General features: G+C 38.8%; 4 protein-coding genes across 13 annotated transcripts; 3 read left to right on the forward strand and 1 right to left on the reverse strand.

The window, feature by feature from the left end:
- Nucleotides 1-12,261: 12,261 nt before the first annotated feature.
- stox2a (storkhead box 2a) lies at nucleotides 12,262-146,615 on the forward strand. Of its 4 annotated transcripts, none has more exons than XM_036574864.1 (4): nucleotides 12,262-13,989; nucleotides 119,514-119,666; nucleotides 134,148-136,662; nucleotides 145,722-146,615. In XM_036574864.1, the coding sequence occupies exons 1-4, from the start codon at nucleotides 13,668-13,670 to the stop codon at nucleotides 145,921-145,923; spliced, it is 3,192 nt and encodes a 1,063-aa protein (XP_036430757.1). In that variant the 5' UTR covers nucleotides 12,262-13,667; the 3' UTR covers nucleotides 145,924-146,615. The 4 variants fall into 4 exon arrangements, with proteins under 4 accessions (XP_036430757.1, XP_036430758.1, XP_036430759.1 ...); XM_036574865.1 differs by lacking the exon at nucleotides 12,262-13,989 and adding an exon at nucleotides 71,802-71,993; XM_036574866.1 differs by lacking the exon at nucleotides 12,262-13,989 and adding an exon at nucleotides 118,777-119,122.
- A 16,414-nt stretch (nucleotides 146,616-163,029) lies between these two features.
- tmem134 (transmembrane protein 134) lies at nucleotides 163,030-194,961 on the forward strand. Its single transcript, XM_036574868.1, has 8 exons — nucleotides 163,030-163,176; nucleotides 177,347-177,601; nucleotides 178,313-178,380; nucleotides 178,525-178,611; nucleotides 180,467-180,543; nucleotides 192,767-192,811; nucleotides 193,592-193,645; nucleotides 194,046-194,961. Exons 2-8 carry the CDS (start codon nucleotides 177,395-177,397, stop codon nucleotides 194,126-194,128), a joined length of 621 nt encoding a protein of 206 aa, XP_036430761.1. The 5' UTR covers nucleotides 163,030-163,176; nucleotides 177,347-177,394; the 3' UTR covers nucleotides 194,129-194,961.
- A 5,668-nt stretch (nucleotides 194,962-200,629) lies between these two features.
- On the reverse strand, nucleotides 200,630-217,368 carry irf2a (interferon regulatory factor 2a). Of its 7 annotated transcripts, none has more exons than XM_036574872.1 (9): nucleotides 217,129-217,368; nucleotides 216,221-216,314; nucleotides 215,624-215,723; nucleotides 211,823-211,999; nucleotides 206,141-206,175; nucleotides 205,953-206,040; nucleotides 204,171-204,335; nucleotides 203,716-203,762; nucleotides 200,630-201,185 (listed from the first exon to the last, which is right to left on the reverse strand). In XM_036574872.1, the coding sequence occupies exons 2-9, from the start codon at nucleotides 216,305-216,307 to the stop codon at nucleotides 200,871-200,873; spliced, it is 1,014 nt and encodes a 337-aa protein (XP_036430765.1). In that variant the 5' UTR covers nucleotides 216,308-216,314; nucleotides 217,129-217,368; the 3' UTR covers nucleotides 200,630-200,870. The 7 variants fall into 7 exon arrangements, with proteins under 7 accessions (XP_036430765.1, XP_036430764.1, XP_036430762.1 ...); XM_036574871.1 differs by having other exon boundaries at nucleotides 203,716-203,759; nucleotides 204,171-204,338; XM_036574869.1 differs by having other exon boundaries at nucleotides 204,171-204,338.
- Nucleotides 217,369-227,681: 10,313 nt separating this feature from the next.
- On the forward strand, nucleotides 227,682-265,960 carry dctd (dCMP deaminase). Its single transcript, XM_036574877.1, has 6 exons — nucleotides 227,682-227,788; nucleotides 229,279-229,390; nucleotides 230,441-230,576; nucleotides 244,076-244,192; nucleotides 256,914-257,010; nucleotides 265,530-265,960. Exons 1-6 carry the CDS (start codon nucleotides 227,748-227,750, stop codon nucleotides 265,612-265,614), a joined length of 588 nt encoding a protein of 195 aa, XP_036430770.1. The 5' UTR covers nucleotides 227,682-227,747; the 3' UTR covers nucleotides 265,615-265,960.
- The last annotated feature ends 22,398 nt before the right edge of the window (nucleotides 265,961-288,358 follow it).

The raw sequence follows: 288,358 nt of genomic DNA on the forward strand, positions 1-288,358 counted from the left end.
GCAATAGTTTCAAGAAGGTGGTGCTGTACAAACTTTAGAACTGACAAAATAATGTTATGATTCCAATCTAATGGTTTAGCTCTTATTCACAGATGTAATTGCCATGATTTGATATAACCAAGATAAGTCTTTGGTTTATTGATTTGGTTAGACTCTGGTCACTGCAGGTAGAATACATAGTGCTGATGCTGAAATAGCATCTCAGAGTTCATCCTTGAAAGAAAACTGATGTCTAGAGCCATAAATGTGAGGCTTAATGAAGCTCTGTGGGTTTTCAGAGGGACTCAGACAAAGTTAACATGCCAGGACTTGATGAAAGTGTGCTTTACAAATGATTGAAGAAATGGCTGCATGTTCACTTTATCTAAGTCCCATTGGAATTTGAGATGATACTTTAACATCAGCAGTATGCATTCTACCTGTAGTTGATTCAGAACTTAAATCTAAAGATGGATCACTTCAGGATCATTTTTGGCAATTACATCAGTGAATTAGCACTTTAATATTCCTAATATTATTGGTACAAAATTAACAGCAGCTAACATTTGATTTTGATTGAATTTGGGCTGATAATGGTGAATAGCTAAGCTACAGTTATGTTGTTCACAAGCCTTGAAAATGCAGACTTCTGCTTGTCCACTTCTCTGACCTGTCAGTCTGTCGTTGGTGATGCGGAGAAGGATATGTGAGTGAACAATGGGGATTTACACAATTTGAAGAGATGGTAATGAGTATGATGCTGAGCTATGGGACAGTGCCATTGTGATAAGAGGTCAACAATCTTGGAAATGCATTCATCATGGTATTTGGGCTCATTATGCCCTTGTTTTCAGCTTTCTGACAACTTAAAATACACAGTTTAAGTTTGTCCAGAAAATCTTGATGAATTTGGATGGACACAAGCTAAACAGAAATATTCAAGATTAAGATGTTCTTATGTGGTGAAAATTAAGTTTCTTTAGATGGTCCGGCGTTACAGCTCAGGTTAAATGTTTACCAAATAAACTGCATCGAGTCTTTATGCTCATTTTGGTTTTTGAAATTGTAGTCTTCATGCTGATATTTGGAATGGCATTTTAAAGGAGTTGGTTTTGCAAATTCTTGACTACACTTAGGGTGGGATGTTAGTGTTAAGATATTAAACCCCTCACCATGATTGAGGTAGGACAGCACCCACCATATTTATATTGCCTAATTTTCCTGTGTCATGTAGGGCTGAGAGCACTTTGTTTTGGATTTGAGCTAATGGTGTAGCTAAGCTACAGTTGTGTTTTTCAATAAAGCCCAAACTTTTCTTGAGACTTTTTAATATAAACAGAATGTTGACCATCAACTAATAACATTAGTTGATAGTTGGTAAAATTTGCATTCCTTGTCTTACATCATTAGAATGACAATTTAATATTTTGTCTGCTTATTTTGAATAATTGACAGGTTGTTCAAGTTGTGACTTCTGATCCATTATGTCTGATCTACTTCTAAAGTGCTTTATTTGGTAGGGGCACAAATTTGGCCCATTTTTTTTTTATTGAATGTTGCTTGAATGTTATTGTTGATGTCAATAAATGTACCTGAAGCAGATTTTCTCACTTGTATCTATAAATAAGTAGAATGAAGGAATTTTGTAAACATGATATATTCTGTCTCTATCCAGTCTTTGCAAAATGGCAAACGTGGCCAAAAAACTGTAAAATTAGTGTTTCTCTGAGAACTTTTAGTACAATTATTTTTTAAAGGTGTTTGTAATAATTCAGAAAAAGTCTGTAAAATGACAGTGTCTGCAGAACTTTAAGTGACCTTTATTGAAGGTGTTTGATTGCAGTAATTTAAAAAACATCTGTAATCATTTTTATCTGCAGAACTATTTGTGCTATCACTTTATTAAGGGTTTTGATCACAATAATTTAAGAAAAATCTGTAAAGTAACAGGTTAATCTGCATTAATTTTTTCAACTATCACTTTAATGAAGGTGTTTGGTAGGAAAAATCTGTAAAATAACAGTTTTTATCTGCAAAACTTTTTTGCTATCTTTTTATTGAAGGTTTTTCATCATAATAATTTAGAAAAAATTGTAAAATAATGTTTTTTGTCTGCAGAATGTTTTGTGCTATCTTTTTATTGAAGGATTTTGATCATAATAATTTAGGAAAAATCTGTAAAATAACAGTTTTTTTCTGCAAAATCTTTATTGAAAATGTCCGTAAAATTATTGTTTTTGTACTTTTTTTGAATTAGGATATTTTACTTTTATTCCACGGTTTTTGTGTGGCAGCCGCTGCTGCCAGTCATTTGACCGTTTTTTTTTTTTTAACGATATTTTTTTTTTTACAGTGTACCATTTAATATGAAACAGAAAATTAAAATTAGAACCTTGCGAATAGCGAGCCAACTTCAGCCTTGTTTACTCAAAGCATGTCGTCTTGATATTAGTATCAAATTACATTGTTTCTATAAAGTGGACATATTGTTACGACATATGTATTGCCAAATACAGTGACGTAATAGTTCCCAGAATTCAGAAGGTTTCATCTGGGGGAAGAGCCTTTTCTTATAAAGCTCCCAAACTCTGGAATGATCTTCCAGAAAATGTTCGGGACTCAGACTCAGTCGCAATCTTCAAATCTAGGCTGAAAACTCACTTGTTTAGTTCAGCTTTTGGTAGTTAATGTTTCCCCTTAGATAAAGGCAGCAGATCCAGGGGTCCATGGACGCAGGGAATTATAGTGAACTGAGATGCTGGTGCTGTCGTCCCGCCGCTCACACGCGATCACTTAGGTTTGTGGACGGTGGAGCGGAGGGATGCCAAATTGTTTCAGGGTGCTGCTGTATCTGTGTGTCCTTTTGGTTCTCTCCTTTTAGTTAAGCTGTTATAGTCAGATCTGCCGGAGTCATTAGCCACACTCTGGAAATGTTTTACATATTATTATACATACATCCATACAGAACAAAACTAACTCCATCTCCCTACCTTTTTCCAAGTAAACGACTGCCCACCTGTCCGGCTGGACACTGATGGATGATTGTCTGTCGAGCTCTCCTGCTACCCGCTTCAGACCAGCTGCCCACGCCCCAGTCACCGCCACTTGCCCAGCTACCGCCACCTGCCTTGGACTAGCTGCCCACCCTACACTGAAGTTTTCATGGACTCCTAACTATTACTACTACTACTACTATTAATATTAGTAGTCTAATAATTTTGTAGGTAGTTTGACCAGAGGAGGATGGGTCCCCCCTTCTGAGCCTTGGTTCCTCCCAAGGTTTCTTCCCCAGCTCTGAGGGAGTTTTCCTTGCCACTGTCGCCACTGGCTTGCTCACCTGGAGGATTTACATTTCATGTTAAAACTTTGTCCTTAATGGATTTCTGTGAAGCTGCTTTGTGAAAACATCAGTTGTAAAAAGCGCTATGCAAATAAATTTTGACTTGACTTAAATTTTTTGACGTACCTTATAGTATTGCACTCTTTGAAATTTGAGCTAAAATGAATGAGGCTGCGTCCCGAACCACGCACTTCTATACTTTACATACTACACTATTGAATGGTTTTGTGAATGAACAACGATAGTTTGTCCTATGCTATGCATGTAGTGAATGATTCAGCTAATCCGAGATCAGTGAAAGCCAACGTAGTAAGAACTCTCATTCTTTATTCGTAAAACCAGGGGTGTAGGACAACCCATTAATTTTGCCTAATTTTGAACAAGAGTTCTTGCTATGCTAAACTGTATACTACCAGCCCCACTGATCACAAAGACAAGACTGATGCACAGCCTTTCTGATCAAAAAGGCAACAAAAAAGTTTCTGTAGTTTATATTTCACGCTCACTGATTAAAGTTATAAATTCACAAGAACTCCTGACTGCTCTTAATTTTTACTAGTGACTGAATGGCTACTGTGAGCACAGTGTGCGAAAAAGACAAGGAGATCATGTTTAAAGAATAATATCGCACAAAGGTATTAGGTGAAGCCCAAAATTCTGTCTCACCGATCTCCTGTGGGAAGACCATGATGTTGAGACACTTCTAGTAGAGTGAGCTTTTAGACCCTCTGAAGGAACCTTCACTGCAGAGGCTAACAAACTAGACTTGGCTATCCAGCAAGATAGCCCATCTCGGGGAAACCGCTTTCCCCGTATCTTCTTGCCAAAGTACACGAACAGTTGGTCACAACTCACGTTTCACCAGGCGCGGGTCCTTTCTACATAAGTACGGAGCATCTGGACCAGGCATAGTTTGTTCAAGCGCTCCTCCTCCCCTGAACGACAAGGGGGAAGGAAAAGGCAGTCAAATCAATCACTTAAAATTTAAAGTTCAATGTAATAATCTTGGGGAGATAAAGTGGATTGGGACATACTATGACACATCTCATGTCAGCAGAAATTCTAGGCATGATTCATGTGCAGACAAAGCACTCAAATTGCAAACTCTTTTTGTGGAAAGGAGAGCCAATAGCAAAGCAGGCTTAAGTAAAAATTGCTTTGTGTCAATCGTATCTATAGGCTTGAAGGCCAGACAGATAGAGTGTCCAAAAGTAAACCTAGATCCCATCTAGGGATAAAACACTGGTTTGGAGAACGTAAACAGCAGGCATACTTCAAGAACCGAACAGCCAAGGGGTGACTTCCTGCACATTAGCCCCCAATATTGAAATGGCATGCATAGATCTAAGCCAAGTATACTTTTAAAGTGGACAATGATAGCCCTTTGTCAAAAAGGCTCGGCAAAAAGCACAAAATAACTCCTATGCCAGACTCCGCTGGATCCTCATTTGACTCCTTGCGCCAGTGCTCAAGGGCTTTTCATCTGTATGCGTGAAGTGCTCTCAATGTAGGAGCTCTGGCACTCTGCATAGTCTCTATCAATAATGAAGGAAGCCCGTCTTTTAGACAACAATGCCGTTCAGGTACTAAGCTACCAGCTCCAATCTCTGTTTGTATCTCTCAAGCATAATAAGCCCAGAGGCATTACCGTTGATGTTACTGCCATCAGACTAAGAAATACCATTACTGTGCAGGCAACTTATCAGGTGGGCTGCTTCCGTAACGCATTTCTGCCTGGCAGCGGAAAGGCGCACACACAAAAAAGTAAATTCAGATCGAGACCCAAGAAATTAATTGTTTGACAAGGAACGAGGCAACTCCTTTCCCAATTTATTAGAAACCCCAATGAGCGTAGATGCTTGATTACTGTTTGTGTATGCACTCTAGCCTATTGCTGCGACTATGCTAATATAAGACCTTCGTTAAGGTAGCATAGTATACGAATTCCCCTCTCTCAAAGGGGTGCTAGAGCTGCATTCAAACACTGTAAAAGTGCGAAGGCTTAATTCAAGGCTAAATGGAAAAACAAAATTCATAAGCTTTTCCCTGAACAGCAAACTTGAGATACTTCCTGTGCCGCTTTACTATGGTTATGTGACAAAATGCATCCTTCAGGTCTATAATGACAAAATAATCTGCTTGTTTGATTGATCTAATGAGGCAACAGTGTGTAAGCATTAGAAAGTATCTCTGGTAAAACGTTGTCAGGCTTGCTCCCTTTTCTACCAGGCGAATTACGTTTTTTTTCTACAAAGGCTTTAGAGAAGGCTGCATTAGAAAGAGTTGATACATCTGTTTGTGTGACACCACTGAACCCTGGAGGGGCACTGGTTAACTGCAGGGCACAGCCTGCTCAAATAGTATTTAGAATCCATGGGAAGGGAGCACATAAGCGTCTCCACATGCATGCTCTCACTTCTGAGGTGGGGAGGACTATATCCAAATTTGGGTCTAATTGTTGATGCTACTTAATGATTTGATGCCCTTACAGTTATCAGCCTGGATGGGCTGCATGTTGGTGTGCAACAGGGGAAGATTCCTGAAGACCTTGGCACTGTCCGGGCCTAAAATTGGCATCGGGCTCATATGCTCTAAACTTTCTGTACTGCTAATGGAGCTGAGGGGGCAAAGGATTTGTGGTGCACTGTGACATGTTGAAAAATCTGGTTTTGCTCACAGTACGGAAGTGTTAAGTTGCATGATTGGTGGGTACATGAGCTTTGCAGCTTTCACTGGCAAGGGGCCCTGTAACGCTGATACGCTGGGTGTGTGCATAAGCTTTGCAGCTGTCGCTGGCAAAGTATTCAGAAACACGGCTTTCAGAAACACCGCTTTTCAAAAGACTCTGCATGACATGTACACATGTGCTCCCTCCTGACAGTGATGGGTTCACTGAGGGGAAGGTTCTTCTCCCTCTCATTCATTTGCACTAGCGTGAGCCAAAAGTGTCACTGCATGACGACAAAACCCCATAATCCTGCCTGCGTCCTGTCACCAGGTGTCTGAGCATGTGCAGGGAAAAATCAAAGCCATAGCTCTGTATATTTCTCTGGGTTTGCTTGACCTTTTAGGTCCCCAAGCAGGTGAGCCTGATATGCCTGGGGGATACCTGTGTTGTTCAATACGGCTGATGTCTGCCCAGCTGCTTTTCAGCTAATGGGGCAGTAAGCATGCATGCCATGGATGTAAGCTAAGGCTTCTGTGAGGTGGACAGGTGCCAAGCTATAGACACTTTCAAGGGTGGCATAGCCAGGTAACTAAGATCGGGCTCTGTGCCAATGGTAGACCCTGACTGAAAGGCTTGGAATGGAGAATGTGTCTGTAGGGGGTTCTCCCATGATCGTCTCACCTTTGTGATGTCCAGACAGTAAGGGAGACGTCTAGGAGGTCCCTGGAAATAGGCTCCCACTAACATGGATGTGGAAGGAGGTGGGGGATCTGGCCATGTCACGCCCAGCTTTTTCACCTCCCTAGTCAAAACTTCCATAATTTCTTTATTGAATGAGTCTTTATGACTATTCTGCGTGCCTACTTTAGCATCCTCCATTTCTTTGTTCTCCTCCCCACTCCCACTGACGAGAATGAAACTGAACCAACGCAGCATGCCGCAGGGCATACTCCAGGCTGGAGAGTATGCATGTGCCCGAAGGCTGTAAGTGAGGAAATCACACGAAACAGCATGCTCAGGTGGAGCTGGAACAGTGCATGCAGTAAAATGGGTCAACTAATGTGATATCAGCGTGTTCCAAATCCAAACACTCCATGCATTCCTTGTGCTGATCCACTTTTGGCAAGTGCTTACTGCAAGTGGTGCAAGTCTTCATTAATTTCTCCATGGCTGATGAAGAGACGTTAGCTAGCGTGTGTGGTGAATGGCATAGCTCACCCAGTCCACTCGAGAGACGAAAATAAGTAAAAATGACTAAAATTTAGTAAAATAGCGTGAATAGTACTCTGTGCTACTGGGGAGGCACTGAGAAGAAAACCTAAAAAGAAATGAAGAATTACAGTAACAGGTGGAGAATAAGGCTGTGTAGTGGCATGGCTGAATAAGCAAGAATGATGATGTTAGACAATACAGGGATTATTATAGACTTCAAAGGGGTGAAGCCTGTGCCACTACCAAACTTTAGGCTCTTTTTTGTTAGTAAATCCTCTGTCCACCTTAGCAGATTGGTTGTTAAGGTAAAATGCATTTACTTGGCTTTTGACAATAAAGGAGAACAGGATTGGCAGAGTTGGTTGGTTAGCAAAATGTTAACTTCCAAATCAGCAGGGGAAACTCTCACACAAATGTAACATACAAAGACTGCCCTCTTGACCAACATTCATTTATTTTGTCTAGAGCTCTGAATGTTACAATCTTTTAAAGAGGAATTCCATTGATTTTTCAAACTTTCAGCACAATTCAGTGATTGGGATGTAAACCATGTCATTCAGAGAAGTTTGATCTGAATGGTTAATTTTGGAGCAACTTAGACTCAGATTTCTTTACAGAGGAGGTGATAGGAACTAGGGGTCGCAATGTCTACAACACACACATTTTATTTACAAGCCTGTTTTCAAAAGAGTTGGAACACTATGCAAAATGTAAATAAAAACAGAATACAATAATGTGCAAATGATTTGAACCCTGTGTTTTATAACTAAAATATTACAAAGACAAAATACCGAATGTTGAAACTAAGAAATTTAAACTAATTAATTTTCTTTTTTTGTAAAATTACTGAAAATAGTATGTCCATTTTGAATTTGATGCCAGCAACACATTTCACAAAAGTTGGGACTTGGCAAAAATAAAGTCATGTAACACCAAAAAAAACACCTAGTGGAACATCTCAGAACTAATTAGGTTAATTGGCAACAGGTCAGTAACATGACTGGGTATAAAAAGAGCATCCCAGAGAAGTCTTTCAGAGGTAAATATGTGTGTTCAAGTGTTCAATATTCTGTGAAAGACTGCATGGGCAAATATTCAAGAATAACATCTCGCAACGTACAATAGCACTAGAACTTGGGGACTTCATCATCCAAAGTAAATAATACTAAGAAACGACTCAGAGAATCTGGAAAAATCTCTGTATCCACAAATGCATATTAAAACTTTACAATGCAAAGAAGAAGCCATAAATAAAACAGATCCAGAAATGCCACCACCTTCTCTGAGCCCAAGCTCGTTTAAGATGGTTAAAGGCTAAATGGAAAAGTGTCCTGTGGCCAGATGAATCAAAATTCAAAATTCTTTTTGGAAATCATTAATGTCATGTCCTCCGGGTTGAACAGGAGAGGGAGTATCCAGCTTGTTATCAGCGTACAGTTCAAAAGCCAGCATCCATGATGGTATGGGGGTGTATTAGTGCACACGGTATTTTGTGACTTGCACATCTGTGAAGGCTATGATATATACAGGTTTGGAGCAACACATGTTGCCATCCACACAACCTCTTTATCAGGGAAGGCCTTGCTCGTTTCAGCAAGACAATGCCAAACCGTAATTACAATATCAAACCAATAATAGGGTTTAAATTTGAATTATAGAGTTTAATTGCATTTAGGGTTTAAATGCATTCTGTTTTTATTCACATTTCCCATATATTTCCTTACCAAGACCAGCATATGCCTGTCCACCATAAATGGATTTTAAAAATACATTTTAGGCCAAAACCTTCTCTCAACACTATGGTAAAATAATGTCTGGGGCATCAGGAAGAGTGTTCATAACTATTTAATGTAGTAACATTCTGTGTGGGAGCTTTTAGGGGTATTAAACACTTCGGACATCTGAATGCTATCACCACCACTGTAAACAATTCTGACTCCCTAAGTTTATTTAAAATGGAGCGTTTCACATCCAACCACTCAGAATGAATTTGTTTACATCCTAATGATTTAATTATTTAGACATTTTTAAAAACTGATAGAATTGCCCTTTGAATTTCCCTTGGAAAAACTCAAAATTACTTTTATGTTAAAATAAAAAAATTCTCTCTGAATCAGCCTAAATATATTATAGAAATGTTTTAAAGAGTATTTTTAAGAATGTTTATTTTAGTTAGTAGAATTGGCAATCCACTACAACATCTGACATATGATTTGGAAGCCAAAATAAGTAATCACATACTAACTAACACAACTAAAACACAGTGTTTCTATTAAAAGTACAATTACAACAAGTTGTTCTTACCTTCCCTGTGACCCAGAAGGATAAACAGCTTAGAAAATCTGTGTGTGTGTGTGTGTGTGTGTGTTCTTATCTTTATTCTATAGGCCATTTGATTATACTTACTAAAGATGAAAATAACATCATTGTGAACCCAAACTATACATGTATTTTAGGAAGTTTATCTCTACTTTCTCTCAAGTACAGAAGTTTGGTACTTTTTTCTGTCCCCTGTTCAATACAAGCCAGTGTTAAAACAAATGAAACATTCTTAATATTTAGTTCTTTAAAAACATTATTTAGGTGCCATTTAATGTTCATATTTGTGGTTTGGTTTAAATTTAAAGCTCTGATTATTTATATTTGTTGCTTCATTCTTTGTAATTAGCATTCTAATACTGTACCAACCAGCCCTATAAATCATGAATGCACTAATTCTAAGTTTTTAGGTAAGATATTGGGTGTTTATTTGCTGCTCTTCGGTTCATATTTGCCTGGAAAATATGACAGAGTGAAAACTGTGCCAACCAACCATGCTCTCCCCTTCTCTAGCTGTTTTTGGTAAGTAGTGATGCACATTACTGTTTGTTGTTGGAGGGGATTGAAATTATGCACAATCACTGTCTACTGAATTATAACCCCCACCTTGTATTTCCCCCCACTTTATAAAGTCCACCCACCTTATACAACCCCATTTCCAGAAAACTTGGGACGCTGTGAAAAATGTAAATGAAAACAAAATGCAATGCCGTGCAAATCATTTAAACCCTATATTTATTTGAGCATAGTACAAAGACAACATATCAAATGTTGAAACTGAGAAATTTTATTGTTTTTTAAAAAATATATGCCCATTTTTAAATTGATGGTTGTGTAATGCTAAAAATAACACCTGAAGGTTAATTGGCAATAGGTCAGTAACATCACTAGGTGGAAAAAAAGCATCCCAGAGAAGTTGAGTCTTTCAGAAGTAAGGAGGGAGTCACCACTCTGTGAAAGACTGTGTGGGCAACTAGTGCAACAATTCAAGATTAATGTTTCTCAATGTAAAATAGCAAAGAACTTGGGGATTTCATCTTCTACAGTACATTATATCATTAAAAGATACAGAGAATGTGGAGAAATCTCTGTATGCAAGGGACAAGGCTAAAAGCTTATATTGGCTAGCCAAGATCTATGGGCCCTCAGGCGGCACTGCTTTAAAAACAAACATGGTTCTGTAGTGGAAGTCACTGCATGGGCTCAGGAACACCACTGAAAACCACTGTCTGTAAAAACAGTTCATCACTGCATCCACAAGTGCAAGTTAAAACTCTACTATGCAAAGAAGAAATCATATATAAAGTGGACCCAGAAATGCCGCCACCTTCTCTGGGCCCAAGCTCATTTAAAATGGACTGAGGACACTGCATCCTCCAGGCTAAAGACCATCAGGCTTGTTATCTGTGCACAGTACAAAAGCCTGTCTTCATGATGGTATGAGGGGGCATCAGTGCACATGGCAGGGGTGACTGGCACATCTGTGAAGGCACCGTTAATGGTGAATGATATATACATGTTTTGGCAACATATGTTGCCATTCAGACGACATCTTTTTCAGGAAAGGCTCTGCTTATTTCAACAATGTAAAACCACACTCTGCACATATTACAACAGTATGGCCCTATAGTAAAAATAGTTAGGGTGCTAAACTGACCTGCCTGCTTTCCAGACCTGCCACCCACTGAAAACATATGGCACTTTATGAAATGAGAAATATGGCAAAAGAGACCCCGAAATGTTGAGCAGCTGAAATATCAAACAAGAACAGGAAAACATTTCACTTTCAAAACTACAGCAGTCGGTCTCCTTAGTTCCTGAATGTTTACAGAGTGTTGTTAAAAGAAGAGGTGATGCAGCACGGTGGTAAACATGCCCCCATCCCAGATTTTTTGGAAGGTGTTGCTGGGATCAAATTCAAAATGGTCATATATTTCTCAAAAAACAAAAAAACTTCTCAGTTTTAGCATTTGTTATGTTGTCTTTGTACTATTTTAAATGAATATAGGGTTTGCACATCATTTCATTTTGTTTTCATTTACATTTTGCACAGCATCCCGACTTTTTTGGAAATGGGGTTGTAGGTCCACAACAAACTGTAGCAATTGTCAGCCCCCCAGCCTCCCATTCATCAGTTTTTGACCACAGGGCCGCTGCTCTGTTGACCAGATATTATCTGGGTGGTGGTTCATTCTCAGTACAGCAGTGACACTGATATGGTAGTGTCTACGGCATTGGCACTAGTGAACTGCTAGAGTTTTTGCACTCTTCAATGTCACTGCTGGGCTGTGAGCAGACCAAGAGCAGCTCTGTGGTCAGAAACTGACCACTGATGAAGAGCTAGAAGACAGAAGACAAAAATGGATTAACAGATGAGCTGCAGTCTCTACTGTACACCAGCAAGGTGGGGCAAGAAGGTGGGGATTTCTAATGAAGTGGCCGTGATATTACAGTCCAATGACATTTCCATGGCAACTCATATGTCAGACAGACCAATAAGGTAATAGGGAGGAATACTGGGAGAGGAGTCAACCGGGCTTAGGGCGGGAAAAGAACTGTGACAACAGGATGACGTAGCTGAGGGATCTGTGGTACAGCAGCAACAATCAGATTTAGATACTTTTTGTTCAAATTTACTCATAATTGCAAATAATTGAAAAGAAAATAAATTTTATTAAGACGAACAGAACGTGACTGAGCAGGTTTGAGGCTTGAGCACAGGAATCTTTCTCACTTACACACTCTCACACCCTCTACAACACTGATTCAAGCTCCACTGGTATTTGGTTTTCTCACCCAGCCAATCCCGGTGCAGTGGGCGGGGCTCGTCGGAAAACGGGTGGGTAAAACCCTTCCTCTCCTCAAACCTACTGGATTGAGGTGTACCGTGACCGGACGCTGAACAGTCTTCTGCTCGCGTTAAAAACACCGTTTGATTTCCATTTGTTCCTTTTTGCACGAGTGTCATCGCCACCGTTTGTCACACGGATCCCGTGTAGGGAGAATGGCAGGGAGTGGCACGGAGAAAAAGGACAGGCGCGTGAGGATTCACTGCTGAGCTGAGCTGAGACGCGGCCGATCCGCGCGGAGACCGATAACTGCAGCCGGAGTGACCGGGAACGGCGCGGTGGCTGCTGCTCTTTACCGCCATGGGTCGAGCGCCAGTAAGCTCGCTTGCATTTTGAAACGATAGTCTTTTGTGTCCCTGCGTCCTAGAACAATGAATTAAAATGCTTGGTTTCGTTTTAGAACGCTTCGCTAGTGCGTTCTTGCGCTCTAGAACGCCTGGCTGGTGGGTGCTGCTTGGTGTATGTGTACTTGCGTTCCAGAATGCTTAGCTGTTGTTACGTTGTAGAACGGTTAGCTGGTGCATACCTGTACTCTAGAATGTAGGACTAATCCATACCTGTGCTCTAGAAAGCCTGGCTCGTGCATAATTCAGAATGCTTAGCTAGTACTTCCGATAGAACACAGCTGGTGTGTAGTTATGTTCATACTTGTGTACTGAAACACTTGATAATGGGTATTTGCATTCTAGAATGCTAATCTAATTCATAGAAGTTTGTGCATAAAGTGCGCTAGCAACAATTAGTGTATACTTGGAAGACATCAACATTTTAAGGTGCAACAGATTTTTCTGTTTACTGAATTCAGAAGTACATTTGTATAGAAGTGTAAAGTTCTTTGAGCTTTCAAAACGTTGAATAATACTGTGGTGCTGTATGAAAAAATGTACAAACCTGTTTGTTTATGTTAGCTAGAAGTGAACCAGTGAACCAAATTCTTCCAGAAGTGAACGAATTTGCGAGCCACGTGGAGCTACGTGAGAGAAAACCCGTGATGTTGAAGTGTGCTATGATTGCAGCGGTTTGGACTGGTAGGTTTACATTAGCCAATGTTCTTGCTTGGCTGTACTAGCAAGCTTGCCAGTATACGGGGGATTTTAATCGTACTAGCCAGTGTTCTTAATAGTGCACTAGCATCTAGAACGTAAGTGTGCCAGCTGAATCACAGCCATGCGGTGGAAGAGGAGTGTGAGGAGGTGAAGGTGGACTAGAGCCGGAGAAGAGGCTGGGGGTGGTGTGATGGAGTGGTGGTAAAGATTCCCACGTGTGTGTACGTATGTGTGCACCTTTGTGAGTATACACAATGGAGCGGTTCCTGCAAATCGCGCCGCACTCGCTGGCCATTGTGCTGCGGCGTGTAGGGACGGAGCAAGCAGCCACTGTGACCGACGAGATCCAACACCGGCACACGGGCTACGAGATCTTCGCTGACTTCAAGGCAGAGAACATGCAGCACTTCTGGAACAAGAAAGTGACAGAAGCCGTGGAGGAGACATTCTTCCTTGGCTGGATCGATGAGCATGTGCTGCTCATCCAGGGCAAGGAGGAGCACCTGGAGGTGCTGAGGGAGGGCTGGACACGTCGGTCACTCAAAGCACCCCGTGGCTTCGAGATCCAGTGCATAGGTGAGTGTGGCAAAACGGCAACATCTCCCATTCACCACTAGGGGCGCTGTAAGGGATTGAAATCCTTGAGTGCTTGAAATATATTGTCAACAAGGTTGTCTTTCTTAGGCAATAACAGTATTGATGTAATATATTTTATTCATGTGGCAATGTACACGTTTGAATCAAGTAAAGCCAGTGCATTAGTCCACATAGACAGGGGTCCTGGAACATTCCAGTGATCATAGAGGCCATCCATTTTTAACTAATTATTTGATTTGCAAGCTTTTCTTAGGGTTCCTTGCACTTGTCTACCACTACTGCAGTCTCGACACAGTGGGAAATCAAAAGGCTTTCTGTTTTTGGCTGCTTTAGAATGACACTTGGTAATGAGACGTTCAGCCAGATGACTGATGAACTGTGTGTGCATGCTTTGAATGTGTCTTTTCTCATGATATGGCTTGAAGCGTGTATTATGTTACAGGTTTTTGTATGTTGTCCTCATTGTTGGGTGATTGAGCGGCTGAATTTTAATGTTGATGGTCACAGCTCTCTTAATGGGAGGCTTAAGTATAAAGGTTCTTAAATATAAGAACCTTTATACTTACGCTTTTAGGGAAATCTTAATTGGTATAGAACTTACTTAGATTCTTAAAACTCACACATCTTATTGACATCTTTTGGAGGGTTCTTTAGGAAACAATAACAGCTGTTCTCCTATGGCATTGCTTCAAACAATCCTTTAATTTTGTGCACCTGAGTTCTTGGTGGATCCTAACTCATTGAGGAATAGGCTAAAATGGATGCATGGGTAGTATACAGCAAGCCCGAGTGCTGAATTAACACCTGCAGTGATTTTTATACTTTTTATGCATTCCCTGTACATTTTATAAGAATACCTTGTATCTTCTACTCACTGGCCACTGTATGTGCTACACCCTATGGTGTACAATTAGCGGACATGTTGCTTCACACTTTCACCATTCACCGCTGGTCAGTTTCTGACCACAGGAACGCTGTTGAACAGATACAGTTTGGATAGTAGACCATTCTTAGCACAGCAGTGGGACAGGGTAGTGACTCTGCTAGGTTGAAGGTGGTCCACCACCCAAAAATACCCAGCCAAGAGTACCTCTGTGGTTAGAAACTGACCACTAATGAGGAGCTAGAGAATGGCTGACTTAAACTGTGCATCAACAGATGGGCTACAGTCTCTAATTGTACACCAGCTAGGTTAAGCTAGAAGAGATGAGTTTCTAATTAGGTGGTCTATGACTGCAAATAAGTGTTTTAATGCTATAGATGTTATTTGAACACTGGGGATTTGGGAATACCACTGGCACCAGTAATTTGACTGCAATTTATATTGTGATTATTTTCCATAAATTGGTCTAGGCCAAGAAGACCAGCACATCCACCTTTTTTTGGTTTGAGGTTTGAAAACTGCACTAACTGATCCAGACTGCCAGTGAGTCGTGGTTGTCATGTACACAGCACAAGGGTGTTTAGTTGTTTCTGAGTGATGTAATTCATCTACTGGCTGTTCACAAGCTCTGTGTTATTAAGTTTCCGTTCCTTTTTCCATTTAAAACTTGTTAAGGCAATGTTGTTGATAATGCAGGATATAAGTTAAACTGCATCAACATGTTCAGATCTGTCTTTTAAACATTAGCATCCTCAAAGGTGATTCTGATTCCCAGCAAATGTGTCAGCTGGACATGCACAGTCGTCTTCTTATTGGAGCAAGTTTGTAGAACTCTAGATGGCTGACATTAAGACCAAAGATAAAGGCTCGCTAAATGATAAATCCACACAGAGAGATGGATAGTGTTCTTGCTGTGTTAAGGTTGCATAGATGGATCTGAGAAGACAGAGAAGATTATTACTATTCTGTTCCTGAAGCCAAAGATAGTTTTAGTGACTGAGGTCATTTCGGTGTTAAATCTGCAGCAGCCACTTGGCAATATGATAAAAAATCTCAATACTTGATATTTACATGTTTCATTTTCAAATACCTCAACACTTTAAAAATACTCTTAAAAACTATGTGTAGAGGGCTTTTTCTTCCCATGCATAATTCAGTGTTTCATGTACCACCGATCATCCAGTTAAGCAGGGCCAGTCATGATCTCTTGGTGAGTAAATATGTGAATGAGTACTTCAGATCTCAGTCAACCTTTCCAATTGCCGGTATTCAAATACTGAAATGACTAACAAAATTGCCTTGACATGAAAGCATTTCCAGGGATGTGTCATTACAGATGTGAATGAGGAGTCACTGGTTGTGTGGCTGTATCACTATTCGTGATAACATAAACCAAAACCAAAAACAGTGAAAAGATATTTCGCTGCTGTAAGTGTTACCTCAACAAACTAACATGTTGACATTCATTAAGGAGAAAAACCCATGGACATCACTGTCCATCATTGCTATTAGTTCTAGTGTTAGCTTTCATTACTAAAGTCTTATACCACTCAAAAATCTACCAGCTTAACCCACGATGACAAAACATTTTCCTCTTGGCTATTTTTGAATAAAAAAGACATTTTTTACAAATGAACTTGTGTCTTTACTGCATAATTTTGTGCTACTTATTGTTATTAGCTTGCTGGCACTTGTGCCCTGGTTTACCCTTTTTGTGTATTACGAGTAAAAACTATGATTCAAATCAGAAGAAGTGCCTTTATTTCTTCCTTGTAGTTGACTGAATAGCTGTTCAGTATTTCTTATGGGTACTCAAATATCAAAATTAGTTGGGATGCATATCCCTACTTGAGAGCCTCTTCTAAATCTTTTTGTAATAGAAATTGGTTAGTGTTCTGGAAATACTGAGGATATGCTCAGAAATGCTTACCATGTTGTAATTTATCACGATAACAATATGACATCATTTTATCACTCAAACCTACCTTCCACTCTCTCAGACATGCAGATGTAAATCCTGGTTTCCTTTTCCAAAGAGGAAACAGGCTCTCTAGAACATTCTGCTAGATCTTCTGTCTTTTGCATAAAGAAGAAGAGTGATAAGTGCAGTTCTGAATTTTCCAAATCACACAGGAATGCTTAAAATGTAACAGGTAATATCCTATTTCAATAAGAGGATTTATAAGAATCACATGCATATTTAGAGGAATCGCACAAAACCTAATGTATATCAGGATAATGAAAAAGAAAAAGGGCACTAAGGAATACAAAGTATGAATGTTTTTTTGTATTCTTTAAGAGGCCAAAATAAAATCTAGTCTCCAAGTGTTGCCTGAAGTTAGAGGGCCTGTTCTTTATTAATTTTGTTGAGTGAAGCATTCCTGACTTGTTCAAAGTTAAGACCCAATGCCATTCTTACAATGTGGAAAGTACAATGTATTCATTAATTGGCATTAGGTTTTTAGATGAGCTTTTTGATGCTTTTCACAAAGGGAGAGTTGTAGGGGAGGCAGGTTGGTAATAAGCAGTGATATTCAGGTGTGTACACATGCATGAATAGGAGAATAAAACTGATAATAAAAACGGTAAAGATGGAGATTATATAAACAGACAAAACTACTCTAAATCACAGTTGAAAAATCTTTACTCTTTGAAGGTCTTTAATGGAATCGTGTAAGTTCTTCCATTTGCAAAATGTGACTAGTTTGTATTATTAAGCCTAGCTCTGAACTGTTATTTACAAATTTTATTTGTAAGCTAGATAAAAAGAACCTTTTAAGTGAAAATTTTCAGGTGATCCAAAGTAGAGGCTGGCAATATGACGGTATTTGTTAGTATCATCATGAATTTCATCACATTACAATGTGGTTTTCTGCAGATATTGTGAGTACACTGAATGCATGTTTTATTACAAAGAGTGTATAATTAGTCCTGTTTAATTTTATCTTGTTTAGTGCAGGATGTGAAACATTGAATAAAAATCACTGTGTAGTGAACTGACCATAAATACACACACATTCTCTAAGCCACTTATCCTTGTGGGGGTTGCTGGAACCTACCCCAGTTTTCGTTGGGTGGAAACCATCAATACAGTTTAGATAAAAAACTTAATGTTCCGCGAAATCCAGGTTTCCAACAACAAAGAATGGCTGGTCACCCAAAGCAATGAATTCATTATTTTTTAGTGTTACTTTACACTTTGGCTCTGTGGTTTGTGAATTTTTCCCATCACTTCATAAACAGACCGCATCATTGTACTAGCAGGGACTTTCCTTCCTGCTTCTGATGTTGTGCTGTATTTTTGCGTATTGAATGAGATGATGTCATGTTTTCAAGTGGTGGAGAAGTATAGTGGAGAAGTGCTTGAGTGTTGTACTCTCTCATGGTACTCGGCATGTACAACGATTATTAATCACTTGTATAATGTCCTTTATAGAAAATGTAAAACAGTTCCATGCGGCCAACTTTTTCCTCTGTTTATCTCCTGCTGCTTAGACTGTTTGAACGCCTCTGTGCTGAGCGGTGCAAGACAGCAAAGAGAACAGACGCTGTCTCTTGTTTTCATAATCTTTCAAATAATTTTCATTTAAGAAAAGTGTTAGACTTTGACATTTCATTGTAGTTCTGTTTAGTCTTTTGTTATTTCTTTTGTATAATCTTTTTTGTCTTCTGACTGAAAACCAGTAAATTTTTTTTACAATTTTTTAACAAAATTTTTCAGTGGCTAAAATTTTAGTGCATTTCTAATTATTGTGATTTTACATTTTTACCATATTACCTACACCTATTCGAAAGTTGGCAAAGTTGGCTGTAAAACCTGCCAAAAGCATCTTTTGCCAAGATTAGCTTGCTGGAATGTTTTTGGGTAGGGGAGGAATCGACAGACAATTTTGTGTTTACATGTATGCATTGTACTATAAATTTCTGTATTATATTTTTCATGGGTTTACATAATTTCTTTGCAGAATGTTCTGCTGCAAACATGCATTTCGCAAAATTTTCGCTTTGCAAAAATTCATTTTCTGTGTAGTGGTGCACAGCGCCATTAATACTAAATGGAATGCACAGTGTAATAATTGGAGTTTTTGGGGGGGGGGATTTAATGGACTTATTATTTTGCATAGCTACTATTTGAAACAATCATGTCAACAAAATGAGATGCGGTATCCTACCAGTCTCTCATGCAGTGTGCTGTCTAGGGTGCCAAAAGTGGAGCCGTGGCAACAGTCTAGGGGTGCTGCCAAACACTTTGATAAGATTTTGAATCTGCCACTCAAACCCTGCTTACCTTCAAAACACATTGTATGGCTGCCGTAAACTTTTTTCCTGTGTTTTTGCAAGGGGCTAATACGTTAATAGCATACGGCTAATATGTAGACAGCATAGCTAGAAGGTCCCATCTTCTTTTTTTTGTGGTTAGGGCAAACGACTGCACTTATACACACACACACACACACACACATATATACACACCGCGTTCCAAATTATTATGCAAATGTTATTTTTCTCTGATGTTCCTAAATGGTCGATGCAAAAGACAGTCAGTATAATTTTAAAGTCATCACCCTTTAGAGTATAAATGGAATTTTATTGAACAAACCTTCCAATGATAACAGTATTTTTCCAGAATAAAAATACTCAAAATGCACTGTTCCAAATTAGTATGCACAACAGTTTCAAAACATTTTATAGGTTGTGAGGAACTGAAAATGGTAATTTGTTGAATTTGCAGCATTAAGAGGTTACATTTACTGAAATCCAAAGCTATTTCAATCAAAAACATCTCAACAGGCCAAGTTACATGTTAACATAGGACCCCTTCTTTGATATCACCTTCTCAAATCCTGCATCCATTAAACTTGTGAGTTTTTTGGAGAGTTTCTGCTTGAATTTCTTTGCAGGATGTCAGAATAGCCTCCCAGAGCTGCTCTTTTTTCTTACATATTTTTTGGATTTTTACCCAATTTTTCTCTCCAAATTTAGTTGTTTCCAATTCCACCCGCTAGTTAGGACTCCCCCAATCACATGATACCATCAATGGCAGGAGGGTGAAGGCTATTACAGGCTTCCTCCGAGACCTGTGAAGCCAGCCACCGCTTCTTTTCGAACTGCTGCTGACGCAACGTCATTGGACAGCTGAACGCACTCGGAGGAAAGCGCCAACTGCCAGATCTGTTATGTCAGCTAACAGACGCCTGCGCTGACTAGCATCGCGTTAAGTGATGGGGGGAGAAGGAGGGGCCATCCTACCCACCCAGAGAGAGCGAGGCCAATTGTGCTCTCTTGGACTCCCGGCTACGGATGGCTGTAGCATCACCAGGGATCGAACTCGCGATCTCCTGATGATAGGGCCGATGCTTAGACGGTTGCGCCACTCGGGAGCCTGCTGTTTTAATGTGAACTGCCTCCCACCCTCATAGATCTCTTACTCCAAAGGTTCTTAATAGGGTTGAGGTCAGGGGAGGGTGGTGGCCACACCATGAGTTTCTCTACTTTTATGCCCATAGCAGCCAATGACACAGAGGTATTCTTTGCAGCATGAGATGTTGCATTTTCATGCATGAAGATGATTTTGCTACGGAATGCACGGTTTATGCACAACTGCAAGCCTCTGGAGGATCCTACACCTTGAGGTTCGCGGGACTCCAGAGGCATGAGCAACTTCAAATACCTGTTTGCTGCTTTGTAATGGCATTTTAGCAGCTGCTCTCTTAATCTCTTGTCTGGCAGAAACCTTCCTCATTATGCCTTTATCTGCACAAACCCGTCTGTGCTCTGAATCAGCCACAAATCTCTTCACAGTACAATGATCATGCTTAGGTTTTCGTGAAATATCTAATGTTTTCATGCCTTGTCCAAGGCATTGCACTATTTGAAGCTTTTCAGCAGCAGAGAGATCCTTTTTCTTTCCCATATTGCTTGAAACCTGTGGCCTGCTTAATACTATGGAATGTCCTTCTTAAGTAGTTTTCCTTTAATTGGGCTCACCTGGCAAACTAATTATTACAGGTGTCTGAGATTGATTTCAGTGATCCAAAGAGCCCTGAGACACAATACCATCCATGAGTTTAATTGAAAAACAAAAAATTAAATCTTTATGACACTTAAATCCAATTTGCATAATAATTTGGAACACGGTGTACATTGTGCTTCTCATCCAGCAACCTGCAGGGACTCGCGTATGGGAACCTGGCCATTCTCCTCTCCTCTGGAATGTGGTGAGTGCCAGTCAGTTGAGGCTGTCTGCATTCAATAGGCCAGGAATTTCAAAAGAAGCACTGATTTGCTGTTCAGTGCTTAATAGGAAAAGCTTCATGCCATGTTTTAGACACTTCTCTTCCGCATTAGTGAAAATGGTCAGGAGCATAGCACAGAGCCATTAATGGCTCTGTTTAAAGAAATCATTAATTATCATTGCTATTATAATACACTGAAATACTGATGGTTACAAACAGCTGTTTAGTCCCACGCACAGTATAATTACACCAAGAGTGTTTATAGCACTGTGCTAACCTTAACAGCATTTGACAAAGCCACTGTAAAGTTTTTTTTTTTGGTTACTACCTCTGCTATTGTCTGTTACAAGCTGTTGTACGAAAAAGTAACAGTTAGTAACTCATTAGTAACAGCACACCGTCACTTAAAATGTGCAGCACAGGAAATAAGACAAAGACACCATGGCAGTGATTACTGTGCTGGTGTCTTTTTAAGGCTGCTGTATTTTCACCGGTGTCCTAGGCAAGAGCCAAACAAAATTCACATGAGCTCAGACATTTTAAAGACCGCTATTAAGTGAAGCTCTGGTTTCCTGCCAAAAGAAATGAAAACAAAGAAGTACTTTTTTCCGTAAAACTCTCAGAAATAAAGCTACGAAAGTGATGAAAAATAATATGTATAAAAATCTAATTATAACATTTTAAAAGTCAACTCTTATTTGTAGGCAATATATTTAGCATGGAAGATTTAATTGTTTTACATACAGTGACAGTTAAATCTTCCGAAAAATGTTCCTAGTGTCCCCCATGTCATGGCATGCAAGTCTTTTTTTTTCCTCTGTAATCCTACATACAGCAGTAAGAAGGTTTGCCATGCTGCTCCGTCCAAACAGATTAAAACGTGTCTTTTAAATATGTTAGGTAATCAGGTGTTTGTGTATGTGTGATTTGTCGCATGAGGGACAAAAAACAATTTAAAGAATCCTGTTTAATCTACATGAGTTCGTACTGGGGTAATCTACTGTCAGAGTGCTTCAGGCGTTATTTTTTGTGGGACTGTGTTGGGGAGCTCAGTTCAGAAGCGATTGACGGCACGGATGATATGAAGGGGAAATGAGTTAATCTTTAGCCTTCCAACCAAGCTCCGAAGTGCTTGCAACTCAAAACATTTATGAGTCCTGTGTGATGTGGTCAGCAGTGTAATTGAACTAGTAATTCAGGCATCAGCAAATGGGAGAGCTAGGAGAGAGGAAAAACAGTGAAGAGAGAGGTGCGTGCACTCTGCTGCTTGAGGAGTGGAACACAGAGATAGAGGAGTTAATATAAATATATAAAAATAACAACAGACTGGATGTCAGGTTGGTATGAGCTGCCAGTTTGTGAATGTTTCGATGTTTCTAGAACGTTTTTTCTCATTGAGGCTGGTTCATTAGGCCTGCAATGTCTTTTTCTAGATATTCTACAGCCAATTCTTATTTGCCGTATGGCCGAACATGTCTATAATGAGTGAATTAAGCTACTTTAAGGACCCATTGGTGACATAGATGTTAAATTGCACACACACAGCTTCTATAAACTCCATACATGAGCACTGTCAATAGAATGGAACAACTAGAGGGGTATAAAGCCCCCCAGCATAGATGTGTAGCAATGGAACAGTGTTTTTTGGAGTTTGGAGCTGAAGTGGAGTTCAGAACTAATCATTCAACTTAAGTACTTTACCTCAATAATGCTCTTGTGGCTGAATGCGGTCAAATCCTCATAGCAATGTTCCAACATCTTATGTAAAACCTTCCCAGAAGAGTAGAGGCTGTCACTGCAGCCAAGGCGGCACAAACTCCCTATCAGTACCCAATCAATTTTAGAAGAAACCCAGGATCAGCAGGTGTCTACAAACATTTCAACTTATAATGTATTTGTTGGAGTTTACTTGACTAGAAGTAAAGAATCTTAAAAATTTTGATAACTCTGACTCTACATAGTAACTTTTGGTTTTTTTATTGTAACTATTTTTTGTGACAGTCCTTGGAAGTTACAGTTTCAGATCTTGTTGACTGTCTAAGACAAGTGTGAGGCTCCATCAAAATGCAGTGAGGTTTCCTGCTTGATTTTTGATTGTCACCATGCACTTGCTCACAGGGAAAAATCATATTCACAAATAATATTATATTTCACCTCCCACTTTGACCTCCCCCCACCTGTCATGGAGGAAAACGCACGGCTAGCTCAGAGATCCTCCCTTATGTCGGAAATACATCACAGTAATGCATACACAACAACACTTGTTCTTGTAATTGTTCTGAAGAGAAAAAAAAATAAGAAATAGGAAACTTTTTTAAGAATAACAATTTATCGTAAAACTGTACTCTGGGATTTGGAGACCTGTCTAGTTGAAATGTTATTTAACGCAAAGTGAGGAACATTTTATAATGTTGTTTGTGCTTTAGACCCCTTCCCTAATGAATCTGGATAAATCTAAACGTGAGTCTTGCAAGGATGTAAGTGAATTATCTGCTTTTGTCGTCATGTCTTAATAATGTTGGTTTTGCATTTGACTGAACAATAAGCCAGACCTTCTTTTTGACCCTGTGCGTGTGATATAATATGTAAGGGCATATGCTGCAACAATAGGGCTGCAACAAACGACTAATTTGATGGCCAAATAATCTATCGATTATTGAAACGAATAATCAATTATTCGGATTATGAATCACTAAATTACCAAATAACTCTTATGTAGCTATGTGCTTTGAAATTTAGCTTGAGGTTTTTAATGAACTGTTTTAATGAACTGTTTTAATGAACTGTTTTAATGAACTTTCCTACAAACAGATACAAAAAATAAATAAAACTCCTATCTTTTTCTGTCAAAATTTAAAACCAAATATGTGCAAAGTAGCAGCAATAAAATACAACAAAACGAAATCAGTTTTCCCTTAAATGAAGTAAATAAAAAAAATCAACCTACATTTACATTTTAAATGTAAATAATGTATTCTGCTCTCTGTCTACACTCTGTTGCAATTAAATTCTACAGTCACAGGTCTTTATTGAAACAGAGGAAAGTAAGCATCTCTGCATGCTCTTGTGAGAGGCTCGCTCTCTTCTGAGAGCAGATATCCCCCACTGCAGAAAAGATGCGCTCTGATGGAGCAGAAGGGAAAGTGGCAAATGTTTGTGGCAAACGTGTTCTCTAAACATTTAAATTTGAACGATTTTCTGTAAACATTTCAACAGTAACCCTTCGTCCAGCTGCCCTGTATGTTCGTGGGGAACTACCTCCTGAAACTGTTTGTGAGTGATGGTGAACATTCACAGGAAACAGAAAACTGTTTGCGAACGTTCTCCTATGTATGCCGAATTAAAACGTACCGGTGGCCTTGACGTTAAGGCACCGATGCAATATTTATAACTGTAAACGTTATTTGTGAAGTGAACAGGGTCGCTGTGAATAATAGTTACTTGCTTCTTTGTTCCAACTCCATTAGCAATTCCAGAGAACCTGCATTTAAAAATATAAAATGTTACAGCTCATAACATAAAGTAGGACGGCTTTTAACATTAGCATTAGCTAACTAACTAGCACAGCTATCTTACCGAGATGAATCTTCTTCATCCAGTGAGCCGACGTGTTTCTCTTCAGATGCTCCAACATGGAGCATGTGCTCCCATGCTAGCAAGGCCAGCTTTACAAGTAGCATAACTGACAACCATTTTTTTTAATTTAGTGTGAAATGCTCCACACCTTTGAGGATTTTGTTTTTGAGGCTGCCATCTCGCTTTTGTAGACTCTCCATTAAGCAGCAATGTGAAAACATTCCTAGTTAGCGCGAGAAGCACGTGTGATGACGCCACCAACTAATCGACTATTAAATTAGTCGTCAACTAATTCGGTTGTCAATTTTAGTCGACTAAGTCAAAAAATCGTTGCACCCCTAGTCCAAAAAAAACCTGATTTTTAAGTAATTATTTTAGGTTTTGCATGGTGACTTGCAGCAGCGCATGCAAACCATTTTTAGCATGACTCAGTAATACTTCTTCTTTCAATTTTAACAAAAAATCTTACATATTACAGTATTACATATTACAAAGTTTTTCTTTAAGTCTGAAGTCAAGAAGAAAAGAACATTAAGGATAGTATTATAAAGATTGCATTGTTAAGACACTTTCCTGCCCCAGTTCTCTTTATTTAGGGATGCAGCTCATATGCTGGACTCCTAACTCTTTAACCTTTTAATCTCTGCTTGATTTACAGTTCTGAGTCATTTAGATATGTGAGTTACTAACCTTCCCCAAATCTCAGTCTACTTTGTGAGCATGCAGGCACTGTGAAAATTCCTGTAATATTGAGGTTAGAGAATTTATGGGATTAAAACCAGAGATCTTGCTACCTCTGGGTACTAATCTCAGTTTTAAAATGCTGTACCATGTAGAGTCGGTGTGTGTGTGTGTGTGTGTGTGTGTGTTTGTGTTTGTGTAGGGACATGGGAAGACACTCCTCTGTCTCTGCCCTCCAATGGGTGCCTAGCTCTGTTTCCTGGCTAAGCAATGGTCAGAGGTTATCCCAAAGTAAGGGTGAGTGTGGTGGTTGGTCTGAAGGAGAGCAGGCTTGGTTAATAAGTACTCACACTAACACAGCCAGGCACACATAGTGAATACTTTATATTGTGTTTATATTTTTGAATATTTTGACAACATAACGGTGCAAAACTCAGAGACTCTTTATTTTTTTTGTGTGTGTGTGTGTGTGTGTATTAAACTGAAACGCTGAAGTTACTGCTAAAGCCAGAGTGGACTGATAAATCATTTAATTAGTATCTGTGTTGTACTGGGCTCAGGGCATTTGTGAGAGAAGCAGTGAGAGACCAAAAAAAAGCTGAGCAGTTTCCGAACTTCACTAAAATAATAAGCAATATTTTCATGACAGGTACAGAATAATTACATAAAGTCTAGATTTGGTGCCTGCCAGGAGAATGCTTCCTGCCAGAATGCATAGTGCCAGTAGTAAAGTTTGGTGAAGGAGGGATAATGTTCTGGGGTTATATGCTTACAACTTAGTAGCTACAGTTTTGGAAAGCCCTTTCAGTTTCCAGCATAACTGTTTCGTAAAGACAGGGTTTGATGAGTTTGGTGTGGAGGAACTCCAGTGGCCTGACCTCAATCCCTCTGAATAACTTTGGGATGATTTGGGTCATTGATTGCGAGCCAGGCCTTCTCCTCTACCATTAGTTCCTGACCTCAACAGTGCTCTTTTGACGGAATGGGCACAATTTCCCATAGATGCACTCCAAAACCTTGTGGAAAGCTTTCCCAGAAGAGTGAAAACTGTTATCCCTGAAAAAACAGGGATAAAACAGGGGGCAATTCATATTAATGCCCATGGTTTTGATCATAATACGTACACATAATCTTTTCTGTTCCTATTTTGAATTCTGTCAGTTCTACTCAACATTGTGGTGTTTTGAAGGCTGTGTAGTGGGGCCTCGACTGTTCATGTTTGTTCAACAGACTGCTGATGTTAATAGCATGTGTATCAGCCAGTCAGCAGTCTACAGCGTGGTTATTGGCTAGTGGAATCACTGCTTAGTAAAATTAGCTTTTGAACAACATCAGTACCATAAAAATATTAAATATCGATACCCAGCCATGCTCAGTAGTGGATGTGCTTTTTCTCAGAACCCTTTAGCAATGGAGGTATACATTTGCTGTGTGTAGCTACTAGAAGTGGGAATCTCTAGGCACCTCACGATTTGATTCAATTATGATTCCAATGGCTGCGATGCGATTCTAAAACGATTATCGATGCATCTTGATGCATCTTTTTTTTCTATACAGGACTCGTTTTAGAGAGCGGGGGGGGGTCACTGTGTCAGTAAAATATCTTCGAGACGGGACGCTGTATCTCGGCTCCAAAGTGTGCAACATAGTGCGAAAGCCCTGGTTCTCAACAACGGGTGCGGGGGCAAATCATTGGCAATAAAAGTTGCGATAGAGTTTGTAATTCGCTTCCGAGTTGGGTGGAAGCTTTGACCTCGCTTGCTCAATGGCCCTCTGGTTGGCAGCAAGTACAACCAGATGGAAAAAGGGAGGAAACGTATAATATGGTTTCTCATGTTTGTCGTCTCCAAAATATTTTAGTTTAGTGTGACACAACTTGCATATAGTGTGGCTCTTGTCCAGGTCCTTTTTCCCTTCCATACGCTGGCTCAGGGGTCGGCAACATACAGCTTTTTTACTGTCCTGATAAAAATAAAATAATCCTCATTTGCAACAAAATAAAGCTCTGCTGATCATTCTAACACTGTTTTAACAATAAATGGTCTTAAACGCTGCTAATTCACCACCCTATAACCCTGAAGGCTGGCATGCAGACTGCAGGTCACATAGCAACACACAGTCTCGCCTAGCTAGTAGCTAACGAAAAGGCAAAGAGAGACATTTAAGACGAACATTTGGAGACAAATGGACTTGTTCGCATTTATAAGCACCACAGTTGGTTTCCTGGTACGTTAAATCTGCAACGAGAGGCTGTCAAATGCTAAAAAGTTGCGAAGCTGAAGTCAGCTTCTTGTTCGAATTGTCCCATTCCACCTTAAATGGTGCAGCATTTACATTCTGGGGCCTGAGGCAGAATTTAAAGTGGAACGGGAAAATTCGAACAAGAAGCTGGCGAATGAGAAGCTGGCTTCAGCCTCGTAAAACAGTCGAATGTTGAGAGACGTTTCTAAACTCTTCTACTTTTGAAGAAAAGTTTCCTGGCGGAGATGGGAGGAAAGTGGCTATAGCTAAAGCTTAAAGCAGAGCAAAGTAAGTCTGCGTTTTTGTTTATATTTTTAGCATGTACTAGGACATTATCACATATTGAGACATATTGGACATTAAATGTTGTTGTGGTTTGATTTCTTAACATTTGGGTTGTCGACTTGTGACCTAACCTAGGAGGGTGCAGAGGGTGCCGGTCGGATTTCTCGCTCATCCAGTTGTGTTCTTGTTATGTGCACATCATAGAGTTTTCTGGGCACTGCACTTCTGCACTTCCAAGTTCTGCCTTTTGCGTTCTGTCAACATTACGTTATAAATTAAATATTTAGAGAATTGATTTTTGACATTTGTGAATCGATTTAGAATCATCCATGTCCACATCGCCATGCATCTAAGAATCAATTTTTTTCCCCCACCCCTAGTAGCTATAGTTGAATTTTTATGTTATAAGTAGGTACATTGGTGGTATTCTAAATCTTACATGGTCTTTCAGGTTGAGAGTATTTCACTGTTTGTCCATACTCACTTTTTCATCACAATACCTGTCAGATGTGAGAATCTTCAGCTGTGATTATCTCCTTAAGAGTGTGAAATAGGAGAAGTAGTAGTCCAAGATGGATGGTTTTCTGTGGATATGCAGGGGATATGCTTCTGCTAGCCCTTTGTAGTCTTTGTGCAGTTGGGACAATATTCAAACACTGGGAGGTTTGAGGTTTCAGGAAGGTTTATAAACCAGGTATTTAGGGGCTTGTAAAACAGTCACCACACACTAGTATATGCAGAACGATGCTGGTGTGTAGAAGACTGTATCTGCCTTGATATACATCTTAGCATTCATAATGAAACACTGAAAAGTCTAATGTTGTACTTGCCTGTATTTTGTCATGCAGAGTTTACAAAGCATTGTCCTATTGATTACGACTTTAAAAAAGAGCCCACATGCACAGTTAAAGTGAAGTAACATTTTTTTTTGTATTAAATTTAAACCCTGTGAGCTCGTTATATATTATTATATATAAATGAAATGGTAATGGATACTCTGCCTGATGTGTGAGACATTGTGAGATTGTGAGACATTCACCTCAGTCCATTTTAAATGAGCTCAGGCCCAGAGAAGGTGGCAGCATTTCTGGATCCTGTTTATATATGGTTTCTTCTTTGTGTTTTAGAGTTTTAACTTGCACTTGTGAATGCAGCAACAAACTGTTTTCACAGACAGTGGTTTTCAGAAGTGTTCCTGAGCCCATGCAGTGATTTCCACTACAGAATCATGTCTGTTTTTAATGCAGTGCCACCTGAAGGCCCAAAGATCATGGCCAACAAATACTGTTTTTGGGCCTTGTCCTTTACATACAGAGATTTCTCCAGATTCTCTGAATTATTTGTGATATTATGTACCATAGATGATGAAAAGCAAAAGTTCTTTGCTATTTTACGTTGAGAAACGTTATTCTTGCCCGTGCATTCTTTCACAGAGTGGTGAACCCTCCCCATCTTAACTTCTGAAAGACTCAGCCTCTCTGGGATGCTTTTTTTTTTTTATACCCAATCATGTTACTGACCTGTTGCCAATTAACCACCAGGTGTTTTTCTTAGCATTACACAACCATATCATCCTTTTGTTTCCCCTGTCCCAACTTTTTTGGAACGTGTTGTTGGCATCAAATTCAAAATAGCCATATATTTTTCACAAAACAATAAAATTCCTCAGTTTCAACATTTGATATGTTGTCTTTGTACTATTGTCAATGAATTATAGGATTTAAATGATTTGCACATCATTGCATTTTGTTTGTATTTAGATTTTGACACGTGTGCCAACTTTTTTGGAAATGGGGTTGTAATACATGGAAGGCATTGTAAGGAAAGAACACTATTTTATCATTATCAACATTACAGGTAAAACTCAGAAGCCGGGTTGGGGACAGACGTTGGGGAGTAGGAAGGAAGGCAGTGGGGTGGGCAGGAAAAGGAACTGGACTGACCCAAATGGAGCAATGGAGCTTCAGCGTCAATAGCAGGAAAGGGAGGAGAACTCAGAGAAGAGAATAGAAGGAAACAAATTGAGGAACAGCAAATCAGCACCACAGAGCAGTGCTGGGTGATCTACATATCACGTTTGGTGTCAAACAACAATATTAGGTTTCAGTTTTGATAGATAACAGGAACGTCATTAACTGTAATGTATGTAATTGGTGGAGGCTTCAGATTGTTTAAAAAAAAACAAACAGTTCAAAATGCATGTAAAACTAAGTAAATAGTAAGTTTCTATCTGTTTACCATCTAGTTCATTTTCAGGTTTTTTAAACATGCTTTTAACAAAAGTAGCAACTCTCAGAAATGATGGGCTCATTAACTTTAACCCTTTAAGGGGTGCAAAAATGTGGCTATATTTACCAATTAATCTATTCTGCTCCTTTAATAACTTGGTTCCTCAGTGCTTTAGTTGTATTTATTCGATATGTACAGAATATATAAGAAAAAATAAAATAAATTTTGTGCCATAACTTTTGCACAGGCAACATTTTATGTCTTGTTTTTCCACCCAATATGTTAAATTCAGCAAATGAACAGTAATTGTGCATTAAAATGCAAGGTTACTAGTAGAATTGTTTAACATCCATGTTATGCGCCTTAATAGCCACAGTCTTGTTGTGCTGTTGTGTCTCTTTGTTGTCATATTGCATTGCTCAACATATCAATATAACTATTTTCTTATATGGATCATTCTACTGAATTATTTCTAAGTCAGAGTTGGAAATACATTTTGGACTTTTAACTGACTTGGATTTTAGGCTAAAATAATTTAGCTTTGAGTGACCCTATACCTTAATGATGTTTATTTTATTAAAATGAATAAACATTTCATTCACTACCAGAACAATCATAACAATACCAAAACTTTACCAAATATTTTGGTAGTGACTGTTTCAGTAGTGACAATTTTAACTCATTTTGAATATAGCTCAAAAATGATAGCCAGTACATGGCAAACACAACTTGGAACAGTTGTACACACATAAAGTCATCAATTGCAGAAATTGTGTTTTAGTGGTAACAGTTCTTAAGGTTACACACTGATTTTCAGACTTGAAAACAGTGGGATCTAATTGCTCACCATGTGGAAATATTTCAAATATTTCAAAAGTGTTTATACTGTAAAGTTGTGAGTTATTATTCTGTAGGCGATCTGGTAGCATGTTAAATCACACGTGCGTAAAACATAGATAAATCGCTAAATCAGACTGAAACACAAAGATAAATTATTAATCAGAATCACAATCAGAAGGATGGGTTGCCGTTTAAACTCTTGTGTTCCTCTCAAGGTTTCTTCCTCTTGCTCTTCGGGAGTTTTTCTTGCCACTGTAGCCATTGGCTTGCTTATGGAGGCTTGGACCTGGATTTTTCTGTGAAGCTGCTTTGTGACAACGCACTATAATTGCACTATATTGTAAAAAGCGAAAGTGTTTGTGGGCGAACTTTAAGTTGGCTTGAAAAACCCAGCCAATTATACTAAAATGTTAAAATGGTGGAAGACTGCTGATGGGTGCTAAAGTGTTGCTTAGATGTTGCTATGTGGTTGCTATGGTATCCAAGGTGGTTGGTATGGTGTTGCTAGGTGCTTTCTATGATGCCCCAGGTTGTTGCTAAGGTGTTGCTAGGTGGTTCTACCTTCAAATTACTGATACCTTAAATTCGTTGCCACCTTAAATTTATTGATACCTTGAATTCACTGTCTCCTTAAATTCAGTGCTACCTTAAATTTAGTGCCAACTTAAATACACTGCCTCCTTAAATTCAGTGCTACCTTAAATGCAGTGCCAACTTAAATTTACTGATACCTTAAATTCACTGCCACCTTAAATCTTCTGCTACCTTAAATATGTTGCTACTTTAATTACACTGCTGCCTTAATACCAATGCTCCTTCAATGCAACTGACACCTTAAATCCAATGTCTCCTTACATTTGTGGCACCTTAAATTTAATGGCACCTTAAATTTCCTACCAACTTAAATTTATTGAAACCTTAAATACACTGCTACTGTAAATGCAGTGCTACCATAAATCTGCTGCCACCTTAAATTTGTTGCCATGTTAAATACACTGCTACCTTAAAACCACTACTCCCTTAATGCCATTGATACCTTAAATCCAATGCCTCCTTAAATTCATTGCTACCTTAAAGGCACTGCCACCTTAAATTCAGTGCCACCTTGAATGCAGTGCCACCTTAAATACATTTTTTTGTTGTTATTGCTGTGTATTGTGACATCAATTGTGGCAGTTAGACTTGAATGTGCCGAACATTCCGCCATTCTTTTCCTATGGGAAAAAAAATATTGTTTTTTAACGATCATTTTATGAAAACTATATGTTGGATCACTTAAAAAAAGCACAAGCAACCTAATTGGGTATAGGTCCTATGATCCTGCAAAGTTTTGTGGTTTTACCTCAAACTACGGGACAATAAACATTTTATTTTTTGAGCGTAGAATAGTTATAAGAAGAAGATTACGAAGAACAGTAACTTGGCTTGAAAATGGAAAATAAACTTGACTTGACTGGAAGGTTCTTCAAGAGCTTGGCGGTTTTATATGAAAAGGCCCCTGATGTAACTTTATTAATTTTAGGTACTATTTGTGAGCCAGCACCTTATGATCTAAATAGGTTCATTATAAGAGATCAGTTCACTCTGAGGGGCAAGGACATTTAGAGCTTTTTATAGTAGTAGAACAATTTTGTACTCAATGTGGAACTGGCAACCAGTGTAGGGTTGATAAAACTGGGGAGATATGGTCAATTCCTAATTCTTGTAAGGATTCCAGCTGCAGCATTCTGGACTAAGTGAAGCTTGTTAAGGCATTTATTGGAACATACAGAAAATGGGGCAACCTTGAGGTAGTGAACTAGCCTTTCCATGTCTTGTAGAGACAATGCATTTCTTAATTAGGCAATAATGCGAAGATGAAAGAAAGCTATTCTAATGATATTAGTTTGTATATGCATCGAAGAACAGATCAGGGTTGATCGTGACACCAAGGTTTTGTTCAGATGTACCTGATGCAAATGAGTTATAAAGTTATAAAGATTAACTTCATTTAGATAGTTTGTTTCTTGCAGCTTTTGGACCAAGAAGAAGAACCTCTGTTTTGTCAGAGTTGAGTAGGAAAAATGACTTGACATCCAGTCTTTTACGTCTTTTACACAGTCCTCAATCTTATTAATTGGAATTTATCATTTGGTTAGGCCGATATATATACAATTGCGTGTCATAAACCTAGCAGTGCAAATTTATAAAAAATTTATTTAGTACAAATTTATTTCTTCAAGAATTGCATGAAGAAAACTGCTAACTAGTAACATTGAGGAGCAATGTGCATTAAGTAAAAACTAGCAGGCAGAATTTTCAGCAGAATATGTGTCTTATCAAATGTATTCTAAATGTATTCTGAATATATTACGTTTTCATTTTATTTATTTATTTATTTACATCATTAGAAAAGTAGGTAAATTGACCAATTATTTTGCATGTTTGGAGCAAAAATTTGTTGATCTTGGCTGATTACAATCATGCATCCGTAGTATGAAGATCTGCTTTTTATCAGGTGTATCATGTGTGTATTGCAACTCTTGCAGTGAGTGAGTAATGTTCATTAAATGTCTGCGGGTGACTCCTCCTACTCTTGGACCCTCAGCCTGAGGTGGTAAAGTTTATGAGGTGTGTCATGAAGGTGAGGCAACTTACCTGCCAGCACCAGCCAGATGTGTGGGTGTGCTAAATAGAGGTCAGTTATAAATCGTATTTGTGTTATGAGAAAAGAGAAAGAAGTATTCCTCATCCTTCCCACCATCTTGGAATGTATGATGCATATTTGGCTCATGATGTGGCTCAAAGAATAGGAGGCTCTCTGTGACCAGGCCATAAATCTACAGCTTGCACACACACAAAGGCACCCACCTCTTCTCACACATGCACACATAGTAAACACATTTACTAGTATAGTTACAGATGCCGCAGCAGGTTGGGCTACAGAGGGTCCATTGTTCTGAGCTTTTGCGTGAGTTTCAAGTACAAACTGGACGCATTCTGCCACATGTGCTGTATAGAGAGGGAGCAGATGAGACTACCATTTGCTGGCTACAGTTTCATAGCTAAAGTAGCGCAGCCAGCACCATAAGTCACAAGCAAACTAAATGCTCCCATACAAGACTCCTCTCAGGTGAGTCCTTTTATCTGCCAAGACCTGCCTGTCAGCAGACAGCAGCGATTCTGATTGGTGGAGAGAAGAGCGCAGCCAAACATCAGCAGTGTGCTCATTGGTCCATTGCACACCTGTACAGTGGTCTAGTTGGGTGAAAGGGGAGAGAGAGACAAAGAGACAGAAAAAGAACAAGAAAAAGAAAAACAAAACATACGTGCATCGCAGGCACATTACAGTGATGTTTTAAATATATATGTGCTAAATATATTTAACTGTCATTAAATGCCAGTATACACTGATCAGGCATAACATTATGACCACCTCCTTGTTTCATTGCTCGTTGTCCATTTTATCAGCTCCACTTACTATATAGGTACACTTTGTAAGTTTTACAATTACACACTGTAGTCCATCTGTTTCTCTGCATACTTTGTTAGCCCCCTTTTACATCAGTGTTACTGCAGTGCTGAGAATGATCCACCACCCAAATAGTACCTGCTCTGTGAGGGTCTATGGGGGTCCTGACCACTGAACAACAGGGTAAAAGGGGGCTAACAAAGTATGCAGAGAAACAGATGGAGTACAGTCTGTAATTGTAGAACTACAAAGTGCACCTATATAGTAAGTGGAGCTGATAAAATAGACAATGAGCGTAGAAACAAGGAGGAGGTCATAATGTTATGCCTGATTGGTGTATGTCAATATATTTAAGTATATGCACAGACTAAATATATGAAATAGTGTATGTAGTGTCAAATGTGTGGAAATATGTTACAAACTTGATGCATATTTTGAAAAATCTATGAAAATGTATTTCTTCTACTTATGGGTCAGTGGATGGGTAGCTGTGCTCATGATACAGACTAAGGTTAAAAGATTTAGTTTAACCTAATCATCTCATTTATTGCATAGCAGTGCTGCTAGTGCCTAAACATGTCACCAATAATGCACCTTTCCCAAACAATTTGAAAAAACTTAGAAAGCTTTTTAAAAATCGTTTAACTTTTTTTTTTGTATGTTTATAATATTATAGCCCTAAAGAATGTTTAGGTGAATTTATTTATTTATTTATTTACTTATTTATTTATTTATTGACAATATCTGCATCTCTTAATCTTTACTTTTTCTTTTTTCTCAAGCTTGTATCACTGCATATTTTAAACCCTGTGCCTCAGGACCAACTAGTTAGTAGGCAGGGCTGTCTGTGGTTTGTGTGATTAGCCACAAGCTTAGTAAGTCGATCACTAATTAATAGATACGCTGTGCACTCATATTGCAGTCGCGTTTAGATGCATTTTGCAATGTACTCTACAAAGGTTAGAGACCACCGTTTCATTTGTTTAATTTGTTTTATTTTGTTTTATATTACAGTCACATTCTTAAAAAAAAGTTCAAAAAAGTTCTTTTAGTGTCAGGAAAAAAAAAACAATCAACATACATGTAACAGAAAGATATATAAAATCCTCAACAACTAATATCTGAAGAATCCAAACCCTAACGAACCAGGGGACTCTGTCTATTGTCTGGACAAGTGAAGTTTATTTGTTGCACGCGCAGGTTCCAGACATCCAGCCATTGGACTGACACAGTTCTATAGTTGGACTGATGCCAAGATTAGACCCATCTTATACAGGACAAGTAACAGGTGTGACAAATATGACCATATATGGGTAAACACAAAATAAGCAGCCTGAAATACAACTTTAGCACATTCACACACAGCACAGAACGTATAACACAGCACATTTCACAACAATATTCCTTCATATCAAATGTAGCAAACTCAGCTTGACTGTCTTGCAAACTCTCATTTGCATCTAGAATGGCAAAAGGAAGTATTTGAGATATAATCCATTTGCATAAGTCTAACCCATGTAACTGTCATTCATAACATTATAACAGCAAGAGCATGGTGCTCTACTGTCCCTTTAAACAAACATGGGATGTTTAATGTTCTTACAGCACAAGCACATGGTTGTACTGTTTAAATACAAACTTTAGAATGTTGGTAAAAAAAAGTAAGTTGGTGTTATTTTCTTTCATAGTGTAGCTTCTTCATTAGCAGAGCAGATAGCAGAGCAAGCCTCCAAATAATTTAGATCTTTTTGACTAAGAAAATAAAAAAGACACCGATTCTTAAAGACAACTGTCCACACATGTACATACACGTACTTTGATTGCCGTCAGAACACTTTGTCGTCACTTTGTACATGATACACAGACAGATCCTGGTGAGTAGGATTAGTTAGCGTAGGATTTGATACAGACATTGATATTAGACATTTTTTGCGACAGTCCCTCAAACTAAAAAGAGTCAGGGTCATTTTTTTAGTTGAAATGTTCGGTTATTTAATGCATTGCTGCTGTTGGAACAAGACTTCATATGTACAAAATGACTACTTTTAATGTAAGTCAGTGTGGTGGTCCTGTGAGGGTCCTGACCGTTGAAGAACAAGGTAAAAGGGGGCTAACAAAGTATGCAGAGAAACAGATGGACTACAGTGTGTAATTGTAGGACCATAAAATGGACAAAGCGTAGACAAAAGTATGTTACCGTGTTGTGTCTTGTGCATTTTCAGTGCCCCATTCAACTGTGCATCATGTAATTCATGGGGTGGCCAATGAAATGAGGTGAATTCTCCTCATTTTTTCCGATGTGTAGTTGGCGCTATATATGACTGCCGTGTTTGAATAAAAGCTCCAGGAGAAGCTCATGCATAATGTTACAGAAACTGGAAGCTCTATCCATCTGTGCAGCTGCAGGCTGTATGTGGTAATCAGGCAAAGTTTTTAGATGATTTTATAGGCTTTCCTGGATCAATGCATGATGCAAGGGTCCTTCGCACAGTACTCTCTACGAGCAGGCAGCATGATCCTTGATGATGGTTGCCAGTCCCACTCCTGGACGGTGGAGACCTCAGCTTCTAAGTTAAATGCAAACTGGTAATCCACCCTCAGTTTGCTTTCTTTTGCCTAGGTGAGTTATATTCAAGCAATTTTTAAATAATTTGAATCATCATTGAAATACACTCAAAGGTTAAAAATAGATAAATCCTGAAGCTTTCAATTAATGTACTAATCTACTATTAATCTTCAGCTCTGTCATGGAACTTACCTTGTATTTATTTTTTAGGTTGTGCCACCTTTTCCTGTAGCCCCAATTCCAAAGGATAGTCCAAACAAAATCAAATTAGGGCTTTTAACTTTTAACCAGCATTTAAATAATAGTTAGAATATTCTGATAGCCTAAATCAACTTACCAGGGGGTAAGCAGTAATATTAAGCTTAGTCTGTACTGAATTAGCCAGAGTGCAGGTAAGTTTGTAGAGCTTTTCAAATAAAGCTGTGAACAGAACGGAAAAATCTATTGTGTTTCAGTGAGTATCAGATGAAGAATAGATAACTGCAGGGAAAGCTGCTTATTTTGTTCGGACTTCTTTTCATCTGCCCTCAGTCTGTACATGGAAATACGCTACCATACTTACAAAGCGTGTTTAAGGAGGCTGCCAGTGTAATTACATGAATTCAGTGTGCAGTAGCATTAGTTTACATGTAGCGATATTCATATTTCAACTCTATTTCAAGGATCCAGTTATATTCAGAGGAAGGGATGCTCAGGAGCTGAAGACACTGATCAAACAAGTCCCCAAGTCATGGCTCCCAACTTTGCAGCCCACTATAGAGATGAACCCAGTCAATCAAACTTGCACAATTCCAACAAAAAGCAGCTCTAATCTCATGGATTTGTTGGTCCTTTTGTCATCTTTGGGGTGGAAATATTTTTATTGTCAGCCAGGTTGAACTAAATCAGCCTTTCTCATTAAATAACCTAGATTAGAGATAATAGATTCACCTGGTGCCCATATTCATTAAGAGCATGCTGGTATATTAAAGGGAGGTCAAAAGAAGTTTAAAAACAGTTTTAAAAAGTATAAAACAAATTATTAAAATATAGAGAAAATGGGTGTCCTGACAACCATGCGAGACCTGGGTTAAACCACCAAAACTGTCACAATCAGATAAACAGGGAAAGACAAGAAAATTTAGCTCAACTCTTGCTCCAAATCTGAAAAAATCCACAGGTGTTTCTGCCTATCCTGCCCATACATGGTAAGAAGACAACTCAACACTATGTGTCTAAAAGGATGTGTAGCTGTCAAGAAGCTGTTACTGAGAAAAAGAAATGGACAGAAAAGAAGAAAATTTGCACTTGAACACTGCACACCAGAGACGTGGAGTAAGATTTTATGAACGGATGAATCAGAATTTGCAGTTACTTGTGAGAAGCAGAAAGACTGAGCTTTGGAGGTGTGGAAAAATATCCCTGCAGATTTTACAGAAAAACTGAAAGCACGTATCCTGAAAAGAATGGTAGCTGTAATGAAGGGGGAAAGTGACATTTGAAATACTGAAAAAAGTATTGTATGATTAAATAAATTAATGGGTGGTCTCTGTTACACAGTACTGTATGCATACGTGGCTCTAGCTCAGTCAAGCTGACCTGCAGAAGCTGCTGTTGTCTTCGGCTTCAGCACAGTCTGCAGTATCAACCAAGTCATTTTCCTCACGCTATCAGACACTGAACTGCTGGAATTTGTTGTTCCTCTCTCTGCCTATAAGTCAGTACAGATATTTATTTGTTACTTGATATGACACTACACACACTGCTAATGGATGCACTTTGGAATTTGGCTGCGTAAGTCTTAAAAAAAGATGGTTCTTCAAGGGTTCTTTAATAAAGACAGTGGTTCTATATAAAGCCATGAACACTCAAAGAACGATTTGCATGCATAAAGTGTTCTTTGCATGGTGAAATCTTTCTCTAGATTGACAGAGAATGTGTTGTATATGGTTCTATATAGAACCTTTCTGAAAAGCGTTGTATATAGCATCAGGGCTTTTGCTGTTGTTACAATATCAAGCCTGTAACAATTTAAATTGAAACATTTCAATAAAAAACTTGTCTCGTGTCATGTCACTATGGAAACACATGAGTTTTAGTGCATAGGTGCAGCTGTGTTTTAGCCACACCTTCCCCTGCATTTTAGAGCAGGAAGTGAGACCGCATCCCTGTTCCTTATGGCCACATGGTGAGCAGTTAGATCCGATTGTTTTGAAGTAAATGTGTCCCAAAGTCTGAAAATCGGTGCGTAACATTAAAGATAGTCACACATTTTCTGCAATTAAGTATACTTTTTTGTGTTCTAATAAAAAAAATATGATTTTATGGATGTACAACTAGCCTGATATCTAATAAAGATTAGCACAGTATTTTCTAATTAACAAATCCTGATCGATTATATCTTGTCTTCCTGATCCCTCCCAACAATACACGCAGTCCACTGCAGCTTTGACTTACTTTCTATTTTGTTTTTAGCTTGCATGCTTTTTTTAAACTTTATCTACTTTAATTAAATTTTTAATAAAACTCACATTTTAAACAATAAATATACCAAGTAACCCAAGATCTTTTGAAAACTACTTTACATGTTCTTTTAATACTGTTACTGCAAACATGCATTCTGATGTAGATTCATGGTGACTTCTAATATTGCTCCTAGTGCTGCAGTAGAAACTTCAGACTAGAGACTTGTGTTTTTTTCACTGAAGCAAGATGAAGTTCCAAAGCATGACATTTATTTTCAGGTCCATGCACTCCAGCAACACTTAACATTAAGTAACATAAGTCAAAGGGGAAGAGCTGTGCGGTAGGTTAAGCTAGCATTACAGTGCACAGAAAAGAGAAATAACAGGAAGCTTCTCACCAAATCTCTCTCACTCACACACACACATAGATGGTATACAGACACACACACATACACACATACACTCACGCTAGTAAACAGAAAAAAGCTGATTATTGTGGCATTTGCCCACACAATTTTTAACCAATTTAAATTAGATCACAGTTCTTTGTCAGTTCTTTTCTGAAAATGGTGATTGTTGCCTTTTACGAATCGCCATCAGGTTACTTGTCAGACGTCAACTATATGCAATTACATTGCCCGTCACCCAGACCTATGTACAGCTGTTCAAAGCTGTGATTGCTATTCAGATACTGGCCAATGGCTAAAATTGTCACAACCAAACTACCTAAACATTTTGTAAAGTTTTGGTAGTGTTATGATTGTTTTGGTGTGATGTTTGTAGAAGTGTTTCGTGGCACAAACAAACTATATTTCTGAGGACCTCAGAAGAAGAGTTGTTGATGCTTTCAGGCTGGAAAAGGTTACAAAACCATCTCTAAAGAGTTTGGACTCCACCAATGCATGGTCAGACAGATTTCTTGTGTCTCAATTCAGGGGCTGCGTCCTTCGGAGGCTGCGCTTGAAGGCCAATTGCGTCACAGTGGCGCAACTAGGCTGTCCCATTTCGAAGCCTCCTTCATATGCAGCCGAGAAATATGTCCTTCTTTTCCATGGCAATGAAGGATCCAAAGGGTGCATCCTTCACCAGCCAACATATCCCGAGGTTCATTGCGTGCCGGCGAGGATTCGAGAACATGGCGGCATCAACAGAGAAGCGAACGGCGGCTGAAGAGTATACCTTTTAAATATAAGTTAAATATATATAAACATAAGTATTGGGATTAAACTGAGGCGAATGGCTAACGATACAAGTGTAAAAAAAAAAATCTCATCAGTAGCCGACAGTAAAGCATCTCCAGCTCTAATAAATGAAAAAATAAACAATTAAAATCAAAGTTTCTGGCTCCATCTTTAAAGAACTTTAAAATAACTTGACAAGAGCAGTGTTTCGTGGCGCAACGGTAAGGGTGGGAACAGCAGTGCTGTGGTGCAAACGGAAAATCTGTCATAAGGCAGACCGTCTTATTTCGGTTCAGCCTTCATGGATCACGCCTTCGTGGACCGCGTCCTGTGAAGGATCCAGCCCCTGAATTGGGACACACTGCTTGTGTACAAATTGAGGAAATTCAAGACCATTGTTACTCTCCCCAGGAGTGGTCGACCAACAAAGACCACTCCAAGAGCAAGATGTGTAATAGTCCGCAAGGTCTACAGGCGCTACATGCTTTGAGTCAGAAAATCAGTGGCAACATGGCGCACTAGCCACCGAAGTGCATGTCTCCAACAATTCAATCAATAAAAGAGTTAAAGGCCACAACAGAACTTGGAAAGAACTCCCTCAAACAGCCACCTCGCACAGCGACATGATAACAACAGTGGAGGCTACACTGCTAACCCTCTTAGTTACAGCACTAACGGCAAAATATGAGCATGTACAGGGAAGCAAAGTAGAAATGACCTTCTCCTTCATGGAGTACCGGAGGGTCTTGAAGGTCCCAGACTGACTGAATTGATTGCTCAATTGCTACAAGACAAGAGCTTCTCAGATTAGAGAGGAGGCCTATATTGGACTGGGTGCACAGATCCTTTGTGCAAAGCCTAAACCTGTTGAACCCCTGAGGCCTTTTGAAATCAGTGCACTACTGTCAGACCCACAATTGTATTCTGCGCTGAGCAGCAGAATCTTCACGTACCTGTACCAAGTGAAAAGACTTTTTCAGACTACACCAGCTCCGTCGCCAAGAGATGCACGGAATTCAACACCATTAAGCGACAGTTCCGAGCCTCTTCAGACATCAAATTTGGACTTCCCAGCAGAAATCAGAATTATTCTGTGGATTCTACGACAGCTATGGACTTTGCCAAACTGCAAGCTAAAGATCTGCAGACCAGAGCTAAATGGATGATGCCTCAATCAAGCTGATCATATATTGACTCTCCCTCTGACTGCTGGGACGCAGTTTCTACAGGTTTGCCAGTAACTGTTTGTGCCTCAAAGCATGTTAATCTGCTAACTTATTGAACATTAAACATTGAAGCGACCTATATATATTGTACGAAGTTCTAACTTTAGTTTCAATCTGCCAGTTTATTTAATTATGCAGAAGAACATGATACTGATTGTTTACAATGGAATCCATGTTGATTTAACAGAGAGCAAATATTGTATATTGTGTTTAATTTAATAATTTGACCACCCTTAGTGTGTTGTACGGTGGATATAGCGCCGCTGCATAGAAACGCAGATAATTAGGAGGGTGTTTGTTGTGCGTATCTTGTTTAGGAACATACTTCTGTAAAGGGGTGGATGGGAGGACAATGGATAGGATGTTCTGTTCTGTAGGACCTGGAAAACTAGATACCAGTGTTGCATATACTGCTGTTTTTGTTGGCGATCACCAAGCTTCTCCTTTAGCCATAAGCAATACTATTATAACAATTAGGTCAGCATGGTCTGTAAACTCTATGATAATGATAGTAGTCTATGTCTGGAACTAATGTGAAAGATAGTAGTGGTCTTAGATACATTAGTTGGAATGTTAGGGGCCTTAATAACCCAATCAAACAGTAAAATACTGCATCATCTTAAACATTTGGATGATCAAATAGCTTTTTTGCTAGAGACTCATTTAAAGTTATTTGATCATACCAAGCTGAGAAAGAGTTGGGCAGGGCAAGTATATCATAGGACCTTTAATGCGAAATCTAGAGGGGTGGCAATTCTGATACATAAAACAGTCTCATTAATGGCTTCTCATAGTATTGCCAACCCTAACGGTCGATATATTGTTGTGAATGAAAGACTTTTAAACACCCCTGTTGTTATAGCCAATATATACATACTGAACTGGAATGATGAAAAAAATTTTTTTGCGGAACTTCTCAATATGACTCATAGTCCTCTAATATTAGGGGGAGATTTCAACTGCTGGTTTTATCCAATGCTAAATAGGTCATCTCATGATGCCACCTAATCCCAAAGCAGTTCTCTTTCTTTTTGAATGTTCATCATATGCTCACTAGGATGGACTACTTCTTAATAGATGATAGACTGCTCCCTTTTTTTCATGAATGTAATTACCATTCAATGGTCCTGTCAAACCACTCTCCCTTAACATTAGAACTGTCCATAGGTGAAAGGGAGAAACCAACTAAACATTAGCACTTAATGTATGTTTGTTGTCAGATGGCGAATTTGTAAAATATGTATCAGAACAAATTTATTTCTTTGTCAAGACTCCAGAAGTTAAGCCTTCTATTCTGTGGGAAGCACTAAAGGCATATCTCATACTGGTCATTAAAATAATCTCATACTGGTCATTAAAATTATATTAGAAGAAAGATCTAATTTAGCCTCACAAAATTCCCATTTGGAAACTGTCTACAAAAATTCTTCTACCCCAGTCTACAGACAGAATATGATCATAATTCAAAAGTCATATAGAAAACGTGCTGCTTAGATCTAAGGCCACGTGTTATGAACACAGTGATAAAGCAAGTTGCTAGCACATCAGCTCCGCCCATCAGCAGCATCTCGGCAGATAACCCACATTTAAATGTCATCAGGCATCACGTCTGAACCCACTCCGATTAATGCACAATTAAAATTAAATATATACTTTATATATTTTAGAATGCCTTTTCAATTGTTCAACCATTGATGCTTTTTTGATAAAATTACTCTTCATATAAAGAAAAATTAGGTGCCTCACTAACAGTTGAAGAATTGACTCAAGCTGTAAAATGTAATCTGGTAAGCGTCTTGGGCCAGATAGGTTACTAACAGAATTTTATTAAAAAATGTTTTTAAGCTGGCCCCTCTGTTGGTGGATATGTCTCCAAAATCATATAATAACCTGAAACTACCTTCATTCCACAGGCCCTGATATCTGTGATGCTTAAAAAAGGTAAAGACTCGTTGCAATGTAGTTCCTATCGTCCCATCTCCATACTCAATGTTGATTGTAAATTGCTTGCAACAGCTCTGGCTCTACATATAGAACCTACACTACATAAAACAAAAGTATTGGGACACACCTCCTTATTACTGAGTTCAGGTGCTTCAGTCATACCCATTGCTAATAGGTGGATAAAATTAATCCCATAGCCTTGCAGTCTCCTATCTATCTGTCTGTCTGTCTATCTATCTATCTATCTATCTGTCTGTCTGTCTATCTATCTATCTATCTTGCTTTATTGCTCTGCACTTGTTTCTTATTTGTACTTTGTACTTGGTTGCATGTTTATTAAAAACAATAAAAAGAAACTTACTGGTGTTGATACCTTACTGGTGAGAATAGTGTTTTCAGTGAACTATTCAGTGAACTCTTTCGGTGTTTCATCAATTAGTCTTCCTTCTCTGTTTTAGAAACCAAAAACTTTCTCTCTTGCTCCCTTGTTTTTCTTTTTAATTAAGTAGTAGCCTAATGGCATAGTGGACCTCAGCCTGGTGTACCTGTTTATCCTGTCTGAGGCTGAGCAGCGCAAGGCAGTGGAAATAAAGGCCTATGAGCACAATGTTTCTTTTCAGGCCTCTTTTAATACGCCTCTGCTGAATGGGGACACACTCAGCTGAGAGAATTCCTGCTTGGATTAGAGAGCTTTTTGGTGCAACCAGTAGGGTCCTGGGCGTGTCCTAATACTCACCCTGACACTGACCGGGCCTGAAGTCAAACACTGGGTAAACTTTTAAGCTATGGGGATTTTGTGGTCGCTTGTACACATGCTGCGTTTTCAGTAATATAAAACCATTTTTTTGCAGACAGGTGTACAAAATATAAAAAGATTCTGATATGCTAGTCCTTATTCGGACACTAGAAAGCTGTCAGTAAAAATAAAGGAATGTTAAATGTGTCCATAATGATGAACAGAGCTGTAGATTCTAAAATGAGAATGGAAATAAAGTTATAATAAAATTACTGTGCAGAATTCATCATATTTCAGAAGCTGAGAGTCTACTCCCAAGGCACATAACATAGTGTTAACATGGCAAATAATTTTACGCTTTTAAATGGTATTTCAAACATATTCAAATCACTTGTAATGCCTCGTAATGGTGATTTGACTGCTTTGACTATATAATCAGTATTATTCAGTAAAGTACGCATTCATTTTTGGTCTAAATAAAATTCTTAGCCCATTTTCAAACATATTTTGGTATTGTTTTTAATGTTTATATAAATATCTGTATTCCACTTTAGTGTACTTCAAAACAACTACATCAAAATGAATCATAGTGAAATGAAATTTCATGATTCATTGAATGATTTGCCAAAGAATCATGATCAAATCAATTGGTGAGGTCAAAATTTAAATCCCTGCTGTTTACCTATCGCTGCTGTACTGGAAAGTTTTCACTGTTTTGGGATTTTTGTGAAATTATTTTTTGGTAACATATGATTCAGAAGAATATGACCACAATATATTCTTGCCCACGGAGGTTTTCATGAATTATGAACAGATATGGATGCACAAATACTAGATACAATGCATACGCTTGAATACTCCATCATTGTGATATTTATTTTGAATATTGGCCTTTTTTCAAAATGTATGCATAGTTAAATGGTAAAGATGAAAATAAAGTAATTCAGAGTAGTTTTATGTAAAATGCTCCGTTTTAGAGAAACTTACCAAGTCAGAATTGTTTACAATGGTAGTGAAAGGAACCAGACGTCTGAAGAGTTGAATGCCTATAAGTGCACGTTTATTGCATGAAATGGAACATGAATATGCTGCCTTGCGTATGGTACATTGTTTTATGATAGTTTGGAGATAAGATTTTGGCCTAAAACACATTTTTAAAATCAGTTCATGTTAGAGAGGTGCGTGCAGGACATAAACAGTGTCTAAAGGAAACTTATTTTCTTTGGCTTTACCACTATTTCACTATTTTCAACGCTATACATAAAAATTCAGAAGCCAGTGAACTGTTTCACTGGTGGGCTTGGATAGTAAATAAAATTTTTGTTGTAGACATCACAGCCCCTGGTTCTTATCACCACCACTGTAAAGAAATGTGAGAAACCAGTGGGATTACGTTTTAAAGTTTACCACAAATTGTCTTGACATTATAATATGATCATAATCTCAGCATTCTTTTTAAATTTATTTCCCTTTTTTTCCCCCCGATGATGATTGTGTGCTCTTATTTTTGGTGAGCTGTATGCAGGCTCTGGACTGTTCTTCAGCTATAGTTGATGAATTAAGCAATACCTGGTTTAGAGAATTATCCAGTAACACACATGAATATCCAATAACACACAGTTTACTGTGTGAAAGGGTAGAGGTTGAAATGTCACTGGTTCGCATCATTCTGGGTAGACAAACGCACTGCTGCCACCTAGAGGCTTGGAAGATAACACAATCTCCAGTTAATATTGTCTTTATTTGCCTCTGCAAAGGAATCATCTTATTTCAGATGGATGGTTATTATTTCCTTACTTATTTCCAAGACTTTTGCATACAACCTCTGAAATAACTTTTGTACAAAAATACAGTATAGTATTCCATGATTTTAATTATTTTAATTGTGAGCAAAGGTTGTTTGTTCTTGGTTTTTTGTAGGTTTCTGTTGCTGGATCATTTACCAGAGCCCCCTATACCCCTTTCATCACTGGAAAAGGACCAACAAAAGAACCACCGCTGAGCAGATATTATTTGGCACAGCAATAGCACTGACATGGTAGTGGTCAGTGTTACTGCTAGGTTGAGAATGGTCCACCACCCAGAAATATCCATCTAAGAGCGGTTCTGTGGTCAGACACTCACTGTTGATGGAGGACTGGATGACGGCTAATACAATACTTATAAAAACTGTATGTATTATAAGTACTGTGCATCAACATATGAACTAACTGTACACCAGCAAGGCGGAGCTACAAGTGAAGGATTTCTAATAAAGTGGACAGTGAGTGTGTACAGTGTGTAAAACTCCAACAGCACTGCTGTGTCTGATACACTTGTACCAGCACCACACACACTACCATATCAGTGTCACTGCTGTGCTGAGAATGATCCACCACCCAAATAATTTCTGGTAAAAGGTGGATTTTTTCCATTGATGAACAGAGTAGAGGGAGGCTGATAAATTGTGCAGCAACAAATGGGCTACTGTTTGTAATTGTGCATCTATTTAGTGAATACACCTGTATGGCAAGTGTTGCTGATAGAATGGCAGTGACTATTTCAAGTGGTATTTCCATTATTTTGTCCACCCCATGTACATGCCTGTTGTAAACTCCTATACATAAAAATAACTGAGCACAACAAAATAACCTATAAGAGAATTTCATTTTTTCAAGATTTCTTCATAATTCAGTATTTAAAGAAGGTCATTCAGAGTGGTTTGATGGGGGGTGTTTTACAGAGAAACTGATCAGCATTTCTTTACAGTGGTGGTGATAGGAACCAGGGGTCACAATGGCTATGGCACAAGTATTTACTGTCCAAAGCAACTAGTGAACCTACACGTGTCTTGAGTTTTTTTATGTAATGTTGATGGTGATAAAATAGTACGTCCTTAAAAAATACTGTACCTCTCCACCATGTTTGGATTTTAAAAATATGTTTTATGGCAAGATCTTCTCAAAATTATTGCAAAGTGTGTCTTCAGGCAGCATATTTATAACCATTTTATAGCTTCTGTGATGTTACTTTTAGAAAGCATTAAGCTCTTCAGACGTCTGGTTCCTGTTATCACCACTGTGAACAATTCTGATTTGGCAAGTTGCTAGAATGGAGCATTTCACCTCAAACTAAACAAACACTTTTCACATCTTAGCCATTTAATTACACGGATTTCGATAAATCGGTGGAATTTGCCTTTAAATATTCTTTCTTTAGGTATCAGTTATCATAGAAAATGTAGTATCAGTTTTATGATGCTCTCGTCCCTGATTGAGGCATTAATTAATGTATGATTTGAAAGTAAAGACATTTTTTGGATATTAGGACAAGACTATTGCTTGGCTGTTCATGTGTCTAAATTGTCTGAATGGTTTGTTGCGTTTGTCTCTGAATGGCAACGCTGCAGCATGGTGGTTTGTAAGAACCACACACATAAATGTGTGTTTGGCTGTTCCTCCTCAGTTCACCTTTCTCTAACGCCCCATGGCAGAGCCAGTGAGCTCATTGGTCCACATTGCCATGGTTTCGGCTGCTGTTGCGGCTGAGAAAGAAGATGGCTGCCATCTGTTTTTTCACCACCACTGTCATTTTTGTATGAATGAACCCAGCAAGCTTGACTACACACTCTCTCTTTCATCTCTTTTCCTCTCTCTCTCTCTCTCTCTCTCTCCCTCCATTTAGTGGACAGATGCAGTAGAAGCAACACCTGCTTTTTAAAATAAACCTGAAATATCTGTGTTCTAAAATAGGAATATGAGAGCCTGCTTTCCTTACTGCATATAGTAGGAATTGTAGCCTAGTAGTTTTTATTGTAGTACACATACATAGGAATTGTAGAATAGTCCGCTTGTCTGAACATCCTGTACTCTATAATGGTGGTAGTAGTAGTAATAATAATAATAATAATAATAATAATTATTACACATACCAATGGCAATGGCTCAAAGTGCTTTACAGGCAGGTGATAAAGCTTAACAGTAATAGAAGAATTTATGAGTATTACATTAAAATTATATAAGGCAATGTGATAAATTTAAAATATTAATACCAAAATTTAATTTAAGGTTAAAGAGAACATTTTCAAATATTTCTTAAAAGTATGTACTAAGCTTGACTGCCTAATAAAAGGTGGATTTGAGTTCCACCATTTAGAAGCATAGGGACAGAAAGTGGCCTCCCCACATTTTCTGTTTTTACAAGCGTTTCTTGCAGAAGGCCAGTTCCTGAAGAACTAGATCATGTGTTGGAACATAAACAGATGGACATTCTATGATGTTAGTGGGTGCTTGGCTGTCTTTTTTCACGCTGCTGCAATTTGTATGGATTGTAGAGGATGCATTATTTTCATTGGAAGCCCAGTATCAATTCTACTTGTAACAAATGCAGCACTCTGAGAAAAAAAAAGGAACTACATCCTCCTCTATACTATGAATCATACCCTACCCTTCTACTGATTGAATTCACAGTGAAATCAAATATACACAATTTTCCATTAAACTCAGATGCTGCAAGGCTAACGTTGCTGACAAAGTTTTGTTCATTGACAAGTTTGTGTGACCTTTGTGAAGACTTGGATGTGGTTTGAGTGGACTCAAAGACGTTTTGGGCGTGTATTTGCACAAAAGGTTTAGGTGATTATTGACTTCTAACGTTAGCAACATTAGCCTCATAGCCCAGTGTTAAATTAAAGAAGCAAAATTTGGGCATAAAGCGTAAATCCACCTAGCATTTGGCTTTGGAGAAGAAGTGGAACTGCATTGTCTGAAGTGATGGAGCTCCATTTATGACAAATGATCTCTAATAAAAGCTTTAATAAAGGCAGCAATCTCATCTGTTTTCAGTGTGTGTGCGTCCTTGCCTGGTTGCATTGCCTCACTGTTTTTTGTATTTTTGCTGAAATCAGAATCACAGTATGAATTGTGCACCACTAGAGGGTGTGGTAGGGCTACCTTCATCCAGGCAAGCTGACGGAAGAGAACTATCTAAACAGAGCTAATCAGAGGATTCATAAGGAGTTTCAGGTCTGATGAATGATGAATTCAGTCTGTCTTGGAAAAATGACATCACCTTATCTATGCTGAAATGTATATATTTTGAATACTGAAAGGTGAATATCAGGTCGAGGATCATTAGAGATTATAAAGGCTTGTGTCTGGTGTGGAATCAGAATGCCATTGATGTTTGTTTTGAAAAATGGTGTACTATTCTGTTTCACCCAGAGGTGGTTGGGTTCCCCTTTTGAGTCTTGGCTCCTCAGTCATTCTTTGTTCATGCTCTAAGGAGTCCTGACACTGCCCCCTAGTGTTGCAGTACTCAAGAAGAGTTTAAGGTATTGTTATACATAATTATTATTACAAAAGATATCTTAAAATGAAATTAATTCATTAATGTATATCATGTATGATGAATGCATAATTAACTGCAAACAAATTTATCTTTTTTCTCCTTTTGTTCTTTTTATTTTTACATTCTGAAAAAATCTTAATCTAGTTTGGATCTTGTCTCAATCCCGCTGCTTGTGGTCTCGGTTTTGACTCTGACTTTGCTTTAATGGTCTGAACAATACTGTCCCCCTTAGCGATACTAATTAGAGGACTGGACCTGCATTTCAAGAAATATTTTCCAGCAGAATAACAGCATCAGCATTAACTGATTGCTGTGGTCCTAATTGCCTGTTATCCTGTTTTTCTGCATATCTTACATGCTATGGACAGGCTGCAAGTGTTGTCTATTTCAAAGTAAATATAAATGTGTTTATATCCTAAGCATTCGTATCCTTGCATATCATTTCTACAGACAGAAAATTTGTGATATTGTGATCACCCAGCATTACCACGACCACAATAAATTTGGAAATGAAACGCAAGGTAGCTGTAGCTACTGTCCTCAAAAAATGCCATGTAAATAAAACTGAGCTGAGCTGAACTGAACTGAATATGCAGCTCCTCTCCTTGACCAAATTACAGGAAAGAGGCCTCAATAGGAACTTCTAACATGTTTCATTTTCAGTGTGCTTTCTTTTATTTGCAGAATGCTTGTGTGTGTGCTGCCCCAAAGTTTGGTCTCTGTGATGTGCTTCAGGTCAGTTCCAAAGAGTGTTAATAAGAGTTCATCTTCCCATGTGGCTGAATTAAAATTGAATTAATCCCCTGATTGGCTGATTGTTGATGAGTTTCTTGAATTCTCCATTACAAAAAACAACACATAAAAAACCCACCTCTCTGCAATTTGAAGTCAAGGCATTTCAAGATGTTTCTACAACCCCATATATGTTTGGGGGAAAAACTTTTTAACAGCAAGTAAAAGTGTCTTAATAGAACAGTGGAATATGTGTATGACATCACACTATTTATAGCATAAAATCAAATTGTATTTGATTCATAGTGGAAAAAAAAGTGCTCAGAAAAATTTACAATAAATAGAAATATTATTACAATAAATAGTGATGAGCTTCGCCATCTGGCAGTCAGCATTGCAGTTTCATTAGCTTTCTACAGGGCATCAGTTCAGCTTTTTCTCATTATTAAATATCAGTCTTTACCTTCGTACAACTTAATGTTCTGACACGTAACTAGATTTCTAAAAAAGACACCATCAGATGTTAATAGGACCGTTTTTATTGTTTTTTACATATATTGTGTTATTTCCATTGATTCACTCATTGACTGTTTATTTTCCATGTACTGCTATTCTGTCACGTCATAATGTGAATGATTTTGATTTTACTATTTTTAAATAATGCAGATATTAAATGTTAAATAGGAATTATATGAGGTCTTAATATGTAATGTCTGAAGGCTCATTCATGTTTCTTGTGCTGCTTAGACACTGTTAGATACTTCAAATTCTGACACACTGTCGTTTCATAATAGTTTGAAGTAAAAATGGGAGCTGCACTTGTATAAAACCAGGGAAATGTTGCCTGTGCACAGTAATTGAAGGTATTCTAGTCAGTTGTCTGTCTCACTGTGTTGATTGTTGATTTAACTTTTGAAAGGCATATAATATTTGGATAATATTTGAATTACTTGAGTAATAATACAAATAATAATACACTTTACAACATACTTCTTATTGATGAATAATAATAAGAAGAAAGGAGAGTTATAATCATATTTTTTTCTTATAGCATTATATGATCATTATTGTCCACATAGTGGTTTACACATTGTGTAGGTTGTGAATTATGGGGGGAAATGTTATTAGAGGGCAGAGTGGCAGGCGTTGAAATCCTTCTGTTAGAAATCTTTTATTTATATTGTGACATCATGGTTAAGAAGAATCAGACCATATTTTCTGCTCAGAAATGCTCTTTCGCTTTGAACATGGCAGAAAAGCTGCTTGAAATTCAGCTGGAATGGCGAGAGGGCCGCTGAAAGCCATACACTTCCACTCTAAGATTAGGACAAAATCCCACTCAACTAAACCCACACTCCAACACAGAATAACTCACATCTTAATTAACAAATGACAACAGTAGTCCTTCTTTTAAGGAGAGCATGTGTCTCCATGAGCCTCTTCTAATGGACTCTTTTTCATGCACATTTGCATGCTCCACTGATAGCGCACCCAGTGGCAGAATGCCCCATAGCCCCCCTTAAAGGTCAGCTGTCCCAGTGACCCACATGACTTGAAGAAAGTCCATTAAGTGCTTCAGAATGCCTCACCCTTAGCATGTCCACTGTTCTGACGCGATGGTTCCATCTGGCCCGGCGTGGTCTCCTGTTCAAGGGGCCAATATGGGGACCGATACACCACCTCACTCAGGCATTCTTTTATCACACAGAGGCCCTCCCAAAGTGAGAGCAGCGTGGATTGTATGGCCACACCTGCAGCAGATGACAGCAGTTGCCCTTGAGTGTGTGAGTTATATGCTCTTTTCTGGTGTGCACTGGCCTTGCCCTGGTGATCCCTAGTGATCCCTGGTGAGCTGGTGCACAGCATGAAGATGGTGGCGGAGCTCCTTGGGAGTCTGTAGCATTCCAGTAGCGCTGAAGACTCCCAAAAACCAACTCCATGGGCGTCTTAATCTCATGGCCAAACATATGAAGAGCAGGAGTAAACTTGGCCAGTACCTGCAGAGCTGTGCGGCACGTCAACAGGACCAGAAGCAGATGTCGGTCCCAGTCACTCTGGTGCTGGTCAGGGACGCTGGCAAGCACTCACTCCATCTCAAACATAGCCAGTGCATTTTGGAGGCTAAAGGGCACTACCATCGTGAACACTGTCTTTTCTCTGGTATCTAGAGTCAGTGCCACCTGCCAGTACCCACTCCACAGGTCCAGTGAACTAAACTATGTGGAACTGGCAGGCCGATCCAAGGCATCATGAATGCATAGGACAGGATACGAGTCGGGTTTAGTTTAGTTAAAATATTGAGCTGCTGGTAGTCCACTACCAGCTTATGTCTTTTTTCTTTGATAGGCCTACCGGTGCCACCCATGGGCTACTTGGTGGCTCAATAACCCCGCCGCTGCCAGCTCTTCTCTTTTCTGTTCGGTGGCTTCTTTCTTTACTAACGGGATCTAGTTAGGGCACAACCAAATCGGACCAGCTGTTCCGGTGTTAGTGCTATGCTACACCAAATCGGACCGTGTACATTCTCCCTGTGTAGCCGCAAAGATGTCACTATAATGGCTCAGAAGCTCCCACTATTGCTATTTCTGCTTTTCAGCTAACCGTTACCCACTCCACTGCCATAACACACACACAGCTTCTACTTTTGCAAACCTCCACTGTACTCACTGCTGCCACCCTCCATGCTATCAGTCACGTTTGTTGTCTGTTGTGGCATAGAATAGGTGGAAGTGCTATACATGTACACTGCCCTTGACCCTCAACCAAAGACTCTAGCCCTGCATGTTCGGCTCTTCTGGTCCCAGAGGCTTCACCCACGAAAGTCATGGTTCCCTCGACCTGACAGCAGTTTTATCCAAAAGCTCTAGTGGATGGTTGTAGCCTCCCAACTGTCTGTCTAACATTTTTGAGGGGACCCTGGAACTAAACCTAAAATTAAGTTATGCTGTTCATTAGGGAAAAACAGACACTCAAATACAAATTCAGGGAAAGGTCATTGTTTATCCCATTCACAATTGGCAAGCACTGGTCTGCCTCACGCGCTGTAGCAAATTAGATCACCCTATTGGTTTTACAATGTGCTTTAGCATATTTGTAAATCTGAAAACACTCCCAATTTCGCAAGAGACTGGTGAAAAGAGTGAGTTGGTATTCATTTCTTAAGCCAAACACACTATAGGAGATGTAGGATCTCAGTTAATGTGTGGAAGAGTAGATTACCAAACCAGAAAAGAGCCTTTCCAAAAGAAAAGTTGTTGAACTACTGATTAGGGATGGGGGAAAAATTGATTCTTAGACGCGGACGTGGACGATTCTGAATCGATTCACAAATGTCAAAAATCGATTTTCTAAATTTCAGTTGATAACAATGTTGACAGAACACAAAAGGTGGAACTTGGAAGTGTGAAGGTGCAGCGCCTGGACAGTCTGTAGCGTGCACATAACAAAAACACAAATGGATGAGCGAGAAATCTGATTGACACCCTCTGCATTCAAAGCTAGGTCAGGGTTTGGCAACCCAAATGTTAAGAAGAGCCATTTTGTCCTGTCAACAAAAATCAACCACCTTGGGAGCCACAACATTTTATGGCCAATACGTCTTAGTGTGTGCTAATGTCCTAGTATAAGCGAAAACACAGACTTTGCTCTGCTTTAAGCTTTTGCTCAGCTATAGCCGCTTTCCTCCCATCTCTGGCAGGACACTTTTCTTTAACAGGTAGAATAGTTTCTTGTGAAATGTCTCTCAACATTCGGCTTTTTATGAGGCTGAAGTCAGTTTCTCATTCTCCAGCTTCTTGTTTGAATTTTCCTGTTCCACCTTAAATTATGCTTGAGGTGCCAGAATGTAACTGCTGCACTATTTAAGGGTGGAACTGGAAAATTCAAAAGACAAGCTGACTTCAGCTTTGCAACTGTTTGTCAGTTTCTCGTTGCAGATTAAAAGTACCAGGAAACCAGCTGCAGTGCTTATAAATGCAAATAAGTCCATTTGTCTCCAAATGTTCGTCTTAAATCTTTCTCTTTGCCTTTTCGTTAGCTACTAGCTAGACGAGATTGTCTGAGTTGCTATGTGACCTGCAGTCTGCACACCAACCTTCAGAGTTGTAGGGTGGTGAAATAGCAGCGTTTAAGACCATTTATTGTTGAAACAGTGTTAGAACAATCAGCAGAGCTTTATTTTACTGCAAAGGAGGATTATTTTATTTTCACCTAAAAAAATAATTCTGCTGTGGAGCCACAACAGGGCAGTAAAAGAGCCGCAGGTTGCCAACCCCTGAGCTAGCATATGGAAGCTTCTTGGCTTCTATGAAGTTGAAGGGGAAAAAGGACCTGGACGGGATCCATGGTACATGCAGTTTGTGTCACACTAAAATATTTTGGAAACGACAAACATGAGAAACCATAATACACGTTTCCATCTGTTTTCCTTCTGGTTGTAGTTGCTGCCAACCAGAGGACCATTGACCAAGTGATGTCAAAGCTTCCACCCAACTCGGAAAGGGCAAAGCGGATTACAAAGTCTATCGCAACTTCTATTGCCGAGGATTTGCGTGTGTTCTCAGTCATTGAGAACCAGGGCTTTCATGCCATGTTGGACACTATGGAGCCGACATACGTCCCGTCTCAAAAATATTTTACTGACACAGCAATCCCCACTCTGTACAACGAGACCAAAACCAAAGTTATGGAATCACTGAAGAAAACAGATAGGATAACTGTAACGCGATGCGTGGACACCAATTGCCACAGGATCTTATGTTATTTTATCACAGATGAGGGGCAGCAAGCGTCTCATATGCTCCAAACAAGAGCAGTGAAAGACACCCTTCCAGTTGACTTGCCTCATCGATTCTGTTTGTTTTCCAAAGATATTGGAAGTAAATTTATTATGGATCATTACAAATACTTTGCTTTAAAACTACCAAGTCCTCACACAGTGAAAAAGAAGAAATCCTGTATAGAAAAAAAGATGCATCAAGATGAATCAATAATTGTTTTGTAATCACACCACAGCCCTCTGAATCATAATCGAATCGTGAGGTGCCTAGAGATTCCCACCCCTACTACTAATGCTAGCTCTGGCACTGCTAAGGCGAGCAAGTTAGCTGTTAGCCAACATGGGACCACCCAAATACCAAGGGGTATTTCACACACTGGTTATCACATGTATTATATACAGTTACCATAGCACAACATGCAAATTTCAGTGATATTTTAAATGGCTCCAACCCCTTTACACTGTGTGATTGACAACAGGTATCACTTTTCTGTCACAGCATGATAAAACATAGAATACCAAGTCAGTGTACTTGTGAACTTTTTAATGCCAATTTACACAGTACCACTGTATAGACAGCCTATGTATCAATGTTACATTAGCGCCTAGCTAAAAGTAGTTCGCAGTCACTTATCCACACGTGGTTTAATGCTACTTATGAAATGTTATAATTAAAAGCTACCAACTGACATACTAACCCCATATCCAAAAAAGTTGGGACGCTGTGCAAAATGTAAATAAAAACAAAATTCAATGATGTGCAAATAATTTAAACCCTATATTTAATTGAAAATAGTACAAAGACAACATAAATTAAATTTTGTTGTTTTTTGAAAAGTATATGCCCATTTTGAATTTGATGCCAACAACACGTTCCAGAAAAGTTGGGACGGGGCATGTTTACCACAGTGTTTCATCACCTCTTCTCTTAACAACACTTTGGGAACTGAGGAGACTAATTGCTGTAGTTTTGAAAGTGAAATGTTTTCAGTGACAGTTTAGCAACTGGACTCTCTTAATAGTCAAAGTTAAAGTCAACGTTTATTTAGAGAAGAACCCCCTAAAAGCGAGAGGAAGACACCTTGATAGGAACCAAGACTCAAAAGGGGAGCCCATCCTCCTCTGGTCGACACCGGATAGCAAACAGCATTAGTATAAAACATTAGTATACAAAACGGGAAAAACTGGCCGAGCAATGGTTAATTAGATAGTTTTAGTTTATACAGCAGCAGCAGCAGCATCATCAGGAGGGTCAGTTCATAAGGGTGAGATTTGCACAGTGTTGTACAGCATGAAGCTCAATGGTGGTCAAAACGGTCCAGAAGACTGGTGAGCAGTGGGCACCCGATCAAGGCAGAAGAAGCAACAGCATCAGACCGCACAGGATGGGGAGTTGTTCAACTCAGCAAAGAAAAGGAAAACGCACAGAGTTAGTTCTGTAAAGAGTGAATGATCACAGATTACAGTATTAACAGAGTGCAGCACAGACTCTGGCAGGTCTAGTCCATACAGAGCAATGCTGTTGTAAAACATGCAGAATGTGGTTTGACATTGTCTTGCTGAAATAATCAAGGCCTTCCCTGAAAAAGACGTCATCTGGATGGAAGTGTTTGTTGCCGAAACATGTATATATCATTCAGCATTAATGGTGCCTTTACAGATGTGCACGTCACCCATGCTATGTGCTCTAATGCACCCCTATACCATCATGAATACTGGCTTTTGAACTGTGCACTGATAACAAGCTGAGTGGTCTTCAGCCCAAAGGACACAGTGTCCATGATTTCCAAAAAGAAATCCAAATTTTGATTTGTTGGACCACAGGACACTTTTCTACTTTCCCTCGGTCCATTTGAAATGAGCTCAGGCCCAGAGAAGATGGCAGCATTCCTGGATCCTATTTATATACGGTTTCTTCTTTGCGTTTAAGAGTTTTAATTAGCATTTGTGGATGTAGTGACAAACTGTTTTCACAGACAGTGGTTTTCAGAAGTGTTCCTGAGCCCATGCAGTGATTTCCACTACAGAATCATGTATGTTTTTAATGCAGCACCATCTGAGGGCCCAAAGATCATGGCCAGAAAATACTGGTTTTGGCCTTGTCCCTTGCATACAGAGATTTCTCTTGATTTTCTGAATCTTTTAATGTTATTATGTATCATAGATGATGAAAAGCAAAAGTTCTTTGCTATTTTACGTTGAGAAATGTTATTCTCGACCTGTTGCACTATTTGATCATGCAGTCTTTCACAGAGTGGTGAACGCCTCCCCAGCTTTACTTCTGAAAGACTCAGCCTCTCTGAGATGTTCATTTTATACCCAATTATGTTACTGACCTGTTGCCAATTAATCACCAGCTGTTTTTTAGCATTACACAACTTTACCAGCCTTTTGTTTCCCCTGTTCCAACTTTTTTGGAACATGTTGCTGGCATCAAATTCAAAATGGGCATATATTTTTCAAAAAACAATAAAATTCCTCAGTTTCAACATTTGATATGTTGTCTTTGAAGCATTTTCAATTAAATATAGGGTTTAAATTATTTGCACATTATTGCATTTTGTTTTTATTTACAATTTTCACAGCATCCCAACTTTCTTGGAAATGGGATTGTATTTTACTGTTTCAATTTTCAGAGAACTGTTCAGTACATACCTAAACTTAAAGCTTATTAGGCAAGTTTTTAGCCTATGAGCTAGTTATAGAAACATGTTTATCTTTAGTTAAAAATGAAGCAAAGTGGAAACGCAGACATCTATAGAATACGTGTTGGATTTGAGAGAGTTGAAGCAGAAAAGTATGGACTACATGAATCTGTCTGTACTTGCAATATCTTATCAGAAATATTTAAATTCTTTATGCTTACTTTGTGCTTCATATTTTCATATTTATGAGAATAAATGCAAGAAATTGTTACAAAGCACTTCCAAGGACTCGCATATGAATGGGCAGCTTGATTGGGTCCACAGCTGTAACCTAGCTGGGGCCCACAACATTAACCCAACTGGGCCCATTACTGTAGCCTAACTGGGGACTACAGTTATAACCCATTTGGGGCCTACATACAGCCCATGGACATGTTAGCTGGGAAGTGGCACTTGCCAGCCATACATAATGTATTAAAAATTAAATTCAATCATTACTTCAAAATGGAAAATTGAATCAAACATGAAAATATGTGTATTTGTTGAACTCTGTTGGATGTTTTACAAACAGGTAGTAAAGAGGTCTGGCACACAAAGGCAAATTACTTTAAAGTGTGTTCCTAAGAACATTTGTCTGTTCAAGCTAACAAAGATAGTGATAGAACGTATATTATTCTCTCTCTCTCAGCTTTGTGTGAAAAAACATATTGGCAGAACTCCAATAGACTTAGCCTGGGGCCAGTGTATGAGTGCTGTTTTACAGTTATCTCACATGCGAGTGATTAGTCTTACAAGATCACTGTGCTGCAATTACCACATTTACACAGTCCATCCCCCACCCAAATGTGGTCAATCAAAGTTTATTTATATAGTGCTTTTCACAACAGGTGTTGTCACAAAGCAGCTTTACAGAAAAATCTGGGTCCAAGCCCCCATGAGCAATCCAATGGCAACAGTAGCAAGGAATAACTTCTTAAGAGCAAGAGGAAGAAAACTTAAGAACCACGACTCAAAAGGAGAACCCATCCTCCTCTGGTCGACACTGGATAGCAAAACAATAACAGAGCAGTATGAACAGAACAGTCATTTATTTTAAATGACTAAAAACTGGTGTATATATGCTTCCATTGCTTGTTAGCTACATTAGTAGCTTACAGTGATAAAACTAAAGAAGCTAAACATGTCTTGCATAACCGACTACATTTGAGCTAAGGGGGAACTGTACTGAAAAGGACCACCCTAATGGTTTTGCTTTCTAGTGGGAATAGGCTTCATTGTTTTCAATAGAAACCACTAGTTTCCTGTAGATTACCTTTAGATCCCATTAGGAAATAATCAAATGCATTTAGAATCAGCCGCTGGTCACCTGGTAAACCATTAGGATACTGTTGTGATATAAACCCAATAAAAAGCCAAAATACATTACAAAACCATTAGAAACAAACAAGAAACACTTAATGGTTTCTACGGGTTTTCTCAGCAGGGAAAACTGTGCAAAATAGATTTTTGTCCAAACCATTGCTTATTATTCAGTAGCTACAATTAATTGTTTAGTAACTTTGGTGAATTATTCAGTAACTATTCTGAATGATTTTATAACCATGATGAATTCATAAGTATTGACTATAAATTACTTAGTAACTACTATGAATTATTTTGTGAAAAATAATGTGCATCATAGTATTACAGTAGATGAATAAATGAATAAATTATTAAGTATCTTCTAAAAATTATTCAGTAACCACTTTGATTTATTCAGTTTCTACTTTTACTTACGTCCTGATATGGTGATATGTGGCCCTGGATCCACAAAGGAGGTGCTTATTTGTTCAACCAATCGCAAACTTGATGCTATGACTTCACCACATGCGACTGGGTCTTTTTTATTTATATATATATATATTTTTTTTTTACTGTTTTTAACCTCAACAGAGTGAAGCTCCAGCTAATCTGAATCCCGTGGTGAAGGTGAGAGATGTCTTTTAGAAGTTCCTTGTTTTACATCATCCGTACTTAATAATATAGCACTGGTTTTACTTACACAATTAAATATTTACTGTAGATAACCTTAGCTTGGTTAGTTTATGTCTGATAGCTATTGCAGTGCTAGGTGGTTTAGCTGTCTGGCTAGCCTAATAGGCCTGAGTACTCATTTAGCTAATGCCTTTTTTTCACTGTTTCAAAGTTTAGCTTGAAACTATTTCCTCCAACATTCTTTCAAAGTTATGGAACTGGATCTTTTAGCTTGTTTGCAGTTCAAGGAAAATCATGCCTAACATTTTGTTGAGGACATCATATAGGACAGCTGTGTTAACCTAGGAGTAGTACATTTTATTTTAACAGTAATAGCAAAGTTCTGGAACAAATCTTTTAGCTTTCTCAACACAATAAGCTAATTCAGTAAATTGTGCAGCCTCAGAAGTGTCAACTTTTAACCTGAGGGCACGCAGTTACATTGATGCAGGTATTTCATTAATTCATGTTACCCAAGGAGCAGTACATTAACTGAAAACAGCAGAAGCACACACACACACACACACATTTTCTAAATGGTTTATCCTTCTGCGTTGCGGTGGGGGGGCTGGAGCCTATCTCAGTGGTCATTGGGTAGTGGTCAGACAGATTGCCAGTCCATCACAGGGCAGACAGACAGACAGACAGACAAGTACATCCACACACTCTACCACCTATGGGCAATTTAGCGTGTCTAGTTGGCCTAACTGCATGTCTTACAGTTGTGTTGACCCGGGGATTTTATTATTTTATGTTAGGCCAGGAGCAGTACATTTAATAATAACAGCAGAAGCCAAGTTCTGTAATTGATCTATTAGCTTTAACGCCATATTAAGCTTGCCAGCAAATTTACAGTCCAGGAGCATCACCTAGTCTTGATCTGGGTATATCATACAGTTATGTTGACCCAGGGATTTTATTTTGTCACCCCAAGGGAAGTACATTTAATAAGAACAGCAGTAGCAAAGTTCTGAAACTGATGGGTTTCTCACCACTGTAAGCTAGCTAGCATATTATGCAGTACCAGGAACATCATCCAGTCTTGATATGGGGACATCATACAGTTGTGTTGATTTCAAGTGATGCTAAAGCATGCCTTATCTAACACATTTTTAAATATATTTTTAAATGAGGCTTTTTAATGCATCGTCACTCACTGTAGATTCATTGTATTCATTGTATACATATATATATATATATATGTATGTATGTATGTATGTATATGTATAGGGCCAGATTGGGACATGTTTTCAGACCAAGAATTACATGACGCAAATCGGCCCATCCAAAATTGTAGCTGTATTTCACCTGCTACATGCACACAAACATACATACATACAAAGCACTGCCTTCATCCAGAATAGCTTTTTCTACATTCTGTCCATCTTCACATGATTCACGTATGAAAGCCGCTATATCAGTATTTGACAAAAACAGTAATAAATTCTGCCTGTTGTGTCAGTCAGTAGCAGATTTGGTATGCTAATCTCTCGAGGCTGATGTAAATTATAATATATTCATTTCTGTTGTTAATTAAGTTCTTTGCTGATTTTCTGTTTCACCTGAATAATGTCGCAGTTACATACTAGGTGTCTGAATGTTACTCCTACATCATTTAAGGTGGAACAGGAAGTGAGAATAATAGTCTAACTTCTGCTTCATCTAATCTCTATCCATTGTACAAGTTACAATCAGCAAACCATGACTGATGCCTGAGGTGGGGAAGGGGGGCTGGTTTAACCTTTAAACTACTACACATGAACCCTTGGATCAAACTTTTGTAGTTAGTTTTGTATCTTACTGCAAAAGTTGTGCAATTTATTCATATTTGGATGCTGCCTAAAATCGGAAAATATGCCAATTTAGACCTGGCTTAAAGAATGTCTGCACGCTCCCTTATATTTCAGAGAGTAAAAATCAGAATGTGGCCAACTTTAGAATGACTGTGCACCAACATATACTCTGTCATCTCGAAAAGATAACACCAATATCTTTGTCTATTTTTTTAGGACATAAAACATGTGTGTGCCATTGGCAGAAACCTAAAAATTTTATTTCAAAAATAAAATGCATTCTTTTGTGCCATTAATATAATAATGATGCCAGACACCAAATAATATTATTATTTTGAACTAGACCTTGTTTTCTGATCATAACAAATTTATATTAAATTTTTTGGATTATACGTTTCATCTTCACATATTGGCAGCACTTAATTCCTTGTTCGAACACAACCTGCACTGACCCAGAAAAATACCATAGGGCTGTATTGGTTGAAATTTTCGAGGCAAAATCTAGATTAATTAAATCCTTAATTCAGAGATTTAGAACAACATAAAATGATAGTTCTTTATCATGTAATATATTCTTTGATAATAAATAAGAAATAATGAAATACAAAATGTGCCAATAAGAAAATCATTTCAGCAACAAACATCAGCACATAGTTGGTTTTTTGTTTTTTTGTTTTTTTTTGTATTTTTGATATTGTCATTTAATTTCTAAACGTGTTAAACTATTTAACATTATGACCACTTACAGATCAAGCGAATAATGCTGATTACCTTGTTACAAAGGTGCATGCCAATGTTTGGGGTATATTAGTTGGTAATCGAACAGTCGAGTCTCGTAGTCAACATGTTGGATGTGTGAGAAATGGAAAGTCAGTAGACCTAAATGACTTTGACAAGTACCAAGTTAATATAGCCAGGCGACTGAGTTGGAGCATCTTTGAAATGGCAAGGCTTGTGTGGTGCGATTGACAGTGGTCCGAGGATTTTTTTTTAAATGATGGTTACCTGAGGAATATGTCATAACACGTCACATGCATCTCACCCCCTACAAAGCACCTACAGTGAACAGGTGAGCATCAGAACTGGACCCTGGAGTAATTAAAAAAGGTCACCCACTCTGATCAGTCTCGTTTTAACGTGGACGGACACTCACAGGTGCATAGCCCATATACCTGGGGAAGTGATGGCACTGGGATGCACTGTGGGGAGAAGACAAGCCAGTGGAGGAAGTATGATGCTCTGGGCACTGTTCTGCTGGGAGACCTTGAAGTATTGTACGTAGGGGTGGGATAAAATATTGATACAGTGGTGCCAAATATCAGTTTATTTATTGAAACATGCATGTGCTGTAAACGCTTGAAGCAGACACCCCCTCCAGTTTGATTTATCAAATTCACTACTTCATGATTCCACATGGTGGCACTAAGGCGCTAATCAAATGGGTAAACTTACAGTGAAGAAAAGGGAACTTCCAGGGAAGAAATGGCAGACAACGGGGGAAACAAATCAGACAGGCACCGTTCTCTTTCAGGTCGAAGGTCTGGGCCCACTTTGGCTCATACAGCATTGAAGGGACAAATGAAATATACAATGACTGCAGTTACACGGGCAACACAACGAAGAGGCATAGACACCTTCTTCGTCATCATCCTGATCTGGTTGTTGAGAAAACAGCTAACGTTGCCACAACTGGAAGTCAGCCTACAAATAATACAGTTTTAAAGCACAAATTCCATTTATGTCCCTGAGGGCTACCAGTGTTTTGAGAGAGAGATGTGCATTTTTGCATGGAAAAATATTTTTTGTATACATTTATTTTTGTTTACACAGAAAAGATTTTAGTGAGGCACAGTTATGTTCTACCTTTAGACATTTTAACCCGAGAACTGTTTTGCTTTCTGAGAGTTTATGGCTATTTTACATTGGAATGATGACACAGTCAGTGTATGTGTGTTAAAGAGGCATAAAGCTAAGCTATGCGCTTTGTTCTACATTGTTTCATATTGGTTGCCAAATTATGAGAAACTGACACTAATAAATACATGATTCCTGCTATTTGCCTATTTAGGGGTATTTTATTTTCTTCAGTTACACTGATATCGTGATGTATCATAGAGGATTGTCCTGCAGTATATAGAGTATCACAGAATTGCAGTATCATGAGATCATCATTATCATGGGCAGCGTATCTTGATAATATTGTAGTTTGAGATTACCTGTGATTGCCACCCCTAATTGTACGTGTCAGGTGCTGCATATCTAAACATTGTTGCGGACCAGGTTCCCCCCTTAATGCTGATGGTATTCCTAGATGGCAGTGGCCTTTTTCAGCAAGATAATGTGCCCTGCCACACTGCACACATTGTTCAGGAATGGTTTGAGGGACATGATGAGAAGTTTAAAGTGTTTGCTTGGCCACCAGATTTCCCAGATTTCAATCTGGAAGTATAGTAATTTTGAGTGTGGGTCTCCTAAACAGACGCTCTTTTTGTTGAATGATTTTAGTGGGTGCAATGTCTTCAATTTGCTCACAGATGTTTAACAATATAAGTGAACCTTTCTAACGGATGCCTTTATATAGTAAACACACTGATCTCTTACACTTCTGGGCTGATCAGACTATAATGTAGCACTTCTGCTTCCTAGATATGGACAAACATCTAGATATATAAAACTAACTGGCTTTGGTCTAGAACTGTTCATGTATGGTCCAATGGAAAAAAAAAGATTAATACTTTTTCTTTGATAGTCATAACAGAAACAATAATTTATTATTGAATCTATTTACTGACAAAAAATACTTTTATGTAGCCTCCATATTACCAGTAAAAACAATAGATTATTGATATGACAAAACATTTGATCAGGAGGAAATCTGTTATTATTATATAGATCTTTATATTCTTAGGAACTCATAAATAAATTGGCATTAGAATAAGATGGAGAATAAGTTCCTTTCTGGATACATCAGGTTATGAGGATTTGAGCATTATGATGGGTGAAATCGGCTTTTAATTCAGTTCTTCAATGACCTGAGGGGATCTGCTGCCTGCATCAAAATATTAATTGCAAGCAAAGGAATACAAATACACAGAGAAGCGATTTGACACAGTTAAGAACACTGATTACAGGGCACTGTTGTGAACAAAACATAGGTGAACATGATAGAGAGAAAACGAGAGAAACGAGATAGGCAGACAGACAAACTGGCAGACCCTGACTCAGGAAAATTGTAAAATTGAGGTAGTCTGAGAGGCCAGTTTATTATGAATACCTCTCCTACATGGTTAAAAGTATGTGGACACCCAAACATCATATCAGTAACCGCTTACTGAATGTCTCATTTCAAAACCAAGGGTATTAACAGGGAGTTTGTGTTCCCCAAAAAGTGTTCCCCAAAGCTGGAAGCAATCCGTTTCTCTAGAATTTGATTTTATACTACATCATTTGAATTTCCCCTCACTGGAACAAAGAGGCTCAAACCATGAGAAAATATCTAGACCATTATTCCTCCTTCGCCAAACTTTAAAGTTGGCACTTTACATTCTGGAAAGGCCTATTCTCATGCATCCACCAAACGCAGTTGACTCATCTGTCTCATGACTAATCTGTCAATGTGGCCATATGGTGAAGCGTGATTCATTACTCCAGAAAACGAGTGCTGCTCCAGAGTCCAGTAGTGGCAGGCTTTACATCACTCCAGTTGATGCTCTACATTGCACACAGTGATCTTGGCTTATGTTTTGCTGCTCAGCCACTGTAGTCAGCATAGAAACCATCTATGAAGCTCCCAACTAACTGTTCTTGTGCTGATGTTGCTTCTAGTGGCGGTTTGGAACTTTGTAGTGAGTCCTGTAACTTTATTATTCATCAGAGAATATTTTAAACAATCAAGAACTATTGTTTAGTGCTGTACTCTCCAAACTAACAATTTGTATTAATCTACATTGTGTATAAAATTGTATTTATTACAATAATTGTACAAAAGTGTGCATTACATTTTAGACATTCACTTTATGTCTATGGTACACAGATGTTTTATAGCCTGAATTTAAAAAATGGACAAAATATTAGTGTTATCTTTTCTTTATGACAGAGTATATGTTTGTGCAAAGCCAGTCTAAAGTTGGCCAGATTCTTATTTTTATTCTCTAAAATATAAGCCAGGCCTTTCTGCCATGCCTAAATTTGGCCTAATAAACTTTTAATGATGCCTAATAAGTCCTAATAAATTTTTGCAGTAAGATATTTTTATACATTTAACAAACTAGACATATCAAAGTTGTATACAAACATGTTTCGACTTTGCTCTACTTCAGGGTGGGGTATATCAACTTGTAGGGGCAGTTGTCCCTCTGCTATTGGAAAAAATGGGGAGAATTCCTAGTGGGCAAGTTACTATGAACTAATAATTAAACTCACACATACACCGTGTTCCAAATTCTCGTGCAAGTGATATATCAGTAGGATTTCAGTATAATGAGTATGTAGGTTTTAGTTTTTCAAATGAAAAGTTTGTTTCAATCTCAGACAGGTTTGTTAAGTAATTTGCCAGGTGGTCTTGATTAAAGGGAAATTTACTTAAAGAGATTGTTCCACATTATCAAGCAAGACACAGTTCTCATGCAATATGGGGAGAAAGAAACATGAAAAAGTGCAATGTCTTGCAAAAGGCATAAAAGTGATATTTCATGAAAACTAAAGAGAAATCTTTGGAACTGTGAAAAGATATGTGAGAAATTCAGAGCACAGGCGAGTATGAGTCCAATAAAGGCTTATTAATGAACGTTTCTGTCAGACAAATTAATTGTATTAAAAGGGCAGCTATGAGAAACACTACTGGTGTTTCTGGAGTCAAGAACCTCTCAATGCAGAATCCCCCACAGGCTGGCAGCTGTGCAAAATGCTGTATTATTTATGGGTTAAACTAGCCCCCCTTTCCCACCCCAAGTGGAACAGCCACAGTTTGTTGATTGTAACTGAGTCTTGTACAGTGGATAGAGATTAGATGAAGCAGAAGTTAGACTCTTATTCTCAGTTCCCATTCCACCTTAAATGATGCAGAAGTTACATACAGACATCTAGTGTATAACTGCTACACTATTAAGGTGGAACAGAAATTCGGCAAAGAAGTTAATTAACGAAGGAAATTCATTGACATCAGCCTCGAGAGATTAGCATACCAAATCTGCTACTGACTGACACAACAGGCAGAGTTTATTACTGTTTTTTTCCATTACTGATATAACAGTTTTCATACGTGAATCATGTGAAGATGGATAGCAGCGGCAAATACTGCAAAAAAAACAAAATGGCACTAAGAACACAACGAAAGGAGGAGGAACAGGACATATCTGAGAAAGTGGGCAGTGAAACATACTGACCTTAACTTACTTAACTAGCATTAGTTCATAACATATTGACTGTCACGATTATGTCACATTTAAATTAAAAGCTTGTGCCAGATTTCATTCTATAACTAGCCATTGCGGTTATCTCAGTGTAGATCTAGAGTAAGAAATACAACACAAAACAGCACAGATTTTAGAAAAAGCTATTCTGGAAGAAGGTGATGCTGTGTATTTGTGTTTGTGTGCATGAAGAGGGGAGAAATACAGTTACAGTTACAATATATATTACCCACTACCCACTGCGCCACCATGCCGCTCCACTGCATCAAAAGCCTTATAAAAATATATTTAAAAAATGTGTTAGATAAGGCATGCTTTAGCATCACTGCTCATTCTATTTAGGGGAATATAGTAATCATTGTAATGTGCACATCCCTTTTTTTCCGTTCTCCTTAGAAGAACGTTGTCTCTGCAAACCAAAAGATCACAAAATTAGGCTAACAAGGCTAGGTGAAATTAGCCAATACCCATGCAAGCTTATTTACTTATCACATACTTAATGTTATGCCCAGTTTTATTCATTGATCATTCAGAATGGCAATGAAGGTCAGTTTTAATTGCAAGAGAAAATATCCAGTATTATAACTTTACTGCTGTGATTAAATGACCTCCATTCCTCCTATTGAATAGTGAGATTCATTATTTATTTATTCATTCGTGTATCTATATCTATGTATCGAGGGGCATGGGAGGTCTCAAGATGATGTTCTCAGAATAACAAAGTCCAATAATATCAACAATAAATTTATGTAATCATTGTTGAAAAACTATTAACGTGTTCCTGTGCAAGTATGGTCAATATGCCAAAGCTAAAGCTACATAAATCTACAGCTATTATTAAATGAACTGCTCTTAGGTTAAAATAAAAGAATAAAATACCTGGATCAGCACAACTGTATGATGTTCCCAGGTCAAGACTGGATGATGTTCCTGGGATGTTCTTAAGAAACTTTGCTATTGCTGTTTTTATTAATAGTACTGTACCTGTTAACATAAAATAATGAGATCACAGGGTTAACACAACTACAGTGTCATGAGGTCAAAACTGGATGATGTTCCTGGGACTACATAATATAATGGGTAGTTTACTGTGGTGAGATAGCTAAAAGATGAGATCAGTTTTAGAACTTTCCTACTACAGTTATTAGTAGGAAAAAATAACTGTAAAAAGCAGTTAGCATGTTTGGTGCTGTTTTTGATGGGCGTGAATCTTCTCTCAGAGGGAAGTGGCTGAAGAGGTGATGTCTGGGATGAGAGGGCTCAGTTGTAATTTTGCCAGTGCACTTCATCACTCTGCTGTTGTAGATGTCCTGAAGCATTGGTAGACTACATCCAATGATGTTCTCCACTGTCCTGATTATGCGCTGGAGTTTGGCTTGTTCTTTGTTGTGCTTGGCAATGAAGACCGTGTTCATCTCCTACTTCAGAACCCAGGATATGGTGGTGCACCGAGGAAACCACAGAGCTATTGATGGTGAGGGGGATTAGGGAGAAGGGGTTGTGCCTGGAGCCCATCACAATGGCGTCATCCGCAAACTTCAGGATCTTTACAGCTGGTTCCTTGGAGACTCGTTGTAGAGACTGAAGAGCAGGGGTGAGAGCACGCAACCTTGTGCTACTCCAGTACTGAGGGTCTGGGGGTCTGACATGTTTTCCTAGCTGTACCTGCTGTCTCCTGTTTGTCAGGAAATCCATGATCCATCAGCAGATGGGATCTGGCACCGACAGCTGGGACAATTTGGCCTGCAGCAGCTCTGGCACCATGGTGTTGAATGCCGAGCTGAATTCCTCAAACAGAACTCTAGCATAGGTTCCAGGACTATCGAGATGTTGTAGAATGATGTGCAGGGCCAAGTTCACCGTGTTCGCATACAAAGCTAACCTGTTAGCTCTGTATGCAAACTGCAGAGGATCCAGCAGAGGGTTTGTAATGGTCTTCAGGTAGGCTAGGACCAAGCGTTCGAAGACTTTAATGACTATAGAGATCAGGGCTACTGGCCTACTGTAGTCATTTAGTCCAGTGATGTTCGTATTTTTGGGGGGAGTGAAATGATGGTAGATGTTTTAGAGCATGAGGGAACAGAGCAGAGTTCCAGGGTTCTGTTGAAGATTTTGGTGAAGGTTGGTGCTAGTTAGCTTCCTGTGGTTACTTAGCTACTGCTGTTATTATTAAATGTACTTCTCCTGGCCTAACACAAAATAATAAAATCCTTGTATCAGCACAACTGTCTGATGTCCCCAGATCAAGACTGGATGATGTTTCTGGGACTGTATAATATGCTTACTAGCTGATTGTGGTTGATTATAGAGAAAACTAAAAAATGAGTTCCAGAACTTTGCTTCTACTGTTTTTAGTTAATGTACTGCTCTTTGGTTAACACAAATTAATGAAATCCCTGGGTCAATATAACTGTGTACCCTCAGGTTAAGAGTTGATGCTCCTGAGGCTGCACAATATACTAAATTAACCTATTGTGTTAAGAAAGCTAAAAGATCTGTTCCAGAGTACTCAGGCCCATTAGACTAGTCAGATAGCTTAACCACCTAGTACTACAGTAGCTATCAGGCATTAACTAACAAAACTAAATTTAACTACAGTAAATATTTAATTGTGTAAGTAAAACTAGTGCTATATTATTAAGCATGGAGGTTGTAAAACGAGGAACTGCTAAAAGACATCTTTTACCTTCACCAGGGGTTTCAGATTAGCTGAAGCTTCACTCTGTTGAGATTGAAAACAGTAAAAAAAAAGACAGACCCAGTCCACTTGTGATGTCATAGCATCAAGTTTGTGATTGGTTGAACAAATTCAAGTGAAGCATCTCCTCTGTGGACCCAGGGCCACGTCTCATTTTTGCAATATCAGGACGCGAATCTACTTTGAATTATTCAGTATCCACTATGAACTATTCAGCAACTACTATGAGTTATTATGTATTCACTATGAATTCTTCATTAATCACTATAAATTATAGAGTAGCCACTATAAATTGTGCTGTAGCTACTGTGAAATGTTCTGTATCTACTGTGAATTATTCTGTACCCACTATGATTCATACCGTGACTACAATGAATTATTCTGTTTCTACTATGCATTGTTCAGTAAATACTATGAGTTATTCAGTATCCACTATAAATTGTACAGTTAATACTATACATTAATCTAGCTACTATGAAACTAATATGCAAGTTCTGTAGTTCTGAGAGTGAGGAGTTGTGTGGACCTTTATAGTTTAAGGGGTTAAGAAAAATGACCGTCCTTCCGATCCAGTCGTATTTTCCTACTCTCTCTTTGATTATTTCTTTTCTTCCTTTCTTCTCACTCATGCTCTCTCTCTCTCTCTCTCTCTCTCTCTCTCTCTCTCTCTCTCCCTCTCTCTCTCTCTCTCTCTCTCTCTCTCTCCCTCTCTCTCTCTCTCACGGCAGTCAGATGTGCGCACACTCATTCGCTTGCTCTCCCCCCTCCTCCCTCGCCATCTTTATACACTCACACACTCTCTCTCGCTCTGTCTCTCTCTGTCTCTCTCTCTCAGACACACACACACACACACACACACACACACACACACACAGACACACACTCACATACACGCGTACACACACCCTATCGGAAGGTGCTGGCAGCAACAGAGGCGACAGCAGCAGCAGAGGAGATGCAGCCGTGTGAATGAACGAATGAATGCAGGAACAAACGTGTGGATTTACCAAACAAAGAGGAGCCTCTCGTCTTTCTCCATCTTTTCCGGCATCACTCTCCTCCACCCTTCCCCTGGCTAGTGCTGTCGTTTTTTTTTTTCAGAATAGTGCTGGAGCTGGAGAGCCTCTCGCTCGGATCTCCAGCGTTTCGAGGTCACCTCGAAGGCCGCTTTCCTTTTTCCTCTCACTCATTTATTTTTTTCTTTTTCCGCTTCTTTGCCCTTTGTCTGTTCCTGGCGGAGGCTTTTTGTCTTGTTTTCGTCCAAGAATCTGCTGCCGCTGCGCTGAAGGGGAGCTATTGTTGGACACGGAGGCCTTTTCTCTCTCCCTCCGCAGTATCCTACCCTCCCTCGTTCTTTCCCTCCCTCCCCTCTCCCCTCCGCTTCATCCTTCCATTCGGAGGCACCCTGCCTAAATCCGGTTTGTGCATTTCTTCATCCGTCTGTCTGTCCATCGCATCCTGTTCTGTCCATCCTCAGTTTTCTCTGGCTCCATCTTACATTTTGCCATCCTGCTGCCCCCCCTTCCATTCCCTTATCCCTCAGTCCCTCCCTCTCTCAGGCTGGATAAGGCTCTCTCCCAGACTGGATAAGGCCGCCTAATGTTCCTTCAACATTGTGTAAATCCGGATGTTTGCCATAGGGTCAGCAACATGCCATGAAAGACAGTCCTGGCCAGCCAAAAAGCTCTGGGTACTGCATCTCACCCCTAGTGTGTGTGTGAGTGCGATTGTGTGTGCATGCATGTACGAGGAAAAACCATGAATTTAGCCTGATCCCAGGGCCTGGGTGTCCCCTGCCAATGTGGGAAAAGGACTAAAGGTCAGGTCCCTTTCCTCCCCCTTCCCCCTTTCCCCCATCCCCTTACCCCCAATCCCCCATTCCCCGGGTAACTGCCCCCAGCATGAAGAAGACCCACAGCACCAACTTGCGGCGGGCTTGGCCTGGTCCGGATATGCCGGAATGGGGGTCAGAGCGCTCCCGGTCTCGCAGTGAGAAGGACTACCGGCTGCACAAGCACTTCCCTCCACCCCCTCCTCCGCCCCACATGGGTTACATCACGGCTACAGGTGGGTTACGACTCTGCACCTCTAACCCGCAGGCACCTTTGCGATGCTTTACATCAGCTTAGGGTGCTTTATTCTGCTTCGTTTGTGAGGACTCTACCACTCTATATTTGAGGGACTTCAGAAGTGTAGAAGAATAAAAGATGGAATAAATTATGGTGTTCATAACTGACAAGGTGCAGGCTAACATCTGAGAGTATGCTTCAGTATTAGGCCAAATGCTTATGCTGTACACCTCTGCCGTTTTACATCAGAAGATCTCCACACCTAGTCCACTAAACTATGTTCAAGCTGAATTGTTCAGCAAAGCTGGATAACTAATGCCAGAAATGAAGGCTTGTCGAGTAGGACATTTTTCCTTTCTTCATCCCCTTTTTGGACATGATGTTTTGCTTTAGTTGTCTGGCTAACTGTGTTATACCCCCCAAGAAGTTACTGATTTGCTGGATCAAGTGTGTGAGGTTTGGGTTGGAGATGGAACCTCCAGCAAGGTGTCTCCAGTTGGTCACCACTGTTCGTGCTTGCACAAAGCATAACATAAAGCGGTGCCATGCACTATGAAATATCCCTGAAAAGTAATTGATTAGCTGGAGCAAGTGTGTGAGGTTTGGGTTGGAGGAACCTTCAAGAAGGTGAGTCCTAAGTTGGTCAACACAGCTCTAGCTTGCTAACCCAAAGTAAAGCATTGCACTGCACAGTTTCCTTAGCCTAACACAACCGATACAGCTCATGAAGAGCTTGATAGTTAAGTGTTGAAATGAATTTACGTAAAACAGTCAGCACCAATTCTTCTGGAGTTTCACCTTCTTGCAGGTTTCACTTCCAAACCAAATTTCACATATTTGATCTGTCCACCATTTTTTGGATCAGGTTTGGTGGAATAGGGTTGGAGGTAAGAGTTGCAGGAAGGTAGATCTCACGAAGCAGGCCTGGTGACACTGTGCTGGAGCCTATTTGATAGCATTTTAGCAACATCACCCTTACGCTAACTTAATGTTTTAAAACATTTTAATGTTTCATGCACATTTTAATGTTATAAAGAGCCAGAGGACTGGGAACTACTGGCTGGCGTTATTGTACATAAGCATTTTAGCATCCTGTATCTTGGGCCATTTAGTCGAAGTGGGTGTGTGCGAATGCTATGCCTGCTGACGTCTTCAATGACATAATGACAAAGGCTTTGGCAGCATGGTGTACTGATGGAATAATGGCAATAACAGAGGGAGACAGATAGAGAGAGGGAAGAAAACTAGCCTTCTTCCACCATTTTGCTCTTTGGCGAGGGTATTACAGCACTGAGTTTGCTGTGCTGTGAATAAAATTCTGGCAGCAGGTCTCCATGTTTTTGTGTTCATGACAAGAGTAAAAATGAGAGGAGGGAAAGAGAGAGGAGAAGAGTAGAGATATGGAGGAATGGAGGACCAGACTTTTCTCTCTGTTTCACTCCATTTTGGTGATGGTTGCGTTGTCCTGGTGTGCAGGAGAACGGGATGGTTCAGTCAACATTCAGTCAGTGAGCATTTGGGTAACAAGCTTCTGTGGCAAACGTCACTTTGGTCCGTGTGAGAGAGAGGGAGGGAGGAAGAGAAGGAGGCTAGGAAGGGGAAGGAGTCTGTGCTAATTTTTGTGGAGTTGCTAAACCCCTGACAATAAAAGCCCCAGTTGTCATTAAGAGTGTGTGAGACTTTGTTATAGTGTGTGAAAGGATATATTATAGTGTGTGAAAGGTGGTGTATGCGTATCTTCATGTGGTGTGAGGAGGTGGGTGGAGAGAGTTAGCTTAGCTGACGTTGTTAGCTCAGAAGCTAACCTCTGCGCACTTGTTCTAAGCATGGTCGATACAATGCCATTGTTTAAGTGCAGTACATCAAGGTGAATGTAAGCCTGGGTAATTTCATAATTACACTTTCCCAGTGTTTCCATCATAATCATATCAGTTTTATAGGCAGGAAAGTTCAGATACTGTGGAGAGAGAGGATTACATTATATATGTAGTAATGCTCAATGTTTTGAGTCCATATTTGAACATGGTGGTTTATAGCTTTGTGTGTAAAACTCTAGCTAATGTAAATTGTGAGACAAGCCATATTTGGTCGTTTTGAATGTTATGTACAGAATTAATGGCAGTGCTCTTTCAAAAGCCATAGTCTGACAAAGCAGTATAAAGTATAAATATTTTTTTATTTATTTTTTGTGTCTTTGCAGTCTTTGAGGTGAAAAAAATGTTGGGAAATGTGGGGAAAACTGTTTAATAAGACTGGAGTCTAAAGTGTGTAAATTCAGTTTTGTAAAGATCAATCTGAAAAAATCTGTTTACAGTTTTGTAAAGATTAATCTGGATCATTCTTTTATATATCCCCAACATCATGATGTAATTTTTTTGCCATGTACTTTTGTGGCTGATTGCGAAGGAATTGTCGATCCTGCTGCTGAAGGGTAATTTAAATATTTCATAAAACTTCAATGTGAATGTTGGCTGAATATATGTGTTAGTACTTGTGACATCACTAAAATAATGAGATATTTTTACAGATTCTATTCCATATTTGGACCATATATATTAGAGAGTGAATGGTACATTTTGAAACTTTTTGAAAGAAAGGGTTTTCCACAATTTGGACCCTTTAATAAAATGCATACTTATTGGCTTACTGAGGCTGATGAGACTGTCTATTTATGTTTTGAAATAATGTATTGAACAACACAGGATGTTTGCAATACTTCAGTCAAATATCTGATGTATTATTGGGTTATTGGGTTAGAGTTCATGACTAATACTTTTGTCGTGGTTGGTTAATCTTAAGCCACTCTAGTGATGATTAGTGATGTTTATCAGTAACCCCTTATCAGAGTTTATGAATAGCTGGGATGCTCTGCGGTTTTGCAGCAGAGCATGCTGCAGTAATTGTGTTCTGATTGGCTGCTGTATTGCAATAAGTAACATGCTTAAAACTGTGATATTTACTGACTGAGATTTAAATTACCAGCATGTTTAAGAAACCACACACTGTCCACCAGCTGTGTCTTCTTTAGTGCATCCTATAAGTTATTTTATATAGTAATTTGATTTCAGAAGTTAATGGTATTTCATCTTTTAAAAAAGAGGATTTGTGCTTGAATTCCATGACACAAAATAACCATCCCTCTCTTCCTGTGTCTCTCCCTGCCTCTCTTTCTCACATACATACACATGCTGTCCCAGCTGTGTCAGAGCCTCTGATTTAGGCGTTGGAGAAAAAGGAGGCCACTCTGGTGCATTAATAGCCCAGCCTCTGTAGTAAAGTGCGTACAACAGGGAGGGAGGGTTAGTGAGGGAGGGAGGGTTGGTGAGGGAGCAAGGGAGGGAGCGAGCGCGAGAGAGAGAGAGAGAGAGAAAGAGGGAGTGTGTGTGTGTGTGTGTGTGTGTGTGTGTGTGTGTGTGTATGTGTGTGTGTGTAAAATCACAGTCTTCGCTTCTAGTCAGCTGTTAGATTTGTAGAAATCACTGAACTGCCATCATGAAACCTGTAAACTGGTAGAATATCCTGCTTTAGAATACAAATGATGTCAGCATGTACAAGGGGTTTAAATGTTTAACTGATTAACTGACAAATAAACAATTGTTTGACAAAAGACAGTAAAAAAGACATTAAAGCTGCAAGATTTTGTTAAAACTGAAAAAAGTAGTGAGTCAGGAGAAATAAATTCACTTAAAAATGGTGTATGTGCACTGCTTCACCCTTTAAAGTTTGAAATAGTTATTCAAAAGTCAGAGGTGTCGGGTCTATGGAAGCATGTCCGTATCAAAATTAAAATGAAAATTTCATATGTAAAAATAGCAATGTATTTGTATGTTTGCATTAAATTTTCCCACTCATACATGCAGTGCTGAGCTCAAAATGAAAATTCCAGTTTAATTTGCCATTTGGTATACTAGTAGTAGTTTTTAAGCTTTTTTAAGCTCTTCTGTCATGATACTAACTACATAGGGTAACTAACTTTAATGCATACAATTCAAATACATTCCTCAACTTGAATATGATAAACACGCTTATTCAAATAGGAACTGTTGTTTATTGGGAATTAAATAAGAAAAGAGATAAACTGTATAACACTAGGTAAGGTTTGGGGATTTGGAGAATACTAGAAATGTGTAATTGCATGCAACATGTGGAAGAACATTTTGTAATGTCAGTTGTGTTTCAGACCCCTTCCCTGAGTGGATGATTCTGAGTGTGTTGAAAGAGTCATCATATTTTCATCAGTATAATGTTGATTTTGCATTGAGACCTAAACATAGAGTCAGACATTCTTTTTGACATTCTTTTTGTGCATGTGACATTAATTTGTACACACATATGACGAGTTCTAAAAAATCTCCTGCAAAGTCCGACCCGATAGGAAAGCAGATCAATATCAAAATTAAAATGAAAATTTAATATGTAAAATGGCAATATTTTTGTATGTTTGTATTTAAATTTCCCACTCTGGCTTCATCCTCAGAAGACACGTCCTTCACCAAGTTTTGAGTTCTCTTTGAATGCTCTTTCAACACACTTAGAATCATCAAATTCACCTGATCAGGGAAGGGTGAATTACATAATGTTCTTCCGCATGTTGCATGCAATTAATACATTTCTAGTAAAGAGGTCTCCAAATATTCCAAACCTTATATAGTGCTATACAGTTTATCTTTTCCAATAAACAACTGTTCTTATTTGAAAAGAGCCTGAAAACTTTAAGCTTCTGACTTGATGTTAATTGTTGTTTAAACTATGCATATCAACTTTAAGCTAGCCCCAGTTAGGCCATATATGTTCTTTAACTTATGCTAATAGTATGTGTTAAATGTAAGTAAGTAGACTATTACATGTTGGGCTGTGTTCTTTCATTCAGTAGAAACTAAAGCCTTGTATAAATGGGTCGTGTCTGTGGCCTCAATAATGACTAATCACTGGGTAATAATGGCCAGGTATCAGTCAAAAAACTGTTCCTAGTAGTCTGTACATGTCCATTAAAACATGTGCACCATTTTGCAAGCTTGCATTTGGAAATCTCTGTCTCTGTCTCTTTCTCTACACACACAGGCATTTACTGCACCATGCTAAAAATATACCCCACATTCTGGGCATTCCAGATGCTGAATTCACTAACTTCTCTCTATGCAGAATTTTTATGGGATGATTAAAGAGTGAGTAAGCGAGTTGGAGAAGGAGAGAGAGAGAAATGGAGAGAAAGAGAGATATAGAGTAGGATGGAAAATGCATGAATGGAGCAAAATCGGGTTAGAATTGGGTCTGCACATTTACTCACAGTAGGACTCTGCTGTTTCCTTGTGAAACTTAACTACAAGATGATGAATAATGCCATACCACCTCCGACCTGCAGCCAATATTCATGTTGCCCAAATGTTCCTGCCATATACCACCGTTATCTGTGTATTTGGTATAGCTGGATATTGAAATTACTTTAGCACCACCGAGCATTGAAACATTCTGTGCTGCTCAATAAGAGGCATAACCTTATGCGGATAAACTGTAACTGAAAATATAATTCAATTTTTTTGTTAAACAGGTTCAAACAGGTGGCTGTAATAAAGCACTGTTTTACAGCATTTCAGCAACTCACAGTGAGAGCTAGCCAGGCTAAAGTATACCCTCCACCTGCTGTTAGGTTGAGGTTAGGTTTAACTTGCTGTTACAACCAATGTAAACAACAAGAGAACTCCTTGTCCCCTGTATAAACTCAAAATAGTTATTTTTATTGACAGATTCAGCAGAAGCACACTATACAGTTATATGCAGACATTTGGCTGCCCTGGTCAAATTACGATTTTGTTCATTTTCTAAGTGAAAATAGGTGCACATCCTCTACAGAAAACTCACATCTGCACATTTAATCCACAGTCAGTTAATTGCTGAATTTAACATACTGAAGGAAAAAAGACCATAAAATGTGGCCTATGCAAAAGTTATGGTGTATTTTATATTTTATGTTTTATTTTTTTTTTCAAATATGTTAAACTTAACAAATACATAGAAATTAAGCACTAAAATTTGCAGAAAAATAGCATATTTACATTTGTTTTCTGTAGAAGATGTGTTACCTTATTTTCTTTTAGGAAAGCAACATAACAGCTTTTTCCAGGCGTGTTCAGAGACTTAATTTTCATAATACGTTTTTGTCAATATTAATGACCCTGATGCAAAAGATGTAATGTGCTGTCAATTCGATGATGGCTCTTGGCGATCAAGCTAATGAATAGTTGCCCTGAACTGGCTCTGGATTTTGTTGAATTTACGCCCAATCCCACTTTTTATTTTTACACCTACCCCTTGTTATCGAGTGTCACTTTGCCCCTTGGAACTGAGTAACAAGGTGTAGTGGTTGAAATCTTCCCTATGAAATGGCACAACCCTAAAATAAAAAGATCATAACTTCATTAATAGGCTACAAGTGGTGCTCCGCAGGCAACTCTGCCAGTGTGCAGTGATAGCAGAGGAGTACTAAAGTTCAGCAACCTCACTGCTGGTCTTTAGTTAAACTTAGGAAATCATATGCCTTCAAAGGGGTGGGGGTGGGGCGGTGCCACTATTCTTAATTCTTCAGTCATATGAAGCTGCTTCTTGTTCGAATTGCATCATTTCCACCATTTAATGCTTGTTCTAAAGAAAAGGACCATAATACATTGAAACAGCATTAAACTAAGCCAATACAATAGTTATTGTAATTTTTAACAGAGAAAATAAAATTTGTGGGTTTCCTTGGTTGCATGCACAGCCATCTTGTCAGTTTTTCTTTTTTTTTCTCATAACACTCCCTGTAGAATATGTCTCTGAAAAACCTCGGTTTGGAGGGCCTTGTAGCCCTAACACTTTGCCCTACCCCTCCATCTCAACAAAAATTGGGACATCCTACCTCTAGACGTGAACATGCAAAACGGAGGGGTAAGGGCCAAGTGGTAGGGGCAAGGGGTGAAATGGGATTGGGCCGTACTCTAAGGCACTTACTTTAGCAAGCAATGTTTACAAGAACGCACAAATTTAGTAATTATGGTCATGGAGCATATATGATGTACTGTTTGGGTGGTGTGTGGTGTTTAATGTTGATTGAAGAAAGGGATGTATTACTTATTTACTCACACAACATCAGGTTAGATTCCATTTTAGTCCACCGTCTGAAGTGGTTTGAACAATCAGATTTAAATCTGCTTCTTGAATGCTTCTTGAATGCTGCTTGTTTAAATGCTTCGTATAAATGGGTGACCAGATATAATCCTTAGCACATAAAACACCCAGATGTAATTGGAGTCAATAATAACCGAAAATGATCACCATGTTGTGGCTGATACTGATATCAGTAATTGATCATTTTAGTGTACAGTGAGGGCAAGACGGATTAAAATTGCATGGATCATTGGATCATCACATACATTGTTTAATAATGTCCATGACAGCAAAATCATGACTGTTTGCAAATTTTCTGACAGGTCTGTCAACCAATCAGAATCATCTCTAAATGTTACTTCTTACATCAAGTAAGGGAAGGAAGTTAACAGAACAACAAGATGGCTGCCCAGAGCCATTTTTAATTTGTCTTGGCCTACATTCATATTGTCAGTGCTCAAACTTGCATGTCTGTACTGAATATTTTGTAAAGGCAGTTTATTGTTGAATAATAAAATGTTTTGAAATGTACTCCTCTGTGTGTTTTGTGCTGCTGAAGCTTATAGTGTGTAAATGTACGGATGCCATGTAGTGTAGGCTGAAAATCTGTTGGATGTAGCTTGTGTGAAAAAGATGTCTGTGAGTGTGGAGAGCATTCCATGGAACGTATTTTTTTTTTTTTTTAAGGTAAACAAAAGTGGTTATTCCATGGCACCATTGCACCTTTTTTAAGAGTGTAGAGTGACTTACAGTGTTAGGTGAATGTTTAAGGGGTCTAGCTCAGTCACTCTTATTGGTGTAGTAATGACCTGGATGATGACAGACTTTTATTTATGATTATGATACAGAAGCCGGGCGGCATGGTGGTGCAGTGGATAGCGCTGTCGCCTCACAGCAAGAAGGGCCTGGGTTTGATTCCCGGCCGCGTGACCAGGGTCGTTTCTGTGTGGATTTTGCATGTTCTCCCCATGTCTGCGTGGGTTTCCTCCGGGTACTCCGGTTTCCTCCCACAGTCCAAAGACATGCAGTCAGGCCAGTTGGACGTGCTAAATTGCCCTATTCTAAATCCATAGGCATTAATATGGAGCTATAATAATATACCTTTGCAACTATAACAACTTCCCCTCTTCTGGGAAGGCTTTTTGCTAGATTTTGGAGTGTGTCTGTGGGAATTTTTGCCCCTTCATCCAAAAGGGCATTTGTGAGGTCAGACACTGATGTTGGATGGGAGGGCCTAGCTCGCAATCTCTGTTCTAGTTCATCCCAAAAGTGTTCGATGGGGTTGAGGTCAGGGCTCTGTGTGGGCCAGTCAAATTCTTACACACCAAATTCCCCCAGCCATGCCTTTATGGACCTTGCTTTGTGCACTGGGGCACAGTCATGTCGGAATGGAAAAGAGCCTTCCCCAAACTGTTCTCACAAAGTTGGAAGCATAGAATGGTCCAAAATGTCATGGTATGCTGAAGCATTTAGATTTTTGGAACACATTACTGAGTGATTCAACCGAGGACAGGCACTGTGCGCTACGGCTTTGTGGTTGTTGCTCCTAGGTGCTTCCATTTCAGAATAATATTACTTACAGTTGACTGGGACAGAGACTGCAAGGCTGTGTGCCTAATTTTATCCACCTGTTGGCAATGGGCGTGGCTGAAACACCAGAATAATTAGGAGGTGTTCCCCAGTACTCTATATCATGGAGCTAGCTAGCTTACACCTACAGCTGCGCTAACATTAGTGTTGGACTAATACATAAAGTAGCTACACAAGTAGCTAGCTACATTTGCTACGTAATTCAGAAAAATAACAAATTCCCCCATAAACAAAGCAATGCAGATAATTATAACCCCAATTCCAAAAAAGTTGGGAAGCTGTGTAAAATGTAAATAAATGTAAATAAAAGTGGACTGCAATGATTTGCAAATGTCATAGACCCATATTTTATTCGCAATAGAACATAGAACACATCAGATGTTGAACGTGAGACATTTTACCATTTCATAAAAAAACATTAACTCAATTAGAACTTGATGGCAGGGGGGAGCAACTTCCAGTTTAGCACTATAAGGCATCTGGCCAAAAGGGTCAGAAGTGCTACAAAATTGAACTTAAGGTTTGGAATTGCTTCTGCAAGGGAAGAATTCCAAACCGTGCTGTGCATTGTATTTTCAAAACCTCTTGAAAAATCTGAAAAAATTCAGACCAATAACTGTATAGTGATGGACAAGACCAGAGCATATAAGAGACTGGAGCTGAATGATAGCAGTCACAGAGTGGGCCTATTTCTAGTTATAGTTTCCTGAGATACCTGTTTTCTTTTGGAGATATTCAGAAAAGAGGCTTGTAGTGTTTTAGCTTTGTCCTGTATGAAGTGCTGAATACATGCCAGAGTTTGGCTGGGGTTCCTGGGATCCTGGTCTAGTCGGGTCAAAACATCCTCCCAGTATTCCCCAGTGATCTCCTAGTCTGTCTTTCCAAGACAATCAGAGCAGTAAACACTGTAAATATTCACTAATTTCTTAATAGTTTTTCAATCATTTGGACTAAACAGCCTTTTTAAAATGCAATGAGAGCAGATTAACATGGTAGACAGATGCAGGATTAGGAGCCTGTATTCCCACCTGAACAGGGAATCAAAGTCTTGTCTGCCATGGACAGGGCTGTGGAGTTAACTGTCCGGCCACCTTACATGTTACATTATTGCTTGAGGTTTACAGACATCCGATGTATATGTGAAAGATCTCATAAAGTTCCAGCTCTCAACACATTTCACGTAAGTAAAATGTGAAGCAATGAAATTCACCATGTTGCTTTTACTTTCTTTGAAATGGGAAGCAGCTTGCTTGGTATAACAGTTTGCTAAAATCATTTGTTTATTATTAATGCTCTGCAAACAAATAAATCACATAAATTATGTTATTTCTGGTGCGTATAGTTCAGATGCAAAAAAAATTATACACAAGCGGACATCGATGCGGCTAATTAGCTAGCTAATTGTAGCTAATATAAAGTGTGGTGAAAAAGTATTTGCCCCTGATATTTTCTATATGCATTTTTGTCACAGTGATCTATTGTTTCCAGATGTTTAAAAAAAGTAATATTAAAGAACATTTCCAAACACAAAACATTTTTGAAATCATTATTTTATTTAAGGAGCTAAGCTATCCAGCATGTGAATCTCTGGTGTGAAAAAGTAATTGCCACTTAGTGTCTCATGCAACAGATTCACCTAAATTTAACTGATAATGTGATTTAAGAACCAGATTCATTGAACATAGCCAGGTTGAATGCAGCCACTCCTGCTGAATGTAAACCTCACTCATTGAAGTTTACCATCAGGGTGATATAGTTTGTAGGACATCAGTAAACCACAATGAAGGCCATTAACTGCAAGCTAAAGTGAGAGGAACATGCCTGAAGCCCCTACTCCTTTTAATCTAACCTACTATAATTTTCATCTGTACCTTCTGTTTCCTCTGATGACGTATTTTACACCCTACCAGCACCCCTCCTCCCCCTAGTTCCTCAGTTCTATCTGTAATTTTGTTCTAGCTCTTTATCAAAAGGAGGAGGGGAGCAGAAGCCACCCAGAACTCCAACCCGGGTTCTCAGGGTGCTCTCCCCTCCTTTGGTTATACAGCCTCTTCTCATTCTTCACCATATGTTAGAGGCATGGTTGAAATCGCAGAATGATATATATATATAGTTGAAACTTGCAGCCTCTGTTTCTCTCACTGGACATTAGTGAACTGGAAACTGGAAACTACATTAATTTCATCAAAATGAAGTATTCTCTCTATTTGTTTTTATGCCTCTAGCAGTGAGTAGTGGGACCCCCGGTGGAGACTCTTTCGGACTTTGAGCCGCAGCGTCCCCAGGCCCTCTCACATAGTCTAAATTTGGAAGCAACTGCCATTGCATCTGCTTCAGAGGCACAGCTCAGAATAGAAGGATGTCAGAGTTTCTCTCTTTCCTTTTTGTGTATGTGATTCAGTATTGGCTGTGGATATGTGATGAGGAAGGGGTGTTTCTGTAGTGGAAGGTTTTCATTGAATTGTTTTAACCCGAGTGAATGTGCAGCAGATATGTTTTATTAATGGTGTTATCTGGTGGCAGTCTGTCTTTCCTCATTACGGGGTGTGTCTGTGTGTGTGTGTGTGTGTGTGTGTGTCTATGTGTGTCTGTGTGTGTGTGTGTGTGTGTGGAAGGTACACAGCTTAATGCAGACAAAGAAGTTTCTTGTGTTAGCATGCAAGCGTGTTTTTCTCACATCTGTGTGTGTTTAAGTGAAAATGTCTCAGAAGATGCATCCCTTTCAAATATGTATGGAATCAGTGGGTCACACTATAAGGCTGAATCTTAACGGTGTTTGACCACATAGAACAGGAGCAGAAAGGAGCTCCTACACTGAACCACAGTGATGACAAGCCAAAAAAAGCAGCTATATCTGCCCTTTAAATCGACTCTTCACCATTTAAGTATATGAATTTCTTAATACTGTTGCCACATTAATTTTGGTATGTAACGAACATGATCTAGCAAAGCCAAAAATGTATAGAATTTTATGCAATACCTTACTGTAAGAAAGTATATAAGGCTACCTGACAATTGCTTAAGCCTTTAAAGACAACTGAATACATCTACATAAACATTTATAAAGGCTCTTATTCCAATAAACGGCAGATGTCATAAACGCTGCTATTGTCAACTTCAGTGTCAAGTTGACATAACACCTACATCAAAGGTAGAGTTTTTTGTTGAGCTTAGGTGTTGTCACCTAATGTAATTTACATTCAAATCGTTAAACCAATCATAATGAAGCTGATATCATATAAGTTTTACTGTGACACACATAGACATTTAAAGTCTCTACTTTCATGCAACGTTGGCATTTTTGGCTCAAATGGTGGCAAATATGATCCCTGCAAAATATCTGACGAACATATTCTGGAAATCATGTTAACAGGGAAGTCTTGTAGCCATTGCAGGTTAAATCAACAGGTTTTCATGTCAGATGAGGAGGAGGCTTGATTGATGCTCTTTCAGAATAACTAGTTAATATTAATAGCACTAACTGTCAGGGCGAGTTGCAACGCAAAGGGTGTCGCACGTGAGAGTATATTAATGTTTACTTAATAAAAATGTGAGCCTTATTGTTTTATTTCTACATGTTCTTATTTCTGATATTTCTGTGTCTTACCTTTGTCTGTCTGTTCCATTTTGGATGCTTTTGGCCAGGGTTTCTCAACCACTGGGCCATTGTTTTCAAATGATAAACAATATTACTACAAGCCCTGCAACAAAGTGTACAAAGGCAGCTTTGCGAATGTTCTGAAAAAAATACACTCCCTCTGACATTTCAGTTGACACTTGAGAGACTGGTAAAAAAAAAAAAGTGTTATAGAAACGTTCCACTTAATTTGACTCCACGCAGCCTGTTTCTGGTATAAAACAAGCTTACATTAGTAATAATCAGTAATCTGATTGTATTTAATGTTTACTGATGTTTTTATGTAACATATTGCCAGGTAGGCACTCCAACATAGCTGTTTTTTTTTCCTATTCTGTTCATCTTGACTGTGATTGGAAATACCTGAAAAAAATGCAATTCTGTGCTGGCTATAATTCCCAAACATTCCCATGTATCTTGTCTCAGCAGAGGTTGATGCAGGCACGTATAATGGTGATGCGATTATTAGGGCAGCACAAGTCTGTCATGGCACAGACAGACTACAGTAGTCAATAGCCAAATGCAGACAGCCATTGATTTTAGCTCATGGTGACCTTGGCTGCTGATGGGGGGGGGAACAAAACAAACGTTCTAAGCTGCTGAACTTGATCTGTTGAGTTTACACTGACAAACTGAAGAATCTAGTGGTTTTTTTTTTTGGCAATGCAGAAGAAAAAATGTGAAATTATTTTCATTTGTATCAGTCTTATTTTGTTTTGAAAGCTTGTTCAGCATGAGTAGGTGAGATGCGTGTGCATGTCAGTGTGTTATTTAACTAATTTTTGGTCAAATCCTAGTCTCGTGACTGTGGCTGATGATGCAGACTGGCTGCGTTCAAGTTTGTCAGTGCAACTGGATGTGAAATCCTGTAGCCTGTATGCTATGAGCTGAAGCAAGATTATACTGGGCTAGGCTAAGTTAGGCCTCTGCTTAGTCTTTACCTACCAAAAGCGTTCAATCTTTTGCCAGAAAAAGCCAGATATGCATAAAGAGAGCGATAGATATAGGCTTAAGTATAGAATATTACTTTCAGAGGAAAAAAATTACCCTATGCCTGTAAGTTTGTAGATACCTGCTTATCCAGTGTGTGTTCTGAGATTAAAGGTACTCTTCTGTGAAGGCCTTACTCTAGATGTTGGAACATTGCTGTGAGGATTTGATTGCATTCAGCCATAAGAGCATTAGCATTACACTGTGTAACAAATGCCACTCCAACTTATTCCTACAGTATTGGCTCCATCACTCAAGAGAACGCAGTTCCATTGCTCCATGGCCCAATGCCGGTGGGCTTTACATCCCTCTAGCCAATGCTTGGCATTGAGGATCATGTGTAACTGCTCCAGAGTGTCCCCTTCTATTAGCCTTGCTTTTCTATGTAAATTATACACACTGTTTGTGCCCAACTGAATGCCTGTGTCAGCAATGGGTGCACCTTAAAGTGGCTAATCTCACTGATTAGAAGGGCTGCCTGGATATGTTTGGACATATGATGTAGGTTTTAGGTGTTAGATTTTAAGTATTTTTTCCCATGATGTACAATGCCAGTGAAAAGACTTGGTTAGAAGGAAGTTCTTCATATGGACAGAGCTGGATGGAAGATGATTGTCATTTTCATGGAGTTCTTGGTCAGCTGATCGGATTCTGTGTCATGTCTCTGTGGTGCTGATCTGGAATGGCTCCTATGTGATCTAAAGGAAGTTTACATTAAGCCCATAATTTCCTTCCGGGCTCTGAGGCTGGACATAGTTTTAGACTGATTCATGGCTTTTGTTTTATTTTAACTGAATGCCACATGACTGAAGAAGGCAGTAAATGCTGTCTTGTTACACTTCTGATTACTTGGATTGTTAAAAGAAATAGTCAAACTCCTGCATTTTTGCAAGATAACATGGCGGTGTTACCATCCGACCACCATTTGACTCCTGGTGACCATATGGATATGTTCAGGTAATGTGATCACCTATAAACCTAAGCCTAAGGCTAAGCTGGGCATCACATGTACTTCCAGTTAGTTTTGATAAGCTACAACAACATAGCCCATTTTGGTAGCATAGCATTTTACAGTGGAAATTCAATGTTATATAGCAACTCTAACTCCAACTTAAATTATTTTGACTGAATGGGAATTTTTTCCAGCATCCTGTAAAGCTTGTTTAGCTTCACAACAATTGCTATGACAGTTGTGGGCAGAGTTTTACTTTTTGTATTTGCTGACAGCTGGAATATAGGACCACTCGATGTGATGACTTCCTGGTATGAAAGAAACATGCTCTAACCCTGCAACTCGGATATAGGACCCTAATCCACGTTTTACCGTCCGAGAGCAAGAGAAGGACGTAAAGATGTACTAGTTGAAAGCTGCAAAGCTGCAATTTAGGACAGCTTTTGTGTGTGTTTGTGTGTACACCAGTAGTTGTGTGAATTGGAGGGAGACAAAGCGTTACCCTGCAGATATCACAATCGAAATGTAATGACTTTTGCCCACCTGTAAAACAATTCTCAGCAATAATATTAATATCCATAATAACTTCAATAATGTAAAATAATGTAATAAGGTATTGTAGTAACATAATTACTTTGCCACCTTGAAATCATCTTCTGAGTCATTTGACTTTGAACTATTCATATCATGTTTCACCTTCCCCAACCACCACCCTATCTATCATTGATAGAAAACCCTCACAGTACAGAAGAAAATGTGTTGTGATTTCTGATTCATGTTGAGTTTAACATTGATTATTTGATTCATTGACTAATCAAGCCATTATATCTTCCTTCCTCTAACCTTGCCCCATCACAAGCCTGCTATTATTCAAAGCTATTTCTGTTTAGAAGGGATGTGCATGGTCCTTCAGAACTCGGTTAACTGTTTGAGGTGCCAGTATTTGAGTACTTTGTTTAAAGCCTGTCCAAAATTTTGAGCCACAGTAAATAATAAGCAGTAGTTAAAAACTAAAGGTAAAGTTTGTGAACTTTAAGTTGGCTTGAAAAATTACATTAAATTACATTACATTAAAAAATAAAAATGGTGGGTCACTGTTGATGTTTGCTGAAGTGTTACTTAGAAGTTGCTAGGCATTTGTTGTGGTGTCCAGGGTTCTTGCTAAGGTATTGCTAGTGGTTGCTATACTAGTAAATATTTGAGTACCTCAAATCCACTGCTTCCTTAAATTCACTGCTACTTTATCCATAAAGTCTCTACTTTCTTATACTTAATCAACTGGTACCTGAAATCTATATGGTACTTAAATCCAATGGTATCTTAAATTTACGTAAACCTTAAATTTACTGCTATATCAAATCTCCTGCTTCCTTAAATCCTCTGCTACCCTAAACCCACTGCAGCTTTTAATCCACTGTTACCCTAGGTTTTCTGCTACCTTGAATCTGCTGCTAACTTAAATCCACTACCACCTTAAATCTCCTGCTATCTTAACAATACCTCATTAATTCCAATGCTACCTTAAATCCACTACCACCTTAAATTTACTGACCCCTTATGTTCAGTACCACCTTGAACTTTCTGCTACATTAAATTTACTGATACCTTAAATCCAGTGCCACCTTAAAATTACTGACACCTTAAATCCACTGCCACCTCAAACTCACTGCTACTTTAAATTCACTGCTACCTTAAATCCATTGCCACCTTAAATTCTCCGCCACCTTAAATTTACTCATACCTTACATCCACTGCCTCCTTAAATTAAATGATACCTCAAATCCACTGCCATCTTAAATACATTGCTTATAGTGTGTTGAGTGTGTGTGGTGTGTGGTATGGAGTGTTTGTGTTCAGTCTGTGTGGTGTGGAGTGGTTGTTGTGTTCAGTGTTTGTTAAATATGTATGTGTGTTGTGTGTAGAGTGTATGGTGTGGTGTGCTTGTGTTTAGTGTTGAGAGTGTGGTGTGCTTGAATGTGTGTCTTGTGTTGAGTGCATGTGGTTTGTATGGTGTGTTTGTTTGGTGTATGTGGTGTGTGTGGTTTGTGTGATGAGTGTGTGGTGTGTGTGAGTGTGGTCCGTTAAGTGTGTGTTTTGGGGTGTGTTAAGTATGTTTTGTCACTCTTGTTACTGTTTTACTTCTGTTATAACTGTTTTATTACTGTTTTATTTCTGATATTACCATTTTAGTTTTGTTATTACTGATTTACAACTGTTATTACTACTGTTATTCCTGTGCATTAAGCTGGAAATTTGTGAGTCTGTGTGCACTCTGAGTGTCTGTATGAGAGATGTGCATTGTGACATCACTTCTGGTAGTTAGAGTGAATGTTCTGAACATTCAGCCATACATTTTCAATGGGAAAAATTTCATCTTTGAACAACCATATGTCGATTTGGTCTAAAAGCACAAGCACGCTATTGAGGTATAGGGTCTATGATCCTGCAAAGTTCTGTGATTCTGTGTCAAAAACTGTAGGAGGAGAAGCTGTTTAAAGTTTGAGCATGGGATGATAATAAGAAGATTATGAAAAAGCCATAATCCAACCCAAGTTAATAAAAAAAAATGACAAAGAACAGTAAGTTGGCTTTTTCAAGTCAACTTAATAATAAGAAGATTACGAAGAACAGTGCAGTAGAAGAACAGTAACATTTTAATGCTAGATCACTAGAGGAGTTACGTAACACTAGGTGTCTAGGACGAATGGATGGCTTTTTTTTATGTGAAATCATGTTTACAAAATGCGCTGTATTTTAAGCTAATTAATCAGTTGTATGTCATTGGATGGCTAATGTATGTAACGACAGGATGAGCTGCTGAATATTCAGTAGTTTTGAAGTAGGTGTTAAATACTTTTAATTAACAGAAACTGATACAGCTTAGAATATTCCAGTTACAAACATTAGTAATGTCACACAATAAGCTTTATTGATTTTTGTGAAGGTAGTGTTAGCTCATTCTGACAAGTCACTGTGCATCCTCAAGGAGTAGTTTAGTTTGTCAGAAAACCGGCAGGCAGGAACAGCTACTGTTTACTGACCGCTCTGCTGTTTCAGAATCAACACGTGCAGGTTTTCTTCTCTGGTGGTAGATTGTAAGGTTGTGCTTCCATGGAAAGCTAAGTCATACTTGCATATCTTTGCTGTTGCCCAAAAACCATGGATCTCCATTTGTATTATTATTTTTTTTTTTTGTTTAATTTTTTTGCATAATTTGAAAACTCCAGGTATCCTTTGCATTGTGTTAAAATTTAATGATGATCAGACAAACAGAAATGGTACAAAAATACATACAATGCTATAAGTGATGTATTGCCCCCTTCAGATTAAATCAACACAAGTATTTGTTGACTTTTTTTTTTTTATTGTCAAATAATTGTTGCAGCCCTATTGGCAAATATTTTATTGTGATTTGAAACATGCCTGGTTTTGATTAGCTACAACAACACAGTGTAGCTCTGTAGCATAGCATTTAAAACTGGAAACTCAATGTTATGACCCTTACCAAAAACCAGCTTCAGTTTCTCATTAGGTTCAATAAAGCTCAGTATTGTGTCCAACCTCAGAACAACAGCAGAAGAACACACGTGTGGGTAGAGCATGAAAAGGTCAATGGTTGCATCCCTAAACCTACCTTTATAAATACAACAGGATTACGATGAAAATAATCACATTTGCAGACCGGACTCGTGGCCAGCCGCTGCAGATCCCCCAGGACCCATCTGAAACTCTCTGGTGCTGAACTTGGCTTGGCCTTCTGACCACTTGGATGTGCACCATATGGCAGAGTCTGAGACTGGCTTGTAAGTGTGGTCCATATAATGGGGCTCCTCGGGCAGCGCTGGCCATAATCGGTGTGTACAAGCAAACACTTTGCCTGGTTTTGTTGTCATGGAGACCGATCCTTTGTATCCTCTTTCTCAAAAAAGGAGGTCACCTCTCTTTTTAGTGGCCAACTGTGAGGGTTTAGGCACAGGGTTTCTCTCTCTCTCTCTCTCTCTCTCTCTCTCTCTCTCTCTCTCTCTCTTTTCCTTCTATCTTTTTGTATCTTTTTTGTTAATGGTAGTACACAGGGCAGGTTCATGCACGTTCATTTTTAAATGAAAACTTAATAATATGATAATTTGAGAAACTTTTGCAGAGTTTTGTAATCTAGTTTTAATAGCATCAATAAGCCCTTAGCACTTAAACTCAAGTCTTACTGGAGAAACTTACCAGGCAAGCTGACCATTTCCCTCATGGTAGCATGACAAAAGAACAAAAGAGACACAGCTCTCTCTATTTGATGGATTTTAACAGCTGCTGCAGGTAAAACAATCACAACATTCACCACGAAGCTGAAGTTGACTTGTTATTCGCCAGCTTCGTATTGGAATTTGTCTTTCTTCCTTGAATGTTCCAGTAGTTAGGCGCCAGAACGTAACTGCTGCACCATTTAAGGTGGAACAGAAAGTTCAACTAAGAAACTGCTGGCGAAAAAAGTCACCTTCAGCTTCGTACTTCCAACATCATTTTGCTGTCTTTTCTGTAAACTTTGTTTAGTTTGGTCGTTTTGGTTTCTGTTATTTAAATTCAATTCAAACTAGCCATTGTTTTTAGTTGGCTGAGCTAGTTTTAGTGCTGATCCAGTATTTTAATCCTATGTGCACAATCTTCAAAAATAAAGTTTTTTTTTATTTAATTAATACTTAAATTAAGTACTTTTAAAATTCTTTTCATGTGTAGTGCATTACTCTTTGTGTATACCAATAAGTCTGTCATGCACTCTTAAAAAGGATGGTTCTTCAAAGGTTCTTTAGCAAAGAAAGTAGTTCTAAAAAGAACCATGAACACTCAGAGAACCCTTTGCATGATTAAAGTGTTCTTTGCATCATGAAATGGTTCTTTCAATTGATGAAGAATGTGTTGTAGATGGTTCTATATAGAACTCAAAAGGGTTCTCCTATTGTTACAAGCTTAACATTGTAACAATAGAAGAATGCTTTTGGGTTCTATATAGAACTTATCTTAATTTAGGAATCTTATCTTACAGCATCTTATCTCAAGTTAGGACATTTTAACTTACTTACTACCGTTGCTGATGTAAAAGAAAGGTCATACAAAACTAAAGTGAATATTGTGCCAGTGCTTCATGCTGTTTATCAGAGCATTGCCACAAACACACAAAGGTAATAAGAGGGAATGGTGGAGATCGTATCTGCAGTGTCTGGGCTTTTAAAACACTGTTAGAAAAAAACCCTGTTAAGTCAAAGCACCGTTTTCAGTGTAGATAAATGTAACATCATTATGCTAGTTATAGTGAACTATGCTGCTTGTCACTGCAGAAAATGCTAAAAACCGATGGTTAAAACAGAAGTTCTGAAATTCTGTTTAGTTAGGATGTTTCTGTAATACTGTTTTCTTATCTGGATTAGGATAAGATAATGAACCTAGGAACTGTTCTGTAATAGTCTTAAATTCAGTCCTAACTCAAGTTGTCAAGGTGACTAAGCAGATAAGATAAGATTTCAGACTTAAGAAGTTTCTATAATATGGCCCATGGTTATCAAATCTCAGGCAGATAACATATCAAGAAACTACGGTAAAGCGGTGATTGAAGTATATTATTTATTATTGTATATTTATATTTTAAAAAGCTTGAAAAATGGAACCAAACATCCTAAAATTCATTCTTGTGTTTAGCAGAAAGTATTTCAAATGTATTACTTTACTTAACAAAATAGCCACTATTAATAATATGACTTCAAACTTTTAAATAGTAGTGTATATTAGCTATAAAGTAATCTAATGATCATTTTGATTAGTAATTCATCACTGTTTACATACTACCAATGAAAAATAGGGAAAAATAGTTTTTCCATGGTTAAAAGGGACTTTTAACTGAACATGTTTCCTTTCCACTTTCAGGGTATGAAGTGAATGTCCTCCCTGCAGAAATTTGGCTGTGAGTGTGTTCTTAAGTCTGCAGAGCAAGCATTTGCTTATTATTCAAAGTTGTTCAGTGTTTGAGTGGGCAACATGAAATACCATTGAAATGAGGAGATGAAAAAGTTGAAAACAAAAACATACTTTCATTCTCAGATTCTTTTATTTTCTTCTATTTGCCTGAATTTCTAAGCATTATAGGCCTACTAAAATTTGGGTTGCATCCCACAGAACAGCATATTTGCACTGAATTTAATGATATTATTCATGTTTTAAGTAGAACGCAAATGTCTGCAGCCATATTCCATGAGAATGAGATACATCAATTTACATTTAAAAAAAAAAATTAAGATAAAAAACGTGGAGTAAATGCTATTTTAAAATTTAAAAGGTAGGTAAATGGCATTTACCAGTCTTTGCCCTCTATTACACTCCCGTGTAAAAAGTAGCTAGTTTAAAGTTCAGGTTAGCTTCGATTTATAGCATCAGAAATGACTAACAACATGAGCTTTTTAATGTTGTTTACAAAGAGAACGAAATACAATCATAACATCATAAACATGTGCCAGCCACAATATTAATTACATAATCTTACATATTTTGTGCAGGAACCTTTTAATTCATTTTGTAAATATCCTTTGTTCATCCATTTATCATTGCTGGCATCATGTTCATTTCTAGTTTTCTTATGTGACTTTCGATATTATGTCAATGTAAGTTAGTAGTAAATGAACATCGTAAAGTAGACTTAGATTAAAGACAGACATTTGCTGCTCTTCACAGACATTCCAGTAAAAGCATTTTTTTGCTGTATACGTCTGTATGTACAGTCAGTCCTTCAGCAAAGCTAAACATCTTAACTTAATATAGAACTTAATATCTTTGCTTCGAAAAGTAAAAGCAAGCAAGAGAGTGCATTTAGAATTGATTGAATTGATGTAGTCGGCAATGGATATTGGTGGTGTTTCAAATTTTCAGAAATTATATTTATTGAAAAATCTATATTTCTAACAACACATCAGTGTAGTGAAGTTTGAAAAAGGCAATTTTACGACTTTACATCCTTGTGTGGTCTTACTAGTTTGTCCTGGATCATAATCATCATAATCCATCCGCCTTAACTTACACACAGATGATCTTCTGTGCTTCTGTAAACAGTATTTGTGTGTCCATCAGTAATAGGAAAATCAGCCAGGTTCTCAGCAAACCCTCTCGAAACCACTTACGCAACTGCTTACATGATAATGTTGCAAAAAATTAATTTGATTCTTTAATTCTGCTTACTGAAATATTGGTACCACATAAAAATGTTCATATTAATGCATCACTAATTACTTGAATATTTCATGATTCAGACGCTCTGAACTTTAGGTCATTGTCTTGTTCAGGTGCAGGTGTGTTTTCTTTTGTACGCTGGTTAATAGTTACGTGGTGACTAGGGGCAGTCATGGGCTGAAGATTAGGGAACCAGCCTTGTGACAGGGAAGGTCGCCAGTTCGACCCCCTGAGTTGACAGTATGTTACTGAAGTGCCCTTGAGCAAGGCACCTAACCCCCAACTGCTCCCCAGGTGCCATGGATAGGGCTGCCCACCGCTCCGTGGAGCAAGTGTGCTCACTGCCCCTTAGTGTGTGTGCATTCACTAGTGTGTATGTGGTGTTTCACTGCATGGATGGGTCAAAATGCAGAGGTGAATTTTGCCGTTGTGGGACTAATAAGGGTCACTTAATTTAATTTAATTTCTGTCTGACTTAAGTGTCTGAATTGTAACAAATTTCAAGGTGGATGGTAGGTTCAAATCATGGGGGGAGTAGATGGAGTACTGGTTATAAATACTTACCTCCGTACTTTCTTTTTAGTGCAGGAAAGATTTCTTTTCATATCACGTTATACAGTGATTAAAATGCCCATTTGTTTGTACAGAAACAAAATAAAAGCTAATTTTAATTCTACAGACTTATTTTCTGACTTTTGAATGTTATAGTAATGTTTCTAACACAAACAACATTAATCTAAAGAGGATGGAAAAGTGGGATGGCAGTTTTTAAAGGGAATGATTTTTATTTATTCATTTTTTACCCAGGGGGATGGCAATCTCTTGCATTCCCCCTTAAATCGAGCCGTGCTGATATGTTGACTTGACATCTTTTTGACATGAATGTTAAGTGTCAGATGTGTAGATATGACCTCCATTTGACAAGAGTCACATGGCTGAAGATGATTTGGCTTTCCTAGGAATCATGTGATATCTATGGATTTATTTTTAATTTGACCAAGATGTTAAATGTCTCATATGTAGATTGGACTACAGTTTGACTTGTCTCTGATGTGTACATCTGAATTTCATTTGACTTCTGTATTAAATGTCTGTATAGATTTGACTCATGCAGTAAGAGTGATTGGGGCGGATGATACAATGTTATGTTAATGATGTTAATGATTAATGTCATAATATGCTTTTCTGAAAATATCATGGACATCATCACTACTTAAGGAAAACTGACTAACTGCATGTATCATTGCATAATGAGCATAATTAGGCCTCTTTAATTGGATTTAGTGCAGTGCAGTGTAGAAACATTGACAAAAAATCATTGTGGTTCTGTTTTTTATTATTATTATTATTATTATTATTATTATTATAGTATTTTTTTGTTATATGTAGCACTACAGGTTCTATCATTTCTGTACCAACATATGTAATCTCAGAAAAACTAATATCTTGATGCATTTCATGTATCGCAAAAATGTCTTAAAGTATTGCGACAATATTTTTTGCCATGTTGCCCACCCCTAAGTGTGACTTGACTTGACTGATGTATCAAATGTTTCATGTACAGATTTGACATTTGCATCATGTGCTGAAGAGACACATGACCAAAACCAAAATGTAACCTTTGATATATCTATAAATATGTTTTGGAGCCTCTTACAGAGGTGACACAGAAGTATCTAGAGAACAATTCCTTGATTTGAATACTAGAAAACATCCCTTCTGATATTTTGTAGGTGGTAGTAAATTCTGAAGGTACACAAACACTTTGGGGTAGATTCTTGGGTCAACTAGTTTTACTGCTCCCTAGCTTATCAGCTAATCTACCATAGGGCTCATGCAGATAGATAATGCCAAATTTATTATGGTATGACTTCACAGACCTCACTGTTTTAAAATCATAATTACAGTGGAAGTATGAGTTACTATATTTAATAATATTGTGATGAATGACTTCACAATATGGCACAATAAGCTTTTTTGAGCATATTGTTTGATACCTAAATCATAAAAACGTATAGAAGGATCGTGGTATTACATTTTTGACTCATAGCCCAGCTCTAGCCGCTAACTACTTTTTGACATCTTTTGTCAGGAAAAACAGTGTATTTTGCAGACACTCTTACATGCTATACTCTTTATGCTAGCTAGCAGCATGGATGTTTTTTTTTGGATCATTTTGTAACAGTGATTACAGAAGGTAGACGCTTGCGGATAAAGGAGTTCAACCAGGCTTTAATGTTGAAATCGGAATCCTAAACTCGTAGTCAAAAAGCAGGCAAAAATGTCAAGGCACAAAAACAGAGAACCAAAGCAAACAATCCAGACGGTAAACCAGAAATCAGAGTCGGGGAAACGAGAGTACAAGTCATACGCGAAAAATAACACAATAGAAATAACACTCAGTAGTTCACAAATGAAGCAATACCTCACAACTAACTATTGCTAAAGCCCGGGCTTATAAGCTACTCTAAAGTAGTCATTTGACAAAACATACAGGTGTTACACATTAAAACTCAGGCGACCGTGAACGCTGATAGGAGCGAGTGTGGAGATCAGCAGTCAGCTGATCTCGCTCTTCACTCTGGGAGATGTAGTCCGTGTGTGGAATGGAGTCTGTAGGCAGTGAGGAGGTCATGTGATCTCCCAGAGAATTCTGGGAGATCGAGTCCATAGCCTCGTTGGTGGTATTCATGACATTACCCCCCCCAAGAGTCCGGGACTGCCTCAGAACGAGGCCGGCCAGGACGAGCACCATTAACTCCACCTGAACCATGAACAGGGGCCGATCCAGAGCTGCCGAGGCGCCGATTAGTGGAGGACCATTGTCATGGACGCCCCATATGAGGAGGGAGGAAGCTAGAGAGCCCCTTACATGGGCGCCCTCGGGGACGAGGAGCAGGCTTGTTCAGATGTTGACTGTGAAAGTCCGCCACCAGTCCTGGGTCCAGGACGTCTCTTGCTGACACCCAACTCTGCTCCTCCGGTCCGTATCCCTCCCAGTCCACTAAATACTGGAGTTGTCCTCCACGCCTCCTGGAGTCCAGCAGCCTTCGGACAGCGTAGACTGGTGCCCCATCTATCTCCACAGGTGGAGGTGGCACCTCGCCCGGCATAGCCTCGTCCAAAGGACCTGCAACAAGAGGTTTGAGGAGAGATACATGAAAAGAACATGAAACACGATATCGGGGGGGCAAGTCTAGTCTATAAGTTACATAATTTATTCGTTTCACAATTTTAAACGGCCCTATATATTTGGGCTGTAACTTTCTACTTCCCTCTAAATGACGAAAGTCCCTCGTGGAGAGCCACACACGGTCCCCAGGTTGATAAACCGGAGTCTCACTCCGGCGTTGGTCCGCTTGTTCCTTGCTCCTTCTTAGCACATGCTCAAAACGTTGATGTGTGTTCTCCCACACCTGTTCACTCATCCGCATCCATTCGTCCACTGCAGGGACGTCAGTGGTTACTCCTGTCCAGGGTGCTAATGGCAGTTGGTACCCCAAAGTACACTGAAATGGAGTCATCCCTGTGGTAGAGCTAGCTAACGAATTCTGTGCTATTTCCACCCAGGGTAGAAAACGCGACTAGTCAGTAGGGTTGTCAAAACAGTCTCAGAAATTTACTCAGTTCCTCATGAGCTTTTTCACATTGTCCATTCGATTGTGGGTGATATCCAGAGGTGAGGCTAATGCTAACACCCAAACTCTCAAAGAAGGCAGTCCAAACTTGGGAAGTGAATTGTGATCCCCTATCTGACACAATGTCTTCTGGTACCCCATAAAATCGAAAGACCTGTTGAAACAGTGCCTCGGCTGTCTGAAATGCGGTGGGCAATGTATTAAAGGGAACGAATCTGACCCCCCTAGAAAAACAATCTATGACCGTTAAGATCGTGGTATGCCCCTGGGACTCGGGTAACAAAATCTACTGCTAAATGAGACCAGGATCTGCTAGGAACGGACAAGGGCATGAGTTTACCTGCTGGCAATGCTTTAGGGGTCTTACATTGGGCACATGTGGAACATGAACTGATAAAAGAATGAATGTCCTCATTCATAGTCTCCCACCAGTATCTATTGGCTATCAGTTGCTGTGTCCTGGTCTCTCCTGGATGGCCTGAAGCAAGGGATGAGTGAGCCCAGGTATTTAGGGAAGTGCGAAATTGGTTGGGTACATATATCTTCCCTGAAGGACAATGATCTGGTATCTCCATATTTGGTAGTGCACTCTCAATTTCTTCATCTAGCTCCCAGCGAATGGCACTTATATGTACTTCAGGTGGAAGGATACTTTCCACCTGGTCTACCGAGCTGTTAGGGGTGTCTGAATTATGGATTTCTCGATAAAGCATCCGCTTTGGTGTTTCTTGATCCGGGTCTATAAGTGATGCTAAACTTGAAGCGAGAGAAGAAGAGGGACCACCTAGCTTGGCGTGAATTCAATCGTTTAGCTGAACGTAAATACTCTAGATTCTTGTGGTCAGTTAGTACCATGAAAGGGTGTGTAGCACCTTCTAGTCAGTGTCGCCATTCTTCGAGAGCTAATTTAATTGCCAATAACTCTCTATCTCCTATACTATAATTTCATTCTGCTGAGGAGAGTTTGTGCGAGTAAAAGGCTACAGGGAATAATTTGGGAGGTGATCCTGAACGTTGAGATAAAACTGCCCCTACTCCTGTCTCAGAAGCATCTACTTCTATAACAAAGGGCTCAGACGGGTCTGGGTGTTTCAAATAGGGGCCGTGGTAAAGGCTAGTTTGAGTTTCTGGAAAGCCCTGTCCGCCTGCTCTGTCCAGATTAATTTCTTACTGCCACCCTTGAGTAATGAAGTAAGAGGAGCCGCAATACCACTACAGTTCCTGATGAACCGACGGTAGAAGTTGGCGAAACCTAGAAATCTTTGTAATTTCTTTACTGAAGCGGGTGTGGGCCATTGAAGCACTGCATCTACTTTGTGATCATCCATGATCACACCTTGTGGACTGATAATATAACCAAGGAATGACACTGTTTGTATGTGAAACTCGCATTTTTCTCCTTTTAAGTACAAGCTATTCTTAAGTAATCTTTGCAAGACAGATCGAACATGCTTAACATGCGAGTCCCTATCTGGGGAATAGACTAGGATGTCATCCAGGTATGCAATTACATATTTCCCAAGCATCTCTCTGAGTATTTCATTTATGAAGGCTTGAAAAACAGAGGGGGCGATAGAGAGCCCGAAGGGCATCACTTGGTACTCATAGTGCCCTCTAGTGGTCACGAAAGCTGTCTTCCGCTCATCCCCTTCTCTTATTCTAATTAGATTGTATGCACTTCTGAGATCGAGTTTGGTAAAGTACTTAGCTCCTTTTAATTGTTCTAATGCAACAGGTACCGGGGCAGAGGATAAGGGTAATTTTTGGTGACTTGATTGAGGGCTCGATAATCGATACAAGGGTGTAATCCCCCATCTTTCTTTTTAATGAAAAAGAAGCTAGAGGCAACGGGGGAGGTGGATGGTCTAATAAATCCTTGTTCTAGGGCTTCAGTGATGTATGTGTCTAGTGTCTTCTCTTCTTCTTGTGTCAGTGGGTATATACGAGCCTTGGGAAAACAGGGTTCTCCACAAGTTCGATGGCACAATCATATGATCTATGTGGAGGTAACTTTGTGGCATTATTTTAGCCTCGTTGGTGGTATTCGTGACACATTTGTTGTTATTAAAAGAAACATACATTTGGGGAATACATACAGTACATCACAAATACACACACACACAAAAACACGTAATTTAGACATAATTTACCAACAATAATATTCAGTATGTTGTGAGTTTTAACAACTTTGCTGTTCAAAAGCGTTCACATGTTGTCTATAGATGTTTAGGGGGAGTCTGTATCAAAAGAAAAAAGTTTAAAATTAGGTTTAGACTTAATAGCTCTGGCTTTATGAATATGAAACTTTCCTAGACTGTATTTCTTAGCCTATATCAGTAATGTGCAATCACTAATTGTATGATGTATTTGTGAAATGCCTCGTGGGTACTGTAGTTAAACAGTATTGATGGATGAAAACTCAAAATCGTTTATTCTGCTAAAATGCTGAGGTTGAGAAATACAATGCTGAGTTACTGAATATTACAGCATGAAAAATATTAATAGGCACATGTTTTTTACTTGTTTTTAATGCATTTTAATCTTAACAAGCTTTAGCAGCATTATATCACGTGTGCCCCTCACAACTGCAGCGCTGTTACAGCGCTCAGTCATATTTTAGTATTTGTGCATTCCTAAGCAACAAAAGTGACAGAGCACTACACTGATTAAACGAAAGTAAGCTGATGCTGTGTGTGTGGCACTGGAGAGTGGGAGAATGTTAGTTTCCCAGGCTAGCTGGTTTTAGCAGCTGGCTAACTTGAATCAGCGCTCTGTCACTTGCACAGCACGGTGAATTGATGTTACTGTTGATCAAACAAGATGGAAAAAGCACTGATTTCGGTTTAAACATACCTAAAAGGAGGACTCTGTCTGGTGCAAGAAAATCACACTGCAGTTAATGCTTTTTATACACTGCAGATATATTGTGGTTCTTCCATCCCTTAAACTACTATGATAGAATAGAGAAATCCAGAGGTCTGCTAGCTTGGGTTTGAATACTGTGATATGGTCTGACATGGATGTGGTAGGAGTGACGGCAGAAAGGCGGTGTGGTCCATCATTGATGTACGGAGCCAGCTAATGTTTGCTGTTCGTATTAAGCTGTTGAGAAACTAAACAGTTTAGCACTTGTAACCAGATAGCCTAGCACTCGTGACCAGATAGCTAAAATAATCTGTTTTCTTTCTGAAATTATGAATGTTACAAAAATTGCAGCCGTGCTTTTCCAGCTGGTAAACACAGCTAACCAGAAACTTTCTCCCACTATCCCATGACAGATTTGTAAAATGTTCCACTGTTTGGCAAGTGTTTGCCATGTTCTGACCATAAAGGATAGTTGAAAACAGCAATTAACCACTCAGGAGCAAAAATCAGCACTTTGCGATCAGATCTGCAGTTGAGAAGTGTATTTAAGTACTGAGAATATCCATGATATCCTCAGAGAAGCAGTGACATACTGTGATTTATCACGATAACAATAAATGTTGGTGCAATGTTTCTGTTTTATTTTTATGCAACATGTTAAAATCAGAAAACCAAAATTTGCCATATTTAAATGTGCTCCCTGTAGAAGATGTATAAACTTATTTCACTTAGAAAATCAGCAAAACATTGATCAGGGGTGTCCAAATGTGACAGTTCAACAGAATCCAGACGCTCGCGGTGTAAAAGGGTGAAAGGCAGTTTAATGGAGTTAACCAAAATCGTAGTCAAAAACCAAGCGTGTGTCAAAACCAAAAAGCAGCCACAAAACACAACGATGATCAGATCACCGTGTGAACTAAACCAAAGGGGTAAGACAAAAGGGAAGGTCAAAAAACAGTCCAAACAGGTCAAAAACACAGAACAGCACAAAAACCAGCAACAGTATCCAAATGGGATAAGGCAAAAGGCAGAGTCGAGAACGAGAAACAAAGGTCAAATACACAATAGATCAGAAGAAACGCTCAATAGGTTCGTAAAGAATCAATACCTCGCACTGATCCTCACTAAAGCCTGGGCTTATAAGCTATGCTGTCCTGATCATATGATCTAAAACACAGGTGCAAAGAGTTAATACTCCGGAGAGCGAGAGCGCTGATAGGAGCGTGATGTATGGTCAGAAGTCATGTGATCCCCTTGAGGATTGTGGGTGTTAGAGTCCATATCTTGCTGTGATACTGGCAAATGCGTGACAGTAACCCCCCCAAAGAGTCCGGGCGGACCTCGGAACGAGGACGACCCGGACGACCACCACGCACATCACCGGATCCTGGAACAGAGTCAGACCCAGAACTGCCTAGGCGCTGGACTCGCGGTTCCTTCTCCTGGGAATTCCGTAGACGAGGCGGCAGAGAGCTGGTGAGCCTCTTGCACGTAAAACCCCTGGGATGAGGAGCAGGTTTCTCTGGATGCCGACTGTGGAAGTCCGCAATGAGGGCGGGGTCTAGCACATCCTTAGCATCGACCCAACATTGCTCCTCCAGACCATACCCCTCCCAATCCACCAGGAACTGCAGTATCCCGCCTCGTCTCCGCGAGTCCAACAACCCACGGACAGCGTACACCGGTGCCCCATCTATCTGTTCCGGTGGTGGGGGTGTGCCATCCAGGTTCGCCTCATCCAAGGGCCCTGCAACAACAGGTTTCAAAAGAGAAACATGAAAAGAACGCGAAACCCTGAATCTTGGGGGTAATTTCAACCTATATGTGACTTCATTGACTCGTTTATCTATTTTAAACAGTCCTATGTATTTGGGCTGGAGTTTTTTGCAACTTCCCTCTGGTCTGCGGAAGTCCAGGTTGGCCAGCCATACTCGATCTCCGGGTTGAAATGTCGGAGTTGGACCTCTATGACGATCCGCTTTCTCCTTGTGTCGTTGAATCACACTCTCGATGCGTTGGTGTTTCTCCTCCCACACCTGTTCACTCCGATTCATCCATTGGTCCACTGCAGGCACATCCGTTTGAGCACCCGTCCAAAGCGCTAAGGGGGGTTGATATCCTAAAACACACTGGAAAGGGGTCATATCTGTAGTAGAACTGGTTAGAGAATTTTGTGCGATCTCTGCCCATATTAAGTATTCCGCCCACTCCGAGGGGTTCTCGTAACAGAAAACCCTCAAAAATTTTCCCAGTTCCTGATTTACTCACTCACACTGTCCGTTTGTTTGTGGGTGATACCCTGAGGAAAGACTAACTGAAATCCCAATATGCTCAAAAAAGGCTGCCCATACCTGGGAGGTGAATTGAGAACCCCGATCGGATACTATATCCTCCGGGATGCCAAAAAAACGAAACACATGATGAAACAGAGTCTGAGCAGTCTGAAATGCACTAGGTATTGCCGCAAAAGGCACAAACCTCACGCCACGGGAAAACTGGTCTACTACTGTTAATATTGTGGTATATCCCTGTGAAACGGGTAGATCAGTGACAAAATCCACCGCGATGTGGGACCAGGGTCGGTTAGGCACTGGTAAGGGTACCAGTTTCCCAGCGGGTAGCGTCTTTGGTGTCTTGCACTGTGAACAGACTGAGCAGGAGGAAACGAAAAGGTGAATGAAATTCCCCTCTGCTCCCGAGTCGATCAGAGCTGAAATGATAAGAGAATGGGGATGACAGTATATAATGGTGGTCAACATTACAGATTTAGACACCAACCCCTTTGTGGGAACACTCACCACATTAGCATGTGGAGTGAACTCCACGTGCTGTCCAGGGGTCGGCGCCTTTGTCTTTTGTGGGCGGGTTCGGCACTCACGAACTTGATGTCCCGCCTTGCCACAGTACAAACAAAGTTCTGCAAACGGTGCTGCCTTTCTTCTGGAGATAGCCGTGAAGAGTCACACTGCATGGGTTCTATGGACTCTGGAGGCTCTGGAAGAACCCTTCCCCGAGGCATTGCCTTTCTCTGTTCACGTGTAATCCTCGGTCTTGAGCGAGAGTGTAACAGAGGATCCAGTTTAATTGCCAACGTAATGAGTTGGTCGAGGGTCAGGTCATCATCTTTACTAGCAAGTTCGTTTAAAAGTTCAGTATTCAAGCCTTGACGGAACATCACTAATAACGCCGCCTCATTCCACCCGCTGCTAGCAGCGAGAGTTTGAAACTCTAATGAGTAATCAACCACAGAGCGCGTTCCCTGACGTAGCTTACATAACAACTTCCCGCTTACTTTCCCTTCATAAGGATGATCGAACACAGTCTTGAATTGTGTGATGAATTGGGCGTATGTCATGTGGTGAATCGCAGTCCAACTAGCTGTGGCCCATTCTAAGGCTTTTCCGGTTAAACGGGATACAACAAAAGAGATTTTAGCTGAATCCGAGCTAGGAGGGGAATTTTCAAAAAACACAGAGCATTGTAATAAAAAAACCCTACATTTGTCTGGATCCCCCTCAAACTTATCCGGTTTACTCACTGGGAAAGCCGCCCCTGCGTGATCTGCTGCCGTAGTGGTAGGGGTTCACTGCAGAATCTATGAGACTCATATTTTGTAGTTGTCCCGTCAAATCTTTAACACTCGTGACTAATTGGGCCAACTGAGCTTGTTGTTCCGCCTGTTGTTGAGCTAGGGATTCGAGGAACTGAGTAACCCCGGACAGTACCTGCTGGTGACGACCCAAAAGCTGCCCTTGTTCGGTTAGAGCCTTATGAAAGGCTTCCTGTTCCGCCGTCTGCATAGTAGGTGAGGTATTCTGTGACAATTCAACAGAATCCAGACGCTCGCGGTGTAAAAGGGTGAAAGGCAGTTTAATGGAGTTAACCAAAATCGTAGTCAAAAACCAAGCGTGTGTCAAAACCAAAGAGCAGCCACAAAACACAACGATGATCAGATCACTGTGTGAACTAAACCAAAGGGGTAAGACAAAAGGGAAGGTCAAAAAACAGTCCCAAAAGGTCAAAAACACAGAACAGCACAAAAACCAGCAACAGTATCCAAATGGGATAAGGCAAAAGGCAGAGTCGAGAATGAGAAACAAAGGTCAAATACACAATAGACAATAGATCAGAAGAAACGCTCAATAGGTTCGTAAAGAATCAATACCTCACACTGATCCTCACTAAAGCCCGGGCTTATAAGCTATGCTGTCCTGATCATATGATCTAAAACACAGGTGCAAAGAGTTAATACTCCGGAGAGCGAGAGCGCTGATAGGAGCGCGATGTATGGTCAGAAGTCATGTGATCCCCTTGAGGATTGTGGGTGTTAGAGTCCATATCTTGCTGTGATACTGGCAAATGCGTGACACCAAACTTTTGTATATAACTGTACTTATTGGTTGGAACGTGCAGCCAGTGCTGCTCTCACTGGACATCATGATGAAAACTGAACAGGTTCATGGTGAAAATGTTATTGAATTATTGAAAGTAGTAAATACGATCCGAAGAATCTTTTTCAGTCTACTAATATTACTGTAAGAAAATGAAAAATCTTTCGTTAGGGTCAGATTTGGGGAAATGAGACAAAGGCAATTAACACAAAGCAATGTGATTATGTAATTAACCCATAAATTACATGTTGGACACATATGCTATAATGCTCTTTTAAATATCTGTTGAAGATTTGACTTCCATTCAACTTGTATGTTGAGTGTATGGTGTGTAGATTTTACTTCCATTTGACTTGAGTGGTAAGTGTCTGATGTGTAGATTTCACTTGCATTTGACTGGTGCGTGTCTTAGGGTTGAGTCTGGATGGAAAGAGGACTGTGCAAGAAAGTTCAAACACTCATCAGACACAGTCTGGTCTGTGTATGCTGCTTCGCCGACACTGTGAACCAGAGATGAACTCGAGCTTGAGCAGACAAGGAGGGGTAAATCTCAGACAGATGAGAGAGAGAGTGAATGCAAAAACCAGACAGATGGAGATGGAGAAAAAGGAATATTTTGAGGGAATGGCAAGATCTGTCTGTGTGAAATGCCTGACATTAGAAAGAGACCTAGATTCATGAGCATAGATCCAGTTTTCTTATTATTTGTTTATAAGCCCAGTTCCAAAAAGCTGTAACATCAGATAAAATGCAAATAAAATTTGAAAGCAGTGCTTGGAAACTGTGTTTTACAGGCACTTAATTGAAAACAGTACAAAGAGGAGATATGTACTATTTTACCTTATCATATATTTTGTTCATATATGATAATCCAAAATTTGATGCCTGTAACACATTTCAAAAGTTGGGCATCGTGACTGTAAGACTGGGAAGTTTGTGGAATAATCGAAAACACCTGAACTTTCCACAGGTAAACAGATGAATAGACAACAGGTAATGCTGTCTTGATTGGGTATTAAAGGAGCATTTACAAAAGGCTCGGTCACCATTTTGTGACAGTGTGAGCAAATGGTCCAACAGTTAAAGAACAATGTTTCTCAATGCATGTGTGCAAGGAATTTAGAGATTTCACCATCTATAGTCTGTGACATTATTAAAGATTCTCGAGAAATCTCAAAATGGGAAAAGCCAAAAAACAATATTGAATGCCCACAACCTTCAATCCCTCAATCGGCAAGGAAACTGTCGTGCTTCTGTTATAAACATGGGCTAAACACATTTTGTCACTCCATCTACAAATGCAAGACTCTACTACACAAAGTGGAAACCATATATCAAAAATGTCTAGAAACGCCACCAACTTCTCTGTACTAAAGTTCATTTGAGATGGACTGATGAAAAGTGGAAATGTATGTTGTGGTCTGCTGAGTCCTTGCTTGTTATATCAAGTAAGAATGGAAAAAAAAACAATTTCACAGCTGCAACAATTGGTGTTCTCAGTTCCCTATTGAGCGTTGTTAAAAGGTGATGTACCACAGTGGTAAACATATCCCTGTGCTAACTTTTTTGGAACATATTGAGAATTAGAATAAACAATAAATTTAAAGTTGAAGCAGTAAATATATTATCTTTGTACTGTTTTCAATTGAACACAGGTCAAAAAGTTCTGTTTGTCTGTTTTTATTTACATTTGTCCTACTGTCCCAACGTTTTTGAAACTGAATTTCTATGTTTTATTATTATTTTATGTAAATCCACATCATTCATCTGTTAAAAACATCTGACTGAAAGACCTTGATGAAGTCGTAGGGATGTAGCAGTGCACACATTTTCAGGTTTGAGGTTTTCAGGTTAGAGATCTGACCCCAAAAGTGGAGTGTTTAAAGGCAGGGACCACCAACAGGCCCACATCAGAGGACCTCAAAGAACAAGCAGGAGTATAAGGGGGGGAGAAGGAGGTAATAAAATGTGTTATGTTTTTACATGTTAAAAATCACAACCCCAAGAATTCCCTGAAGCTGTTCAGAAAAAAAGCCCAGTCATTTGAGCACAGATATATCCATAGTGTAAGCCCTGCTTCCTCACCTCCCACTTTACTCTAACAGGCTGCACCCAAATGCCTAGTTTTGATCATTGACAGTAGTTTCTGCATGAGAGACATGAGAGTTTCCAAATGAGAGACGCTCAGAAGAGAGCAAGAGGAATATTAATCACGTGTTTTTTCCTCATATTTTTTACACTATGCTGAAAAAACATTACACCTTTATTAGCTAGTATATGTACAGATACCATTAGTCTCTCCTTTCAGAGGTAGTAATTTTAGTTTGATTGGTTCAGTGAATTTAACAACTAGGCTTAGGCTGCTATGCCAAAGCTAATTATTAATGACCCCATGATTTCACTGAGGCCCTGCTGCCAGCTTCAGGTAGTAGGTGGTAGTATGGACAGAAATTAATATCATGGTACAATTAAAATATATGCTTTTGCTCCACCTTAAATGATGTGGCAGTTACATACTGGCACCAGAACAGGCCTAAATGTAACTGCTGCACCATTAAAAGTGGAACACAAACCTCAAATAAGAGGCCAACTTCAGCGATGTCAAAATTCTCAGGTCATTTTTCAAATGTGCATTGCATACACTTGTGCCTCTGGCCATCAGACAATGCTGAGATTTTGAAAATATTACAACTGTTCATGAGCTGCTCCACAGCTTGTTTTAGGCACAACGCCCAGAGACCACATCGTGGTCTACTTCATATGCAACAGATTAAACAGTAGGAGGTGATCAAGGGTCTGCTGCATTTTCATTTGAAAGCTGAAACATCTGATTCGGCCACTCAAGACTAATACCATGTTTTGCACTGTTTGTATGTCGCATTGTCTGTGTTTATTTGTGGTATACCAGTAAAAAAGGTTATGACAAAACTCATACCTGAGGAAGAATTACTTTTATCTACTATTCACTACTATCATCACTGGTTACTTTACAGGGGAAAGAAAAGCTCTCTTAATGTTGAATGGAAGTTAATGGAATAAATGTTTTTTTTCAGAGTAATTCTGGAACATTTGTGTTGATCCATTCATCGTGAACTATGAACACATTGTAAAGCAGAGTTGGATATACAAGGTTTTCTTCTGACAAAGCTGGTATGCATTAGAGGGAGGATCTGAAAAATGTGGAAGAATCACACAAAATTTGATGGAGCTTTTAAAGTGCAGCTCAATACACACAAAGACCACCCACTTACTTAGTATTTAGTACACCTCCTTGTACCTACACTCATTGTCCATTTTATCAGCTCCACTTACTATACAGGTGCACTTAGTTCTGCAATTAGAGACTGTAGTCCAGTGCTGATGGAGATTTTAAACACCTCAATGTCACTGCTAGACTGAGAATAGTCCACTAACCAAAAATGTCCAGCCAACAGCATCCTGTGGGTAGCGTCCTGTGACCACTGATGAAGGACTAGAGGATAACTGGCACAAACTGTGCAACAACAGTTGAACTACTGTCTCTGACTTTACATCTCAAAGGTGGAGCAACAAGGCAGGATTGTCCAATTGGACCATTGAAGAACAGGATAAAACGGGGCTAACAAAGTATACAGAGAAACAGATGGACTGCAGTCTGTAGAATTACAAAGTGCAACCATACAATTACAAAGTGCACCTATGTGGTGAGTGGAGCTGATAAAATGGACAATGAGTGTATATACAAGGTAAGTGTGTACCTATCAAGGTAGTTGGTGAGTGTATTCTACTCCATTTACCAAAGTTTAAGCAGTCAGCTGCAGTGGCCAGATGCCAGCGGCTAGATGGAAACTTAAGCCTCAAACATGAATTGTTTACCAACAAGATAAAGTTATTGAAACTGTATGTGCAATAAGATGCAGCACAAAATATTCCATGATGCGACCACAATATGCGCTTGCACTCCTGTTTTATTGTCCATATTCTGTTTTACCTGGAGTACAATTACACTCCTATAGAAAGTCCTGTGAAAGAATATCAGTCTCTTCATCAGTGAACTTTCATTTTCTCTCTTATCTTGAGCTTTCTGAAGGTTCATCTTCTATGATGACATGATTTATGATGACATGATTTTGTTATTACAAAAAACAATCACAATACAACATGTTTTCTGAGCATATTGTGGGTATTGTCAGTGTTTAACGAACACCAAATGACTCTGTTTGACTAAAAATATTTTTGGTATACTACGTAGTTGAGAAAGTGAGCCTTACACACACACAAGAAACTTCAATGCTGTATGATTAATACCACCATTATTACAGAAAAGGGCGGTTTTTTATTGTGTTAATGGGTTTTTATTGCAATGTATGTGTAAATTTGGAATGAAACTCTTCAAAAATATTATACTCAAAGTTTCTAAATGTGTCAGTGTTGGAGCACTGTGTCTGTTCCAACATATCAAACCTCAGAAAAACAAAATAATATTAGATGTATCATGTATTGTGAAAATGTTTTCAAGTACCGTGATTGTAGAACCCCATTTCCAAAAAAGTTGTGACGCTGTGCAAAATGTAAATAAAAATAGAATGCAATGATTTGCAAATCATGTAAACCATATTTTAAAGGAAAATACTATTAAGACATATCAAATGTTTGATTGTTTTTTGAAAACAAGAAATTTCATTGTTTTTTGAAAAATAAGTGCCTATTTTGAATTTGATGCCAACAACACGTTCCAAAAAAGTTGGGATGGGGGCATGTTCACCACTGTGTTTCATCACCTCTTCTTTCAAGAACACTCTGTAAGTGTTTGGGAACTGAGGAGATCAGTTGCTGTAGTTTTGAAAGTGAAATGTTTTTACGTTCTTGATTTCAGCTGCTCATCAGTTTGGGGTCTCCTCTGTTATATTTTCATTTCATAATGCGCCAAATGTTATCAGTGGTGACAGGTCTGGACTGCAGGCAGGTCAGTTCAGCACCCAGACTCTTTTAATGTGGAGCAATGCTTTTGTAATTCATGCAGAATGTGGTTTGACATTGTCTTGCTGAAATAAACAAGGCCTTCCCTGAAAAAGACGTCATCTGGACGGCAGCATATTTTGCCAAAACATGTATATATCGTTCAGCATTAATGGTGCCTTCACAGATGTGCACGTCACCCATACCATGCGCACTGATGCACCCCTATACCATCATGAAGACTGGCTTTTGAACTGTGCACTGATAACAAGCTGAGTGGTCTTTAGCCCGGAGGACAGTGTCCATGATTTCCAAAAAGAATTTCAAATGTTGATTCGTCGGACCACAGGACACTTTTCCACTTCCATTTTAAATGAACTCTGCCCAAGAGAAGATGGCAGCATTTCTGGATCATGTTTAAGTACAGGTTCTTCTTTGCGTTAAAGAGTTTTAACTTGCATTTGTGGATGCAGCGATGAACTGTTTTCATAGACAGTGGTTTTTGGAAGTGTTCCTGAGCCCATGCAGTGATTCCCACTTGAGAATCATGTTTTAAATGCAGTGCTGCCTGCGGGCCCAAAGATCATGGCCAGCCAATACTGGTTTTCGGCCTTGTCCCTTACCTACAGAAATTTCTACAGATATTATGTACTGTAGATGAAGAGAAGTCCTTGCTCTTTTATGTTGAGAAATGTTATTTTTGAATTGTTGCACTATTTGCTTGTGCAGTCTTTCACAGAGTGGTGAACCCCTCCCCATCTTTCCCCGTCTTTTGTTGCCCTTCTCCAAACTTTTTTGGAATGTGTTGGCACCAAACTCAAAATAGGAAAATATTTTTTTAAAAAACAATAACATTTCTCAGTTTCAACATTTCTTATGTTGTCTTTGTACTATTTTCAATGAAATATAAGGTTTAAATGATTTGCACATCATTGCATTTTGTTTTCATTTACACTTTGCACAGCATCCCAACTTCTTTGGAAATGGGTTGTATTTTTACCATAGTGCACGCCCTTTATCCCAAATCAAGTTATGCGTCTCATATCAATTTAGCATGTATTAAACTATTTATTTCTCATTCTAGTATATGGAGTAATTTGCAATTTTTTTTTCTTTTATAATTTACAAAACATAGCTGACAGAGGACTTTTCTTTTACTAGATTACGTACAACCTCCATGCACTACATTGCATAAATGTGTAAGTATGTGTGCATTTTTAGTTTTGTCAAAAGCCAAAGTGATGACTCATTCAGATTCTTTGGGAACGGGGCACTGTGAAGATGGCGTGCTTATATAATTTAGTATTATTGTAATATTACATCTGTACCCAACAGTACAAACTTCAGAGCAGTAGATCTACATTTCCATCTCTCTCTCTCTCTCTCTCTCTCTCTCTCCTGCTGGCTCTGACTCTCTCACTTCCCCCTCCTATATTGAAATGACGTCATCTCAGAGGTGCTAGCACAGTTAGCAATGTGAACTGGCTAGTTGGCCTATAGGCAGTCAGAGTCAGGAGTGACAGAGAGGACAAATAAAAAAAAAAATAAATAAATTTGATTCAAATGATACCTTTCCAAAAGGAACATTCTTAAACATGCATTGTAGATTAAATTTTGTGAATTAGATATTTTTTTCTTTTTTCTTTTATCTTTTCATTTTAAATCACTTTGTGTTCTGTAGCTACATACACAGCATCTGTCCTGCTTCATTACTGTGATGTTTTATACTTGCTAAAACTCCTTAACATCTACAGCAACGGATAGCAATGTGTGTGATATTTGTCTCTCAACAATCACACTGTCTGTTTGCTCATAATTGATAAAGTTTTTAAATAATAGATGTGTGTAAGAGAGCGAGACCAGAGAGGAGAGAAGGACAAGGAGAGAGGGAGCAGAAGGAAAAAAAGAGAGAGGGAAGAGAAAGAGAAGAATGGGAGCAAAGAACACAGACAGAAGGAGAAATAGGAAAGAGAAGAAGAGAGACAGACAGAAGGAGAAAGAGTGAGGTGAGAAGAAAAGAGACGGAAAGAAAGAGAATGAGATAAGGAGACGATAGAAGGAGAACGAAAGAGAATGAGAGAGTTAAGAAAGAAAGAGAGAGGAAAGGAAGAGAAAGAGAAGGAGAAAAATCCAGAGAGATATACAAAAGAGCATGGGAGAGAAGAAGAAAACGAGGAGACAGAATGAGAAAGAGAAATGAGAGGAGAAACAGAATAAGAGAGACGAAAGAAGGAGAGATAGGGAGAAAAGAACAAGAGAGGATGAAAAAGAGAGAGGGAACAATAAACGGATAGTTATCTCCTGTAATCAAATTTGCATCTTTGAAAAAATAGAATATTTTGCTTATGAAAATATTTCTTACACCTAGGAATAACAGTTCTTTGGTGAGTTATTTGTGTCTCTGTGACCATTTGGGAAGCTTCAAGGCCTTGGGCCTGATTGAGAGCAACTCTTGCTGAGGTCGTTAGGATGCGCATGGGGGAGACTGTCTTCGTTGACTGAATCTCACCAATTATGTGGTGTTCAATTTTGTTTCTGAGCCCATCCAAGACTGCATTATGTTAGTTTTGATTAGTAGTTATGAATCAGCAATTGTATATGTAGACTGTCTAATTTACATGTAATCTGCAAAAATCTATAAATGCTTTGACCAACTCGAAGGTGTTTCCAACTAACACAGTGTTGAGAAAGAGAGAGACAGAGAAGGATAGTGGAGAGAAATCCTGAAGTCGATGCTGAGGAACAACAGGGAGCAACTGGGATGGGTTGCTATGGCTACCAATCCAGCAGGCGGCTCACCAAACAGTTAGACAGAGAGAGAGAGAATATGTGGCACTGAGCTGCACTGAAGGAGAGTGTTAATAAAGTGAGCTTGGCTGTGATTGGTCACACCTCTTCTGTCTATGTGTGGGGTGGAGCATTCTGGGTAAACTGTCACAGCCTGAGGGGAGGAGCATGTCTTTGTCCTCTCTTTTCTCTTTCCCTCTCTCTTTTTTGCTTTCTCATTTTCACCATTCACTCTCTCCTTTTCCTCTCTTTCTCTCTCCTTTCTTCCTCTGTGTAATCCTTTTTTCCTTTTCTTCTCTCTCTCTGTCTTTCTTTTTCACCCTTTCCACTCTCTTTTTCCTTTTCTTCTCTTTCTGTCTCCCTCATCTCTCTCTTTTTCCCCTTGCCCCTCTTCTTTTTTACTCTTTCTCTATTTCTTTCTGTCCTCTTTCTCCCTGCATCATCTCTCTCTCCTTTTCTTCTTTCTCTCTCTCCTGTCCTTTCTCTTCTCATTGTCCTCATTCTCCTTTTCCTCACTCTTACTTTCTCACCCTCTCTCTCTCTCTCTCTCTCTCTCTCTCTCTCTCTCTCTATCCACCCCTCCCCTACGCTCTTACTAAAGTAAAAGCAATAAAACCAGTGATGCTGAATTGTGCGCCTGCTGCGCTGTAATTTTGCAGATGCACCACAGACTCAGCTGTAGGTATAATCTGTACCTACGGTTGCTGCAGGATTACTACACATTCACCTTTTACACTGTACACATTTGCATGCATAGTACATATTACAGAACCAATGCTAAGCTCACACACACATGCGCTCAGCGGCTCCAAGTGGATGATGTCATCCTGCATCCTGCAGTGCTAGCAGCACACACTCCTCCATGCTGCTCTGAGGTCAGTTTTGTAGTTTCTCAGTTAAATGCTTAGCATTGATGCTAGTTGAAAAGGTAGACTGGTAGTAAAGCTTGCTTGGCAATATGACAATATGATATTGCTATAAGAATAAATTATATCATAATATTTTTAAGCATATCACGGATATCATCAATGCATAAAGAACAATGAACAAATGCATGTTTCATTACAGAGAGTTCTAACACAAGCTACCAAATGGTGCAGTTATGTTGCACGTTTGAAGCTAATGATATTCCATGAGTCCATGAGAGCATAATTGGTCATGTTTACTAGACCTTATGACGTAAGCCATGTCATTAAATTGCAGTTGGCAGCATGCCCATATATGGAACTATAAAGTTGAAGGTCTGAGCCTTTTTTTTTCGTATGGGAAAAATGAATGGCGTTCTCAAAAATCAATGGCGTGCTGTGGTAAAATATTCTAAAGTCAATGGGCCAGTTTCATAAAACACAGTGCCGGATTTACCATGGCATTAAGTGCAAATAACATGACAGTAAAACACCCACTCATTCATAAATGAGGATAACAGGCAAAGATTACCACACATGGCCAGCTATTTCCTTAATTTAAATATAGTGGTATCAATTCATAACACGACACAAACATGTGAACAGCAGCCATTTTCTCAGTAACAAGCTGATGTGGACTAAACAATATTTTCTACAATGTTTCCAAACATGTTTGGTCCCACATGCAACAAATAGCACATACACACACTCAGCTGATAAACTAATATATTTAAACGACACACTTTGATTTGTTTGGATGGAGCACTACGGCACACCTTGAAGCTGCTGATAAAGAAAGTTTTTTTTGGTTTAAAGGTAAAAGCACTATTATTTGCCAAGTTCTTTCCCTGGAATTTGTAGCTCTGTTTCTGAGAAGTTTGGTTTTCTTTGTTTCTTTGTTATTGTTTCTTTCCTTTGTGCATTTTAGCAGCAAACCGGAGCGTCACATGGTCTTTAATATATACGATCTCATATACATGTGGATTTTGATTGACTCTCGCTTAGGAAACAGGTAAAAATACTGCTGTGTTGAAAAAGACTGGTGCGCTATTCACTGCCACAGTGAATTTATGAATAGCTCTCATTTACCATGCCGCACATTTTGCATGGCGTAGTGCTTTTACTGCCCAGTTTTATAAATCTGGCCCAATATGTTTTGTCCTGTGTACATTTTCCTCCTGATGCCACTAGATCCTCTGAATTGTGAGATCATTAAGTAATCAAAATGTGAATATCGCCACTGGCAAGCTAACACTGCTACACACTGAATTGACATTATAAGACTGGCAGCCTCACTATAATACCCCACAAAGACCAGCAAGCCTTGTACAGTGTGGCAGTTTTTTTGGCAGTAGTAGATACAGTTGGAGTATCTGGTGTTGGACAGTACAGTATTTGTACAGTATAAGCTTTACTTTCATGCAACACCATTTTACCTATTTCCATCTATTTTATCACTATTTTGCCTTACATTTGTCCCGCTTTGCCCTGCATGTACTCTGCCACCATGAACGTAGTTTTAAAAAGATGTTTTAGGCCAAAAACTATTCTTAAAACTATTGCAAAACAATCTCTCAAGAATCAGGCGACATATTCCCATATAGAAGCCCTTACAGGCTTCACTGACACATAAAGCAATGTATTATTGCAGTTTTTGCTGATGTAGTCTTTGGGGGAACATCTCTGCAAACATCCTGTAAATTTAGCAACTCTTCTGTTCATAATTGTTTGAGTAGTTGTTATAATTTTCAGGTGCTGTGTTCTGTACATATAAACTCTTGTTTTTCTATGCTGCCTTGTACTATTTGCATGGTAAATGTTAAATGTATCATAATTAACTAATCTTAGAGTTGCATAATCTGTTGTTTGTTTATTGTTATCATGATACAGGCTTTTGCAGTATTGATATTGCAAAAGACTGCAATAAACATACAAGCCCTCTGATCAATCACTTTGTTTTTGACTGTGTTTTTGTCCTTAACAAATCCCAGGCGAGTGTTTCTGTGGCAGTGTTGGGCAGTAGCTTTGCTACATGTAGCAGTGCTACTAGCTTAACTACATTTCCCAGTAGTGTGGAGGTTACATCAGAGCCAGTTTATGGGGAGCCAGACTGCTACTGAGTGTTGACTGGTCGATAAACTGATTAGCTCATTGGCTAAAACTGTACACACACACTGACGTCATGAGTGTACAGGAGGCGCTGTTAAAAAGTCCTATAACTGGAGTTTAAAAGTATTCAAAAATATAACAGCAGTGTTGGAATATTGTATGATAGTGTGTATTATGAAAACAAGTGTACAAGAGCAAAATGATTACGCATTTGCAAAACATGATTTTGCACAAAAGCTCCATAAGAACCCATTCATTTTGGACTCTCTCGAGAGTGCCATCTTGCGTCTGACAAACTGGGAAGACATCATTGAGTGGCAATTCACTTCACTTGGAATTCTCTGGTTATGTTGCTATGTTCCAAATCAAGTAACTTTTCAGTGAAGGTATTTTATTATTTGGGGTAGCATTGACTGACTCTACATAATTTATAAAATATACATTTTAGTCAATCAAGTTGTATGTTCTGTGTTGTTTAGTTGAAACTGATGTTTCACTAAGTGTTGCCACATTGGTTACTGTTGTTACATTTGACAAGCTTATAGCCCAGCATAGAGTTTTCAAAGGCAAGTGTGAACAATTTCCCCAGTGTCAGTGTCATTATAATTTTAATTAGCCTCAGAGACATCAGTCATGAAGCAACTTCTCTGTAGCAAGCTAAATTTAGCTAGCAGCATTTCTCTAAAGGCTGGCTTTCATATAGCTATGAGCTTTTTTATATTAAATAACAGGTAGCTTAGCTTGCTACAACACTGTCTGTACTGTTTTGATGACTAAAAGTATTCATACAGTCTAACAAAAGTGAATTATTTTGGTCAAAATAATGTAGGCCTATCCTTAACCATGTCATATTATTCATTCACCATGGCATTTTTAATATATTGCAAGGCATATCACATTTGCAATATGTAGCAATATTATCACAATACTAGCATTTTGTCCAAATCACCGTTTATCCTACTATATGCTATTTTAAGTATTGCTGTGGCTGCATCTCAGTTGTCTCTATTAGACAGTTTATAGTTTTGACAGGGATGAATAGGCAAGTCAAAAGTAAAACTGACAATAGACATGTCTCCAGTCCCATACAAGGCACTGTTATCATGCTGAAATCAGCAGAAAATGCAGGATGGGTTATCAGAGGGAGAATAAGAATGAATCCAGCCTGATGTCAATGTTGTTAGCTGTGTATTTTTTCCCATGGGATAGTAAAGTGTTTGAGTAGTATGAATGTGATGTTTTATGTGCAATGCTTAAATGAAAAATAGCTCAAGTTTAGTAGTTTTAAAGAAAAAAGTCGACCAAGGATCATCTGATACCTAAGGTTTCAATATCAGTATCAGAAAAGAAAAAGTTGTATTGTATTACAGTGATATTACAGTAATCTGTAACAATGTAAGGATGTGACGAAATATAGTCTCCCCTGATGTATGATTTAATAGAAGTGAATTGAATTTTACTGCAGTCTGTGTTTACTTATAAATCAAATATGAGTATGTGTGTGTGTGTTTCTGTGGGTCAATATTGACGTGCACTATAATTGAGGGTCTTTCTGCCTGTGCAGGAATATAGAGCTGAATGCTGAATCATCAGTCTAAGGTCACATCCAAACACACACTCAACACGCACCCTTGTTGACCTTCATACTGCTCTTGTCTTTGCACAGTGTAAGAGATATCTGACCCTCTGCTCAAAATCAGTTGTTCTTAAACTGGGGGAAGTGCTAAAGGGGCCACAGAAAAATCTCAGAAGTTGTGTCTCTACTTAGTATTTTTTAATTTAGTCAGTTTATCAAATCTCTTGACCATATTTAAAAAGTGATATACTCATTTGAAAATGTTGGATGTTATTAAACTCACATTAAATAGTTAAATATGTGCCAACCAACCACAATTCATGGCTGTTTCTCACCCACTTAAAAATAAATGATCTTTTCTGGGTTTTTTCATCCCGTTCCTAACAAGTTATTTTTCACTTTAAGAGGATGCAGTGTTTTGTAGGACTGTTCAGTCCATAAGTTTGTTTTTTGCTTTGGTCTATTTTGTCATATATATCATATATTGTAGTGTAATATATCGCGACAGTTTTACTTAGGCATAGATTTGGTGAAGGCGAGAATTGTGTACCCTTCAGTGTTTATGTCCTTGCATGCAGCCTCATGAGAAATGCAGTCTAAGCATTGGCCCGATCGTAGAGAGATTGCAATTTCGAACCTTGGTGATGCCACAGCCATCCAGGAGACCAAGAGAGCATAACTGGTCTTGCTGTCTCTTGGTGGGTAGGAAGAATCTCCCTCTCTACCACATCAGTCAGCGTGATGTTAGCCAACACAGGTGTCTGTTAGCTGATGTAACAGAATTGGCGGTTAATGTTCTCCTTCAAACATGATGAGCTGTCCAATGACATTGCTTTAGAGGCAGTTTGATGCCACCTAAAGATGAGGTGGCGTTAAATTTGTCTCGGAGGAAGCATGTGCTAGCCTTCACTCTCATAGCTTGGTTGTAAGGGAGAGCTATTGGGAAGGAAAACCAGGTAAAAATTAAAAAAAGCATGCACCTATCCAATATTTCTCTCATGATACTGATTTCAATGCCTGAACTCAAGTTATTGTTCCATACTGAATGCCAATCTAATACCAGTGCATTAATATTTTGTTGCAGCAAAGTACATAAACATAAATCTACCATTTTTTTTAATTATACAAAATTTTAAATATTGTTCTAGAAAAAAAATTGTTTTATTAAAATCACATCATCATCAATAAGAAACAGCACTGAACGTGGTCACATCCCACAGATGTTTGTTCTGTTTAATAAGGTCAGTATTGGTGCTGATACCAATCCAGTTTATCACACTGTTGCATCACTAATCCATTCACCGTGAAATGAGTAAAGGAAAAAGGATTTACAAGATTTTCTTGTACAGTAGTGATAATATATAGCTTCTGCTGGGGGTATTTCTTGGAGTATCAGTACTGAATATCTCTGTTTTAGTGAATGAGTGTAATGAGTGAATGAGTTAACGAGGGGAAAAAAGAGTGGAAGAAAAAAAAAGCCAGTCTCTTCGTATTAGCCATTAGCCATTAGCATAGCATGGAGAGTAGCTGGCTTTCTGTGTGCACCACCTAAGGCGCTCCTTGCTCAGCCAGCTGCTTCTGGTGAAGCCGCAGTCTCGGGCAAGAGGTTCCACAGCTTCTCAACTAAAACTGATAGAGTGAACAGCTTGTAATATTTACTAAATTCCAGCACCATCTGCCGGTTGTGAATTAAAGCGTGAAGGTAAGAGAAGCAGATATCAGACAAATGACTTCTGGACACAAAATAACATTTTGCACCATTTTTGCCATGCTTAGAGAAGCCACAGTGAACTTTACATACACTCACTTTTATCTTGTTGGGGTTAGGAAGCAATATTAACTTGTGTCTACATATTGTCACGCATCCGTCAAGCTCCAAGACGAACCCAGACTACATCTCCCAGATCACATGACTCTTGAGCTTCCCTCACACACAGTCTCACTCAGACTCCATCTCCCAGAACCCTCTGGGAGATCACATGACTCCTGACCTCTCCGTACGCTCCAATCAGCGCTCTAGATCTCCTGAATACTGATTCTCTTCACCTGTGTCTCATGTCATATGACCTTCTTAGTTTAGTTTATAAGCCCGGGCTGTAGCCATAGCTAATTGCGAGGTATTGTATCTTTTGTGATCTACTGAGCATTCTACTATTTGCCTGTATACTGTTTATGACCATTGCTTTCCGTTTTTTGACTCTGCCTTTTGCCTTTCCCCTTTAGACTGTTTGCCTTTCTGGTTTGACTCCTGTTTTTGACCTTTTTGCCTGTTTTCCTTGCCACTGCCATTTTGCTTAACCCTCTTGGATTGTTTGCCCTTGGTGATGATCATCTGTTTGTATTTACTGCTCATTTTGGAATTGACCCCTGCCTGTTTTGTGACTACGAACTTGGATTCTGATCCTAACAGTAAAGCCTCAATTGTGTTTTGTAACCGCAAGCGTCTGGCTCTTGTTGGCTCGTTACACATATTACTAACTTCTGTTTTTTCTTTTTTGCTCAATAAAATATTTTAGATTTACTTCAGTTATTAAAAGTGAAGGGACATCCAGAATAATATATTGTTAACCTATAAAAAAGGTTTACTTGGAAATAAAAATACATAAATACACCGTGATATATGCCCAAACCGCCAGTAAGCTTAATAATATTGTGATATGAATTTATGCTCGTACAGCCCACTACTAACAGAAGACATAAAATAATTTCTGTCTGTAACAGCTGATATAAATCTCTCTCTCTCTGTCTCTCTGTATCTCTCTTTCTCTCTCTCCCTCTCTCCCTCTCCCTCCCCCTGTAGGTGATGTGTCTCCCATTAGTATGTCCCCGATCAGCCAGTCTCAGTTTATTCCGCTGGGAGAAATTCTGTGTTTGGCGATTTCAGCCATGAACTCCGCCCGCAAGCCCGTCACACAGGACGCCCTGATGGAGCACCTCACCTCCTGCTTTCCAGGTACAGATACACACAAATGTGTACACATACAGTGTCAGGACATGGAACCACACAAATGTCCACCAACACAGACCACCCTTTTATTTGTTTAATTGCCACCATTTAGAGCAAGTTATTCATTTTTCAGCATCAGGTAAAACAGCATAAAACAGGTATTCAACAGAAAATTATTCAGAAGCTTCAACAGTGAATTATAATATAAAAAGTTTCTGCATTTAGTGTGTATTCGGTTTCTCACAATCTCAAACACATTCAGTCCATTGTTCTCAGAACACCAGCAAAGTTTCTTTTTAGCACCTTTGTTTTAAGAGTGCATGTTCAGCTTACAGCTAATCATTTAAACCATAAACTACTAAAGCAATTAAAAATAGTATAGGAGCATCCCTAAATCTTAACACTCATTGTGAATGCAAAGATATATACATATGCACAGTTATTTAATCTGTAAACGCCCCCTTATTTCCCCATTTCCAAACCCCCTCTCATATCCCTTCAACATGAGGAACACAGTGCTTTTTACTTTAGGCGAATAGGGAATATGGTGCTCTGTGTTTGACCAGATTGAGAGGATGGGATGGAGCACAAAAAAAAAAAAACCTAAAATAATCTCACACTGTAGCAATAATCAGAAAATGAACCAGCGGAATCTTTAGATCATCACCCATTAACTGTTAAAGCATAAGCTGAACTATTGATAAATGTTAAACAAAAGTAGTACAGGTGGTGCTGTTGCTAGCTTAGTAGGCCAATTACGTTAATTATGCTAAACATATCACAGAAAATGTCACTCCAACACCTGTAACTTGACTTCACTCCCTCAGATTTGAGTCTTTATCCTCAGCACTGTTATAGACCAACACCACCATTCAAACTGCAGCCTAAAATTGCCAAAGCCTCTAAACTATCACATTATAAAAAAGATTTCTGGTTTGTGAGAGATATTTTAGTGAGGTTGCCAGTCTCATGATGTCAGTTACATTTTTTTATTTTATTTTATTATTATTTTTTTTTAATGTGCTTGTTAAGACGCTGTGGTGCACTGTGGCCAAAATTCGAATTTGTTGAACTTTGACATGCACTGAACTTGAAACATGAATGTAGGCTATTTCTTGTCATTGTGTCACAGGATATAAAAAAACATGAAGAATTCAGTTTTTCTTGAATCGTAAAATAATGTGTTAAAGAAGTGTGTTTGAGATGTTTGTTTGAGTTCCTCTAATGTGTGGTTTGCATCACATCGATGTAGCACCCTATGAATTGCTATTTTACAGATGTACTGAGAAAGCCTGTGTTTTGAATGGAAAATGTGAACTCGGTACTATGGAAACACATTTAATACAGATATCAATCTACATAATTATAATACGTGATCCAAGAGGAGTTCACCTTTTAAAAAAAAAAAAATATTTCGAGTGGAAGGTTTTGCGATATTTAAAGCTTTTTTCAAATGTGTTTAGTGGGGCACATGTAGCTGTGCTACAGTCGTTCATTACACAGACCGAAGCTGCTCCGGCTTTTCAGGGATAACAACCCCAGCACAAATCCATAATCAGTATTTTGCTGACGAGGGTTTTGCAGCTGGGTGATGTCATTCTGGTGCTGTCCATCATGGTGCACATTGAGAAGTGCGGACTTGGCAGAGTTTTGGATGCTTGGCAAACTGGGAAGTTACATCAATGCTTTTTTCAACTGTTTTATACCCACACAGGGTGGAATTTATGTAATGCCTGCGACCACTTATATTTAATCACTGCTGGTACAAAAATGAAGAATGACTTTGTTGGAATTGTATGCGCACACACACCACTGTGGAGAACAAAGGAATATTGGTATTTATGATGTTAAATTGTTTAAAGCCAGATCTGTTTGTAAGAGATATATCTATGTAAAACAGATCTAAAATTAAGGCAGACTTTAAAACATCAGACAGTGAAAGATCTAGAGCTGATCGGAAAATCTTCACTATTCAGTTATCACTATGTAAAAGTAAGAGTTTAATGTTGTCTTGTTGCGTAAACAAGCTGATAAGTCAAAATCCTCTCTGCATCCACAGTGTAACAAAATTCAGACTGGCAGTTTTATATTTACAGTTGGAATAGGGCTTGTAGTTTTATTTTGAAGCATACCGCACACAACGTTTGTACAAAGACAAAACATTGATTTGTTTCAAGATCTCAGAGGGTCATTTATTTTCAAGTCCCACTAAAACAACTGCTTTTTCTACATGCCTCTATAAAGGCAGGCAGCAAAAACAAACTGAAACTAAATTTGTGCACGCTAATTATTTTTGTTGCGTGTATATGTGGTACCAGCCGCCCAGTACCACCCCACTCCTGTCCCCCATGCGGATCCGTGTTGAATTGTTCATTAATTTCAGGAAGACTTGCGAATGTGACACATTGTCCTCTGTAAACAAAAGTATGGTCAAAATTCAGGCTTCAAGATCTACACTACTACTGTTTTGTAGTTGTAGTACAGAGCAGTTGTTCAGAGGTACCGGCCGGGCAACCAGGGTCCTTCTGTGTGGAGTTTGCATGTTCTTCCCGTGTCTGCATGGGTTTCTTCCAGATGCTCCGGTTTCCTCCCACAGTCCCAAAACATACACTCAGGCCAACTGGATATGCTAAATTGCCCATAGGTGTGAGTGTGTGCGTAAATATATTTGTCTGTCTGCCCTGCGATGGACTGGCGACCTGTCCAGGGTGTTTCCTGCCTTCCGCCCAGTGACCGCTGGGATAGGCTCGCGACACAGAAGGATAAGCAGCTTAGAAAATGTGTGTGTGTGTGTGTGTGTGTGTGTGTGTGTGTGTGTGTGTGTGCACGCATCATAAAGTGGTTAAGTTGTACAAAGTAAAAGTCATTCAGAGTGGATCAATTCTAGCTCCTTTGTAGAAGGTTACTACTTGGAATGGTTATAAATATTCTGTCTCATGCCTGAGACATTGTTTTAATGACAATTTTGAGGTAAGCTTTAAAGATAAAGATTTAGAAAACACATTTTTTAAAAAGCCATTCCTGGTGGAGAGGTACATACAGGGCATTGCAAGACAAAATAGTCCCCAAAGAAAGTTCTTTTTTTACATATTTACCACTATTACACCACTATTATACCACATATACCATATTCAGAGAAACCTTAATAAGAAGATTTGAAGTTGATAAGTTTATCTATGATTTATTATTTCACATGAAATGACTATGATGATTGAAATGTGGGATAATTTTTAAAAATCTGTGGAATTCTTCTTTATGACTTTAAGAAAGCAGCAGTTGCCGATTCTTGTGTCTAAAGCAGCAGGACATTTTTCAACATCTCTTAAACTGAGGTGAAAATTTTAATTTACCCTAAATGTAGTTGATCAGCCAAGACCTGTCAGGTGTTCAAAGTTTGCTTTTACTTTTGTTTTCAGCTAGGCACTTTTTGTCCATGTTTATAGATAACAGTGGCAAAACCTACATAAGAAGGTCTGTTTGATAAGGTATGATGATTTAGGTATGTTAGGCAGTTAGCGTGGTGCTAATTGGTGGTGTATAAGCTTTCTTTACGTCTTAGCTACAGTTGTATCATAATTCTAGTGCGTTAACATGCACCCAATAATCCCATCATAATCGGATTTCTGCAGTAATATGGTTATGTAAACAGCATACACCGATTTCTTAGATCAGAGTAAAGTCTAGAAATCAGATTGAGAAATCTGGGTTTTAGCTTAGTTATCAGATTTCTCAGGGTAAACTTATTTCTCAGTCTGCGCATGTGCAAAAACCATAGTACTGGAAATAAGTAAGCAGCATTGCCACGAGACAGCAACTAAACCCCCTTTAGAGCGATGCTGAAACCAAACACATGCTAGAAGAAATGATGGATTTAAATATTCTTCATCTTCTATATGATGTATGTTCATTCTTTCAGGTAAAGTGACTCGATATTTTTAAAAAAATCTGCGGAATGACGTTGGAGTTTTACATCAGGTCTGTGAATTCTTTGGCCATTTGCAAAGCAGAAATCCGATTATTGCCTGACTCATGTAAACCTGGAGTTTTCCCATTATCAGATTACCAAGTGCATGTAAACGCATTGATCAAATTACTGGAAATATCTGATTTTCTACAGTTATCGAACTATTAAGTGCATGTAAATGCACTCATTGACTACATCTGGGGTAAAGGGGACACTGTGCAAATTAGATTTAGCAAACTTGCATGATCGTCACCATAATAGATTAAATAAACAGGAATATTGTAATTGAACTCATGTAGACCATTAATTGAGATCTCTTGTCCCCTTTGTCTGAATAGTTAGTAGATTTTCAGCATCTACCTTTGAGAAGCACACAAAAAAGACATCACTGTTTCGCACAATGGCTTATTTGTTCTTAAAGCCCCTGTCTACCCATGGTCATGATTTTCTTCTAAATATTATTTATAGTTTTTGATGTGGCAGTTTGTGACAGTGAACTAGCAGAGAAAGAATAATGAGATGAGATTCTGTTAAGAGATTTTTTTTAAATGACTTTTTCTTTCAATTTCTTTGTTTCGATTTGGTGACATCAGGTCTGCCAAACTCTCAAAAAAGTGATTGCTCTGCTGCTGCTCCAAGTCCCAGCCAAAACTCCCAGCAAGTAGGTTATTTAAGGTTTTCTAAATGTGTTAACCGTGCTTGGAATGAAGGTTTATTTTGCTGTTGTTTGTAGTGTAGCTGGACGCTGCTTGCCACTTGCGTTAGCCACTTGTTGCCAGATCCTACTACAAGTGATTAAATTCATTTATTAGAGTGCGATAGCTAGATGCCCACTTTAACTGTTGGAATAAAATGATACATTAGCTTTGTTTTATGTAGCTACCCCTCTAACAGAGTTAAAAAGCCATTCCTGGCCATTCCCCATCAGGGTTCACAGTGTTTCCCTGCAGTTGTACTTTACAGGCACACAAGACGTTTCTCTACGGTGTCCACAAATATGACCACGCAGACTCATAAAGAGAGCTCTTGTGAGCTCTGTGGCCCAGCAGTTTTACACCCAGCTGGACTGGGTGTTCAGCTATTGGATACGATGTGTCCGTGATATTCTCGTCATGAGACGAGAATGCTGCAAAATGTAATTAGATCTCTGACAGCCTATACTTTGTTTTGCACTTTTTGCTCACCATTCAGGGATCGGTTGAGAAGAGCGAAGTGGTCTTTGTTCTTGTGGGGTGGGTTCAAATGTGTAGGGCTGAACCATACCAAGTGGTGGTGTGGCTCACCACTGCCACTGGATCCGGATTGTTTACATGGCCTGAGAGATGGCACTGTCAATCATTTTGCCTTTTGACATGCCCACACAGTTCTGAGCAGGCAGTAGCACAGAATATTGGGAGCATTTATCTACTGTTAAATTGTATGAATTTTTTTATATATATATATATATATAATTTCTTGAATATAAATCAAGTATAGTGTTCAGGAGTTCAGGCGGACCACAAAGTCAAGTTCAGGCCACAACCTGCTGTTATCAGCTGTTAATCCACTGGTTCAGGTGATCGCCATCAGCGCACTTACTTAAGCTGCTTTAGCCTGCCCATTTTTGCAGCTTCCTCCACAGCCACCTTGCAACCACCTCCACCCTATCTCCTCCCCATTTTATCTGACTTGTTCAGTGTTATGTTTGTTGTCACTGATGCCTGCTCTGTTCTGTGCCCTAAAGAGGGGTTTTTCTGCTAGTTGCCTGATTTATGTCTATATGTGCCTCTTTCTTTCTCTGTGCTTGTATAAGTCAGGAGGAGACAACTGAAGGTGATTGAAGGACATTTTCTACAATTTAATATTGGTCAGAAGTGGCCAGTGGTAGAGGCAGAAGTTAATGTCTCTCCTGTGTAACCTTGTGCAGTGTGAGGCACTTTTGTGAGAACTGTGAGCTGAAGATTTTGCTGAGGAAGAGAAATAGTGTGTGAAGACTACATCACAGGAGCTTCATCACAGCTCTGTCAATATCCTATAAGACTGGCAAGGGGGGGGTTTAGCTGACAGACCACACATAAATTTCTCAATAGCCATTGAACTGAAGCCCATAAACTTTAGTCAGAGTTCTCTGACCTAGTGATCTTCATACTGCATCACTCAAACAATTTGAGCAAAATTAATCAACTGCTCCGATCCAAAGTTTCAAAATCCAGGTTTCGCACAGGACCTGACATTGTGTCAGCTGATCAGGAATGTTTATATAATCAAGGCGAACTGACCACTTGGTTGAAAGCAAAATACATTCACTTTCACTCCTGAATATTACATACTTATGCAGTACGTTTGACGCATGTGGATGTATAAAATAATTATAAAACAATTAATTCAAAGCTTAGCTTATTTATTCATGACATTCAACTGCTTTTGAGAATTTATCCTAAGAAATGAAACCGTTAAACCAAGTCATTTAGATTGTAACAAACAGAATCCAGTATTTGATTATACAGACAACATGAATTCCGACTTGTTTAAAAGCCTCTGCCTCTAGTACAAGGGTTCAAAAAGATTCTGAATGTTCATGATTGTCTTGCTTATTTCTACCATCAATATTCTGACCACTTAACTTTGACTACTTAAACCTCTACCCTCGTTTACTTTAATCCAGGGCTGCCAGGCCAAGATGCTTGCTTTGGCATGCCTTACCCAATCAGAGAACAAAATGAAGTTAAGAAATAACTGAAGTTTAGGAGGAAGACCATGTCTGATGTCATATAAATGTTTATCTCTATCTATATCTTACATTTCAAGTGACAGCGTTTTCACAGTCCTATATCTCTGTTCAACAAGGGAGGGTCCAGCCTATTAGCTCAAGCAGAAGCCGCCCAGAGCTCCAGCCCAAGTTCTCAGCATTCTCTCCCTTCTTTTGGTCATGCAGTCTCTTTTCATACTTTAATTATATGTTGAAGGCATGTTTCATATTTGCAAACAGCTAGCTTTCTCACTCAGAAGGCATTCTCCCTAGGCGTTCACAATTCAAATTGCAACTCCTGTACCTTCTTTTTTTGCATAATGTTTTGTCTTTTACATGACAAGACAAAGTTTACACCCCTGTTTTAATCTATGTTGTTAAAGCTCTCTATTCAGATTTCATTGTGCTGTACATTCAGTTTCTACTGTAGTTCTACAAACAGGTGACAAGCTAAAGAAAAAAAAATCATCATATAGTGCCTTAGGAATTTGTTGGGCCACCATGAGCCGCCAGAACACCTTCAGTGCTTCTCAGCTTCCACAAGATTCTACACATTTTACAAGTCTCTAGAACTCCTCTAAAAAAAAAAAGATGGCATACCATTCTTCCAAAAGATATTCCTTTAGCTGGTGTTTTGAGAATGATGGTGGAGAGCACTGTTTAACATGTCAGTCCAAAATCTACCCAAAAGTGTTCAATGGGATTTAGATCAGGTGACTATGAAGGCCACAGCAGATGATTTACATAATTTTCATACTCATTAAACCATTCTGTGACCCCTTAAACTATGTGGATGGGGTGTTCAGTAACTTTGTATTGATTTGCTGTCACTTTTCCCTCTAATGGGGCAAATTTACCCAATCCATGCTGGTGGACTCTGCCACTGTAGGGGTCAGCCATTCAAGCCTATATGACACAGTACTTTAGTCACTAGTCCTATTGAAACAATAGCCAGGTGAGCAGTTTTTTGGGATGGAAGTTCCTGCCAGCCATTCCCCAATAATGAACCCTATTTTAAAGTGTGTAAACTAATTTATTTTCTTCTTTATGAATTTTGTATATTTTATGTCACCATCTGCTGGCTATATAGAAACATGCCTCATTTACAGCACATAGCAAGTCCATGGAATCAAAAGCTTACTGTTATCTTAACTTACACAGACCATAATTTCACAATTCGTCTGCAAACCCTTGCCTCTCTGTCACAACTTTTGGCCAGTTATGAATAAGGCGGTTAATATTTCTTGAACCATGCCAGTTAAAGGAGCTTAAAATTTAAGCTGAATTACCCTGTAACCAGTCAGTTTTGTGCAGAAACTTCTAAATTCAGAACAGTTTAGTTGTACTGTATCCTCAGTGTTAATAATTCTAGGGCACTAGTCTTAACATTTGTGTGGTGTAGTAAGTCTATTAGTTTATTCGTTTAAGTATTAGTTCCTTTGTCCTCTGGACAGTAGCATCAGTATGGCTTCCATGTAGTGTTCAGACCATGTGTGGAAAACGATTTGCAGCCAATGAGAATAAAGAATGTTAAAATCCCAAGCTCTGCTCTTAGAAACTGACCAATCAAAGAGTAGAGTGTGCAAACTTTACTGCAAAGAAACACCGTGCTTCCCCTTTTCAAAGAGAGATGCGACAAAAAAGAGAAAAAGAGCCGAGTCTCTATGGTTGCGTCATGTTGTTATGGCAACTACCAGGGTATGATGTAATGGCAGGCAACACTTAACCCAGACTAGTTACAGCTTATCTTCTACTTTATCCCGCTTGTTTCAATGGTGTGTGTGCATGAATGTGTGGATGTGTGTGTGTGGTAAAGCTGATTGAGGTAATATGAGGACTGGAGTGAAGGGAGGATACTGCTTGCCCTGTAGCACTCAGTCTAGTCTGTTAAAGTCCTGTGCCTGGAAGACTTTGGGCCTTGTTTGATTGCTGTGCAGACTACTCAAAAGCAAGGTAAAGAGTCATCCACAGCACAAACAAGTACAAGAACAGTTTTTGATTATGCTGCCGTAATTCACTCATGTTTTCAGTAAGGTTTATATTCCAAACTTCTAGTGAGTCTGAAATGTTAAACTCAAACAATTTTGTTGTTATTACATGTATTTAAATATATAACTGAATTAATGCAGATACTAATTTAAATGGGTCCGTTTAAAGCCTTATAACTTAATGTATTTGATACCACAAAAGCAGAAACTGAAATATTGAAAAGGAGACTTCGCAGAAGCTTATTGTCATTCATGAAAGCTTATGAGAGAGGACCAATTTGGTCAGACTAGCAGTGGCAGTTTTAGAACCATTATCAGGTTGAGGGGCTTACAGACACAGTAATGAAAGATGAGGTAATGCCTGGTCTTCTGTGATTGGTGAATATTCTAGTGGTTGTAATCTTAAGTGCTGCTACTGATTGGCTTTCAGCAGTTGTTTGTTTAATCACACCTACTTCTGGTTAATCCTACTTCTGGCAACTCAGATACATGAGAACTTACACTGCATAATGCTACATGAACTCTCTAATCCATTTTTGTCCATTTTTATTATTTCTCTGCTCTGTGTTTCAAAAATTCGTTTTGTGTCCGAACTAAAATACATAATTAACGCTAATTGTTTTATGGTTTTTACAATTTCAAAGTTTGACTTCACATACTGACTAACAAACTTTGTTGAAACATGCACATGCAAGGAGTGTAGCTAGCCCTCAGTAGGTGGCGGTAATGCACACTAAGTTAACCTGTCAGCTGCCATTCGTCTAGTAGAAGAAGATTCGGACATTACTACTCTGTAATGTCTTTCGGATTTCTCAAATACTAGAGGGCTCTCCCGAATGAATCCAAAATGAATGGGTTAAGATGGAGCATTTGAGCAAAAACATAGTTTATAAATGTTTAAACATTAATCATATAAAACAATACATTCTTTTCCTAAACACAGAACATCATAAAACATTTTAACACCACTGTTATATTTTTGAGCGCTTTTGAACTCTAGTTGTAGGAGTTTAAAATGACACCTCATGTATGTTCATGACGTCAGTGAGAGCGAACAGCCAATAAGCTGCTCCGCTTGCCAACCAATCAGCACCCAGTAGCAGTAACGTTAGCGTCCTGCTGGCCAAAACCTGTTTGCTGTAGAAAAAGAAAACATACAGGTAGGTTATCTTTGCTTCTTTTAGTGAAATACATCCTTCTACTTTCTAAAATTAAAGGACAGCTCTGGGCAAGTGATCAGATACTTTTCTGTTTTAGCCGTTTAGTAGCTCCATTCACCCCCATTCATTAAGCACTCCTCGCGGGCGGTCTTTGTTTTTTTTGTTTTTTAAAATAACGGGGAAATAGACCCTTTTCACAAGAAACAGAAGTGCATAACCGTTGGGTAAAACATTTTCTGCTATTAGGGTTACCCTGCAAGGAGTACCAGCAGATAAAATGCGGAAATGTGAAAAGGGCATGTAGGAAGAGGCCAGGCTCTTCATAAACTGGCTCTGGTTTCTCCTACTACTCAACGTTAAGCCAGATCTTGTGTCTTGTTCTTTGGTGACACTCACACTCACACCATCGTGTACGGACAAAGCCTGTGATTTATGTGCTCACACTCGGTCCGACTGACACGACGCGACATGCGTGCACACACTGCATGTAAAACACAGCCCCTACAGACAGCTCTGTCCACACACAGTTTTCAATAAACCTGTTTCATTCAAAACAACTCACGTCCGAGATCTGAGCAAAAAACACTGGCTGAATCTCAAATGGCTCTCTGCTCCCTTCTCCCTGCGTTGTGCACCACGTCTTAAAATAATGACATCTGCCCCCATACAGTGCATCACATATATAATAAATAGCCATTTGGGATTCAGCTGTGTGTGCACAATTCCATACTGGACGAACATTGCGCTATTTTGATGTAGAAACCAGAACTTACACAGTACATTACTTAGGAAGGAGGGTGCCATTTGAGATTCATCCGTTGACAAAGCATGCTACACCAGTTTTGCTAACTTGTGTGCTCACACTGTGCACTGAAACTAAAAACCAGGCGGTATGCAGACACTTTTACGAAGACAAAAAAATTACCGTATTTATTTATTTATACCTCGCAATTCAACTCAGTCAAACGGAGCACAGTTTGCAACGTTGAGAAATTGGTTCGTGAGACTGCTTAGACTGTAAGACAAGCGACCAGAATTTCTGGTGTGTGAGAAATCCACCCGATCATCCGACTGCTCAATCGGGCATTGGTTCCCCTCTTTCACACTGCATGCCGAATGATGAATTTATGAAATTCAGTCGGCTCCAACCAGATCGGGGTTAAAAACGCATTTGTTATTCTGATGTTGAAATCTATAAACGTAAAGCATTTGTATATAAACGAGAAAACAATTTGTTTCATTTATTTTAACTGTTTTTTATCTAAAATGGCTCACGAACAGTTAATTAAACTAAAGCCGATTTTCGACTCGACTCGCTATTGGTACCAACTACTTTGTTTTCCACTGTAGATATAGTAGCTGGTCGTCATAGCGAAGCTGGATGAAACTGCCGAGACGTGAAGGAGACAAATTTTAGTTCAAAAGAGAGGCAGATGACAGCAAGATAAAATACTGCTGAAAAATCCAGGAGAATTTGGGAAATGCTACATCAGAGTTCAGACAACGAGACGATTCTGGTTGCTCAAAATCGACACGAGGGTACGCTAACCTAGCTAGCGTTAGCTTATGTGTTTTGTGATACTCTTTGACCAGTCAGTGGTTTGTAGCGCTTTTACGTCACCTTTTGCTATCGGCTCAACTTGCTTGGAACCTCGACGGAGTATCAAAAATAGTACCTCGTACCAGGTACCACATCTTTTTAGTGGAAAACCAGACCAAAAAAGCGAGTTGGGTCAAGCTGAGCCGGTACCATGCAATGGAAAAGCGACACAAAAGTAAACTAGGAGCGTTGCCCTATTATTTGCTGTTTAAGTGAGCTTTTAATGAATGGTAGTTGATACTGCATTCCCTGTTTAAACAGTCACTTAAGTAGCCTTTTACCCACCCAGCGGCCAGCTAACAGATTTACTTTCATTTTCTCGTAGTAGGACCACCAGCCTTGGAACTCAAGACATTTTTTCAAGGTCTTGGACTCAGTTGTATTTGTAGTCAGACTTGTCTCAGTTTTGATTGAATCCAACTACAGTTTAATTTAAACAGTCACTGACTCAGTGGTTAAACTGGGCCAGAGCGAATCCTTAGCGCCTTTTGTTTCATCTCAGCGGTAAACAGCTGAGCTCCTGTTCTGTAATCTGATGGAAATGTAAACCGTTTCATAATAAAATTTCGTGAAACCTATTAAACTATTCAGTGTGATAATCCATAGTAAGAAATAACTTTAACCTGCCCCCCCCTTCAAGTTTACTATATTTTTTTTTTTGCCGCTTCACATTTAAATGGTCTTTCTTGTCTAGCTCTACCACCCTGTGAGTACTGGTTGGTTAATTTCTGCTATTTTGTATTGATTTAACTCTGTAAAGATGTGTTTCAATTTTGCTATACCCCATTTAGTAGCCCATGTTATGTGCTGTTATTTATTCTGTTAAATCTGAAATAATTTAAAACATTCCGTCTAGGAGGTTTCAAGCTTGTGTAGCTAGATAACCTACAGCTGTCACCACATAGGAAGTTAACTCAAACATTTGTTTATACATTGTCTGTTCCATGTAAATGTGTTTTGTTTTTGTTTTTTTTACTGAATCTGACAGCCTTGCGTGATGTTTAGTCTACTGTTTTGCTAACTGACTGTTGCTAAATGTACTCGAAGGCACACATTTGCACCCAGCTCGATAGCTAACTGTTTGTAATTTAATATCGCTAATCACAGTTAAATTGGCTAGTGATGTTATGTAAGAAGGCTGGTTTACAGTAGTTTGAAAAGCATGTTTCCATAATCTGGTTGGATTGCACTGAACCTGTCAGCAAAGTGAAAAATTTCACAAGTTTTCTGTGTAAACTCAGTTGTACCGTGTTATGTTTTACTCTCCTAAGGGAAGAAGGATGCATCCATACCATTTTTTTCAGGCCGTGTACGAGTGCACATTTTTTACTACTCACCGATACCAAGTCAGATACCATACTGAGTAACGTACTTAGAATTAAGTAGTTGTTAGTGTAAATAAGTGCAGTGTACTTCAGCTAATATTAATTGATATGCATTAACTAGCTATGCTACATTTGTTACCTTTGATCAAGTAGCACTGCAGTGAAGAAGAGCAGGTTTTGTTCCTCGTCAGAAAAGCGCTTCTGTATAGCTGTAAGTAAAGTATGTTTCATAGGTTTGAATCACAATCTGTCTCAACAACAGTCTCTGTGGCACAGTGACAGCAGGAGTCACATACACTGTGTGATTTTAAAAATCTTGTTTTTAGTTGACTCACACGGTACTTTTGAACAGACCATCATGTAAGGACAAAGCCTAGCCTTTGTATACTCGCACTGTATAAAAACATTCAAATTAACACACTGCACACCAAGTGCTGAGCATAGAGAAACTGAGCAACACTGCTAGCACAGTGAACTGAAGGACAATACAGTCTCTCTACAGCTTATTTTACTATTTCACTATTAATGCTTATGCCTTGCTATTCTACTCGGTCAAATAGAAGTCGGTTTACACGGTAGGGAATATTGACTTTTCTGCCTCTGTTTAGCTGGTCTGTGTGTTTCCACCCATATTGAGGAAGCGGATGTGATAGCGTGTTTAAAAACAGGCTAAAATCACACAGTGTAGGTCTAGCAGGAATATGCCAAGGCGAATAGTTTAAAGAGACCAGCAACTTTGTGTCTGACTGTCACAGAGTCAGTAACACTTCCCTGTGAGAGTCTCCATCACTGCCATTAGTCTGGCAGTGTAAACTCAACTTATGTCACACGGTATCAGCAGGTATTGGAATATTGGTATCAGTAAATATTTTTGAGTATGAGTAAATGAGCATGGTATCAGCCCAATACCCAATACTAGTATCAGTATCAATGCATCCCTAGTGTTGTATGAAGTGAAAGTGGGCATTGGTGGCATTCATTGAGAGCTGGCTTTGAATGCAAAGAAACTTTCAATCCATACCACATTTGTGTTTGTAATTAGAAGAGGAGATGTTTCATTTAGGTTTGAATTTGATGGAGTTATTTTTGTACATTTAAGATTTGTACAAATTTGTTTGTGAGATTACTTTTCCCTGGAAGTAATAAGTAAAATGATCTTATTATAGTTTTAGAGAAGTAGTAATTTGGAATGGAATATTTTTTTCGAGTAACTACCCCACCACTGGTCAATGATGGAACAGGTTCTTATTTTGGAGCATAACCATAGTTTGGTCTTCTTGGAGTAGATTGTGTGTCTAGCTAAAAATGTTGAAAGGCTAATTTTGGACCATACGTGAGCTGGTTAACTTCCCTATGGGATATGTTTGTATATTGCCACCCCAAGCACTCAAACTGGCTTGATTATAAAAATGCACATACAGCTACAGGCTTTATAATAGTAGTACTGAACCTACAAGTGTGGGGTGTGGGGTTTGAGGGTTGTTATCTACTGACAACTGTGTTCCCCTCACTTTCAAAATGGCTTCTGCACCCCTGGAGTTATTTACCAAAAGTGGCAGAGGAGACAGCGTGTCGCCTGGTGGTCTGGCAAAACTAGGCTTGCCTAATCTTGTCTGGAATTAAGTAGCTGTCATGGGAATGTTCCCAGAGGATTTGTGTAGTTGATTTTTAGACAAAATGATTTTCCACATTGATGATTTTTCTCTGCCTTCCTCCCCTCAGGTGTACCCACACCAAGTCCAGAGATCCTGCGGCACACGCTCAACATGTTGGTTCGGGAGCGGAAGATCTACCCCACGCCTGAGGGCTACTGCATTGTTACACCCCAGACCTACTTCATTACCCCCTCCCTCATCCGCACCAACAGCAAATGGTACCACCTGGACGATCGGCATCCAGACCGCCAGCAGCAGCCACAACAACAACAACAACAACAACAGCAGCAACAACAACAACAACAGCAGCAACAACAGTCACAGCAGCAGCAGTGTACGTCACCCCAGTCTGGCACAGTCACACCTTCTACATCTGGATGTGTGCGGGAAAGGCTAAACCACAAGAACCACTATGACTCGTACAACTCATACCGAGATGAGGTGCCAAGCAATCACACCACACTTCAGAGGAAGTCCCCCAAGGAACCTAAAGGAGATCCCCCCTCATACCCTCAGCCCCCACCTCCTCCACCAACCACACAACACCCACCTGATCCAGACAAGAGCAGGAGCAACCCTTCCTTCTCTTACAAAACAGACACTCTGACCAAGAAGAAGGAGGGGAGTGCCGGGGGCAGCAGCGAGAGGCAATCTAAGAAATTTGGGCTAAAGCTTTTCCGACTGAGCTTTAGGAAAGACAAGACAAAGCAGCTGGCGACCTTCTCTGCCCAGTTTCCACCAGAAGAATGGCCTCTTCGGGACGAGGACACGCCCTCTTCTGTGGCCATTCCTCGCGAGGTGGAGATGGAAATCATCCGGCGGATAAACCCAGATCTGACAGTGGAGAATGTGGCACGGCACACAGCTGTGATGAAGCGTTTGGAGGAAGAACGTGCTCAGCGCTGCAAGGCAGGTTCATCTGCTCAGCACAGTAGTGCCCGCAGCCGCCGCAGCCGGGGCCACCGCCGTGTCCCACATGGGAAATCACGATCTCACAGCAAAACCCGACAAACCTCTCGTGGAGACCCGTCTGAGAGCTCCAACATGGACCTGGCCACCGCGGTGGGCCTGGAGAGGGACTACCGCTTCTTCAGCCACTCTCTTGTGCGATCTCCTAGGGAGGGAATGTACACGGTGGAGCGCAGGAGTGGTGCTTACCTTGTCCACAGCAACCCCAATATTGCAGAGTCATATTTCCCAGTTACACCTGAATGGGACGTGTCGGGGGAGCTTGCGAAGAGACGGACAGAGATGCCTTTCCCAGAGCCTTCACGTGGTACCTCACATTCTAGAGTGCATCGGAGCCACAGCCACACGCAAGACCGCAAGTCCCGCACCGAGCGGCCAGATAAGGCTAAAGAGAGGTCGAGATCCATGGACAACTCCAAGGGTCCGCTGGGAGGTGGGAGCTCCACTCTAGGCACTCCAGAGGAGTATGACCGCAGTCCAGACCATCGGAGTCGATACTATACTGATGACGGGACACTCAGAGCCTCTTCACAGAAAACTTCTCACTATTCACGCATTATGTTCTCTGCTGCTAAGTTCAACTCGGAGATGTCCGTGCCCGATATGGGTAAGATGAGCCTAGACACCCCTCTGGAGCGGAACAAGAGCAGGGACAGCTTGCCAGCCTACTGCGATCTGAAGGCCCTGTCGCCCAAGCCACTTGCAGACGACTACTTCCAGTGCAATACGTCGAACGAAACAATCTTAACCGCCCCATTGCCACTGGGCAAAGCCGATCACGACACCTTGACGCCATCAGATGGGATCCGTAAGGGATCACCAGCAGATCGGCAGACACCACATCTCACCTCCCCACATCCCATGGATTACAAAGAGGACACCTCCACCAAGGGCCACAGTGGCTCGGGTAAACCCACACCTAGCCAGACTCCAGAGCCCATGTCCAATGGACGTTTGATACAGCACCAACACAGTGCCGACCCAGGGGGTGGGGGAGGGGGCTGTGTGGGTGGCAGCAGCAGTGGGTTGGTGGTGGATAAGAGGAAAGAGATTTTCAGTAAGGATACTCTGTTTAAGCCACCACACAATGTTTTGACAATGAGCTATGTGGACAGTGGCTACTCAAAATCAGGCACGTTGCGAAAGACCCCTCACATGAAATCATCTGAGGTGCTGGACACCCTTGAGCCCCAAACTCCACCAGCTAACTCTGCCCCATCACCTGCATCAGCCCCGCCCCCAACAGGTTCAGAGCAGGGTGCCCCCTCTGCCTCTGAGGCCACATTTGACTACTACAATGTGTCGGATGATGATGACGAGGAAGAAGTGGAAGATTCTTCTCATAAAGAGGCAGCGCCGGCCGAGGGAAACGGGCGGGCAGGGGCTGTAGAGGGTGGTGGCGGGGTTGGTGGTGGGGTTGGGGGTGGAACCATGCAGTGGCTGCTGGAACGGGAGAAAGAGCGTGATCTACAGAGGAAATTCGAGACCAACCTGACTCTGCTGAGCCCCAAGGAGAACGAGAATACCAGCAGTCAGAAATCGGCACACTCCGCACGGCTGGATAGCATGGACAGCAGCAGTGTGACTGTAGACAGCGGCTTTAATTCCCCTCGGTAAGCTCACTCATTGCAGGCAAGGTGGACACAGAGCATCAGGGAACATCCTTCAAGTAAATACGTGCCATGTTTTTCATAGGTTTTCCACATTTTATCCTGAAGATTGTTTGGCTTTTATAAAATACAACTAAATATTACGGATGAGCCAATCTAATCCAAAAGATAAGAATTGCAGCTTGAAATACGAAGGTAGTGTATTCAAAGTGCTATAACATGTTTGCTTAAGTAGTCCTAAAAAGCACAAGATATGTTTTCAGAGTATGTCAAATCATGTACATATCAAAAACGAAGTGATTTTACTGCAGCATAAAGTAACTGATAGCATAATGTTATCTTAACTAAATTATATTGATTTAAATTATTTTTATTTACTTGCATTATATGGCTGTATAATCAACAAAAATACAAATGTTAGATCTGGACTCTGAATTTACAGATTTTCAATATTATTGAACTAATAAATTTTTATTGAGCAAATAAACCTGACTGAGACATCCCTAGAAAACATTTTTTATTTAAAATTATAAAATACAAGTAAAATTTTTTTGTACAGTTTTGGAACGCAAAGGAGTGTAGGTTTCTTTCCTAAACCTTTCTGTCAGTCCCAAGTGTCTGTCCTGTATCTATTATAATTATAAAGAATAGGCTATATTCATGTGTTCCAGAGCAAAATGTGAATAAATAGAGAGCAATAACTAGCCATAAGGCCTTGAAGTAAGTGCAAAACATTTTTATCATAAAGGTACTGTTGATTCAGGTTGTTATACATGGGGAGGTGGTATAATGTTGTTGTTGTTATTATTACCTTTTAAAAAACAAACCACATTAATAAACCCAGATTAAATCAATTTCATTGAATTGCCACATCAGTAAATAGCCCATCATTTCCTGGGGCAAATTTTCTTAAAGCTACACTATGTAAATTTTGGGGATTGGAGACCTCTCTGGGGGAAGTGTGTTATTGCATGCAGTGTGCAGAAGAACATTTTGTAACATCAGTTGTGCTTCAGACCTCTTCCCTAAGGGGATGCATCTAATGATTGTGAGTGTTTTGAAAAAGTATTCAAAGAGAACTCAGTCAAAACTTGGTGAAGGACATGTCCTCCTAAAATGTAAGTGGCATCATATCTTCATCAATATAAAATTGATTTTGCATTTGAGACCAATACTTTGAGCCAGGCTTTTTTTTATAAAAGCATAGTAGTAGCAAAATTAAAATGAAAATGTACTAAGCGAAATGGCAGAGTAGTTGTTTGTTTGCATTTAAAATTCTCACTCATATATGCAATGTTGGGCTCAAAATGAAGAAAAAAAAAGTTCAAATACCGCCGTTTTAATTTCCCATTTGTTATGCTAGCATTTAGGCTCTTTATCAATAGCTTCATTTAAATTAAAATGTATTTCCAGAATTACCTAGTTACTCATGTGATTATACAAAAATGGTGTCAAAATGATAATTAAAGTGTTCTTTTCCTGCATGCATTTGCACTCTCTAATAATGCATTATTAAAGAGAACACCAAGCTAGAAAGATTACAAAATTCAGATTCATTGTATCTGTCTCTCACCATGTGTAGTTGGTGGATTCATGTGTCCATCTGCATTTTGTGATAAAATAAATAAATAAATAAAATTACCAGGGGTGTAATGGTACATGTATTCGTCCTGAACCGCCACGTATAGATGTTACGGTTCGGGGCATGTGGTCATATGAAGAATACACGGTATATGTGAGGTAAATAAAAAATGAGGATTTAAAAAAAATAAACACAAGCTGAAATTAGACCAATGAAATGAGACACAGCTTGCAGTATGTTTGCACCTGTGAAGAGATTCAGCACAAAGCCTTACAAGGCTTTTCCATATTTTCTCTGCTCCTAACTACGTAATCACAACTGAAGCTGAACTATCGTGCACATTTGTTAACATTAGTGACTTTCACTGTTGAGTGCAAATGAAACACTCTACAGGCTATACAACATTAGGTGGAGCAAACTATAAGTTGCACTACTGTCTGTTCAAAATAAATATATATTAAAAAACAAAAACGAGCCTTATGCATTTGGTTGTTTTTGTTACTTTTTTCCTGTTGTTCAGAACTTGTATCAAACCATGATGTCCAAAGTGTGGTGTGAACCAAAACGTGACTTCTATGTACCGTTACACCCCTAAAACTGAATAATTGACACTCATGAAATCACTAAGGACTTACCTGTCACATCGAAAACGGTGTGAAAAAAAGTTTACAGCCACTAAAGTTGCTGCAGCGGTTTTGGAAAGTAGTGACGAAGATAACAATTGGTATGAAACATATGGGTGTCATGTTATGTGCAAGTGCCTTTAAAGGCGAATGTAAGAATAGGCAAATGTTAAGAAAATGCTGTTAAACTCCAGGGGATTAAACAGTACAACAGTTACATACTAGTGCCAAAATGTGTCAGAATGTTACTGCTGTGGCATTTAAGGTGGAACAGAAAATTCACATAAGAAGCTCATCCTTGTTTCATAAACTGAGAGAGGAAGCTGAAAGACTATGCTTATAACCAGAGGAGTGGGAAGGCCCACCATGCAGATTTCAGTTGATGCCATGTGTAGCAATATCTTCTACAATGTGAGCATCAGATGTGTATATATTCCTTTGCCATCATCACACCTGCTAATATGCAATGTGAATTGTGCAGGGTTCCAGAATTAAGCTAGCTAAAAGTCAGCGTTAACGCTAGCTATCATTAGTATCCCCAACAAGGCCTCTGTTTTTACCAGCTGGCTTACATGAACCAGCTCACTGTCACATACACTAGTGATGTTTGTAATGTTCATTTTTTAAAGGAAAGCAGAACTTTTAGTTTGTGTGAATTTAACTGGAGTTTGTTTATTTTTGGCTAAGTGGTAGCTATGCAGTTGGCATTCTTAGCTGGCTAAACTAGCAATAGCGGTATGTCTGTCAGTCACACAGTGTGACTGTCCTATTCTACACACAGCATCCTCCTTTTAGTTTTGAAAGAATCTGAAGCAGTTTATGATAGACCCCTGTTTATGATAGACCCATGATGTATATTCTGAATTTGGTTGGAATATGACATGTTAACAGCACACTAGAGTGGTTGTTGCCAACTCAGCCACTATGACTAGATGGTTGCATGATTTACATATGTCTATGTGTACCAGTACAATAAAACAAAATACATAAATAAAGTATAAAATACAATAAATACACAAAATCAGTTTCTTGGTGATAGATAAGGTGGAAAAATTCGTCTCTGTCTACGACATTGGTAGCCTAGATCGGTTAACACAGATGATCATTTCACAACAGTTCTTTTAATCACATGAGGTATAACTATGCATTTCTGGAAAAACATTTTAATTTAGATAAAGCTACCTGTAAATGGTCAAAGTCTGAAAAAAATTGATTTTATGCTGCAATGTTGACTCTTGGCTTTAAATTCCCAGGACATTGCCATTGCTAATGACACACTGCATTTACTTTAGACAGATGGTTAGGGTAAATCAAATTATGATTAAATATTTGAGCTTGTTCTTTACTAGTAATCAGCCAAACATATTGTATAGACATCCTGTGGTAAAATTGCACTCGCCCCACATAAAATGAATCCAGTCAGAATATAGTATTAAGGACCATAAAGATTGCATATGTATCCAACTGGTGCATCACTCATGGCTCTGTAATGACCACTGCTGAGCACAAGAAAGGAATGAAATCAGGTTTCAGTGACTGTTTATATGGTCACTGGCCACTTTTGAACACCTGCCTCATAGTTTACTCATTGTCCTTGTCAGGGTCCTGACCATTGATAAACAAGGTAAAAATATGCAGAGAAAAAAATGGACTAATCTGTGATTGTTGAACTACAAAGTACATCTATGTGGTAAACAGAGCTGATAAAATGGACCATGAGTGTAGGTACAAGGTAGGTGCATCTAATAAAGTGGTCTGTTGATGCATTTTGGCCTGAGTGAGTCATGTCAGCAGCATTTGAGTAACTATAGTCTGTTTATAGCAGGATTATGTGTTAAAAATAAGTAGCTGAAATCCATTACTGTTACAAATAAATAAATAAATGAGCAGAGAGTAATCAAAATACAGATACTTTGATGAAATGATGTGATTGTGGGACATGTGACAACACAGTGACCTGTCAAAGGTCTATTAGGTTCTGTAGCTGAAGTGACATCTGTCTACCTTATACTACATTATGAGCAGAGCTATCTGTCTGCTGAAATTAGTAAAAGATCAAGCCACCGATCAAGTGTTCAGTGGTAGTTAGGTTATAGCTAAGCAAGTTCTCCTATCAGTTAGGACTTGAAGAGGTGAAGAGAAGGCCTTATTTCCGAAGTGACAGAGGAATGAACCAGTCGCGTTTTGATATCCAATAAGCAGAAGCAATTTAAAAAGAAAAGTATCACCCTAGGCCTTGTGGAAGTCCTAGATACATCCCTGAATACAAACAGCAACTTTTAACAATGGGTTGTTAGAAATTAAAGACAGTGCCTTCAACTCCATAACCGAGCTCACTACTCTGTGAAACTGCTACATGGTAAAACATATGATATTATGCCTGTCACAAGCTTCAAGTAAAACATGGGTCCTGTTTAATCTAGAACAGCCAAAACTTGTGTAAATCGTTGTTAGTGCAGTGCTAACAGAATCTCGTAGAGATGCCAGCATTATGTTTTTTCCTTGTATTTTGATGAATTTAATTGATTTGCCTGAATTGAAAACCAAGCTCTAATAATCACAGTTTACCACTGCTACTTAACAGCTGCATCCAGTTTGAGGCAAGTGAGTGATAATTTAGGCATACAGTTTGCACAATGTGAATTCGTCAGGTATAAGCTTCTACTCAGTAACATCTGGGCTGCTATTTTAGATTGGCACAGGAAGTTTGTGGGCGGGCTGAACATGTCTTGGCTAATCGACTACATTTGGGTATGCTTAGCTGTATCTTTTTAACTGTAGTTTAAGAAGCCTGCAAAGCACATCAGTCCATAAGCCTAACTGGGTAATGTGTAGTATGGATTCTCCTCTTTCCATAGACAAGGTCATAAACTGGTGTAGACTGCCTGTAACTGGGTTTTCTTGTGTGTGTGTGTGTGTGTGTGTGTGTGTGTGTGTGTGTGTGCGCGTATGCGCGTGTGTGTGTGTGTGTGTGTGTTGGAAGTTCTTTATGAGAGAGGCTGAGGACTTGCCACAGCTGCTATAAATAGCCTCTTTGGGTGTGTATGACTCATTCTGAGTGAGACTACGTAGGATGCAGCAGCTCCCAGGACATCTTTTACTCAGGAAAAAATAACAAGCAATTACCCTCAAGCTTCACTATCGTCAGACGGGGGAATCTGCAAGCATTTCAGTCACCACAGGTTCAGATCAGTCTTCGGTCTGCTGTTCTCAAGTTGCGGCAGTGACTTTTAAACCTTGATCTTGGACTGAATCAAATGCTGAAAATCTAACCAGGGCACGAACTCTGTAAGCAAGTCACCTGCTTAAAAGTAGTACATACACATGAGCTGCATTGCTGAAACCCAAGTGATTTCAGTATCAGCATTCCTCCAGTAAAGTGGGTAGAGAAATTTTATACTGGAGGAAGGTGTACACTGTCCCTTATCTGTGCACTCTGGCGGTTCACCTGTGTTCATAGCTAATGTTGTGAGGTTGGACAGCCTTTACAGACCGCTGGTAAAAATCTCCATTCAACTTCTGAAATTGTAGTATATGACTCAGTTATTGTCAAATACCAAAATTTAGAGTGTGTCAGTTGTTGCTTTCTTTTTCTTCTTTTTTTCATTCTTTCCTTATTTCCTTCCTCCCTCCTTCCCTCCTTTTTTCTTTTTTCTTTCTTTTTCTTCCTTCTTTTCTTTTCCTCTTTTTCTTCCTTCATTTTTCTTTTTCGTCTTTCCTTATTTCTTGCCTACCTTCTTCTTTTTTCTCCATCCTTCCCTTCTTTTTCTCTTTTACTACTTCTTTCTTTCTTTCTTTCTTTCTTTGATTTTCTCTGTTTATTTCATTTGTTTTCTTCTGTCCTTTATTCTTTTCTTTTCTTCCTTCTTTCTTACTCTCTTACTTTTGGGTCATTCCATACCATCCCACCTAGCCCTCCCAGTTCATGTCATGGATTTTCTGGATAAAAATGTGAAAACTTCTAATAAATTCATAGCAGCAAAATCCTACAACTCTACTCCAAGTACTTTTTTAGTAATGAGGTTAAAATTTATAATGAACATCCAAGAAACCCTAAGGATAATTTGCAGTATGTATTCATGCAAATAGTTGTTACTAATTGTTTAACAGTAATCAAATTATAAAAATAATATTAAAAATATTTTTTACTCATTTGTCCAAAAATTATCTCTAGTTTTCACTTTCCTCCAACCAAATTTTAATTCTGTGTAATATTAATAGAGTTCTATCACATCTAGAAGTGCTACGGATCTTGCTAAATATAGCTTCAGAGCTGAAAACCCACATTTTAAGATATTTTGCAGATATAAAAAATGTAAAAATGTTGTATTATTCCCTCGTTATTTAATAATTTATTGAAAATAGTCATACTTTCACTGGCTGTAAGACTACTTGATAGGTAGATATTTGTACTATGTTGAACCTGTGTTTCTTTGGGTTCAGGAAATTTGCAAGTTACAGTTTGTAAAGGCTTGATTTGTTGCATACTAGATTGTCACCTTGTTCCATGTGTGTGGACAATTTTAATTAAACACAGGAAAAAATGTTAAATTGGTAGGGTACTTCCCACAAACTTCTCACTGTCAGATGTAAGTACTCATACCTAACAACCTAGCCTGAGTATAACACAACAGGGTGCGCTATCACCATTACACTGGTACTTAACAATACTAACAACAACAACAAAGATCCCTTTGTGAGCATTTCACAGGGGTTGTCAACTGGGTTGTCTCATGAAATAATGCCCATGACACCTCCAGAAGGTGCGACAGTGGTGTCTATCGTCCAAGTTCCTTAGAAATATAATAGCATTTTAAACTGGACATTATGTAGTCCAATGTAAGTGCATCAGGTTGAATAAGTTGTTTTTTCTTACCAATGTTCTGTAAAGCTCATCCAGTGTTGCATCAGTAGCTATGAAAGAACACATTTGTGAGTGGATTGCTGAAAAGGCAGTTTAGCAGTTAGCTGTCTCTCTGTGCGAGCTGGCCATGAGCAAAAACAGAAGAAGAAATCGTTGCTCAAATGTCTGTGTGGTAATAAAAATCAAAGTGCTGCTTTATGGATAAATTTAGGAGCTTTTAGTATTAGGTGAAGTCTTTGGAAAAAAGCTATTGATAGCACATGTATTGTCTATGTTATTTTGTCCAAGCAACATTCTTTGTTTTGTGAATTTAATGATTTGTTCAGCTGCTTTTTGTTTTTATTTAGGGGGTACTCTAAATAATTTGGTAACATAAACTGTCATAGAACCCTTGATTACTTCACATGAATCCATATTATCTCCTTTACTCTCAAATGTTTTTTTATAATCCTGCTCAAAAATATTGCACTATAGCATGCAGAGAATAATATTGTAGCGTTGGGAGTTTCTTCAAAAAACACAAGAGAGTCAGGGTCTTGGTCCATAATGCAGCTTTTACTGACTACTCAGCTCAGAGGAACAGTTTACAATGGAAAATAGAGGAACTGTGCTTAGCTTAGCAGCTGCATACTCAGAATGAACCAAGCCTAGCCTTGGAGCTCCTTTGTTTTTCCACCAGGATACATCAGTTTCTCTTCAACAACCGCTCAAAGGAAAACTAGCCCCCACCCTTCAACGTAAGAGTGCAACAAAAGAACACACATACAGGGGGTTACTAAAGACTAAATTAACCTAAGCCTAACATTAGGACCTTTTTGAACAGAAAATATCAGTCTTTGGAACTAAATCAAAAACCCAGGCATTAACTTACACCACAAAAAAAACTTCTAAATAAATTGTCACAAATTGTCTTTGCAGATCAGTATAAATATAAAAATAGAATTAATCATATTCAGAGTTATGACACTGCAATGTAAACCCTCATTAGATATGTAGTAACTATTACTGTTGATTTGGTAACTACTAAAACTGAGATGTAAATTTAATAGTAATTAGAGTGAGGAATTGAAATGTAGATCTGCAGTTTAGGGGTTAAAAATGCAGACATTTCTTCTCAAATTCATCAAGTCTTAATTTAGTCTTCTCATCTACTCTGTGTGCTTGTGTTAATTAATGCTCTCAGCGTTTATGAGAGGCTGATGTATGCCTCCACATGCTTACACGTACACACGCTATTTTTCACTGCGCCGGATGACTCATCAAATTAGCAATGATGTCATTCCATAACGCTTCTACTCTGGTAAAGGTTGGGCAGGATTGATTTCAGGAAGTGCAGAGAGAAGAACAAAACTCTGCCTGCCTCAGCATCTCCCTCTGTTCATCTATTATTGTGCAATAAAAATGAAGTATATATCTCTTTTGTTCTTAGAATTTGATTATCTCTTCAATTAGGTAGGATCAAAATATTCGTTGTCTTACATTGTCAGCTGTTCTGTTTTACCTTGAAGTGTTCATTCTGTGTTATAGATACTTAGACTTATGCCACCCAAATAGAATCTGGACAGCAGTGTTCCAGTAGTTTGAAACTGACCAGTGGAGTAGATGAATAGAGTACAGAGGTGTTAATAAATTGTGCAGCAATAGATGAGCTGCAGTCTGTAATTGTACACCTATATAGTGAAAGTACAAGGTTGGTGTTTCTAATAAAGTGTCCAATGAATGGAAATACAAATTACGGCTTTCTAATGAAGTAGTCAGTGAGTGGAAGTTCAAGATAGGGGTTTCTGATGAAGTGGCCAGTAAGTGGAAGTACAAAGTAGGTGTTTCATATAAAGTGGCCAGTGAGTGGAAGAACAAAGTCAGATTCCTCATGTGTATTACATTTGGTGAAACATAACTAATTGTAATTCTAATTCTTTAGGAGACATTGACACGAAGATGGAAAGTTAACCCCAGACATGCTCATGATCTCCTTTTCTTTCTCCTCTATTAGCACACGGGAGAGCCTGGCATCCAACACCTCAAGCATTGTGGAGAGTAACCGGCGGCAGAACCCCGCTCTGAGTCCGGGTCACATGGGCAGCACCAGCATCGGCCCACCCTTCACCTTCCGCACCATCCCCGAGCCCCCCACCACACAGGCTGAGAAACTGCAGAAATCTCCCAACTGCCTTGCCTCCATCACCAGCGTCTGACACGGGCTTCAGCTAGGCAGGCGCAGAGTTGGGCAAATCTGCAGAGAAAAAACAAAAAATGGGGGTCTGTGTCAGTACCGGGGCGTGGGTGGTCTGGTGGTCAACCTGCTCTGAGACAAGCACCTCAAACCACATGGGGACTGTTAAAGCCCACAGGTAATGGCTTCCACAGACTGTTCTTACAGCATAAACAAGTCACTGCAAAAAAAGAGAGAAAAAAAAGAAAGAAAAGAACAGTCAAAAAAAGAAATTATTCACGACATGATTTATGTTGACTAGCGATTAATCAGGAAATTCTCCACTTTGAATCAACAGTTATTTTCTTAACCCAGGATAGTCTTGAAGTATCTGGTCATTTTTTTTATTATTTTTAAGTCATTTTTTCAGTCATGGATAAAAAAGAAATTCTCCCGCCAGTGGATTAGGATTGCACTCTGACGTAAGGATGCGCATCGCTGCTTTAAGGATGCGATTGAAAAGAAATCGAGAATAATGACATACGGAAGAAACCTGGTATTAAAAAAAAAACTCATTTGAACAACATTAAATTCATGATTCATAATGTTGTATAATAAACCCAAAAATAAAAGTCATTCTTCACAAAAGCATTAGCTCTGTCGATAAAGTAATAAGAACTGGAGTTATACTTTCATGCTTATAAAAATAAATAGTACTACTTAGATTGACTTACAGAAAAAAGTATTCTGAAATTAAAGGATTATTTTAGGGAAATCAAGTACTGTTGTTTTTTGTTTGTTTTCTTTTATTTTATTTTTCTTAAAACCCAGATAAGGCAAAGCAGATACAAGTGTAATATGTGTGTGACTGTGCTTCACTTGATGAATTTACTTATTTCATTAAAGTTTCTATCTGACATTTAATCTCAGGTCATGAATAGTTACTCTATTAGGAGGAAAAAAACATCATTCAACCTGGAGCCATGCTGCTCAGGACCCACTTCACCATGTATGCTTTCTGAAGATTTAAAAAAGCAAGTTTGTGGGTAAAAAATACGTTTGTTATCTTTATTTATACGTTTATAAGATCTGGATTCAGCTGGTTCATATTCTATTACTCTGAAATGAAATGGTGAATGGGATTCCTGGCTGCATGTGCCGGCTGTTTGTGGATGTCGCTGTCAGTTTTGAAAACACGCTTGTGTGTTTTGTGGCTCTGAAGCTATGTGTGTCTCTGGAAGGAGAGAATGCGAGTGTCAGATGGCAGGAATGTGGGTGTTGTGTTGCTCTGTTTAAAAGAAAAAGAACATCGTCTCTCTTTCGTGGGCCAGTGGGATGCCCTCTTGCTGCTGTGATAGAACTTTTATTTTGAAATGTGTTTTACTTGAGGTGAATCCATAGAGCTCCTTTACATAAAATATATTCAAAAGTTTTGGTACCCCTGGTCAAACGACACGTTTTGGTAATCTTCTACAGAGAACACACTTCTGCACATTTGAATGCACAGTTACTGTTTATTAGCTGAATTTAACATATTGGGGAAAAAAATCAAACATAGAATGTGGCATCTGCAAAAGTTTGGGCATGTTTTGTTTTTTTCCCCATTATGAACTAGTCATTTTAATGCATGTGAAAATGAAAAATGAATAGTAATTACATTGACGTACTAAAAAAAATAAGTACTGTTGCTGCTTTTTGTTTTTGTTTGTTTTTTATATTAAAACCCAGACAAGGCAGAGCAGATACAAGTGTGGTGTGTACATTTTAAATAAAATTCTATTGTTTGTTAAACTCAGCAAATAAACAGAAATTGTGCACTAAAATTCTAGATCCTAATTGTATTGAAATTCCGTATGTTAACTTCTTTGCAATTTGAACACACACACACACATATATATATATATATATATATATATATATATATATATATATATATATATATATATATATATATATATATATATATATAATATAGCTGTTGTCGGAAGAAAACCTCATATCTCAAAATGACAGCTTCACAGGAAAAGGGGAAAAAAACAACTTTACTGTTAACGTAAGTCAATGGAACCCAATTTTTTTTTTCCAAGCCATTTTGGGCCATTTCTTTTGGTCCATTCCTCATGAAATTTGCACATGTAATGGCCAACAGGTATTTTTAAATTATTTCAAGTGATATGTCAGGAGATAAGAGGTTTTCTTCCGACAGCAGCGCTATATAATATATAAGGGGTGCGGGAAAAACTCGATTCTTAGATGCATCGCGATGCGGAACGATTCTGAATCGATTCATAAATGTCAAAAATCGATTTTCTAAATATTTAATTTATAACGTAATGTTGACGGAACGCAAAAGGCGGAACTGGAAGTGGGTAAGTGCAGCGCCCGGACAGTCTGTGGCGGCACATAACAAAAACACTACTGGATGAGCGAGAAATCCGACAGGCTCCTTCTGCATTAAAAGCCAGGTTAGGTCAGGAGTCACAACCCAAATGTTCAGAAGAGCCATTTTGTTTTTTTAACAAAAATCAAACCACCTTGGGAGCCACAACATTTAATGTCCAGTATGTCTCAGTACGTGATAATGTCCTAGCATATAACGAGAGTGCAGATTTACTTCGCTCTGCTTTAAACTTTAACTATAGCCACTTTTCTCCCATCTCCGCCAGAAAACCTTTCTTCGAAACTAGAAGAGTTTCTTGTAAAATGTCTCAGCGTCCGGCTGTTTTACGAGGCTGAGGTCGCTTCTCATTCGCCAGCTTCTCGTTCTAATTTTCACGTTCCACCTTAAATTCTGCCTTAGGCGCCGAATGTAACTGAGGCACCATTTAAGGTGGAACGGGAAAATACGAAAGAGAAGCGAGTTCATTTTCGCGACTTTTTAGAGAAAGACAGTCTCTCGTTGCAGATTTAACCAACCGCGCTGCTTATAAATGCGAATAAGTCCTCCAAATGTTTGTCTTAATCTCTGTTTTTTCATTCGCTACTGGCGAGGCCAGACTTCGGTGCTATGTGACCTGCTGTCTGTTCTCAGTGGTTGAGAACCAGGGCTTTCGCGCTATGCTGCACACTTTGGAGCCGAGATTCAGCGTCCAGTCTCGAAAATACCTGACGTAAGGATGCGCATCGCTGCTTTAAGAAAGCGATTGAAAAGAAATCGAGAATAATGACATACGGAAGATATCTCCACAACACACACACACACACTCTCTCTCTCTCTCTCTCTCTACAATGATATATATATATATATTTGCATTCCCTCCCCCTCCACAAATATTGGCACCCCTGGTTAACATGAGCAAGACAGACTGTGAAAAACATTCTTTATTGTTTATCTTTATCTTTTTTCATTCAAAATCTTAACAAAATCTAACCTTTTTATTGAAGTATAAGGATTAAAACAAAACAAAACAATCTTATCATGAAATAAATATTTTTCTCAAATGTTCTGTATGTTTGCCACAATTATTGGCTCCCTTTCATTTAATACTTTGTGCAGCTTTCCTTTGGAAATATAAATGCTTAATGAGACTGGAGAACACATGGCAAAGGATCTGAGAACATTTTCCCCATACAGATTCTCTCCAGATCCCTTAAGTCAGAGGCTTGGGGTGGTTGGAGAAAAACCTTAATTCTCTGGTCAGTGAACCATTTTTTTGTTGATTTTGAGGAGTGCTATGGATCATTATCCTGCTGGAAGATCCAAACTATGCTACAGTAATGTAATTTCTGCTGGTACTTGATGGAGTGCATGATACCATGTATCTGAATAAATTGTCCAGGGCATTTGGAAGAAAAACAGCCCCACAGTATCACAGATCCAATGGGATCCACCACCATACTGAGATCCACCACAGTGGAGAGGTGGTTCTTTTCTGCATGGCTGTCTTTGTGTTGATACCATATTAACTTGTGGTGTTTGTTGCCTGAAACCTCTATTTTGGTCTCATCTGACTATAAAACATGGTCCCACTGAAATTTCCAGTAACATTTGGCAAACTGCAGGCGCTGTTTATTGGTCCTTAACAGCAGAAGTCTGTTTTTGGACCCCAAGACTTAACTGATTTCTGCAATTCCCCATCTGGGCTCCTCAGAGATTCTTTGTCCACTCGAACCATCATTCTCTCTGTGTGTGGGGTCAGTATAGACATGCATCTTCTTTCCAGCAGATTTTTAACATCTCCAGTTGTTTTAAGCTTCTTAATTATTGCCCTGCTAGTGGACATGGACATTTTCAACTTTGTAGATATTTTCTTGTAGCCATTTCCTGATCTGTGCAGCTCAACAGCCTTTTGTCGCACATCATCATTGCTGTATTCTCTGGTCTTTCTCATAGTGATGGATGACTGAGGAAATTTGGCCCATGTTTCATCTCATATATATTTCCCAGTAAATTAGGAAGTAATGGCTGAATATTTAAGTGTTCCTAATAACTCAGGTGAAATTTAAATCATAAAATATATATGATTCCACTCTTAAGAAGTTTTAGGTGTGCCAACAATTGTGGCATACATAGATTTAAGAAATATATGTATTTTATGGATTTTTTCTTTGTCATTATACCTTAAATAAAGGTTAGATTTTGGTTAATATTTTCTGTAATGAAAGATTAAAAGGATAAGTGATATATGTATATATATAAAATTGCAAATAAGTTAACACATTCTTTTTTTTTGCCATTTTCTTGATTGAAGGCATGTTTCTTAAAGAGTAATTCCACCCGTTTTTAAAAATGTATGCATAATTCAATCAGTGGTACATAAGTCATTTAGAGGGGTTTGACTTTTGAAGTGCTATGTTCAAAAAAAAAACTAAAAATTTCTTTACAGTGGTGGTGATAGGAACCAGGGGTCACAATGTTTACAACACAAAAATAGCCAATTCATTTAATATCCAAAATGACCAGGCAACTTATGAATTTTTATATGCAATTTTGATGATGGTAAAATAGTGGTAGATCTGAGAGAATAAGTTTTCTTTGGGGAATATTATAAAACAATTTTATGAGGCTTTAAACTCTTCAGCCTTCTGGTTCCTTTCATCACCTCTGTGAACAATTCAGACTTTCAGAAATCATGAAAATTCAGTGGAATTCCCATTTAAGGAACCTGAAAAAATTCCTCTGAAGCAGGTGATGTTCTCAACCTATTTTTGCAAAAAGAATAAACTTCTAAATGAGTTGACACATGAGACATGATGAAATTGCTGATATTTATTTGTCCTTAAAAAGAAAGAAGTCATCTTTTGTCATATGAGTTTCTACACTGCAAACTAAGCCCTTATTCAATGAGTATTTAAAGCACTTTCATCTCTATGAATCCTAAAAACTCTTTTTATACTCTTTTTAAAATTTAAATTGCTTTACACCAGTTTCCTGCTGATGTCATTGAATAATTTTGGCTGCATGGACCATTACTTCACTCTCTGTGAGGGTCAGATGTTGTACTCAAAGCTGATAGCAGTCCCCTGGGATGCAGTGGACAGTCCTGAGGAAGAAAGTAGCACCGGTGTGACGTTGCTCCTGTTTTTCATGTTTTTTGTTTTTTTGGTTGCTTTCATTAGTTACTATTATCAGGCAGATGTTCTACGATTAGACTTCTCATAGTGTTTTAATTTAACATAATTCATGACAGCACACTCCCTGACAACAAATGCAGATTCATATATACACACACACACACACACACACACACACATACTCATATATGGTCGAAAACTCCACATACATGCACATAACTAGCTACCTCCACCACCTGTGAATAAGGCAAGGTCGAGTGTGGATGCTTTGTCTGTGGACCACAGTGCTATCAGTCTCCTCTCTGAATGTTTCCATGGAGTGGCGGACGTTGTAACTAAGCGGACTTTGCTGGAAAATAATCAGTACTAAGTGCTGTAGGTTAATCTCTTTTGTTTCGCTTTTTTTTCTTAGTTTTTTGTTTTTTTGGGTTTTTTTTGGACAGAAGTGGTTTCTTCCTAATTGCCAGTTGTCTATAAACCTGTCCAGCACCACCTTATTAAACACTGGGACTTTAATTCTCCTCTTTTTTACTTTTATTTTGAATTATTTTGTAGCCATTTTCCCCTCTCTACAGTTGTCTGTGTGTAAGTACTCACTATGAGACCGGCTCATGACTTGCAGTGATTTTCCATAAAATCACACACATTGTTAAAATGACACAGACCCTTTTCATTCTCCACCTTCAAAAATAAATAAAAGAAAGTCGTAGAATCCCAAACCACTCTGAATGGTTATACATATAGGTTCAGCTGTCTCGCATATAAAGTGACTTGTAAATTTCAGTTATATAAGAGTAACTGGTAGTAGCAAAGACTTTCAAGGATTACAATCTGTTTGGCAATACTGACTGTAATATTTAAAATATTAATATTCTGCCTATCCTGTATGTTAATCAACTGGCATTGAAGCTACAGCCTTTATGTTTTTGGTGTCAAATCGTTTTTTAGCTGCAGACATATACCTACAGTCGTATGTAAATGTTTGAGCACTCCTGGTCAAATGACATGTTTTGTTTGTTTTCTAGGTGAAAACAAGTTAACAGATCCTCTACAGGACTTAAATATGACATTTCTCTGCAAATCTAGTGCACAGTTTTATGTTTTATTTTTTGCTACGTTTAATGAACTGCAAAAAATAAAACAAAATATTATTTGTGCCAGGATATGTTGTGTTTTATTTTTACCCAGTAATTTAAATTCAGCAAATAATTAGTACTCTTTGTAGAGGATGTGTACATATTTTCAATCAACAAATCAGCAAAACATGTTTTATACATATATATATATATATATATATGTGTGTGTGTGTGTGTGTGTGTGTGTGTGTGTGTGTGTGTGTGTGTGTGTAAATATGTGTTTATACACACACACACATATATATATATATATATATATATATATACTATATATATATATATATATATATATATATATATACACACACACACACACACACATATATATATAAACATGTTTTGCTGATTTGCTGATTGAAAATATGTACACATCAAAAATATATACAAAATATATTTCACTATGAATTAATAGGAATTCCTTGATAAATTATCTGCCTGTGATTTGGTCACCACTTTCAAAATATAATTATAATATTAATTATATTGTAATTTTATTCTTCATTGTTGACAGGTTTTTCAATCATTACAGAATCTTCTACAGCTCTGCTCACCATTCTAGGACACGTTTTTTCTTTTTTTATTTACCTATAAATTATTTGAAGCCTGTGAAGTTAACATATTCATAAAATAATTTTATGAATGAATATTCAACAAAGGTGGTTTAATATCAGTACAAACAATGATGACAAACTTTTACACATAGTGCTGTGTAAAAGTCTTCGGCAATCTGAGAAAATGATATTTAAAGCCATTTATTTGGGCAACAAGCATTTATTTGTTTAAAAGCACTAACCATAACATAAATACAAATAAACAATACATTTTGAAATCTCTCCTTGAGGAAGTTCAGTATTTATCCAATATATTTATTTTATCTCATCAATCCTTCATTAAATTAAATCAGGTCTGTTGCAGTGACTGGATTGCAGTGCAAAGACAGGAGAACATGTGTTCTTCTCACTGTATTCTTCTAACAAACATATTAACAACTTAAGCAACATTCCTGTTACATTTACTGTTTTTTTTTTTGTTTATTATAGATGTTATATAGTGGTTTTACTGGAAAAATCACAGATACAAATAATTTTCTTGACTGCCTGTAACTTTTTCACAGAACTGTATGCATGAACACCATCATGTGCAAAAGTTTTGGTGCCCCTGGAGAAATTACAAGTTTTGCTGATTTTCTAAGTGAAAATAAATCAACACATCCTCTACAGAGAACACAGTACGGCAAACTTCAATGCACAATTACGGTTTATTGCCAAATGTAACATAATGGGGAAAAATAAAACTTTTTAGATTTTTTTTTTACAGCATAAAACCAGCAAATAAATAGAAATTATGCTCTAAATTCTGTAGAAAAATGCCATAGTTTAGTTTGTTCTCTGTAGAGGATGTGTTAACTTATTTTCACTGAGAAAATCGACAAAACATAATTTGACCAGAAGCGTTCAGACTTGTGCATACGACAGTAATATCTATGCGATATTTACTTTAACAGATAAGAAAAAACATACAGTGTGTAGCTTAAATTTTTTGTATTATGCTATTATGGGCTTAACATCCAGCCCGTAGTCAGTCATTCCTTTCATCAAAAGAAGGAGAACTCCATTAGCATAATTCAGTCAGCGATGTATGCATAGAGAAGCTGCCTGCAGATTTGGCCTTCGATAGTGACCATTTTTGAAAAATCTGAAGTTGGAGGGCCACAGTGACTCAACACAGACTCTGTCCAAGGATGCATTTTAGGATTCTCATTGCATTTTGTGGAATTTAGTTCGACCCTTTATTATTATTATTATTATTATTATTATTATTATTACATTTAATTTCCTCGTCTTAGCTTTTGATAGACAAAAGGGAGTATTGCAGCCAAGACTGCCTTGTACAAAATGTTTGCACTGAAATGCCTGGTCTCTGGTTGCTGTAAAGTCCATCCAAGAAGGATGCTTTGTTTATATTGTAAACTATTTCATATGAAATAAAATGACAAGTCCATGAAATGTCTTCCCTTAACATTATGGATTTTAGAACAGCATCAGACAACATTGTTTCTAAATGGTGACAGTGTACAGTGTCATGCTGTTAACGAAGTTGATCTGCCATGCTTAGTATAATAACTTCAAAAAGAAAACTGAAAGATACAAGGGATCTTTTGTAATGTCTATAATATTTGAACAAAGTCCCTATTTGTGTAGTAATGGTGTTTAATTGTTGTTGTAGTGTATGTGATATACCCAGTTGGGAGATTGTGTTACTTTTTAAGACAATAAAATAACATGTTTGGTTATATGTTTTAAATGTGGTGTATCATTTGTAAGCTTTCAGTTAAAAGAAGAAAATCTGTAAAGTTAGTGAAATCCTCTTAAAAAGACAGATTTGCAGGGAATCCGCTTTCTCTAAAGTATTAAGATGTTGAAATACCCAAACATACAGCGGTGTGCAAAAGTTTGAACACTCCTGGTCAAATTACATGCTTTTTTGATTTTCTAAATAAGTTAATACATCCATGACAGGGAACAGACCTAAATATTGCATTATTTGAAGATTTTATTGCAAAGGTAAAAACAGCATAAATACCAAATGTGCCATACATTTGGCATAGTCCACACATTTTGTTTTATTATTTCTTCTAATGTGTCAAATTCAACAAATAAACAGGAAGTGTGAATTAAAATGAGCTGAAGTCTGTTCTCTGTAGAGAATGTGTTCACTTATTTTCTCTTGGAAAATCAACAAAACGTCATTTGACCTGGGGTGCCCAAACTTTTGCAGTCATCTGTAACTGTAAAGAATAATCTTTCCCTGAATTTGTACTTGAGAGTATGTTTTCCTCTAAAGGACAGCATAAAGTCATAACACGTTTACTTTAGGGGACCCTCCAGAATTTTGATTTAGAGACATTTAAGGGGTTTATTAGGACGTCCCGGACACCCCAGTACCTCCTATATTTCACTCTTTGGTAACAGGTAAAAGTATATACTTGGTAGACCACCAAAACTGTTACCATCAGATAAACAGTGTTTAGTCTTTTATCTTTGAGAGAAAGGAGAAAAACTCCACCCTTGCTTCAGATCTGGAAAAAAAAATCCACAGGTGTTTCTGTCCATCCTTCAATTGTGAGAAGACAACTCAATATTGTGGGTGTGAAAGGATGTGTGGCTGTCAAGAAGCTGTGACTAGGAAAAGAAAAATGGCTACTACAACTACTTTTAGCTATTTTCAGCTATGCTAATGCTCTTTTGTCCATTTGCCTAAATGTAGCAGATCAACCAAGACATGTCAGGTGTCATATGTCTGCTTCTACTGTTTTTAGCCATGTGATGTACTTTCATACAGGTTTATAGATAACGGCGCCATACAGGGTCAGAAACCACAAAAGCAAGTTTTAACAACTTGGCACGGCTTGAGGCAAGTATGTGATTTTGACATACAGTAGGGACACCCTATCCTCATCCTAGAGATCTACCACCTCTAACCCTTAATTGAACACACTTGATCCACGTAATGGAGTTCCTTCAGGGGCGTCTGAATGTTAGAGGCCAGTGTGTTGGTTCGCAACTCCAGAACCAGGATTGAGCACACAGTTGCTAGCATGCTTGCTTGGTGCATAAGCGTCCATGAAGGTTAGCTGCATTTTTACATTTTGAACACTTTAAGAAACAACGTGGCTATTACGCAAAGAAAAGTTTATATTAGATCTAGACTGAAAGTTATTTAAAATCAAAAAAATATATGTCAGTTAAGTGTTATCCACAATCCTAAAATGAATTTTGGCACTTCTTGGAAAGGTAATGCTGCCCTCTAGTGACAAGACTGAAAAACACAGAGTAAGACTTCCATTAACACCCTTTAACACTCATCAATTTTTTCCCTCAAATTCTGGCATTTTAAGTACTTTGATACAAATTTAAATTTAGCTCTTACTTAGTATGATTGTGCTAAGATTTGGTGCAAGTTTAAAATATCTTTGTTCAGCCCTTTGGACTCCATTATAAAAGACAGATTTTTATAAATTCCTCAGTGAAAATGACTACATGGACAAAAATATATGTACACTCAACCTAGTTCAGGTGTTTCAGCCATAGTAGAGTACACTTAAGAACTTGGTAACTTAAACATGACACTGTCACAGGATGCCACCTTGATGATTTTATTGAGGTGTCACACAAAACTAAATAAAATAGCATTACTGTATTAAAAAGACAAGAAAAAGGATGCATTGTTTTATTGTTTTTCCTCTGTACATTTCCACATTAATGAAATATTACATCAATACAACTGTTATCAAAAATAGACTGAAAGACAAAAGGTTTTGATGTATTTTAGTTAATCATGTGGCAATTAAACACTTCTTAATCACTTCTTTCAGTGCACAATGCTAACTTTAAGAAAAATAATTCATATAGATAGACCATACAATTTCTTAATTTAGGCTACCCTTGCTATTGGTGTGGGAATACATATAGCAAAATTAGCAAAATATGAGTAAATAAACACCCCAAGTCCCTGAGAACTCCACCAGAAAGTCAATGAATCAGCCTAGAACACTCACAAAATGTGTAATGCATTATTTACAGTACTAGGGGTGGGAATCTCTAGGCACCTCACAATTTGATTCGATTACGATTCAGAGGGCTGCGATGCGATTATAGAACGATTATTGATGCATCTTGATGCATCTTTTTTTTTCTATACAGGATTTCTTTTTTCTCACTGTGTGAGGACTTGGTACTTTTAAAGCAAACTATTTGTAATGATCCATAATGAATTTACTTCCAATATCTTTTATTAATAAAACAAATGGTAGTGATGTGGCAAGTGAACTGGAAGGCTCTCATTCACTGCTCTTGTTTGGAGCACATTAGACACAGGCTGCCACTCATCAGTGATAAAATGAGCTGTTATGGTGAAATAAAATCTAGTGGCAATAGATGTCCACACAGCACGTTACAGCCGTCCTACCCGTTTTCTTTTATATTTTTGCTTTTGTTACTTCGGTTTTGGTCTCGTTGTAGACAGGGGCTGCGTCAGTAAAATATCTTCGAGGTCACACAGCAGTCTCGCCTGGCTAGTTGCTAACGAAAAGACAAAGAGAGAGATTTAAGCTGAACATTTGGAGACGAATGCACTTATTCACATTTATAAGCACCGCAGTTGGTTTTCTGAAACATTAAACCTGCAATGAGAGACTGTCAAACACTAAAAAGTTGCGAAGATGAAGTCAGCTTCTCTTTCGAATTCTCCCGTTCCACCTTAAATGGTGCCACACATTCTGGTGTCTCAGGCAGAATTTAAGGTGGAACGGGAAAATTCGAACAAGAAGCTGGCGAATAAGAAGCGACTTCAGCCTCATAAAACAGTCGAACATTGAGAGACATTTTACAAGAAACTGTTCTACTTTTGAGGAAAAGTTTACTGGCGGAGATGGGAGGAAAGTGGCTATAGCTAAAGCTTAAAGCAGGGCAAAGTAAATCCGCATTTTCGTTTATATTTTTTAGCCTATACTAGGACATAAGCACATACTGAGACATACTGGATATAAAATGTTGTGGCTCCCAAGGTGTTTGATTTTTTTTGGAAGGACAAACTGGCTCTTCTTAACATCTGGGTTGTCGACTCCTGACCGAACCTAGCTTTTAATGCAGAGGGCGCCGGTCGGATTTCTCGCTCATCCAGTTGTGTTTTTGTTATGTGCACATCACAGAGTGTCCAGGCGCTGCACTTCAGCACTTCCAAGTTCCACCTTTTTTGTTCCGTCAACGTTACGTTATAAATTAAAATTTAGAAAATCGATTTTTGGCATTTGTGAATCGATTCAGAATCGCCCACGTCCGCATCGCGATGCATCTAAGAATCGATTTTCCCCCCACCCCTATACAGTACTGTGCAAAAATCAGAGACCCTTCATTTTTTAATTCCTCATCAAAACAGCCATTAAGTACAAGTTATTAATTTTTACGAGATATTTATGAGATTAGATATAAAATAATACACTTGTATAAGGAGGTTGAAAGTTGAAAAAATAAGCAAAAAACAGGACCCCTAGCAACCATGGTTATGGCTGCATATGCATGCAAGACCTGGTAGAGCACAAAAACTGTTACCTTCAGATAAACAGTACAGGGTGATTCAAAAAGATTCATCCGATTTCAAAGTGCCATAGTTTTACAACCTAGGAACCAATCACATACCAATTGAAAGAGGGGATCATAGAGTTTCTGGCCATCACCAGAAGATGGCTCCCTCCAGTCTGCGAGGAGATGGCGACCCCTGAGCAGAAAGCGTTTTGCGTTCTCCACTTCAATAAGAGTGAATCCACCATAACTGTGCAACAAGATTTTTGTCGGCAGTGAACCTTTAACAGCTCAGAACGTTCATCGTTGGTTCCACAACCACAGAGCCATAAGTACAGTGAGAGGTCACGCAGAGGAGGTCATATTGAGCACTTGTAAAATTACATAATAAACTTTATGCTCACTTAGACCATTTACAATTTACTGCATTGTTCAACAATGATTTACAAGTGAAATAAATTATTTTGAAATTGGATGAATCTTTTTTAAACACATACTTAAAGCTTTCATCTTTGAGAGACAGGAGATTATCAACTTCCACTCTTGCTTCAGATCTGATAAAATCTACTAGTGTTCCTGTCCATCTGTGAGTAGACAACTCAACGCTAAGAGAAAAACAAAAACTGCTGTTGTTCTCAGAGGAATGGGCTGACCACTCCAATGTCCAGAATTCAGCATCACTGAATGTGCTTGAGATTACTTGGTTTGTAAGCAGAACATGCAACCAACTTCTACAACTGAACTTTGAAATGTGGAAAAACATCTAGCAGATTTCTGTGAAAACCAGACAGAAACTTTCCTGAAAAGAATAGAGGCTTAATAAAGTCAAAGGGTGGACATCCTAAGTACTGAAAACTTGAGTATTTAATTGCAGTTTTTGATTAAAATAAATTAAAGATGTTCTTTGACTTTTCACAGTATTAGACGTTTTATGACAGAAAATGTAAAGTCAAGCTGAAAAACATTGCTCCCATGAGTTTCAAAACAACTGGCTACATATTTTGTTTTGCAATCATTTGGTGTGAGATTTGATTCATATCAAATCTTGAAATTTGATTCATATAAAATGCATTTCTCAAACCCAATGTCAGTTTACAGAAGTGCACCATAAATAAAATCAGTAAGGAAGAAAAAATACAACAATAGCAATGATAAAAAGGACAGTAAGCAGAAAAGAGGGAATAAATGTCTTTGTTGTTATAATTTGTACTGTTGGTGTCTTTTTGAATCAACATCAGTCCACCACAGACACAATCATCCACAATGCAGGTCGTTCTACCATTGCAATGACTTTGAAGACAATGAAACCATGGGTTCAAAATAAGAATGAAGTACAGAAAGCTAATATCTGCATATTCTTGGCTCTGTTCATAAATTAACCAAGAAAACCTATGATAATTAGTCTATTTGAATTGTTATTTTAGTGATTTTAGTCATATTGTGCATGAAAAACAGCACATCACAGCACTGACTTCACAGATGCAGACGTATTACTTTTATGTAAAACAGCAATGTTGATGCCTGATTTTCAGTTTAAATGGTAAAATGCATTCAAATTGTCTGTTCCATGTTAAAATGATTTAAAATATATAGATGTTATTTTTGAAAAGAAATCTTGTCCCTAGGTTTTTTTGTCAGTAGTGTTACAGAAACATAAAAAGTTGAAAGTCTTTTTGAATTACTTTGTGTAAGTCCATGGTTAATAAAATCACTTATTATATTTCTGATAAATTTGACTAAAATCCTAATGAGTTCATTTGTTGCAAAAATATTGTCTTAGTAGTGTTAAGTAATTTTAAAAATGAAAATAACAACATGAAACAAATTTTGTTTTTGTTTTTTTTTACTCTTGAATTAAAGGTCATTTGTAGCCTGTTTGCCACTACAATGTACATTATATATTACATTTATAGTGTAGATCTAGAAAAAGGACATTAAATACCACATTAATAGTGTATTTCTATAAAAAGAGCATTAAATACTACATTTTAGTGTAGTTCTAGGAGAAAGTCAAACTGCACTGTATTAGTAGTTCAGCAGAGAGCAAAAGGACCATTGGCTATAACCTGCTGTCCTTTAAACACCTTTACAACAACACATCCAACAAGAGAGCAGGCCACAGATTTCCTCACAGATCTTACTCTATTCTATATTGCATAGACACTCTATTTTATATTGCATATTTTTCTATTCTATATCATATACTATATCCTCTACTGTACACAATGAAAGGGTGAAGTTACCACCAGTCGGTGTAGACTCTCAGTCTATGCACAGTGTAAATTCTACATACAACAAAACACACTAGATAGCACTTCTTCCACTAGTTTTATTTTATTCTATTTCATTTTTCATTCTATTATTTATTAATATTTTCTTATTTTATTACTATTTTTTTCTATTTTCCTTTTACTTTATTTGTTGTATTATTCATTGCTATACTTAAGACAAATTTCTTTTAAGTGATATATTATTTGGGCAATAAAATCATTTCTGATTATGAGTATAATTTATATAATATAATATAATGTATATGTACATCTGTATGTACACGTATATGTACTGCATAGTATAATGGTGTTCATATTGTCTAAAGATTCGCACCCCCACCTTGAGGTGACAACTAGCCAAGTGAAGAGACAGCTGGAGAAGCTGAAAGTGAGCAAAGCTGCTGGACTGGATGGGATCTTCCCGAGAGTCCTGAAGGTTTGGTCCTCTCAGCTATGTGGGATACTTCAGCATCTCTTCAACCAGAGCCTTAAACAAGGGCATGTGCCAGTGCTGTGGAAAACATCCTGCCTGGTTTCTGTCCCAAAGAAGTCATCTATCTCCTCTTTCATTGACTACAGACCAGTGGCCCTTACATCCTACATCATGATAGTCTTGGAGAGACTAGTGATGTCACATCTTAGACCTCAGGCCAGCTCTTTCCTGGACCCCCTGCAGTTTGCTTACCAACAGCAGGTTGGTGTGGACAACGTTGTTATTTATCTACTGCAGAAGGCACATTCCCATTTGGACCAGAACAAAATTATAGTGAGAATCACTTTTTTTGACTTCTCAAGTGCATTTGATACCATCCAGCCTCTCATGCTGGGGGAGAAGATGGAGAAAATGATTGCATGGGTCTTAGATTACCTGTCTGGAAGACCCCAGTATGTGCGGTTGGGAACCTGCCTGTCAGACCATCTGGTCAGCAGCATTGGAGCACCTCAGGGACCTGTGCTCTCCCCTTCCTCTTCACCCCGTACACGACAGACTTCCAATACAAGTCGGACCTCCGCCACCTTCAGAAATTTTCTGATGACTCTGTGGTGGTTGGGTGCATTAGGAATGTGCAGGAAGGAGACTATAGGAACCTTGTGGACAGCTTCATTGAGTGGTGTATGACAAACTACCTGATCCTCAATATCACCAAGACCAAGGAGATGGTGATGGACTTCAGGAGGAAGAGGACCACGATCAGTCCCGTTTCAGAACGTTGAGACACCTACAAATATCTGGATGTCTTGCTTGGCAACAAACTGGACTGGAGGGCCAACACAGATGCTGTGTACAGGAAGGGGATGAGCAGTCTCTACTTTCTGAGAAGGCTCAGGTCCTTTAATGTGTGCACCAAGTGTTGGTGATCTTCTACCAGTCTGTTGTTGCGGGTGCTGTCTTATTTGCAGCAGTCTGCTGGGGAGGCAGCATCAGAGGAGGAGATACAAAAAGGCTTAATAAACTGATTAGGAAGGCTGGTTCTGTCTTGGGATGCTCACTGGATGGTTTTGAGGTGGTGGTTGAAAGGAGGTCACTTAATAAACTCACTGCTATCCTGAACAATACATCACACCCCCTCCATGACCTACTGGTCAGACAGCGGAGCACCTTCAGCAACAGACTCATTCAGCTCCGCTGTAGGTCGTTCGTACCAACAGCGATCGTACTGTACAACACCTCGTCAGTGAGCCGGGACATTATTGTACAGTGAGCCACACATTTTGCACTGCCACTCTGTTTACTTTGTTTATCATATCTGATACTGCACTGCCGCTTGTTTATTTTGTTTATTTGTCCACCAATATTGCACAAAGCACTGTGTTTTGTGCATACACATGTTACTTTTATTGTTTACTGTTTAGTATATTTTATTCTATTATTTATTTCTACTTTCTTTTTATATCTGTAAAAAGTGTGCAGTAATACTTTGCTCCTTTGTTTGCTCTTACTGTGCTTTGTACTCTGTACTCTCTGTCCCCTCTCCTCCAGTCCGCTGGTGGCGGTAAAGACCTCTGCGCTGCTGTGGGTGGCGGAGAGAGAGAGAGAGAGAGAGAGAGAGAGAGAGAGAGAGAGAGAGAGAGAGAGAGAGAGGAGAGAGAGAGAGAGAGGAGAGAGAGAGAGAGAGAAGGAGAGAGAGAGAGAGAGAGAGAGAGAGAGAGAGAGAGAGAGAGAGAGAGAGAGAGAGAGAGAGAGAGCTGGTTTAACAAAGTTCAGTTTACTTATGAAGTTAGCTTAGTACGTTATGGGGAAAACTATGGCGTAAACCTTAGAATCTGCCTGATTAAGACGAAGAAACATCGACAAGTAAGTTTAAAGATTCGATTAAACTTCGAGTCACTAAACTGCAGCATTAAATCTTAGATATTCTGCAGCGTTTTACCCTTTAACTTAGTTTAGTTGTATGCTTTCATTGTACTTCTAACGTTAATCTCAGTTTATAGATGTTCTTTTACTGTGGCTGCAGTGTTCGTTCAGAGGTCTATTCTTTTCCCATAACGGGAAATAACTTCTTTAAAACTAGGTTGATAGTAACCAGTGACTCATTAGGTAAAGGCTTTTAAAATGATCAATGCCTTTTTAAACCTTGAGTTTTACGTGTGATTCCCGGTGATTTTGGATATAGGGTCATTCCATACCAACTCACCTAGCCACCGAGTTCATGTCATGGATTTTCTTGAAAAAAAATCATGTGAAACTTGGGACTTTGAAAAGTAGTGGATATATGTATTTTTATAATTTAATTACTGTGAAACATTCAACAACAACCCAACACGAATACATGTTGCAAATTATGCTTAGGGCTTCTTGGATGTTCAGTACAACCCAGTCCAGCGGAAAAATAAGCAATTGGTGACGCTTAGAGTGCACATTGAAAGAATCGCAAAAATGATGGAAAGAGCCAAACTTTAAAAATGTATAATGAATGGTCCCATGAATTTATTAGAAGTTTTCAAATTATTTTTTTCAAGAAAATCTGTGACATGAACTAGGAGGGTTAGGCAAGTTGGTATGACCCTATTGGTAGTTAGGTTAACTACCCAACTTCCTCATAAGTAGCATTGAAGTAATTGAATATGAATGTATCATAGCCACTGCATACTTGTTACTATAGGCCTACATCTTGTTTTACAATCTAATAGATTTAAACTAAAAACGTTAGGTAAGATAGGTAAGAAAAACTAACACTAAACTGCATCCAGTGTAAAAGTGGTTCTATATAGTGCTAAAAAAAATACTTAAAAACTGAGTGACTTGTAAAGGTGCAGTGGAACTTCTTAGTACATCCAGCATCGATCAGCATAAGAAGCAAAATTTCTTTGACGACCAAAAAAGAAAATTAGGCATAAAATGAGAATGACTATAACACAGTTGTTTTATCATTTGAAAGGCACAAATTCAGGATGCACAATGATATCAGAATCATATTAGTATCATATCAGTATCTGCAGCCAATTGCTTAAAATAATATATCGGGAAGATGTTTAGATTTGACCGATATTTAAAACCACTATTTGGTTTGTATTAATTGTACTCTAGGACAACAGTATGTTTAGGTGTTGCTGGGCAACAGTGCTAAAATGTATATGTTATATTCATTAAATTAATTTTACTGCATTTTTAACCCTCTACATATTGATAGTATTCTGATCACATCACAGTCACACTGTCACCATTTTTGTAGGCAATATCAAGTTCATTCAGCAGCGCTGTGGCGGTTTGTAATGAGATGAAATCTAAATTGGGGGCTCGTCCGTTTGTGGCGATTTGCCACGTGTTATGTCTTTTGATCTAACTGCATTTGTTCTTTCTCCTTCTGTAGACGCTCTCGATAAGTGCACTAAGGCTGATTTGTATGCTTTGGCGGATCACTATCATATATTTATTCCCAAATCTGTATATAAGCGTGATCTCCAGCTTTTCTTGTGTAATCAGCTGATGGAGCGTCGGGTATTACCAGGTGATCCTGAGTTGGCTGCAGGTGTTGCTGTGGGTGGAGATGGTGCTGGAGTCAGAGTGGGGGCGACGGCTGCAGCCTCCTCCCTAGGCATGGATCCTGCTCAGTCTCAGGTCATTGGCGATACAAGGGCGCTAATTCGCTTAAAAGAGTTAGAATTACAGGTTGAGCGAGACAGATTATGTCATACGTCACATCAATATGCTGAAGCGCTACATTCCTCGTGAGGCTGCGTTTGTGCACCCGGTGGGTGAGGAAAAATGCGTTGCTGCAGTTTCTGTTTTGACACCTGTTACTATTGCTGCATATGATGCTGCGGAAGATGGTTTGAAAATACGAAATGTTTCTGTGTGCGCAAGACTTCAAAATTCTGAGATTCTGGCGGACTTAGATACTCAGTTGTCATATTTGTCTGGCCAAGCTCGACAGGATATTATTGACTTGATCTGTAATTATGAAATGTTGTTTTCTGATGTTCCGACTCAAACAACTGTTTTACAACATGACATTGATGTAAATAATCATCCTCCAATCAAACAGCACGCATATAGAGTTAACCCAGAAAAACGTAAACTTATGCGAGATGAGACTGATTATTTATTGCAAAATGGTTTTGCTATTCAAAGTTCAAGTGCATGGAGTTCACCCTGCCTTCTGGTGCCAAAGCCTGATGGTTCATCTCGGTTTTGTACTGATTATAGGAAATTAAATGCGATTACTATATCGGATTCTTTTCCGCTCCCTAGAATGGATGATTGCGTAGATAATGTGGGGTCTGCTAGTTATGTTGCAAAATAGGACCTTCTTAAAGGTTACTTGCAAGTTCCCTTAACCCCTCGTGCATCCCAGCTTTCTGCCTTTGTCACTCCAGACGCGTTTCTACAGTACACAGTGATGGCTTTCGGTCTCAAAAATGCACCAGCTACTTTTCAACGTTTAATGAACCAGGTTTTATCTGGTGTTGAAAATTGTGAGGCTTATTTGGATGATGTGGTAATTTATTCCACTACTTGGGCTGAACATGTTGCTACATTAACGACTGTATTCGATCGTTTAAGAGATGCTTCTTTAACATTGAATTTGGCCAAGTGTGAATTTGGAAAGGCTAATATCACTTATTTGGGAAAACAGGTTGGCCAAGGGCAAGTGTGCCCTGTTGAAGTAAAAGTGTCTGCTATCACAGAGTTTCCGGTCCCAAAATCAAAACGTGATCTTCACCGTTTTCTTGGTATGGCCAGGTATTACCGTTGCTTTTGTAAGAATTTTGCCTGTGTTGCTTTACCATTGACTTCTTTGCTTAGTGCCTCAAAACCATTTGTGTGGACTGAGGATTGTCAGCGTGCCTTTGATTCGATTAAGGCATTGTTGTGTGGTGCTCCAGTATTGGCAGCCCCAAACTTTGCTCTGCCATTTCAGTTGGAGGTGGATGCAAGTCATGCTGGGGTTGGAGCCGTGCTGTTGCAGGAAAATAAAGCTGGAATTCAACAACCTGTTTGTTGTTTTTCAAAGAAGTTTGTGAAACATCAGTTAAATTACAGCACAATTGAGAAAGAGGCTCTTGCACTTCTGTTGGCTTTACAGCATTTTGAAGTTTATTTAGGCTCCAGCTCTTTTCCAGTTGTGGTGTATACAGATCATAACCCACTTGTGTTCTTGCATCGCATGTGCAATTCCAATCAGCGTTTAATGAGATGGGCTTTGCTTGTACAAGAATTTAATTTGGTTATTCATCATAAGAAGGGAACAGAGAATGTAGTAGCAGATGCGCTTTCTCGTGCGTAATAAGTGGATTCGCAGGCTATTTTGAAAACTGATGTTAATAAATTTATGTTACGACCTCCTATGTCTAGGGGAACACTTAAGGTCGTACATAAAAAAAAAAGACAAGCCAATGCCATCCAACTGCCAGACCAAGACACCACCAACTACAAATAATATATATCACTTATCAGCATTTATTTCTTTTAACTTGAACAAGTTAAAAGCACCATCTTATAGAAGTTGGTAAGGCTAGTTTTAAACTGATCAAATGCAAATGAGCTTACACAAAAATAAACTTCAGGGGGTGAGATAAAGTCAAAACAAACTAGAAACAAAGGATAGCTAAACTAATCTAACTCAAAACAAAATTACAATGATAAGACTACTTCCCTGTCCCAAACCAGGAGAATTCAATATACAAAAAAAAAAAACATAAGGCACTCACCCCCTTACTTAGAAAAGGAAAGCTTTACAGCCTGCGAATCCACTTATTACGCACGAGAAAGCGCATCTGCTACTACATTCTCTGTTCCCTTCTTATGACGAATAACCAAATTAAATTCTTGTACAAGCAAAGCCCATCTCATTAAACGCTGATTGGAATTGCACATGCGATGCAAGAACACAAGTGGGTTATGATCTGTATACACCACAACTGGAAAAGAGCTGGAGCCTAAATAAACTTCAAAATGCTGTAAAGCCAACAGAAGTGCAAGAGCCTCTTTCTCAATCGTGCTGTGATTTAACTGATGTTTCACAAACTTCTTTGAAAAATAACAAACAGGTTGTTGAATTCCAGCTTTATTTTCCTGCAACAGCACGGCTCCAACCCCAGCATGACTTGCATCCACCTCCAACTGAAATGGCAGAGCAAAGTTTGGGGCTGCCAATACTGGAGCACCACACAACAATGCCTTAATCGAATCAAAGGCACGCTGACAATCCTCAGTCCACACAAATGGTTTTGAGGCACTAAGCAAAGAAGTCAATGGTAAAGCAACACAGGCAAAATTCTTACAAAAGCAACGGTAATACCTGGCCATACCAAGAAAACGGTGAAGATCACGTTTTGATTTTGGGACCGGAAACTCTGTGATAGCAGACACTTTTACTTCAACAGGGCACACTCGCCCTTGGCCAACCTGTTTTCCCAAATAAGTGATATTAGCCTTTCCAAATTCACACTTGGCCAAATTCAATGTTAAAGAAGCATCTCTTAAACGATCGAATACAGTCGTTAATGTAGCAACATGTTCAGCCCAAGTAGTGGAATAAATTACCACATCATCCAAATAAGCCTCACAATTTTCAACACCAGATAAAACCTGGTTCATTAAACGTTGAAAAGTAGCTGGTGCATTTTTGAGACCGAAAGCCATCACTGTGTACTGTAGAAACGCGTCTGGAGTGACAAAGGCAGAAAGCTGGGATGCACGAGGGGTTAAGGGAACTTGCCAGTAACCTTTAAGAAGGTCCTATTTTGTAACATAACTAGCAGACCCCACATTATCTACGCAATCATCCATTCTAGGGAGCGGAAAAGAATCCGATATAGTAATCGCATTTAATTTCCTATAATCAGTACAAAACCGAGATGAACCATCAGGCTTTGGCACCAGAAGGCAGGGTGAACTCCATGCACTTGAACTTTGAATAGCAAAACCATTTTGCAATAAATAATCAGTCTCATCTCGCATAATTTTACGTTTTTCTGGGTTAACTCTATATGCGTGCTGTTTGATTGGAGGATGATTATTTACATCAATGTCATGTTGTAAAACAGTTGTTTGAGTCGGAACATCAGAAAACAACATTTCATAATTACAGATCAAGTCAATAATATCCTGTCGAGCTTGGCCAGACAAATATGACAACTGAGTATCTAAGTCCGCCAGAATCTCAGAATTTTGAAGTCTTGCGCACATAGAAACATTTCGTATTTTCAAACCATCTTCCGCAGCATCATATGCAGCAATAGTAACAGGCGTCAAAACAGAAACTGCAGCAACGCATTTTTCCTCACCCACCAGGTGCACAAACGCAGCCTCACGAGGAATGTAGCGCTTCAGCATATTGATGTGACAAACCCGGAGTTTACGTCTTCTATCTGGAGTACGTATGACATAATCTGTCTCGCTCAATTTTCTCGCCGTCTCATAAGGGCCTGCGAATTTAGCTTGCAATGCAGCTCCTGAAATTGGTAACAGAGCCAAAACTTGGTCACCTAACTGGAAACCGATCATAACGGTTTTTCATTTTTCTTTGTGAAGTTAGCAACGCGTCTTTAGCCATGGAACAAGCTTTATGCAAGCGTTCTCGAAAGGAGCTAACATAATCCAAGACATTGTTTCTCGGTCTTGGCTGATCAGAGAGGAATTGTTCCTTCAGTAATCTCAAAGGATCGCGAAAAGAGTGGGCAAAAACCAGTTCAGAAGGACTGAAACCCAGTGACTCCTGAACTGATTCACGCACAGCAAAAAGCACAAGTGGAATTCCCTCGTCCCACTCACCACCAGAATCAAAACAATATTTCCTCAACATTGCTTTCAGAGTTTGATGAAAACGCTCAATTAAACCTTGAGATTCGGGATGATAGGCACAAGAAGTTGGTAAGGCTAGTTTTAAACTGATCAAATGCAAATGAGCTTACACAAAAGATAAACTTCAGGGGGTGAGATAAAGTCAAAACAAACTAGAAACAAAGGATAACTAAACTAATCTAACTCAAAACAAAATTACAATTATAAGACTACCTCCCTGTCCCAAACCAGGAGAAAACAATATACAAAAAACACATAAGGCACTCACCCCCTTACTTAGAAAAGGAAAGCTTTACAGGTATTTAAGCAAACTCAGACAACAATAACACAAGTTCACAAAAAGTTCAGGTGCTTGGTCTGGTCAGGTGGAGGCTGATCGCACAGGTGCGACCATTGGAACAGCCCTCTCCTCCTCCTGCAGTGCCGCAACGGCCCTTAAGTAACTGGAGCGCCCCCTGCTGTATCCAGTTAGACCCTCCAGACACCAATCCTAGAGGGAAAGTGATTACAAAAAAAAAACACCATACGCCCCCAGGATCGTAACAAAAGGTGTGATCCATTGAAGGCAGTATTAACACATTTTTTTGGATCACTTTTTAAATCTCATTTCTAAAATGTATTACCTGATATGTTTTAGTATATTGCTTTAATTTTTTTGTTGCTGTAGTGAAAACATAGAGATTTCCCACTGCATTACTTTTGTCCTGTCCCAAACTGTGTACTAGCACACTAAATAGTGGGTGAAAATAGTGCATATACCATTAGAAGTGCACTCTTTAGTGTAGCAGGTAAAGTACAGAAATGTGTAGTTTGGCACGCGGACATGCTTTGCTGTGCTGCACATTAGCTGTTCAGTAAATAGTTCCAAGCTAATGTTTAAGGTATTTGTTAATTAAGAATGCATGTATTGAGGTAAATTAAAGCTTTTGTTGAGGTAAATTAATGTTTTTGTTGAGGTAAACTGATGTTGGCTTTGTATTTGCCAACTTTTGTGATTCGTTCTATGTTTAAGGCACCTCAGCGTAACTGCAGCACCATTTAAGGTGGAATGGGAAATTTAAAAGAGAAGCTGGCAAACAAGAAGTTAATTTCAGCTTTGTATATATGTATGAGTTTAATATTTAAGAGCTTTGGTAGTCACTTTTATTATTTTTTTGTCAAATTTCAGGGATTGGAATTTTCTGAAATCTGGATATGCAGGCTTTACGGATCCAGTCCACCAATCTAGTTAACCTTAACCTCGTAGCATTTTCTGGAAACTGCATCTGAAGTCTCCACCATCTTTTCATGTTTTTCGTGGTCATTATGATCTGTTTTGCTGTTTTGCTTTTGGTCTCCGGCCACCTTTAGGGATGTAACTGCAGTAACGGTAATGAGACAAGCTCTATCAGAGCAGTCAGAGTTACATCTCACCTACCAACAAGGCAACGTGGTCTTCTTAATGACTCAATCGAATACTATGAAAACATTTTACATTTCACCGTAATGCTAATCCAGGTGGATCTAGTGCCAATTTCTACATGCTGTAAATGTTTCTGTATCAGCATTAGTATTGGCATCGACAGATATGCACATGGAAAAATATTGGATATTGGCATTGCTCCACCAATACTAATCCATCAAAATTTTAGTGGAGCAAATGAAAGTGAGTGAATGCAGTCAATACCCACTTCTGTGGCCTGCTGAATTAAAATGTGCTGTTGGTGAATGACATACTCCTAAATCCAGGCAAAACTTTTGTTAATTCAAGCCGTAGCCAAGACATGCAGTTACAGCCTTTGCTGAAATGAAGCTTTTATGGCTGCCTGTAATCCAGCCTAACACAGCCACACTTTAGAACTGAGGAGACTGTTTCTTCTCACAAGTAAACAGGTTGATAAATAAATCCTAGCACAACTCAAACACTCTGAAACTGCTGTGATGTGCAAACAGTGCCTGGGCTTCTGTGTTGAAAATGTTTTTAGTTATGTATTATTATTCCTTGCATGTGTTTTTACATGGTTAACTCCTCTTGGATGGCTTATTATGTTTATATAAACTGATATGTGTGCGAAATGTGCTACTATAGTACAGTTTTTTCATTAAAAACACATGGTCCAATATGCTAGAATATGTTAATGAGAGGATGTGGCAAGTACCGACGAGAGCTGCGAAAGGTGGCATGAAGCCCATGATTTATGCACAACCACACAGGTTCATTCCAGCCTATTGAAACCTCACTGATGCAAGTTTAGAGAATGAAGATTCAAATCTCTAGAGGATAGACACAGAATCTTTCTGATCATTGACAGTTACAGTGGCAGTATTGTCTGTTTTCAGCCTGTCAAGATTGTGGAGATTAGCTTTCAAAAAATTGTTGATTAAGGAAAAGTCTTTTCTTGTTCCTTATATGCAGCTATTAAAGTGGCCACATTGACTGATTAGCCTTCTTGCTGAATAGCTGTGTTCACTTGTAGTCAATGCTGGTTGTAGTATTGAAGTGATACACTACTCTTTTGCTATACCATGTATAATGTGAGAAGCCTAAAAAACACTAAAGCACAAACAGCCCTGTCCCCAAATCAAACTAAACATGAGCTTGAACTGCTTAAATAATTCTTCGAAACTTAACAAAATGACGAGAAGAGGAAACGGCACTTTCCCTGCACTGCACTGCAATTTCCCTTTTGCAACGGAAATCAGCTGAGCGCAAGTTTTTTTTTCTTTTTCCCCCACTAGAAAGAGCTATTGTAAAGGCAAAAGCGTCACAATGAAACATCTGATTTGCCAATCATGCACAGATTATTCCTTTATGATTTGTTTACTTCTGCAGTTTTTTTTGCGCTCTGTTGGACAGAGCAGATATAACGTTATCTGTTGAGCCAAACGAGGAAGCACATATCAGCTCATAAAACCCACCCAACAAGTGGGGCAGAGCAGTAAACTTGGCAAATGTGGAAAAGCAAGCTGTCTTTGTTAAACGCAACAAACACACACACACACACATTTTCTAAGCCGCTTATCCTTCTAGGTTGTGGGGGGAGCCAGAAGCTATCCCAGCAATCATTGGGCGGAAGGCAGAATACACCCTGGATAGGTCGCCAGTCCATCGCAGATGCAACAAACAATTAAATATTATTTTAGAGACCAGTTAAATAAGTGTCAAATAGAATTGAGGATGAGTGAGCATATAAAAACACAGGAGGAGAGGTTGCAGGAGAGAACAACGAACTGGTTTCAGTAATGGGATCTGAAAAAGCTACTTGACAAAAGTTATATTTTTGCTGATATTTTGAATGAAAGATCAAAAGGATAAATAATTAAGAATATTTTTTTACAAGTCATTTTGCTCATGATGGGTGCCAGTATTTCTGGAGGGCACTGTATATTACGTGCTGCGCATATGTGTTTGGCAAATAAGTTATAAATTAAAATTGTGGACTGTTGTGGACTTATTGTGGATTATGAAACAATATCTCAAAGTTAAACTAATTGACATTTCCAAGTTAATTTACAGTACGATCTTGGCTCTGTATATAAGTGGCACTTGCCTTCTGGCTGAAATGATTGTGACAGGATTTTCTAACGTGGCTCAATCACCCCCAGCAAACAATGGGATCCAGAACTCTCTACGACCGTGTAGTGGCACAAATCAGAAGCTATAAAAATAACTGTGGAGTTATTTGTTTTGCCTGTTCAGAATCTGCGCTTGGCAGCTGTTTGTGAGGAGAAGTAGCCACTGCAACTCATGTTTTTCCTTGCTCCGGTAACTGAACCATTTCATTGATGTCTTCACAAATGAGTTGAGGTATTAGCACGAGTATTTGATGCTTGCAAACTGTCAACACACTATCACTGTTCAGGCTACCACTTCAAACAGCTAATAAGCCAATCCAAGGTACACAAAGCCAAAGTAAGCTTCTTATTCAAATTTTTCTGAGGCAGCAGAGTGAGGTGGAATGAAAAATTTGGATAAGAAGCTAAGTTCAGCGTAGATTAATCAAACCAGTTTTTTTTCTAATTCCTGAATTTTTTCATACCTTCATGGTAAAAAATATCAGTCCATATCCTCTTGCAACCCCCATTTTGAAAAAACACTTTATACTAATATTAATATTTTCAAAATGTGAATATTTTAATTGTCAAATTTATTGAATTTTATTGAATATCTGTTGCCGCCCTAGTGTGATGTAGTGAGATGTTGCAGCGTTGAGCTGGCTTGTGCTGTGTCTAACAAAAGTTGTATCCTCCCTGCTCTCATTGATAGGGTCTACACACAGAAGGCTTTTATAATTTTCTTGGTCATACCAATTGGCTCTTGAAGACACAAAGCTTCTTTTATAAATATTTCTGCAAACTGAAATATTTGTTTGGGGTTATTTATTAAAATATGGTGTTCAATAAATGGTAATAAAAAACAAGAAACTCAAGCATGGGGTTTCATCTTTGCTTTTTTATCGACACAAGCTCCCAATTTTGGATGTTTGCAAACATCAGACCCTAATAATCAAAAGCAGATCGGTTTGCTTATAGACTTCACAGCCTGAAGAACTTTTAACACTATTTTTATACACTTGTATAGAAATACTTGCAAATAATTCTTTGGTCCAGCCATACTTGAATTCTAACTGTAAATACAATACAATTTATATTGTTTATTAATTAATTAATTTCCAATATAAATTGATCATTTTTTAATTTAATACACATCAGAAATTCAGATCCATCAGAAAAGTTAAAGCAACTAGCAATACTGACTGCATTTACTGACTGAAACTAAATGAAAACTTAAGGCAAGTAAAAGTACTGAAACATTAGCAAGACAATCATTAGTGTCCCTTTCCTTTATTTAGGTTAATATTTTGTTACATAGCTCTTCTAGGCATGGAGTGCATGAGTTTGCACAATTGATGCTCAACAATGCTTGTTGGATTTTCTGTTTTGGCTGGCCAGAGTGTGGCCTTTTCTTCCACTTCAATATACTGTTCAGTCTTGATTGTGTTTTTTAGTGTACCTGTAATCTTTCTCACAGACGTTTTATTAGCGAAAGACAAGATTTTTTTTTTCCAGATTAATTCAACACAGTACAGGTTTTCTTAGTTTTCTAACTTTGAAGTACAAGTAGGGAGTTAGGTAACTGTTTTCTAGTTTGCTGTTGTTCAGTTGGACCCAAAGTATTGATGGATTAGTATTGATTGATTGATACGGCTGAAATTATGTACTTTTGAATGTTTCCACAATAGAGTTTTCATGGTACCTTAAAAAATGAAATAATTCTAAAATAACAATGTATTCCAAAATTGCTTTTGATCTTGGGGAGTCGGGGAAATTGAGCAAGTACTTGCTTTCTTACTTAGTTACTACAGTGTCCCAAAATAACTTTTGAGCACTGTAGTAACTAAATAAAAAATCACTGTAAATGAAGTCACTGTAGTAAGTAAATAAATCAGTAAGTAGTTGCTCAGTTTTTTCAGCTTCACGTATGCCGTTACTGTGTTTTCTGCATAGTTCAATGGTTGTAAACATTGAGTCGTTAAGAGCATTTAAAGCCAAAATCTTAATTATAGAGTAGGGTGACCAAACGTCCCTGATTTCTGGAGACAGTCTTTGTTTTTGGTTACCTGTCCTGGGAAATGTCCCCGTTTTTAACTGTGAATGAAAAACACACCACAAAATCCTAAGAAAGACCTGGCAGCAGGGCAGATGAGCAGACATCTCGCATTGTGCTTGTTTTGGCCAACAGGGCGGGCTGGCTGCTGCTGTCTACTAACAACTTCTACCACTTGCTTGCCTAGTTTTAGAGAATACTGTACTGCACTGCAGCTGTCAAGTGAGTCCACATCACCACATACATCTTTTCAAGACAGGAAGTATCCCAGAGAATAAAAGCCAGAGTGGGGTTACAGGACTTGAATCATACTACCAAGTGATAGGTATCTGATTGTTATAGGCATACAGTCTGCTTGAATGTAGGTTACCATGCAATCTACCAATAGTGCATCATTACATACACTTTTTCAGCCATCCATATATGACACATGGCATATGTTGACAGCAGCTGTCTTTGTCTCTCTAGAACTTGTATAGCCACAGGTCTCTTTTTACTGCCAAAATATATAGTATGAATTACAACCACTGAATCTTTTGTTGTAAACATATCCCTGCCTCATCCCTGCCTAACCTGCTAGACCTAGTGACTTTTCAGACCCTGTTTACTTAGTGACAAATCTTGTGAGAGGGAAAGCAAGAAATACAAATCTTTTATAGGACCAGTGTACATTTTTATCATATTTTCTTTATTGAGTGTTCCATAGTTTACCATAGCTTCACTCACCATGGTAGGCTACTGTATGGTTTTCTGACATGGTTTACAAAGTTACTTAGTACCAAATTTTATCAGTTGGCCTTAACCACAGTTTATTACAGTACAACAGTTACCATGGTCAAATATGTGAAAGTGGAACTGTCCTCTTTTTCATTTCATAGATAAAGACATTATGTATTTTAATGATGTATTTACTGCCATACCGCAAATGTCCCTGCTGCGATTAACAATTAAATTGTCTTTTTATTGTTCACGGTAACTATTAAATTACAAGCTTAAGGCAGAGAGATTGGCTGATTAGCTATCCTTCTTGCTATCTTGCAACTGACAACAGAAGTGGCACAAGCTGAATTAAACAAACATTACTCACTGCAGCCGTGTTAAGTGTTACACCATCAGCTTAAATATTTGTGATTGTGCAATTAGACAATAATCTTAACAGGCATAAATGCAAGTAAAGCCGTTTTAAGGATGCTGACTTCCAGACTTTGGTAACTTCGGTAACACCTCACTTTATTTACGTTACCTCTACAACAGTGGCATAAATGGAACATGATGGAGAAAAATAGCTTAATCGAGCTAATACGTGTTCTGTAAGATATGCCTGGATTGGCTCTACAGTAGAAAAAAATTCATTCAAAAAAAGTTAATCTAAACTAACAAACAAAAAAATATTATCAACACCATTGATGATGCCTTCATGTAAATGCAAAAAAGATCAAATGTACCTCTATATGTACAGCAAAAATAATCCAGATTCCTAAAAGGAAAATTAATGACACAGCATTGTACCCAGCAAGCTCAGATTTTGAAGGCCGCGTAGTGCGGTTAAAGATTTTAATACTGATACTACTGACTGCTGAGGGACTGAAATTTGGTATTAAATGAAATGTAATGTTTTAATACTCTGTGGCTCTTTGATCGATACTATAAAAACATTGATTTTTGATACTGGGGCCAAATGGACCCTTCGGACACTCCCATATTTGAGACAGAAAAAACATAGGGAAAACATTACAGCAGTGGTGGCATTACAGATTATTTCCTGATTTGATGAAGGTTAAAAGCTGTCTGGGTTTAGGAGAGAGAATGTGACATTAGCTATAAATATGGTAGTACTTTATTATTTAACGTTAGGTAGATGAGCCTGTGAACCGTGTGGACTTGCTGTAGGGTTCAGTGTGTTGATCTATGTGTATGTTTTGACCTTTTCCTACAGTAAACGGTCAGCATTAGTGATATTGCTGCTCGATCACCATAGTAATTAAATATAATCATGTCAAGTAGCTTACATTGGATCACTGACTACAGTCTGACCATTTACAACATTGAATGCTGGACGAAAACAACATTAATTAAATGGGGGAAAATGTGAAAATGAAGAATTCGATTACATAATACAACCAAAAGATGTTGAAGTAACTATCTACATTAACTCCCAGTTTGCACAACATTGACTACATTCTAGTAAGCATTAGACAACTAACTTTAGCTGACTTTGATGGGTAACCTGAGATCTTTACCTTTGTACTTATGCAGGTAATTATGGAAGAAAATCTTGTAGGCCTTGTAAAGCTTGCTCCTCTCTGATACTGAAAACTGAAAACAAACGTTTATGAAAAAATTGGTAAATTCCTTAATAAGGACATAAAAATGTGTGTCCTCTACATCAGAGACAATACAAAGGAGGATTTTCTATATTCTTATTCATAAACGCAGCCACTGCTGTAGCATTTCCCCTACTATAACAACTTACCCTGTGTCAAATATGAGTGTTAAAAGGATCCATTGGGGTAGGCTGCTTTCTTACCATGTGTTTGTTGATCAATAAGATTTCTTCTGTTTAAAGTTTGTACTGTGTATTAAGACTGTTTTTGTTCATTAATGGAACTGGTTTGTCCTTCAAACCCACAGTGATCGTCAGTAGTTGCTCAGTGAGCGCCTAAGGGTCTGAGAGTAGCTATGGCAGCCCAGTTCAACATTGACGATGCATTCTCACTGGAGGGGGATGAGGAGGGGGTGGGGCCAGAGGGAGGTCTGGACGGATGGAAGGGTCGAGAGAAAGAGCGAGATGGAGAAATGACTTTCGGTCCACTCTCCTTCACCAAACCACAGAGTCTTCCTTCCACTTCGGCCAGCTCCACCGAACACAGCAACCTGAAGTACCAGGTACAGGCCAGTTATTGAAGAGCCCATATTCTATGTGTGTTCTATTGTATTTTTTTATTATTTTCTTAAGTTCACATGATTCAAATGCGTACATTGGTTCCACACAAAAGAAATATGTTACCTTATCTTAAATTAATTGAGTACTTACACATAGAAATTATGCTGATGTAACGTCATTCATGTTGAGATGAATGTACACGTTGCAGTTGTGTAAATTAAAAGCATGCTTTAAGCAACTTTTTTATTGCATTTCTGATGTATGTGCTGATTTATGTACTAAATTTTTGTAAGACCATTTTCCACCTTTCTTTATTTTATACAATTAAACAGGCTGTTTTTTGGTACTGTTTCCTCTAAGATGTAGATATGTAAATGAGCTCTGTTCTGATTGGCTGTCCTGTATTGTGCCTCATTTGAAAAATAATGTCCATAAATGTACTGATATGAGACCTTTAATGCTAGATTATGTTCTCCAGTTCGACTGGTATTCAGTTTATTAGTTTTTGGTTGGTGTTTTTGTGTATAGCGTTTGCATGTAGTTAAAACAAAACTAAGCCTTTTGGTAATATTGCCTCACAAGGACAAAAGAGTTTATGTATTGGGCATAGGCTTAACTGCTTTTATGTGCAGATGTTTTTTTTTTCCTCTGTCAGTCCTGTGACTAATTCCCCCTGCATGTTACATGCTTTCTCTTCATGTATTGACTCACAGAACCTGGAAAATGAAGAAGCCCTGGGCAGTCCTGTTAACTCCACCTTCAACAACTTTTTTAAAATCAGGTCTTATATACTTTTTTGTACATGTGCATCTGTTTACATCTTAAATATTTAATTAAGAAAATATTCTGCAAAATTTCACTTTAAAACTACTTTGAGGCCGGATTTATTGTGTTTTAATGCACTACTTGGTGCTCTGTGTTGCAGTGATCCAGCCACACTGTCATACTGCAGCTCCCAGTGGTCCTTCAGCACCCTCAGCTCTGTCACACAGCTGTCTGCACACTGTTGCGGGTATACACAGACACTAAATCTAAAAGCTAAAGCCAAAATCAACTTTCTGATTAGGCAGATGAGATTAGGCACCTCCAAATATCTATCTGTTAATGTAATGGAAGCTTCAGCAATTGGCATGGTGCATACTGCATGTCTAAATCATCACACACCTGCCTCAAATCTGTCATGCACAAAATGTAAGCAAACAGCTATAACACTAGTAGCATCTAACTGCTAACTGTTTAACTTAGTTTTTAATGATTTAGGCATGCAGTTTGCACCATGCTAATTGGTGGGATATATGCTTCCTTGTTAGCAGATGTAAGCAACGTTTGAGCGTCCCTGGCCAAGCTACATACACTATAGGTCCAAAGATATGTGGACTGCCCTCCCAATAATTAAATTCAGGTGTTTCAGCCACACATTGCTAACAGGTGTATAAAATCAATCACATAGCCATGCAATCTCCGTAGAGCTTGGTGACTTTAAATGTGCCACTGTCACAGAATGTCACCTTTGCCACAAGTCAGTTTATAGTATTTCTGCCCTGGTCAACTGAAAATGCATCTATGAGCAAAAACAGCTCAGCCACAAAGTGGTAGACCACAGAAACTCACAGAGTGAAGCTGCCAAGTGCTAAAAAATCATCTGTTGCATCACTCGCTGCAGAGTTCCAAATTGCCTCTGGAAGCAACATCAGCGCAAGAGCTGTGTATCTGGAGCTACATGAAATGGGTTTCCATGCTTCACTATCTAGCAGTCTGATGGATGAATGGGGCTTTTGCCTCTGCGAGGAGAAGGCTACCTACTGGAATGCCTAGTACCAACTGTAAAGTTTGGTGCAGGAGGGATAATTATCTAGGGCTGTTTTTTAGGGTTTGGGCTTGGCGCCTTAGTTCCAGTAAAGAGTAATGTTAATGCTACTACATACAGAGATATTTTAGACAATTATATGCTTCCAACTTTGTGATAACAGTTTGGTGAAGGCCCTTTCCTGTTCCAGCACAACTGTGCCCCTGTGCACAAGGTGAGGTTTGTGAGGACATGGTTTGATGAGTTTGGTGTGGAGGAACGCCAGGGGCCTGCACAGAGCCCTGACCTCAATCTCTCTAAACATCTTTGGGATGAATTGAAACGTCAGTTCTCATCCAACTTTAGTGCCTGACCTCATAAAGGCTTTTTTGACTGAATGGGCACCAGCTTCCACACACCTACTCCAAAATCTTTTAGAAAGCCCTCCTAGAAGATTGGAGGCTGTTACAGCTGCAAAGAGAGCCAGCTCTTTATTAATGCCCACGGATTTGAAATTGGATGTCTAGCAAGCTCAAATGGGTGTGATGGTCAGATGTCCATGAACTTTTGGCCATAATAATATTTTGTTGATTTTTGAGGTCGAAAGCAGAAAACGTATCCTCTGCAGCAAACTTAATTCTGCAAATGTAAATGCACAGTCATTTTATGATGAACATAAAAAAAATGTAATTGTGGCAGAAGCTTGGACACCCTTCCAGTTGTCTAGTTACAAATTACAAAAGGTATATTTGGAGGGAAAAAAGAGCAGCATTTGATGAAAAGAACACCTTGCCAACTGTTAAGTTTGGCAGTGAATTAATTATGCTTTGATTAAGCATTACGCAGAGAAAAATGGGTGAAAATTCCTAAAACAGGAATCGAAAGACTCCTAGTAAAAAGCATTTGCAAGCTGTGATATCTAAAGGGTAATCGAAGTATTACTCACATAGTACAGTGTCCAAACCATTTTAAATGGCGCTATTACTATTATATTTTTTTATTTCTGTAACTGCCATTTTAATATAACACAGATGTCCTCAAACAGGCCTGGACTAAGTTGTTTGTTGTATGCTGTGTTCAGGTGGACATCTCATCCTTTATTAAAGAAGAACAGGAGAGTGGTGCTGGCCTCATTTCTCCTCCTCATCACTGGAGTTGGTAAGATTTTGAACACTATAACAGATCTCCCTCTATTTCCAGGACCTGACTGAAAATTTTGTCACAATATGAATAAAGCCAGGCAAACACTACTGGATTTGTAGCCCAGTTGTAATCCCGCTTTTCCCCTTCCTGCCAATTTTCACAATCTGAAGCAATTTTAGGTCAGGGGCTCAGTCAGAAGTGATTGACAGCACTGATGATCTGATAGAGCAAGAGGGAAAATGAGTTAAGTCCTGGAGCGTGATGGTCAGCCACATAACTGAACTCATGGTTTTAGTGCTTTACTGACTAATGTGATTGCCATTTCTTAAGCAGAATGTCTATAAGTCTATAAATTCAAAACAAGCCACTTTTATTTCTAAGCACCCTTATAGTTTAACCTTGACCTTATCTATATCACTGTACCGGTACCGGCACACTTCTGTTGAACGTTCAGTTCCGTTTTTTTAAATATCATTTGTAAGCATCAAATTGCCCAGCAGTACAGTGATGCAATATACCCTTAGAAAACTTGAAGTCTCCCTGCAAACCATTTTATGATCCATTCACAGCACTGACAGTTGTCTCATTTGCAGCAGATGCACCGAATGAGCAAACCCCAGCAAATCTGTGATTCCTTACCTTCAAAGCCTTGCCACTATTCACAAAGACATCATAATCCAAAACATGTGGTCTTGATAACACGGCAAAAGTCAGAGGTCAGTTTAGAGATCTATGAGTCAGGCAGAAATAAACTTCTCCTAGCCTCTGTTACTCTGTGTCATTGATTTGTAAAATTAATCTAATGGTTGGGGAAAAAAGTTAAGTATTACCTTTCAAATGAGATGACTGTAGCCCAAAGTATGTGGGAACGGCGCTCCTTTTACTTTGGGTATGCTATTTCAGGCAAAAATTTGGTGACAGGTTGAAACAGGTAATAAAAAGTTAAATCAGTTCAGATTGCTGAACTGTCAAAGAGCACATTTAAAGTTCCACTTTAACTCATAAATGAAGTGTTCACACTAAAGAAAGATTGTGGTATAATAGAGTATTTCTAGTTGTACAGTATGCTTGGTGGTTGTTCAAAAGAGCATCACATTCCTGAATGTGTAATTCTGGTATTACATAAAAAAGGGGAAATTAACATTTAAAGAGAGAAATGTTTTGTCTGCAGAAGTTCTGCTGGTACCAACCCTTACATTGACCAAAAAAATATATTGACTGGGCCATACTACCAATATATCGACTGGGACCTTATACTTCACTGCTGATGTGGAGATTTTAGTAACCCAATAGGAGTTCAGAAAGTGTTCTGATTTACTGACTGTGCTTTTCTTTTATTGCCTTTAACTTTGGCCCTAAACTCAGGTGACTCTTACTTAGCATATCTGACATTAGCTGTCTGATTAAAATGTAATCTTCTAACCATGTTTTCTCTCTCCCTCTCTCTCCCTCCCTCCCTCTCTCTCTCCGTCCCTCCCTCCCTCCCCGTCTCTCTCTCTCCCCTCCCCCCCCTCCCTCTCTCCTGTAATCTGGTTTTATTTTGAACATAATTATTTTTGTTTTGTCCATATTTACTGTAAGGGCCCAATCTTTACAGTAAGTCTCCAGTATTGATAGGTTCTGTTAGAGTGCGTCTTTTGTTGGTACTAATATTACCAGATCATCAGCATACATTAGACATTTTATTTCCTGGTCTTCTAAGATGAGTCCAGGATTGGTTGAATTTTATAATTTAGTGGCCAATTCATTTATATATACATTACATAAGGTTGGACTCAAACTGCAGGCTTGGTTTGCTTTACTTTGTTTAAAAATATTCTGTTCTCTTTGTGCCAATCTTTACGCAGCATTGTGTGTTACTGTATATGGTATTTATTATATCGTATACTTGACCTCCAACACCACTTTGTATTAGTTTGTAAAATAGTCCATTGTGCCAAACAGAGTCAAAGGCTTTTTTAAAGTCCGCAAACAGGCGAGGATTTTTCCTCGTGGTTTGTTATGGACATGGTTGTTTATTAGGGTTTGGAGGGTGAGACAGATGATCTGCTGTTCTATGTTTTGGTAAGAAGCCAATTTGAGATTTATTGATTATCTTGTTTATGTTTAGAAACATTTGAATCCTGGTGTTAATTATACTACAAAAGACCTTTCCTAATACGCTACTGACACAGATTCTTCTGAGTTTGAGGGCTGTAATTTATCTCGACTTTTGAAGATCGGGGTGATGATGCCTTTGTTTTTTACGGATTCCTCTAATTTCTTTAGTTCTATGGTTATTTCTGTGTTTGGTTTAGACCTTTATGTTCTGGGTTCTCATTGAAGGATTCAAAATGTGTTTTCCAGATATTGCCATTTTGGATTGGTATGCATTCTTTGTTTTGTTTAATGATTTCCACATATCCCAGAATGTGTTTTCATTAACTGCTTGTTCAGTTTCTGATAATTGAGTGGACATGTATTTGGTCCTTTTGTCTTGCAGTAGTTTTTTGTATTGTTTCAGTTCAGATAAATACTGTAGGCATAGTTCTTGGTCTGTAGGGTTTCTATGTTTCTGGTTTTCTAAGGAATTTTCTTGATGTTGCACACTCACTGTCAAACCATATTTCTTTGCATAGCTTTATTTAAATTTGTTCTTCAGTTCTTTTGAGATCTGAAATAATTGCCAGAGTACTAAATATATCATTTAATGTTTTGGTTGCCATTTGGACATTTTTGTCATAGGATGGGTCAAGAAATGTGTCTAACATAAGGTTTATTTCCGTATTTCTAAGAGCTGCTTCAAATTTGGCAGGGCTGCTCTTTGTCCATTTGAAAGTGGCGGGTAAACAGTGTTCTCTTTGCCGTCAATCAAATATGGCTCTTTATGTTTCTTTAGATACAGCGTTATAGGGCAGTGATCTGACAGGGGCAGCAGAGGCTGTACTACAAATGCATTAATATGTTCAGGCTCTATATCTGTTATAATATAGTCTACAACATTGCTGCCCAGTGAAGAACAGTATGTATAGTTTCCCTGAGAATCACCTCTTATCCTTCCATTTACAATATAGAGACCAAGACCTTTGCATAATTTCAGTATTTCTTTTCCATTGTTGTTAATAACACCATCTAAACTCTGTCTTTGAATTGGTGCTCCTGAGTTGTACATATTGGTGGTTTGGCCGAATTGATGGTCATTTCTCTCTGAACTTATGTAATCAATCTCTTCACCTGTTCTGGCATTGAGGTCTCCACACAGTAAAACTGATCCTAGAGACTAGAAATGTCAGATTTCTTCCTGGAGCTCTTTAATGCATTCTTTTTGGTAATAGGGGGAGTTAGAAGGTGGAATGTATATTGCACAGAGATATACATTTTTGAGAGTGTTCATAATATTGTTATTGATGGATAACCAAATATGTGCTTTACCCCTTTTAACAGGAGATATATATTTCTCTAAATCTTTTTTGTGCCAAATCAAAACACCTCCTGATTCCCTGCCACTCTTAATATGGGGATGTTTTACTGAGGGAACAATAAGTTCTCTGAAATTACTGGGACAATGCATAGATAAATCTTTGATACACCATGTTTCAAGTAGAATAACAATATCCATGTTTCTAATAGTGTGTATAAAGTCAGGGTTTGCACTCTTCAATCCAAATGTTGAAGAGTTCAGGCCTTGTATGTTCCAACTGCTAATGCGAAGGGATGACATTTAAACTGAGTTGAAGACTGCCTTTGTGTGAGTCCAGTGATGATCATGGTTGTGTGTAGCTCTGTAGTGTAGTCAGGCTTCACTGGAGGCTGGTGATTAACACAAGTAGCTTGACTGACTTCCAGGGTTCTCTTCGTTGTTTTATTGGATTTTGCATTCTGAGAACTGGTGGTTTTTATGGTCTTGTAGGGGGTTCTGTTCATAGAGGTGTCTTTCAGGGTTCTTGCAAAGATTCCCACTCTTCTTTTTGTCAAGTGTACATGATCATACAGATGACTTGGATTAATGTCCAGGTGGTGTGCTAAGTGCACGTTTGGGTAAGGGTTTACAGTGCTGTTCTACCTCTGAGTTGATGCCACTGATGACCTGCTGCGGCACATCTTTTCTGGGCAGCAGTGTGGACAGGGTCACTCTGGCTGTAGGCAGCTTTCTGGAAGCTTTCAGGGTGATGAGGTGAAGTACTCTGGCCACGTCTGTCCTTCCTGCTGATAGGTCATTGGTCCCGGTGTGTATGAGGATGTGTGATGTGTCCTGGAGTCTCTTGTCCTCCAGCAGATCGAGGGCTGACTGGATTGTTGGGCCCCAGAGTTTAATGGCTCTTTTTCCAGGGAAAAGTCGATTGATATTTAGGAATTTCCCATTGAGTCACATATTAAGGCAACTTCAGGATTTTGGAGTGGAGTGTGTTTTGAGTCTTTGGTGTGAGGTTCTGGGGTTTCACAGTTTTGTTGATGAGATGGCTCTGATCTTATTTGTGCGCTGGTTTCTGGTGATGGAGTAGAGGAAGGCGATGGTGCAGCAGTCCTGCTGGATCGTGCGTACAGTTTAGCTTTTAGCTCTTGGACTTCTTTCTGAAGACTGAGCAGGAGGCTGTGATGTTCAAGAGTGACTGTGGAGAGCTCCTTCTTGAGCCTGGCAGCCTCCTTCTTCAGAGCCTGATTGTCCTCTAGGTCTCTCACCGCATACTGGAGTTGTTTTATGTGTTCTGCCTGTTGATGAATCAGTCTAGGTGTATCCTCGTTGTCAGAGGTAGATTCTTTGAGCTCAGTAATCTCTCTTTCTAACACTGACAGACCCCACCTCAGTGATCCTATCTGCTGAGACAGCCGGGGACTTTCGGAGGTATAGTCCTGATGAGGTGTGGAACTGCTGTCCCTGAGTGGAGACACGTCCAGTTGCTGAATGTCTGGCTCTGTTTTTAGCTGATTTGTTAGGTCCTTTAGTTTGTGGTAATTTTCCAGACTGTTTAACGACCCCTGCACCATGACAGTACCATTGTGGTAAAGGTTAAAGGTTAGGGTGATGCTGTCTGATATGTTTTCCTTATGAACTGTAATCTGTCTTCCTTTACAGATGCCATTCTTTTTTACATTTGTCTAGGTTTGGCATAGAGCTTTGTGCCAGGTTGAAGTGTATTCTGTATAAAAAATTATGTTGGATTTTTTCTTGACACTGTTCTCTGTTATGTAGTCGATGGTGTACATTTCTGGGTTTTCTTTTAAAACTTTCATTTTAAAGCGTCCCTTTGCTTTTGAGGACCACATTTCTGCTGGGTATTGTATCTCCAGGGGTAGCATCCTGCACAAAGTTTCATTGTTCTTGAGTATTTGGCTAGCCAAACCAAAAGAAGGATCTGGTTCAGGTTCTTCTTATAGCATTTTTCTTTGAAACAAATCAGTTGCTACAGTTCAGATATTTTACAGTTGAACAACCCAAAAAGTGTCAGAAACGTAGCAGTTCATTTCTTGTCTTCTTTTTCTCTGGATGGAAATACGCTTAATTTTCTTCCTCTTCTTTTTTTTTGAGATTTTAATTCAGTTATTACTGGCCTGTTGGCTTTGTGTCTTAAACAATGCAGAGTGTTGCTATGGTAACAACAGCTGCTTAACTGACAGTTAACAGTTAGCTCCTTAGCAAAGTGGTCTAAAATCACTTTGTCTGAAGTCCTTTCTTCTTTTTTTGAGGTTCAGGACGGTCTTTGGGTGTTCCAGTTTGCTTGTCCACCTTTTCCTTTATCTGTATTCTTCTTTTTTCTGGAAAAAGTATCGAATTTTGTTGTCCTTGTTTGGGAGCTCAACTGATTTGCTGCTGCTGCTGCTCTGAACTCCTCTGTGGTTATTTGTTTATTAATTTGTTATTTTGTTTATTTATTTATTTGTTATTTCTCTCCCTGTCTCTCGCGTCTCTCTCTCTCTCTCTCTCTCTCTCTCCGCCCCCCCCCCGTCTCTCTCTCTCTCTCTCTCTCTCCACCTCCACCTCCCTCCCTCCCTCCATCCCTGTCTCTCTCTCCCCCTCTCTCCATCTCTCTCTCTCCCCTTCACTCCCTACTTGTCTCTTTCTCTCTCCCTCCCTCCCTGTCTCTCTCTCCCCCCTCCCTCCCTGTCTCTCTCTCCCCCTCCCTCTCTCCCCTCCCTCTCTGCCCTCCCTCTCCCCTCCCTCCCTCCCTCCCTCTCTCTCTCTCCCTCCCTCCCTCCCTCCCTCTCTCCCTCCCTCCCTCTCTCCCTCCCCCTTTTTCTCTCTTATCGGTGTTATACTATTATTAAAGTGGGTATTGTTGGTCGTGTTATTGTACAGTGTGTCGGTGTCGGATAGTGAACTATAGTTTGGTAACTTGGTGATTTTGGCGGGAAAACTTCGTGGCGGTGTGTGGAGATGGCGTCTCTCCCCGGTGGCGGGGCGGCGTCTCTGTCACTCCGTCACGAGGTCAGGTGTGAGCTGGGGTCGGGAGAGTCAGTGAAGGAGGTTCTGCTGGGAGTCGGGGAGCTAGTCGGTTGTGAGAACATAGTCTCTGCGTCGCGGATGAATAAAGCTGTGGTGATCTTCATGAAGGAGCAGGCCTTGGTGAACCGCTTGGTTGAGAGTGGGGTTTGGGTGAGTGGAGTGTTTTGCGCGGTTTCACCGCTTGTTGCTCCAACAACGAAAGTCACTGTTTCGAACGTGCCGCCATTCATTCCGAACGCTGACGTTGAGCGCGAGCTGTCCCGGTTTGGGAAATGTGCCGGCTCGATTAAAATGATTCCGCTTGCTTGTAAAAACAGTGCCCTTAAGCACGTGCTGTCTTTCAGAAGGCAGGTGTTTATGTTTTTAGACGATCCAACTTTGGACGTGTCGTTCAGAGTTTGGCATGAAGGGCGGTCGTTCATGATTTATGCTACTACTGGGAGCTTGAGGTGTTTTGAGTGTGGAGACGTCGGGCATAAGAGACGTGTCCGCATAAAGCCAACAGGAAGGAGGCTGCAGGATCGAGCGGTGCCTCAGCAGAGGAGGTCAGGAATACAGAGCAGGGCACTCCTCAGGAGAGTGAGGCTGCTGGACCCTCTGTGGAGGGAGTAGCTAGCGAGAGGAGTGAGGAGGAGACTGTACGTGAGGTTAGGGGGGCAGATCCTGTGCTGCGTGAGTCACAGGTGCCTGGGACTAGTACACAGGGGGTTTCAGAGATGGGAGACGGAGAGATACAGGTGAGCTTAGCTCGGGGAGTTTTGCAGGAGGGAGTTATAACAGACACCCCTGTAGAAGATGTAACAGCTGGTGAAGAGGAATTGGGTGATGAGGATACGTGCTCGGTGCTTTCTGGAATTTCTGAATTTGGATCTCAGCCAGAAGAAGCTGATCTTTATTCTCTCCAAGAAATAAACTCTTTCTTGGACGAGACTTTTGGTAGGGCGGTTGATGTAAAGGATTTTTTCCCGGATGTTGACAAATGTGTCTCTTCAGTAGTGCGAATTCAGCGGAATGTTGGATACGATGCCTTGAGTGAAAAAAGAGGTTTCGGCTGAAAAAGTTCTTAACTAAATTACGGAGGGGTAAAGGCCCTGTTTCACTGAAAAAATAATATGCACACACTGCACAAGGTGTACTTCTTAACTCTGGTCTTTTCTCTGGGTCTGTCCTTCCTCTTTACCTTTATTTGTATGGAGCTTCTCAGAGTGGGCTCTTTAAACATGAATAGGGGTAGGGATAGGAACAAGTTAGAGATGCTTTCAGAGATGATTAGGATTAGGAAAATTGATATAATTTTTCTACAAGAAACCCATTCTGATAGTGAAAATGAAACTGACTGGGGAATATGGTGGAAGGGCTCCTATACTCTTAGTCATGGGAGTAACTCTAGTGCAGGGGTAGCTGTGCTGTTCTCCACTTCACTAGATGTGACTTTGCAGTCAACCACAGAACTTGTGAAGGGGAGGGTGCTTTTAATCAAAGCTGAGATCAGGGGGGTTTTCCTTTCTTTTTGTGAATGTATATGCAGCGACTAAGGGCACTGAGTGTCTAGAGGTCTTCTCAAATTTACACCATGCTCTTTCAGGATATAGTAATGCAGACATGTGTGTGGTAATGGGAGGGGACTGGAACTGCACTACGCAGTTCACAATTGATAGGAACGGGGAGGAACCACATAGTCAGTCTAGTATTAAACTTGCATGTTTAGTCTGTGAATGTGGTTTAATGGATGTATGGAGAGATAAAAATGAGGGAGTGAGGCAGTACACATGGTTAAAGGTAGGTAATTCCAGAGTGTGTGGGGCTAGGTTGGTCAGGTTTTATGTAAGCAAAGGTTTTAACAGCCGGGTGGTGAGAGCAGGGGTAATTCCTGTGCGGTTTTCCGATCATCATATGGTCACTATGGAAATAAGCGTAACGGCTACAACACATGCAAATTGCTACTGGCATTTTAATGTTAAATTATTACAAGACAGTGTTTTTTGTGATAAATTTGCACTTTTTTGGTGTAAGTGGAAAGCTCAGAAGCACTCTTTTGAAAACTTGAGTGAGTGGTGGGATGTAGGGAAGGTACAGATTAGACTTTTCTGCCAAAGTTACTCAGCACATACTGCCTCATCAGCACACTCTGCTGTAAAGAAATTGCAGCAAGACATTGAGAACCTGGAGAAACAAATAATTGGAAACAGCAGAATAGGGCTTCATAGGGAGCTAGCAGAAAAAACGAGAGTTGGGATTCTATCTACAAGAGCAGGTGAAAGGGGCGGCTTTAATACGCGCAAGGATTAGCTCGATTAAGGACATTGATGCACCTAGTGCTTATTTTTTCAATCTAGAAAGAAAGACCTTGACATCCGACCCAGCTAAGATGAGGAGGCTGGCAGTGCAGTATTATGCAGAACTGTATGGTGCTAAGGACTGTGACTCTGACAGTGCTGCAGACCTTCTTCAAGATCTTCCACAGTTGAGTCCAGGTCAGAGGATGAAGCTGGATGCTGATATTATGTTTGAAGAACTTACAGCAGCGGTGAAGCAACTGTCTGCTGGTCGATCCCCGGGGGTGGATGGATTACCAGCTGAATTTTATCAACATTTTTTGACAGATCTGGGACAGGATTTTTATGAGGTGGTACTGGAATGCTTGAAGACTGGTTTGCTCCCTACTAGTTGTCGGAGGTCAGTTTTGTCCCTACTACCGAAGAAGGGAGATCTAGGTCTTTTAAAGAACTGGAGACCTGTTTCACTGCTCTGTGTGGACTATAAAATACTATCAAAGTGTCTGGCTAATAGATTGAAATGTTATTTAGACTCTGTGATCTGTAAAGATCAAACATATTGTGTACCAGAGAGAACAATTATGGATAATTTGTTTTTATTGAGGGATATAATTGATTTGAGTTTAATGAATAATGATAGATTAGAGATTTTATCACTTGATCAAGAAAAAGCTTTTGACAGAGTAGATCATGGTTATCTTTTTAAAACCTTGACAGCTTTTGGATGTGGGGATAAGGTTGTATCTTGGCTTAAGCTTTTATATGCTGACGCATCTGTCATGGTAAAAGTGGGTGGGGCTTTGAGTGTGAAGGTGCCAGTACAGAGAGGTATACGGGAATGGTTTATTTCAACAGAAAAACTGTGAGGGTATGGAGGAGAAAGTATCGGCCCGGTTGTCTAAATGGAATTGGCTATTACCACGGTTGTCGTACAGGGAGAGAGTGCTGGTGGTGAATAACTTGGCTGCCTCTACGTTGTGGCATAGGATGATGGTTTTAGAGCCTCCTGAGGAGCTGATTGGTAGGCTACAGAAGAAAGCGGTAGATTTCTTTTGGAGTGGACAACATTGGACTCGGGCAGCTGTGCTTTTTCTGCCGGTGGAGGAAGGAGGACAAGGCCTGGTGGATATACAGAGCCAAGTGAGGGCCTTTCGGCTGCAATCAGCAAAAAGACTGCTTTACCAGAGAGATCTACCGTGGACTCAGACAGCCAGTAAAATCCTGCAAAGGGCAGGGAGGGATATGACCTTCAGCTGTTCTGGATGAGACTGGCTGAAGTCAGTCTGTCTGGTCTCACTCCTTTTTATCAGTCTCTTCTCCTGGTCTGGAAGATGGTTTTTGAGGTCTCCAGAGATGTTCAAAGTTCGACAGAGTGGATACTGGAAGAACCATTACTGCATAACCCATTGATACAGACCAGACTTCTGTCCTCAGCTAGCGTGAGAGCATTCCTCTTGAGAAAGGGGTGCACAAAGCTGGGGCACTGCATGGCCATCAATGGGTGGAAGTCACCCGTAGAACTCGGGGAGGTGACTGGACTACAGTCATACAGAGTGGTCGCTAGACTGCTGGAAGAGGTAAAATCAGCCCTTCCTGGGTGTTATAGAGAACTGATGGCAGAGGGATACAGAGACAGCAAGCAAGAGGACTTTCTGCTCCCGGCATGGAGGTTACATTGGCGATTCGGGTGGATCCAGGGGAGGAGAGAGTCCCACCAGGAACGTTGTTTTACATTCCGGATTTGGGACAGTTTGGCGCGCTCTCAAGGAAGGCTCTGTACCATGCCTGTGTCAAAGTTGCACACCAGACTGATCTGCAGCATCAGAGAGTGGTAAGGTGGCTGGAGTTGTTCGGGCCAGACTTCCTCCTGAGGGACAGGTGGAGGTCCCTGTATAAACCCCCTATAGAGAAGCGTTCAGCCGATCTACAGTGGAGGATTATTCACGGGGCAATAGCTACAGACAGACACGTGGGCCACCTGAATCCATTAGTGGGGGGGCAGTGTAGATTTTGTGGTCAGGATGAAACGATTGAGCATCTGTTTCTGCGCTGTGATAGGTTGAGAGGTTTGTTTTTGTTTTTAAAAGTTTGTTTTGATGCTTTCAGTGAGGAATTCGCTGGTAGATTTTTTATTGCTGGGGTGAAGTACACGACTAGCAAGCGGAAGAAAATGTGTCTTATAAATTATATTGTAGGGACAGCAAAATTAGCTATATGGAAGACGAGGAAGAATAAGGCCACAGGTGCTGGCTGTGTGAATCCTGAGCTGATGTTAAAGTGGCTAATGGCAGGGCGGATTAGAGTGGAATATGAGTATTATAGGCTGGTAGACCAGGTAGAGGTGTTCAGTGATGTGTGGGGACAGAGTGATGTACTGTGCTGTGTTGATGATGATTCTGACCTAGTCTTCAAGTTTTAACTGTGTTTTTAACATCATATATCTGGATGGATCTGTTGTGATAAAGGTGTAATTATATTGATGTAATAAAGTTTTGTTAAATCTCAATCTCTCTCTCTCTCTCTCCCTCTCCCTCTCTCTCGCTCTCTCTCTGTCTCTCCCTCTCCCTCTCTCTCCCTCTCTCTCTCTCTCTCTCTCTCCCTCCCTCCCTCTCTCCCTCCCTCTCTCCCTCCCTCCCTCCCTCCCTCCCTCTCTCTCTCCCTGTCTCTCTCTCTTTCTCCCCTCCCTCCCTCCCCTCCCTCCCTGTCTCTCTCTCTCTCCCCACCCTCCCTCCCTGGGTGGGTGATGTTGTTTTTGTTTGGTGATAATCTGATTGGGTCTGATTTTCTGGGTGAGCATGTGGTCAGGTTACTGTTCACGCAAATTCCTCTGTAATTGTTTGGGTCAAATTTGTCTCCAGATTTAAATATGGGGGTGATGAGCCCCTCATTCCAGACTGTGGGGAAATGGCCTACATTTAAAATAAGATTGAAAAGTTTTAGAATAGCCAATTTGAATTTAGGGTCTGTGTTTTTTAGCATTTCATTTAAAATGCCATCTGTACCACAGGCTTTTCTGGGTTGGAGGCCTCTGAGTTTTTCCTCTAATTCTTCTATTCTGATGGAGAAGTCCAGTGGATTTTGATAATCCTTAACTGTTTTATCAAGAATTTCTAATTTTCCACATATTTTTTGTTGCTCTATATTTACCGATGGTGTTCTAATAATATAATTAATTTCTGTCTCTCTCTCTCTCCTCCCTCTCTCTCTCTCTCTCTCTCTCTCTCTCTCTCTCTCTCTCTCTCTCTCTCTCTCTCTCTCTCTCCATCTCTCTCCCCCTTCCTCTCCCTCTCTCTCTCTCCCTCCCTCCCTCCCTCCTTATCTCTGTCTCTATCTCTCTCTCCCCCTCTCCCTCCCTCTCTCTGTCTCTCTCTCTCTCTCTCTCTCTCTCTCTCTCTCTCTCTCTCTCTCTCTCTCTCTCTCTCTCCCGCCCCCGCCCCCGTCCTCCCTGTCTCTCTCTCTCCCTCCCCCCCACCCTCCCTCTCTCTCTGTCCCCCTCCCTCTGTCCCCCTCCCTCCCTCTCTCTATCCCTCTCTCTCTCTAGCTCTGATTTTTACAGGCATTGTTGTAGAGTTGAACCGGAAGGCAGGTAAGCATATGCTTTACTAAATGTGGGTGAGATTATAAATAGCTGGCAGATGCTGAACATGCTGTATGAATGTGACCCCTGTATGTGAGTCCCAGTGGTTTTCATTCTTGGTCTTAGGGGCTGCGTTGTTTGTCTTTTTATAATCTAACACAATTCAGCTCATCAGTTAATTATCAAGCCCTTTATAGTTTAACACACTCGTTAAGCTATGAAGGAATACAGTCAGTAGGATAAACCGACTGCTAAAACATTTGAGAGTAAAAAAAATAAATGAGAAGTGGGCTCCTGAGTGGCTTAACCTTTGACCTTACCATTAGGAGATCTCAAGTTTGACCCTGCCAACAGAATTGGCAGTCAGTGTTCTCAAGTTTGAAAAGATGAGGTGGCACTTCATATGTGTCAGAGGAAGCACATACTAGCCTTCACTCTCGTGTGACAAGAGGAGACCCAGCTAACAGATGGAGTTGGACACAACTAAATTGGGGAGAAAAGTGGGTAAAAAGTAAATAAATAAGAAGAAGAAATAAATGAGATTAGAAAAAATCACAAAAAATACGAGTCACCTGATTAAAAGTATGAAAACTGATACTATACCACATTTGTGACCGCAAGTGTCAGTGAGAGTAAGTGTATAATATTGTGTGTTATGCTGTGTGTGTGTGTGTGTGTGTGTGTGTGTTTTTCACTCTGTGTATGTTGAGCTATGTGGCGGTGAGTGTGCAATTGTATTTGTGTATGTTGGGTTAGACATTAACTCACCTGTGTTGTTTTTCTTAACAGAAGTTTCAAGTGCAATTTTCTTTGTCTCTGGATTTCTTCTCTTCATTCCTGGTGGTATGTTAAATTGTCTTTTGACACTTCATAAAACTTTTTGGTACCCCTGGAGTTAAAAGTGAATATTTGTACCCTTAAAGTTTTACTGCTTATATCTTAAGGGGATACTTCAGCATTTTTCGACCGAATCTCTATCTGCCATTGATTATGGACATCAATTTTGATAGCTTTCTCTTCACCTAGTAAAGAAACAAAAAAGGAAGTTGACTCAAAATGCGCAAACAACACTGGGCAGGTGCTGATCCGACTGCCCACCAGTGTGTTTTGACCATACAGTACTATTTCAAGAATATTTTCACTGTGGTAATTGACAGATGCAGCAAGTACACATTAGGTTGAAAAATACTCCTTGTGTTTTTAATAAGAATGTTCTTTTTTTTTTTCTCTCTCTCTCTTTCAGTTTACCATGTGATCTATATAAGCTGTGCTGTCAGGGGACGGAGAGGATTCAAGTTCTTTTATTTGCCTTATTTTGAGAAGTAATGTGTCTCTTCATTTTTAATCAGGGAGAATGGCTGTTTGACCTTTTTTTTGTTTTAGGTTGAGAAATGCAGAAATGATATGATGAAGTAAGGAAAGCTTTATTTGTACAATCTCAATTTTAAGGTAGTTTTGTAGCCTGTATGGTTCGGGAAATGTTGTGAAAGCAAGTTCTTTTGAACTTTATCAATGATGCCTGTAAACGTCCATGAATTTCAGGATAGAATTGTGTATCCTTTCAGCTTTACTTTGCACGCAATGGATCGTAAGTCTGCAGGACAGTGTTGAGGATTTATTCATTTCAGTTCATTCATTTTCCTGTCAGCCATGCAACTGAGGAGAGTTCTACTCAGCTTTTTTTTTTTTATTAATTTTAAGCAGATTTTTTCACCTTATTCACCAATATAATGAAATTTACTTACTTAATTGACTCTCAATTGAATTGAATGCATTTTTGTGTATGGTGTAGTTCAGAAGGGAAGAATAGAGAAAAAAGTCATCTCAGAAAAATACTATAACATGAAAAGATGGGGAAGAAATCTCAGTTTTGAGGTCACACAACTGTGTAAATTTGAAGTTAGCAGCCTGTTGTGCATGTGCACACGTGGTAAAAATTGTGACCGCGTCATTATTCTTGATGCCGAATCATAGATGAAGTGTCAACCAAAATAACTTGTCCCTGCACTGTTTTCTTTAACTAATACCACTACTAACACATTCAACCACTGTAAAACTCAGTGTACTTCCAGCAAGTCAATATAGAAGAAATATTTTTGTGTTTTGTACTTCTTTTAATCAGTGACACTACAATAAAACTGTTTTTATATTTTGCTTTTAAATTTGCTGTCATTGTCTTATGATGTTATGATTTTATGTTGATTTTATGACCATGCCATAAATTGGTTAATGTCCTTATTCTGTTGCTGAGTCATGTGACTTTTAGCTTACCATTCACTACCCAGTCCATATATGGATACTAAGCTGCAAAAAGTCTGTTTTGAATGGTTTCTGAAATGTCATGACAACCCACTCATTTACATAATCAACCTATTCAACCTATAGCAGTCTAGCTCCACCCATTCACGCTGAAGTTCTTTAGAGTGGCTCAGCTCTGAGTGCTTTTTGAATGAGGCACAATGCAGGGCAGCCAATCAGACCTGAGATCATTTATCTTAGATCATTCAAGAGAGCTTGGAAAAGGGTCATGTAGAAAATGGATATAATTCATTTCTAGTGCTGGTTTATCCAGTCACCCAGCAGGGTCATGTTGATTGACCACCAAACCAACATCTAAAACACAACTAGTAAAATGCTGGCTCTGGTATTTATCAGCACATCAGCTTACATTGCTGTTGGCCAGTATTCCATCTTCCAAAACACAATCAGCCTAGCTTCCATTGCTGCTGGACAGCATCCAAAACACATTTAACGTTGATCTGTGCTAGTTTTTCTAGCAGGGTTGACGAACTAAAACAATTATGAAATGTACATTTGATACCCTGTAACAGAAAAGGATGTTGCAAGCATGAGATGTAAAATGAATCCACACATCGATGCATAAAATGTTTGCAGTGTTTTAATGATTAAATATGAAAGTTATGGTTGTGATAGTGGGCAGAAACAACCAAGAAGGCTGTTTTCTGTGCTGTAGATAGTTTTTTAAAAATGTTTTAGGTTTTTATCTAAAACGTACATAGGTTATTGTAAAGAATACTTTACAAACAATACTGTGTAAAGTATCTTTTGCCTTTACATACAAAAGCCTATTTGTAATATCAGTAAAACCCAAATGGCACTCCAATTGTGGAATCACTTCATTACAAGGCTACGATGCCCACTACAGAATGACAACACAAACGTCTATGGAAGGTTATGTGAGCTAAGAAGCCTGTGCTAAACTACATGCCTTAATCATCACACTCCGTAGACCATGTTGAATTTAAGTGATCTCAAATAGACTTGCTTGTAAAGCTTTTTCATTTCAAATGCCAATAAAAAAAGTCTAAGCTAGAATTGGAAAATGTGTATGAGCTGTTATCAATTTTGAACTGAAGTTTTCTTTAAAAGTGTTTTACTATATTTGTATTTATTGTAATGTTATATATTGTATTTTACAAGCAAAAACATACTGTCCAGATAAAGTTTTAACCTTGCCTAAGACTGTATAGTATCTGTGGTATAAATCAGATGCCATCAGGCCCATTTGAGAACTCCTTTCCACATTTTATTAGTTTTATGACCAGTCAAATGACTTTGTTGTGGATTATCTGCAACCACTACATTTTACACATGGGAAGCTGTGCTAGCTCTTGATTCAACTCCCTCAGCTATTTCTCAGGCTAAAGAGCTTAATCAGATAGAACAGTGAAAGAGAAACTCTAAACTCGCACTCAAATAACTGTAGGACTGCAAATACTGACATAAAAGAATTTAACATATAGCTCCATAAAATGCATAATGTACCTGTAATAAGGTTATAAGCTTCTAAAAATTCTAAAACGTTTCAAAATAACATTTCTTGCACTGAAAAGCTGATTGCCTGGCACAGACCACTTTCACTTTGTTCTGCTTTCTTCTAAGCTTTAAAATGAGATATTTTTAATTGCAGCTACTGTTACAGGATTGGATCAGATTCATTCTTCTCTCCCCTCCGATATTGCATTTAGCATTTTCTGTTATTGGATCGGTGCCACCTCTTCAAGCTTATGTGGTTTCTAACACTGTGCAACAGGTGACGGACAAAATTCTAGCTTCAAGATGGCTGTCATCCATTTTAGTTATGCTGGTGTACGGTTGTCCATTTTTACAGATAATATTGTGTCATTTGGTGTCAGAAACCAAACTATTCCTTTAGAAACACATAAAAGGACATGTAAACAACTTAGACTAGATTTTTATTTTTCAATGTTATAATTTACATTTGCATTTAACAATGTTATATGCTTGTTTTTTGCTTGTTTCTGTCAAAGTCTTCAAATTCATATGTACATGCAGAAAAGCATATACATATAAACACACATCCTTTAAAACAGGCTCATTTAAATACATGTACATATACCCCCAGGTACAACCTTAGAAAAAAAATCCTCTTTAATCTTGTGTGAAAAGGTGTGGTAGAGGGCAGGGAAACCTGAGCACACATGAACACATACCCAGCTTATTCTGGTAAATCTCCCTAAACTCATTGGTTACAGTTTTTTGGATCTACTATGATGGTCAAAAACCAAAAGAAACCTAAAACTGTGATAGGCATCTCCAGTCCTGAGTGGCCACAGCATTGCCCCTTGCAATACTGACTGGCTGCAACATGCAAATAAACCAAACACAGTGTTTTTTTTGCTGAACGCATCCTGACAAATCACAGTTCCAGAAAAAGTTGTGGATGTTTGAATGTTTGTATAAATCAAGGTGTTTGTGGTATCCAATAAATGTAAATAATGCAGGTCAGTATTTAACCATTATTGCTTCACCAGTGTGTTTTTATATACTGCAGTGCATATCAATATTTCATATTACAATGGCTGTATATGGCAGTGTAATTGCTATAGTAGTCACTATAGTAGTATTTTACCCTCATTCACTCAAGCAGCGCTGCAGCCCTCCAGGAGCAGAGCCTGATACCTATTACATATCGGCACGGTTTGATTTCATTACAAATGCCTAGGATTACCCGCACATAAAATTCATTCAGTAATAATCATTCAATCCCAAACACAAGCACTACTGTACAAAACCAGTAAATTATAATGTTCAGTTCTGTGTAAAGTCTTAGACCACCTGTGAAAATGAGCATATCATCGCTATCAGAAACAAAACCTTGTATCTTAAAATAATAAAGAAAAAACATTCCTAACTTCTAATGGAAGCTGATGTATCAAGATTTTTTTGAGGTCATTTTGGACCATTTCTACTGATCCAATCATCATTAAATTGTAACACAATGCAAAAGGTAACTAGAGTTCTCAAAATTTTCTCAAAAAAAGACAAAATGGAGACAAGTCTCTAAGTAAGTCTCTAAGTAAGTAATTATATAATACATTGTGATTCGATGTTAACCATTTCCTGACGCTCCTTGAGGAACCTCAGTATTTACAGTTACCATTCAACACCTTGTTTTTCTAACCAATCCTTCATTAAATTAACCAAGATAACAATAACTTAAAAGACATTGTTAGGTTTTACTATATTTGTATTTAATGTATTTTAAAAGAAAAAACATACTGCCCAGATAAATTTTTGAAAATTTTCACAGCTGCCCAAGACTCTTCCACAGTACAGTATCTGTGGTATGAATCAGATGCAAATAGGCCCAGTTGAGAACTCCATTCCACATTTTGTTAGTTTTATGACCAGTCAAATGACTCTTTTTTTTCCCACTGGAAGCCACACTAGCATCTACAAGTTTTTCCCACCTCTACCACACTTGATTCAACTCACTCAGCCATTTCTCAGGCTTTTTATGAGCTTAATCAGATAGAACTCGCACTCAAATAACTGTAGGACTATAAATTCTAACATTAAAGAACATATCTCCGTAAAACCGCATAATGTACCTATAATAAGGTTATAAGCTTCTAAAAAGGTTTCATAATACCATTTCTAGCACTGAAAAGCTAACTGATTGTCTGGTACAGACCATTCTAAATCTTAGGAGCTTTCACTTTGCTCTGCTTTATGTACTCACTCCCCCAATAATGAACCATGTAACATCACTTCAGCCTTTGTTAAGATTGTGACTGGTATTTGCACATTTACTCCTTTAAATAAGGAGTGTTGTATTATTAATGGTCCTGTTAGTTTTTTTACTTTTTTGGGTCGTCAAACGTGGTTTTGTTCTATTATCTGCAATCATTAGTTTGTTTATCCATCACAGCTTGTTGTATTAATTTCCTAAAGGGCCCATATCTTGCTTTTTTGTGTGGGTGTATAAGGGTTTATGTACCAAAAACAGCCATAATTAATTATTTCATGACCATTTCCAACCTCTCTCCATAATTAAATTTTCGTTACTATGTTTTTAAGACAGGTGATAGTCACCTCTGGTCAAATTACATTCCCTCTATAGGGAACAAAGAAATATTTTTTTGAAAGTTTTAATAATAATTCCTATATATTTGCTAAATTTAACATACTGGGGGAAAAAATGATACAAAATGTGCAAGAACTATTGCACAGGCCATATTTTATGTTTTTTCCTAACGCATTTATCTAATAAACAGAAATTATGCATTTCTCTGTAAAGGATGTGTACATATTTTCACTTCAAAAAAATCAACAATATCATGTAATTTCACCAGGGGCACCCAAACCTTTGCATATGATTATACATAATTGAGCTCTGTTAAAATTGGCTGCCCTGTATTGTATTTGTTTTAGAAAAGCAGTCCAGGCTGAAACACTCCATATAACTTCAATGTGAGTGGGTGGGGTTAAAATGCTATAGGCTGATTAGGGAGATATGTAAATGGATTTTCATGACATTATAATAAAACAAAACTCAAAACAGGCTGTTTTGCCACTTTGTTTCCATGTATAGACTGTGGACTGAGGAGCGAAAAAAGTATGTTTTCAAGTTGTATTAATATTAACAAAGTAATTTAAATATTCATGTTTTGGGACCCTTTAATTACACCTGGAAAAACAGCTTCCCAATTAGCTAAAGCCAGAGTGAATCCATCAAGCAAAACAAAACCAAAGCTGGCAAGATTCAGGAGGTTTTTTCTTTCCCACGCTACTATGTAATGTTAAACCGTTATGAGTGACCGTTTTGCTGCAATAACAAACTGCACCGTAAGTGGTAGGGTTACCCACCGTCAATGTACAAGTCACTTCACTTTGAAAGAAATGTGTGTCATGGCTAAAGAACTCAGGCAGCTAAGCAGTGGGTGGATGGGCTGTCATGTACTGATAATTAATGCTAATGTGAAGTGCAAAGATAAGGATCAGTTTCTGAGGTAATTTTACACATTTCTGAAAAACGTTCTGATAATATGAGGTATTTTTTCCGCTCAGGCCATACAAAACTAAATATTTCAGCTTAATTTGTTTCCCAAAAAAGAAAAAAAAAGTAATCAAGAACACAATAATGGCTCTCAGCCAGTTTCAGTATCATGTTAACAGATGAAATGCTTCTATTTATATGAATAAAAAAAATCTCCCAAATAAATCAGCTACTCTGAACCATGTTTTCCGTTGTCAGTAGCAGCTTGTTGTGGCTGCTAACTTTCTGTTAAAAACAAAAACAAACAAAAAACAAAAACAGACAAAAAATGTCAAGTATTCAACTCTGCATGGCCTTAAAGCGATAGTTCTGAAAAAAAAAAAAAAATCAAAATGTGCTCTATTCCCCCTTGCCCTGAATGTACTTGATTAGCCAAGATATTTGATGTCACTTTTGCTTTGCACTGAAGCTACATTTAGCACTTTGATTAGCCTCGTAGCTCCAGTGCCAAACTAAAGAAGTAAATTTCAGACACCAACCATGTCTTGGCTGAACGACTACATTTGGGGTAATGAGGGAAAGTATTTAATTTTTTCACAGAACAATTCCTTTAAACCTGTGCTTCTTACATTCATTTTAAAATGTACACTCTATAAGCAGGACTGAGCATTAAAAGAGCTCAGCTCAGGATAGAACACCTTTAAATTCTCCTCCAGGCTGGTGGTGGTGGTGGTAATGGAGGGGCATGGTTGGGAAGGGAATCATTCATGCTGATGGGTAGCATTAGGGCTCTGAGGAATTCTTCTACTGTCTCTTTCCTGCTGTGGAGGACAGGTCCATAGCCTGCATAATCACACTAGCGCGCGAAGGCATGCTGCTACTTAAATCTATCGCTGGTGCCGGCTTGAAGGGGAAAGAGGAGAGGAAAGGACGCCACGGTGGCTCATCATATGCGATGAGCGGAGACTCCTCTCTGCAGCTTGTCACCCAAAAGTTCGTCTTTCCAGATGTGATAAAAGACTCAGTTCTGTCTGGCAGGCTGGAGGGAATCCTCAACACGGACAAAGATGACCTTACAGAGGAGGAGGAGCTTGTGGACAAATCCTGAACATGGACAATCTGCAGAAAGCAGGAGAAAGTGAAGTAATATGTAAATTTCCTGAAATGGCCCCTTTCTTAAGCATCATTCAGTATATTACAAAATAAACGGAGATGCTTAACCCCTGAAATGGCCAGGAGATGCTGGCAGGTCCAGGCTTCTATTCCTCACTCCTATAATTTTCAGGCAGTTTGCACTGTTTTATGATAAATAATAAACTTCAGGGTGCAGTAAACCTGGGAATTTGAAGGGTTAAAAACTCTAACACATGTTAAAATCATTTCACCAGAGGTATTATATTTATAGACTTTTTAACTGAGCCTCTCATACTTCTTTGTAACACCAAAAAATAAACTACAATGTAAGGAGGACTTTATGTCTTGGCTATAGATTTTTGAATATGCCAAATGTTTTAGCACAAAACACAGAAAATATATTATTAGTCATAACTCAACATGACAAACATACAAAACAAATGCTAAATATAAGGAGTTCATGCAATTTATGAAGCATATTATTGTCAAAATGTCAATTTTGTCCATGTCTGGTTTTTGAAACGCATTAAAGATGTCCATTGAAACTGCAAAGTAGAAATGTTAAATATTTTTTTAAATATTGTTGTTCATTAGTCATTCATATAATTTGTTTTTAGACAAATATGTCTATCCCACATTTGTGTGTTCTCACATCATCACTGACTAAATGGCCAAAAATAACAGTAAATATATGTTGTCTTGGTGTGTGTTTTTCTGGAACCACAGACATACTTTTTTTATAGAAATATTAATTGTATACAGTTAGCAGAATTGAAATTTGAATCAGTATCATCATTGGGTTTTATACCACAGTACATAATTAAAGTCAACATGAAGTCATAGCGCATTCTCCTGTCATACTAATTCTCCTCTCTACAAGTTCTCTGGCTAAACTACTACGTTCATTGGTCTCTACAGATCGCTGAAGTCAAGTTGTCATTCTGTATATGGCACCGTGCTCTTTCGCCCATTTAAGCAATTCCGGGTCTAAAAGGAATTTCATTATGAGAACAGAGTTTTCGAAAATTGCCTCTGTCGGATCCTGTGGTAATTAAAAATGTTCCAAAGCTGATACGCTTTGTCCTATGAACATTCTTCTTTCTAATATCACTGGATCCTCTGAATTCCGAGGTCATTAAAGAGTCTAAACATGAATATTGCTACATGTAAGATAATGCTACTGCGCACTGAGTTAACGTCATTATACCTCCTTAAAAAACATGCTTTGCCAGTGTCGTAGCCCAACAAGCTTACCTGCACTACACTGCTCAACATGACTAGACTGAAGGGGTTTTCATCTCTTTTAACAGGCTGACAAACCGCAAAGCGATACAACAGTAGCTTGTGCTTTAACAATTGGGGGTCCAACAGAGCATGCACATATTGTTCGAATTTTCCCGTTCCACCCTAAATGATGCAGCAGTTACATTTTGGCACCCGAGAAGTTATAATAGGCTATGTTCATACTACAAACCTCATTGCTCAAATTTTTTTGTTCAGATCTGATCTCACTAACATAATGGTTCACCTCCGTGTAGGTAAGTCACTCCAATCTGTCACTGGCTGCGTTTGTTTTCAACTTGGCCTGAGTTTGGCTGACTTGATGGTCAACATGAACTGCCAATGACTTCAGGGGTAGGGTATAAAAAGACTGCCATCACGTCTGACACATTTACCTTCCTCTAGCATGAGCCCACAACAGTGGCTGATCTTGTGGCGCTTACCTTTTTTGGTGCAGACGAAATGGAAGCACTATAGTTTACATCAGACTTTTGGCACACCATCAAAATCCAAGTATTGTATTGTGAGAACATCTAGAGCAGAGGTCACTAATAGGCGGACCGCGGTCCGAGTCTGGACCCAGATGCTGTCCTATGTGGACCTGGACCTATAACCGATAAACTATGGAGAATTATTTAATTTCGACAGGGTGGACCTATTTTAATCGGCGTACCTTTTCTAACCTTTACGGTACCGCTTTAGCGGCCCAGGAAACTCACAGACCAATCGCATGCATTGTAAATATCACACGTGATGCCACTCAGCCAATCAGATCTGTGCATTACGATGAGCACTGAGACTCGAGTGAGTGACGCACACACAGGGGAAGGACGAGGAGAGAAATAGCAGTCAGGGAAGAAAGTGACCCAGAGGGAAGTTATTTCACATGGCGTGCTCTAAAAAGAGAAAACTGACGATATATATTGTTGAAATATGACTGAATTGTACTTTATTTGATTTGACATTCAGTTGTTGACTACATCATGATGTTGATAGAACTACTAGGCTACTTCAGTATACAGTATATGGCACTGAATCATAATGCAAGTTAGACATTATGATGTTCCGGACCTTTGCTTAAGGAAATTTTCTGTAACTGTAATTTTAATTAAAGACCCCTGATCTAGAGTGATGGGTTAAGGCGTATGGGGGAAAAAGTCACATACCTGCTAGAATTAAACTTCAGGCATTTTATGCAACTGAGCACAGATATTTTAGTATTAAGCATACACACCTCCATGCAGTCTTCTTCACTGTGTGTGCTTTCATCACCACTTTCTGCTGAAATTAAGAGCACAGAATTCAGTTTGAAATGTTTATTTATAGTAAATTAATTTATCCATTTGTAACAGTGCGTCATACAAAGTAAAAAAACACATAAGCCAGCCAATTTGAGATTACTGAACAACTCAACACAGTTCGAGGTGAGAGTGTGATGATTTAGGCATGCAGTTAGCACTATGCTCACTGGTGGGGTATAAACTCCATTACATGTTAGCTATATTAGCCTCATTCCTCCAGTGCAAAACTAAAGAAGCAAACATGTGTTGACTGATCAACTACATTTGGAGTAAGGGGAGAAAATATAAATCTGATTTTTAGCATGACTATCATTTTAACCACCCTGGACTTATGTCGGATAATCTTTGAATAGAAGACATGAAGTGAGAGTGTATAAATGGAACATACCATTACATGCGGAGATAGGGGAGACCTGTAGGGGAAAAGAGAACTGAGTGGAGCTGACCGCAGACTCCTCGTTCTCTGTAGTGATCTCAACAACAGCACACACGTCTGGGGGATCACTGCCCACCAGCTTGTTAGGTGTACTAGAATTACAGGGTTGATCAGGTTCTGCTGTGGAGAAGCAAGTATACCACATAAACACGATCATTACAATTACTACATTTTAGCTGACGACTAATTGCCATAGAAATAACTGGTATTTTGTCTTTTTTGTATTCATTCATTCAAATACAACCCTAAAGTGGCCAAACTGGTTGATTAGTTATCTTGCTTCCTAGCTGTAGGTACTAGTAGCTCCCAGCTAAATACAGATGCAGCTCAAGCTCAAATAAACAAATATTACTTACCAATGCCCCCTAGAAGAGTTATACCACTACAATGACAACCACAAAAAATGAGTTTCAATTTTTGCACATAAGGCAGTGAGAAATTAGCTTTGTAAATTTGTTTTGAATATGATGGATTTCTCACTTACGCCCATGACAAGTGTAAAAAACCCTGGAGTCAGCTTTGACCTCTCATTTGATGCACACATTAGGTATATCATTAGTATCATTCTTTCATTATGTAATAATGCCAAGAAGCAATATTTACTTTCCTTAAAAGATGGTGAAAAGCCGATACATGCCTTTATAACATCAGAACTGGACTACTATAATGCTGTAATGCCTTTCTAGCTGGAAATCCTTAAACAAGCCCCAACTGATCCAGAATGCAGCAGCTTGAGTGCTCACTAGAACCAGAAAATTTGATCATATTACTCGTTTCTGGCTGGGTGCACTGATTATACAATACTTCTCCTGCCATATTAAGCGCTAAATGGTCTGTCCACACAGCACTGTAGTGATCTTATTGATTCCTCTAAATCATCACATACAACACTTTGTATGCTTGTGTAATCATATATGTTTAGTCACAACAAACAAAATGGGCATGTTTTCATCAGTTGGACTGAGGCACATGCATGCAAATTAAAGAAAGCATAAAACTCCTTTGGTGGAGGAATGTCTGTTTATTTGAAGTCTGTTAATAACATCGTTAGAGGGCAGCAGTAATTATAAAATTCTTCTCCTGCCATATAAAGCTCTAAATGGTCTGGGCACACAGCACTGTAGTGAACATTGATTCCTATAACCCAGGGGTGTCCAGTCTTATTCGCAAAGGGCCGGTGTGGCTGCAGGATTTCATTGCAACAAAGCAGGAGCACACATGATCAGTTGTTTAAAGACTGAGACTGACTAAATAAACGAGTGGAATCAGGTGTGCTCTTTTTTCTTTGGGGTGAAAACCTGCACCCACACTGGCCCTTTGCAGATAAAATTGGACACCCCTGCTATAACCCATCACATTCACTTTGTTCACATGTTTGTAAATAACACCTTTAGAGGGTAGCAATGAGTAATGTTTGTTTATTTGAGATTTATTAATACCTTTAGAGGGCAGTGTTGAGAATAGTTATTAATTTGAGGTTTGTTAACACCTTTACAGGGCAGTGGTGAGTAAAGTTTTTCTATATCAGATCTGTTAACACCTTTGGCAGGTGGTAATGTTTGTTTATTGGATGTTTACTAATTACAACTTTAAATAGCAGCAGTGAGTAAGATTTATTTGAAGTTTGTTAACACCTTAAGAGGGCAGCAGTGAGTAATGTTTGTACTTTGGAACAAAAGCAAAAAAAGGCTGACCTTTTAACAGTGTGACTGTGATATAACCCAAAAACCTCACCTGCCAATAAAACTGTGCTGTCTGGTAGCGTGTCTTCCTTCAACTGCACTGGATCAGACTCTGGCTCAGCGTTCTTACTTTTCCGTCTCTGATGATAGTCATTTAAAATGAAAAGCAAAAAAGTAAGTGCACAGAACCTTTCAATCATCTGTAATCCATTATGTTAGAGTAGAGTTAGGTTTCCTTACTCTCATTTTTGGCTCCCGTTCCATCTTTTTCTTCACTGAGAGATCAGCAGCATTATTAAAAAAAAAAAAAACATTAAAAATGGTCATGGTAAATTAATTTAAGATAAAAGCAAGATGCCAATCAGCTCCTTGTTACTACACAGTTTATGCAGTTACTATCAGGGATGCACTGATACCAACACTGGTATCAGTTATCGGGCCAATACTGTATTCATTTACTCATGCTCGTACCCATAAAAATTCATACCACCTGATAGCATGTGACAAGCAGAGTGAACACCGCCACGCTAATAAACAAACACCTCAAGCAAGCAGTGAAAGATGTTCTGCTCACACAGAGAAGTGTTACTGACTCTGTGACAGTCAGATACAAAGCCACTGGTCACACTCCACCTTGGCAAATTCCCACCAGACCTACACTGTGATTTTAGACTGTTTTAAAAATTCACAATCACTTCCCCAATATGAGTGGAGACACGTAGGCCAGCTAAACAGAGGTGGAAAAGTTGTCATTTTCTACCAAAGTCCCTCTATGCCAACCTTACTCTGTTTGACTGTACAGAATATTCATTCACTCATCATCTTAAACTGTTTGATCCAGATAGGGTCGCAGATGCAATAGGGAAAGCCCAAATGACCGTGTCCCCCAGAACTTCCTCCAGCTCATTCTGGGAGATGCTGAGCCACTCCCAGGATGACTTGGAGATGTAATCTCTCCAGCGGGTCCTCTGACAACCACAGGGTCTCATACCAGTCGGCTGTGCCCGGTAAACCAACAACGGGAGGTGGACAGGGGGCATCCTAATCAGATGCCCGTACCAACCGTATCAACTGGCTCCTCTCAACAGGGAGGAGTAGCGGTTCTGCTTTGAGCTCCTCCCAGATGACTAAGCTCCTCACCCTATCAAGTAGAGTATAGCCTGCCACCCTGCAAAGAAAATTTCCACTGCTTGTATCTGCAATCTCATTCTTTCAGTCATTACCCAAAGCTCATGACCACAGGTGAAGGTGGGGATGTAGACTGACTGGTAAACAGAGAGCTTTGCCTTATGGCTCAGCTCCCCCTTCCCAACTACAGTCCAGTACAGCGACAATCTCATGATCCCTCTTCCCATCACTCATGAACAAGAACCCAAGATACTTTAAACTGTTCCAGGTCCTCTCCCCTTAACTGGAGGGGGCATGCCATCCTTTTCTGGGCAAGGAACTTGGGGGTTCTGATCCACATGCCAACTACTCCAGTGCATGCTGGAGGCATCCATGCGATGGAGCCGAAAGGACAAAATCATCTGCAAAAAGCAGAGACATCACCTTCCGGCCTCCACACATAATGCCCTCCTGACCTTGGCTATGCCTTGACACCCTGTCCTTGAATATCATGAACAGGAATGGAGACAAGGCACACCTTTGGTGGAGTCCAACACCCACATTGAACAAGCTTGACCACACAGGGCTGTGGAAAAAGTATTTGCCCCTTCCCAATTTCTTCTGTTTTTTGCGTATGTCCCAACCGAACGTATCGGACCATCAAACTACTTTAAATATTAGATAAAAATAACCCAACTAAACATAAAATTCTGTTTTTAAATTATTTAATTTATTGAAGGAAAATGCTCTTTAGCCCTACCTGGCCCTATTTGAAAAAGTAGCTGCCCTCTTAGCTGCTAAATCAACCAGTAAAACAAATTCAATTGACTATTGGGTTCAATTTAACTAGCCACAACCAAGCATGATTACTGCCAGACCTGTTTAATTTAAACATCACTTCAACAGAACCTGTCTGGCAATGTGAAGCAGGCTAGAAGGTCTCAAGAAGTATCACTAGATGCCACGTTCTAAAGCAGGGGTGTAATCTCACAAATTGGATCATTCATGGACCGTTTTTTCGGATAAGAATAAAAAAACAAGTAAGACAAATTTAACTTTGCCTTCCGTTTATTAAAACATAAAGAACATTAAGAAAACCTAAAGCATGGAACTTTTGCCCACAGTCTTAAATGAAAACAAGAAGTTTAATCTTAAAATAAAATCATCAAAATAAAATAATCAATACTCATTTGAAGTGCAGTATGAGGCCTGATGATACCCTTTTTCCAATAGTGAATGAAAAAAATATCAAACATCATCAAACATCTTTAAAAACGTGACATCATTATGAACATTGTGAAAAAAGGTACAAAAAGAAATAAAGCAGTCCTGAGCTTATAACTTCAGATTCTTTTTCAACAAGATGAGTGTGTCTACATTGTCTGGTGAGGGAACGGACCTCTTAGCCGTCACTATGTCCCCTTCCATGGAGAACACCCTCACACTATAGCCAAATCAAAGTTTTTTCAGTTGAATTGAAATTGGCCATTCAATACGAAAATTCGACTATTCGTTCATTTTTTTTCCCGCATATGGATTATCCAAAAGAGTGCCTCTTGTGTGAGACTGGGCTGCTGTTATTGTCATTTCAGCCTATGCACAATTTCTATTAATTATAACACGGATAAAAAATGCTGTTGTAATATTACTTTATATATATATACACACACACGCACACACGCGCACACACACACGCACCAATCAGGCATAACATTATGACCACCTCCTTGTTTCTACGCTCATTGTCCATTTTATCAGCTCCACTTACTATATAGGTGCACTTTGTAGTTCTACAATTACAAACTGTAGTCCATCTGTTTCTCTGCGTACTTTGTTAGCCCCCTTTTACCCTGTTCTTCAGTGGTCAAGACCTCCATGGACCCTCACAGAGCAGGTACTATTTGGGTGGTGGATCATTCTCAGCACTGCAGTAACACTGACGTGGTGGTGGTGTGTTAGTGTGTGTTGTGCTGGTATGAGTGGATCAGACACAGCAGCGCTGCTGGAGTTTTTAAACACTGTGTCTACTCACTGTCCACTCTATTAGACACTCCTACCTTGTCAGTCCACCTTGTAGATGTAAATCAGAGACAATAGCTCATCTGCTGCTGCACAGTTTGTGTTGGTCATCCTCTAGTCCTTCATCAGTGGTCACAGGACACTGCTCACAGGACACTGCTCACAGGACGCTGTTGGCTGGATATTTTTGGTTGGTGGACTATTCTCAGTCCAGCAGTGACACTGAGGTGTTTTAAAACTCCAGCAGCGCTGCTGTGTCTGATCCACTCAGACCAGCGCAACAATTTCTATATTTTTTAATGGTTTTGTTGTTTTATTCATTTTGTTTTTCGGGAATTTGTAGCTTATATTTTTTCCATCATTTATTTTGTGTTTAGGATTTTTTATTATTTTTTTTAATCCATGGCCCGTTACACCACTACTCTAAAGAGATTCAAATATTCAAAAACAGCTGCAAAACAAAGTCACTGAAATCTGCCAGTCTGGAAAGGGTTACAAAGCCATTGCTAAGGCTTTAGGACTCCAGCAAACCACAGTAAAAGCCATTATTCACAAATGGAGAAAACCCGGAACAGTGTTCCAAGCCCTCCCAGGAGTGGCTGGCCTACCAATATTTCACATTTCAAGGGCAAATCAACAACTTATCCACGAGGTCACGAAAGAACCCAGAAAAACATTTTTTTTCTATTTGTATATATGCCTGTAGATAGGATTTTTTATATTTATTCTTCCTGTTATATTGTTTACACCCTTATTACTATTACTGTCCTGTGTTGTGTGACTGCTACTGGCAGCTAAATTTCTCTATATCTATCTATCCATCTATCCATCTATCCATCCATCCATCCATCCATCCATCCAAAGAACCGCAGGCCTCACCTGCCACAGTTAAGATTAATGTACATTATTCCACAATAAGAAAGACACTGGGCAAAAATGGCAGCCACGGGAGATTGGCAAGGCGCAAACCACTGCTGACCAAAAAGAACATAAAGGCTCATTTTGCATTTGCCAAAAAACATATAGATGACCGGCAAAACTTTTGAGATAATATTCTATGAACTGATGAATCAAAGGTGAAACACTGTGGAAGACATGGTTCCTGTTACATCGGACATGAGGCTAACTCTTCCACCATAAGAGTATCACACCAACAGTTAAACATGGTGGAGGTAGTGTGGTGGTTTGGGGCTGCTATGCTTCTGAAGGACCTGAATTACTTGTCATACATGATGGAACTATGAATTCTGCTCTCCATCAGAAAATCCTGAGGGAGAACATACACCTGTCAGTTCGTGAATGAAAGCTCAAGTGCAGTTGGGTTATGCAGCAGGACAATGATCCAAAGCACACAAGTCCACCTCTGAATGGCTCAAAAAAAACAAAATGAAGGTGTTGGAGATGCAGAAGTCAAATCCTGACTTGAATACCAACGGAATGCAGTGGCAAGACCTTAAACAGGCAGTTTATGCTTGAAAACTCTCCAATGTAGCCAAATTAAAACAATTCTGCAAAGAAGAGTGGGCCAGAGTTCCTCCACAGCACTATAAAAGACTGTGCAAGTGCAAGTTATCACAAACGTTTGATGGCAGTTGTTACTGCCCAGGGTGGCACAACCAGTTATTAGGTTTACGGGGGCAATTACTTTTTCACATGGGTGATACAGATTTTTAATAAATCTTTATCTTAAATAAATGGAATGATCATTTAAAAGCTGCATTATGAGTTTACTTGTGTTGCCTTTATCTTATATTAATATTAGCTGGGTGATCTGAAACATTTAAATGTGACAAATAAGCAAAAATAGAAGAAACTGGATAAGGGGCACCAGTCTTCCCTGCCATCTGATCCAACTCACCACTAGATAGTGATCGATTGACAGCTTAGCACCTCTCTTCATGCGAACTTCCAGAACATATTGTCCCAAGTCAACATCCTTGTGTTCGAACTTGGTGTTCATTATGTACTATCCATGACTAGCACAGAAGTCTAATAACAATTTAGGGATTAGATCGGGCAGGCCATTCTTCCCATTAACCCCCTCCAGGTTTCCCAGTTACTAGCAACATGAGCATTAAAATCTCCTAGCACAGCTATGGAGTCTGCAGGTGGGGAGCTTTCCAGTACTTCACCCACTCACTCCAAGTAGGCCGAATACTCCAAACTGGTGTGTGCTTACGCACCAAACAAAACAGTCAGTTCGCATTGAGACAATCCTCTCGTCCACCAGCACAAACTCCAACTGCACGGCATACTTCCAAGTAGGAGTGGGACTAACCTCTATCAAGAAGTTTGGTTCCAGAGTTCCAACTAGTTAACTAGTTCCAGGTTAACTGTTCAGGTACATTGCACTCATTTACAATAACAACTAATTAATTCTAAGTAGGTTACTCAGTATGGTATCGGACTCGTTATCCACGAGTAGTGTACTTGGTCTGAAAAAAGTAGTATCAATGCATCCCTAGTTGCTATACACCGGTTGTTGTTGTTTACAGACGCTCTATATTTGGTCTAAATCTGTCTTTATGGTGCTCCATACAGTTGTTTAGTGTTCTAGGATTACTGATGATTCTCCTCAAATACTCAGAAAAGTAAACTGTGACTTAATTATATCATGATAACAACACATTGTCCTATTATCCGGCCCCCTACTATCTGATAACTGTGATTTAGAAATAAGTAGTCATATTCCCATAACTGACATTTAATTCACTAGAACGAAAAGACTCACTGTTACTCTCCATGTTTTATTTATTACATAAAGCACAGCAGAAGTAGTTGTAAGGTTTACTGTACCTTTTTTAGCAGCTTTTTCAGCAGGAGAAAGCATGCGGTACACTCTGAAGGCATTGCTTCCTCTTTTCATGCTCTTATCTTTTACTTCCTCTATGTCTGGCAAAGAGTTCATGGCACAGCGAAAGTTTGCCTTCCATGTCTTGGGGTCAGGTTTGTCTACTCCAGGATGATATTTTCCTGCAGGAAGAACAACAATTCAGGGTGAGGAAATATTTGCCAGATGAATTTGGAATTTCAAAATTTCTGTGTAATTCACTGGAAAAACAAATTCAGAGTGGTCTGACGTGAAATGGTTCATTATAAAGAAAACCTATTGACTCAGATTTCTTCATAGTGATGGTGATAGGAACCTGGGGTTGCAATGTCTACAATTCAAACATAGCCATTTTACTGACTGTCCAAAAAGATCAATAAGCCTACATGTGTCTTCTATGTTTTTATATGTAATGTTGATGATGACAAAATAGTGGAAAATCTGAAAAAATAAGTTTTGTTTGGGGATTTTTGTCTACCAAGCAGTATTTTGTCTTTCAAAAACATATTTTAGGTCAAAACCTTCTTAAAAATATTGTAAACAATGTATCAGATATGACACGCATGGAACACATTCGAATCCATTTTATATAATAACTCTCTACATGGTACATTTTAGTTTTTTTTTTTCAAATTTTCTCCCCAATTTTGTGATATCCAATTCCACCCACTAGTTAGGACTCCCCGAATCACACAATACGAGGCTGTTATCTTAACATTTTTACATTTTCAAGTAGCTGTTGCATATTATTCGCAAGTGCAACAACCAACTTTTTGGGAGGTCACCCTCATACCTCATCGGACTCGTGAGACACCTGGAAAGGACTCCAACCAGCTGACAAAGCAACATTAGTAACACTATGGCAGAACCGTGTGCTGTTGCTTTGCTCCAAGTGCCACATGTTCAGCTACATTTCTTTCTCTGTCACTGGTGAGACCAGCATTACTAGCTTCGTTTATAAGAAGTGTAAGTTAGTTTCTTGCTTGACGGAAATGATCATACAGTTAGAGCTGGGCATCTGAAAATTACAAAAGAGCAGGGCTACTCAGCAGGGCTCAGACTCACTGTTAGAAGCTCTGGGTGCCCTCATAGCGGGGCAAATGGGTGGAGCCTCATCAGCATAGCAAAGCTAAAGCTACCCAACCTGAGCGCCACTCCTCTCCCATTCATGTGTCCAACTGGTTTGCCCCACTCAGTGAGACACCCTCTGAGACACCTGTTGAAAGACTTCTGGTTATAGGTGATTCTATTTTACAGCACATTAAAATATGGCCTCTTCTTTAGGGGTACCAGTAGCAGCGGTATACTGGGAGCCAGGGCACTGGATATTAGAGGGAACCTGAATGTCCTTTGGTCTAAAACTAGGACTGTTTAAGGTGCTTACACCTAAGGCTGTCATGGTAAATGAATTTATGATCATGATTTTGACACTCTGCGCCTCACAGAAACATGGATTAGACCTGCTAAATGCTTTACTACCCCCACAAGCTACAATTATGTACATAACCCTTGTTTAAGGGGTTAACCCACTCTTTATTGCAAACACACTCTTGCCTTAATTTTGATCTTTGATGTAAACATAAATCATTTGGCCATTCTACCCCAGAGCACAGCTGTCTCAGATCATTACCTAATCTCATAGGAAGTTCACTTAAGTCGTAATGTATGTTACCTCCATGCTATCGTGTTAAGCGGACTATAACATCCTCCACAGCGAGTAGCTTTATCAGAAACCTCCCAGATCTATCAGCTGCTATTAGCTGATTAGTCTGTCTGAACCTACCGAATTAGATATTATGACCGAGTACTTAGAGGATATTTTTTGCTCTCCTCTAGATAATGTGGTTCTGTTAAAAAGTAACATAATGAGGCACAAAAGCTTGCCGCATGGTACAATGATCATACTCACACTTTAAAAAAGACTGTCAGACAATGAGAGCAAAATTGCACTTGACTAAACTAGAAGTATTCCAGTTCACCTGGAGGGATAGCCTTACAGACTATAGAAGGGCACTTACTGCAGCACGCTCAACCTATATCTCCTCTCTGATCGAAAATAAGAAGAATAATTCTAGATTATTCTTTCAGCACGATTAAGAACCAAACAGCTACAGAACCCCAGATTTCATCAGCCTACAGTAGCAATGATTTTATGAATTTCTTCAATAATAAAATTGAAACAATCAGGCAAAAAAGTCAAAAGAGTTAACCTCTGCAAACCTAATCGAGATTTTGAGTATATTGTAACAACTGCAGAGAGGCTGGAATTGTTCACCTTCCAGCCTCTCCTTACAACCTTACTTCAACAAATTGAGCTAGTTAAAATTATTTAGTCAAAACTTTCTACTTGCATATTAGATCCAATTCCTACGAGTTTACTCAAAGGAATTTAGTCAGAAATAACAAAGACTCTTCTGACAATAATAAACTCCTCTCTTAGCCTTGGCTATATACCAAAACCTCCTAAACTAGCATTAATTAAACCTCTATTAAGAAACCTAATATTAATCCCTGCAAGCTGTCAAATTATAGACCTTTCTCAATCTTCCTTTTATATCAAAGATTTTGGAAAAAGCTGTGGCACAACAACTAAGTTCCTATTTGCATAGGAATCGCATACATCAAAAATTTTACTCTGGATTTAGGTCTCATCATAGCACAAAGACAGAACTAGCGAAAACTGTAAACGATCTCTTATTATTCTCTGACCAAGGAAATGTATCTTTGTTGGTTCTGCTTGATCTTACTGCGGCATTCAATACAATAAACCACTCTATCTTACTATCTAACTTACTATTCACAAGCTGAACGCTATCAGTTTGTGAATATAAATGGTAAATCATTTGTTCTTACAAAGGTAAAGTATGGTGTTACACAAGGCTCTGTTTTATGACCTCTACTATTCACATTCTATATGCTACCACTGGATACCATTATCAGTAAACATGTCATCAATTTCCACTGCTACACAGATGACACACAATTGCATATATTGGCCACACCAGATCACAAACTTCAACTTAATAAGATTGAGGACTGTGTAAAAGACTGGATGTCAACTAACTTCCTCTTACTCAGACAAAACAAAGTCTTCTTCTTGGTCTAAAAGCTGCTAGAAACAAACAAACTTAATAGTTTCCCCCTTGTATCAGGTACATCTGTAAAAACCTTGCTGTCATGATCCATCCTGTTCTGTCCTTCGATGCACACATAACCAATAATACTGGAATAACTTTCCTCCATCTTCTCAATATTGCCAATTTAAGAAATCCACTGTCTCTACAGGATGCAGAAAAGCTAGTTCATGCATTTATTACTTCAAGCCTGGATTAATGTAATGCCCTGCTGTCTGAATATTCCAGCAAAAGCCTTAATAAGCTTCAGTTAGTCCTGAAGGCTGCAGCCAGAGTCCTCACAAGAACTAGAAAGTTTGACCATATCAGCCCACAGCCACAAGGTGCTGGCTTACTATCAGTACCTAGAATTAATAAAGTTACATCAGGGGTAGAGCCCACCAGCTTTGGAATAATCTTCCAGTCAGTGTTCAGGACTCAGACACAGCTTCAGTTTTTAAGTTTAGGCTAAACCCTACTTGTTGAGTCAAACTTCTGGTATTCTCACTGGTAGGTTTCTCTCTCACATCAAACCATTCTAAATGACATAACATTTTAAGGATTTGATTACACAGACGTTTTTAAAAAACCATTGGAATTCACCTTTAAAAGCAAATTCTCCCACAGACAAAAGGCACAAAAAGGTGGCGATACCTGTGTGAACTGCCCAGTTCATAAAAAGCGGAGCATCTTTATCCAGATCCCAGCCATGTCTGGCTGCATGCATCCACGGAATCTGGAATATCTTTTCCTCCTGTTTAATGAAGTGAAAGTTTAAGTAAACTCAGTATCTTGTATTAAATCAGTTTTAGATTTGTTGATAAACTGTTGATATGATGATTTGTTGTAGACTGTTGATAAAATAAAAATGTTAATGAAGAACAGGAACAGTAACGATATTATTTGTCATTTTATGACCCTGAATTAGAGCTGCATTATATGTATATGTCTCCTTATTCTTTTCCCATCAAATGAAAACTCCAGCTGTCCTTTGTTATGTTGACCACAATTATTGGTTTCTTTGATCACATGAATTCCTTCCCAGAGAAACTGACTAGGATCATCTAATGCTGTATAAGATGCTCAAAGCACACAATGAAAGTGGTTGTGATTTGTTAAAGGGTTAAGTTGCATATTGCAGTTTCTTGAGATATCAGTTTTGCAAAAGCCAATGTGTGAATAATGACTGACAATTTAATGTGCGTCCCTACGATAAATACAATGAACTTTAGTTATTTAAGAAATACTTGCCTTATTAACCCATTGTAGGCCCTGAATTTTTGCACTGTTGATCTGCTCCTCCAGCCATGGCCTCATCCGCTGCCTGTCCACTGGCATCTTCACCCTGTTTACAAATACAAGATAATACAGTTTTTAGCCTCACTCCAAACGTAGTCAGTCAGTCAAGATATGTCTTAAGTTTGTTTGTTTAGTTTTGTACTGTATAAGCTATAAGGCTGATGTAGCTAACAAGTAACGAAATCTTTTTTTGGTGACCTCTATTAAAAGGGCCCATATCATGTAAATTCCAATTTTCTTCACTTAAAAAATAAAATAAAATAAAATAAAATAGATGTACCGTATAAATGTTTTTAAAGTTTCAAAACATATTCACTCCTCCTCGGTTCACACAGTTCGTATACAGAAACTTTCAGAAAGTTTCAAAAACCAAGCCAGTTTTAAATTCATTTTTTGATGTCACAGAAACTATGCCCATTAAACCTACACAAGTTTACCACTAATGCTGAAGTTATAAGAAGTGTGGAGTTTGTCTATGTTTGATTTTTCTATGAATCCTCAATATGCTATCATCTACATAACATTATTAAGCTACCATCAAAACACACTGAGGTGATGCAGCAATCCAAATCTGAGAGCATCAACTCAATGTAACTTGCTTTCTGCACGTCCTGTATTCTGTGGTGAAACTTCTAAAATATTACAAGTACATAATTTAGCTACAAGACACAGTTTAAAGGGAGATGTGTAAACACAGAGACGTGCTACTTCAACCTGTGAACACTACAGGGCGTTGATATAAGAACATAAGATACGACAATAGTTCAGTTAGTTCTGTGCTGATGTGTGTATGTACAGCTCTGTTTGTGTGGGTTTCGCTGTGTTGTGTTTAGAATGTGGTTGCAGTAGTTTAACGTTACCTAAACGAGTTCGGCTGTGTTGATCCGACGACGTGGTGCACTACTACAGCCCGTCAGAGAAGCAAACAGAAGCTGCTGCCATCGTTACTTTCGGTCTGAACCTGATTAAAGCGATAAAAGTCGCGTGTGTCTGTAAGGTACATGAGTATTTTCCAGTAAAGGGCTGAATGATAAAACGGAAATAGGTGGTGTACGAGCTGTACTGATTCTCTGCAGTGTTTCTATTGGTCCATTTGCGTTTCGAAACCTCCGCTGTGTTCACGCACATCCGCATTTTCTTACTGCTGCGCAGATTTCCCTCTGTGGCGGCGTTCATACATCCAATTACAGGCTGCGTTCGGAAGGACATTTGTGTGTCTGTAAAAGACTGATTTTTCGTTGATTTCAGTAAGAATGACATGTTGATCGAGAGCAGAGACCAGCGCACGGCACTACGCGAAAAAAACGCTCCGTTATCCGTCAAAAAAGTTCACCAGAGCTATATTTTTGATGGGGTATACTCTGATGCATCTAAGCCAATAAGACATAGTGTGGGGTGTGGCTTCAGTCAGTCACGTCTATAAACCACTGTAGCAGAGAACTTGTAGAGACCGGCTCTGACTGTAGTCGTGTCGTCATTTTGTAGTCGGCGCCATGCTTTTATGCCCATATTAGGAACTCCGGGTCTAAGCTTGATTTCTCACTGACCAGAATGAATCGGGTTTTGGAAAAATCGCATTTGTTGCACCCTGTGGTAGATAAAAATGTTCAGAACCCGATATGTTTTGTCCTGTGTACATTTTTCTCTCGAACATCACTGGATCCTCTGAATTACGAGGTCATTAAAGAGTCGAAAGATGGACATTGCTACATGTAAGCTAATGTTACGGCGTACTGAATTCACGTCAGACTGGCAACCTCCTTAAGCAGGCTTTGGCAGTATGATGGTGTATTTCCATGTACAGACTGAGGGCAAGACGAAAAGAAGTCAGAACAGAAGAAGCAGGTTTCCCTGCAGTTCTCTGTTCTTCATCTGATACTCACTGAAGCACTATAGATCTGTCTGTTCTGTACATGGCTTGATTTGAAAAGCTCTACAAACTTACCTGCACTCAGGCTAATTCAGTACAGACTCAGCTTAATATTAGATTACTGTGTACCCCCTGATTTAGACTATTAAAATATCCTAATTATTATTTTAATGCTGGTGATATTTTCTGAGGACATTTTCTCAGGACATTTGCCACCTTCTTGTTCGACTTTTCCTGTTTCACCTTTAATGGCGCCATTTAAGGGTGGAACGGAAAACTTCAAACAAGCAGCTCGTGAAAAAGCTAAATTCAGCTAAATGGAGAGTTGAAATGCATGATATATGCAGGTTTCTCTGTTTCTGCTTGACAGCTGAGTAACTTAATTTTGCTGTTTTACAGAACCAATAGGTCAGTATTGTTAAGTCCCATTTGCTAATGTTTGTGATGGCTAATCACAACCGCTGCACCATTTAAGGTGGAACAGGAACATTCAAGCAAGAAGCTGGCAAAACGAAAGCTAAATTCAGCCTCAGTTTTAACACTGGTAGTGTTTTTTGATAATGAGTTTTGGCCTATCAAAATATATTACCAGATTAATTTATGGGTATACCTGTAAATATACGCTACGGTAGAACATTTCAATAAGGTAGCACAACTCCTCAGAACACCACCATAGCCCGCTTCACTTTTATGTAGCATAGTGGCATCAAATTGATAGCGTTAACATTAGCTTGCATGTAACAATATTAGTTTTAAGACTCTTTCACGATCTTGTAATTCGGAGGATCCAATGATAATCGGGAGAAATATGTACACAGGACAAAGTGTAGGGGTGTGAATCTCTAGGCACCTCACGATTCGATTATGATTCAGAGGGCTGCGATGCAATTATAAAACGATTATTGATGCATCTTTTTTTTCTATACAGGATTTCTTTTTTCCCACTGTGTGACGACTTGGTACTTTTAAAGCAAAGTATTTGTAATGATCCATAATGAATTTACTTCCAATATCTTGTATTAATAAAAAAATTGGTAGTGGTGTGGCAAGTGAACTGGAAGGCTTTCATTCACTGCTCTTATTTGGAGCACATTAGACACAGGCTCCCACTCATCTGTGATAAAATGCACTGTTATGGTGAAATAAGATCCAGTGGCAATTGATGTCCACGCAGCACATTACAGCCATCCTACCCATTTTCTTTTGTATTTTTTTGCTTTTGTTACTTCGGTTTTGGTCTCGTTGTAGAGAGTGGGGGTTGCTGTGTCAGTAAAATATCTTTGAGATGGGACGCTGTATCTTGGCTCCAAAGTGCGCAACATAGTGCGAAAGCCCTGTTTCTCAACGACTGAGCACTGGCGTGCAGACTGCAGGCGACACAGCAACGCAGTCTTGCCTGACTAGTTGCTAACAAAAAGACAAAGAGAGAGATTTAAGCTGAACATTTGGAGACGAATGCACTTATTCGCATTTATAAGCACCGCAGTTGGTTTTCTGAAACATTAAACCTGCAATGAGAGACTGTCAAACACTAAAAAGTTGCGAAGATGAAGTCAGCTTCTCTTTCGAATTCTTCCGTTCCACCTGAAATGGTGCCTCACTTACATTCTGGTGTCTCAGGCAGAATTTAAGGTGGAACGGGAAAATTCGAACAAGAAGCTGGCGAATAAGAAGCGACTTCAGCCTCATAAAACAGTCGAACATTGAGAGACATTTTACAAGAAACTGTTCTACTTTTGAGGAAAAGTTTACTGGCGGAGATGGGAGGAAAGTGGCTATAGCTAAAGCTTAAAGCAGAACAAAGTAAGTCTACGTTTTCATTATATTTTTTAGCCTATACTAGGACATTAGCACATACTGAGACATACCGGACATTAAATGTTGTGGCTCCCAAGGTGTTTGATTTTTGTTGAAAGGACAAAATGGCTCTTCTTAACACCTGGGTTGTCGACTCCTGACCGAACCTAGGTTTTAATGCAGAGGGTGCCGGTTGGATTTCTCACTCATCCAGTTGTGTTTTTGTTAAGTGCACGTCACAGAGTGTCCAGGCGCTGCACTTCTGCACTTCCAAGTTCCACCTTTTGTGTTCCGTCAACATTACGTTATAAATTTAAATTTAGAAAATCGATTTTTGGCATTAGTGAATCATCCACGTCCGTAATGCGATGCATCTAAGAAACGATTTTCCCCCAACCCCTAACAAAGTGTATAGGGTTCTGAACATTTTTATTTAGCACAGGGTGCGATAGAGACGATTTGAAAACCCTATTTATTCTGGCCATAGAGAAAATGAGCTTAGACCCAGAGTTCCTAATATGGGCATAAATCAGACTACAGAATGATGCAAAACTACAGTGGTAAAACTAATCACTATAATCAACTCTGCATTCAATTTTGTGTCAACGCTGTAATATCCAGTCCTAAAATCTAGTAGGACTCTGGCTAGTTGTTAAAAACTTTTGCTTGGTTTTATGACAAAGAGCAACCACTGACGTTAGTACGTATTTGCTTGTGAGTTTTCATATTTAAATGTGTTTCCCGCTAACATTTATTGCTGCGTTCAACTGAAGCTCATTACTTGAGGTGAATTACCTTCCTTTGACAACGCAAAATCAAAGAAAACGCACTCTTAACTGGAAATTCCTACAGGATGGTGTTCTCAGATGAGCTTAGCATATGGTGTAAGTTAATGTGACTGCCTATACTGTCAACTCCACTTTTAAATGGAATTTGCTTTAGATCAGTCAACATCCAACACAGTTAGTTAATACTGACCATAAAGTTCACTGTTGAAAAGGTAAATACATTATGAACTTTAAAGTTATCACTCATATTATTAATGTTAGTTGGCTTACTTGCTTCTAGTTGAATGCAACATATATCTCCACACACAACACAGGTTAGCACTGTGTATCAGTGCATTTTTCACACTGATACGCTTTGTCCTATGTACATTTTTCCACTGTCACTGGATCTTTTATATTATGAGGTCCTTTAGCAGTCAAAATAAAAAAATATGCTACATATGTGTGAAGCAAGCTACTGCTCCTGTGCGTTGAAATGACATAGTAGAGTGCTAAGCTTCACAGTATCAAGATGTAGTTTGATTATAAGATTATTAGGACTGTACTTCAGTGGTTTTTTTTTCTAAATTTATTACTAATAATAATGAATTCACCAAAAATAGTGCCTAAAAGCAATTAAGTCATCTGTGTTGCTATTGCAGTCAGACATAACAGGGTGTCAGTTTCAGTGCTACCACATACTGTGGTACGTGCTGTTTGAGGTATGATTTAGACCACAGATAACAGGAAGCTACAAAAACCACCACTGTTTAAAAATGAACTGTGCTTGCCAGCAAGGACAGAATGCATGACTTTAAAAGAAATGCTAGTGCCAGTCAATGATTAATCAGCTTTGCAATAAACAGCTTGCCAACCACCAGTGTACTGTAGCTGGAATGCTAGCACCCTACACATAATTGTATAAATAGATAATCTACACTATATGGCCAAAAGTATGTTGACACCTGACCGTCACACCTGTATGAGCTTGTTAGACATCCCATTCTGAAACCATTGGAATTTATATAGAGTAGCCTCCCCCCTTTACAGCTATAACTTTCCACAAGTTTCCACAAGATCTTGGAGTGTGTCTGTGGGAATTTGTGCCAATTAGACCAAAAGAGGATTTGTGAGGTCAGGCACTGATGTTGGACAAGAAGGCCTGGCTCACAATTGATGTTCCAATTAATCCCACAGGTATTCACTGGAGTTCCTCCACACCAAACTCAAACCATGTCTTTATGGACCTCGCCTTGTGCACAGGGGCACAGCTTCCCTGAATTGTTGCCACAAAGTTGGAAGCATAGAATTGTCTAAAATGTCTTTGTATGTTGTAGCATTAGTATTACCCTTCACTGGAACTAAGGGGACTAGCCCAAACCCTTATACCACTCCAGCCAATGCTTGCCATTGCTCCTAATGATCTTATGCTTGAGTGCAGCTGCTCAGCCATGGAAACCCATGTAATGAAGCTCTTGACACACGTCTTGTGCTAATGTTTCTTCGGAGGAAGTTTGGAACTCCATATAGAATGGAACAGAGGATTTTTACGTGTAGCACACTTCAGCACTTGGCTGTGAGTTTATTTGGTCTACTGCTTTGTGATTGAGCTCTTGGAGTTCCTAGACAGAGGCAGCAGAAAAATTCAGGAACAGGAACAGGAGAAACAAGCTCACATCAATGGAAGTAGTATTGAAGTCTGTAAAAATGACTTGTAGTACCTGCAGTTTAAAAAGCATGATGGTATTTTTTCTTTGTTCTTATGACAGGTAATTTCAAAAGAATCAATTAGAGACAGACCCATTCAGCTTTAATTGAGTATATCAGATTCCCTGTGGGACCTAAGCATAGTGGTGCTAGAAGGTTCGTGAACCCTTTAGAATTCTTAGAATTTCTACTTAAATGTGACCTACAATGTGATTAGATCTTCATCATAACAATAAATAAAGAGAACCCAATACAACAAATCATGTGAACAATTATACTTCTATTTTTCATTCATTTATTGAACAAAGTGATCTGATATTAAATGTCTTTGTTGGCAAAAGTATTTGAACCTCTACTTACAGTAACTGGTTTGACCCCCTTGAGAAGCAAAGACTTCAACCACATGGTTCACTCCTCCTTCCAAAACTGCATAGCAGACCTCTGTTATGTTGGTGTGCTTTCCTGCATGAATGCCAAGTCTTAGGTCCTGTCACAGCATTTAAATGTCTAAGTTCTTGGGCTTCAACCATTTTTGTTGACTAACCGGTATGCATAGGCTCAGTTCACAGATGAATGGCCTAAAGTTCTCCTGAAGAATTTTTTGACACAGTACAGAATTCATAACTGCATCAAATGACGGCAAGCTGCCCTGGTCCAATATCAGCAAAACAAACCATGATACGTCTTGTGACGTCAGGGGCAGGTGGGATTTGGAGTAAAAGCCACAGTAGCCTGAGTAAACAGAGCTACGAAGGCGTTTTGGGGCCGCTGTTAATAAAAATAAAAATGGAAGACTTTGAGAATAAAGTCGTAATATTTCGAGATTAAAGACGTAAAGTTACGAGAATAAAAGCGATATTTTGAGGATTAAGTGCTAACTGTAGGGGGCTGCCATAACGCGTAGGGGTCTCGGTTGCTGTACTGGCGACTGCGAAGACGCTGAGCATCCCAGAGTTCCACTCACTCCTGTCTCTTTGTGGATCGATCATTTTGATCATCATTCTCATTGTCTGTGAAACGTCATGCCCTCTTTGAATGGCGCGGAGATGTAGACCCCGATAGCTGCGTAGATGATCCTGTCTGTGGTTCTCCTTCAACAAAACGGACAGACAGTTTCCTCGGAGTCCGTCTGGCTCTTTATTCTAAATAAACACAGTTTGTGTGCAGGAGAGACAGGGAGACTGAGTATTTCTTTATGGGTGAAATCGATATGAAAGTATAAATCCACCAACTCCTCAATGTCCCTCATTTAACAGAAGGAGGTGCTGCCTTCCCTTTTACAGACACTTTGGCCATAATATTGCGACCTTTCCTGGTATTAATGCCACTGTAATGTCGTAATTCTACGGTATTATCATCGAAATATTATTACTTTCTTCTCAAAATATCACGATTTTACTCAAGAAAATATGACTTTTTCTCGAAATATTGCGACTTTTTCTCGAAATATTGCGACTTTTTCTCGATATATTACGACTTTATTCTCGAAGTCTACTATTTTTATTTTTATTAACAGTGGCCCTAAAACGCTGCCGTACTGAACAGCGCGAAAAAAGTGGGAAAGATTAATAAGGTCGAGATCAACGAGCACTTTCATTGCAGATTATGATGTCGGTAAGTTTACTGTTACATTAACATTTTAGTACGACCTTAAAACTTGTGGAAAATAAGCACATGGTTGCTTGATGGTCAGCAATACTCAACCAAATTTATTGTGCAAGCTGGCAGCAACACGGTAACCCCTGCTGAGTAAAGACAATTAGGATTAAAATCTAATGGTTTTTGCCTCCTAATGGTTACCATTAGAGACCACTAGTTTCCAAGTAGAATTAGAAATGTATCTGGAACCAGTCACTAAGTCACTTGGTAAACAATTAGGATCCTTTACACTATCAACCCATCAACAAAAGCCAAAATGCATTACAAACCCCCAAGAACCAACAGAAACTCTTAGTGGTTCCTATGTTTTGTTCTCATTAGGGATGTCAATATTATAATCCATTATTACACATTAATTTAAATAATGGCTGGTATGGAGCAGATTGCGTAGTACTGCTGAAAACACTGCTGATTGCTAGAGTTATGATAGGCATACAGACAGCAAGTTAAAGTTGGGGATCACAAAACCGCAAGACAGAACTCTATACAAATAACCAGAAGCTATACATTACATATACATCTTGGTATATGGGTTCTTGGATTCCACCTCTGGTTTGTTCCCCTATTAAACCTATTCTGTTTTAGAGAGGCAGAGTCTCTCAGCTGCAAAGATGGGCAGAGGTTCACCAATCTGAAAAACTGCTTCAAAACATTGTGAAGCAATTTCAAAAAAATGTTGCTTAACGTAAAAGTGAAGACTTTGGATACCATCAATGCACTATCAATGCTGAACAGTATATAGAGGTTTTAGAACAACATATACTCCCATCCAGACAACATCTCTTTCAGGAAAGGCCTTGCATATTTCAGCAAGACAATGCTAAACCACATACTGCATCCATCACAACAGCATAGCTTCACTGAAGAAGAGTCCAGGTGCTAAACTGGCTAGAATCTAGAATACTACATCAGACAAGAATAGGACAATATTCCTCTCCCAAAACTCCAGCAATTGGTCTCCTCACTTCCCAGACATTTACAGACTGTTGTTAAAAGAAGAGGTGATGCTACACAATGGTAGACATGGCACTGTCCCTTGCTGCCTTCAAGTTCTAAATGAGTTAATGTTTTTCATGAAACGGTAAAATGTCTCACTTTCAATGTCTGATATGTGCTCTCTATTCTGTTGTGAATAAAATGTGGGTCCATGAGATTTGCAAATAATTGCATTCTGTTTTTATTTACATTTATTTACATTTTACACAGCACCCAACGTTTTTGGAATTGGAATTTTGGGTTGTAATATTGCATCCCTGTGTTTAATACATGAATGAGAAAATACATAATTGCCAATGTTGTTTTATGTGGAGTTCTCTGTATGTATTGATAGGACTTAAATGAAGATCTGATTTCACTTTGGGATGAACCTCTGCAGAAATCTGCATAGTGCTACAGGGTTCACAAACTTTTAAGCAGTACTAAACTTTAAACTCTTTAAACAATCTGGATGATTACAGATATAGATGTGATCACTTTTAGAATCATTTTTAAGACAACAACAAAGGAACTGGTAAAGAAGTTGGAGCATTTAGGTACCAAAGTGTCTATATCCACCATTAAAAGAGTCCATCACCATGGCCTGAAAGGCTGTCACACAAAGACATTATTTTACTCCATAAAAATCATACTTTTAAATTCAAACCCAATAAATGATCAATATGAATGAGGTGTTTCCCAAAACGTCAAGAACTCTAATAGCAGGGGTGAAAAAAAGTGCAGAGTTAAAAAGTTATCTTTATAGTCTTATGCAAAAGTTTGAACATGCCTAGTCAAATGACATGTTTTGTTGATTTTCTAAGTGAAGTTATCACATACTTTGCTGGGAACACATTAAATATGACACTTTTCTGGAAATTTTAGTGCATAAGTTCTGTTTATTTTATGAGTTCAACATATTGGGAAGACAAAATATTAAATAAATTTGTGTCATAACTTTTACACTGGCCTAATTTTATGTTCCCCCTCCCCCCCCAATATGTTAAAGTTAGCAAATAAACAGTTACTCAGATATTATTATCACCTAATAGCTTAGTTAAATGTAAGATGTTACATAAGATATTATGCAAACAGTTCAACAGTGAACATGAACACTAATATTGATGTCTGGTGTCTATATGAACTAATAAAAAAGGATCAGAGAGAAAAGTGCAAAAGAGTGCATGCTGATCTATTTTGCACTTTGTAGTTTTAGACTTCAAAACAGCTGCTCTGCTTAATTGCTCTTCATAGTAATTTATTTTTTATGAAAACCCTTATAACAATATGAGGTGGGTCTTCCTAAATATGCTAATTAATATCTGGTTTAAATCTGTGTAGATAGTGCATGGAAATTAATTAAAATATTGCAGCAAATAGTGCAACGGAAGCCTGTGAGTGGGTTATTTAACATATTTTATTTTTTATCCCATTTTTTTATTAACTGGAGCAAAAGAAACTCAACACTAAACACTGCAATGAAGCAAAGAAGCGGAAATTATATTTAGAAATATTAACAGTGCATTTAAGCAGGTGTATGAATAATTTGGCAGGGTATGAATAATTTAGCGTGGAGAGAAACGAAACTGGGTCTTAATGTTTATTTATTAGTTTACAATCTTTAGTTTTACTCTCCTTAATATGGACGGCAAAACGTGCCAATAAAGTAAATAAATAAACCCGACACAGTCTTCGGTTCACCATATTATTTTTTTCGGCTTTTACATCCATTTTAGCAACCTGGGCTACATTCAACCCCGACAAAACGTAGCAAAACGTTTATTTAAACAGAAACGGTGGTGCGTTGAACACTGTTGTATTACGGAAGCATTGCAACTATGGCAGCTGAGAAGGCCATTCTTGGCATCATTCTAGTGTATTCTATTTTTAAAAACCTTTGAACTAAAATATTTGTGACAAACCTGTCTTCTAATGTATTCAGGTGTTGTGTACACCAAGCTGCAGCAGTTGCATTTGTAGAGGACTCTATTAGAACCCATTGTGTGCGCTGCCTTTTTAATATGGGAGGTATATACACATCCCTGCTGGTTGGGTAACACCTCTGACACACCCATCAAACGAGAGAAAACATATCTCAAAGGCCATTTCACACCGTTTCTACAAAACATGTTGTTCAACCCGGAAGCCTTAGCAAACGGTGCACAACGTTTTGAGATTGAATGTACCCCTGTTATGTTTTATAGCCTTGCAAGCCAACCTCGACCAATAGTTTGTTAGAATTACGTTACTGTTACTAACCTCATTGGCACGGACAGGAGGAAGAAATACATAAATAAATAAATGGTGAAATAAAAAAAAAATCTGAATAAATAGAATGTGAATGTATTTATTACAGTTATTTTATTTATATTATTTATTACTGTTCCTACTAATATGTGTATATTTACTATTTATGTCTCATGATTATTTAATTATTAATTTTGCTGTTCTGCTGCTCATTTATGTATGAATTTGTTTCCGTTTTATATGTTAGTTGACTAATTAATTAATGGTCCAAATGTATTTTTTTGAAACTGCGCAAGTCCTGCGCAGCGTTGGCGCGCGCACGGTCTTTGGAACGATGACGTAAATTTCGCGGGCGTTTTTGCTGCTTCCTCTCATGCGTGCTGCTGGAAAGACGCAAATCAAGTCTAAAACTACAAGGACTGAAGGTTGTTGCAGTTTTTCTTGGCGGATAAAAGGGATGAATAAAGAAGAAAACCAAGAAACCCCTTCGTGTAACGGGTGAGTTAACCTAATGAAGTTTTCTTGGTGCGGGCTGCAGAAAACTGTAGAGACGCTTTTACTAGACACAGCTCACACTTTTAATAAAATGTTACATTGAAATAGTGAACAGTAAGAGCTTAGCTACTAGGAAAGCTATATGTGAGTTCTGTGTTGATAATACAGCTAACGCTACAGCGTGTACTACTAACAGAAATATACCACATCAGAATTAACGTAGTAAGTTAGCTAACTAAATTTCAAAAATAAGAAATTTCTTTAACAAAGCAAGAATGCGACTACCTGTGTGCTGGGGCAATGTCTACGTATTATTTGGTAGTAACATAAGTAGATTGTGAATTATAAGGTTTCTCTGCAAGACCATTAAACGCCTTGAATGTGGGTTATTGTAAGCGTAGGGTGAAATGATGGCCTTCACAACATTTGGATGTTACCCATAATCGTTTTGTGCTGCAGGACCCTATTCACTTCTTGAACTAACGTGAGCGCCATCTAGCGGAAATTAAAACTCAAAGAAATTCAGAGAATGCTCTGCACGGACTCTATTTATTTTACTTGTTTTTCTTGTATTTTTTTGTTTGTGTAGTTATATCTAATACAAACAGTCATTATTCATGTTACTCGAGCTTTTTCCAACCTCTCTTTATGTGTTAGAATCAAACAGACATAAAGTTTTTCTTACTTTGCCTTAAAGATTGATATATGAAAATGACCCCTGTATTGGCTGTTCTGCATTAATTGACTGTCCTGTATTGGGCTTCACTCTAGAAGCAGAAGTTGAAACACTCCATTTGACTTTAGCTAAACTGCTGTAAACTGAATAGGTGGATCTATGCAGATGTGTTTGTCTTTTTGCATTTTGGTGTCTCTACACGGACTGTATAGACTGTGTGGTGAATGGTACATTTTGGAATTTTAACAATGATTACTTACATTGCAGTCTTACTTAACTAGTCAGTGTTGATTCACAGTCTGCCGTTCAGTTTCTGTCTGTTATGCACACCACAAGAGGAACCTAATTAATGTAGCGGGGAGTCCATGTATTAGTCGTATTTTAATTAAAGATTGTCGGTGTAAGGAATTAAAGGTATTGAAGTGTTAAAGGGTGAGATGTAGATCTATTACATGATCACACAAACGCACACACGTGTTTTAGGGAGATAACACTCGTCTGTGTGTTCTACAGTTCACTGTAGTGGTGAGAGCAGAGGCTTTCTCCACTCTCAAAGATTATTAATATCTTTCTCTTTTTGCTTTCGCTCTCTCAAACTTTTCTTTCTTTCTTTCTTTCGTCCCTGTTTGTTCCCCTCTCTCTCTCTCTCTCTCTCTCTCTCTCTCTCTCTCTCTCTCTCTCTGGAACACATGGCTTTCTGACAGTTGTATTTTGTTCTGCTATACACTCAGTGGAGGTTAGAGATGTTTGAGTGACAGCTATTTCTGAATGTTCTCCATCTAATAATGACTGCTTTACCTGACCTCTCTGCCTGCAGGAAGCACAGTGAGGGCCAGATGAAGAAGAGACAGGACTACCTGGAGTGGCCTGAATATTTTATGGCCGTTGCCTTCCTGTCTGCTCAAAGAAGCAAAGATCCGAGCTCTCAGGTACCAGAGCTGGCTGTGAAAGCCTAGCCTCCCAGGTCCATCACTGTTTTCCTTTCTCATCCTTTTCTGTTCTGACTGCTAACTGACACACTGTGCAGGATCAGTGTGTGTAAGATATCTTGGCACAGATGGCTGGGGAACTGTATCACAGATTTTGAGATTTTGCATTCTTCCAAAAAATAAAAGCCATAGTTTGGACATAAATCAAAGGTACACAACTTAACCCCTTCCTCTAAATACACTTCAGTTGTAGAACTTTTGTGTTTTTTAGTTTTTTTTTAGGATATTCTTTTGACCTGCATTCAATATTTGATGTTCTATCTTATTGTTGTAAATATACGCTATTTCCAAATATTTTGCCTGCAGTGGAGCATGTATACCGCCGTGTTACATCACTGTTCCTTTTAACGGCACTTAATAAATGTTAGGGCACTAATGACACCAATTGATCCACTTTTGAAAACAGAATTTTTTTATACAGGTCTTCAGCTGTGCGACCATATAGGCTCCTCGTTTTCTTATTTTGCATTTAATAACAGACCACGCGTTTTCAGTAGGAGACAGGCCGGACAGTCTAGCACCTGCGCACTCCGATTACGCAGACATGCTGTTGTAACCTGCAGAATGTGGACTGCCGTTGTCATGTTGGCCAACCCTTGGACAAAAAGATGGCATCTAAAAGGCAGAGTGGTACCTTCTTTGACCCAGAGACTGTGACGTCCATTGTTTCCATCAACAGTCTAAAAGGTTGACTCTTCAGAAGATTATATACAAAATGGGTTAGGATTATATATAAATGGACAAAAATTTCCACATCAGTCCAAAGAGGTTGGCAGCGTTTCTGGACATCATTGACATGGCATAGTACAGTCTTAACTTGCATTTGAATATAACAAGTTTTTGAAAAAAATAACGTCTGACGTGTGATGTAAAAATATTTTAGTCTCTCTAATAAAGGCCATTGTTTGTATTTGTAGTGCTGGCCCAGTGGCATTTTTTTCCAGAAGTAATTAATTTTTAAGATGAACTAATGTAAATTCTGCTGTGTAGGTTGGTGCCTGTATTGTGAATCAAGAGAATAAGATTGTGGGTATCGGCTATAACGGAATGCCCAATGGCTGTGATGATGATCTCCTGCCCTGGTCTCGCTCTGCTGTTGACAAACTGGACACCAAATACCCATATGGTGAGTGACACCTTAACATTTGCTTATGTGTGTGATCTGATTTAGTTTAGTTTAGCTGTCGCCTCACAGCAACACTGTGCACTGTTAAGCAACACTGGAAATCTGCTTAGTGTTTATGAACAAAATTAGCCCTATTAATGTGAAGTATCCTAATGTGTTTGTCATTACACGTTTGTGTAAGTTGAGTCAAGACGTTTTCTATAACAAGTTCTAGAAATCAGTCCTACACACAAGGAAGGGTAAACGCTAACCATTTGAGGGTTATTTCTGACATGGCAGAAATATTGGTTGCTTGTCTTGCAGTTTGAGCACTCTCACAAACTGATTTTTTGAGGTACATGCAAAACACACAAACATGCACAACCATTGCCCTCAAAAAAGCTGACATTTTATGCGATGACAAGTTCAACTCGTAATTGTGAAAATTTGATACAATGATTGTTGTTATTTTATTTTTTCCCCACTTAAAAGGTTTTTCTGCTTTTGCTGTGACCATTTTTACACACATTAGCAGAGCTGCTGTAGCATGCTTTCTTAGCATTTTGCTTAGTATTCTGGCATGCAGTGTCATTTGTTGTTTTGCCTCAAACAGCTTTCTATGGAAATTGTCCATAGACAGAGCTGTCTGAAGTGGCTGCATTTTACGTGCAGTTTGAGCACCCATGTTGCAGCCTGTTAGTTGGACTGAGCATTTTTAATACAGTGTGAGAATATGAATCATAAGCATTGGCCTACATGGGCCATTCTACCAAATTAGTTGAAATTGCAGTCCCACAGCATTTAAAAAAATTGTGTTCAGACTTTTGTTATTTAAAAGGATTATGATTTGTTTAAACCCAAGGGAATACTTGTGATAGTAAAAACCTAAGTACATACAAAATCATCATCTATAAGATGTCAGAAGGTGGCTGTCCCTAACTGTCCGTAAGTTGACTTTTTTGTTTTTTTGATTTCTTTTAAAGTGAAGTTGAATGATTTTGATTAATCATGAGCTTAATTTTTAAATCAAAAAAGTTCATGCAAAAAAAGCGGTACCATTTTTTTCATGACTGTACTGAAACAGTTTTAGTCTGTAGGCAGAGCTTTATTTTAGCCACACCCCACATTTTAAAGCAGGAAGTGAGACTGCATTCCCTAATGGCCACATTTTGAATCTTAAAATCATTATGTAAGTAAGTAAGTAAAGTTTATTTATACAGCGCTTTTTACAACAGGTGTTGTCACAAATCAGCTTTACAAGGAAATCAGCATTACAAAAAGAAATCCGGGTCCAAGCCCCCATGAGCAAGCCAGTGGCGACAGTGGCAAGGAAAAACTCCCTAAGAGAAATAGGAAGAAACCTTGAGAGGAACCAAGACTCAGAAGGGGAACCCATCCTCCTCTGGTCGACACCGGATAGTAAACATTGTTAGTATAAAGTATTATAGTACAAAAACAGGGAAAGAGGTGGAGCAAACAATTAATTTGAATAGTTTAGTTCATGCAGCAGCAGCAGCATCAGTGGGGTCAGGTTGTGAGGGTGAGGTTTGCACGGCGAACAGTGGCACCCGATCAAGGCAGAAGAGGCAGCAGCATCAGAACGCACAGGATGGGCAGCTGTTCAACTTGGCAAAGGAAAGAATGGAAAAACACACAGAGTCAGTTCTGCAATGGGTGATTGATTTGATTAGTTTAAATGATTGATTAGTTCAAATGAATAATTTAGATTAGTTCATGTAGCAACAGCAGCAGTATCAGTGGGGTCAGGTTGTGAGGGTGAGGTTTGCACGGCGTTGTACAGCAGTAGGCTCAATGTTGGTAAGCCAGTCCAGAGGGCTGGCGAGCAGGGGCACCCAATCAAGGCAGAAGAGGCAGCAGCATCAGAACGCACAGGATGGGCAGCTGTTCAACTCGGCGAAGAAAAGAAAGGAAAACACACAGAGAGTCAGTTCTGTAATGGGTGACCGATCACAAATTACAGTGTTAGCAGAGACTCTGGCAGGTATAGAACTGACAGGGAAAACTAATTACCAAAGGCTTGACTATACAAGTAAGTTTTTAGCTTAGACTTAAACACTGAGACTGTGTCTGAGTCCCGAACATTAAAGACTATTCCAAAGCTGGGGGGCTTTGTATGAGAAACCTCTCCCCCCCTAATGTAACTTTATTAATTCTAGGTACTAATAGTAAGCCAACACCTTGTGATCTAAGTAGACGTGATGGTTCATAGTGAAAGAGAAGCTCACTCAGGTACTGAGGGGCGAGTCCGTTTAGTGCTTTGTAAGTCAGTAAGAGAATTTTATAATCAATCCGAAATTTAACTGGTAACCAGTGTAAGGTTGATAAAACTGGGCTGATATGGTCGAACTTTCTGGTTCTTGTAAGGACTCTGGCTGCAGTGTTCTGGACCAACTGAAGCTTGTTAAGGCTTTTGCTGGGACATCCAGCCAGCAGGGCATTACAGTAGTCTAGCCTTGAAGTAATAAATGCATGAACTAACTTTTCTGCATCCTGTAGAGAGAATGCATTTCTTAATTTAGCAATATTGCGGAGATGCAGGAAGGCTGTTCTAGTAATATTAATTATATGTGCGTCGAAGGACAGATCAGGGTCTATAATGACACCAAGGCTTTTTACAGATGAGCTTGATGCAACTGAGAAATTGTTAAGTTTAAGTGTAAAATCAGACAGTTTGTTTCTAGCTGCTTTTGGACCAAGAAGCAGAACCTCTGTTTTATCTGAGTTTAGAAGGAGAAAGTTACTCGACATCCAGTCCTTTATGTCTTTTATACAGTCTTCAATCTTGCTAAGTTTAATTTTATCATCTGGGTCGCTTGCTAAATATAACTGAGTGTCATCGGCATAGCAGTGGAAATTTATGCCATGTTTACTGATAATGGTGCCTAGTGGTAGCATATATAATGTGAATAATACAGGTCCTAAAACAGAGCCTTGTGGAACACCATACTTTACTTTTGTGAGAACAGATGATTCACCGTTTATATTAACAAACTGATAGCGATCAGTGAGGTAGGACCTGAACCAGGAAAGAGCTATTCCTGTTACCCCTACAAGGTTTTCTAGTCTGTCTAGTAAGATAGCGTGGTCTATTGTGTCAAATGCCGCACTAAGATCGAGGAGGACTAACAAGGACACATGATCTTGGTCAGAAAATAATAATAATAGATCATTTACAATTTTTACTAGTGCTGTTTCTGTACTATGATGTGGCCTAAAACCAGATTGAAATTTTTTTGTGTATTTGATTCCCATGCAAATAGGAGCTTAATTGTTTTGCTACAACTTTTTCCAAGATCTTTGATATAAAGGGGAGATTCGAGATGGGTCTATAATTTGATAGTTCGCATGGATCGAGGTTCGCTTTCTTAATCAGCGGTCTAATTACTGCTAGTTTAAGAGATTTTGGGATGTACCCAAGGCTAAGAGAAGAGTTTATTATTGACAGAATAGGCTTGGTTATTTCTGGCAAAATTTCCTTGAGTAAACCTGTAGGAATCGGATCTAACATACAAGTAGATGATTTTGCGGAAGAGACTATTTTAACTAATTCATTTTCTTGGAGTAAGGTAAATGATTCCAGCCTCTCTGCAGGGATTATAATATTTTCAAGGTTGAGGCTGGCATTATGGGGAAGCAGGTTTGTAGAGTTTAATTGTATATTCTGAATTTTCTGCCTAATTTTTTTCAATTTTATCACTAAAGAAGTTCACTAACTGCTTTGTTCTCTGTTAGTTTAGAGATTGTGCTGAAAAGTAATCTAGGATTATTCTTATTGTTTTCTGTGAGAGAGGAGAGATAGGCTGAGCGTGCTGTAGCAAGTGCTCTTCTATAGTCTATAAGGCTCTCCTTCCAGGCGTACTAGAACACTTCTAGCTTAGTCAGGTGCCATTTTCGCTCAAGTTGTCTGGCGGTCTGTTTTAAAGCCCCAGTGTGGTCATTATACCAAGTTTTTTCTGCCTTACTATTTTACTTTTTAAGTCGGCCGCTTAAACGAGGGCTATGTGCATAGCTGTAGCCTGGGGATGTGGCTTCATTTAAACTGAAGTATTCATCGGGTCTAATCCACGTTTCTGTGAGGCACAGAGCATCAAAACCGTGATCGGTAAAAATTTCATTTACAACAACGGCTTTAGGAGTAAGGGATCTTATATTAAGCAGTCTTAGTTTTAGACCAAAGGTGCTGTCAGTGCAAACTGGTATAACTGGTCTGATATTAATCAAGTTACTGAAGCAAACTTTTCGAGGCTTTTTGATGCTTTGTTTTATTCGGGGAACAGACACAGTCTCTATCGGGAGAAACCCGATGTAACCTTAAGAATTTCCATTACAGATATGCATTTTCTGCAATTCAGTAAACTTTTTTTTTGTCTGAGCTGTTTTTGAATAATGCTCTAAATTAGCAAAAAAAAAATTCTACTAAAACTATCACTATCACTATTTGGTAAAGTTTTGGTGGTGTTATGATTGAACATTCAATTTTGTTACTACATAAAACAAATCATCATTTGTTTTAATAAAATAAATAGAATTAAGAGTCATATAGAGTCATTCAGAGCAAAAAGGTTTCAGTCTAAAGTCCAAGCCAGTTAAGTCACTCTGACTTTGAATCATGTTGATAGAGTGTTCATTATGTGGTGGTCATGGAATTTATGGAGGTAAAGAAGCTTATAACCCACCGATTAACTTGCATGACATATCACACTTGCCTTGAAGTAATCTCAAAGTCCAAACTCTGACACTGAACCAGTTCAGTACAATGACTACTATTTTGATGCCAGCTTAAAGTTTTACCCTGTCATGAGTTTGAATCCCAGTGCTCCCAGGGCTCTGATAAATAAAAGTTCTCCAGCAGCATAACAATGCCTGCTGCTTTGTCCTCTAACAACATAATATCCAAAAGCACTGGAGTTTAATTGACTTTAGAAAAAAAGCCATTTCATTTAAGTTTTGTCTCCATAGCACATGCCCTGCCTGTCATCTCTTGTGGTTGTTCTTAAAAAAGACTGTAAATGAGAGATGTTTAGAAGAGAGCATGGGGCGTATCAGCCATACAATTTTACACTTCCATAAATACAGATTTTTTTAATACAGGCGTGTGAGTGCCAAGATCTGCTGTTTTTGAACTGTGAAAGCGGCGATTCTGAGCATAGAGGGCGTTCTCCTTCAGCACCTTGTTAAAACTTCTTTCATTAAGAAAAGAGAGTAATCAAGTGCCTGACAAACTGCTGCTACTGGGAAGAATCTTCTTAAAGCTTAAATAATCTCCACACAGTGCTGCTTTGTCAGACACAGATGAAGCCTTAGCCTGAAGTTACTGGGATATTTAATGATGGAAAAGCATTGCTGTTCTGTTTAGTCCGAGTCTAGGTTTAATCCATGAAACTAGCCCATAATGTAAAGGTTCTGTAATTAAAGGGAACACCCAATTTACACCCAATTTTAAAGGGGTCATATCATATAGGCTGAAATGCTATTTGAAAGATAGCGAGCTTGATACTGAGCCTGCTTTGTTAGCTTTAATGTGCTACTATCTCTCGGCCATTTTTTTTTTTTCCAACTAGTGCTACAGAATAAGCTAGCTCACTAGAAACGAAAATGTTCCCTCAACTGTGAATTTCTATTCAGAAAGTCAGGATGGTGTTCTCAAATATTAGTTTTAGACTTTTAAATCTCATGTGTAAAACACAAGGCCTGCGGGCGATCAGGCCCACAACACAATCCTATCCGGCCCACAACACAATCCTATCAGGCCTGCAAAAGTGTTTTAATTTTCTGTTAATATTAGCTTCTTTCACAATGGACTGCACTACAGTCCCCTGTATGCACTGCAACAGAGCTCTGACTCTCCTACCCCAACAACAATCTATGGGACAACGGATACACCTAAGTTCTACATCAGTCGTATCACTAAAATGCATTTCAGCTGCAGTTCAACCAACATAAACACTTAACGTCAGCTCAGCAGCTCAGAAATTGAGCCCAAGTATTATTAAACTTGCAGCAAAGAAAGGATACCAGGAGTCTAGTTCAAGAAAATAGGAAGGACTGAGCTCCTGGGGACATTTGCATTTTGAATATTTCAAGCATTCATGTAATATTTCAAGGTCTACTACAAGTGCCCATACTTTACTGTTGAAGTTTTTGCATATTTTGTGTAAACAAAGGTCAGTTTGGTTTATAGCAAAACATTACTTCAAAATGAAATAAAACAATGTTTTCTGGTCCACAGATTTGTTGAGATTTTTTAATATGGCCCTTTTAGTGGTTGAGTTTAACATCCCAGTTTTAAATATTTGCTTTACAGCAGTCAACAGAAACAGTTGGTCAAATCTTTAACACTGCCCATAAAGTGGTCTGTTCTGAATAGGTAAATACGTCATGAACAGTAAAGTTAACACTTATGTCTTTAACGTTGGTTAGATAGCTTGTTGCTTATGTATTTTCATTGAGGCATCCATATTTTTTTTTTTTTTCTTGCTTTTTAGCTTGAATGCGCAGAGGTTGAAAATGACTCAGTCAAACTTTGATTTCCCACTTTTGTGCCAAGTTGAATGCAGCATTAGCTAGCAGCACAGTTCAGAGTGAATGTGCTGTGCTGATTAGCTGTCTTGCTGCACTTTTGTGTAAAACAGGAATTGCTCTTCATGCCTTTTAACTCCATTAGGTCTCTCCAGCGTTGGAAAGCCACATAGATGTTTGATTGTCTTCACTGGTCATACTTTTCTCTTTTCAGTGTTTGCTCTTTCATCTTATTCTTCTTGTTTTGTTTGACCGTGAAAGCTGCCATGCGCGGTAGAGGGTATGGTAGCTTTGGTCTTATTTCAGTTGAATGGTTTTGTGGAAAATCTAATTTATATAACTTTCCACTTACTTACCCCAGATGTAGTTGATTAGCCAAGACATTTTAGGTGAAATTTTTTTTTGCGGTAGGGGTAAAAATTGCTAACAAGTACAAGAAATCACGTCGCCCAAATCTTTTAAATAAATACAAATAAAACTTGAACATAACACAAAGTTTGTAGTATAAAATTCTATAAAAAAGGTTACAGATTTAAAAAAACTCTGTGTCCTTAATATAATGTCTTGGTTACACTAGAGAACACAAAACTGAAGAAATACTTTATAATTTGACTTAATATTTTAAAGTGGCAGTATTTCATATTAAACAAACTTTTATTGATTGTTCCATTGAAATGGAGTTAGAAACAGCATTTGTAAAATACATGGCAGGTGAAACATAAACTCCAGAAGGGTACAGTATTAGATACTCTTTTTGTACAGAGTATGAATTGATATGTGTAGAAACCAAATGAATATTCCATTGCATTTTACATCTAACCAAAAGGAAGGCTTCTGTTACTGCTTCAAGTGGAGTGAGAGGGAAGAGGATGTTCACATGACTTTGGAAAATCTCTGCAAAAAAGAAATTGAAGTGTAACTGAAAAATAAGAAAGCTGGAAATTAGGAAAATTTCAAATTTAAGAAACACATAAGGGTAAATAAGAGTAATTTTAATATACTAATTTTATATAACCTCTAAATGAGGCTTTATTCCTGCCACAGGCTGAACAAAATCACTAATACAGTTTTCTTCCTCTTGTTAATAAAAATGTGCTTAAAAAAACTGCTTTAAAAGATCTTTTCACTGTTCAGGCTACAGTGTTCTCATCCACACTTTGTAAAATACACAGGCTGTATCACATGCTCTTTGTGGGGTGAAGAAAGGACACTGTAGCTGGTTAAATCTAGACTTTAAGTGTAGGCTTTAAAAATAGCATATGTAGAAAAACATAGTTGAAAAGCATTAGTTACATTTACACAAGCAATAGTTCCAAATATTTTGGTGTTTTATAAACCTCTTATTTTGATCACCTATACAGTTTGACATGTTATCTTTTCCATGTTAGTTTAGTAACCCATATGCTTGTTTATGTTTGGCTTTTTAATAGTTTGCTATTTTTAAAAAAGTAATTATATCCCTGATGTCAAATCTTATTAGGCCCCACATAGGGCTGGGCGATAAAACGATAACGCTAAGTTTCGCGATATAACTTTTCCTCGATAGAGCGATAAGACAGGTTCGATAAATGTTCGTTATAATACACCATTCTCACACTTCCACGTTTTAGTGAAAGCCCTGGTGGCGTTTTCTACTGCAAGGAAAGCGACACTACTCTGCTGTCGCCAGGAGAGGGCGCACTTCCGAAATTTTCGACTTGATTAGAGAGGGAGGGGACAACGAGTAGGTTGCCAAATATACTTTAGCAACGGCTGAAACGCGGAGTTATACAGTCTCTGTTTGAGTGGAGCGACCGGCGATCTGTTCTCCTGTGACCGAGTGTGAGTGACGAGGTCAGTGATGTAACTGTACTGTCCTACAGCGAACTCACCTCTTTCCGTGCATCCTAACAACTTCAGCGGTGTTAAATCACGTCTACAGCGCCGTGTTACAGCGCCAACCCGTCATATTTTAGTTTTAGTGCGTTCTCGAGCAACGAAAGTGAAAGAAGTGGGTTCATGTTCGAAAGTAAACTGAGGAAGCTGTGAGGCATTGGAGAGCGGGAGAGCGCTGTCTTTCCAGGCTAGGTGTTTTTAGCTGCTGGCTAACTTGAAGCAGCGCTCCGGCACAAAACGGTGAATTGATGATACGGTAGATCAAACAAGACACAAAATCACCGCTTTCAGTTTAAACATGCCTAAAAGGAGGACTCTGTTTGGCTGGTGTGAGAGATTCACACTGCAGATAATGCTTTTACACAGCGAACGTCAGATATACTGCGGTTCACCCCTTAAACTACTATGATAGCATAGAGAAATCCAGCCGTCGCTAGCTGGTGTCTGAATACTGTGATATGCTCTGACATGGATGTGGTAAGAGTGACAGCAGTGACCTACCGAACCGAGTTGACGTTGTTGAGAAACTAAAGAGTTTAGCACTGTTGTTGGCCACTTGTTTAGCACTTGTAACGGGGTAGCCAAGTGCTTGTCACCAGACAGCTAAAAATAATCTGTTTTCTTTCTTAAATCATGACTATTGCAAAAATTGCAGCTGTGCTTTTCAAGCTGATAAAAACAGCTCAGAAACTTTCTCCCACTCTTCCATCACAGATTAGTGAAATGTTCCACTGTTTGCCGAGTGTTTGTCATGATCGGACCATAAGTGATAGTTTAAAACCACAATTAACCACCCAGGAGCAAAATCAGCCTTCAAACGTAAAAGAAATCATGATTTGACATTTATCGTGATATGTATCAATATCGAACGATATGAATTTTGTTTATCGTGATAACGTTTTTGGCCATATCGCCCAGCTCTAGCCCCACTTCATATTCATTAAAACATATTTAATATAGTATTTTCTGTGTGCAGCAGTATATTGGATGGTATTGGGGTGGAACGTTGTTCTAGAGCATTGTTTTTACCGGGCAAGCCCATGATGTCATACAGTTTGTCCAGTAGAATTGATCAAGCTACACCTGGCATCATCTTTAGCCTGGTACAGAGCAACTTTGCGTAAAAGCATATGCTGTCATAGTAAATGAGTGGAGCTTAAGATTAGCTTCGTTCATGGAACCAAAATATATGAAAATTAGCCAGGTTTATTGAGTTAGCTTTGTGGAACAAAGCTTGTCCTGATGGGCTGGATGTTGGTGGTCCACATCATTTATTTCTCCTGTTACAAAGCCTAGGGCAACCTCAGAGTAGATTTGTCCGCTGAGCATTAATTTTATTGACAGCTGCCAGAATCTGAGGACTATTTCTCTAATGATCACAAAAAATGTTCCGACTTAAAATCGAAGACCCCACCTTAAGTCTTACTCTGTTGGTGCAGTTGTCTTATATGACACCTCCCAGAATTATCAGACGTGCGTTTTGGGGGTTTTCAGCAGTTTTTGTTGCGTAGTGTCTGAGGCTGGTGTAATTCAGTGTTCAGCCACTAGAGGGTGACAGATGACCTTTTTTGATGTCTAAGTTTTCTAGAGTTCTTCTCTAAGGTGATATACAATTTTCCACTTTTCATGCACCAAACATGACTACTTTTATTAAACAAACACTTGAGCCAGCCCTTAGGTCAACTATATAAAGGAACATTTAATATGATGGGGAGGAGGGAATCCTCACCTATGCTTGTATAAGACATACCTTGTGAACATTTTTTTTTTTCTACTTGTGGGGTTTCTATAAAAGCAGCATCAGTTATCGCTAATTATTATAAATTTAACTGTGTAGTTATTTAACGTTATACAAAATTGACAAACATTTAATAATGTCTTGCATCTGATGTGTCTTGTGTCTGATGTGTTGTCATCAAGCATTTCAAATCCCAGTCTTCCAAACTTTAGGATTTGTTTCCCATATTCGAGTAAAAGAATGTTTAACAAGGAAAGTTCATAATTAGATGTATTCATTATTATAAAATAGCTGTGTAATTTAATAGCTGTCATGATTAGAAATAAAATGTTTTGTGCCTTAACAATGTAAGATTGTGCTATCAGAAGATGGAATTAAGTCCGATTCATTATCTAAGGCTACAGTATGAGTGTATCTAGTATAAGTTAAGTTTATGGAGGTGATGCAGAACGAGAGATATTTTAACATGAGTCTTTCAGGTGAACTCTACTCCACAGCTCACCCGGCAGCTTTTCTGTCAACTGCCAATGCTGATGTCTTCTAGACCGCCACGTTCTCCCTGTACAGCGTGCAATGTGAATTATTGATGACTCTGCCAAATCCACCCTTCATTCTGTACACTCGTCTGTTCCTGCATTCCTCGCTTCATTCTATACACTCATCCGCTCTCTCCCTGTTGCTCTTGCACTCTCGCTTGCTCATTTTTTTTTTTCTCTGTGCCTCTCTCTGTGTCTCTCTCTCTTTTGTTTCCTCTTTTCTTTCTCTCTGTCTCTCTGTCCTTATCTTTCTCTCTGTCTCTCTCTTTCTCTGTCTGTATTTCTCTGTCGCTCTCTCGTAGGATGTGTGTTGATGTTCAGGCACTGATGAGACTTTTCTTTTCAGTAATTAACATGGGGAGAGTGAAATGATTAGCCTGGGAAGTAAAGCCTGATGTTATGGAGAGCAGACATCCGTTCAGATGCATGTGTGTGTGTGTGTGTGTTTTCTTCCCCCCCTCTCATTACAAATGAGGAATTGATAGGAATGATGTTTTGATTATGAATAGCTAAAGACTGTGTGTGTGTGTGTGTGTGTGTGTGTGTGTGTGTGTGTGTGTGTGTGTAGTTTGTGATGTACATAAAATATATAATGTAACATATATAGTCCAAGGTTTCCCAAATCCCAGTTCTGGAGACCTCATGGCTTGTGTTATCCCTACTCTAATAAACCTGACCAAGCACACAAGCAGCTTGTGAATGAGTTAATCAGCTAAGTCAGGTGTGCTAAATGAGACCACACATGAGAATTTGCATAGTATGGGGTCTTTAGGACTGGGATAGACCAAAATTTTACTTTCTATATAGGCAAGATTAAGTGTGTTGGATTGGCTGTGCATATTTAACCTTCAAAGAACTTGTTACAAGGCCAGGGGATTTCACTCTTCGTCCCACTAATCAGTCAAGTTCCCGTGTGTTCCTTGACACAGTACATAGACTTTCAAACGCAGAATTTCTGTGTACCTTTTCCACCCCTGTTTGAAAGTTTGAAAGTACCCCTAGACATCACCAGACTGTGTTTTGGTCTCCCCCCCCCATTGTGATGTTCTCACAGGCCTTTACTGCAGCTGTCTTCAGTTCCTGCTTCTTCTTGTGGTGGTTTACTTTCCTTCAGTAAGTAAAATGTATGCTCAATTAAACTGAGGTCAGGTGATTGACTTGGCCATTGCAGAACATTCCACTTTTTGCCTTGAAGTCTTGGGTTGTTTTTGCGGTATGCTTCAGGTTATTGTCCAACTGCGCTGTGAAGCACCATCCAATACGTTTTGAAGCTTGTGGCTGAATCAGAGCAACTAATAGAGCCATATAAACTTCATAATTCATCCTGCTGCTTTTGTCTTCAGTCATTTCAACAAATACAAGGGGACCAGTTCAAGTTGTATGTTGAACGAGTTTTTCTTCACCAGGGAAAGAATTCTTCTGTTATCCAACACAGTTGTTTTCTTGGACGTCCAGGCCTTTTGTTTCTTAGTTCACCAGTGCATTTTTTTTCTGTTTAGGTATGTACCAAATAGTTAATTTGGACACATTTAACATTTATTGCTGTCTATCTGATGGGTTTGTTTTGATTTTGTTTTGAACACTTGCTTCAATGACAGTGAAGCTCTTTGGACTTCATATTGAGAGTTAACAGCAGCAGATTCCAAGTGCAAATAACACACTTGAAATCAGCTCTAGACATTGTATCTGCTTACTTGTAAGTAAAATAAAGAGGGAATAACAGACATCTGATCATGGATCAGCTGAGCAGGCATTTGTCCAATTACTCTTGAGCACCTAAAAATCCAATTTGGATGTAAATGCACACAAATTGAAGCTGAAAGTCCACACTTTGAGCTCTTAGTTATTATTTAATTTCAGCACCAATGTACTGTGGTAGACAGCTAAAATAACAATAATAATTGTCTATATGTACTGAGTGATCCAATACAGTGATGTACACCGATCAGGCATAACATCATGACCACCTCCTTGTTTCTACGCTCATTGTCCATTTTATCAGCTCCACTTACTATATAGGTGCACTTTGTAGTTCTACAATTACAGACTGTAGTCCATCTGTTTCTCTGCATACTTTGTTAGCCCCCTTTTACCCTGTTCTACAGTGGTTAGGACCCCCATGGACCCTCACAGAGCAGGTACTATTTGGGTGGTGGATCATTCTCAGCATTGCAGTAACACTGACGTGGTGGTGGTGTGTTAGTGTGTGTTGTGCTGGTATGAGTGGATCAGACACAGCAGTGCTGCTGGAGTTTTTAAACACTGTGTCCACTCACTGTCCAATCTATTAGACACTCCTACCTTGTCAGTCCACCTTGTAGATGTAAAGTCAGACAATAGCTCATCTGCTGCTGCACAGTTTGTGTTGGTCATCCTCTAGTCCTTCATCAGTGGTCAGAGGATGCTGCCCACAGGACGCTGTTGGCTGGATATTCTCAGTCCAGCCTGAGGTGTTTAAAAACTCCAGCAGCACTGCTGTTTCTGATCCACTCAGACCAGTCCAACACACACTAACACCACCACCACCATATCAGTGTTACTGCAGTGCTGAGAATGATCCAAATAGTACCTGCTCTATATATATATATATATATATATATGTAGAGTAAGTGCAGCTGATAAAATGGACAATGAGCGTAGAAACAAGATGGTCAAATGTTATGCCTGATCGGTGTATGTTTTTAAACAGATTTAAATGATTTGAATGCACTGTAACTTAATGTGCTCAACCAATGAAGTTGCTTTGAATTGGGTTGTGAAATCTGCATTCTTTTAAAATTTTATTTATTTAATTATATTTAATGTTTTCCTGCTCTTCTCTCCTGTTGCAGTGTGCCATGCGGAGTTGAACGCCATTATGAATAAGAACTCTGCAGATGTGAAAGGCTGCTCCATGTACGTGGCTCTCTTCCCCTGTAACGAGTGTGCAAAGCTCATCATCCAGGCAGGTATGAGAACACACCCACAGTGTGCCTTGCAGAGTCTCTGTCATGTACTGCTTACTGTGGTGTTGAAAGTAATTGGGTCACAATGTCTACAACCATAGGTGCCACTTTTGGTTAAGTATTGGGGCAAAAAAGAAAACAACTTTATATTTACGTCTTAAGCTGATGAAAGTTTTTGGGAGGGGCATTAAAGTAAGGAATCATGGGTGAATACATGTAAATTATTAATAATTTTTGTACTGCTGTCGTCTTGTAATATTATGAGCGGGTCAGTGGGAAAATGGAATGTGCTCATAATATTAATTTTATATTGTTAAATGAAAAATTTTGTAATGTGAACACATTTGTTCATGTTGATGTGCGCAGAGTGGCACTAAAGCATGGGATATTTATAGAATTGACAGGAGGAGCTGGTTTTTCTCTGCAAGCCGCACACGTCACGCAGCAAAATGCATTGAAATAAGCCATAAGAATAAATAAAAATGAAACAGAAAAGGGCCAAAACTTTTAAAAATGCTAATTCTCTTAATGACAATTATCAAATGAAATACTAGTTACACATTCTGTGTTGCAAACAGATTTCCTGGCTGTTCCACCAGGCTTGAAATCACCACCCAATCACAAGTCAGAATATTGTTGAGAGTAAACGGATGTACCTGCTCTTTTAAGAAGTTGAAACTGACCCAAAATGTGTCCAAGTAAAAATGTCCAAAACGGGGTTTAAAAAAACACAACCTATTTATTTAAATAATTTCTGCATCTTACAATGTCTGTCATCTCATATCACTTGCAAATGCTCTTATTGTCCTTGTAAAATCAGTCTTTCAGTAAGAGTTTTTAGTTATATTGATCTCTCTGTATTAGATGCATGTTTATTCAAATCCTGAAACAGGATGGTGTTATCACCAAATGTGTTAGTCTTGTTGTCTTAGGGTTGCCAGCTATTCAACAGTAGGATCAATATACATTCATAAAATTATTTTGTTTCCATTTTCAAGCTTTTTGTCAGTGGCCGCAGTTCATTTGGAAAGTTGTCCAACCAGAAAAGCCCACGACTTTATAATTTCAACCCACGGTATTCTTTCAGACTAGCAGAATTTGTCAGGAAAACTGTGAATCTGGCAACCCTGCATGACTGGGAAAGAACCTGTGAGTGAAACACATACATGCAGCAGCCCTCGGGCATCAGGCGGCATAATCATAACCATTTCATATAATTTATATTCATATTTCATATAATAAGATTTTAGGGGCATTGATCACTTCAGATGTCTGGTGGTGATTAATTGTATCTCCACCACTATGAACAATTCTGTCTTCAGAACAGAGCATTTCACATCAGAAGATTCTGAATGACTAACCTGTAAGGGGCCATATTCTACATGTGTCTACATGTTGTTTACAGTCTTAAATGTTCTTGGTTGTGACATCACAACTATGATGAATTCAAAACTGTATGTTTTTGCAGCCAAGTTTCCATTTATGGACTATATGGGCTGAGGATCACATTTTGAAACTTTAACAATATTTACATAGACACCAAACACAATTCAAAAATTTGAACAAGCTTTGTCTTTTTGTGATATACACCCTCTAAAATAATACAAATACCAAACTAAACCTGAAATAAATCAACATAACCAGGATTTTTCTATTGTGTGACTTATTTTTAAATTGCAGTTTTAGTATCAAAATGATTAAGCATACTGTACAATCTGTATTTCTACTACTACTATTAGTAGTGTAAGGGGCTTTATACTGTAGCAGCTTGTCCTAACAGCAAGCGAGATTTCAAACATAGTATCACATCGCAAAGACTTCTGGATGTCTACACTGGAAACATCAAGTCAAAACAGTATGTTGATTGCTACTGTGATAGCATCGCATAGGTTTTCGTGGCCAAGAACCACCTACACTGACAGGAAAGAAAAAAAACAGCTACAGACCACTTTTATCATGACATGTAGTGGTAGATGAATTTCACAAGAAGGCCACAAGAAAAAAGGCTGTTCTGTTACTTTATTAGCTCAACTGAAGGTTATTAGATAAGACCTTTTGGAGGAGTGCAGGACTGAGTGAACACAGGCATCGACTTCAGTAGCATAACTTGCCCAGAAATCATTGAGACATGACTTGTTGCCTTTTTTCAAACGTAAAAATAATGGTATACAAAGCTCTTTGTAGGACAAAGCATTAAAATACTTCAAAAAAAGTTACCTTTTTGTTGACTGAGAATAACAGGGGCTACACCCAAATAGAAGCAGTGCAGCACCAAATGCATGTGTTAGGCTGTTGTAAACATGAAAATATACAGTGATAAACAACACCAGTGATAAAATAGGAGACTGGTTGTATCCATGTTCTCCAAGGGAAAGTGTGATGCAATGAATTTAAATGCATCAGCCACCCTATATATTGGTCAGGCCCTAGGTGTAGGCCATGGTCCACAAAATTAATGTCTTTTGTAATTGCTGTTGGATGTAACTGAGAATCGGAGAAGGGAAGTCTTTTGCCACTCTTCTTTGACCCTGAACATTTGCTGTGCTGCTTTCTGCTGTTTGAATGGCACTGTTAGCAGCTGCTGAGCCTGACATGCATGTATATACATGCACATGTATGACGAGAGAGAGAGAGAGAGATGAAAGAGACAGAGAATTTCCATGGTGAGAGGAGCCCTGCTGTGGGGTGAGCTTAGCAGGGGTCCTGCACACCCACCCTGCCACACACACTCACATACATGCGCACACACACACACAGTCTGTGTCTGTTTTGAGCGTTCTTGCTTTCTTCTCTCCCGCCCTCCCCGCCTTCTGCTGTTATACATGGTGACGTGTTTTCCTCTTCTTCTGTTCTATTGTTATTCTCACTCTGTCTCACTTCTCTCTGTTTTTCCTGCAAAGTCTCTCGCAAACAAACTGTTCTCACTAACTCTGTTCTCTTCACTGGCTTCTGTCCTTTTCTTTTCACTTGTTACTACACTCCAGTATGATGCTCTGTCTGTCTGTATCTGTTTTTCTCATGTTCTCCCTATCTCTTTCTTGTCCTTTCTCTCTTACCCCATCTTTACTTTTTTCACTTTCTTTTATTGCTCCTCTCCCTCTACTTACTGTCTTCTCTTGGATTCTCTTTACCCCCCCCCTTTTTTTCTTTCTGCATCTTGTCTCTCTCCTTTATTCTCCCTTGCTCATTCCCTCTTTCTTTCTGTTTTTTTTCTCTGTCTTTTGTCTCTCTGCCCTCTCTCTCTCCCCCTCTCTTGTGCTCTCACCCTTTGTTTTTCATCTGTCTCTCATTTTTCTCCCTCTTTCTCTTTTCTCTTGGTCTTTGTCTTTTTGTACTATTTCTTTCTTTTGTCATGTGTCTTTTCTCTTGCTCTGTTATATTTTACATTTATCTTTGTCTTTTCTCTTTCTTTTTTCCCCCCATTTTTTCCCAAAAAATCAAGTTGTCTGTGGTTTTGATGCAAAAAAAGTTCAGATTTTAGATTTTCATGTTGTGTATTTGTGTCATAGACACCCCAGTGCTCCCACTACAATCCTTCCTCCTTTAAAACAGTTTGCTCCATCTGTCGGTCTAAGAATAAGTAGAGCTATATAGAACACAGTGAGATAAATTATAGATAATACTATTATTAATTTTATCAGCTGTATCAGGCATAAATATAAAATACTATTATACTATGGCTTGGTTGAATACTTGACGGTTATTATTTACTGAGAGATGTGCATCTATATTTCCCAGTATGCCCAGCTAATCAACAATTTAAATTAAATATTTGATCAGTAGTTGATTTCAATACATTGCTTTCCATTTCTCCTTAGTCCAGAGTTGTAACTTAACCTTGACTCAGACTAAATTATCATTGCATGGCTTTTCCAGCGTTGTTTATCTAGTTATGCACTCAGAATTTTGCCCTATGTTGAATGCTATTATGTGGTGGACATTTTACGGCTTCAAAAGGAGCAGTAATTTTCTAATGCACTCCTAATGGCCCCTCTTGCCACCTGTGAATCTGAGCCTGTGGTCATCTTGGGTTTTAGTTCTCAGTGAATTGCAGGTGTGTACCCTGTTAAAGCACACAAATGGAATTCTTATATCAGTTAATTAGCACCTCAGGGGACTAATAAGACAGCTGCTTTCCTGTTGGCCAGCTCCTCTGAATCATTCCTGTTGTCACAATGGTTCCATTGTATTGGCCAGTCTTCAGTTCTGCTGTTGAACCTGATGCAGTTTCCATTGGGAAGCATTAGTTGTGTGACAATATTGGTGCCATACTGTTACCTCTAATAACTAGTTAACATGACTGAAATCACAATATAAGATGCTATTGAGTACTGAGTAATCTGTAGATTATTAGTGGGAGTTAGTAGGTAGAGATAGTATTCTCTGTGTAAAATGCTGTAGTACCGTAGTAATCTCAGGATAAGATATATTGTACAGTAGACAAATATAGTAATCTCAGGGTATGATGCTGTGGTATAATAGTAGTCTGTGAACTATTGTAGTACATTGTCCCAATTCAGGAACTGCATCCTTCAAAGGATGCGGTCTACGAAGGCGTGTCCTTCGAAGGCTGCTTAGACCCGCGAAGGCTAACCCGAAATGAGACGGTCTGCTCTACGGCGGATTTCCTGTTTGCGTCACAGCACTGCTGTTCCTGCCCTTACTGTTGCATCTCGAAACGCTGCTCCTGTCAAGTTCTTTAAGTTCATTAAAGATGGAGCCAGAAACTTTTTTTTTTTTTTTATTTCTTGTTTATTAGAGCTGGAGGTGCTTCACCACTGGCTACTGATGAGATTGGGTTATTTTTTTAACATGTGTTGTTTGCTGCTTGCCTCAGTTTAAACCCAATACTTATGTATTTAAAAGTGTACTCCTCAGTTGCCGTTCACTCCTCTGCTAATTACGCCATGTTCTCAAATCCTCACCGGCATGCAATGAACCTCGGGATATGTATATCTCTAACACTGTAGCCTGTAGACTATTTTAGTAATCTTAAGGTGCTATAATACTGTAGTAGCCTATAGTTTATTGTAGTAATCTTATTGTCAAACACTACAATATTGTTGTAATCTCAGTGTAAAAAGCTATAGTACTGTAGTAGCCTGTACGTAGACCTATTGTGGTGCTCAGTGTAAAAGACCAAAATACTGAAATAGTCTGTAGACTATAGCAGTAACCTCAGTGTAAGGTGCTAGAGTAGCCTGCACACCAGGAGTGCTCAATAGTGGTCCTGTGGAGTTTAGGTCCAGTTCACCTGGCTCTTATTCAGGATGCCCCCAAAAACCATCTAAGTGTTAGATACTGTAGTAGCTGGTGGACTGATGTACAAGGTACTTTTAGTAGAGTAGTAGTCTGTAGACTAGTTGTAGTAATCTCAGTGTCAGATGATGTTGTACTTTAGTAGCTTGTAGACTGTTGTAGTAATGTCATTGTTAGATACTGAAGCACTGTAGTGACTTGTCTTAAGCTGGCCTTTTCAAGCAATTTCACTGTCACAGACAAATTTCCAATGTCGGAATAAAATTATGGGAGTCTTGCTAGAGTTGCGTTGTGCTTGCGTCATTTCAATCGTTTAGTGTGAGGTGGTCAGGATGGCTGTCTTAAATCAGTCTTTTTCTTGCGGCAATAAAATCAACCATGTTTAATATTATTTTCAGTTTTAAGTCTTGCGTCATGCATATTATTGTGTAATTTGAAAAATAATCCCAAAAATCTAGTTGCAGTGTTGCAAATAGTAACTCTGCAAGATCCCCAGTCTTTGCAAAATCATACTCTGTGACTAAAAACTGTGACATTGTCTTTAGATGTGAGAGGGTGTCAGACTTCAGTCTTTCAAAAATCTTTTTGAAGCATTTTCAAAGACTTCTAGTGTATGGTTAGCATTAGGCTCCATGTAAAGTGCTATAGTATTATAGTAGCCTGTAGATTATTGTAGTAATGTCATTGTTAGATACTGTAGAACTGTTGTGGCCTGTAGATTGCAGTAATCTCAGTGTAACATGCTGTAGTTCTAGATATGGACAAAATACCGTGTTTGGATTATGTTTCTGTATTTACATATTGTGATTTATATATTCTGCAATTGAAATGTGCCTTGCAGTGTCCTAAAACATGTTTAACTATTAATGTGGTTAAAGATACGCCTGTATTACCTTTGACCAAAATTATTTATAGTTGTTAAATTGTGTGAAGGTCTTAATTTATCCAAAATCCCACAGAAAATCTGTGATTGGTCAGTATGCTGTGTCACACTAACCAAGGCAGCACTCAATAAAACATTAAACACAGTTTGGTGACTTTTTTACTGTAGCACACCTGATTCAACTCATCAGGTAATTACTTGCCTTGGTTAGTGTGCCACAGCAGGGAAATCGCCAAACTGTGACTCTGGCCCCCACTCTTCTTCCCCTAGGTTAAATGCTCATTTGTTGTTTGTGTGTTGCAGCCTTCTGTAATAGGCTATCAGGGCTTGGACTGGGGCCTAAATGATATGAGCACTGTCAATGATGATATTTTAAGGAACTAAACATTCCAATAATCAGTAATATTGGACTGTATAGTTTTATTTGATCAAAAAGTAATCATACCCTTACTCTTCTTTGTAATGTTATAATGTTATAAAACAAAAGCGTGTTTGAAAAAGCCCTACAGAAACAAAGCCGAACTCAGTACTTCAGCTTCAGAGCACTTTGCTGTTCAGCCGTGACCTGATTGAATTCTGTTCCAACTTAGTAAGGTTTTAGTTACACTTTTTTCTTCATCTTTGTCCCTGAGCAAAATAGCATGAAATCTTCTCCCTTCCGGCAAATTCTATCTGTGCTGTTAGTGTGGAAGGCTCTATGCTGCTGCTACACAGTTCTCAGGCTTGCTGGAGGGTTTCTTCCCTCCCTCAGGAATTAACTGCACTATTTTTTTTTTTTTTTCACTGACTGCCATCTTGTCACTTCCACTGGCTGTTATCTGAGGGACTAAGGAGGAGTGTCACCACCACATCTCTGGAGATCGTTCTGGGAAGAAAAAAAGTGCCATCTCTAGTGTTTTGTTCCACGGTCCCTACTGACCTGTAATGAGTGTCGCTTCTTATTTGTGCTTTTTCAGTGCATAGGAGTTTAGATACATAAATGGAAGCATTTAATGTGTAATAGAAAGAATAAAGGAATTAAAATAATTCAGTTGTAAAGACTGGACTAGAAATCACCCAATACAGTTGCCAGAATGGGTGATTACCCATCAAATGGAGTGGTTTTTGGTTAGATTGGGCAGGGGGTGGGGTTATGGTCAGTTATGACAAGCATTGTATTCAGACCTGTTGAGAGGAGGCTGTTGCCCCACCCATGTGCATCATTTGTATTTCTTTGTTTGTTTATGTATTTATTCCAGTGTTTGCAAAGCAAAACACAGTATTGATATCCCTTGGCTGCTCCTTCTTATGGTGATTATTGTTCCAGGATCAAGAACTCCAGAACTGCTTTACGTAGAAACTTCAAACGGCTGACTTCTACTTTTCTGCCTTTTATCCAACTATCCTGCTGCAACTCTGTCCATCCCACTATAGCTCTATCTATCTGTCTGTCTATTTGTCCTTCTGCCACTGTCTGTCCGCCTGTCCATCTATTTCTCTACAACTCTATCTATTAGGGGTGGGAATCTCTAGGCACCTCATGATTCGATTATGATTCCGAGGGCTGCGATGTGATTATAAAACGATTATCGATGCATCTTGATGCATCATTTTTTTTCTCTACAGAACTTTTTTTCTCTAAAGATCCAGTGGCAATAGATGTCCATGCAGCACGTTACAGCCGTCCTACCCGTTTTATTCAGTGACTCCATAACTTCGGTTTTGGTCTCGTTGTAGAGTGTGGGGATCGCTGTGTGAGTAAAATATATAGAGACGGGTTGCTCTATCTCGGCTCCAAAGTGTGCAACATAGTGCGAAAAGCCCTGGTTCTCAACGACTGAGAACTGGCGTGCAGACTGCAGGTCACAAAGCAACGCAGTCTCGCCTAGCTAGTAGCTAACGAAATAGCAAAGAGGTTTAAGACGATCGTTTGGAGACAAATGCACTTATTCACATTTATAAGCACCGCAGTTGGTTTCCTGGAATGTTAAATCTGCAACGAGAGACTGTCAAACATCAAAAAGTTGCGAAGATGAAGTCAGCTTCTCTTTCGAATTCGCCAGCTTTTTGTTTGAGTTTTCCTGTTCCACCTTAAATTCTGACAGACATTTAAGGTGGAATGGGAAAACTCGAACAAAAAGCTGGCGAATAAGAAGTGACTTCAACCTCGTAAAACAGTCGAACGTTGAGAGACATTTTACAAGAAACTGTTCTAAGCTACTTTTGAGGAAAAGTGTCCTGGCGGAGATGGTATGTTTAAAAAGCGGTTATAGCTAAAGCTTAAAGTCTGCGTTTTCGTTTATATTTTTTAGCCTGTACTAGGACATTAGCACATACTGGACATAAAATGTTGTGGCTCCCAAGTTGGTTTGAAATTTTTTTTTTTTAAATGGCTCTTCTTAACATTTGGGTTGTCGACTCCTACCTAACCTAGCTTTTAATGCAGAGGGTGTTGGTCGGATTTCTCCCTCATCCAGTTGTGTTTTTGTTATGTGCACGGCACAGACTGTCTGGGCGCTGCACTTCTGCACTTACAAGTTCCGCCTTTAGCGTTCTGCCAACGTTACCTTAGAAATTAAAATTTACCCCCCCCCCACCCCTTCTGTCTGTCTCTCTGTCTGTCCTTCTATACAATCCTGTCTTTACCACTATCTGTCTATCTATCTCTCTACCGCTCTCTGTCTGTCTCTCTACCTCTGTCTCTGTGTCTCTCTCGCGCTCTCTCTCTCGCTCGCTCTGTCTGTCTGTCTGTCTGTCTGTCTGTCTGTCTGTCTGTCTCTGTCTATCTGTCTATTTTTCCTTCTACAACTATCTGTCCGTCTATCTATCTATCCCTCTACAACTGTCTATCTAGCTACCTATCTCTCTAGCCCTCTACCTGTCTGTCTAGATCTGTCCGTCTATCCATCTATCCCTCTACAACTGTCTGTCTGTGAATCTATCTGTCCTTCTACATCTATCTATCTATCTATCTATCTATCTATCTATCTATCTACCACTGTCTATCCCACTCCTCAAAAGAAAAAGACAAGTGCTAGTGCACGAGAGAAAGAGACAGTGTGCGATGTAATGAAGACAAAGTGTGAGAGAAAAAGAGACAGCACACGCAAGAGAGAAAGTGTACGCGATTAAAGTGCAAGAAATTAAATGCATGAGTGTAATAGTAAATTGTAAGTTAACAGTACATTTATCGAGTGTTACATTCTGTTGACTCATTTTTTGAAGTACAATAAAATAAAAAATTTAGGTCAGCCAAGTTACTTGCTTTTCAACGTTCGCATCAGTTTTTACAGTGCACATCAAAAATTACTTGTTTGAGAGCCCGAAGTATGTGTAAAAATTGTACCCGAATATGCAAAATGGTGTCTTATGCCCAATGACTGTTGGGATAGGCTCCAGCTCCCCCCGCGGCCCAGAAGGATAAGCGGCTTAGAGTGTGTGTGTGTGTGTGTGTGTGTGTGTGTGTGTGTGTGTGTGTGTGTAATAGTATAGAACCTTGCAGACCTCTAATAGAGTTTATCAGGACACAAATGACCAAGATGGAATGCTGTATTGTGATCTTTGATATGTAAATGTTTGTTTCATTTTAAGCAAAAAGAGTTTCACTGAATGACTGTTTTATATAACGTTTATTAAACTTTTGTTTTAGCAGGACATTTGAGGGGAGATTAAGACTTAAGTCATTACTCGTGAAAAATGGCAATCAACATAGCTGAATCACTGAGAGGTTTTGTTGATATGTAAAACCACACATAAAATAAAGTAGTAACTGCACACAGGTTCATTTGCATAACATTCTGGAGGAACAATATCCCAAAACAATTATGGTTTGAACTGGGCCATGAGAAGTTACACTTCAAAAATAAGTGACAAAATATAAGTGAAAGTGCATTTGCTGAATAAATTACATAAAAGCAAAAAAAGTCAGGTGGTTGCTTATGTATTTAAATTTTTGAGATTGTAGCTGTAAAACATGACAGAAAGTAATATGAGTGAAATGATGGGGGGAAAAATTTAAGTGTACCTTTATCTTAAAGTGAAAATGTGGTCTTAGACAAGACAGGTTCTGGAGCTGATTTAATAGATGTTTCTTGAAATGTTGTTAGCTAGTGTGTTCTGTCTCTACACTCGTACAATGCACAAATACAGCCATAACATTAATATTACTCATAAGTGTTTTTATGAGCATGTAGACTTTTATTCTCTTTTACAGATCTGATAGAAACACAGCCTGAGATAAATTTGATACATTTTTGCAGTATTTCATTTTTTTTCCACTTGGATTAAATTCAACAGTTGGATGGAACTTGTCTACTGTTATCTATAAAAATGAGCAAAAGTATGGCATTTAAAGATTGAAGACAGCTGCTACTACGGCCTTTAGCCTAACGATGCAACATACTGTTGTCCTTTTATTTATTTATTTTTTTTAAAAAAGATAAAGGTAATTGCTGTAACCAGAAAACTTTCTCTGGAACTCCTCCTTTAAACCTGTTTAAGATTTAGGGATTTGGAGACCTTAATGCAAAAGTATAATTGCATACAACATTTTACATCAGCTGTGCTTGCAACGAGTCAGTTTGTGAAATTTCTTCCCTCATACATATTCTACTTGACTGGCCCACACAGAGCCATCACCTCAACCCCATCAGACACCTTTGGGGTGAACTAGAACGGAGATTGGTAGTCAGGCCCTTTTGTCCAACATCAGTGTTTGACCTCACAAATGCTCTTCTGAAAGAGTGGACAAAAAATCCCACAGACACACTCCAAAATCTTGTAGAAAGCTTCCCAGAAGAGTGCAGGCTGTTATAGCTGCAAAGTGAGGGACCAACTCCATATTAATGCCTGTGGATTTAGAATGGGATGTGATAAAAGCGCCTGTGGGTGTCCCAATACTTTTGTCCATATAGCGTGCGTGTGTGCGTGCGTGTACAATGCATTCGGAAAGTCTTCAGAACCTTTCACTTTTTTCACATTTTCAGATGTTGCGGCCTTGTGCTAAAACAAATAAAAAGAAAGAATTTTTTAAAATTTATTGAAATGGAAAAACTGAAATATTGCATTGACATAAGTATTCAGACCCTCTACTCAGTATTTAGTTGAAGCACCTTTGGCAGCGATTACAGCCTCCAGTTTTCTTAAGATGCCACAAGGTTTGCACACATGGATTTTGGGATTTTCTGCCATTCTTCTCTGCAGATCCTATCATCTCAGGCTCTGTCAGGTTGGATGGGGATCGTTGGTGGCCAGCCATTTTCCAGTCTCTTCAGAGATGTTCGATCAGGTTCAAGTCCGGGCTCTGTCTGGGCCACTCAAGGACATTGTCCCTAGCCAGTCCTGTGTTGTGTTGGTTGTGTGCTTAGGGTCGTTGTCTTGTTGTGCGACCCAGTCTGAGGTCCCAAGTGCTCTGGAGCAGGTTTTCATTAAGAATATCTATGTACTTTGCTCCATTCAGCTGTCCCTCAACCCTGACCAGTGTCCTTGTCCGACCTTCTGAAAAACAACCCCACAGCACGATACTGCCACCACCATGCTTCACTGTAGGGATGGTTTAGGGCAGGTGATGAGCAGTGCCCGGTGTCCTCCAGACATGACACATGAATTGAGGCCCAAAAGTTTCAAGAGAATCATGTTTCTCACATTCTCTGAGTCCTTTAGGTGCTTTTTTGCAAATTCCAGGTGGGCTTTCACGTGTCTTTTACTGAGGAGAGGCTTTTGTCCGGCCACTCTGCCATAAAGCCCACATTGGTGGAGTGCTACAGTGATGGTTGACTTTCTGGAAGTTTTTCTCATCTGCACACAGGATCTTTGCAGCTCAGCTAGAGTGAACATTGGGTTCTTTGTCACCTCTCTTACCAAAGCCATCCCCCCCGATTACTTGGTTTGGTGGGGCGGCCAGCTCTAGGAAGAGTCCTGGTTGTTCCAAACTTCTTCCATTTAAGAATTATGGAGGGCACTGTGCTTTTGGGAACTTTGAGCAGCAGAAAGTTTTTGTAGCTTTCTCCAGATCTGTGCTTCCACACAATCCTGTCCCTGAGCTCTACAGGCAGTTCTTTCCTCCTGACTTGGTTTTTGCTCTGGCAGCTGAGAGACCTTGTATAGACAATTGTGTGTCTTTCCAAATCATGTCCAATCAAATATGATCAAGAGAAATGGGAGGCCCCCATAGCTAGATTTCAAGTGTTATAGCAAAGGGTCTGAATTCTTACGTCCATGTGAAATTTTGACGTGGTAGATTTCTCTAGAAAGGCGCATTTCACACCAAACCACTCTGAATGATTTTCTTTACATCTAAACGGTTGAATGATAATGAATGAGTTCCCTTTTAAGCATTTGCCCAGTATCTTCTATTGTAAGTGTGTTTTGTATTAGTGGGCTTCAGTTCAAAAAAATGTATATATAGATTATATACATGTGTATATAGATATATAGATTATGCAGTAGTTTTTAAACCTGCCACAGGTTGTCTCTCCTTTTCCAACAAACACACTTGCATGCTTTGTTTCTACCTGTAGGATCTTTTCTCTTTTTTTGGTGTGAGTGGGGGTGCGGGTGTGTCCCCCTCTAACTCCCACTGTTCTTCCTCTCTGTCCTCTACAGGTATAAAGGAAGTCATTTTCCTGTCAGATAAATATCATGACACTCCAGAGATGACTGCCTCCAGAAGACTGCTGAACCTGGCAGGAGTCCAATATAGGTAGGTGTTCAGAGAGGGGGTTGAACAGCCTTTCATTTTCATCCTTTTAATGAGAAATATAGTGAAAATACATAGCTATCTGGGTTAGGTATAAGTCACTACATACATGACAAATCACGCTTCTGACAGCAGTGTGAAACCATCTTAGAAATCTCTTTCTAATGAAACATATTTGTTCTCTGCTCTTAAAGTCCTGCTGATATCCATGATATGCTCAGGAAAGTGTGTTGTAATTTTAATTTATGTACTTATGCTTTATCAATAAACAAATAAATATGTAACTTCTCAAATTGAAGCACATAGTCCCTTCCCCCTTGACATGTATAGTAATATGCAAAAGTTGAACTACATGTTGTATTGAACTGAACTGAAGTTAACACATCCTCGTCAGTGAACACATTTCTGCACACATACACACACACATATATATATATATATATACACATACATACACACACAATGACGAATGCTATAGGATGAGGGAGTGAGTTGGTTACAATAATGATCTCTTCAGGGAGCTGTGGGTCATCAGTAGCAGGCCACAAAACAGCCTTAAACAAGCTAAAGAAAGAGAAAGGCAGTCATGATCCTTTCAAAATGTATATATTCATATATTGTGCCTTAGGAAAAGACATCAAATTGACATTTTACTGTAAAATGGCCCTGCAGATTTGAATGATTTCATAAACCTGGTTATATTTTTTCTCTGTCCTCCCCAAGCAGCTATAAAAAGGCATTGAGCTGTGGATAGATTGCACTGTATATTAACCAGTCAGGCAAAAATGGACAAGCGAAGTCTGATGCATTGAAAATACACATGTTAAGGCTGGTACAGTTAAAGAATGCATCTTACACTTTTCTTGGTTTATTTATTTACTTTGTCTAGAAATTGACTTGTACTGTTAATGGTTTTATGTACAAAATCAGCCTCTTTATCCTTTAGAAGTAAGTAGGCTGTTTTTATTACTGTGCCTTCAAGGTTTATGTATGTCAATGACTCCTTTTTTTTGATTAGCTGATCTGTACTGTATCACTGACATCACAAAAACAGTTTAGAATGGGGTGTTCTTACAGCTTATTTTTTCATATATGTAGTGTTCACTTTGCAGTCTGCCGAAACATTAACAGTGTTTACATTTATTATTTATTTCAAAGAAGCACGGAAGATTCCATGATATTTGGCCCTTTAATGGCTGCATGGCTAGATTAGATTTAAGTCTGGAATTGAGTGTGTGTCTGGTGCTCTGAGAGATTGTGTTTTAATAAATGTTCCTCTAGGTAAAGCATGGTGTCCAAATTTGCTGATTTGTTTGCAGAACACTCTCCCCTGTTTCAGCTATTCTGTTTTTTTTCCTCTATTTCTGTCTGTGTCTCGCTGCCTAGACTACAAGCTGAGGCAATCCTGTCATGTTGAAGACTGCTCGCTGAAAATCTTCAGTCAGCTTGTTATCTGTTGCTCAGGCAAGCGAGCGCTCAGTTTGTGGCATCAGCTGACAAATTAAAGAGGGAAAGCCCAGAAAGGAAGATGTGATGGATGCCAAGAGCCTTTTTAGACACATAAATGCAGACTTTACTGCAGCAGCCTGGTCCATATTTGGACTTTAATGTTTAGGGCAGACAGCAGTTAACTATCTCAGCATAGTGAAGGTAGTCAACCAATAGAAACGTACAGAGAAGACGGATGAAAGTCCAAGATGGAGGAGCGTAGCAATGCGATGTACTCTGTTCCTGTTCTTTGCCTTTGTGGCCGTTATCTGCTTGGCTCTGTATATGGCCATCATCAAAATTTTCTTTCGATAGCCAATATTCTTCATGTATATACAGTATATATGTACACACACACACACACACACACACACACACACACACACACACCCAAAACACTATGACCACCTTCCTGGTGACTATGCTGTTGTTCCTGCTAGTGTGGACGCCCTGTGCTATCTGCCACCACTGTTGGCAGCAGATCCTTTAAGCCCTGTAAGTTGCGAGGTAGAGCTACCGTGCATTGGACTTGCTGTTCCAGCAATTCCCACAGATTCTTGACCGGATTTAGATCCAAGGAATTTGGTTCCTGAGACCATTCCTAAACCATGTGTGCATTGTGACAGCGTGCATTGTTTTACTGAAAGAGGCCACTGCCATGTTGCCACAATGTTTAGGTAGGTGGCATGTCACAAATTGACATCCAAATGAATGTTTTTCAGCAAATCATTGCCCAGAGCATCACACTCCCTCCACCTGTTTGTCTGCTTCCTATAGTGCATCCTGGTGCCATAATTTCCCCAAGTAAATGGCGCACACATACTTGGCCATCCACATGATGTAAAGGAAAATGGGACTTATCAGACCAGGCAACCTTCTCCTATTGCTGCAAAATCCAGTTCTGACGCCTGCAAGCCCATTTTAGGCACTTTTGATGCGACGGTAGACAGGGGTGAAGGGCAAACTGAGAGTTCTATGGCTGAAACCCCAGACACAGCAGGGTTCACAGAAGCCCTGGTTCTCAGCGGAGTACAAACGCAAATCCTTGGCAGCAAAAATTGCAATAGTTTGTAATTCACTTCACCCTTCGAGTTGGGTGGAAGCTTTGACATTGCTTGCCCGATGGTCCACTGGTTGGCAGCAACTACAACTGGGCGTTTTTCTTCCTCCTCTGGGTGGAAACGTGTAATATCGTTTCTCATGTTTGTCATGTTTACAAAACATTTTAGTTTTGTGTGACATAACTTACATATAGTGTGGCTGTTGTCCAGTTTTTTTTTATTATTTATTTTTTTTTCCCTTCAACCAAAGTGCTTTTTAATGCAGAGGCCACCGGTTGGATTTCTCATTCAATGGAAAAATGGATAAAAGTCTTACAGCACACAGCAACAATTTTAAGATAGAAGTTAAGCTACAATTAGCTACTTTAAAAAGTAACTTACAGTTTATGTAATAGAAGAATGTTACAGCAATAGTGATGTAAGCATCTTGTGTACATGTGTACATTAGACATCATTTTGGGATGAAAAGCTTTCCTCACTGCACAGTAAATGAACCAGACTGAGAAAAGGAACACACAACCATTTCTGATAACCAGTCTTGGACTGAAAGGTATAAATAGTATGCTGAGTTATGAAATTCACATCATTCTTGTGAGTGCAGTTTGAAGGGCAGGTCACCTTGCATGACAAAACAGGAATGTAAAGCTGAGGGGGTTCAATATTCCAATATATATATATTTTTTTTTACTCTAAATTTTGAATGCCCTGCTTGAATACCTATATAACTTCACCAAAAGTTTTTCAAATGAATGTACATACAGCAGACATTAAGTACAGACTATTATGCGTTGCCTGTATTGTTTCTGTGCATTGCTGTTTCTTTTGTCTCAGAACACTGTCCTGATGAAATAGTTTTTCTCTGGTATTTATTTTATTATATGACATAAAAAAAGCAATCCAAAAGTGATGGAAAGTAACCAGATCATGCTACTTTGTTATACAAACCCAGTCCAAAAAAGTTGGGACAGTATGTGAAATGCCAGTAAAAACAAACAGCAGTGATCAGTAAATTCTGTCTGACCTGTATTAAATTGAAAACAATACAAAAACACAGTTATACAAGTCTTAAGCGGCGCAGCTATACAGGGTTTTTGTTGTAATTTTGCACTTTACAATGCATTTATAGTAGGAGACATTACACAACCATGTTGTAACATAAGCAAAAATTTTTTTGATGTTATGTTAAAATAAGTCTGGTAAAGATGGCATCTAAAAGGCAGCATATGTTGCACCAAAATGTGATTATCTTTCAGCATGATGTGGAAGTTACCCCTGCTATTGGCATTATTGCACCCTGTACCCTGACAGACAACTGGCTTTTCAACTTTATATGCTGGTAACAAACCTTTTGGGTGTTACCAAGCTTAAGTTTAATCCTTAATTTATATAATCCTTAACTCATCCTTGCTCATAAAAGACTAGGCTTTCCTGGATGATCTTTTTATACCCAAGCATAATTACGTCACCTCTTTTAAAATGTTTTCTAAACATTTAACAAACTTTCTAGTCTTAAATTGCACCTGTCTTAACTTTTTTGGAAACATTGTAGGCATCAGCTTCAGAATGACTGTATATTTACAAAGAACAATGAAATTGATAGGGTAAAGCATAAATAATTTTGTTTTTTATACTGTTTTCATTTAAATACTGGTTGTGGATTTACGAATCACTGCTTTGTTTTTATCTACTATCCTGACTTTTTTGGAATTAAGTTTGTAGTAATCCTTTGAATTAGGTTACAATTCTTTAACTGGTTGTGAATAATCTGTACCAGTACATGCATGTGAACCAACTTTCCCACCCCTGCTGCCAGCGTACTAATTTGAAGGTGTGTACTATGGGGCGGTGTCTGAACCAGAATGTACTGAAAACAAGCAACGAAGATTAAGGTTGCATTGTATTGTAAAGAATGGAAAGCAGAAAGCAAAGTACTGGATGTGTTTATTATTATTATTATTATTATTATTATTATTATTATTGCTACTTTGAGTGGCCCTTTGTAGATGAAACAAACACTCAACAGACTCACTAATGTCAAAAACATGAGGGTTAGGATTAGGTTTTGGGTTAAGGTTACGGTTAGGATTGGGATAAGGTTAGGTTTTGTGTAATGGAAGTAACATTAACAATACATCTATTTAATGTAAGTAATGTATCAACAGTACATCTCTAAGATATTTACTGATATGTTGATGTTACTGATAATCTGTTAAGAGTTTATTAATCATCTACAAAGGACCACTCTAAATAGTGTTACCATTATAATTATGTAACATTTAAATGTCATAGGATCCTCAAGCTGCTTTAGGTCATCTTTCATTTAGGTTGAGCGTTTGAGTCTTGAGTGTTTGGTTGACGCACAGCTCTGCAGATTTGTGTAGTTGTGTTTTCTGTAGCTTCCGTAGTTTCAATGAACTGTAAGCTGCTGCCATGGCTGAAATGAAGTTTGACCATTAGTCTGAAGTGTAAAGCTGTCTGCCCATGAGGCCTTGGGGTTTCATTTGTGGTATAGTTTCAGGTAATTCATCTGCTACTCATACGTTATGAAACTCGTCACCAATGCTAATCTAATGTCCTCTTAACAACCCATGGGAGTAAAACGCATCAAAATTTCAGTAGCCTGCTTTTTAATTAGTTCTGTTTTAATATTTAATATTTTAATGACATGTTTTAATACATATCCACAGGGTGGTACATGCCTTCTTTAATGAGATTCAGGAGGAAGTGGCAGTTGGCGCTCAAAGTGCCACGTGTTTGAGTTAAAGCACTGGAGCCACAGTGTAAGAGAAATCCATCCACCGTGCCTAATTCACCCAAGCTGTATAGAGTCCGACTGTAAATATGCTATGATTTTCATCAGAGCCTAATCAGACGCAACTGTGGGCAGATGAGTCTGAGGAGATAAAAGAAACAACTCTTGCGGGGAAGAAAATGGGGGAAATCCTTGAAGACACGTTCCTGCTGGCTGGCTGGCTGCAGGAGCAGAGGTTAATTCCCTTGCTGCTTCTTTTTGAAGCTTGTCCTCTACCTGTGGAAATACTTCCTGCATGACGGCAATTATTACTGTCTCTGCCGCCACTTCTGTCTCTTTGGCTCTGTCTCAGTTTGTGGTGTTGGCTCCAGAGCTTTATTTTGCACCAGGGGGCAAAGGGCAAAAACACAAGGAGAGGGCCAAAAAGCACCCCTAAAACGTTAATTTAAATGAATCTTTAAATGTAATAAATCAAAGTGAATGGGTGTAACTTTGAAATTGTTTGTACATCATGACTATGGGTAAGTATTATACTTCATTCAGGTATTATTGAATAAATAAGTACTTCTTTTCATAAAGGAGAATTTTATTTATTTTAAAATGAAATTTAAAATGTAGATGAAGTTAAAATATTCTGTGTTTCATCATATATTCAATACCCCCAAATTCCAGTGAGAAAGGTGCAGAAATTACCTTTTAAAACAAAACACCCTGAATGGTTAGCACATCTGTCCGAAGATTAGAAAGAACCTTCTATTCTTGACCTTTGGCTCCATGACCACAGATAAGAAGACAAACGAGTGGTCCAGTGCAGGAGATATTGGGCTGAAATGAGCTCTTCTCTGTTTGCATCGCGGCCGAATCCATAAGTAAAGTGTCTGAAACTTCCCTTCTGAACTGATGTTTTGGAGACAGAGATAATGTGTGGGAGTCTGCAGATGACTTTTTTTTCTTTTTTTTTTAAAACCCTTTTTGTTATTTTTATTATTGTTTTTGTCTGAAATTGGTCACATTGTTGACTGAAACACACCTGGAATGTGTCACAGCGAACAAGAGAAAATCAGAAACCAAAAGCAGTTGAACCCTTTGATGTGTTTAATCTGTTTTCTCTACATTCAGTTGATATTACATCATTGTTTGATTTAATTATACAGTTACATGAAAAGAACGCCTGTGGATTTTTTCAGATCTGAAGAAGAGTGGAGCTTGATTTTTCTCCTGTCTCTCAAAGTTGAAAGCTTTAAGTACTAGTTGATGGTGACAGTTTTGGTGGTCTACCAGATCTTGCATGATTGCTAGGAGTCCCATTTTCTCTGTATATATTTATTTATTCTATGTATAATAATTTGATACACCAGTTTTGGAAGCTCATGTATATCTTCTACTTAATGTTTGTTTTGACTTGAAATTAAATCAAGGAAGGGTGGTCTTTGACTTTTGCAAGGTGCTGTACTTAATTGCAATTATGTCATGAATAACATTTATGTTTGATTTATATTTTGGGTTGACTTTTTTCCATTTGTTTTAATGTTAAAAAAAAAACATGGCAGAAATGTAATGGATGTTTTCTCTTTCAATGAGTTATGAATGAGAAATAATTTAATGGAATGTAAGGAGAGTTTTACATCTTAAGTCTTTTTAGGTATATGCCGTGGAGGATCTAGGAGCGTAAAAAAGAAAGACAGGAAAGTGTAGAAACATGAAGGACTGTAAAAGCTAAGAGGAAACGTTCTGATGTCTGAAACAGAAAAAGAGAACTGGCAAAGTCAGGAAAGGAATAAATAGGCTGAATTTGAGGTGTGAAAAATGCTCAGCCCCCTGCTGTCTTGGCAGGTGGTCTGGGACCTGAACAGCACCTGCGGTTAGAACCAGTACCCCCACACTTCTCAGAGGAGGATTCTGGGTAATTGGCTGCTTCAAAGCTCCTGCATGCTGGAGTGGATTGAGATGAAAGAGTGTGAACGTACAAGCTAGCTGTATCACTGTTTTCTTGCTCTCACGCTCTCTTCTAATTTCTTACTCCTTTCTCCATTCCCTGAAAAAAAAATAAATAAATGAATAAATAATAATAAAATAATCATGAGCTCCACTTACGTTCTAGATCCTCTGCTGTCTGTGTATATAGGGGTGCGATTACAGACTGTAGTCAGTCTTTTGCTGCACAGTTTATAAACTCCCCTCTACCTCATTACATCATTGATCAGTTTATGACCACAGGACTGATGTCTAGATATTATTTGGTGTTGGATCATTCTTAGCACTGACATTGGTGTGTATGTGGTGCTGGTACAAGTGTATCAGACACAGCAGCACTGCTTGTGTTTTTTTTTACGTTGTATACTAGGCACTTTATTAGAAACCCCTCTATCAGAAACCTGACCTTATAGCGCCACCTTGCTGACATACAGCTAGAAACTGGCTGATGCTGTTTTCAGATCAAACAATTTTAAACTAAACATCATAAAAATGTGTGTTAACTGCGCATGTATAAATTCACTTTACCATTTTCAATTATTATATTTGTATAGTTTAGCTGATTCGTTGTTTGACTGTTTTCTTCTGTCCTCCACCTTGATGAAAATAATGTTGAAGTCAGAATTTGCCAAATTCATACTGCATTAAAAATGTCTCCTGGTGGGGAAACTTGTATTTCTAATAAAATTAAGGCCACCACAGCGTGACATCTGTTGTGTCACAGTTTGTGTTAGCTATCATCTATCCCTTGATCTGTGGTCAGTTTCTGACCACAGAGCCACTCTTTCCTGGATATTTTTGGGCTTTATATTTTGGGATCACTTTCAATCTATCACACTGACCTGTGTGTGTTTTTAACTCCAGCAACACTGCTGTGTCTGATACACTCATAGTAGCACCACACACACTACCATGTCGGATTCACTGCTGTGCTGAGAATATTATCAGTAATTTTTGGTCAGTGGTGATCTTGTGGTAGTCCCTTTCCTTCGATGGACAGGGGAAAGGGGGCAGATAAATTGTGCTGCTACAGCTTGTAAATGTACACCTATGAAGTGGACCTAAAAGGAAGGAGTTTCTGAGGAAATTGCCAATGAGTCTAGCTACAATGAAGGGATTTTTAAAATAAATTGGCGAATATGTCTAATAAGCTGTATAATATGTATAATGAATATAGTGTGAAATAAAATTTTTGTTGGTTCTTTTGTTCTATTTTTTTATCATGTCTAATGTTTTGTGTTTTTCAGGCAGTTTACACCAAAACGAGGCCAGATCATTATTGACTTTAACTCCATCAATGGACTCTGGAATGGACAGCGTGAGTGTGACTGAGGAGGTGTACTCCCAGTAACAGCCAGCCTTTACTGAACAACTGAACTATCGAACATTAGTAAAATACCAAACATTACTAAAATACTAACCATTACTGAAATAAATGCCACAATACTGAATATTTCTGAAATAGTTCTTCAGTGCTCTGTCTGTCTTGTTAGTGTTAGTTTTTGCTGTGTGTGTGTTATGTAAATGTTATGTCAAAGGAAAACCAGTTATCTCCAAAATAGTAACTTTACAGGAGACATTGGAGCATATCTAGTGGTCCAGTCATCCTGACATTTTCATATAAAGTAAAGGCTAGCTGCTAAGCTTAAATTATGCAGGAAACTAAAAATAGCAAGAAATGGAAATACTTTTAATACTTTTGGACAGTGACATGTATACCCAGAATTTGTAGTTTGATGTTCACTATGCACATAGATAGCTCCTGAAACCTGTAAGACTTTTTTCTTTTTAGAAGTGCTAATCCAGGTCCAGTCAAAACATCGGTACTTTATTTAGTGCATCGAGAATACGTTTAAGGGTTGTTATGCTAAACTTTTAAGAAACCGTGAAGAATCAAAGGGTTATTTGTTTTTTTTTTTTTAATACTGTAACTGAGAGGCTGATTGAAATTTAATTTAGTTGTATGCTATTACTGTATTTTTGTGCTTTTGCTGAATATTATAAAAAGATATTAAAAAGAACAAGTAATAATTCAACTGAACTGGTGAACATTATTCCTCCTTCCCATGAACCAAATGTAAGTTTACCAAGTTGTATATATTTTATTTAACTTAAAAAAAAAATCCATGTTTGTGGTTTTCTTGTTTTTTCTGACTGCACATAACACTCATCCTTATTTCTGTAGGGGTGCATGTGTGTGTGTGTCTGGCAGGTCATTGAGGTTGGGTTGATGCGTGCCAGGTGAGAATATGCTACCTGGGTGTGTGTGACCTTGAGTACAAATCCAGCTGGCAGCAAATTGTAATACTCAGTCAATCTGGCAACATTTCTCCATAAAACTGTTGCAACCTCACCTGTCGTGACAAAATGAAGCTGGTAATGGATAACGTACATTCTGCCAGATCATTTTCCTTCGTCTCTGGAGCGCTGGCACACACACCAACAAAGTCTGCTCAGGGTTTCTTTTTTCTTATTTACTCCAGGTGTAGTTGATCAGTCAAGATGTTTGGTGTCTGAAGTTTGCTTCTTTAGTTTTGCATTGGAGCTACGATGGAGATGTAAAGTAATTGGAAATGTAAAATGGACAACAGTATATCACAGCTAAAAAAAAAAGTAGAGATGGACTAATCATAAATTTTCTGATTCCAATTTCTTTATATGCAAATCAGCTAATGTGTTTTTTTTATTTGTTTGTTTTTTTTTGCCATTTTCTATTAGCCTAAATATGCTTTTAGTAAAAATTGTATTTATTTGTATGTGTTTTTTTTATTTTCCCCAGTTCTTTCTTTTAACTAAAGTCACAATCTAAATAACATTATCCAGTCTTTAAAAGGCTAACCTGCTATTTTAAATGCTTAAATGAAAGCTCAGTTGCATATTTAATAACATGGATCAAATAAAATGCTACATTGAAAGTAAGTGGTGACTAGTTGTTTATGCATAATTATGTTGCAACATTTTGGTGTAGGTTTAACAGCAGTATTCAGCTTTCAGGGTACAAACACAGTCACTAGTAGGGGTGCGGGAATAAATCGATTCTTAGATGCATCGCGATGCAGACGTGGACGATTCTGAATCAATTTATAAATGTCAAAAAACGATTTTCTAAATATTTAATTTATAATGTAATGTTGACGGAACGCAAAGGGCGGAACTTGGAAGTGGGTAAGTGCAGCGCCCAGACAGTCTGTGGCGGCACATAACAAAAACACAACCGAATGAGCGAGAAATCCGACCGGCTCCCTCTGCATTAAAGCCAGATTAGATCAGGAGTCACAACCCAAATGATAAGAAGAGACATTTCGTCCTTTCAACAAAAATCAAACCATCTTGGGAGCAGCAACATTTATGTCCAGTATGTGATAATGTGCTAGTATAGGCTAAACAATATAAATGAAAACACAGACTTACTCTGCTCTGCTTTAAGCTTTAGCTAGTTATAGCCGCTTTTCTTCCAACTCCGCCAGAAAACTTTTCCTCAAAAATTGAATAGTTTCTTGTAAAATGTCTCTCAGCTTTCCGCTATTTTACGAGGCTGAAGTCACTTCTCATTCGCCAGCTTCTTGCTGAACTTTCCGGTTCCACCTTAAATTCTCACTGAGGCGCCGAATGTAAAAGCGGCACCATTTAAGGTGGAACGGGAAAATTAGAGAAGCGACTTCATCTTCGCAGCTTCGCATCTTTTAGTTAGTGTTTGACAGTCTCTCGTTGCAGATTTGACGTACCAGAAAACCAACTGCGCTGCTTATAAATGCGAATAAGTCTATTCGTCTCCAAATGTTCGTCTGTCTTTCTCTTTTCCTTTTTCGTTCGCTACTAGCTCAGCGAAACCTCGTTGCTAGGTGACCTGCAGTCTTCTGCAGTGCCACTTCACTTGCCACATTACTTCCATTTGTTTTATTAATAAAAGATATTGGATGTAAATGCATTATGGATCATTACAAATACTTTGTTTTAAAACTACAAAGTCCTCAGACAGTAAGAAAATAGAAATCGTATAGAAAAAAAGATGCATCGAGATGTATCGATAATTGTTTTATAATCGCATCGCAGCCCTCTGAATCATAATTGAATCGAATCGTGAGGTGCCTAGAGATTCCCACCCCTAGTCACTAGGATGGTACCCTTAAGAGTATGTCTTCAGTACTATGTTCCATTTCACGTTTATTTTTTAAATTACATTTACTCCATAAACCCTGTCTTTCATTCCAGGCTTTTTATTATATTTTTCTACTTTAAAATTATAAGTTATGAAAAGGTACAAATATGCCCTCTTGCTCTGTGAAGGTCAATATATACTGATCAGGCATAACATTATGATCACCTCCTTGTTTCTACGCTCACTGTCCATTTTATCAGCTCCACTTACTATATAGCAGCACTTACATATACACTCAGACCAGCACAACACACTAACACACTACCACCACATCACTGTTACTGCAGTGCTCAGAATGATCCACCACCCACCTGCTCTGTGAGGGTCCATGGGGGTTCTGACCACTGAAGAACAGGGTAAAAGGGGGCTAACAAAGTATGCAGAGAAACAGATGGACAACAGTCTGTAATTGTAGAACTACAAAGTGCACCTATATAGTAAGTGGAGCTGATAAAATGGACAATGAGCATAGAAACGAGCAACAAACATGTTATGCCTGATCGGTGTAGTGTACCTTTAAAACTCAGGTACACAACTGAACTTTAAGACCTTATTGTGTCTTTGAGGGTACATATACAATTGTTTGTTCCTTGGGAGACACCCTGTTTTTGACAGTGTAGGGCATGTCAATTGGTGGGCTATAAGTTTACTTTTTTAGTTTTACTGGGGTGACCAGTAGCTTAGTGGAAGGAGAAGTGAGCCAGCAATAAATTTGCCTCGTAGAACCAATATTCTATTTCATGTAGCTAACATGTAATGACTGTTTTCTGAGTAGCATTTAACGTCTACTAAAGCCATGTAGCTCCAGTGCAAAGCTAAAAATGCTAACTTTAGACACCAAACATGTCTTGACTGATCAACTGCCTTTGGGGTAAAGGAGGATTTTTAACAGAACCTTTCTCTTGGCTTCACATTAGCCTCCGTGCTCAGGCAACTGTATTATCTGAGCCCATAGCCTGAGTATGACTTATTGAAGCAGATATGGCTTTGCCTTAATTGGTGATGTTATGGTGAAGGACCACTGGGTGGCAGCTTTGCACTTACAGGAACTTCTGACCCTTTTTTGCATTGGGTCAGAGACATTATCAGAGGAGGAGACAGTTCACTGGTTGAAATGTTTGAAATGGCAAACCCTGCAGTGCTCCTCCAAGTCAGCACTTGATGTATGGATGTATAGAGCAAGAAATCTCAAGGCTGGTAGGGTTATTTTAAAAGCATACATTTGGGACAGACTTGTGCAACAGAAAGATTATGCATGTAGTAGAGATGAAACGATATTAAAATTTCATATCACGTTTATCATGACCAAAATTATCACAATTATTGGTATTATCGCGATATTGTTCAAATGTGTTGAAAAGTAAAATAAATAAAAAATAAATACTGATACACAAACTGAAACTCGTTTCACCAACTTTTATATTAACACAAATAGAATTGGCAGCAATATGCACTTTTTGTTTGCATAAACATTAAAAAATAGTCAATACATTTGTAGTATTACTTTTGTATTACCTACAATACTTTTAATACTCTGTAAACAAAAGAATAGCAAAAGTATTATTACTGTTATTATTATTATTATTATTATTATATTATTATTATTATTATTGTTATTATTATTAATTACAATAACTAGGGATTTCCCTGCATAGAGAATTAAATCTGGACCAACTCTGAGGTGGGTCTTAATGGAAAACTACTACTTCTAAGAAGTGCTGCACTTGGGGGATTTCTGTCCGAACTGCAGCTGCAGCATTATTGTGCCGTTGTGGCGCTGAACCCTAATCAATACAGTGCACCAGGAAAAACAAAATGACAGAGGAATTGCGTGACCGTGCTGTGAGCGGCAGACAGTGTAGAACTCACACGGTGTGTCTTCACCTGTGGAGCTGCTTCTCTAAAAGCATTTTAAAACTAAAACATAACTTAAAATTAACATACGTGAAGAAATACGTGTTAAAAGCTTTAGTTTCGATTCACAGTTGATTTACCGATTGTTTTTCTTTTTTTTGATGCTAAAAGCTTCATTTTATATTATTAACGAACCATAAGCATAGGTTAAATCACACAGACCATGACATTTCTTCTATTTCGAAGTCCCCACAGACTTCTCCATTAAAGTTAACCTTGCATTCTTGCAAGTAGCAGGTGGTGGTCGCGAAGATGACTCGGTAAGGTTTGATGTGTTGCCCCCATTCGCCGCTGTGAGCTGCAGACAGTGTAGAACTCACACGGTGTGTCTTCACCTGTGGAGCTGCTTCTCTAAAAGCATTTTAAAACTAAAACATAACTTAAAATTAACATGCGTCTGTGCTGTGGCAGAAACACTCCTGAAGTTTAATCTCTGAAACACAGCGTTTACTCGCGCAAGGGCCCGTCTCAAAGCACACTATCTTCCCTATGTAGTGCACTTCGTGGATCATGAAATAGCAAATCTTTCACCCAAAGAGTGCAAGAAATGTTCGACTAAGTCATCTATAATCAACATTAACAACAGGTTACAAATTCCCTATTTAAAGCTCAGCTGCTGGTTAATGATGATCGTGTTTGTTTGAACAGTAGCGCACTATGTAGGGGACATTGAGTGATTTGAGACGGTGTTATTCTCTTCTCAGAAAGCACTGAACACTGAAAGCGAGACGAGAAAGCGGAGCTGTGCAGATTGAACTTTTGCAGCATCTCGTTCCAGAGCTCATTTTGGAGACACTGCTCCACAGAAATACGTGTTAAAAGCTTTAGTTTCGATTCACAGTTGATTTACCGATTGTTTTTCTTTTTTTTTGATGCTAAAAGCTTCATTTTATATTATTAACGAACCATAAGCATAGGTTAAATCACACAGACCATGACATTTCTTCTATTTCGAAGTCCCCACAGACTTCTCCATTAAAGTTAACCTTGCATTCTTGCAAGTAGCAGGTGGTGGTCGCGAAGATGACTCGGTAAGGTTTGATGTGTTGCCCCCATTCGCCGCCATTTTCTTTCGGCCTGTTCTGCAGACAGGGTGGTCATCTTCAATTAACTTTCCTTCTGCATCCTTATAAAACCCAAAACATGACCAAACGTCAAACTTGGTCTTCTTAGAAGGCTGAAATATCTCTGAATCTCCGAGTTTTTCACACCGCAGTAATCGACCGCGGTTTTAACGATACTTTAAAGTTCAAACGGTGCTACTAACCGTCATTAATTTTACTGCGGTTTACCGTGAAACCGGTAACCGTTTCATCTCTAGCATGTAGTGTACCTGGCAAAATTGTAATTTATATGTCGTTTATACTGTAACTCTGCAGCTTTCTATATACTGCATGTCAAAATTATCAAACAGCCTTTCTAATCCCTGAATTCAGCTACTTTATGGTGTGCCCATTGCTGACACAGCCGTTCAGTTGTGCATAAACGATTTGTGCAATGTCCATAGAAAAGCATTTTCAATAGAATGGGACAGTGTGAAGCATCTGCACAAGCCTAAGGTCATCATGTCCAATAACTTGGGTTGGCTATAAAACCCCCAGCATTGGGCTGTGGAGCACTGGAACTGTTCTCTGGAGTGATGGAGCTCCATCCAATATCTTTGAGATGAGTTGGAATGGCATTTGTGATCCAGAACTAATCATCCAACGTCAGTACCTGGCCTCAGTAATGCTCTTGTGGCTGACTGCAATCAAATCCGCACAGCAAAGTTCTAACATCTAGTGTAAGGCTTTCCCAGAAGAGTAGAGGCTGCAGCAAAAAGAGGACAATCTCCCTGTTAATGTTCTTGGTTTCAGAAGAAATGCTGGATAAGCAGGTATCTACAAGCTTTTGGACACAGTGTAAATTATAAGCGCAGTTCAATGACAAGATAATTTACTAAAGCAATGTTTTTTTTCACATTTTAATATCATCTGTAACAAACGTATGTGTTATGGGTGCTCCTAGCCCTAGTTAAGGGAGGAACAAAAGCCAGGAATATTCTTATTGAGTTCAGATTTTGGTCACTGCTGTCTTCAAAGGGCATTCCACCCTGCAAATAGATTTTTATATATTGTTACATTTTGTAGAATACTTTTACTTTTTAGATACTTTTACTTTTTAGATATATACTTTTTTTGTTTCTTCATTCATAAGTCTTCCAACTCGTCACTACATTACCCAGTACACATTACGCAAATACATCACATAACCATTGGGAATCCCTTCAGTGCTAAATAAATCATGACTTCCACCCAGTCATGTAGAGGCTAATAAATCCATCTGTGGTGCTAGCTATGATTAGCATAGCTGGATCAACCATATGGGTGACCTGGATGACTGTCTGGCGGCACCAAATGGTTGCTCAAAAATGTGCACAGTCTTAAATGATTTTAATCTGTTGACATTATACTTTTTGGTATATTCAGTTTACATTAAATCTACTCACGCACCACAAGAGTCAGCCTGATAAATATCCATAAATATCCAAAAAGTATCATCACTGTGTAAATTTGGTGGACAGTGGCATCTGTGTGGGTAAAATATAGACAGGTTAATTTTGGCATCTTATACTGATATTCTCACTCTCTCATTGGCTGAGGAATTAAATTTGGTTAAGTTTGGATATTTTATGAAGAATTGATAGAACAAGACTTAAGTAAAACCAAGACCTTTTCAGAAAAGAGTCTTAGGTTATTATCAATGGGTTTGTGGGGATAGCGTAGTATAGGTCTACTGCCACAGCATCTTAATCTGGCATTGCTTATTAGTGTTATAGCACTAAGCTCAAATGGTCATCTGGTCATCAAACTACTTTATTTGTTAAAGGAATAATTATGTTAAAGAATTTTAAACAGCCAAATCCCAGGTATCCATCACTTGTTGATTTTTAAAATGTGAAAGACCTCTGAAGGGGGTTTTGATCTCAATGTAAGAAATGCTTTGGCATTACTGTTTGCAACAGATGTATCGATGGTTAGTCCCGACCGTTTTTTGACAGATTTGTTCCAACACATGAGGGGGTGGTTTGTACTGTAGATATATAATAATCACGTAATACTGATACAAATAAAAGGTAGTGAAATTGGTGCATTTTGCTGCCTGCTTCACTAAGCGCTGCTGCACCCTGACAGAAACTCTTTTTGTCACATCATTGTGTGTGCATGGTGCATTATGTAGTCGCACTGTGTTTGAGCTTGTATTGACAAGCTTTGTGACAAAACCTGTTGTAAAAAGCGCTATATAAATAAACTTTTTAAACGAAATATGAATAATAATATGTAATTTTTTGACAAACATCCTGCTAACCTGAAGTAGACAAATTTTGCATTATTTGAGCCACAGACGACAAATGATTTACAATTGAGGCCAAATGTTTACACTTCAATAAAAAAAAAAAACAGTCAAACTTAATTTTTCACAATTCCTTACATTTCATGTTACCATATGTGGCCTCTGTTAAGTCATTAAGATATGTACTTTATGTCCACAAGAGGTCTTTTCAAAATAAAAGCTAAGAGACTTATTTCAAGATTCAGTAGGTCAAACATTTGCATATACTTTGTTAGGATTTGGTGATATTGCCTTTTAATTAACTCAAATGTTTACAGTAGCTTCTCACAATGCTTTGCTGGAATTGTTGCTCATTCATCCTGACAGAACAGCTATAAATCAGGCTTGTGGGCCACCTTTCCTGGACACGCTTTTTCAGTTCAGTCCACAAATTTTCTATGGGACTCAGATCAAGGCTTTGTGGTGGCCACTCTAGTACTTTCACTTTGTTGTTTTTAAGCCATTTTCTCTCAGGTTCAGAGAAATGCTTATGATCATTGTCCTGCTGGAAGACCCAGTTGTGACCAAGTTTTAACTTTCTGGTTGATGTCTTAAACTTCAGTATGTCTAGATAATGCTCCTTCCTCATGATGCCATTTATTGTCTGAAGTGCACCAATCCCTTTTCCAGCAAAACACACACACACACAAACACAAAACATGATGCTGTCACCCCATGCTTGACAGTTGGGATAATGTTCTTTGGATTAAAGCCTCACCCTTTGGATTAAAAGCGTCACCCTTTTCTATTACTGATCGTTAAAGCCAAACAGTTCAGTTTTAATTTCATCTGACCTGAGAACTCTTCTCCAAAAGGCTAAATGTTTATCCTGGACTGCTACAGTTCTGCCTCTGAAGCCACATAAATGACATCATAAGGAAGGAGGATTATCTAGACCTACTGAAGCTTAGGGCCCTGTGGAGCCCCTAACATCTTCTAAATTTTTGCCCTATTGTTATGTTGTCTTGCAGATAGTGGAGCATGTGTCTCTTTGCCCCTTAATGACTAAAGATCTAACACAAGAACAGTGCTAAAATAACATGTATCAAATTTTAACAAATTTAGCATCATGCATGATTCCTGCATGTTTAACTGCCCATGTCTTTGACAAACTGCTCTCAAGCCCCATCTTGTTTTCTTGGCCAACTATCACTGCTTAGCACCAATTCTATCTGCTGTTCCTCAGTCCCATCATCAATTTAGCCAGCGTGACACATTTTGAATGTAAAACTCCAGATATGGTGATAAAATGTGCCTGTACCAGACAGTCTGACTAACTGAATAATGTTTTCTACACACTTCCAAAGACAAAACAAATAAAACCTCAAATTTGGATTTATCTGTGTGGTTAACATCATTAGAACTTGCATGTCAACAACACTGTTTAGAAGTGAGTCAATTCATTGGCTGGTTAGTTGATAATTAAATTTGACTGAACAATCTTTGTGTACGAAAAAACTGGTAAAAAGTCTGCAAGATTTTGAACACCTTAAATTTTGACAGGAGAGTTACTTACATTACACAGTTGGTTGACTGATGGTATCTTGAAATAATTACAATAATGGTGTAATAAGGTGTGATTTCTTATATTCTTTTTAAATATTGGTGGTTGTTATAATTGAAGAGTTATGCTGTAATTGGTCTTATTGTTTTGGTCCATGTGTTCCTTTTTAACTTTGAGCACCTGCCCCTCTACAGGTCTCTGTATGACATTTATTATAAACAACCAATTGCTTGAAACATGAGGCAAAATTAAATTATCTAAATATGCAGTGAGTATAACAAAAAAATATATAACAAAAGGAGTGAGTATAACAAAAAAAGCAGCGCTGTTACCACTGCCAGTAGAGATAGATCCAACTAAGCTTAAAGTTAGCTGAATAAGCAGTGAATACTGCATGGTGAGATAGACTCCCGAATCAAGAATGCTGAGATGGTAATTTGTAATTTTAATTGTAACTTAGTACCCCTCGAATATCTTATCATCAGCAATGCACAAATCTGAGAGTTATAAATGTACATAATTTAGACAGGTTGTGGTAGTCATTGTTATTAGTTAGCCTTTAATTTCACAGTAAATCAGCTAGCAAGATCTGATGCAATGAATCAAAGCTGAAATAAATCTCTAATCGATTCTAATCTCTAATCATCTGTTTTAAAATGACCACTAAAGTGAACAAAGTAGATACTCTAATTGGAAATATATGGCAACATGAAATGACTCGAATAGTGAAAAATTTGGAGTTTGGAGTGTATTTATCTAGGTGCATAAAAACTTGGCCTTAACTATATGCTATTTTTGTCAGATTTTACCAGTGATTCAAATCCATTTTGAAACATTAGCTCAGCTATTAGTTTATAGAGTATAGTAGGGATATAACGATACATATATTCTCAGGTTTGATGCAGTTTTTAAATCTGTTAAAGTGTTAATGTGTTATTCGTGAGAGCTGGCAGGAAGGCGGGGCCCTAGCTCCGAGCAGGGACGAAGCCTGGTGGGGAGAGAACCATGAGTGAGTGGGGGACGGCGTGCGATTCCCAAACACCGCCGAAGGACACGAGAGACGGCGGGAGGAGGACGATGACGGACACTCTAGGACAGAAGGCGGGATACATTTCTCGAACTCCGCCGCCCAGGCCCCGCCCCCTGTTCCGCAGCGAGGCCGCTTCACTACACCTCACGTTTGATCCACGCGGACGAGCGGCGGTTACGGGGAGGCGGAGCAACGAGTTCACTTCCCCTCTTGGCTCAGGTGCTCATGCTGCCCTTAATGAGAGCCAGCTGAGGCCGATCTGGCTTGCAGCGTGAGCGCCTTTAAAAAAAAAAAGAGCGGAGAGGAAACAGGAATGACGACAGAGTGAAGAGCTGAAAAGCTCGAGTGAGAAAAGGGCAGAGAAGTCTAGTTGAAGCCACTGAAAAGTGGGCAGCTTAGGTCTGTGCTTATTTTGTGTTTGTCTGGTGAGAAATAAAGTAAAATGGCTGTTGCAACATTGAACCCTGCCTCCAGGGTCCTCCTTGAGCCTGAGGTAGCACAACCTGTGCTACAACCACCTTGTTACTCTGATTATGAGAAGAAATTTTCCTATTGTTTGTTCTGAGAGCCTAGGGTTAACATAACATGCTGAGAGGAGGCACTATGGAGCTTTGATGGCATTACTCTGATAGGCTGCACCCAGATGCCTAGTTTTGAACATTGTCATTTCCATTGTGACAGTGATTTCCACAAAAGACTGTAAATGAGAGACACTCAATACTGCCTTTTTCAACAATGTACAGAAATCATTACAATATATAGGCGTTTCGCCATTCAAGTGTATTAGAGCCTGGTCATATTTCCCCACCCTGAAGGACAGACTAGCCTAAAAGACTTTGGGTTCATTTAGGAACAAATACAACAGAATGGAGTTAATACTGAATGTTTCAAGAGAGGCCGGATCCACCTTTAACCTCCAGAAATAGATTAGCAAGACATCCATATTCGTAAATACAAAGCAAGGACATGCACAAGGCTGGGCTAAAGTTGCCCAAGCAACAGCCCACTTGCCCCCTTTGGTTGAGTTGCCCCTCTGGAGGAAATAATAAAAATGTTTAGTTGCTGTTGTGGCTGAATAAATATGAGTAGCCCATAATTGCAAAAGTTATACCAAAGTAAATCTGCATATCATCCAAGCTTTTATTAATTTTTAATAGGCATGCTTCCATTGAACACAGAGATGTGTGACCAAGAGTCGTAAAAAAAAAGGTAATGCGAAGTGATGCCCTGTGCCCCCTGTCTTGTGACACAGAATCATCCAAACTTATTGTAGACATTTTGTGAAGGTTCCGAGTGAGTGTTTTGAATATGTGGAAATGAATTACGATGAATGGTATAACCAGCGGAATTCCCTGTGATTAAAAATCTCCAAGTATGCTTCTGAACAGTGCACACCTTGTCACATTTGTATCACGCCATGTAATATTGCCTTCTATTATGCTATCACATGCACCAATCTTAGCTAGCTAGCTAGCTGGCTAATATATAGGCAGCTATACGAAAGCAGCTAATGTTAGCTATCACAAGCTAATGTGGAACATTATAATTTAATGTGAATTAAAATTTCTTCTTAAAACTTCTAATTGCTATTGTGAAATATTGGATGGTAAGGCCAAAAAATACATTCATGAAATCCTATATGACATTTTGTAGTTTTACATACAACACTAGATATAACCTACTCAATTCTTATTCCGGGGCTTCACCTGGAATCATTGAGTCAAGCATCATATCCATGCAAATTCAGCTGGCTGTATTAAAGTGTTCAGGTCTCTTAGTGCAGTTTTTTGCAGCAAGAGGTGAAAGTTGATGATTCAGTTGGACATTAAAAAATTTAAATGATCAGAACTGTTGAACCAGCAAAGTGTATATCTAAGGTACTTGCTATTTTAAACAGAGGTTTAACCATGCCCGAGCAATTTTTAAATGGAAAATGCTGTGGACAATGTTTTTTCTTAATTCTGCTTCTAATACTTCACTTTAAGATGAGATGCAGCCATAAGGCTTCAGACCAGAGAGTGAGGAAGAGCATGGTGAGCATCAAGAGATAAACAAGTGGGTACATATGACAGTAATGGCTGAGTGTGAGAGAGTTACTATAAAAGATCCATGCCAGTAACAGTGGGATAAAGAAAAAGTGGGAAAAAGATAGATGCTGTGGACCATGGTGTTCTTAAAGGTACATTATTGAACTTATGCGGAATTATGCTAAAAAGTTTGTTTCTGGTGAGCTTGCACATACCTTAACGGTGTGATAAAGAGAGATCTTGCCTTGAGCACAATCTTGTCATGACTCTGAAAGAATACCCCTCTCAGTTAATAAAGGATTGCAGTTTGGTCTTTGTTAATGCAAGAACAATTGCAATGACCCAAACAAACAACTTTAGTGTGCCTCAGCCTTAATCTCTGGTGTCAGAAATAAAGGGTCCCACAGCCGAGGGACATTGACTTTGGCTCCGGTCCAACCCTCAGGAGATACATGTCACAAAGTCAACACAGTTTTAATGAGTAATGATTATGTCCAGCTTGTGACAGCCTCATTTATAGACACTCAACTGGGCAGTGGCCAAAATAACCAAGGCCATTTTAAAGCTAGACACTACTTAGTGATAATGCATGAAGACGACAGCTTTGGGCAATGCTCAATATAATGATCCTATTGGGGGCCTGGAGTAGATATATATACATTAAAATCAGTGATACAAAGAATGTAGGTCGGATTCAGGACACATCCTCGGTACACATACTGGCCATATGAAACCCCTCCCTTGTAATTTCACCTTGCTGGTGTACAGTTAGAGTTGTTGATGCTCAGTTTGTGGTAGCCATCCTGAAGCCCTTCATCAATGGTATTCAGAGACCAATGTCAGAGCCGCTCTTGGCTGGATACTTTTGCATGGTGGAGCACTGTCAACCTAGCAGTTATGCCACAGTACCTGATACACTGAGAATTGTCTACCACCCAAATAATACCTAGTCAGCAGTTCTCCTATGGTGGTCATTTTTCCAGTGATGAATGGGGTACAGGGGGGCTGATACATTGTGAAGCAACAGATAGCCCAAGCCTATAGTCTATAGACCAATGTAGTGTTGTGAAAAAAATATCTGCTGATTTCTTCTATTTTTGCTTTTTGTTGCGCTTCATTTCAAATCCTCAAAGAATTTAAAAATAGGTCAAAGGCAACCTGAGCAAATACAAGGAAGTTTTTAAATGATCGCTGAAAAAAGTTATCTAACACCTGCTGGCCACATGCATTTGCCCACTTAGTTACTCAATTAACCAATTAACCTATTGTAGTTTAAAACTGGGATTGATTAAACTGGGCACACCCAGGCTTATTCACTGCCAGACCTGCTGGATCTAAACATTACTTAAATAGAACCTTTCCAGAAATGTGAAGTAGGTTAAAATGTCTCAACAAGCAGCACACTCTCCCACAAATGAAATTAGAGATTATAAAGAATGTTTTTGAAATATATCAGTCTGAAAAGGGGTACAAAGCTATTTCTAAGGCTCTGTGACTCCAGAAAACCTCAGTGAGAGCCATTATCACAAAATGAAGAAAACTTTGAACAGTGGTGAAGTGGCCAGCTTATCAAAATTCCTCCAAGAGCACAGCGACAACTCATCTAGGAAGTCTTAAAAGAACTCAGGACATCTAAGGAACTGCAGACCTCACTCACCTCAGATAAGATGATAAGATGATTCCACCATTAGAAAGAGACTGGGCAAAAACAATATCAACAGGTCAGTTGCAAGGCAAAAAAACACTACTAACCAAGAGGAACATAAAGGTTTGTCTTACATTTGCCAAAAACATCTTGATGACCCCCAAGCCTTTTGGAATTATATCCTGTGGAGTCTAAAGTGGAACTTTTTGGAAGACAGGGATCCCATTACAGCTGCCGTAAAACAGCAATCCACAAAAAGGACATCATACCAGCAGTCAAAAATGGTGTTTGTAGTGTGATGGTGTGAGGGTGCTTTGCTGCTTCAGGGTCTTGTCATAATTTCATCACAATTGATGGAACCATGAATCTGCCAGAAAATCCTGCAAAAGATTAGTACGTGATTTGAAGCTCAAGCGCATTTGGGTTATGCTTCCACCTCTGAATGGCTAAAAAAAAACAAAATTAAGGAGATGGAGTTGCCTATTTAAAGTCCTGACTTTAACCCAATTGAGATGCTGTGGCAGGACTGTAAACAGACAGTTCATGCTTGAAAGCTCTCCAATGTGCCTGAATTGAAATTATTTTGTAAAGAAAAGTGGCCCAAAATGCTTTCAGAGCAATGTGAAATACTGATCTCCTGGCGTAACACAGCAATCCAGAAGTGTTTGGTTGCAGTTGTTGCTATTAAGACAACAACTGCATTACTTATTACTTATTGTTACATGGCGTGATGCAAATGTGCACTGTTCAGAAGCATACATGGAGATTTTTAATCACAGGGAATTCCATTTGTTATACCTTCACTAGCAAATTCTGTCTCTATTCTTAACTTTTATTGAAGGTTTTTCCCAGTCCTGTTCCTGGAAAGCCCCATGTGCTGCACATTTTAGTGTTTGTGTTTGCTCCAACACACCTGAAGCATCTAATCAGCTCATTATCATCCCCTTCATGACTTTAATTGGGTGTGTTGGCAAGAAAACATCAAAATGTTCGGTGCAATGTTGCTCCAGGAGCATTGATCTACATTATAAAACAAACATACAAATTCAAGGGAACAAAACCTTTAATTCCTACAGCTCAGCAGAATTGAGTTCGAGCTATAAATTAACATGCACTAAAATACATGGCCCTAGTATTCAGATGCTCTTGAAGAGTTGCTGGTTTATGTGTTATATTATGTTTGGAGTCAAACTCTGCAGGCTTGGTACATGAATAAATTGTTGTATGCGAAGGTTTGTGCACCCCTAGCCCCTGTTTTTTGTGAAAAGAAGATTTTCTCTGTCTACACATCTTACTACAAAGTTACTGCACTTTGATTAACTTTAATTTAGTAAATGTGGCACGTGCAAATGTTTGGACACTCTACCAAGTCGGTACTTAGTAACACCCCCTTTGGCAGATATCACAGCCTGCAAAAGCTAAGAGTGTTTCTGTTCTTATTTTAGGAATTTTCATACACTCCTTACTGTGAGAAATAAAGGTACTGTGGAGGTACATTTTTGTTCAGCAAGGTTTTTACATAGCAAACTATGTAAATGTACCCTCAAAGTTACAGCAATGGTTTTGAGTCCAATTGTGTACCTTAAATAACCTTTCCCCAGAGGAAAGATATATATATATATATATGATATATATATATGTGTATATATGTGTATATATGTATATTTTCTGTAACCTAATGTTTTAAAACATAACAATAAAATAAAAAGCCTGGAGACAAGACAGAGTGTGCAGAGTCAAAAAAATTAAAAACTAAAAAGCATAATTTAAATTGAAAATGGTACAGTTATGTTCCTTAACTAAAGGTCCTGAAGATGTCCCTTTGAGGGTACCACCCCAAAGTTTGGTACCTTTTTCTGAGAGTGTTCCTTGCAAAATGCTTCTAGATCTGTGATATTTTGGGCCATCCTGTATGCACAACATGTTTAAAGGTCTACCCACAATTTTCAAAAATGATCAATTCACAGGACTGTGAGTGCCATCCCAAGAGTTTCAGCTTGAGAACTACTCTTGAAGTAATTTATGGGACTTGAAGTAATTCATGGGACTTCAGTCAGGACTTTAAATAGGTCACTCCATCTCCTTAATTTTGTTTCTTTTAAGCCATTCATTGTCCCATTGTCCCATACTGCTTTTGCCCAGTCTCTCTAATGGTGGAATCATGAACGCTGACCTTATCTGAGGTGAGTGAGGTCTCCAGTTTCTTAGATGTTCTGGGTTCTTTTGTGACTTTCTAGAAAAGTTGTCGCTGTGCTCTTGGAGGAATTTTGCTAAGCTGGCCACTTCACCACTGTTCAAAGTTTTCTTCATTTTGTGATAATGGCTCTCACTGAGGTTTTCTGGAGTCACAGAGCCTTAGAAATAGTTTTGCACCCCTTTTCAGACTGATATATTTCAAAAACATTCTTTATAATCTCTACTGGGATTTCATTTGTGGGAGAGTGTGCTGCTTGTTGAGACATTTTAACCTACTTCACATTTCTGGAAAGGTTCTATTTAAGTAATGTTTAGATCCAGTACATTACTAAACATAACACCCAAATAAGCCTGGGTGTGCCCAGTTTGATCAATCCCAATTTTCAACTACAATAGGTTAATTGGTTGATTGAGAAACTAACAGGGCAAATGCATGTGGCCAGCAGGTGTTAGATAACTTTTTTCCTTGAATAAATGAAGCGATCATTTATAAAATGTTTTTTGTTCTTGCTCAGGTGGCCTTTGACTTATTTTTAAATTATAAAAGCATTTTCTTGTACATAGATGGAATGACAATAAAAGCCCTTGACTTGGCTTGACTTGATATTTCAGATGTTGACTCGTATGATAAAGTCACAGGTAACTCTTGAATGCAGACTCTTGAATGCAGATCATGTTTGTGCAAGCAATGCTACACAGTATAACGGTGCACTGACACTTGTATAAGCTCAGCTTTCCTGCAGGTCCTTTGCTGTCATATGTTGGTTTTTCTTTGCCTTTCGGACAGCATATAAGCAGTTCTATCTGAGCGTTTTCTTGGTCTTCCAGATCCAGTTCCCTTTAACTGCCATTTCTTAATGATATTTCAGGCAGTGGAAATTGTGAACTGGATGTTCACTGGAAGTTAATATCTTTTTAAACCCTTCCCTTGCTTTGTAGGCATCAATTATAATTGATTCTCAGACAGCTGTTCAAAGGAACCCATGATTGTTGAGTGTTAGCACAGGGTTTGAAGAGCATAAAAATTTATTACGATCTAGAATTGTCATCACCTGAATTCCTAGTGACAGTTTCTGACCTGCTTAACCAGTCCTAACTGGAAAAGGGCACCAAACTTTTGCACATGCCACAATTACTATTTTATTTGTTTCTATATTTACGTTTGTCAAATATAACTTAACAATGCATAAACATTTCCAGAAAATCAACAAAATGTGTAATTTAGCCAGGGATGTCCAAACTTATAACTATAAATATAGCCACAACTTAAAGCTGTAAGAAACTGAACTCACATCTTAAATTTTGCTGATAACCCCAGTTTTAATTTAAACCTTAATTTAAACTGTGCCAAACAAAAAGGTGAGATTTTCTCTTAAGCCTAACTATAACTTTGTTATATATCATGGAAAACTGAATTTTCCTTGTTTTTGTGGAATAATAGCATTTGATGTAGTATGCATTGTTAAAGTTACGAAACATTCTGTTATAAAACTCCAGCAGCACTGCTGAGTCTGATCCACTCATACCTGTGCAACACACACTAACATGCAACCACCATGTCAGTGTCACTGCAGTGCTGAGAATGATCCACCACCCAAATAATACATGCTCTGTGGTGGTCCTGTGGGGGGTCCTGACAATTGAAAAACAGGGCAAAAGGGGGCTAGCAAAGTATGGAGAAAAACAGATGGACTACAGTCTGTAATAGTAGAACTACACAGTGCACTAGTATGGTAAATGGAGCTGATAAAATGGACAAAGAGTGTAATAAGTTCAAGGAGCCGTACTTAATGTGGTGGCAAGTGGCATGTCAGTGTATATCCACCTTTTCAGCCTACAGCAGTTTAGCTCATCCATTCACAGTGAAGTTAAAGGGAGTGTTTCTGCTTCGGCTGCTTTTTGATGAGGCACAATACAGCACAGCCAATCAGAATGGAGGTCATTTGCATATGTCAGTCTTAAAGGGACAGGGAGAAAAATAGACTGTTAAATTCTAAGGAGTAAAGAGAGATTGGAAAATAGTCATGTAAAAATTACGACTGTTTTTGGTACATAAAAACACACAAACACCACAAGTGAACCACAGGGAAAAAATAAAATATAAGAAAAATGTAGGATATGGGACCTTTAAGCTAAAGCTCTAGGAGCGTTAACAGAAATTAAAAACCTCGAAGGTTTTGGCCTGTTTTAGAGTAAAAGCATAGATTGGTGAATAATTAAATTTGTAGTTTTCCCCATAACCTAAATGTAGTTAAACAGGCAAACATGTTTAGTGTCTGTAGTGTTTGCTTCTTTAGTTTTGCACTGGGGATATGAGCCTGATGTACCTAACAAGTAAAGGAAGCCTATAGCCACCAGACACTGTTATCAATAAAATTGGACGAAAGCACAGAAAGAAAATTAATACAGCTTCTGTTTTTAGTTATGCAACATACATACATTTTCGTAGATAACAGTGTTGTCATGCAGTGCTAGAAACCACATATACAAGTCTGTTTGAGAGTACTGAACAGCTCCACATGGTTTAAGGCAAGTGTGTGTACTTAAACATGCGGTTTGCACTAATTGGAGGCATATACATTGTTTTCGTAGCTACATCAGCCTTATAACACAAGTATAAAACTAAAGAAGTGAACTTCAGACAACAGTCTTGGCTGACTGACATTAGGGTTCAGAGGGGAAATTGAATAAATTATTTTAATTTTTTTGTCAAACAATTCATTCAACAATGAAACTCAATTTTTTGGTCTGTTTTAGTTTAAAGAACATGCATCTGAGCTTCTTCTAAAATAAAACTGTAACGAAAAAGTATGAGCATATGTGTAATCGTGACTGCCATGCCTACTAGAACTGTAGAACAGCCATGTGATGTTACACAATCATGTGATGGTGTATTTGTGGCACAGCTTTCATGGTTGCTGGCAGAGTTGCAGCTGTATTTCACCCTGGAGGTGAGCCTGAGGGACACGTGGACAGCTGTGGACATGGAGGGGTCTGACCACTGTTTCCTATATCAGCTGATCTGCCCACCATGATGCTATGCTTTACTGTTCCACTCGCCTCGTAAACACTGAACGTGATGGATGTTCTGCCATGCCGAGGGCGACACTGTTGCACTGATGATGAAACAGAATCTTCTGGAAAAGCCATTTACACCAGCTCAGTTTTTTAATGAGTTTCCCCTCATCCTCAGGCTGGCTCCGGAGACCGAGTGTGGAGCTGCAGGCGGACTGGGGCGGAGAAAGGCCTTTTGGACAGCAGCCGAGATCCAAACCTCCATATTACAAGCCTTACTGCTTAATTCCAATTGTATAAAACGTACTTGCCCTTAAACCATCAGTAGAGCACGAAAGTGTGTTGTTGTGAACAACATCATGGCTGAGTTTGATCAAAACTGTAATATTATTCACAATAAAGGCACACAAACTTAAGTTTTTTGTTGGTTTTATATAACACTGTTGTAAAGTAAATAAAACTTAAAGCAGCAAAGCCCTGAACATTGTATGAAATCTGTGTTTTAATATTGGCAATATCTTCCACCAAAAAAGTAGTTCCAGTAGTGATATAGCTCGATATACACACACGTTTATTAAAAATATTGTGCTATTCTTCTGCATTGACTCATTTGCCCAAATCTTAAGTAAATCAATTTATCCTCAACCTTAATTTTAACCTAATTATTTGAAATAGAAAAAATGGATTTTCAGGCTTATGCTTGGAGAAATAGTTTGGCAAAAAATCTAATTCACATGATTTTCTGCTTATCCCAAATGCAGTTAATTAGCCAAGAGTGTTTGGTGTTTTGCTTCTTTAGTTTGGAACTACAGCTGCTAGGCTGGTGCTGAGCACTGAAAATAAATTGCCACTATTTCCACAAATAAATGTCAAAATCTTCATCTGCTTCAAATTACAACAGTAAGCTATGTAAACTCCTTTAGAAAAAAGGAATTTAGTAAAATGGCATGGGCAGACCTTATTCACACATTTAAACCAAAATTGGTGCTACATTATCATTTGTGTAACACAGTGTTTTTTGAAACTCTGGGAGACTGGAGCGCAGGGGCATGTTGTAAAATGTAGCTAAATTTGGCTGAATTCGTGCTCCTATTTGCTTCTTATTTAAATTTTCCGTTCCCTAAATAGTGCAGCAGTTATATTTTGGTGTCCTCATGCGTTTATATGCACTTAATAATCCAATAACTGCAGAAAATTAGGTGTTGTCAGTAACTCGCGTTTACATACACTTGGGTAATCAGATCTCTCAAAACTCTGGATTTACATGAGTCAGGCAATAATTAAATTTCTGCTTTGCAACTGTCCAGTAAACTCAGAGAAGAGGATGTGAAACATAACATAAAATTTAAATGTCATTCTGCAGCCTTTTTTTTTAAACATTGTCACTTTACTATGGAGCCCTACTGGTGACATCCTGTATAAATAAAAATAATGCATGGCCATGACTTAGTCGTGAGAATGAGGTAATAAAGTTGTGGCCACCACTTAGTAAGGCATATGAATGAGATCCTGGTGTGGACACCACTTAGTAAAGTGTGGGAATGACATAATTAAGCCTTGATCACAGCTTAATAAGGCATGATCTCGTTCCCATGCCTTACTAAGTCGTGGCCATGAATTAATTATCTTGTTCCCACACCTTACTAAGTTGTGGCCATGCATTAGGATCTCATTCCCATGTGGTAATATGGTGTGGCCATGTACTATTTTTATTTATACAGGATGTCACCAGCAAGGCTCCATACTTTACAGTAAAATATGAATATACACCTTCAAGATGAAGGATATTTAAATTCTTCATTTCGTCAAGCATGTAGTTGGTTTCAACTTCACTCCAAAAGTGTTAACATTATCATCTCACAGGCGCTGTGTTAAACCTGCTTGCCATTTCCAGTACTCTGTTTTCACACATGCGCAGACAGTGAAAAACAAAAGAATTCAGAGTAAGGGTTCCAATGCGTTAAAAAAGCCAAGCTAAAATCCAGGTTTTGTAATCAGACTAAGAGAAATCTGATAACAGTCTTAATCCAGTCTAAGAAATCAGTGTATGCTGTTTACATAACCACTTGAATAATCAGATAACTGCTAATTATGTTATTGGTGTGCATATAAACACACTCAATGTATCTGTGGCACCATTTAAGGTGAAATTGAAAATTCGAGTACTTAAGCTCCATGCTTAGAGGTGGGTCCAGGGGGTCGCTAAAACCACCAGTGATGGGTTTGAATGTGATTGAATGGGTTGAGAAAAGTTTTGGGCATGTATTTGTGGAAATGGTTAGCAAGACTAGTTACTTCTAATGTTTGTTAGCAACCTTGTAGCTCCAGTTTAAAAGTAAAAAAGCAAAATTTAACACCAAACATCTCTTGAATGATCAACTGCTTTTGGGGTAAAAAGAAAATCATGTAAATGCCTATATACAGTAATTCAAACATAAAAAAAAACTGCAGTTAGATTGACCATATTGTCATATATAGTTGTCAGGTTACATATTTTGTTGATTTTGTGAAAAGACCACCTCTGCACTGCATTTACTACTTCTGATTCTAATGGTCAATTATTATTTATTTTTGCTGAATTTAACATATTTGGGAATTTGTAATAGTGTGGTGTGTTAATTAGGTACCCTTTCAGTTTCTCCACTACTGTTCTTTTTTAGGAGCTTTTTTAACTTATTATGTCTTCATCCAAGTTACATGTAGACAATTGCAGAGTTTAGTGTACACTTTAGGGGAGAATTCCACAGATTTCTCAAAATATCTGCATAATTTAGTGGCTGAGATGTAAACAAAGTCATTCAGAGTGGTTTAATGTGTATTTGCAGAGAAACTTACTGATTCAGATTTCTTTACATTGGTGGTGTTAGGAACCAGGGGTCACAATGTCTACAATGCAAATATAGCCATTTTATTTACTATCCAAAACCACCAGTTAACCTACACGTCTTCTGAGTTTTTATATGTAAAGTTGATAATGGAAAAATAATGGTAAATCAAAAAAATAGGTTTTCATTTGGTGACTATTTTGCCTTAGAACACCCCATCATGTATCCTTACACCAAGAATGGATTAGGCTATTTTTAGGCTAAAACTTTATTACAAAACTACCTTAAAACAATGTCTCAGACATCAGGCTAAAAAGCAGATTTTATCAATGAGAAAATTGTATTTTCTGTGTGATCTTGTAGTTTTTTGTTTAGTACATTTAGTCAAA

The sequence above is a fragment of the Colossoma macropomum genome, unplaced genomic scaffold (genome assembly GCF_904425465.1).
Source record: "Colossoma macropomum unplaced genomic scaffold, Colossoma_macropomum, whole genome shotgun sequence".
In the NCBI taxonomy this organism is placed as follows: domain Eukaryota; kingdom Metazoa; phylum Chordata; class Actinopteri; order Characiformes; family Serrasalmidae; genus Colossoma; species Colossoma macropomum.

Excerpts from the sequence above, each read along its gene's own strand:
- stox2a (XM_036574864.1), top strand. The coding sequence starts at position 13,668 with ATGGAGCGGTTCCTGCAAATCGCGCCGCACTCGCTGGCCATTGTGCTG. Across the intron at positions 13,990-119,513 it reads CTTCGAGATCCAGTGCATAG|GTGATGTGTCTCCCATTAGT; the intron begins GTGAGTGTGGCA and ends CTCCCCCTGTAG. Across the intron at positions 136,663-145,721 it reads AGCGGCTTTAATTCCCCTCG|CACACGGGAGAGCCTGGCAT; the intron begins GTAAGCTCACTC and ends CTCCTCTATTAG.
- tmem134 (XM_036574868.1), top strand. The coding sequence starts at position 177,395 with ATGGCAGCCCAGTTCAACATTGACGATGCATTCTCACTGGAGGGGGAT. Across the intron at positions 180,544-192,766 it reads CCTCCTCATCACTGGAGTTG|CTCTGATTTTTACAGGCATT; the intron begins GTAAGATTTTGA and ends CTCTCTCTCTAG. Across the intron at positions 192,812-193,591 it reads AGAGTTGAACCGGAAGGCAG|AAGTTTCAAGTGCAATTTTC; the intron begins GTAAGCATATGC and ends TTTTCTTAACAG.
- irf2a (XM_036574869.1), bottom strand. The coding sequence starts at position 216,307 with ATGCCAGTGGACAGGCAGCGGATGAGGCCATGGCTGGAGGAGCAGATC. Across the intron at positions 215,724-216,220 it reads GCCTACAATGGGTTAATAAG|GAGGAAAAGATATTCCAGAT; the intron begins GCAAGTATTTCT and ends TTCATTAAACAG. Across the intron at positions 203,763-204,170 it reads CCCTATCTCCGCATGTAATG|CAGAAAGTGGTGATGAAAGC; the intron begins GTATGTTCCATT and ends TCTTAATTTCAG.
- dctd (XM_036574877.1), top strand. The coding sequence starts at position 227,748 with ATGAATAAAGAAGAAAACCAAGAAACCCCTTCGTGTAACGG. Across the intron at positions 227,789-229,278 it reads GAAACCCCTTCGTGTAACGG|GAAGCACAGTGAGGGCCAGA; the intron begins GTGAGTTAACCT and ends CTCTGCCTGCAG. Across the intron at positions 230,577-244,075 it reads GGACACCAAATACCCATATG|TGTGCCATGCGGAGTTGAAC; the intron begins GTGAGTGACACC and ends CTCCTGTTGCAG.